Genomic DNA, 288358 nt, shown 5'->3' with positions numbered 1-288358 from the left:
ACGCACGTCCCGACGTAGAACCCAACGCACGTCCCGACGTAGAGCCCAACGCACGTCCCGACGTAGAGCCCAACGCACGTCCCGACGTAGAGCTGAAAGTAAGCTAAATGCCGACGTAGAGGCCAACGCACGTCCCGACGTAGAGCTGAAAGGAAGTTAAATCCCGACGTAGAGCCCAACGCACGTCCCGACGTAGAGCCCAACTCACGTCCCGACGTAGAGCCCAACGCACGTCCCGACGTAGAGCTGAAAGTTAGCTAACTACAGACGTAGAGCCCAACGCACGTCCCGACGTAGAGCCCAACGCACGTCCCGACGTAGAGCCCAACGCACGTCCCGACGTAGAGCTGAAAGTTAGCTAAATACAGACGTAGAGCCCAAGGCTCGTCCCAACGTAGAGCCCAACGCACGTCCCGACGTAGAGCCCAACGCACGTCCCGACGTAGAGCTGAAAGTAAGCTAAATCCCGACGTAGAGCCCAACGCACGTCCCGACGTAGAGCTGAAAGTTAGCTAAATCCCGACGTAGAGGCCAACGCACGTCCCGACGTAGAGGCCAACGCACGTCCCGACGTAGAGCTGAAAGTAAGCTAAATCCCGACGTAGCGGCCAACGCACGTCCCGACGTAGAGGCCAACGCACGTCCCGACGTAGAGCTGAAAGTAAGCTAAATCCCGACGTAGAGCCCAACGCACGTCCCGACGTAGAGCCGAACGCACGTCCCGACCTAGAGCCCAACGCACGTCCCGAAGTAGAGATGAAAGTAAGCTAAATCCCGACGTAGCGCCCAACGCACATCCCGAAGTACCGCCCAACGCACGTCCCGACGTAGCGCCCAACGCACGTCCCGACGTAGCGCCCAATGCACGTCCCGACGTAGAGCTGAAAATAAGCTAAATCCCGACGTAGAGGCCAACGCACGTCCCGACCTAGAGGCCAATGCACGTCCCGACGTAGAGGCCAACGCACGTCCCGACGTAGAGCTGAAAGTAAGCTAAATCCCGACGTAGAGCCCAACGCACGTCCCGACGTAGAGCCCAACGCACGTCCCGACGTAGCGCCCAACGCACGTCCCGACGTAGAGCTGAAAGTTAGCTAACTACAGACGTAGAGCCCAAAGCACATCCCGACGTAGAGCAGAAAGTTAGCTAACTACAGACGCAGAGCCCAACGCACGTCCCAACGTAGAGCCCAACGCACGTCCCGACGTAGAGCCCAACGCACGTCCCGACGTAGAGCTGAAAGTAAGCTAAATCCCGACGTAGAGCCCAACACACGTCCCGACGTAGAGCCCAACGCACGTCCCGACATAGAGCCCAATGCACGTCCCGACGTAGAGCTGAAAGTTAGCTAACTACAGACGTAGAGCCCAACGCACGTCCCGACGTAGAGCCCAACGCACGTCCTGACGTACAGCCCAACGCACGTCCCGACGTAGAGCTGAAAGTAAGCTAAATCCCGACTTAGAGCCCAACGCACGTCCCGACGTAGAGCCCAACGCACGTCCCGACGTATAGCTGAAAGTTAGCTAACTACAGATGTAGAGCCCAACGCACGTCCCGACGTAGAGCTGAAAGTTAGCTAACTACAGACGTAGAGCCCAACGCACGTCCCGACGTAGAGCTGAAAGTTAGCTAACTACAGACGTAGAGCCCAACGCACGTCCCGACGTAGAGCCCAACGCACGTCCCGACGTAGCGCCCAACGCACGTCCCGACGTATATCCCAACGCACGTCCTGACGTAGAGCCCAACGCACGTCCCGACGTAGACCTGTAAGTAAGCTAAATCCCGACGTAGAGCCCAAAGCACGTCCCGACGTAGAGCCCAACGCACGTCCCGACGTAGAGCCCAACGCACGTCCCGACGTAGAGCTGAAAGTTAGCTAACTACAGACGAAGAGCCCAACGCACGTCCCGACGTAGAGCTGAAAGTTAGCTAACTACAGACGTAGAGCCCAACGCGCGTCCCGACGTAGAGCCCAACGCGTGTCCCGACGTAGAGCTCAACGCACCTCCCGACGTAGAGCCCAACGCACGTCCCGAAGTAGAGCTGAAAGTAAGCGAAATCCCGACGTAGAGGCCAACGCACTTCCCGACGTAGAGGCCAACGCACGTCCCGCTGTAGAGGCCAACGCACGTCCCGACGTAGAGGCCAACGCACATCTCGACGTAGAGCTGAAAGTAAGCTAAATCCCGACGTAGAGCCCAACGCATGTCCCGACGTAGAGCCCAACGCACGTCCCGACGTAGAGCCCAACGCACGTCCCGACGTAGAGCTGAAAGTTAGCTAAATACAGACGTAGAGCCCAACGCATGTCCCGACGTAGAGCAGAAAGTTAGCTAACTACAGACGTAGAGCCCAACGCACGTCCCGACGTAGAGCCCAACGCACGTCCCGACGTAGTGCCCAACGCACGTCCCGACGTAGAGCTGAAAGTAAGCTAAATCCCGACGTAGAGCCCAACGCACGTCCCGACGTAGAGCTGAAAGTTAGCTAACTACAGACGTAGAGCCCAACGCACGTCCCGACGTAGAGCCCAACGCACGTCCCGACGTAGAGCCCAACGCACGTCCCGACGTAGAGCTGAAAGTAAGCTAAATGCCGTCTTAGAGGCCAACGCACGTCCCGACGTAGAGCTGAAATAAAGCTAAATCCCGACGTAGAGCACAACGCACGTCCCGACGTAGAGCCCAACGCACGTCCCGACGTAGAGCCCAACACACGTCCCGACGTAGAGCTGAAAGTTAGCTAACTACAGACGTAGAGCCCAACGCACGTCCCGACGTAGAGCCCAACGCACGTCCCGACGTAGAGCCCAACGCACGTCCCGACGTAGAGCTGAAAGTAAGCTAAATCCCGACGTAGAGCCCAACGCACGTCCCGACGTAGAGCTGAAAGTAAGCTAAATCCCGACGTAGAGGCCAACGCACGTCCCGACGTAGAGGCCAACGCACGTCCCGACGTAGAGCTGAAAGTAAGTTAAATCCCGACGTAGAGGCCAACGCACTTCCCGACGTAGAGGCCAACGCACGTCCCGACGTAGAGCTGAAAGTAAGCTAAATCCCGACGTACAGCCCAACGCACGTCCCGACGTAGAGCCCAACGCACGTCCCGACGTAGAGCCAAACGCGCGTCCCGACGTAGAGCCCAACGCACGTCCCGACGTGGAGCTGAAAGTAAGCTAAATCGCGACATATAGGCCAACGCACGTCCCGACGTAGAGCCCAACGCACGTCCCGACGTAGAGCCCAACGCACGTCCCGACGTAGAGCTGAAAGTAAGCTAAATCCCGACGTAGAGCCCAACGCATGTCCCGACTTAGAGCCCAACGCACGTCCCTACGTAGAGCCCAACGCACGTCCCGACGTAGAGCTGAAAGTTAGCTAAATACAGACGTAGAGCCCAACGCATGTCCCGACGTAGAGCAGAAAGTTAGCTAACTACAGACGTAGAGCCCAACGCACGTCCCGACGTAGAGCCCAACGCAGGTCCCGACGTAGTGCCCAACGCATGTCCCGACGTAGAGCTGAAAGTAAGCTAAATCCCGACGTAGAGCCCAACGCATGTCCCGACGTAGAGCCCAACGCACGTCCGAAATAGTGCCCAACGCACGTCCCGACGTAGAGCTGAAAGTTAGCTAACTACAGACGTAGAGCCCAACGCACGTCCCGACGTAGAGCCCAACGCACGTCCCGACGTAGAGCCCAACGCACTTCCCGACGTAGAGCCCAACGCACGTCCCGACGTAGAGCTGAAAGTAAGCTAAATGCCGTCTTAGAGGCCAACGCACGTCCCGACGTAGAGCTGAAATAAAGCTAAATCCCGACGTAGAGCACAACGCACGTCCGGACGTAGAGCCCAACGCACGTCCCGACGTAGAGCCCAACACACGTCCCGACGTAGAGCTGAAAGTTAGCTAACTACAGACGTAGATCCCAACGCACGTCCCGACGTAGAGCCCAACGCACGTCCCGACGTAGAGCCCAACGCACGTCCCGACGTAGAGCTGAAAGTAAGCTAAATCCCGACGTAGAGCCCAACGCACGTCCCGACGTAGAGCTGAAAGTAAGCTAAATCCCGACGTAGAGGCCAACGCACGTCCCGACGTAGAGGCCAACGCACGTCCCGACGTAGAGCTGAAAGTAAGCTAAATCCCGACGTAGAGGCCAACGCACGTCCCGACGTAGAGGACAACGCACGTCCCGACGTAGAGCTGAAAGTAAGCTAAATCCCGACGTACAGCCCAACGCACGTCCCGACGTATAGCCCAACGCACGTCCCGACGTAGAGCCAAACGCGCGTCCCGACGTAGAGCCCAACGCACGTCCCGACGTGGAGCTGAAAGTAAGCTAAATCGCGACGTATAGGCCAACGCACGTCCCGACGTAGAGCCCAACGCACGTCCCGACGTAGAGCCCAACGCGCGTCCCGACGTAGAGCTGAAAGTATGCTAAATCCCGACGTAGAGCCCAATGCACGTCCCGACGTAGAGCCCAACGCGCATACCGACGTAGAGCCCAACGCGCGTCCCGACGTAGAGCTGAAAGTTAGCTAACTACAGACGTAGAGCCCAACGCGCGTCCCGACGTAGAGCTGAAAGTTAGCTAACTACAGACATAGAGCCCAACGCGCGTCCTGACGTAGAGCTAAAAGTTAGCTAACTACAGACGTAGAGCCCAACGCGCGTCCCGACGTAGAGCCCAACACGCGTCCCGACGTAGAGCCCAACGCGCGTCCCGACACAGAGCCCAACGCACGTCCCGAAGTACTGCCCAACGCACGTCCCGACGTGGAACTGAAAGTAAGCTAAATCCCTACGTAGAGCCCAGCGCACGTCCCGACGTAGTGCCCAACGCACGTCCCGACGTAGAGACCAACGCACGTCCCGACGTAGAGCTGAAAGTAAGCTAAATCCCAACGTAGAGCCCAACGCACGTCCCGACGTAGCGCCCAACGCACGTCCCGACGTAGAGCTGGAAGTTAGCTAACTACAGACGTAGAGCCCAACGCATGTCCCGACGTAGAGCCCAACGCACGTCCCGACGTAGAGCCCAACGCGCGTCCCGACGTGGAGCTGAAAGTAAGCTAAATCCCGACGTAGAGCCCAACGCACGTCCCGACGTAGAGCCCAACGCACGTTTCGACGTAGAGCCCAACGCACGTCCCGACGTAGAGCTGAAAGTTATCTAACTACAGACGTAGAGCCCAACGCACGTCCCGACGTAGAGCCCAACGCACGTCCCGACGTAGAGCTGAAAGTAAGCTAAATCCCGACGTAGAGGCCAACGCACGTCCCGACGTAGAGCTGAAAGTAAGCTAAAGCCCGACGTAGAGCCCAACGCACGTCCCGACGTAGAGCCCAACGCACGTCCCGACGTAGAGCTGAAAGTTATCTAACTACAGACGTAGATCCCAACGCACGTCCCGACGTAGAGCCCAACGCACGTCCCGACGTAGAGCCCAACGCACGTCCCGACGTAGAGCTGAAAGTAAGCTAAATCCCGACGTAGAGCCCAACGCACGTCCCGACGTAGAGCTGAAAGTAAGCTAAATCCCGACGTACAGCCCAACGCACGTCCCGACGTATAGCCCAACGCACGTCCCGACGTAGAGCCAAACGCGCGTCCCGACGTAGAGCCCAACGCACGTCCCGACGTGGAGCTGAAAGTAAGCTAAATTGCGACGTATAGGCCAACGCACGTCCCGACGTAGAGCCCAACGCACGTCCCGACGTAGAGCTGAAAGTTAGCTAACTACAGACGTAGAGCCCAACGCGCGTCCCGACGTAGAGCCCAACGCGTGTCCCAACGTAGAGCTCAACGCACGTCCCGACGTAGAGCCCAACGTACGTCCCGAAGTAGAGCTGAAAGTAAGCGAAATCCCGACGTAGAGGCCAACGCACTTCCCGACGTAGAGGCCAACGCACGTCCCGCTGTAGAGGCCAACGCACGTCCCGACGTAGAGGCCAACGCACGTCTCGACGTAGAGCTGAAAGTAAGCTAAATCCCGACGTAGAGCCCAACGCATGTCCCGACGTAGAGCCCAACGCACGTCCCGACGTAGAGCCCAACGCACGTCCCGACGTAGAGCTGAAAGTTAGCTAAATACAGACGTAGAGCCCAACGCATGTCCCGACGTAGAGCAGAAAGTTAGCTAACTACAGACGTAGAGCCCAACGCACGTCCCGACGTAGAGCCCAACGCACGTCCCGACGTAGTGCCCAACGCACGTCCCGACGTAGAGCTGAAAGTAAGCTAAATCCCGACGTAGAGCCCAACGCATGTCCCGACGTAGAGCCCAACGCACGTCCGAAATAGTGCCCAACGCACGTCCCGACGTAGAGCTGAAAGTTAGCTAACTACAGACGTAGAGCCCAACGCACGTCCCGACGTAGAGCCCAACGCACGTCCCGACGTAGAGCCCAACGCACGTCCCGACGTCGAGCCCAACGCACTTCCCGACGTAGAGCCCAACGCACGTCCCGACGTAGAGCTGAAAGTAAGCTAAATGCCGTCTTAGAGGCCAACGCACGTCCCGACGTAGAGCTGAAATAAAGCTAAATCCCGACGTAGAGCACAACGCACGTCCCGACGTAGAGCCCAACGCACGTCCCGACGTAGAGCCCAACACACGTCCCGACGTAGAGCTAAAAGTTAGCTAACTACAGACGTAGAGCCCAACGCACGTCCCGACGTAGAGCCCAACGCACGTCCCGACGTAGAGCCCAACGCACGTCCCGACGTAGAGCTGAAAGTAAGCTAAATCCCGACGTACAGCCCAACGCACGTCCCGACGTAGAGCTGAAAGTAAGCTAAATCCCGACGTAGAGGCCAACGCACGTCCCGACGTAGAGGCCAACGCACGTCCCGACGTAGAGCTGAAAGTAAGTTAAATCCCGACGTAGAGGCCAACGCACGTCCCGACGTAGAGGCCAACGCACGTCCCGACGTAGAGCTGAAAGTAAGCTAAATCCCGACGTACAGCCCAACGCACGTCCCGACGTAGAGCCCAACGCACGTCCCGACGTAGGGCCAAACGCGCGTCCCGACGTAGGGCCAAACGCGCGTCCCGACGTGGAGCTGAAAGTAAGCTAAATCGCGACATATAGGCCAACGCACGTCCCGACGTAGAGCCCAACGCACGTCCCGACGTAGAGCCCAACGCACGTCCCGACGTAGAGCTGAAAGTAAGCTAAATCCCGACGTAGAGCCCAACGCATGTCCCGACGTAGAGCCCAACGCACGTCCCGACGTAGAGCCCAACGCACGTCCCGACTAGAGCTGAAAGTTAGCTAAATACAGACGTAGAGCCCAACGCATGTCCCGACGTAGAGCAGAAAGTTAGCTAACTACAGACGTAGAGCCCAACGCACGTCCCGACGTAGAGCCCAACGCACGTCCCGACGTAGAGCTGAAAGTTAGTTAACTACAGACGTAGAGCCCAACGCACGTCCCGACGTAGAGCCCAACGCACGTCCCGACGTAGAGCCCAACGCGCGTCCCGACGTAGAGCCCAACGCGCGTCCCGACGTGGAGCTGAAAGTAAGCTAAATCCCGACGTAGAGCCCAACGCACGTCCCGACGTAGAGCCCAACGCACGTCCCGACGTAGAGCCCAACGCACGTCCCGACGTAGAGCTGAAAGTTATCTAACTACAGACGTAGAGCCCAACGCACGTCCCGACGTAGAGCCCAACGCACGTCCCGACGTAGAGCTGAAAGTAAGCTAAATCCCGACGTAGAGCCCAATGCACGTCCCGACGTATAGCCCAACGCGCATACCGACGTAGAGCCCAACGCGCGTCCCGACGTAGAGCTGAAAGTTAGCTAACTACAGACGTAGAGCCCAACGCGCGTCCCGACGTAGAGCTGAAAGTTAGCTAACTACAGACGTAGAGCCCAACGCGCGTCCCGACGTAGAGCTAAAAGTTAGCTAACTACAGACGTAGAGCCCAACGCGCCTCCCGACGTAGAGCCCAACACGCGTCCCGACGTAGAGCCCAACGCGCGTCCCGACACAGAGCCCAACGCACGTCCCGACGTACTGCCCAACGCACGTCCCGACGTGGAACTGAAAGTAAGCTAAATCCCGACGTAGAGCCCAGCGCACGTCCCGACGTAGTGCCCAACGCACGTCCCGACGTAGAGACCAACGCACGTCCCGACGTAGAGCTGAAAGTAAGCTAAATCCCAACGTAGAGCCCAACGCACGTCCCGACGTAGCGCCCAACGCACGTCCCGACGTAGAGCTGAAAGTTAGCTAACTACAGACGTAGAGCCCAACGCACGTCCCGACGTAGAGCCCAACGCACGTCCCGACGTAGAGCCCAACGCGCGTCCCGACATAGAGCCCAACGCGCGTCCCGACGTGGAGCTGAAAGTAAGCTAAATCCTGACGTAGAGCCCAACGCACGTCCCGACGTAGAGCCCAACGCACGTCCCGACGTAGAGCCCAACGCACGTCCCGACGTAGAGCTGAAAGTTATCTAACTACAGACGTAGAGCCCAACGCACGTCCCGACGTAGAGCCCAACGCACGTCCCGACGTAGAGCTGAAAGTAAGCTAAATCCCGACGTAGAGGCCAACGCACGTCCCGACGTAGAGCTGAAAGTAAGCTAAAGCCCGACGTAGAGCCCAACGCACGTCCCGACGTAGAGCCCAACGCACGTCCCGACGTAGAGCTGAAAGTAAGCTAAAGCCCGACGTAGAGCCCAACGCACGTCCCGACGTAGAGCCCAACGCACGTCCCGACGTAGAGCCCAACGCACGTCCCGACGTAGAGCTGAAAGTAAGCTAAATCCCGACGTAGAGCCCAACGCACGTCCCGACGTAGAGCCCAACGCACGTCCCGACGTAGAGCTGAAAGTTAGCTAACTACAGACGAAGAGCCCAACGCGCGTCCCGACGTAGAGCTGAAAGTTAGCTAACTACAGACGTAGAGCCCAACGCGCGTCCCGACGTAGAGCCCAACGCACGTCCCGACGTAGAGGCCAACGCACGTCCCGACGTAGAGCTGAAAGTAAGCTAAATCCCGACGTAGAGGCCAACGCACGTCCCGACGTAGAGCTGAAAGTTAGCTAACTACAGACGTAGAGCCCAACGCACGTCCCGACGTAGAGCCCAACGCACGTCCCGACGTAGAGCTGAAAGTTAGCTAACTACAGACGTAGAGCCCAACGCACGTCCCGACGTAGAGCAGAAAGTTAGCTAACTACAGACGTAGAGCCCAACGCACGTCCCGACGTAGAACCCAACGCACGTCCCGACGTAGAGCCCAACGCACGTCCCGACGTAGAGCTGAAAGTTAGCTAACTACAGACGTAGAGCCCAACGCACGTCCCGACGTAGAACCCAACGCACGTCCCGACGTAGAGCCCAACGCACGTCCCGACGTAGAGCTGAAATAAGCTAAATGCCGACGTAGAGGCCAACGCACGTCCCGACGTAGAGCTGAAAGAAAGCTAAATCCCGACGTAGAGCCCAACGCACGTCCCGACGTAGAGCCCAACGCATGTCCCGACGTAGAGCTGAAAGTTAGCTAAGTACAGACGTAGAGCCCAACGCGCGTCCCGCGTAGAGATAAAAGTTAGCTAACTACAGACGTAGAGCCCAACGCGCGTCCCGACGTAGAGCCCAACGCGTGTCCCTACGTAGAGCCCAACGCACGTCCCGACGTAGAGGCCAACGCACGTCCCGACGTAGAGCTGAAAGTAAGCTAAATCCCGACGTAGAGGCCAACGCACGTCCCGACGTAGTGGCCAACGCACGTCCCGACGTAGCGCCCAACGCACGTCCCGACGTAGAGGCCAACGCACGTCCCGACGTAGAGCTGAAAGTAAGCTAAATCCCGACGTAGAGCCCAACGCACGTCCCGACGTAGAACCCAACGCACGTCCCGACGTAGAGCCCAACGCACGTCCCGACGTAGAGCCCAACGCACGTCCCGACGTAGAGCTGAAAGTAAGCTAAATGCCGACGTAGAGGCCAACGCACGTCCCGACGTAGAGCTGAAAGTAAGCTAAATCCCGACGTAGAGCCCAACGCACGTCCCGACGTAGAGCTGAAAGTTAGCTAACTACAGACGTAGAGCCCAACGCGCGTCCCGACGTAGAGCTAAAAGTTAGCTAACTACAGACATAGAGCCCAACGCGCGTCCCGACGTAGAGCCCAACGCACGTCCCGACGTAGTGCCCAACGCACGTCCCGACGTGGAACTGAAAGTAAGCTAAATCCCGACGTAGAGCCCAACGCATGTCCCGACTTAGAGCCCAACGCACGTCCCGACGTAGAGCCCAGCGCACGTCCCGACGTAGTGCACAACGCACGTCCCCACGTAGCGCCCAACGCACATCCCGACGTAGAGCTGAAAGTTAGCTAACTACAGATGTAGAGCCCAACGCACGTCCCGACGTAGAGCCCAACGCTCGTTCCGACGTAGAGCTGAAAGTTAGCTAAATCCCAACGTAGAGCCCAACGCACGTCCCGACGTAGAGCCCAACGCACGTCCCGACGTAGCGCCCAACGCACGTCCCGACGTAGAGCTGAAAGTTAGCTAACTACAGACGTAGAGCCCAACGCACGTCCCGACGTAGAGCCCAACGCACGTCCCGACGTAGAGCTGAAAGTAAGCTAAATCCCGACGTAGAGCCCAACGCACGTCCCGACGTAGAGCCAAACGCACGTCCCGACGTAGAGCCCAACGCACGTCCCGACGTAGCGCCCAACGCACGTCCCGACGTATATCCCAACGCACGTCCTGACGTAGAGCCTAACGCACGTCCCGACGTAGATCTGTAAGTAAGCTAAATCCCGACGTAGAGCCCAAAACACGTCCCGACGTAGAGCCCAACGCACGTCCCGACGTAGAGCATAAAGTTAGCTAACTACAGATGTAGAGCCCATCGCACGTCCCGACGTAGAGCCCAACGCACGTCCCGACGTAGTGCCCAACGCACGTACCGACGTAGAGCTGAAAGTAAGCTAAATCCCGACGTAGAGCCCAACGCATGTCCCGACGTAGAGCCCAACGCACGTCCGAAATAGTGCCCAACGCACGTCCCGACGTAGAGCTGAAAGTTAACTAACTACAGACGTAGAGCCCAACGCACGTCCCGACGTAGAGCCCAACGCACGTCCCGACGTAGAGCCCAACGCACGTCCCGACGTAGAGCCCAACGCACTTCCCGACGTAGAGCCCAACGCACGTCCCGACGTAGAGCTGAAAGTAAGCTAAATCCCGACGTAGAGCACAACGCACGTCCCGACGTAGAGCCCAACGCACGTCCCGACGTAGAACCCAACACACGTCCCGACGTAGAGCTGAAAGTTAGCTAACTACAGACGTAGAGCCCAACGCACGTCCCGACGTAGAGCCCAACGCACGTCCCGACGTAGAGCTGAAAGTAAGCTAAATCCCGACGTAGAGCCCAACGCACGTCCCGACGTAGAGCTGAAAGTAAGCTAAATCCCGACGTAGAGGCCAACGCACGTCCCGACGTAGAGGCCAACGCACGTCCCGACGTAGAGCTGAAAGTAAGTTAAATCCCGACGTAGAGGCCAACACACGTCCCGACGTAGAGGCCAACGCACGTCCCGACGTAGAGCTGAAAGTAAGCTAAATCCCGACGTACAGCCCAACGCACGTCCCGACGTATAGCCCAACGCACGTCCCGACGTAGAGCCAAACGCGCGTTCCGACGTAGAGCCCAACGCACGTCCCGACGTGGAGCTGAAAGTAAGCTAAATCGCGACGTACAGGCCAACGCACGTCCCGACGTAGAGCCCAACGCACGTCCCGACGTAGAGCCCAACGCACGTCCCGACGTAGAGCTGAAAGTAAGCTAAATCCCGACGTAGAGCCCAACGCATGTCCCGACGTAGAGCCCAACGCACGTCCCGACGTAGAGCCCAACGCACGTCCCGACGTAGAGCTGAAAGTTAGCTAAATACAGACGTAGAGCCCAACGCATGTCCCGACGTAGAGCAGAAAGTTAGCTAACTACAGACGTAGAGCCCAACGCACGTCCCGACGTAGAGCCCAACGCACGTCCCGACGTAGTGCCCAACGCACGTCCCGACGTAGAGCTGAAAGTAAGCTAAATCCCGACGTAGAGCCCAACGCATGTCCCGACGTAGAGCCCAACGCACGTCCGAAATAGTGCCCAACGCACGTCCCGACGTAGAGCTGAAAGTTAGCTAACTACAGACGTAGAGCCCAACGCACGTCCCGACGTAGAGCCCAACGCACGTCCCGACGTAGAGCCCAACGCACGTCCCGACGTAGAGCCCAACGCACTTCCCGACGTAGAGCCCAACGCACGTCCCGACGTAGAGCTGAAAGTAAGCTAAATGCCGTCTTAGAGGCCAACGCACGTCCCGACGTAGAGCTGAAATAAAGCTAAATCCCGACGTAGAGCACAACGCACGTCCCGACGTAGAGCCCAACGCACGTCCCGACGTAGAGCCCAACACACGTCCCGACGTAGAGCTGAAAGTTAGCTAACTACAGACGTAGAGCCCAACGCACGTCCCGACGTAGAGCCCAACGCACGTCCCGACGTAGAGCCCAACGCACGTCCCGACGTAGAGCTGAAAGTAAGCTAAATCCTGACGTAGAGCCCAACGCACGTCCCGACGTAGAGCTGAAAGTAAGCTAAATCCCGACGTAGAGGCCAACGCACGTCCCGACGTAGAGGCCAACGCACGTCCCGACGTAGAGCTGAAAGTAAGTTAAATCCCGACGTAGAGGCCAACGCACGTCCCGACGTAGAGGCCAACGCACGTCCCGACGTAGAGCCCAACGCATGTCCCGACGTAGAGCTGAAAGTTAGCTAAGTACAGACGTAGAGCCCAACGCGCGTCCCGCGTAGAGATAAAAGTTAGCTAACTACAGACGTAGAGCCCAACGCGCGTCCCGACGTAGAGCCCAACGCGTGTCCCTACGTAGAGCCCAACGCACGTCCCGACGTAGAGGCCAACGCACGTCCCGACGTAGAGCTGAAAGTAAGCTAAATCCCGACGTAGAGGCCAACGCACGTCCCGACGTAGAGGCCAACGCACGTCCCGACGTAGCGCCCAACGCACGTCCCGACGTAGAGGCCAACGCACGTCCCGACGTAGAGCTGAAAGTAAGCTAAATCCCGACGTAGAGCCCAACGCACGTCCCGACGTAGAACCCAACGCACGTCCCGACGTAGAGCCCAACGCACGTCCCGACGTAGAGCCCAACGCACGTCCCGACGTAGAGCTGAAAGTAAGCTAAATGCCGACGTAGAGGCCAACGCACGTCCCGACGTAGAGCTGAAAGTAAGCTAAATCCCGACGTAGAGCCCAACGCACGTCCCGACGTAGAGCTGAAAGTTAGCTAACTACAGACGTAGAGCCCAACGCGCGTCCCGACGTAGAGCTAAAAGTTAGCTAACTACAGACATAGAGCCCAACGCGCGTCCCGACGTAGAGCCCAACGCACGTCCCGACGTAGTGCCCAACGCACGTCCCGACGTGGAACTGAAAGTAAGCTAAATCCCGACGTAGAGCCCAACGCATGTCCCGACTTAGAGCCCAACGCACGTCCCGACGTAGAGCCCAGCGCACGTCCCGACGTAGTGCACAACGCACGTCCCCACGTAGCGCCCAACGCACATCCCGACGTAGAGCTGAAAGTTAGCTAACTACAGACGTAGAGCCCAACGCACGTCCCGACGTAGAGCCCAACGCTCGTTCCGACGTAGAGCTGAAAGTTAGCTAAATCCCAACGTAGAGCCCAACGCACGTCCCGACGTAGAGCCCAACGCACGTCCCGACGTAGCGCCCAACGCACGTCCCGACGTAGAGCTGAAAGTTAGCTAACTACAGACGTAGAGCCCAACGCACGTCCCGACGTAGAGCCCAACGCACGTCCCGACGTAGAGCTGAAAGTAAGCTAAATCCCGACGTAGAGCCCAACGCACGTCCCGACGTAGAGCCAAACGCACGTCCCGACGTAGAGCCCAACGCACGTCCCGACGTAGCGCCCAACGCACGTCCCGACGTATATCCCAACGCACGTCCTGACGTAGAGCCTAACGCACGTCCCGACGTAGATCTGTAAGTAAGCTAAATCCCGACGTAGAGCCCAAAACACGTCCCGACGTAGAGCCCAACGCACGTCCCGACGTAGAGCATAAAGTTAGCTAACTACAGATGTAGAGCCCATCGCACGTCCCGACGTAGAGCCCAACGCACGTCCCGACGTAGTGCCCAACGCACGTACCGACGTAGAGCTGAAAGTAAGCTAAATCCCGACGTAGAGCCCAACGCATGTCCCGACGTAGAGCCCAACGCACGTCCGAAATAGTGCCCAACGCACGTCCCGACGTAGAGCTGAAAGTTAACTAACTACAGACGTAGAGCCCAACGCACGTCCCGACGTAGAGCCCAACGCACGTCCCGACGTAGAGCCCAACGCACGTCCCGACGTAGAGCCCAACGCACTTCCCGACGTAGAGCCCAACGCACGTCCCGACGTAGAGCTGAAAGTAAGCTAAATCCCGACGTAGAGCACAACGCACGTCCCGACGTAGAGCCCAACGCACGTCCCGACGTAGAACCCAACACACGTCCCGACGTAGAGCTGAAAGTTAGCTAACTACAGACGTAGAGCCCAACGCACGTCCCGACGTAGAGCCCAACGCACGTCCCGACGTAGAGCTGAAAGTAAGCTAAATCCCGACGTAGAGCCCAACGCACGTCCCGACGTAGAGCTGAAAGTAAGCTAAATCCCGACGTAGAGGCCAACGCACGTCCCGACGTAGAGGCCAACGCACGTCCCGACGTAGAGCTGAAAGTAAGTTAAATCCCGACGTAGAGGCCAACACACGTCCCGACGTAGAGGCCAACGCACGTCCCGACGTAGAGCTGAAAGTAAGCTAAATCCCGACGTACAGCCCAACGCACGTCCCGACGTATAGCCCAACGCACGTCCCGACGTAGAGCCAAACGCGCGTTCCGACGTAGAGCCCAACGCACGTCCCGACGTGGAGCTGAAAGTAAGCTAAATCGCGACGTACAGGCCAACGCACGTCCCGACGTAGAGCCCAACGCACGTCCCGACGTAGAGCCCAACGCACGTCCCGACGTAGAGCTGAAAGTAAGCTAAATCCCGACGTAGAGCCCAACGCATGTCCCGACGTAGAGCCCAACGCACGTCCCGACGTAGAGCCCAACGCACGTCCCGACGTAGAGCTGAAAGTTAGCTAAATACAGACGTAGAGCCCAACGCATGTCCCGACGTAGAGCAGAAAGTTAGCTAACTACAGACGTAGAGCCCAACGCACGTCCCGACGTAGAGCCCAACGCACGTCCCGACGTAGTGCCCAACGCACGTCCCGACGTAGAGCTGAAAGTAAGCTAAATCCCGACGTAGAGCCCAACGCATGTCCCGACGTAGAGCCCAACGCACGTCCGAAATAGTGCACAACGCACGTCCCCACGTAGCGCCCAACGCACATCCCGACGTAGAGCTGAAAGTTAGCTAACTACAGACGTAGAGCCCAACGCACGTCCCGACGTAGAGCCCAACGCTCGTTCCGACGTAGAGCTGAAAGTTAGCTAAATCCCAACGTAGAGCCCAACGCACGTCCCGACGTAGAGCCCAACGCACGTCCCGACGTAGCGCCCAACGCACGTCCCGACGTAGAGCTGAAAGTTAGCTAACTACAGACGTAGAGGCCAACGCACGTCCCGACGTAGAGCCCAACGCACGTCCCGACGTAGAGCTGAAAGTAAGCTAAATCCCGACGTAGAGCCCAACGCACGTCCCGACGTAGAGCCAAACGCACGTCCCGACGTAGAGCCCAACGCACGTCCCGACGTAGCGCCCAACGCACGTCCCGACGTATATCCCAACGCACGTCCTGACGTAGAGCCTAACGCACGTCCCGACGTAGATCTGTAAGTAAGCTAAATCCCGACGTAGAGCCCAAAACACGTCCCGACGTAGAGCCCAACGCACGTCCCGACGTAGAGCATAAAGTTAGCTAACTACAGATGTAGAGCCCATCGCACGTCCCGACGTAGAGCCCAACGCACGTCCCGACGTAGTGCCCAACGCACGTACCGACGTAGAGCTGAAAGTAAGCTAAATCCCGACGTAGAGCCCAACGCATGTCCCGACGTAGAGCCCAACGCACGTCCGAAATAGTGCCCAACGCACGTCCCGACGTAGAGCTGAAAGTTAACTAACTACAGACGTAGAGCCCAACGCACGTCCCGACGTAGAGCCCAACGCACGTCCCGACGTAGAGCCCAACGCACGTCCCGACGTAGAGCCCAACGCACTTCCCGACGTAGAGCCCAACGCACGTCCCGACGTAGAGCTGAAAGTAAGCTAAATCCCGACGTAGAGCACAACGCACGTCCCGACGTAGAGCCCAACGCACGTCCCGACGTAGAACCCAACACACGTCCCGACGTAGAGCTGAAAGTTAGCTAACTACAGACGTAGAGCCCAACGCACGTCCCGACGTAGAGCCCAACGCACGTCCCGACGTAGAGCTGAAAGTAAGCTAAATCCCGACGTAGAGCCCAACGCACGTCCCGACGTAGAGCTGAAAGTAAGCTAAATCCCGACGTAGAGGCCAACGCACGTCCCGACGTAGAGGCCAACGCACGTCCCGACGTAGAGCTGAAAGTAAGTTAAATCCCGACGTAGAGGCCAACACACGTCCCGACGTAGAGGCCAACGCACGTCCCGACGTAGAGCTGAAAGTAAGCTAAATCCCGACGTACAGCCCAACGCACGTCCCGACGTATAGCCCAACGCACGTCCCGACGTAGAGCCAAACGCGCGTTCCGACGTAGAGCCCAACGCACGTCCCGACGTGGAGCTGAAAGTAAGCTAAATCGCGACGTACAGGCCAACGCACGTCCCGACGTAGAGCCCAACGCACGTCCCGACGTAGAGCCCAACGCACGTCCCGACGTAGAGCTGAAAGTAAGCTAAATCCCGACGTAGAGCCCAACGCATGTCCCGACGTAGAGCCCAACGCACGTCCCGACGTAGAGCCCAACGCACGTCCCGACGTAGAGCTGAAAGTTAGCTAAATACAGACGTAGAGCCCAACGCATGTCCCGACGTAGAGCAGAAAGTTAGCTAACTACAGACGTAGAGCCCAACGCACGTCCCGACGTAGAGCCCAACGCACGTCCCGACGTAGTGCCCAACGCACGTCCCGACGTAGAGCTGAAAGTAAGCTAAATCCCGACGTAGAGCCCAACGCATGTCCCGACGTAGAGCCCAACGCACGTCCGAAATAGTGCCCAACGCACGTCCCGACGTAGAGCTGAAAGTTAGCTAACTACAGACGTAGAGCCCAACGCACGTCCCGACGTAGAGCCCAACGCACGTCCCGACGTAGAGCCCAACGCACGTCCCGACGTAGAGCCCAACGCACTTCCCGACGTAGAGCCCAACGCACGTCCCGACGTAGAGCTGAAAGTAAGCTAAATGCCGTCTTAGAGGCCAACGCACGTCCCGACGTAGAGCTGAAATAAAGCTAAATCCCGACGTAGAGCACAACGCACGTCCCGACGTAGAGCCCAACGCACGTCCCGACGTAGAGCCCAACACACGTCCCGACGTAGAGCTGAAAGTTAGCTAACTACAGACGTAGAGCCCAACGCACGTCCAGACGTAGAGCCCAACGCACGTCCCGACGTAGAGCCCAACGCACGTCCCGACGTAGAGCTGAAAGTAAGCTAAATCCTGACGTAGAGCCCAACGCACGTCCCGACGTAGAGCTGAAAGTAAGCTAAATCCCGACGTAGAGGCCAACGCACGTCCCGACGTAGAGGCCAACGCACGTCCCGACGTAGAGCTGAAAGTAAGTTAAATCCCGACGTAGAGGCCAACGCACGTCCCGACGTAGAGGCCAACGCACGTCCCGACGTAGAGCTGAAAGTAAGCTAAATCCCGACGTACAGCCCAACGCACGTCCCGACGTATAGCCCAACGCACGTCCCGACGTAGAGCCAAACGCGCGTCCCGACATAGAGCCCAACGCACGTCCCGACGTGGAGCTGAAAGTAAGCTAAATCGCGACGTATAGGCCAACGCACGTCCCGACGTAGAGCCCAACGCACGTCCCGACGTAGAGCCCAACGCACGTCCCGACGTAGAGCTGAAAGTATGCTAAATCCCGACGTAGAGCCCAATGCACGTCCCGACGTAGAGCCCAACGCGCATCCCGACGTAGAGCCCAACGCGCGTCCCGACGTGGAGCTGAAAGTAAGCTAAATCCTGACGTAGAGCCCAACGCACGTCCCGACGTAGAGCCCAGCGCACGTCCCGACGTAGTGCCCAACGCACGTCCCGACGTAGAGACCAACGCATGTCCCGACGTAGAGCTGAAAGTAAGCTAAATCCCAACGTAGCGCCCAACGCACGTCCCGACGTAGCGCCCAACGCACGTCCCGACGTAGAGCTGAAAGTTAGCTAACTACAGACGTAGAGCCCAACGCACGTCCCGACGTAGAGCCCAACGCACGTCCCGACGTAGAGCCCAACGCGCGTCCCGACGTAGAACCCAACGCGCGTCCCGACGTGGAGCTGAAAGTAAGCTAAATCCTGACGTAGAGCCCAACGCACGTCCCGACGTAGAGCCCAACGCACGTTCCGACGTAGAGCCCAACGCACGTCCCGACGTAGAGCTGAAAGTTATCTAACTACAGACGTAGAGCCCAACGCACGTCCCGACGTAGAGCCCAACGCACGTCCCGACGTAGAGCTGAAAGTTATCTAACTACAGACGTAGAGCCCAACGCACGTCCCGACGTAGAGCCCAACGCACGTCCCGACGTAGAGCTGAAAGTAAGCTAAATCCCGACGTAGAGGCCAACGCACGTCCCGACGTAGAGCTGAAAGTAAGCTAAAGCCCGACGTAGAGCCCAAGGCACGTCCCGACGTAGAGCTGAAAGTAAGCTAAAGCCCGACGTAGAGGCCAACGCACGTCCCGACGTAGAGCTGAAAGTAAGCTAAATCCCGACGTAGAGGCCAACGCACGTCCCGACGTAGAGCTGAAAGTAAGCTAAAGCCCGACGTAGAGCCCAAGGCACGTCCCGACGTAGAGCCCAACGCACGTCCCGACGTAGAGCTGAAAGTTAGCTAACTACAGACGAAGAGCCCAACGCGCGTCCCGACGTAGAGCTGAAAGTTAGCTAACTACAGACGTAGAGCCCAACGCGCGTCCCGACGTAGAGCCCAACGCGTGTCCCGACGTAGAGCCCAACGCACGTCCCGACGTAGAGGCCAACGCACGTCCCGACGTAGAGCTGAAAGTAAGCTAAATCCCGACGTAGAGGCCAACGCACGTCCCGACGTAGAGCTGAAAGTTAGCTAACTACAGACGTAGAGCCCAACGCACGTCCCGACGTAGAGCCCAACGCACGTCCCGACGTAGAGCTGAAAGTTAGCTAACTACAGACGTAGAGCCCAACGCACGTCCCGACGTAGAGCAGAAAGTTAGCTAACTACAGACGTAGAGCCCAACGCACGTCCCGACGTAGAACCCAACGCACGTCCCGACGTAGAGCCCAACGCACGTCCCGACGTAGAGCTGAAAGTTAGCTAACTACAGACGTAGAGCCCAACGCGCGTCCCGACGTAGAGCTAAAAGTTAGCTAACTACAGACGTAGAGCCCAACGCGCGTCCCGACGTAGAGCCCAACGCGTGTCCCTACGTAGAGCCCAACGCACGTCCCGACGTAGAGGCCAACGCACGTCCCGACGTCGAGCTGAAAGAAAGCTAAATCCCGACGTAGAGGCCAACGCACGTCCCGACGTAGAGGCCAACGCACGTCCCGACGTAGCGCCCAACGCACGTCCCGACGTAGAGGCCAACGCACGTCCCGACGTAGAGCTGAAAGTAAGCTAAATCCCGACGTAGAGCCCAACGCACGTCCCGACGTAGAGCCCAACACACGTCTCGACGTAGAGCCCAACGCACGTCCCGACGTAGAGCTGAAAGTTAGCTAACTACAGACGTAGAGCCCAACGCACGTCCCGACGTAGAGCCCAACGCACGTCCCGACGTAGAGCTGAAAGTAAGCTAAATGCCGACGTAGAGGCCAACGCACGTCCCGACGTAGAGCTGAAACAAAGCTAAATCCCGACGTAGAGCCCAACGCACGTCCCGACGTAGAGCCCAACGCACGTCCCGACGTAGAGCTGAAAGTTAGCTAACTACAGACGTAGAGCCCAACGCGCGTCCCGACGTAGAGCTAAAAGTTAGGTAACTACAGACGTAGAGCCCAACGCGCGTCCCGACGTAGAGCCCAACGCGTGTCCCTACGTAGAGCCCAACGCACGTCCCGACGTAGAGGCCAACGCACGTCCCGACGTAGAGCTGAATGTAAGCTAAATCCCGACGTAGAGGCCAACGCACGTCCCGACGTAGAGGCCAACGCACGTCCCGACGTAGCGCCCAACGCACGTCCCGACGTAGAGGCCAACGCACGTCCCGACGTAGAGCTGAAAGTAAGCTAAATCCCGACGTAGAGCCCAACGCACGTCCCGACGTAGAGCCCAACGCGCATACCGACGTAGAGCCCAACGCGCGTCCCGACGTAGAGCTGAAAGTTAGCTAACTACAGACGTAGAGCCCAACGCGCGTCCCGACGTAGAGCTGAAAGTTAGCTAACTACAGACGTAGAGCCCAACGCACGTCCCGACGTAGAACCCAACGCACGTCTCGACGTAGAGCCCAACGCACGTCCCGACGTAGAGCCCAACGCACGTCCCGACGTAGAGCCCAACGCACGTCCCGACGTAGAGCTGAAAGTAAGCTAAATGCCGACGTAGAGGCCAACGCACGTCCCGACGTAGAGCTGAAAGTAAGCTAAATCCCGACGTAGAGCCCAACACACGTCCCGACGTAGAGGCCAACGCACGTCCCGACGTAGAGCTAAAAGTTAGCTAACTACAGACATAGAGCCCAACGCGCGTCCCGACGTAGAGCCCAACGCACGTCCCGACGTAGTGCCCAACGCACGTCCCGACGTGGAACTGAAAGTAAGCTAAATCCCAACGTAGAGCCCAACGCATGTCCCGACTTAGAGCCCAACGCACGTCCCGACGTAGAGCCCAGCGCACGTCCCGACGTAGTACCCGACGCACGTCCCCACGTAGCGCCCAACGCACGTCCCGACGTAGAGCTGAAAGTTAGCTAACTACAGACGTAGAGCCCAACGCACGTCCCGACGTAGAGCCCAACGCTCGTCCCGACGTAGAGCTGAAAGTAAGCTAAATCCCAACGTAGAGCCCAACGCACGTCCCGACGTAGAGCCCAACGCACGTCCCGACGTAGCGCCCAACGCACGTCCCGACGTAGAGCTGAAAGTTAGCTAACTACAGACGTAGAGCCCAACGCACGTCCCGACGTAGAGCCCAACGCACGTCCCGACGTAGAGCTGAAAGTAAGCTAAATCCCGACGTAGAGCCCAACGCACGTCCCGACGTAGAGCCAAACGCACGTCCCGACGTAGAGCCCAACGCACGTCCCGACGTAGAGCCCAACGCACGTCCCGACGTAGAGCTGAAAGTAAGCTAAATCCCGACGTAGAGCCCAACGCACGTCGCAACGTAGAGCCCAACGCACGTCCCGACGTAGAGCCCAACGCATGTCCCGACGTAGAGCCCAACGCACGTCCCGACGTAGAGCTGAAATTTAGCTAACTACAGACGTAGAGCCCAACGCGCGTCCCGAAGTAGAGCCCAACGCGTGTCCCGACGTAGAGCCCAACGCACGTCCCGACGTAGAGGCCAACGCATGTCCCGACGTAGAGCTGAAAGTAAGCTAAATCCCGACGTAGAGGCCAACGCACTTCCCGACGTAGAGGCCAACACACGTCCCGACGTAGCGCCCAACGCACGTCCCGACGTAGAGGACAACGCACGTCCCGACGTAGAGCTGGAAGTAAGCTAAATCCCGACGTAGAGCCCAACGCACGTCCCGACGTAGAGCCCAACGCACGTCCCGACGTAGAGCCCAAAGCACGTCCCGACGTAGAGCCCAACGCACGTCCCGACGTAGAGCTGAAAGTTAGCTAACTACAGACGTAGAGCCCAACGCGCGTCCCGACGTAGAGCTAAAAGTTAGCTAACTACAGACATAGAGCCCAACGCGCGTCCCGACGTAGAGCCCAACGCACGTCCCGACGTAGTGCCCAACGCACGTCCCGACGTGGAACTGAAAGTAAGCTAAATCCCGACGTAGAGCCCAACGCATGTCCCGACTTAGAGCCCAACGCACGTCCCGACGTAGAGCCCAGCGCACGTCCCGACGTAGTACCCGACGCACGTCCCCACGTAGCGCCCAACGCACGTCCCGACGTAGAGCTGAAAGTTAGCTAACTACAGACGTAGAGCCCAACGCACGTCCCGACGTAGAGCCCAACGCTCGTCCCGACGTAGAGCTGAAAGTAAGCTAAATCCCAACGTAGAGCCCAACGCACGTCCCGACGTAGAGCCCAACGCACGTGCCGACGTAGCGCCCAACGCACGTCCCGACGTAGAGCTGAAAGTTAGCTAACTACAGACGTAGAGCCCAACGCACGTCCCGACGTAGAGCCCAACGCACGTCCCGACGTAGAGCTGAAAGTAAGCTAAATCCCGACGTAGAGCCCAACGCACGTCCCGACGTAGAGCCAAACGCACGTCCCGACGTAGAGCCCAACGCACGTCCCGACGTAGAGCCCAACGCACGTCCCGACGTAGAGCTGAAAGTAAGCTAAATCCCGACGTAGAGCCCAACGCACGTCCCGACTTAGAGCCCAACGCACGTCCCGACGTACAGCCCAACGCACGTCCGACGTAGAGCTGAAAGTTAGCTAACTACAGACGTAGAGCCCAACGCACGTCCCGACGTAGAGCAGAAAGTTAGTTAAATACAGATGTAGAGCCCAACGCACGTCCCGACGTAGAACCCAACGCACGTCCCGACGTAGAGCCCAACGCACCTCCCGACGTAGAGCCCAACGCACGTCCCGACGTAGAGCCCAACGCACGTCCCGACGTAGAGCTGAAAGTTAGCTAACTACAGATGTAGAGCCCAACGCACTTCCCGACGTAGAGCCCAACGCACGTCCCGACGTAGAGCCCAACGCACGTCCCGACGTAGAGCTGAAAGTAAGCTAAATCCCGACGTAGAGCCCAACGCACGTCCCGACGTAGAGCTGAAAGTAAGCTAAATCCCGACGTAGAGGCCAACGCACGTCCCGACGTAGAGCCCAAAGCACGTCCCGACGTAGAGCCCAACGCACGTCCCGACGTAGAGCTGAAAGTTAGCTAACTACAGACGTAGAGCCCAGCGCACTTCCCGACGTAGAGCCCAACGCACGTCCCGACGTAGAGCCCAACGCACGTCCCGACGTAGAGCTGAAAGTAAGATAAATCCCGACGTAGAGCCCAACGCACGTCCCGACGTAGAGCTGAAAGTAAGCTAAATCCCGACGTAGAGGCCAACGCACGTCCCGACGTAGAGGCCAACGCACGTCCAGATGTAGAGATGAAAGTAAGCTAAATCCCGACGTAGAGCCCAACGCACGTCCCGAGGTAGAGCCCAACGCACGTCCCGACGTAGAGCCCAACGCACATCCCGACATAGAGCCCAACGCACATCCCGATGTAGAGCTGAAAGTAAGCTAAATTTTAACGTATCGCCCAACGCACGTCCCGAAGTAGCGCCCAACGCACGTCCCGCCGTAGCGCCCAACGCACGTCCCGACATAGCATCCAACGCACGTCCCGACGTAGAGCTGAAAGTAAGCTAAATCCCGACGTAGAGGCCAACGCACGTCCCGACGTAGAGGCCAACGCACGTCCCGACGTAGAGGCCAACGCACGTCCCGACGTAGACCTGAAAGTAAGCTAAATCCCGACGTAGAGCCCAACGCACGTCCCGACGTGGAGCCCAACGCACGTCCCGACGTAGAGCCCAACGCAAGTTCCGACGTAGCGCCCAACGCATGTCTTGACGTAGAGCTGAAAGTTAGCTAACTACAGATGTAGAGCCCAACGCACGTCCTGACGTACAGCTGAAAGTTAGCTAACTACAGACGTAGAGCCCAACGCACGTCCCGACATAGAGCTGAAAGTTAGCTAACTACAGACGTAGAGCCCAACGCACGTCCAGACGTAGAGCCCAACGCACGTCCCGACGTAGAGCCCAACGCACGTCCCGACGTAGACCTGAAAAGTAAGCTAAATCCCGACGTAGAGCCCAACGCACGTCCCGACGTAGAGCCCAACGCACGTCCCGACGTAGAACTGAAAATAAGCTAAATCCCGACGTAGAGCCCAACGCACGTCCGGACGTAGACCCCAATGCACGTCCCGACGTAGAGCCCAACGCACGTCCCGACGTAGAGCTTAAAGTAAGCTAAATCCCGACGTAGAGCCCAACGCACGTCCCGACGTAGAGCCCAACGCACGTCCCGACGTAGAGACCAACGCACGTCCCGACGTAGAGCCGAAAGTTAGCAAACTACAGACGTATAGCCCAACGCACGTCCCGACGTAGAACCCAACGCACGTCCCGACGTAGAGCCCAACGCACGTCCCGACGTAGAGCCCAACGCACGTCCCGACGTAGAGCTGAAAGTAAGCTAAATGCCGACGTAGAGGCCAACGCACGTCCCGACGTAGAGCCCAACGCACGTCCCGACGTAGAGCCCAACGCACGTCCCGACGTAGAGCTGAAAGTAAGCTAAATCCCGACGTAGAGCCCAACGGACGTCCCGACGTAGAGCTGAAAGTAAGCTAAATCCCGACGTAGAGGCCAACGCACGTCCCGACGTAGAGGCCAACGCACGTCCCGACGTAGAGCCCAACGCACATCCCGACATAGAGCCCAACGCACGTCCCGACGTAGAGCTGAAAGTAAGCTAAATCCCGACATAGCGCCAAACACATGTCCCGAACTAGCGCCCAACGCACGTCCCGACGTAGCGCCCAACGCACGTCCCGACGTAGCGTCCAACGCACGTCCCGACGTAGAGCTGAAAGTTAGCTAACTACAGACGAAGAGCCCAACGCGCGTCCCGACGTAGAGCTGAAAGTTAGCTAACTACAGACGTAGAGCCCAACGCACGCCCCGACGTAGAGGCCAACGCACGTCCCGACGTAGAGGCCAACGCACGTCCCGAAGTAGAGCTGAAAGTAAGCTAAATCCCGACGTAGAGCCCATCGCACGTCCCGACGTAGAGCTGAAAGTTAGCTAACTACAGACGAAGAGCCCAACGCGCGTCCCGACGTAGAGCTGAAAGTTAGCTAACTACAGACGTAGAGCCCAACGCGCGTCCCGACGTAGAGCCCAACGCGTGTCCCGACGTAGAGCCCAACGCACGTCCCGACGTAGAGGCCAACGCACGTCCCGACGTAGCGCCCAACGCACGTCCCGACGTAGAGGCCAACGCACGTCCCGACGTAGAGGCCAACGCACGTCCCGACGTAGAGCTGAAAGTAAGCTAAATCCCGATGTAGTGCCCAACGCACGTCCCGACGTAGAGCCCAACGCACGTCCCGACGTAGAGTTGAGAGTAAGCTAAATCCCGACGTAGAGCCCAACGCACGTCCCGACGTAGAGCCCAACGCACGTCCCGACGTAGAGCCCAACGCACGTCCCGACGTAGACCTGAAAGTAAGCTAAATCCCGACGTAGAGCCCAACGGACGTCCCGACGTAGAGCCCAACGCACGTCCCGACGTAGAGCCCAAAGCACATCCCGACGTAGAGCTGAAAGTAAGCTAAATCCCGACGTAGAGGCCAACGCACGTTCCAACATAGAGCTGAAAGTAAGCTAAATCCCGACGTAGAGCCCAACGCACGTCCCGACCTAGAGCCCAACGCACGTCCCGACGTAGAGCTGAAAGTTAGCTAAATCCCGATGTAGAGCCCAACGCACGTCCCGACGTAGAGCCCAACGCACGTCCCGACGTAGAGCTGAAAGTTAGCTAACTACAGACGTAGAGCCCAACGCACGTCCCGACGTAGAGCTGAAATTAGCTAACTACAGACGTAGAGCCCAACGCACGTCCCGACGTAGAGCTGAAAGTAAGCTAAATCCCGACGTAGAGCCCAACGCACGTCCCGACGTAGAGCCCAACGCGCGTACCGACGTAGAGCCCAACGTACGTCCCGACGTAGAGCTGAAAGTTAGCTAAATCCCGACGTAGAGCCCAACGCACGTCCCGACGTAGAGCCCAACGCACGTCCCGACGTAGAGCCCAACGCACGTCCCGACGTAGAGCTGAAAGTAAGCTAAATCCCGACTTAGAGCCCAACGCACGTCCCGACGTAGAGCTGTAAGTAAGATAAATCCCGACGTAGAGGCCAACGCACGTTCCGACGTACAGGCCAAGGCACGTCCCGACGTAGAGCTGAAAGTAAGCTAAATCCCGACGTTAAGGCCAACGCAGGTCCCGACGTAGAGGCCAGCGCACGTCCCGACGTAGAGGCCAGCACATCCCGACGTAGAAGCCAGCGCACGTCCCGACGTAGAGCCCAACGCACGTCCCGACGTAGAGCATAAAGTAAGCTAAATCCCGACGTAGAGCCCAACGCACGTCCCGACGTAGAGCCCAACGCACGTCCCGACGTAGAGCCCAACGCACGTCCCGACGTAGAGCTAAAAGTAAGCTAAAACCCGACGTAGAGCCCAACACACGTCCCGACGTAGAGGCCAACGCACGTCCCGACGTAGAGCTGAAAGTAAGCTAAATCCCGACGTAGCGCCCAACGCACGTCCCGAAGTACCGCCCAACGCACGTCCCGACGTAGCGCCCAACGCACGTCCCGACTTAGAGCTGAAAGTAAGCTAAATCCCGACGTAGAGCCCAACGCACGTCCCGACGTAGAACCCAACGCACGTCCCGACGTACAGCCCAACGCACGTCCCGACGTAGAGCTGAAAGTTATCTAACAACAGACGTAGAGCCCAACGCACGTCCCGACGTAGAGCAGAAAGTTAGCTAACTACAGACGTAGAGCCCAACGCAGGTCCCGACGTAGAACCCAACGCACGTCCCGACGTAGAGCCCAACGCACCTCCCGACGTAGAGCCCAACGCACGTCCCGACGTAGAGCCCAACGCACGTCCCGACGTAGAGCTGAAAGTAAGCTAAATGCCGACGTAGAGGCCAATGCACGTCCCGACGTAGAGCTGAAAGTAAGCTAAATCCCGACGTAGAGCCCAACGCACGTCCCGACGTAGAGCCCAACGCACGTCCCGACGTAGAGCCCAACGCACGTCCCGACGTAGAGCTGAAAATTAGCTAACTACAGACGTAGAGCCCAACGCACGTCCCGACGTAGAGCCCAACGCACGTCCCGACGTAGAGCTGAAAGTTAGCTAACTACAGACGTAGAGCCCAACGCACGTCGCGACGTAGAGCCCAACGCACGTCCCGACATAGAGCCCAACGCACGTCCCGACGTAGAGCTGAAAGTTAGCTAACTACAGACGTAGAGCCCAACGCACGTCCCGACGTAGAGCCCAACGCACGTCCCGACGTAGAGCCCAACGCACGTCCCGACGTAGAGCTGAAAGTAAGCTAAATCCCGACGTAGAGCCCAACACACGTCCCGACGTAGAGCTGAAAGTAAGCTAAATCCCGACGTAGAGGCCAACGCACGTCCCGACGTAGAGGCCAACGCACGTCCCGACGTAGAGCTGAAAATAAGCTAAATCCCGAAGTAGAGGCCAACGCACGTCCCGACGTAGAGGCCAACGCACGTCCCGACGTAGAGCTGAAAGTAAGCTAAATCCCGACGTAGAGCCCAACGCACGTCCCGACGTAGAGCCCATCGCACGTCCCAACGTAGAGCCCAACACACGTCCCGACGTAGAGCTGAAAGAAAGCTAAATCCCGACGTAGCGCCCAACGCACGTCCCGAAGCAACGCCCAACGCACGTCCCGACGTAGCGCCCAACGCACGTCCCGACGTCGAGCTGAAAGTAAGCTAAATCCCGACGTAGAGGCCAACGCACGTCCCGACGTAGAGGCCAACGCACGTCCCGACTTAGAGGCCAACGCACGTCCCGACGTAGAGGACAACGCACGTCCCGACGTAGCGCCCAACGCACGTCCCGACGTAGAGCTGAAAGTAAGCTAAATCCCGACGTAGAGCCCAACGCACGTCCCGACGTAGAGCCCAACGCACGTCCCGACGTAGCGCCCAACGCACGTCCCGACGTAGAGCTAAAAGTAAGCTAAATCCCGACGTAGAGGCCAACGCACGTCCCGAAGTAGAGGCCAACGCACGTCCCGACGTAGAGGCCAACGCACGTCCCGACGTAGAGGACAACGCACGTCCCGACGTAGAGGCCAACGCACGTCCCGACGTAGCGCCCAATGCACGTCCCGACGTAGAGCTGAAAGTTAGCTAAGTACAGATGTAGAGCCCAACGCACGTCCCGACGTAGAGCAGAAAGTTAGCTAACTACAGACGTAGAGCCCAACGCACGTCCCGACGTAGAGCTGAAAGTAAGCTAAATTCCGACGTAGAGGCCAACGCACGTCCCAACATAGATCTGAAAGTAAGCTAAAGCCCGACGTAGAGCCCAACGCACGTCCCGACGTAGAGCTGAAAGTTAGCTAAATCCCGACGTAGAGCCCAACGCACGTCCCGACGTAGAGCCCAACGCACGTCCCGACGTAGAGCTGAAAGTAAGCTAAATCCCGACGTAGAGCCCAAAGCACGTCCCGACGTAGAGCTGAAAGTTAGCTAACTACAGACGTAGAGCCCAACGCACGTCCCGACGTAGAGCTGAAAGTTAGCTAACTACAGACGTAGAGCCCAACGCGCGTCCCGACGTAGAGCCCAACGCGTGTCCCGACGTAGAGCCCAACGCACGTCCCGACGTAGAGGCCAACGCACGTCCCGACGTAGAGCTGAAAGTAAGCTAAATCCCGACGTAGAGGCCAACGCACGTCCCGACGTAGAGCTGAAAGTTAGCTAACTACAGACGTAGAGCCCAACGCACGTCCCGACGTAGAGCCCAACGCACGTCCCGACGTAGAGCTGAAAGTTAGCTAACTACAGACGTAGAGCCCAACGCACGTCCCGACGTAGAGCAGAAAGTTAGCTAACTACAGACGTAGAGCCCAACGCACGTTCCGACGTAGAACCCAACGCACGTCCCGACGTAGAGCCCAACGCACGTCCCGACGTAGAGCTGAAAGATAGCTAACTACAGACGTAGAGCCCAACGCGCGTCCCGACGTAGAGCTAAAAGTTAGCTAACTACAGACGTAGAGCCCAACGCGCGTCCCGACGTAGAGCCCAACGCGTGTCCCTACGTAGAGCCCAACGCACGTCCCGACGTAGAGGCCAACGCACGTCCCGACGTAGAGCTGAAAGAAAGCTAAATCCCGACGTAGAGGCCAACGCACGTCCCGACGTAGAGGCCAACGCACGTCCCGACGTAGCGCCCAACGCACGTCCCGACGTAGAGGCCAACGCACGTCCCGACGTAGAGCTGAAAGTAAGCTAAATCCCGACGTAGAGCCCAACGCACGTCCCGACGTAGAGCCCAACACATGTCTCGACGTAGAGCCCAACGCACGTCCCGACGTAGAGCTGAAAGTTAGCTAACTACAGACGTAGAGCCCAACGCACGTCCCGACGTAGAACCCAACGCACGTCCCGACGTAGAGCCCAACGCACGTCCCGACGTAGAGCCCAACGCACGTCCCGACGTAGAGCTGAAAGTAAGCTAAATGCCGACGTAGAGGCCAACGCACGTCCCGACGTAGAGCTGAAAAAAAGCTAAATCCCGACGTAGAGCCCAACGCACGTCCCGACATAGAGCCCAACGCACGTCCCGACGTAGAGCTGAAAGTTAGCTAACTACAGACGTAGATCCCAATGCGCGTCCCGACGTAGAGCTATAAGTTAGCTAACTACAGACGTAGAGCCCAACGCGCGTCCCGACGTAGAGCCCAACGCGTGTCCCTACGTAGAGCCCAACGCACGTCCCGACGTAGAGGCCAACGCACGTCCCGACGTAGAGCTGAAAGTAAGCTAAATCCCGACGTAGAGGCCAACGCACGTCCCGACGTAGAGGCCAACGCACGTCCCGACGTAGCGCCCAACGCACGTCCCGACGTAGAGGCCAACGCACGTCCCGACGTAGAGCTGAAAGTAAGCTAAATCCCGACGTAGAGCCCAACGCACGTCCCGACGTAGAGCCCAACACACGTCTCGACTTAGAGCCCAACGCACGTCCCGACGTAGAGCTGAAAGTTAGCTAACTACAGACGTAGAGCCCAACGCACGTCCCGACGTAGAGCAGAAAGTTAGCTAACTACAGACGTAGAGCCCAACGCACGTCCCGACGTAGAGGCCAACGCACGTCCCGAAGTAGAGGCCAACGCACGTCCCGACGTAGAGCCCAACGCACGTCCCGACGTAGAGCCCAACGCACGTCCCGACGTAGAGCTGAAAGTAAGCTAAATGCCGACATAGAGGCCAACGCACGTCCCGACGTAGAGCTGAAAGTAAGCTAAATCCCGACGTAGAGCCCAACGCACGTCCCGACGTAGAGCCCAACGCACGTCCCGACGTAGACCTGAAAGTAAGCTAAATCCCGACGTAGAGCCCAACGCACGTCCCGACGTAGAGCTGAAAGTTAGCTAACTACAGACGTAGAGCCCAACGCGCGTCCCGACGTAGAGCTAAAAGTTAGCTAACTACAGACATAGAGCCCAACGCGCGTCCCGACGTAGAGCCCAACGCACGTCCCGACGTAGTGCCCAACGCACGTCCCGACGTGGAACTGAAAGTAAGCTAAATCCCGACGTAGAGCCCAACGCATGTCCCGACTTAGAGGCCAACGCACGTCCCGACGTAGAGCCCAGCGCACGTCCCGACGTAGTGCCCGACGCACGTCCCCACGTAGCGCCCAACGCACATCCCGACGTAGAGCTGAAAGTTAGCTAACTACAGACGTAGAGCCCAACGCACGTCCCGACGTAGAGCCCAACGCTCGTCCCGACGTAGAGCTGAAAGTAAGCTAAATCCCAACGTAGAGCCCAACGCACGTCCCGACGTAGAGCCCAACGCACGTCCCGACGTAGCGCCCAACGCACGTCCCGACGTAGAGCTGAAAGTTAGCTAACTACAGACGTAGAGCCCAACGCACGTCCCGACGTAGAGCCCAACGCACGTCCCGACGTAGAGCTGAAAGTAAGCTAAATCCCGACGTAGAGCCCAACGCACGTCCCGACGTAGAGCCAAACGCACGTCCCGACGTAGAGCCCAACGCACGTCCCGATGTAGAGCCCAACGCACGTCCCGACGTAGAGCTGAAAGTAAGCTAAATCCCGACGTAGAGCCCAACGCACGTCGCAACGTAGAGCCCAACGCACGTCCCGACGTAGAGCCCAACGCATGTCCCGACGTAGAGCCCAACGCACGTCCCGACGTAGAGCTGAAAGTTAGCTAACTACAGACGAAGAGCCCAACGCGGGTCCCGACGTAGAGCTGAAAGTTAGCTAACTACAGACGTAGAGCCCAACGCGCGTCCTGACGTAGAGCCCAACGCGTGTCCCGACGTAGAGCCCAACGCACATCCCGACGTAGAGGCCAACGCATGTCCCGACGTAGAGCTGAAATTAAGCTAAATCCCGACGTAGAGGCCAACGCACTTCCCGACGTAGAGGCCAACACACGTCCTGACGTAGAGCCCAACGCACGTCCCGACGTAGAGCTAAAAGTAAGCTAAAACCCGACGTAGAGCCCAACACACGTCCCGACGTAGAGCTGAAAGTAAGCTAAATCCCGACGTAGAGGCCAACGCACGTCCCGACGTAGAGGTCAACGCACGTCCCGACGTAGAGCTGAAAGTAAGCTAAATACCGACGTAGAGGCCAACGCACGTCCCGACGTAGAGGCCAACGCACGTCCCGACGTAGAGCTGAAAGTAAGCTAAATCCCGACGTAGCGCCCAACGCACGTCCCGAAGTAGCGCCCAACGCACGTCCCGACGTAGCGCCCAACGCACGTCCCGACTTAGAGCTGAAAGTAAGCTAAATCCCGACGTAGAGGCCAACGCACGTCCCGAAGTAGAGGCCAACGCACGTCCCGACGTAGAGGCCAACGCACGTCCCGACGTAGAGGACAACGCACGTCCCGACGTAGAGGCCAACGCACGTCCTGACGTAGAGCTGAAAGTAAGCTAAATCCCGACGTAGACCCCAACGCACGTCCCGACGTAGAGCCCAACGCACGTCCCGACGTAGCGCCCAACGCACGTCCCGACGTAGAGCTGAAAGTTAGCTAACTACAGACGTAGAGCCCAACGCACGTCCCGACGTAGAGCTGAAATTAGCTAACTACAGACGTAGAGCCCAACGCACGTCCAGACGTAGAGCTGAAAGTAAGCTAAATCCCGACGTAGAGGCCAACGCACGTCCCAACATAGAGCTGAAAGTAAGCTAAATCCCGACGTAGAGCCCAACGCACGTCCCGACGTAGAGCCCAAAGCACGTCCCGACGTAGAGCCCAATGCACGTCCCGACGTAGAGCTGAAAGTTAGCTAAATCCCGACGTAGAGCCCAACGCACGTCCCGACGTAGAGCCCAACGCACGTCCCGACGTAGAGCTGAAAGTAAGCTAAATCCCGACTTAGAGCCCAACGCACGTCCCGACGTAGAGCTGTAAGTAAGCTAAATCCCGACGTAGAGGCCAACGCACGTCCCGACGTACAGGCCAAGGCACGTCCCGACGTAGAGCTGAAAGTAAGCTAAATCCCGACATTAAGGCCAACGCACGTCCCGACGTAGAGGCCAGCGCACGTCCCGACGTAGAGGCCAGCGCACGTCCCGACGTAGAAGCCAGCGCACGTCCCGACGTAGAGCCCAACGCACGTCCCGACGTAGAGCTTAAAGTAAGCTAAATCCCGACGTAGAGCCCAACGCATGTCCCGACGTAGAGCCCAACGCATGTCCCGACGTAGAGCCCAACGCACGTCCCGACGTAGAGCCCAACGCACGTCCCGACGTAGAGCTAAAAGTAAGCTAAAACCCGACGTAGAGGCCAACGCACGTCCCGACGTAGAGGCCAACGCACGTCCCGACGTAGAGCTGAAAGTAAGCTAAATCCCGACGTAGAGCCCAACACACGTCCCGACGTAGAGCTGAAAGTAAGCTAAATCCCGACGTAGAGCCCAACACACGTCCCGACGTAGAGCTGAAAGTAAGCTAAATCCCGACGTAGAGGCCAACGCACGTCCCGACGTAGAGCCCAACGCACGTCCCGACGTAGAGCTGAAAGTAAGCTAAATCCCGACGTAGAGCCCAACACACGTCCCGACGTAGAGCTGAAAGTAAGCTAAATCCCGATGTAGAGCCCAACGCACATACAGACGTAGAGCCCAACGCACGTCCCAACGTAGAGCCCACCGCACGTCCCGACATAGAGAGCGCAACGTACGTCCCGACGTAGAGCTGAAAGTAAGCTATATCCCGAAGTAGCGCCCAAGGCACGTCCCGAAGTAGCGCCCTACGCACGTCCCGACGTAGCGCCCAACGCACGTCCCGACGTAGAGCTGAAAGTAAGCTAAATCCCGACGTAGAGGCCAACGCACGTCCCGACGTAGAGGCCAACGCACGTCCCGACGTAGAGGCCAACGCACGTCCCGACGTAGAGCTGAAAGTAAGCTAATCCCGACGTAGAGCCCAACGCACGTCCCGACGTAGAGCCCAACGCACGTCCCGACGTAGCGCCAAACGCACGTCCCGACGTAGAGCTGAAAGTAAGCTAAATCCCGACGTAGAGGCCAACGGACGTCCCGACGTAGAGCTGAAATTAAGCTAAATCCCAACGTAGAGTCCAACGCACGTCCCGACGTAGAGGCCAACGCACGTCCCGACGTAGCGCTGAAAGTAATTAAATCCCGACGTAGAGGCCAACGCACGTCCCGACGTAGAGGCCAACGCACGTCCCGACGTAGAGCTGAAAGTAAAATAAATCCCGACGTAGCGCCCAACGCACGTCCCGACGTAGAGCTGAAAGTTAGCTAACTACAAACGTAGAGCCCAACGCAAGTCCCGACGTAGAGCAGAAAGTTAGCTAACTACATACGTAGAGCCCAACGCACGTCCCGACGTAGAGCCCAACGCACGTCCCGACGTAGAGCCCAACGCACGTCCCGACGTAGAGCTGAAAATAAGCTAAATCCCGACGTAGAGCCCAATGCACGTCCCGACATAGAGCCCAAAGCACGTCCCGACGTAGAGCTGAAAGTTAGCTAACTACAGACGTAGAGCCCAACGCACGTCCCGACGTAGAGCCCAACGCACGTCCCGACGTAGAGCCCAACGCACGTCCCGACGTAGAGCTCAACGCACGTCCCGACGTAGAGCTGAAAGTAAGCTAAATCCCGACGTAGAGCCCAACACACGTCCCGACGTAGAGCTGAAAGTAAGCTAAATCCCGACGTAGAGGCCAACGCACGTCCCGACGTAGAGGCCAACGCACGTCCCGACGTAGAGCTGAAAGTAAGCTAAATCCCGACGTAGAGGCCAACGCACGTCCCGACGTTTAGGCCAACGCACGTCCCGACGTAGAGCTGAAAGAAAGCTAAATCCTGACGTAGAGCCCAACGCACGTCCCGACGTAGAGCCCAACGCACGTCCCGACGTAGAGCCCAACGCACGTCCCGACGTAGAGCCCAACGCACGTCCCGACGTAGAGCTGAAAGTAAGCTAAATCCCGACGTAGCGCCCAACGCACGTCCCGAAGTAGCGCCCAACGCACGTCCCGATGTAGCGCCCAACGCACGTCCCGACGTAGAGCTGAAAGTAAGCTAAATCCCGACGTAGAGGCCAACGCACGTCCCGACGTAGAGGCCAACGCACGTCCCGACTTAGAGGCCAACGCACGTCCCGACGTAGAGGACAACGCACGTCCCGACGTAGCGCCCAACGCACGTCCCGACGTAGAGCTGAAAGTAAGCTAAATCCCGACGTAGAGCCCAACGCACGTCCCGACGTAGAGCCCAACGCACGTCCCGACGTAGCGCCCAACGCACGTCCCGACGTAGAGCTGAAAGTTAGCTAACTACAGACGTAGAGCCCACCGCACGTCCCGACGTAGAGCTGAAATTAGCTAACTACAGACGTAGAGCCCAACGCACGTCCCGACGTAGAGCTGAAAGTTAGCTAACTACAGATGTAGAGCCCAACGCACGTCCCGACGTAGAGCCCAACGCACGTCCCGACGTAGAGCCCAACGCACGTCCCGACGTAGAGCTGAAAGTAAGCTAAATCCCGACGTAGAGGCCAACGCACGTCCCAACATAGAGCTGAAAGTAAGCTAAATCCCGACGTAGAGCCCAACGCACGTCCCGACCTAGAGCCCAACGCACGTCCCGACATAGAGCCCAACGCACGTCCCGAGGTAGAGCTGAAAGTAAGCTAAATCCCGACGTAGCGCCCAACGCACGTCCCGAAGTAGCGCCCAACGCACGTCCCGACGTAGCGCCCAACGCACGTCCCGACGTAGCGCCCAACGCACGTCCCGACGTAGAGCTGAAAGTAAGCTAAATCCCGACGTAGAGGCCAACGCACGTCCCAACATAGAGCTGAAAGTAAGCTAAATCCCGACGTAGAGCCCAACGCACATCCCGACGTAGAGCCCAACGCACGTCCCGACGTAGAGCTGAAAGTTAGCTAAATCCCGACGTAGAGCCCAACGCACGTCCCGACGTAGAGCCCAACGCACGTCCCGACGTATAGCCCAACGCACGTCCCGACGTAGAGCTGAAAGTAAGCTAAATCCCGACGTAGAGCCCAACGCACGTCCCGACGTAGAGGTGTAAGTAAGCTAAATCCCGACGTAGAGGCCAACGCACGTCCCGACGTACAGGCCAAGGCACGTCCTGACGTAGAGCTGAAAGTAAGCTAAATCCCGACGTTAAGGCCAACTCACGTCCCGACGTAGAGGCCAGCGCACGTCCCGACGTAGAGGCCAGCGCACGTCCCGACGTAGAGCCCAACGCACGTCCCGACGTAGAGATTAAAGTAAACTAAATCCCGACGTAGAGCCCAACACACGTCCCGACGTAGAGCTGAAAGTAAGCTAAATCCCGACGTAGAGGCCAACGCACGTCCCGACGTAGAGGCCAACGCACGTCCCGACGTAGAGCTGAAAGTAAGCTAAATCCCGATGTAGAGCCCAACGCACATCCCGACGTAGAGCCCAACGCACGTCCCGACGTAGACCTGAAATAAGCTAAATCCCGACGTAGAGCCCAACGCAGGTCCCGACGTAGAGCCCAACGCACGTCCCGACGTAGAGCCCAACGCACGTCCCAACGTAGAGCCCACCGCACGTCCCGACATAGAGAGCCCAACGTACGTCCCGACGTAGAGCTGAAAGTAAGCTATATCCCGACGTAGCGCCCAAGGCACGTCCCGAAGTAGCGCCCTACGCACGTCCCGACGTAGCGCCCAACGCACGTCCCGACGTAGAGCTGAAAGTAAGCTAAATCCCGACGTAGAGGCCAACGCACGTCCCGACGTAGAGGCCAACGCACGTCCCGACGTAGAGGCCAACGCACGTCCCGACGTAGAGCCCAACGCACGTCCCGACGTAGAGCTGAAAGTAAGCTAATCCCGACGTAGAGCCCAACGCACGTCCCGACGTAGAGCCCAACGCACGTCCCGACGTAGAGCCCAACGCACGTCCCGACGTAGAGCCCAACGCACGTCCCGACGTAGCGCCAAACGCACGTCCCGACGTAGAGCTGAAAGTTAGCTAACTACAGACGTAGAGCCCAACGCAGGTCCCGACGTAGAGCTGAAAGTTAGCTAACTACAGACGTAGAGACCAACGCACGTCCCGACGTAGAGCCCAACGCATGTCCCGACGTAGAGCCCAACGCACGTCCCGACGTAGAGCTGAAAGTAAGCTAAATCCCGACGTAGAGGCCAACGGACGTCCCGACGTATAGCTGAAAGTAAGCTAAATCCCAACGTAGAGTCCAACGCACGTCCCGACGTAGAGGCCAACGCACGTCCCGACGTAGAGCTGAAAGTAATTAAATCCCGACGTAGAGGCCAACGCACGTCCCGACGTAGAGGCCAACGCACGTCCCGACGTAGAGCTGAAAGTAAACTAAATCCCGACGTAGCGCCCAACGCACGTCCCGACGTAGAGCTGAAAGTTAGCTAACTACAAACGTAGAGCCCAACGCAAGTCCCGACGTAGAGCAGAAAGTTAGCAAACTACATACGTAGAGCCCAACGCACGTCCCGACGTAGAGCTCAACGCACGTCCCGACGTAGAGCCCAACGCACGTCCCGACGTAGAGCTGAAAGTAAGCTAAATCCCGACGTAGAGCCCAATGCACGTCCCGACATAGAGCCCAACGCACGTCCCGACATAGAGCCCAAAGCACGTCCCGACGTAGAGCTGAAAGTTAGCTAACTACAGACGTAGAGCCCAACGCACGTCCCGACGTAGAGCCCAACGCACGTCCCGACGTAGAGCTGAAAGTAAGCTAAATCCCGACGTAGAGCCCAACACACGTCCCGACGTAGAGCTGAAAGTAAGCTAAATCCTGACGTAGAGGCCAACGCACGTCCCGACGTAGAGGCCAACGCACGTCCCGACGTAGAGCTGAAAGTAAGCTAAATCCCGACGTAGAGGCCAACGCACGTCCCGACGTAGAGGCCAACGCACGTCCCGACGTAGAGCTGAAAGAAAGCTAAATCCCGACGTAGAGCCCAACGCACGTCCCGACGTAGAGCCCAACGCACGTCCCGACGTAGAGCCCAACGCACGTCCCGACGTAGAGCCCAACGCACGTCCCGACGTAGAGCTGAAAGTAAGCTAAATCCCGACGTAGCGCCCAACGCACGTCCCGAAGTAGCGCCCAACGCACGTCCCGATGTAGCGCCCAACGCACGTCCCGACGTAGAGCTGAAAGAAAGCTAAATCCCGACGTAGAGCCCAACGCACGTCCCGACGTAGAGCCCAACGCACGTCCCGACGTAGAGCCCAACGCACGTCCAGACATAGAGCCCAACGCACGTCCCGACGTAGAGCTGAAAGTAAGCTAAATCCCGACGTAGAGGCCAACGCACGTCCCGACGTAGAGGCCAACGCACGTCCCGACTTAGAGGCCAACGCACGTCCCGACGTAGAGGACAACGCACGTCCCGACGTAGCGCCCAACGCACGTCCCGACGTAGAGCTGAAAGTAAGCTAAATCCCGACGTAGAGCCCAACGCACGTCCCGACGTAGAGCCCAACGCACGTCCCGACGTAGCGCCCAACGCACGTCCCGACGTAGAGCTGCAAGTTAGCTAACTACAGACGTAGAGCCCAACGCACGTCCCGACGTAGAGCTGAAATTAGCTAACTACTATCGTAGAGCCCAACGCACGTCCCGACGTAGAGCTGAAAGTTAGCTAACTACAGATGTAGAGCCCAACGCACGTCCCGACGTAGAGCCCAACGCACGTCCCGACGTAGAGCCCAACGCACGTCCCGACGTAGAGCTGAAAGTAAGCTAAATCCCGACGTAGAGGCCAACGCACGTCCCGAGGTAGAGCTGAAAGTAAGCTAAATCCCGACGTAGCGCCCAACGCAAGTCCCGAAGTAGCGCCCAACGCACGTCCTGACGTAGCGCCCAACGCACGTCCCGACTTAGAGCTGAAAGTAAGCTAAATCCCGACGTAGAGGCCAACGCACGTCCCGACGTAGAGGCCAACGCACGTCCCGACGTAGAGGACAACGCACGTCCCGACGTAGAGGCCAACGCACGTCCCGACGTAGAGCTGAAAGTAAGCTAAATCCCGTCGTAGAGCCCAACGCACGTCCCGACGTAGAACCCAACGCACGTCCCGACGTAGCGCCCAACGCACGTCCCGACGTAGAGCTGAAAGTTAGCTAATTACAGACGTAGAGCCCAACGCACGTCCCGACGTAGAGCTGAAATTAGCTAACTACAGACGTAGAGCCCAACGCACGTCCCGACGTAGAGCTGAAAGTAAGCTAAATCCCGACGTGGAGGCCAACGCACGTCCCAACATAGAGCTGAAAGTAAGCTAAATCCCGACGTAGAGCCCAACGCACGTCCCGACGTAGAGCCCAACGCACGTCCCGACGTAGAGCTGAAAGTTAGCTAAATCCCGACGTAGAGCCCAACGCACGTCCCGACGTAGAGCCCAACGCACGTCCCGACGTAGAGGCCAACGCACGTCCCGACGTAGAGCTGAAAGTAAGCTAACTACAGATGTAGAGCCCAACGCACGTCCCGACGTAGAGCTGTAAGTAAGCTAAATCCCGACGTAGAGGCCAACGCACGTCCCAACGTACAGGCCAAGGCACGTCCTGACGTAGAGCTGAAAGTAAGCTAAATCCCGACGTTATGGCCAACTCACGACCCGACGTAGAGGCCAGCGCACGTCCCGACGTAGAGCCCAATGCACGTCCCGACCTAGAGCCCAACGCATGTCCCGACGTAGAGATTAAAGTAAACTAAATCCCGACGTAGAGCCCAACGCACGTCCCGACGTAGAGCCCAACGCACGTCCCGACGTATAGCTAAAAGTAAGCTAAATCCCGACGTAGAGCCCAACACACGTCCCGACGTAGAGCTGAAAGTAAGCTAAATCCCGACGTAGAGGCCAACGCACGTCCCGACGTAGAGGCCAACGCACGTCCCGACGTAGAGCTGTAAATAAGCTAAATCCCGACGTAGAGGCCAACGCACGTCCCGACGTAGAGGCCAACGCACGTCCCGACGTAGAGCTGAAAGTAAGCTAAATCCCGACGTAGAGCCCAACGCACGTCCCGACGTAGAGCCCAACGCATGTCCCGACGTAGAGCCCAACACACGTCCCGACGTAGAGCTGAAAGTTAGCTAACTACAGACGTAGAGGCCAACGCACGTCCCGACGTAGAGCCCAACGCACGTCCCAACGTAGAGCTGAAAGTAAGCTAAATCCCGACGTAGAATCCAACACACGTCCCGACGTAGAGCTGAAAGTAAGCTAAATCCCGACGTAGAGGCCAACGCACGTCCCGACGTAGAGGCCAACGCACGTCCCGACGTAGAGCTGAAAGTAAGCTAAATCCCGACGTAGAGGCCAACGCACGTCCCGACGTAGAGGCCAACGCATGTCCCGACGTAGACCTGAAAGTAAGCTAAATCCCGACGTAGAGCCCAACGCAGGTCCCGACGTAGAGCCCAACGCACGTCCCGACGTAGAGCTGAAAGTTAGCTAACTACAGACGTAGAGACCAATGCACGTCCCGACGAAGAGCCCAACGCATGTCCCGACGTAGAGCCCAACGCACGTCCCGACGTAGAGCTGAAAGTAAGCTAAATCCCGACGTAGAGGCCAACGGACGTCCCGACGTAGAGCTGAAAGTAAGCTAAATCCCAACGTAGAGGCCAACGCACGTCCCGACGTAGAGGCCAACGCACGTCCCGACGTAGAGCTGAAAGTAAGCTTAATCCCGAAGTAGAGGCCAACGCACGTCGCGACGTAAAGGCCAACGCACGTCCCGACGTAGAGCTGAAAGTAAGCTAAATCCCGACGTAGAGCCCAACGCACGTCCCGACGTAGAGCCCAACGCACGTCCCGACGTAGAGCCCAACGCACGTCCAGACATAGAGCCCAACGCACGTCCCGACGTAGAGCTGAAAGTAAGCTAAATCCCGACGTAGCGCCCAACGCACGTCCCGAAGTAGCGCCCAACACACGTCCCGACGTAGCGCCCAACGCACGTCCCGACGTAGAGCTGAAAGTAAGCTAAATCCCGACGTAGAGCCCAACACACGTCCCGACGTAGAGCTGAAAGTAAGCTAAATCCCAACGTAGAGGCCAACGCACGTCCCGACGTAGAGGCCAACGCACGTCCCGACGTAGAGCTGAAAGTAAGCTAAATCCCGACGTAGAGGCCAACGCACGTCCCGACGTAGAGGCCAACGCACGTCCCGACGTAGAGCTGAAAGAAAGCTAAATCCCGACGTAGAGCCCAACGCACGTCCCGACGTAGAGCCCAACGCACGTCCCGACGTAGAGCCCAACGCACGTCCCGACGTAGAGCTGAAAGTAAGCTAAATCCCGACGTAGCGCCCAACGCACGTCCCGAAGTAGCGCCCAACGCACGTCCCGATGTAGCGCCCAACGCACGTCCCGACGTAGAGCTGAAAGTAAGCTAAATCCCGACGTAGAGGCCAACGCACGTCCCGACGTAGAGGCCAACGCACGTCCCGACTTAGAGGCCAACGCACGTCCCGACGTAGAGGACAACGCACGTCCCGACGTAGCGCCCAACGCACGTCCCGACGTAGAGCTGAAAGTAAGCTCAATCCCGACGTAGAGCCCAACGCACGTCCCGACGTAGAGCCCAACGCACGTCCCGACGTAGCGCCCAACGCACGTCACGACGTAGAGCTGAAAGTTAGCTAACTACAGACGTAGAGCCCAACGCACGTCCCGACGTAGAGCTGAAATTAGCTAACTACAGACGTAGAGCCCAACGCACGTCCCGACGTAGAGCTGAAAGTTAGCTAACTACAGATGTAGAGCCCAACGCACGTCCCGACGTAGAGCCCAATGCACGTCCCGACGTAGAGCCCAACGCACGTCCCGACGTAGAGCCCAACACACGTCCCGACGTAGAGCTGAAAGTAAGCTAAATCCCGACGTAGAGCCCAACACACGTCCCGACGTAGAGCTGAAAGTAAGCTAAATCCCAACGTAGAGGCCAACGCACGTCCCGACGTAGAGGCCAACGCACGTCCCGACGTAGAGCTGAAAGTAAGCTAAATCCCGACGTAGAGGCCAACGCACGTCCCGACGTAGAGGCCAACGCACGTCCCGACGTAGAGCTGAAAGAAAGCTAAATCCCGACGTAGAGCCCAACGCACGTCCCGACGTAGAGCCCAACGCACGTCCCGACGTAGAGCCCAACGCACGTCCCGACGTAGAGCTGAAAGTAAGCTAAATCCCGACGTAGCGCCCAACGCACGTCCCGAAGTAGCGCCCAACGCACGTCCCGATGTAGCGCCCAACGCACGTCCCGACGTAGAGCTGAAAGTAAGCTAAATCCCGACGTAGAGGCCAACGCACGTCCCGACGTAGAGGCCAACGCACGTCCCGACTTAGAGGCCAACGCACGTCCCGACGTAGAGGACAACGCACGTCCAGACGTAGCGCCCAACGCACGTCCCGACGTAGAGCTGAAAGTAAGCTAAATCCCGACGTAGAGCCCAACGCACGTCCCGACGTAGAGCCCAACGCACGTCCCGACGTAGCGCCCAACGCACGTCACGACGTAGAGCTGAAAGTTAGCTAACTACAGACGTAGAGCCCAACGCACGTCCCGACGTAGAGCTGAAATTAGCTAACTACAGACGTAGAGCCCAACGCACGTCCCGACGTAGAGCTGAAAGTTAGCTAACTACAGATGTAGAGCCCAACGCACGTCCCGACGTAGAGCCCAATGCACGTCCCGACGTAGAGCCCAATGCACGTCCCGACGTAGAGCCCAACGCACGTCCAGACATAGAGCCCAACGCACGTCCCGACGTAGAGCTGAAAGTAAGCTAAATCCCGACGTAGAGGCCAACGCACGTCCCGACGTAGAGGCCAACGCACGTCCCGACTTAGAGGCCAACGCACGTCCCGACGTAGAGGACAACGCACGTCCCGACGTAGCGCCCAACGCACGTCCCGACGTAGAGCTGAAAGTAAGCTAAATCCCGACGTAGAGCCCAACGCACGTCCCGACGTAGAGCCCAACGCACGTCCCGACGTAGCGCCCAACGCACGTCCCGACGTAGAGCTGCAAGTTAGCTAACTACAGACGTAGAGCCCAACGCACGTCCCGACGTAGAGCTGAAATTAGCTAACTACTATCGTAGAGCCCAACGCACGTCCCGACGTAGAGCTGAAAGTTAGCTAACTACAGATGTAGAGCCCAACGCACGTCCCGACGTAGAGCCCAACGCACGTCCCGACGTAGAGCCCAACGCACGTCCCGACGTAGAGCTGAAAGTAAGCTAAATCCCGACGTAGAGGCCAACGCACGTCCCGAGGTAGAGCTGAAAGTAAGCTAAATCCCGACGTAGCGCCCAACGCAAGTCCCGAAGTAGCGCCCAACGCACGTCCTGACGTAGCGCCCAACGCACGTCCCGACTTAGAGCTGAAAGTAAGCTAAATCCCGACGTAGAGGCCAACGCACGTCCCGACGTAGAGGCCAACGCACGTCCCGACGTAGAGGACAACGCACGTCCCGACGTAGAGGCCAACGCACGTCCCGACGTAGAGCTGAAAGTAAGCTAAATCCCGTCGTAGAGCCCAACGCACGTCCCGACGTAGAACCCAACGCACGTCCCGACGTAGCGCCCAACGCACGTCCCGACGTAGAGCTGAAAGTTAGCTAATTACAGACGTAGAGCCCAACGCACGTCCCGACGTAGAGCTGAAATTAGCTAACTACAGACGTAGAGCCCAACGCACGTCCCGACGTAGAGCTGAAAGTAAGCTAAATCCCGACGTGGAGGCCAACGCACGTCCCAACATAGAGCTGAAAGTAAGCTAAATCCCGACGTAGAGCCCAACGCACGTCCCGACGTAGAGCCCAACGCACGTCCCGACGTAGAGCTGAAAGTTAGCTAAATCCCGACGTAGAGCCCAACGCACGTCCCGACGTAGAGCCCAACGCACGTCCCGACGTAGAGGCCAACGCACGTCCCGACGTAGAGCTGAAAGTAAGCTAACTACAGATGTAGAGCCCAACGCACGTCCCGACGTAGAGCTGTAAGTAAGCTAAATCCCGACGTAGAGGCCAACGCACGTCCCAACGTACAGGCCAAGGCACGTCCTGACGTAGAGCTGAAAGTAAGCTAAATCCCGACGTTATGGCCAACTCACGACCCGACGTAGAGGCCAGCGCACGTCCCGACGTAGAGCCCAACGCACGTCCCGACCTAGAGCCCAACGCACGTCCCGACGTAGAGATTAAAGTAAACTAAATCCCGACGTAGAGCCCAACGCACGTCCCGACGTAGAGCCCAACGCACGTCCCGACGTATAGCTAAAAGTAAGCTAAATCCCGACGTAGAGCCCAACACACGTCCCGACGTAGAGCTGAAAGTAAGCTAAATCCCGACGTAGAGGCCAACGCACGTCCCGACGTAGAGGCCAACGCACGTCCCGACGTAGAGCTGTAAATAAGCTAAATCCCGACGTAGAGGCCAACGCACGTCCCGACGTAGAGGCCAACGCACGTCCCGACGTAGAGCTGAAAGTAAGCTAAATCCCGACGTAGAGCCCAACGCACGTCCCGACGTAGAGCCCAACGCATGTCCCGACGTAGAGCCCAACACACGTCCCGACGTAGAGCTGAAAGTTAGCTAACTACAGACGTAGAGGCCAACGCACGTCCCGACGTAGAGCCCAACGCACGTCCCAACGTAGAGCTGAAAGTAAGCTAAATCCCGACGTAGAATCCAACACACGTCCCGACGTAGAGCTGAAAGTAAGCTAAATCCCGACGTAGAGGCCAACGCACGTCCCGACGTAGAGGCCAACGCACGTCCCGACGTAGAGCTGAAAGTAAGCTTAATCCCGAAGTAGAGGCCAACGCACGTCGCGACGTAGAGGCCAACGCACGTCCCGACGTAGAGCTGAAAGTAAGCTAAATCCCGACGTAGAGCCCAACGCACGTCCCGACGTAGAGCCCAACGCACGTCCCGACGTAGAGCCCAACGCACGTCCAGACATAGAGCCCAACACACGTCCCGACGTAGAGCTGAAAGTAAGCTAAATCCCGACGTAGCGCCCAACGCACGTCCCGAAGTAGCGCCCAACACACGTCCCGACGTAGCGCCCAACGCACGTCCCGACGTAGAGCTGAAAGTAAGCTAAATCCCGACGTAGAGCCCAACACACGTCCCGACGTAGAGCTGAAAGTAAGCTAAATCCCAACGTAGAGGCCAACGCACGTCCCGACGTAGAGGCCAACGCACGTCCCGACGTAGAGCTGAAAGTAAGCTAAATCCCGACGTAGAGGCCAACGCACGTCCCGACGTAGAGGCCAACGCACGTCCCGACGTAGAGCTGAAAGAAAGCTAAATCCCGACGTAGAGCCCAACGCACGTCCCGACGTAGAGCCCAACGCACGTCCCGACGTAGAGCCCAACGCACGTCCCGACGTAGAGCTGAAAGTAAGCTAAATCCCGACGTAGCGCCCAACGCACGTCCCGAAGTAGCGCCCAACGCACGTCCCGATGTAGCGCCCAACGCACGTCCCGACGTAGAGCTGAAAGTAAGCTAAATCCCGACGTAGAGGCCAACGCACGTCCCGACGTAGAGGCCAACGCACGTCCCGACTTAGAGGCCAACGCACGTCCCGACGTAGAGGACAACGCACGTCCCGACGTAGCGCCCAACGCACGTCCCGACGTAGAGCTGAAAGTAAGCTAAATCCCGACGTAGAGCCCAACGCACGTCCCGACGTAGAGCCCAACGCACGTCCCGACGTAGCGCCCAACGCACGTCACGACGTAGAGCTGAAAGTTAGCTAACTACAGACGTAGAGCCCAACGCACGTCCCGACGTAGAGCTGAAATTAGCTAACTACAGACGTAGAGACCAACGCACGTCCCGACGTAGAGCTGAAAGTTAGCTAACTACAGATGTAGAGCCCAACGCACGTCCCGACGTAGAGCCCAATGCACGTCCCGACGTAGAGCCCAACGCACGTCCCGACGTAGAGCCCAACACACGTCCCGACGTAGATCCCAACGCACGTCCCGACGTAGAGCTGAAAGTAAGCTAAATCCCGACGTAGAGGCCAACGCACGTCCCAACATAGAGCTGAAAGTAAGCTAAATCCCGACGTAGAGCCCAACGCACGTCCCGACCTAGAGCCCAACGCACGTCCCGACATAGAGCCCAACGCACGTCCCGAGGTAGAGCTGAAAGTAAGCTAAATCCCGACGTAGCGCCCAACGCACGTCCCGAAGTAGCGCCCAACGCACGTCCCGACGTAGCGCCCAACGCACGTCCCGACTTAGAGCTGAAAGTAAGCTAAATCCCGTCGTAGAGCCCAACGCACGTCCCGACGTAGAACCAAACGCACGTCCCGACGTAGCGCCCAACGCACGTCCCGACGTAGAGGACAACGCACGTCCCGACGTAGAGGCCAACGCACGTCCCGACTTAGAGCTGAAAGTAAGCTAAATCCCGTCGTAGAGCCCAACGCACGTCCCGACGTAGAACCAAACGCACGTCCCGACGTAGCGCCCAACGCACGTCCCGACGTAGAGCTGAAAGTTAGCTAATTACAGACGTAGAGCACAACGCACGTCCCGACGTAGAGCTAAAATTAGCTAACTACAGACGTAGAGCCCAACGCACGTCCCGACGTAGAGCTGAAAGTAAGCTAAATCCCGACGTAGAGGCCAACGCACGTCCCAACATAGAGCTGAAAGTAAGCTAAATCCCGACGTAGAGCCCAACGCACGTCCCGACGTAGAGCCCAACGCACGTCCCGACGTAGAGCTGAAAGTTAGCTAAATCCCGACGTAGAGCCCAACGCACGTCCCGACGTAGAGCCCAACGCACGTCCCGACGTAGAGCCCAACGCACGTCCCGACGTAGAGCTAAAATTAGCTAACTACAGACGTAGAGCCCAACGCACGTCCCGACGTAGAGCTGAAAGTAAGCTAAATCCCGACGTAGAGGCCAACGCACGTCCCAACATAGAGCTGAAAGTAAGCTAAATCCCGACGTAGAGCCCAACGCACGTCCCGACGTAGAGCCCAACGCACGTCCCGACGTAGAGCTGAAAGTAAGCTAAATCCCGACGTAGAGCCCAACGCACGTCCCGACGTAGAGCTGTAAGTAAGCTAAATCCCGACGTAGAGGCCAACGCACGTCCCGACGTACAGGCCAAGGCACGTCCTGACGTAGAGCTGAAAGTAAGCTAAATCCCGACGTTAAGGCCAACTCACGTCCCGACGTAGAGGCCAGCGCACGTCCCGACGTAGATGCCAGCGCACGTCCCGACGTAGAGCCCAACGCACGTCCCGACGTAGAGATTAAAGGAAACTAAATCCCGACGTAGAGCCCAACGCACGTCCCGACGTAGAGCCCAACGCACGTCCCGACGTATAGCTAAAAGTAAGCTAAATCCCGACGTAGAGCCCAACACACGTCCCGACGTAGAGCTGAAAGTAAGCTAAATCCCGACGTAGAGGCCAACGCACGTCCCGACGTAGAGGCCAACGCACGTCCCGACGTAGAGCTGTAAGTAAGCTAAATCCCGACGTAGAGGCCAACGCACGTCCCGACGTAGAGGCCAACGCACGACCCGACGTAGAGCTGAAAGTAAGCTAAATCCCGACGTAGAGCCCAACGCACGTCCCGACGTAGAGCCCAACGCACGTCCCGACGTAGAGCCCAACGCACGTCCCGACGTAGAGCCCAACACACGTCCCGACGTAGAGCTGAAAGTTAGCTAACTACAGACGTAGAGGCCAACGCACGTCCCGACGTAGAGCCCAACGCACGTCCCGACGTAGAGCTGAAAGTAAGCTAAATCCCGACGTAGAATCCAACACACGTCCCGACGTAGAGCTGAAAGTAAGCTAAATCCCGACGTAGAGGCCAACGGACGTCCCGACGTAGAGGCCAACGCACGTCCCGACGTAGAGCTGAAAGTAAGCTAAATCCCGACGTAGAGGCCAACGCACGTCCCGACGTAGAGGCCAACGCATGTCCCGACGTAGACCTGAAAGTAAGCTAAATCCCGACGTAGAGCCCAACGCAGGTCCCGACGTAGAGCCCAACGCATGTCCCGACGTAGAGCTGAAAGTTAGCTAACTACAGACGTAGAGACCAATGCACGTGTTGACGAAGAGCCCAACGCATGTCCCGACGTAGAGCCCAACGCACGTCCCGACGTAGAGCTGAAAGTAAGCTAAATCCCGAAGTAGAGGCCAACGGACGTCCCGACGTAGAGCTGAAAGTAAGCTAAATCCCAACGTAGATGCCAACGCACGTCCCGACGTAGAGGCCAACGCACGTCCCGACGTAGAGCTGAAAGTAAGCTAAATCCCGAAGTAGAGGCCAACGCACGTCGCGACGTAGAGGCCAACGCACGTCCCGACGTAGAGCTGAAAGTAAGATAAATCCCGACGTAGAGCCCAACGCACGTCCCGACGTAGAGCCCAACGCACGTCCCGACGTAGAGCCCAACGCACGTCCCGACATAGAGCCCAACGCACGTCCCGACGTAGAGCTGAAAGTAAGCTAAATCCCGACGTAGCGCCCAACGCACGTCCCGAAGTAGCGCCCAACACACGTCCCGACGTAGCGCCCAACGCACGTCCCGACGTAGCGCCCAACGCACGTCCCGACGTAGAGCTGAAAGTAAGCTAAATCCCGACGTAGAGGCCAACGCACGTCCCGACGTAGAGCCCAACGCACGTCCCGACGTAGAGGCCAACGCACGTCCCGACGTAGAGCTGAAAGTAAGCTAAATCCCGACGTAGAGCCCAACGCACGTCCCGACGTAGAGCCCAACGCACGTCCCGACGTAGAGCCCAACGCAGGTCCAGAGATAGAGCCCAACGCACGTCCCGACGTAGAGCTGAAAGTAAACTAAATCCCGACGTATTGCCCAACGCACGTCCCGAAGTAGCGCCCAACGCACGTCCCGACGTAGCGCCCAACGCACGTCCCGACGTAGCGCCCAACGCACGTCCCGACGTAGAGCTGAAAGTAAGCTAAATCCCGACGTAGAGCCCAACGCACGTCCCGACGTAGAGCCCAACGCACGTCCCGACGTAGAACCCAACGCACGTCCCGACGTAGAGCTGAAAGTAAGCTAAATCCCGACGTAGAGCCCAACGCACGTCCCGACGTAGAGCCCACCGCACGTCGTGACGTAGAGCCCAGCGCACGTCCCGACGTATATCCCAAAGCATGTCCCGACGTTAAGGCCAACGCACGTCCCGACGTAGAGGCCAGCGCACGTCCCGACGTAGAGGCCAGCGCACGTCCCGACGTAGAGCCCAACGCACGTCCCGATGTAGAGCTTAAAGTAAGCTAAATCCCGACGTAGAGCCCAACACACATCCCGACGTAGAGCCCAACGCACGTCCCGACGTAGAGCCCAACGCACGTCCCGACGTAGAGCCCAACGCACGTCCCGACGTAGAGCTGAAAGTAAGCTAAATCCCGACGTAGAATCCAACACACGTCCCGACGTAGAGCTGAAAGTAAGCTAAATCCCGACGTAGAGGCCAACGCACGTCCCGACGTAGAGCCCAACGCACGTCCCGACGTAGAGGCCAACGCACGTCCCGACGTAGAGCTGAAAGTAAGCTAAATCCCGACGTAGAGCCCAACGCACGTCCCGACGTAGAGCCCAACGCACGTCCCGACGTAGAGCCCAACGCACGTCCAGAGATAGAGCCCAACGCACGTCCCGACGTAGAGCTGAAAGTAAGCTAAATCCCGACGTAGTGCCCAACGCACGTCCCGAAGTAGCGCCCAACACACGTCCCGACGTAGCGCCCAACGCACGTCCCGACGTAGCGCCCAACGCACGTCCCGACGTAGAGCTGAAAGTAAGCTAAATCCCGACGTAGAGCCCAACTCACGTCCCGACGTAGAGCCCAACGCACGTCCCGACGTAGAGCCCAACGCACGTCCCGACGTAGAACCCAACGCACGTCCCGACGTAGAGCTGAAAGTAAGCTAAATCCCGACGTAGAGCCCAACGCACGTCCCGACGTAGAGCCCAACGCACGTCGTGACGTAGAGCCCAGCGCACGTCCCGACGTATATCCCAAAGCATGTCCCGACGTTAAGGCCAACGCACGTCCCGACGTAGAAGCCAGCGCACGTCCCGACGTAGAGGCCAGCGCACGTCCCGACGTAGAGCCCAACGCACGTCCCGATGTAGAGCTTAAAGTAAGCTAAATCCCGACGTAGAGCCCAACACACATCCCGACGTAGAGCCCAACGCACGTCCCGACGTAGAGCCCAACGCACGTCCCGACGTAGAGCCCAACGCACGTCCCGACGTAGAGCTGAAAGTAAGCTAAATCCCGACGTAGCGCCCAACGCACGTCCCGAAGCAGCGCACAACGCACGTCCCGATGTAGCGCCCAACGCACGTCCCGACGTAGAGCTGAAAGTAAGCTAAATCCCGACGTAGAGGCCAACGCACGTCCCGACGTAGAGGCCAACGCACGTCCCGACTTAGAGGCCAACGCACGTCCCGACGTAGAGGACAACGCACGTCCCGACGTAGCGCCCAACGCACGTCCCGACGTAGAGCTGAAAGTAAGCTAAATCCCGACGTAGAGGCCAACGCACGTCCCGAAGTAGCGCCCAACGCACGTCCCGACGTAGACCTGAAAGTAAGCTAAATCCCGACGTAGAGCCCAACACACGTCCCGACGTAGAGCTGAAAGTAAGCTAAATCCCGACGTAGAGGCCAACGCACGTCCCGACGTAGAGGTCAACGCACGTCCCGACGTAGAGCTGAAAGTAAGCTAAATCCCGACGTAGAGCCCAACGCACGTCCCGACGTAGAGGCCAACGCATGTCCCGACGTAGACCTGAAAGTAAGCTAAATCCCGACGTAGAGCCCAACGCAGGTCCCGACGTAGAGCCCAACGCACGTCCCGACGTAGAGCCCAACGCACGTCCCAAAGTAGAGCCCACCGCACGTCCCGACATAGAGAGCCCAACGCACGTCCCGACGTAGAGCTGAAAGTAAGCTAAATCCCGACGTAGCGCCCAAGGCACGTCCCGAAGTAGCGCCCAACGCACGTCCCGACGTAGCGCCCAACGCACGTCCCGACGTAGAGCTAAAAGTAAGCTAAATCCCGACGTAGAGGCCAACGCACGTCCCGACGTAGAGCCCAACGCACGTCCCGACGTAGAGCCCAACGCACGTCCCGACGTAGAGCTGAAAGTAAGCTAAATCCCGACGTAGAGCCCAACGCACGTCCCGACGTAGAGCCCAACGCACGTCCCGACGTAGAGCCCAACGCACGTCCCGACGTAGCGCCAAACGCACGTCCCGACGTAGAGCTGAAAGTTAGCTAACTACAGACGTAGAGCCCAACGCGCGTCCCGACGTAGAGCTGAAAGGTAGCTAACTACAGATGTAGAGCCCAACGCACGTCCCGACGTAGAGCCCAACGCACGTCCCGACGTAGAGCCCAACGCACGTCCCGACGTAGAGCTGAAAGTTAGCTAACTTCAGACGTAGAGCCCAACGCACGTCCCGACGTAGAGCCCAAAGCACGTCCCGACGTAGAGCCCAGCGCACGTCCCGACGTATATCCCAAAGCATGTCCCGACGTAGAGCCCAACGCACGTCCCGACGTAGACCTGAAAGTAAGCTAAATCCCGACGTAGAGCCCAACGCACGTCCCGACGTAGAGCCCATCGCACGTCCCGACGTAGAGCTGAAAGTTAGCTAACTACAGACGTAGAGACCAATGCACGTCCCGACGAAGAGCCCAACGCATGTCCCGACGTAGAGCCCAACGCACGTCCCGACGTATTGCCCAACGCACGTCCCGACGTAGAGCCCAACGCACGTCCCGACGTAGAGCCCAACGGACGTCCCGACGTAGAGCTGAAAGTAAGCTAAATCCCAACGTAGAGGCCAACGCACGTCCCGACGTAGAGGCCAACGGACGTCCCGACGTAGAGCTGAAAGTAAGCTAAATCCCGAAGTAGAGGCCAACGCACGTCGCGACGTAGAGGCCAACGCACGTCCCGACGTAGAGCTGAAAGTAAGCTAAATCCCGACGTAGAGCCCAACGCACGTCCCGACGTAGAGCCCAACGCACGTCCCGACGTAGAGCCCAACGCACGTCCCGACGTAGAGCTGAAAGTAAGCTAAATCCCGACGTAGCGCCCAACGCACGTCCCGAAGTAGCGCCCAACGCGCGTCCCGACGTAGCGCCCAACGCACGTCCCGACGTAGAGCTGAAAGTAAGCTAAATCCCGACGTAGAGGCCAACGCACGTCCCGACGTAGAGCCCAACGCACGTCCCGACGTAGAGCTGAAAGTAAGCTAAATCCCGACGTAGAGCCCAACGCACGTCCCGACGTAGAGCCCAACGCACGTCCCGACGTAGAGCCCAGCACACGTCCCGGCGTATATCCCAAAGCATGTCCCGACGTTAAGGCCAACGCACGTCCCGACGTAGAGGCCAGCGCACGTCCCGACGTAGAGGCCAGCGCACGTCCCGACGTAGAGCCCAACGCACGTCCCGACGTAGAGCTTAAAGTAAGCTAAATCCCGACGTAGAGCCCAACGCACGTCCCGACGTAGAGCCCAACGCACGTCCCGACGTAGAGCCCAACGCACGTCCCGACGTAGAGCTGAAAGTAAGATAAATCCCGACGTAGAGCCCAACACACGTCCCGACGTAGAGCTGAAAGTAAGCTAAATCCCGACGTAGAGCCCAACGCACGTCCCGACGTAGAGCCCAACGCACGTCCCGACGTAGAGCTGAAAGCAAGCTAAATCCCGACGTAGAGCCCAACGCACGTCCCGACGTAGAGCCCAACGCACGTCCCGACGTAGAGCCCAACGCACGTCCCGACGTAGAGCCCAATGCACGTCCCGACGTAGAGCTGAAAGTTAGCTAACTACAGACGTAGAGACCAACGCACGTCCCGACGTAGAGCCCAACGCATGTCCCGACGTAGAGCCCAACGCACGTCCCGACGTAGAGCTGAAAGTAAGCTAAATCCCGACGTAGAGGCCAACGGACGTCCCGACATAGAGCTGAAAGTAAGCTAAATCCCAACGTAGAGGCTAACGCACGTCCCGACGTAGAGGCCAACGCACGTCCCGACGTAGAGCTGAAAGTAAGCTAAATCCCGACGTAGAGGCCAACGCACGTCCCGACGTAGAGGCCAACGCACGTCCCGACGTAGAGCTGAAAGTAAGCTAAATCCCGACGTAGAGCCCAACGCACGTCCCGACGTAGAGCCCAACGCACGTCCCGACGTAGAGCCCAACGCACGTCCCGACGTAGAGCCCAACGCACGTCCCGACATAGAGCCCAACGCACGTCCCGACGTAGAGCTGAAAGTAAGCTAAATCCCGACGTAGTGCCCAACGCACGTCCCGAAGTAGCGCCCAACACACGTCCCGACGTAGCGCCCAACGCACGTCCCGACGTAGCGCCCAACGCACGTCCCGACGTAGAGCTGAAAGTAAGCTAAATCCCGACGTAGAGCCCAACGCATGTCCCGACGTAGAGCCCAACGCACGTCCCGACGTAGAACCCAACGCACGTCCCGACGTAGAGCTGAAAGTAAGCTAAATCCCGACGTAGAGCCCAACGCACGTCCCGACGTAGAGCCCAACGCACGTCGTGACGTAGAGCCCAGCGCACGTCCCGACGTATATCCCAAAGCATGTCCCGACGTTAAGGCCAACGCACGTCCCGACGTAGAGGCCAGCGCACGTCCCGACGTAGAGCCCAACGCACGTCCCGACGTAGACCTGAAAGTAAGCTAAATCCCGACGTAGCGCCCAACGCACGTCCCGAAGTAGCGCCCAACGCACGTCCCGATGTAGCGCCCAACGCACGTCCCGACGTAGAGCTGAAAGTAAGCTAAATCCCGACGTAGAGGCCAACGCACGTCCCGACGTAGAGGCCAACGCAAGTCCCGACTTAGAGGCCAACGCACGTCCCGACGTAGAGGACAACGCACGTCCCGACGTAGCGCCCAACGCACGTCCCGACGTAGAGCTGAAAGTAAGCTAAATCCCGACGTAGAGGCCAACGCACATCCCGACGTAGAGCCCAACGCATGTCCCGACGTAGAGCCCAACGCACGTCCCGACGTAGAGCTGAAAGTAAGCTAAATCCCGACGTAGAGCCCAACGCACGTCCCGACGTAGAGCCCAACGCACGTCCCGACGTAGAGCCCAACGCACGTCCCGACGTAGCGCCCAACGCACGTCCCGACGTAGAGCTGAAAGTTAGCTAACTACAGACGTAGAGTCCAACGCGCGTCCCGACGTAGAGCTGAAAGGTAGCTAACTACAGATGTAGAGCCCAACGCACGTCCCGACGTAGAGCCCAACGCACGTCCCGACGTAGAGCCCAACGCACGTCCCGACGTAGAGCTGAAAGTTAGCTAACTACAGACGTAGAGCCCAACGCACGTCCCGACGTAGAGCCCAAAGCACGTCCCGACGTAGAGCCCAGCGCACGTCCCGACGTATATTCCAAAGCATGTCCCGACGTAGAGCCCAACGCACGTCCCGACGTAGACCTGAAAGTAAGCTAAATCCCGACGTAGAGCCCAACGCACGTCCCGACGTAGAGCCCAACGCACGTCCCGACGTAGAGCCCAGCGCACGTCCCGACGTATATCCCAAAGCATGTCCCGACGTTAAGGCCAACGCACGTCCCGACGTAGAGGCCAGCGCACGTCCCGACGTAGAGGCCAGCGCACGTCCCGACGTAGAGGCCAGCGCACGTCCCGACGTAGAGCCCAACGCACGTCCCGACGTAGAGCCCAAAGCACGTCCCGACGTAGAGCCCAGCGCACGTCCCGACGTATATTCCAAAGCATGTCCCGACGTAGAGCCCAACGCACGTCCCGACGTAGAGCTGAAAGTAAGCTAAATCCCGACGTAGAGCCCAACGCACGTCCCGACGTAGAGCCCAACGCACGTCCCGACGTAGAGCTGAAAGCAAGCTAAATCCCGACGTAGAGCCCAACGCACGTCCCGACGTAGAGCCCAACGCACGTCCCGACGTAGAGCTGAAAGTTAGCTAACTACAGTCGTAGAGACCAACGCACGTCCCGACGTAGAGCCCAACGCATGTCCCGACGTAGAGCCCAACGCACGTCCCGACATAGAGCTGAAAGTAAGCTAAATCCCGACGTAGAGGCCAACGGACGTCCCGAGATAGAGCTGAAAGTAAGCTAAATCCCAACGTAGAGGCCAACGCACGTCCCGACGTAGAGCCCAACGCACGTCCCAAAGTAGAGCCCACCGCACGTCCCGACATAGAGAGCCCAACGCACGTCCCGACGTAGAGCTGAAAGTAAGCTAAATCCCGACGTAGCGCCCAAGGCACGTCCCGAAGTAGCGCCCAACGCACGTCCCGACGTAGCGCCCAACGCACGTCCCGACGTAGAGCTAAAAGTAAGCTAAATCCCGACGTAGAGGCCAACGCACGTCCCGACGTAGAGCCCAACGCACGTCCCGACGTAGAGCTGAAAGTAAGCTAAATCCCGACGTAGAGCCCAACGCACGTCCCGACGTAGAGCCCAACGCACGTCCCGACGTAGAGCCCAACGCACGTCCCGACGTAGCGCCAAACGCACGTCCCGACGTAGAGCTGAAAGTTAGCTAACTACAGACGTAGAGCCCAACGCGCGTCCCGACGTAGAGCTGAAAGGTAGCTAACTACAGATGTAGAGCCCAACGCACGTCCCGACGTAGAGCCCAACGCACGTCCCGACGTAGAGCCCAACGCACGTCCCGACGTAGAGCTGAAAGTTAGCTAACTACAGACGTAGAGCCCAACGCACGTCCCGACGTAGAGCCCAAAGCACGTCCCGACGTAGAGCCCAGCGCACGTCCCGACGTATATCCCAAAGCATGTCCCGACGTAGAGCCCAACGCACGTCCCGACGTAGACCTGAAAGTAAGCTAAATCCCGACGTAGAGCCCAACGCACGTCCCGACGTAGAGCCCATCGCACGTCCCGACGTAGAGCTGAAAGTTAGCTAACTACAGACGTAGAGACCAATGCACGTCCCGACGAAGAGCCCAACGCATGTCCCGACGTAGAGCCCAACGCACGTCCCGACGTATTGCCCAACGCACGTCCCGACGTAGAGCCCAACGCACGTCCCGACGTAGAGCCCAACGGACGTCCCGACGTAGAGCTGAAAGTAAGCTAAATCCCAACGTAGAGGCCAACGCACGTCCCGACGTAGAGGCCAACGGACGTCCCGACGTAGAGCTGAAAGTAAGCTAAATCCCGAAGTAGAGGCCAACGCACGTCGCGACGTAGAGGCCAACGCACGTCCCGACGTAGAGCTGAAAGTAAGCTAAATCCCGACGTAGAGCCCAACGCACGTCCCGACGTAGAGCCCAACGCACGTCCCGACGTAGAGCCCAACGCACGTCCCGACGTAGAGCCCAACGCACGTCCCGACGTAGAGCTGAAAGTAAGCTAAATCCCGACGTAGCGCCCAACGCACGTCCCGAAGTAGCGACCAACGCGCGTCCCGACGTAGCGCCCAACGCACGTCCCGACGTAGAGCTGAAAGTAAGCTAAATCCCGACGTAGAGGCCAACGCACGTCCCGACGTAGAGCCCAACGCACGTCCCGACGTAGAGCTGAAAGTAAGCTAAATCCCGACGTAGAGCCCAACGCACGTCCCGACGTAGAGCCCAACGCACGTCCCGACGTAGAGCCCAGCGCACGTCCCGGCGTATATCCCAAAGCATGTCCCGACGTTAAGGCCAACGCACGTCCCGACGTAGAGGCCAGCGCACGTCCCGACGTAGAGGCCAGCGCACGTCCCGACGTAGAGCCCAACGCACGTCCCGACGTAGAGCTTAAAGTAAGCTAAATCCCGACGTAGAGCCCAACGCACGTCCCGACGTAGAGCCCAACGCACGTCCCGACGTAGAGCCCAATGCACGTCCCGACGTAGAGCTGAAAGTAAGATAAATCCCGACGTAGAGCCCAACACACGTCCCGACGTAGAGCTGAAAGTAAGCTAAATCCCGACGTAGAGCCCAACGCACGTCCCGACGTAGAGCCCAACGCACGTCCCGACGTAGAGCTGAAAGCAAGCTAAATCCCGACGTAGAGCCCAACGCACGTCCCGACGTAGAGCCCAACGCACGTCCCGACGTAGAGCCCAACGCACGTCCCGACGTAGAGCCCAATGCACGTCCCGACGTAGAGCTGAAAGTTAGCTAACTACAGACGTAGAGACCAACGCACGTCCCGACGTAGAGCCCAACGCATGTCCCGACGTAGAGCCCAACGCACGTCCCGACGTAGAGCTGAAAGTAAGCTAAATCCCGACGTAGAGGCCAACGGACGTCCCGACATAGAGCTGAAAGTAAGCTAAATCCCAACGTAGAGGCTAACGCACGTCCCGACGTAGAGGCCAACGCACGTCCCGACGTAGAGCTGAAAGTAAGCTAAATCCCGACGTAGAGGCCAACGCACGTCCCGACGTAGAGGCCAACGCACGTCCCGACGTAGAGCTGAAAGTAAGCTAAATCCCGACGTAGAGCCCAACGCACGTCCCGACGTAGAGCCCAACGCACGTCCCGACGTAGAGCCCAACGCACGTCCCGACATAGAGCCCAACGCACGTCCCGACGTAGAGCTGAAAGTAAGCTAAATCCCGACGTAGTGCCCAACGCACGTCCCGAAGTAGCGCCCAACACACGTCCCGACGTAGCGCCCAACGCACGTCCCGACGTAGCGCCCAACGCACGTCCCGACGTAGAGCTGAAAGTAAGCTAAATCCTGACGTAGAGACCAACGCATGTCCCGACGTAGAGCCCAACGCACGTCCCGACGTAGAACCCAACGCACGTCCCGACGTAGAGCTGAAAGTAAGCTAAATCCCGACGTAGAGCCCAACGCACGTCCCGACGTAGAGCCCAACGCACGTCGTGACGTAGAGCCCAGCGCACGTCCCGACGTATATCCCAAAGCATGTCCCGACGTTAAGGCCAACGCACGTCCCGACGTAGAGGCCAGCGCACGTCCCGACGTAGAGGCCAGCGCACGTCCCGACGTAGAGCCCAACGCACGTCCCGATGTAGAGCTTAAAGTAAGCTAAATCCCGACGTAGAGCCCAACACACATCCCGACATAGAGCCCAACGCACGTCCCGACGTAGAGCCCAACGCACGTCCCGACGTAGACCTGAAAGTAAGCTAAATCCCGACGTAGCGCCCAACGCACGTCCCGAAGTAGCGCCCAACGCACGTCCCGATGTAGCGCCCAACGCACGTCCCGACGTAGAGCTGAAAGTAAGCTAAATCCCGACGTAGAGGCCAACGCACGTCCCGACGTAGAGGCCAACGCAAGTCCCGACTTAGAGGCCAACGCACGTCCCGACGTAGAGGACAACGCACGTCCCGACGTAGCGCCCAACGCACGTCCCGACGTAGAGCTGAAAGTAAGCTAAATCCCGACGTAGAGGCCAACGCACATCCCGACGTAGAGCCCAACGCATGTCCCGACGTAGAGCCCAACGCACGTCCCGACGTAGAGCTGAAAGTAAGCTAAATCCCGACGTAGAGCCCAACGCACGTCCCGACGTAGAGCCCAACGCACGTCTCGACGTAGAGCCCAACGCACGTCCCGACGTAGCGCCAAACGCACGTCCCGACGTAGAGCTGAAAGTTAGCTAACTACAGACGTAGAGTCCAACGCGCGTCCCGACGTAGAGCTGAAAGGTAGCTAACTACAGATGTAGAGCCCAACGCACGTCCCGACGTAGAGCCCAACGCACGTCCCGACGTAGAGCCCAACGCACGTCCCGACGTAGAGCTGAAAGTTAGCTAACTACAGACGTAGAGCCCAACGCACGTCCCGACGTAGAGCCCAAAGCACGTCCCGACGTAGAGCCCAGCGCACGTCCCGACGTATATTCCAAAGCATGTCCCGACGTAGAGCCCAACGCACGTCCCGACGTAGACCTGAAAGTAAGCTAAATCCCGACGTAGAGCCCAACGCACGTCCCGACGTAGAGCCCAACGCACGTCCCGACGTAGAGCCCAGCGCAGGTCCCGACGTATATCCCAAAGCATGTCCCGACGTTAAGGCCAACGCACGTCCCGACGTAGAGGCCAGCGCACGTCCCGACGTAGAGGCCAGCGCACGTCCCGACGTAGAGGCCAGCGCACGTCCCGACGTAGAGCCCAACGCACGTCCCGACGTAGAGCCCAAAGCACGTCCCGACGTAGAGCCCAGCGCACGTCCCGACGTATATTCCAAAGCATGTCCCGACGTAGAGCCCAACGCACGTCCCGACGTAGAGCTGAAAGTAAGCTAAATCCCGACGTAGAGCCCAACGCACGTCCCGACGTAGAGCCCAACGCACGTCCCGACGTAGAGCTGAAAGCAAGCTAAATCCCGACGTAGAGCCCAACGCACGTCCCGACGTAGAGCCCAACGCACGTCCCGACGTAGAGCTGAAAGTTAGCTAACTACAGTCGTAGAGACCAACGCACGTCCCGACGTAGAGCCCAACGCATGTCCCGACGTAGAGCCCAACGCACGTCCCGACATAGAGCTGAAAGTAAGCTAAATCCCGACGTAGAGGCCAACGGACGTCCCGAGATAGAGCTGAAAGTAAGCTAAATCCCAACGTAGAGGCCAACGCACGTCCCGACGTAGAGGCCAACGCACGTCCCGACGTAGAGCTGAAAGTAAGCTAAATCCCGACGTAGAGGCCAACGCACGTCGCGACGTAGAGGCCAACGCACGTCCCGACGTAGAGGCCAACGCACGTCCCGACTTAGAGCTGAAAGTAAGCTAAATCCCGACGTAGAGCCCAACGCACGTCCCGACGTAGAGCCCAACGCACGTCCCGACGTAGAGCCCAACGCACGTCCCGACATAGAGCCCAACGCACGTCCCGACGTAGAGCTGAAAGTAAGCTAAATCCCGACGTAGTGCCCAACGCACGTCCCGAAGTAGCGCCCAACACACGTCCCGACGTAGCGCCCAACGCACGTCCCGACGTAGCGCCCAACGCACGTCCCGACGTAGAGCTGAAAGTAAGCTAAATCCCGACGTAGAGCCCAACGCACGTCCCGACGTAGAGCCCAACGCACGTCCCGACGTAGAACCCAACGCACGTCCCGACGTAGAGCTGAAAGTAAGCTAAATCCCGACGTAGAGCCCAACGCACGTCCCGACGTAGAGCCCAACGCACGTCGTGACGTAGAGCCCAGCGCACGTCCCGACGTATACCCCAAAGCATGTCCCAACGTTAAGGCCAACGCACGTCCCGACGTAGAGGCCAGCGCACGTCCCGACGTAGAGGCCAGCGCACGTCCCGACGTAGAGCCCAACGCACGTCCCGATGTAGAGCTTAAAGTAAGCTAAATCCCGACGTAGAGCCCAACACACATCCCGACATAGAGCCCAACGCACGTCCCGACGTAGAGCCCAACGCACGTCCCGACGTAGACCTGAAAGTAAGCTAAATCCCGACGTAGCGCCCAACGCACGTCCCGAAGTAGCGCCCAACGCACGTCCCGATGTAGCGCCCAACGCACGTCCCGACGTAGAGCTGGAAGTAAGCTAAATCCCGACGTAGAGCCAACGCACGTCCCGACGTAGAGGCCAACGCACATCCCGACTTAGAGGCCAACGCACGTCCCGACGTAGAGGACAACGCACGTCCCGACGTAGCGCCCAACGCACGTCCCGACGTAGAGCTGAAAGTAAGCTAAATCCCGACGTAGAGGCCAACGCACGTCCCGACGTAGAGCCCAACGCATGTCCCGACGTAGAGCCTAACGCACGTCCCGACGTAGAGCTGAAAGTAAGCTAAATCCCGACGTAGAGCCCAACGCACGTCCCGACGTAGAACCCAACGCACGTCCCGACGTAGAGCCCAACGCACGTCCCGACGTAGCGCCAAACGCACGTCCCGACGTAGAGCTGAAAGTTAGCTAACTACAGACGTAGAGTCCAACGCGCGTCCCGACGTAGAGCTGAAAGGTAGCTAACTACAGATGTAGAGCCCAACGCACGTCCCGACGTAGAGCCCAACGCACGTCCCGACGTAGAGCTGAAAGTTAGCTAACTACAGACGTAGAGCCCAACGCACGTCCCGACGTAGAGCCCAAAGCACGTCCCGACGTAGAGCCCAGCGCACGTCCCGACGTATATTCCAAAGCATGTCCCGACGTAGAGCCCAACGCACGTCCCGACGTAGACCTGAAAGTAAGCTAAATCCCGACGTAGAGCCCAACGCACGTCCCGACGTAGAGCCCAACGCACATCCCGACGTAGAGCTGAAAGCAAGCTAAATCCCGACGTAGAGCCCAACGCACGTCCCGACGTAGAGCCCAACGCACGTCCCGACGTAGAGCCCAACGCACGTCCCGACGTAGAGCTGAAAGTTAGCTAACTACAGACGTAGAGACCAATGCACGTCCCGACGTAGAGCCCAACGCATGTCCCGACGTAGAGCCCAACGCACGTCCCGACGTAGAGCTGAAAGTAAGCTAAATCCCGACGTAGAGGCCAACGGACGTCCCGACGTAGAGCTGAAAGTAAGCTAAATCCCAACGTAGAGGCCAACGCACGTCCCGACGTAGAGGCCAACGCACGTCCCGACGTAGAGCTGAAAGTAAGCTAAATCCCGAAGTAGAGGCCAACGCACGTCGCGACGTAGAGGCCAACGCACGTCCCGACGTAGAGCCCAACGCACGTCCCGACATAGAGCCCAACGCACGTCCCGACGTAGAGCTGAAAGTAAGCTAAATCCCGACGTAGCGCCCAACGCACGTCCCGAAGTAGCGCCCAACACACGTCCCGTCGTAGCGCCCAACGCACGTCCCGACGTAGCGCCCAACGCACGTCCCGACGTAGAGCTGAAAGTAAGCTAAATCCCGACGTAGAGGCCAACGCACGTCCCGACGTAGAGGCCAACGCACGTCCCGACGTAGAGGCCAGCGCACGTCCCGACGTAGAGCCCAGCGCACGTCCCGACGTAGAGCCCAACGCACGTCCCGACGTAGAGCTTAAAGTAAGCTAAATCCCGACTTAGAGCCCAACGCACGTCCCGACGTAGAGCCCAACGCACGTCCCGACGTAGAGCCCAACGCACGTCCCGACGTAGAGCTGAAAGTAAGCTAAATCCCGACGTAGAGCCCAACACACGTCCCGACGTAGAGCTGAAAGTAAGCTAAATCCCGACGTAGAGCCCAACGCACGTCCCGACGTAGAGCCCAACGCACGTCCCGACGTAGAGCTGAAAGCAAGCTAAATCCCGACGTAGAGCCCAACGCACGTCCCGACGTAGAGCCCAACGCACGTCCCGACGTAGAGCCCAACGCACGTCCCGACGTAGAGCCCAACGCACGTCCCGACGTAGAGCTGAAAGTAAGCTAAATCCCGACGTAGAGGCCAACGGACGTCCCGACATAGAGCTGAAAGTAAGCTAAATCCCAACGTAGAGGCCAACGCACGTCCCGACGTAGAGGCCAACGCACGTCCCGACGTAGAGCTGAAAGTAAGCTAAATCCCGACGTAGAGGCCAACGCACCTCCCGACGTAGAGGCCAACGCACGTCCCGACGTAGAGCTGAAAGTAAGCTAAATCCCGACGTAGAGGCCAACGCACGTCCCGACGTAGAGCCCAACGCACGTCCCGACATAGAGCCCAACGCACGTCCCGACGTAGAGCTGAAAGTTAGCTAACTACAGACGTAGAGACCAACGCACGTCCCGACGTAGAGCCCAACGCATGTCCCGACGTAGAGCCCAACGCACGTCCCGACGTAGAGCTGAAAGTAAGCTAAATCCCGACGTAGAGGCCAACGGACGTCCCGACATAGAGCTGAAAGTAAGCTAAATCCCAACGTAGAGGCCAACGCACGTCCCGACGTAGAGGCCAACGCACGTCCCGACGTAGAGCTGAAAGTAAGCTAAATCCTGACGTAGAGGCCAACGCACGTCCCGACGTAGAGGCCAACGCACGTCCCGACGTAGAGCTGAAAGTAAGCTAAATCCCGACGTAGAGGCCAACACACGTCCCGACGTAGAGGCCAACGCACGTCCCGACGTAGAGCCCAACGCACGTCCCGACGTAGAGCCCAACGCACGTCCCGACGTAGAGCTGAAAGTAAGCTAAATCCCGACGTAGTGCCCAACGCACGTCCCGAAGTAGCGCCCAACACACGTCCCGACGTAGCGCCCAACGCACGTCCCGACGTAGCGCCCAACGCACGTCCCGACGTAGAGCTGAAAGTAAGCTAAATCCCGACGTAGAGCCCAACGCACGTCCCGACGTAGAGCCCAACGCACGTCCCGACGTAGCGCCCAACGCACGTCCCGACGTAGCGCCCAACGCACGTCCCGACGTAGAGCTGAAAGTTAGCTAACTACAGACGTAGAGCCCAACGCACGTCCCGACGTAGAGCCCAACGCACGTCCCCACGTAGAGCCCAACGCGCGTCCCGACGTAGCGCCCAACGCACGTCCCGACGTAGAGCTCAAAGTAAGTTAAATCCCGACGTAGAGGCCAACGCACGTCCCGACGTAGAGGCCAACGCACGTCCCGACTTAGAGGCCAACGCACGTCCCGAATTAGAGGCCAACGCACGTCCCGACTTAGAGGCCAACGCACGTCCCGACTTAGAGCTGAAAGTAAGCTAAATCCCGACGTAGAGCCCAACGCACGTCCCGACGTAGAGCCCAACGCACGTCCCGACGTAGAGCCCAACGCACGTCCCGACGTAGAGCTGAAAGTTAGCTAACTACAGACGTAGAGCCCAACGCACGTCCCGACGTAGAGCCCAACGCACGTCCCGACGTAGAGCTGAAAGTAAGCTAAATCCCGACGTAGAGGCCAACGCACGTCCCGACGTAGAGCTGAAAGTAAGCTAAATCCCGACGTAGAGGCCAACGCACGTCCCGACGTAGAGGCCAACGCACGTCCCGACGTAGAGCTGAAAGTAAGCTAAATCCCGACGTAGAGGCCAACGCACGTCCCGACGTAGAGGCCAACGCACGTCCCGACGTAGAGCTGAAAGTAAGCTAAATCCCGACGTCGAGCCCACCGCACGTCCCGACGTAGAGCCCACCGCACGTCCCGACGTAGAGCCCACCGCACGTCCCGACGTAGAGCTGAAAGTAAGCTAAATCCCGACGTAGCGCCCAACGCACGTCCCGACGTAGCGCCCAACGCACGTCCCGACGTAGAGCTGAAAGTAAGCTAAATCCCGACGCAGAGGCCAACGCACGTCCCGACGTAGAGGCCAACGCACGTCCCGACCTAGAGGCCAACGCACGTCCCGACCTAGAGGCCAACGCACGTCCCGACGTAGAGCTGAAAGTAAGCTAAATCCCGACGTAGAGCCCAACGCACGTCCCGACGTAGAGCCCAATGCACGTCCCGACGTAGAGCCCAACGCACGTCCCGACGTAGAGCCCAACGCACGTCCCGACGTAGAGCTGAAAGTAAGCTAAATCCCGACGTAGAGCCCAACGCACATCCCGACGTAGAGCCGAACGCACGTCCCGACGTAGAGCTGAAAGTAAGCTAAATCCCGACGAAGAGCCCAACGCACGTCCTGACGTAGAGCCCAACGCACGTCCCGACGTAGAGCTGAAAGTAAGCTAGATCCCGACGTAGAGCCCAACGCACGTCCCGACGTAGAGCTGAAAGTAAGCTAAAACCCGACGTAGCGCCCAACGCACGTCCCGACGTAGAGCTGAAAGTAAGCTAAATCCCGACGTAGCACCCAACGCACGTCCCGACGTAGAGCCCAACGCACGTCCCGACGTAGAGCTGAAAGTAAGCTAAATCCCGACATAGAGCCCAACGCACGTCCCGACGTAGAGCCCAACGCACGTCCCGACGTAGAGCTGAAAGTAAGCTAAATCCCGACGTAGAGCCCAACGCACGTCCCGACGTAGAGCCCAAAGCACGTCCCGACGTAGAGCCCAACGCGCGTCCCGACGTAGAGCCCAACGCACGTCCCGACGTAGAGCTGAAACTTAGCTAACTACAGACGTAGAGCCCAACGCACGTCCCGACGTAGAGCTGAAAGTAAGCTAAATCCCGACGTGGAGCCCAACGCACGTCCCGACGTAAAGCTGAAAGTAAGCTAAATCCCGACGTAGAGCCCAACGCACGTCCCGACGTACAGGCCAACGCACGTCCCGACATAGACCTGAAAGTAAGCTAAATCCCGACGTAGAGCCCAACGCACGTCCCGATGTAGAGGCCAGCGCACGTCCCGACGTAGAGGCCAGCGCACGTCCCGACGTAGAGCCCAACGCACGTCCCGACGTAGAGCTTAATGTAAGCTAAATCCCGACGTAGAGCCCAACGCACGTCCCGATGTAGAGCCCAACGCACGCCCCGACGTAGAGCTGAAAGTAAGCTAAATCCCGACGTAGCGCCCAACGCACGTCCCGACGTAGCGCCCAACGCACGTACCGACGTAGAGCTGAAAGTTAGCTAACTACAGACGTAGAGCCCAACGCACGTCCCGACGTAGAGTTGAAAGTTAGCTAACTACAGACGAATTGCCCAACGCGCGTCCAGACGTAGAGCTGAAAGTTAGCTAACTACAGACGTAGAGCCCAACGCGCGTCCCGACGTAGAGCCCAACGCGTGTCCCGACGAAGAGCCCAACGCACGTCCCGACGTAGAGCCCAACGCACGTCCCGACGTAGAGCCCAACGCACGTCCCGACGTAGAGCTAAAAGTAAGCTAAATCCCGACGTAGAGGCCAACGCACGTCCCGACGTAGAGCCCAACGCACGTCCCGACGTAGAGGCCAACGCACGTCCCGACGTAGAGGACAACGCACGTCCCGACGTAGAGCTGAAAGTTAGCTAACTACAGACGTAGAGCCCAACGCACGTCCCGACATAGAGTCCAACGCACGTCCCGACGTAGAGCTGAAAGTAAGCTAAATCCCAACGTAGAGCCCAACGCACGTCCCGACGTAGAGCTGAAAGTAAGCTAAATCCCGACGTAGTACCCAACGCACGTCCCGACGTAGAGCTGAAAGTTAGCTAACTACAGACGTAGAGCCCAACGCGCGTCCCGACGTCCAGCCCAACACGCGTCCCGACGTAGAGCCCAACGCGCGTCCCGACGTAGAGCCGAACGCACGTCCCGACGTAGTGCCCAACGCACGTCCCGACGTGGAGCTGAAAGTAAGCTAAATCCCGACGTAGAGGCCAACGCACGTCCCGACGTAGAGGCCAACGCATGTCCTGCCGTAGAGCCCAACGCACGTCCCGACGTAGTGCCCGATGCACGTACCGACGTAGCACCCAACACACGTCCCGACGTAGAGCTGAAAGTTAGCTAACTACAGATGTAGAGCCCAAGGCACGTCCCGACGTAGAGCCCAACGCACGTCCCGACGTAGAGCTGAAAGTAAGCTAAATCCCGACGTAGAGCCCAACGCACGTCCCGACGTAGAGCCCAACGCACGTCCCGACGTAGCGCGCAACGCACGTACCGACGTAGCGCCCAACGCACGTCCCGACGTAGAGCTGAAAGTTAGCTAACTACAGATGTAGAGCCGAACGCACGTCCCGACGTAGAGCTGAAAGTTAGCTAACTACAGACGTAGAGCCCAACACACGTCCCGACGTATAGCCCAACGCACGTCCCGACGTAGAGGCCAACGCGCGTCCCGACGTAGAGCCCAACGCACGTCCCGACGTAGAGGCCAACGCACGACCCGACGTAGAGGCCAACGCGCGTCCCGACGTAGAGGCCAACGCGCGTACCGACGTAGAGCTGAAAGTAAGCTAAAGCCCAACGTAGAGCCCAACGCAAGTCCCGAAGTAGAGCCCAACGCACGTCCCGACGTAGAGCCCAACGCACGTCCCGACGTAGAGCTGAAAGTAAGCTAAATCCCGACGTAGAGGCCAACGCACGTCCCGACGTAGAGGCCAACGCATGTCCTGCCGTAGAGCCCAAGGCACGTCCCGACCTCGTGCCCAATGCACGTCCCGACGTAGCACCCAACACACGTCCCGACGTAGAGATGAAAGTTAGCTAACTACAGACGTAGAGCCCAACGCAAGTCCCGACGTAGAGCCCAACGCACGTCCCGACGTAGAGCTGAAAGTAAGCTAAATCCCAACGTAGAGCCCAACGCACGTCCCGACGTAGAGCCCAACGCACGTCCCGACGTAGAGCCCAACGCACGTCCCGACGTAGAGCCCAACGCACGTCCCGACGTAGAGCTGAAAGTAAGCTAAATCCCGACGTAGAGGCCAACGCACGTCCCGACGTAGTGCTGAAAGTAAGCTAAATCCCGACGTAGAGCCCAACGCACGTCCCGACGTAGAGCCCAACGCACGTCCCGACGTAGAGATGAAAGTTGGCTAACTACAGACGTAGAGCCCAACGCACATCCCGACGTAGAGCCCAAGGCACGTCCCGACGTAGAGGCCAACGCACGTCCCGACGTAGAGCCCAACGCACGTCCCGACGTAGAGCTGAAAGTAAGCTAAATCCCGACGTAGAGGCCAACGCACGTCCCGACGTAGAGGCCAACGCGCGTCCCGACGTAGAGCTGAAAGTAAGCTAAATCCCGACGTAGAGGCCAACGCACGTCCCGCCGTAGAGGCCAACGCACGTCCCGCCGTAGAGGCCAACGCACGTCCCGACGTAGAGCCCAACGCACGTCCCGACGTAGAGCCCAACGCACGTCCCGAAGTAGAGCTGAAAGTAAGCTAAATCCCGACGTAGAGCCCAACGCACGTCCCAACGTAGAGCCCAACGCACGTCTCGACGTAGAGCCCAACGCACGTCCCGACGTAGCGCCCAACACACGTCCCGACGTAGAGCTGAAAGTTAGCTAACTACAGACGTAGAGCCCAACGCACGTCCCGACGTAGAGCTGAAAGTTAGCTAACTACAGACGTAGAGCCCAACGCACGTCCCGACGTAGAGCTGAAAGTTAGCTAACTACAGACGTAGAGCCCAATGCACGTCCCGACATAGAGCTCAAAGTTAGCTAACTACAGACGTAGAGCCCAACACACGTCCCGACGTAGACCCCAACGCACGTCTCGACGTAGAGCCCAACGCACGTCTCGACGTAGAGCCCAACGCACGTCTCGACGTAGAGCCCAACGCACGTCCCGACGTAGAGCTGAAAGTAAGATAAATCCCGACGTAGAGGCCAACGCACGTCCCGAAGTAGAGCTGAAAGTAAGCTAAATCCCAACGTAGAGCCCAACGCACATCCCGACGTAGAGCCCAACGCACGTCCCGACGTAGAGCTGAAAGTTGGCTAACTACAGACGTAGAGCCCAACGCACGTCCCGACGTAGAGCCCAACGCACGTCCCGACGTAGAGCTGAAAGTAAGCTAAATCCCAACGTAGAGCCCAACGCACGTCCCGACGTAGAGCTGAAAGTAACCTAATCCCGACGTAGAGGCCAACGCACGTCCCGACGTAGAGGCCAACGCACGTCCCGACGTAGAGCTGAAAGTAAGCTAAATCCCGACATAGAGGCCAACGCACGTCCCGACGTAGAGGCCAAGGCACGTCCTGCCGTAGAGCCCAACGCACGTCCCGACGTATTGCCCAACGCACGTCCCGACGTAGCGCCCAACGCACGTCCCGACGTAGAGCTGAAAGTTAGCTAACTACAGACGTAGAGCCCAACGCACGTCCCGACGTAGAGCCCAACGCACGTCCCGACGTAGAGCTGAAAGTAAGCTAAATCCCAACGTAGAGCCCAACGCACGTCCCGACGTAGAGCCCAACGCACGTCCCGACGTAGCACCCAACGCACGTCCCGACGTAGAGCTGAAAGTTAGCTATCTACAGACGTAAAGCCGAACGGACGTCCCGACGTAGAGCTGAAAGTTAGCTAACTACAGACGTAGAGCCCAACGCACATCCCGACGTAGAGCCCAACGCACGTCCCGACGTAGAGCCCAACGCGCGTCCCGACGTAGAGCTGAAAGTTAGCTAACTACAGACGTAGAGCCCAACGCACGTCCCGACGTAGAGCTGAAAGTAAGCTAAATCCCAACGTAGAGCCCAACGCACGTCCCGACGTAGAGCCCAACGCACGTCCCGACGTAGAGGCCAACGCACGTCCCGACGTAGAGCTGAAAGTAAGCTAAAACCCGACGTAGAGCCCAACGCACGTCCCGACGTAGAGCCCAACGCACGTCCCGACGTAGAGCTGAAAGTTGGCTAACTACAGACGTAGAGCCCAACGCGCGTCCCGACGTAGAGCCCTACACGCGTCCCGACGTAGAGCCCAACGCGCGTCCCGACGTAGTGCCCAACGCGCGTCCCGACGTGGAGCTGAAAGTAAGCTAAATCCCGACGTAGAGCCCAACGCACGTCCCGACGTAGAGCCCAGCGCACGTCCCGACGTAGAGCCCAACGCACGTCCCGACGTAGAGCCCAACGCACGTCCCGACGTAGAGCTGAAAGTAAGCTAAATCCCGACGTAGAGGCCAACGCACGTCCCGACGTAGAGGCCAACGCGCGTCCCGACGTAGAGCTGAAAGTAAGCTAAATCCCGACGTAGAGGCCAACGCACGTCCCGCCGTAGAGGCCAACGCACGTCCCGCCGTAGAGGCCAACGTACGTCCCGACGTAGAGCCCAACGCACGTCCCGACGTAGAACCCAACGCACGTCCCGAAGTAGATGCCAACGCACGTCCCGACGTAGAGCCCAAAGCACGTCCCGACGTAGAGCTGAAAGTAAGCTAAATCCCGACGTAGAGCCCAACGCACGTCCCAACGTAGAGCCCAACGCAAATCTCGACGTAGAGCCCAACGCACGTCCCGACGTAGCGCCCAACACACGTCCCGACGTAGAGCTGAAAGTTAACTAACTACAGACGTAGAGCCCAACGCACGTCCCGACGTAGAGCTGAAAGTTAGCTAACTACAGACGTAGACCCCAACGCACGTCCCGACATAGAGCTGAAAGTTAGCTAACTACAGACGTAGAGCCCAACGCACGTCCCGACGTAGAGCTGAAAGTTAGCTAACTACAGACGTAGAGCCCAACGCACGTCCCGACGTAGAGCTGAAAGTAAGCTAAATCCCGACGTAGAGGCCAACGCACGTCCCGACGTAGAGCCCAACGCACGTCCCGACGTAGAGGCCAACGCACGTCCCGACGTAGAGCTGAAAGTAAGCTAAAACCCGACGTAGAGCCCAACGCACGTCCCGACGTAGAGCCCAACGCACGTCCCGACGTAGAGCTGAAAGTTGGCTAACTACAGACGTAGAGCCCAACGCGCGTCCCGACGTAGAGCCCTACACGCGTCCCGACGTAGAGCCCAACGCGCGTCCCGACGTAGTGCCCAACGCGCGTCCCGACGTGGAGCTGAAAGTAAGCTAAATCCCGACGTAGAGCCCAACGCACGTCCCGACGTAGAGCCCAGCGCACGTCCCGACGTAGAGCCCAACGCACGTCCCGACGTAGAGCCCAACGCACGTCCCGACGTAGAGCTGAAAGTAAGCTAAATCCCGACGTAGAGGCCAACGCACGTCCCGACGTAGAGGCCAACGCGCGTCCCGACGTAGAGCTGAAAGTAAGCTAAATCCCGACGTAGAGGCCAACGCACGTCCCGCCGTAGAGGCCAACGCACGTCCCGCCGTAGAGGCCAACGTACGTCCCGACGTAGAGCCCAACGCACGTCCCGACGTAGAACCCAACGCACGTCCCGAAGTAGATGCCAACGCACGTCCCGACGTAGAGCCCAAAGCACGTCCCGACGTAGAGCTGAAAGTAAGCTAAATCCCGACGTAGAGCCCAACGCACGTCCCAACGTAGAGCCCAACGCAAATCTCGACGTAGAGCCCAACGCACGTCCCGACGTAGCGCCCAACACACGTCCCGACGTAGAGCTGAAAGTTAACTAACTACAGACGTAGAGCCCAACGCACGTCCCGACGTAGAGCTGAAAGTTAGCTAACTACAGACGTAGACCCCAACGCACGTCCCGACATAGAGCTGAAAGTTAGCTAACTACAGACGTAGAGCCCAACGCACGTCCCGACGTAGAGCTGAAAGTTAGCTAACTACAGACGTAGAGCCCAACGCACGTCCCGACGTAGAGCTGAAAGTAAGCTAAATCCCGACGTAGAGGCCAACGCACGTCCCGACGTAGAGGCCAACGCACGTCCCAACGTAGAGCTGAAAGTAAGCTAAATCCCGACGTAGAGGCCAACGCACGTCCCGACGTAGAGGCCAACGCACGTCCCGACTTAGAGGCCAACGCACGTCCCGACGAAGAGCCCAACGCACATCCCGACGTAGCGCCCAACGCACGTCCCGACATAGAGCTGAAAGTTAGCTAACTACAGACGTAGAGCCCAACGCACGTCCCGACGTAGAGCTGAAAGTTAGCTAACTACAGACGTAGAGCCCAATGCACGTCCCGACGTAGAGATCAAATTTAGCTAACTACAGACGTAGAGCCCAACACACGTCCCGACGTAGAGCCCAACGCACGTCCCGACGTAGAGCCCAACGCACGTCCCGACGTAGAGCCCAACGCACGTCCCGACGTAGAGCTGAAAGTAAGCTAAATCCCGACGTAGAGGCCAACGCACGTCCCGACGTAGAGCTGAAAGTAAGCTAAATCCCGACGTACAGGCCAACGCACGTCCCGACGTAGAGCTGAAAGTAAGCTAAATCCCGACGTAGAGCCCAACGCACGTCCCGACGTAGAGCCCAACGCACGTCCCGACGTAGAGCTGAAAGTTGGCTAACTACAGACGTAGAGCCCAACGCACGTCCCGACGTAGAGCCCAACGCACGTCCCGATGTAGAGCTGAAGTTTAGCTAACTACAGACGTACAGCCCAACGCGCGTCCCGACGTAGAGCCCAACGGACATCCCGACGTAGAGCCCAATGCACGTCCCGACGTAGAGCCCAACGCACGTCCCGACGTAGAGCTGAAAGTAAGCTAAATCCCGACGTAGAGGCCAACGCAAGTCCCGCAGTAGAGGCCAACGCACGTCCCGACGTAGAGCCCAAGGCACGTCCCGACGTAGAGCCCAACGCACGTCCCGACGTAGAGCCCAACGCACGTCCCGAAGTAGATGCCAAGGCACGTCCCGACGTAGAGCCCAAAGCACGTCCCGACGTAGAGCTGAAAGTAAGCTAAATCCCGACGTAGAGCCCAACGCACGTCCCAACGTAGAGCCCAACGCACGTCCCGACGTAGAGCCCAACGCACGTCCCGACGTAGAGCTGAAAGTTAGCTAACTACAGATGTAGAGCCCAACACACGACCCGACGAAGAGCTGAAAGTTAGCTAACTACAGACGTAGAGCCCATCGCACGTCCCGACGTAGAGCTCAAAGTTAGCTAACTACAGACGTAGAGCCCAACACACGTCCCGACGTAGAGCCCAACGCACGTCCCGACGTAGAGCCCAACGCACGTCCCGACGTAGACCTGAAAGTAAGCTAAATCCCGACGTAGAGCCCAACGCACGTCCCGACGTAGAGCTGAAAGTAAGCTAAATCCCGACGTAGAGCCCAACGCACGTCCCGACGTAGAGCTGAAAGTTGGCTAACTACAGACGTAGAGCCCAACGCACGTCCCGACGTAGAGCCCAACGCACGTCCCGACGTAGAGCCCAACGCACGTCCCGACATAGAGCCCAACGCACGTCCCGACGTAGAGCTGAAAGTAAGCTAAATCCCAACGTAGAGCCCAACGCACGTCCCGACGTAGAGCTGAAAGTAAGATAAATCCCGACGTAGAGGCCAACGCACGTCCCGACGTAGAGGCCAACGCACGTCCCGACGTAGAGGCCAACGCACGTCCCGACGTAGAGGCCAACGCACGTCCCGACGTAGAGCCCAACGCACATCCCGACGTAGCGCCCAACGCACGTCCCGACGTAGAGCTGAAAGTTAGCTAACTACAGACGTAGAGCCCAACGCACGTCCCGACGTAGAGCTGAAAGTTAGCTAACTACAGACGTAGAGCCCAACGCACGTCCCGACGTAGAGCTCAAAGTTAGCTAACTACAGACGTAGAGCCCAACACACGTCCCCACGTAGAGCCCAACGCACGTCCCGACGTAGAGCCCAACGCACGTCCCGACGTAGAGCTAAAAGTAAGCTAAATCCCAATTTAGAGGCCAACGCACGTCCCGACGTAGAGCTGAAAGTAAGCTAAATCCCGACGTAGAGGCCAACGCACGTCCCGACGTAGAGCTGAAAGTAAGCTAAATCCCAACGTAGAGCCCAACGCACGTCCCGACGTAGAGCCCAACGCACGTCCCGACGTAGAGCTGAAAGTTGGCTAACTACAGACGTAGAGCCCAACGCACGTCCCGACGTAGAGCCCAACGCACGTCCCGACGTAGAGCCCAACGCACGTCCCGATGTAGAGCTGAAGGTTAGCTAACTACAGACGTAGAGCCCAACGCGCGTCCCGACGTAGAGCCCAACGCACATCCCGACGTAGAGCCCAACGCACGTCCCGACGTAGAGCCCAACGCACGTCCCGACGTAGAGCCCAACGCACGTCCCGACGTAGAGCTGAAAGTAAGCTAAATCCCGACGTAGAGGCCAACGCACGTCCCGCCGTAGAGGCCAACGCACGTCCCGACGTAGAGCCCAACGCACGTCCCGACGTAGAGCCCAACGCACGTCCCGACGTAGAGCCCAAAGCACGTCCCGACGTAGAGCTGAAAGTAAGCTAAATCCCGACGTAGAGCCCAACGCACGTCCCAACGTAGAGCCCAACGCACGTCTCGACGTAGAGCCCAACGCACGTCCCGACGTAGCGACCAACGCACGTCCCGACGTAGAGCTGAAAGTTAGCTAACTACAGATGTAGAGCCCAACGCACGTCCAGACGTAGAGCTGAAAGTTAGCTAACTACAGACGTACAGCCCAACGCACGTCCCGACGTAGAGCCCAACGCACGTCCCGACGTAGAGCCCAACGCACGTCCCGACGTAGAGCTGAAAGTAACCTAAATCCCGACGTAGAGGCCAACGCACGTCCCGACGTAAAGCTGAAAGTAAGCTAAATCCCGACGTAGAGCCCAACGCACGTCCCGACGTAGAGCCCAACGCACGTCCCGATGTAGAGCTGAAGGTTAGCTAACTACAGACGTAGAGCCCAACGCACGTCCCGACGTAGAGCCCAACGCACGTCCCGACGTAGAGTTGAAAGTAAGCTAAATCCCAACGTAGAGCCCAACGCACGTCCCGACGTAGAGCGGAAAGTAAGCTAAAACCCGACGTAGCGCCCAACGCACGTCCCGACGTAGAGCTGAAAGTAAGCTAAATCCCGACGTAGCACCCAACGCACGTCCCGACGTAGAGCCCAACGCACGTCCCGACGTAGAGCCCAACGCACGTCCCGACGTAGAGCCCAACGCACGTCCCAACGTAGAGCCCAACGCACGTCCCGACGTAGAGCCCAACGCACGTCCCGACGTAGAGCTGAAAGTTAGCTAAATCCCGACGTAGAGCCCAACGCACGTCCCGACGTAGAGCCCAAAGCACGTCCCGACGTAGAGCCCAACGCGCGTCCCGACGTAGAGCCCAACGCGCGTCCCGACGTAGAGCCCAACGCGCGTCCCGACGTAGAGCCCAACGCACGTCCCGACGTAGAGCTGAAACTTAGCTAACTACAGACGTAGAGCCCAACGCACGTCCCGACGTAGAGCTGAAAGTAAGCTAAATCCCGACGTGGAGCCCAACGCACGTCCCGACGTAGAGCTGAAAGTAAGCTAAATCCCGACGTAGAGCCCAACGCACGTCCCGACGTAGAGGCCAGCGCACGTCCCGACGTAGAGGCCAGCGCACGTCCCGACGTAGAGCCCAACGCACGTCCCGACGTAGAGCTTAATGTAAGCTAAATCCCGACGTAGAGCCCAACGCACGTCCCGATGTAGAGCCCAACGCACGTCCCGACGTAGAGCTTAATGTAAGCTAAATCCCGACGTAGAGCCCAACGCACGTCCCGATGTAGAGCCCAACGCACGTCCCGACGTAGAGCCCAACGCACGTCCCGACGTAGAGCTGAAAGTTAGCTAAATACAGACGTAGAGCCCAACGCATGTCCCGACGTAGAGCAGAAAGTTAGCTAACTACAGACGTAGAGCCCAACGCACGTCCCGACGTAGAGCCCAACGCAGGTCCCGACGTAGTGCCCAACGCATGTCCCGACGTAGAGCTGAAAGTAAGCTAAATCCCGACGTAGAGCCCAACGCATGTCCCGACGTAGAGCCCAACGCACGTCCGAAATAGTGCCCAACGCACGTCCCGACGTAGAGCTGAAAGTTAGCTAACTACAGACATAGAGCCCAACGCACGTCCCGACGTAGAGCCCAACGCACGTCCCGACGTAGAGCCCAACGCACGTCCCGACGTAGAGCCCAACGCACGTCCCGACGTAGAGCCCAACGCACGTCCCGACGTAGAGCTAAAAGTAAGCTAAATCCCGATTTAGAGGCCAACGCACGTCCCGACGTAGAGCTGAAAGTAAGCTAAATCCCGACGTAGAGGCCAACGCACGTCCCGACGTAGAGCTGAAAGTAAGCTAAATCCCAACGTAGAGCCCAACGCACGTCCCGACGTAGAGCCCAACGCACGTCCCGACGTAGAGCTGAAAGTTGGCTAACTACAGACGTAGAGCCCAACGCACGTCCCGACGTAGAGCCCAACGCACGTCCCGACGTAGAGCCCAACGCACGTCCCGATGTAGAGCTGAAGGTTAGCTAACTACAGACGTAGAGCCCAACGCGCGTCCCGACGTAGAGCCCAACGCACATCCCGACGTAGAGCCCAACGCACGTCCCGACGTAGAGCCCAACGCACGTCCCGACGTAGAGCCCAACGCACGTCCCGACGTAGAGCCCAACGCACGTCCCGACGTAGAGCTGAAAGTAAGCTAAATCCCGACGTAGAGGCCAACGCACGTCCCGCCGTAGAGGCCAACGCACGTCCCGACGTAGAGCCCAACGCACGTCCCGACGTAGAGCCCAACGCACGTCCCGACGTAGAGCCCAAAGCACGTCCCGACGTAGAGCTGAAAGTAAGCTAAATCCCGACGTAGAGCCCAACGCACGTCCCAACGTAGAGCCCAACGCACGTCTCGACGTAGAGCCCAACGCACGTCCCGACGTAGCGACCAACGCACGTCCCGACGTAGAGCTGAAAGTTAGCTAACTACAGATGTAGAGCCCAACGCACGTCCAGACGTAGAGCTGAAAGTTAGCTAACTACAGACGTACAGCCCAACGCACGTCCCGACATAGAGCCCAACGCACGTCCCGACGTAGAGCCCAACGCACGTCCCGACGTAGAGCTGAAAGTTGGCTAACTACAGACGTAGAGCCCAACGCACGTCCCGACGTAGAGCCCAACGCACGTCCCGATGTAGAGCTGAAGGTTAGCTAACTACAGACGTAGAGCCCAACGCACGTCCCGACGTAGAGCCCAACGCACGTCCCGACGTAGAGTTGAAAGTAAGCTAAATCCCAACGTAGAGCCCAACGCACGTCCCGACGTAGAGCGGAAAGTAAGCTAAAACCCGACGTAGCGCCCAACGCACGTCCCGACGTAGAGCTGAAAGTAAGCTAAATCCCGACGTAGCACCCAACGCACGTCCCGACGTAGAGCCCAACGCACGTCCAGACGTAGAGCCCAACGCACGTCCCAACGTAGACCCCAACGCACGTCCCGACGTAGAGCCCAACGCACGTCCCGACGTAGAGCTGAAAGTTAGCTAAATCCCGACGTAGAGCCCAACGCACGTCCCGACGTAGAGCCCAAAGCACGTCCCGACGTAGAGCCCAACGCGCGTCCCGACGTAGAGCCCAACGCGCGTCCCGACGTAGAGCCCAACGCGCGTCCCGACGTAGAGCTGAAACTTAGCTAACTACAGACGTAGAGCCCAACGCACGTCCGACGTAGAGCTGAAAGTAAGCTAAATCCCGACGTGGAGCCCAACGCACGTCCCGACGTAGAGCTGAAAGTAAGCTAAATCCCGACGTAGAGCCCAACGCACGTCCCGACGTAGAGCTGAAAGTTAGCTAACTACAGACGAATTGCCCAACGCGCGTCCAGACGTAGAGCTGAAAGTCAGCTAACTACAGACGTAGAGCCCAACGCGCGTCCCGACGTAGAGCTAAAAGTTAGCTAACTACAGACGTAGAGCCCAACGCGCGTCCCGACGTAGAGCCCAACACGCGTCCCGACGTAGAGCCCAACGCGCGTCCCGACACAGAGCCCAACGCACGTCCCGACGTACTGCCCAACGCACGTCCCGACGTGGAACTGAAAGTAAGCTAAATCCCGACGTAGAGCCCAGCGCACGTCCCGACGTAGTGCCCAACGCACGTCCCGACGTAGAGACCAACGCACGTCCCGACGTAGAGCTGAAAGTAAGCTAAATCCCAACGTAGAGCCCAACGCACGTCCCGACGTAGCGCCCAACGCACGTCCCGACGTAGAGCTGAAAGTTAGCTAACTACAGACGTAGAGCCCAACGCATGTCCCGACGTAGAGCCCAACGCACGTCCCGACGTAGAGCCCAACGCGCGTCCCGACGTAGAGCCCAACACGCGTCCCGACGTGGAGCTGAAAGTAAGCTAAATCCCGACGTAGAGCCCAACGCACGTCCCGACGTAGAGCCCAACGCACGTCCCGACGTAGAGCCCAACGCACGTCCCGACGTAGAGCCCAACGCACGTCCCGACGTAGAGCTGAAAGTTATCTAACTACAGACGTAGAGCCCAACGCACGTCCCGACGTAGAGCCCAACGCACGTCCCGACGTAGAGCTGAAAGTAAGCTAAATCCCGACGTAGAGGCCAACGCACGTCCCGACGTAGAGCTGAAAGTAAGCTAACTACAGACGTAGAGCCCAACGCACGTCCCGACGTAGAGCCCAACGCACGTCCCGACGTAGAGCTGAAAGTTATCTAACTACAGACGTAGAGCCCAACGCACGTCCCGACGTAGAGCCCAACGCACGTCCCGACGTAGAGCCCAACGCACGTCCCGACGTAGAGCCCAACGCACGTCCCGACGTAGAGCTGAAAGTAAGCTAAATCCCGACGTAGAGCCCAACGCACGTCCCGACGTAGAGCTGAAAGTAAGCTAAATCCCGACGTACAGCCCAACGCACGTCCCGACGTATAGCCCAACGCACGTCCCGACGTAGAGCCAAACGCGCGTCCCGACGTAGAGCCCAACGCACGTCCTGACGTGGAGCTGAAAGTAAGCTAAATCGCGACGTATAGGCCAACGCACGTCCCGACGTAGAGCCCAACGCACGTCCCGACGTAGAGCCCAACGCACGTCCCGACGTAGAGCTGAAAGTTAGCTAACTACAGACGTAGAGCCCAACGCGCGTCCCGACGTAGAGCCCAACGCGTGTCCCGACGTAGAGCTCAACGCACGTCCCGACGTATAGCCCAACGCACGTCCCGAAGTAGAGCTGAAAGTAAGCGAAATCCCGACGTAGAGGCCAACGCACTTCCCGACGTAGAGGCCAACGCACGTCCCGCTGTAGAGGCCAACGCACGTCCCGACGTAGAGGCCAACGCACGTCTCGACGTAGAGCTGAAAGTAAGCTAAATCCCGACGTAGAGCCCAACGCATGTCCCGACGTAGAGCCCAACGCACGTCCCGACGTAGAGCCCAACGCACGTCCCGACGTAGAGCTGAAAGTTAGCTAAATACAGACGTAGAGCCCAACGCATGTCCCGATGTAGAGCAGAAAGTTAGCTAACTACAGACGTAGAGCCCAACGCACGTCCCGACGTAGAGCCCAACGCACGTCCCGACGTAGTGCCCAACGCACGTCCCGACGTAGTGCCCAACGCACGTCCCGACGTAGAGCTGAAAGTAAGCTAAATCCCGACGTAGAGCCCAACGCATGTCCCGACGTAGAGCCCAACGCACGTCCGAAATAGTGCCCAACGCACGTCCCGACGTAGAGCTGAAAGTTAGCTAACTACAGACGTAGAGCCCAACGCACGTCCCGACGTAGAGCCCAACGCACGTCCCGACGTAGAGCCCAACGCACGTCCCGACGTCGAGCCCAACGCACGTCCCGACGTCGAGCCCAACGCACTTCCCGACGTAGAGCCCAACGCACGTCCCGACGTAGAGCTGAAAGTAAGCTAAATGCCGTCTTAGAGGCCAACGCACGTCCCGACGTAGAGCTGAAATAAAGCTAAATCCCGACGTAGAGCACAACGCACGTCCCGACGTAGAGCCCATCGCACGTCCCGACGTAGAGCCCAACGCACGTCCCGACGTAGAGCTGAAAGTTAGCTAACTACAGACGTAGAGCCCAACGCACGTCCCGACGTAGAGCCCAACGCACGTCCCGACGTAGAGCTGAAAGTAAGCTAAATCCCGACGTAGAGCCCAACGCACGTCCCGACGTAGAGCTGAAAGTAAGCTAAATCCCGACGGAGAGGCCAACGCACGTCCCGACGTAGAGGCCAACGCACGTCCCGACGTAGAGCTGAAAGTAAGTTAAATCCCGACGTAGAGGCCAACGCACGTCCCGACGTAGAGCTGAAAGTAAGCTAAATCCCGACGTACAGCCCAATGCACGTCCCGACGTAGAGCCCAACGCACGTCCCGACGTAGAGCCAAACGCGCGTCCCGACGTAGAGCCCAACGCACGTCCCGACGTGGAGCTGAAAGTAAGCTAAATCGCGACATATAGGCCAACGCACGTCCCGACGTAGAGCCCAACGCACGTCCCGACGTAGAGCCCAACGCACGTCCCGACGTAGAGCTGAAAGTAAGCTAAATCCCGACGTAGAGCCCAATGCACGTCCCGACGTAGAGCCCAACGCGCATACCGACGTAGAGCCCAACGCGCGTCCCGACGTAGAGCTGAAAGTTAGCTAACTGCAGACGTAGAGCCCAACGCGCGTCCCGACGTAGAGCTGAAAGTTAGCTAACTACAGACGTAGAGCCCAACGCGCGTCCCGACGTAGAGCTAAAAGTTAGCTAACTACAGACGTAGAGCCCAACGCGCGTCCCGACGTAGAGCCCAACGCGCGTCCCGACACAGATCCCAATGCACGTCCCGACGTACTGCCCAACGCACGTCCCGACGTGGAACTGAAAGTAAGCTAAATCCCGACGTAGAGCCCAGCGCACGTCCCGACGTAGTGCCCAACGCACGTCCCGACGTAGAGACCAACGCACGTCCCGACGTAGAGCTGAAAGTAAGCTAAATCCCAACGTAGAGCCCAACGCACGTCCCGACGTAGCGCCCAACGCACGTCCCGACGTAGAGCTGAAAGTTAGTTAACTACAGACGTAGAGCCCAACGCACGTCCCGACGTAGAGCCCAACGCACGTCCCGACGTAGAGCCCAACGCGCGTCCCGACGTAGAGCCCAACGCGCGTCCCGACGTGGAGCTGAAAGTAAGCTAAATCCCGACGTAGAGCCCAACGCACGTCCCGACGTAGAGCTGAAAGTTATCTAACTACAGACGTAGAGCCCAACGCACGTCCCGACGTAGAGCCCAACGCACGTCCCGACGTAGAGCTGAAAGTAAGCTAAATCCCGACGTAGAGCCCAATGCACGTCCCGACGTAGAGCCCAACGCGCATACCGACGTAGAGCCCAACGCGCGTCCCGACGTAGAGCTGAAAGTTAGCTAACTACAGACGTAGAGCCCAACGCGCGTCCCGACGTAGAGCTGAAAGTTAGCTAACTACAGACGTAGAGCCCAACGCGCGTCCCGACGTAGAGCTAAAAGTTAGCTAACTACAGACGTAGAGCCCAACGCGCGTCCCGACGTAGAGCCCAACACGCGTCCCGACGTAGAGCCCAACGCGCGTCCCGACACAGAGCCCAACGCACGTCCCGACGTACTGCCCAACGCACGTCCCGACGTGGAACTGAAAGTAAGCTAAATCCCGACGTAGTGCCCAGCGCACGTCCCGACGTAGTGCCCAACGCACGTCCCGACGTAGAGACCAACGCACGTCCCGACGTAGAGCTGAAAGTAAGCTAAATCCCAACGTAGAGCCCAACGCACGTCCCGACGTAGCGCCCAACGCACGTCCCGACGTAGAGCTGAAAGTTAGCTAACTACAGACGTAGAGCCCAACGCACGTCCCGACGTAGAGCCCAACGCACGTCCCGACGTAGAGCCCAACGCGCGTCCCGACATAGAGCCCAACGCGCGTCCCGACGTGGAGCTGAAAGTAAGCTAAATCCTGACGTAGAGCCCAACGCACGTCCCGACGTAGAGCCCAACGCACGTCCCGACGTAGAGCCCAACGCACGTCCCGACGTAGAGCCCAACGCACGTCCCGACGTAGAGCTGAAAGTTATCTAACTACAGACGTAGAGCCCAACGCAAGTCCCGACGTAGAGCCCAACGCACGTCCCGACGTAGAGCTGAAAGTAAGCTAAATCCCGACGTAGAGGCCAACGCACGTCCCGACGTAGAGCTGAAAGTAAGCTAAAGCCCGACGTAGAGCCCAACGCACGTCCCGACGTAGAGCCCAACGCACGTCCCGACGTAGAGCTGAAAGTAAGCTAAATCCCGACGTAGAGCCCAAGGCACGTCCCGACATAGAGCCCAACGCACGTCCTGACGTAGAGCTGAAAGTAAGCTAAATCCCGACGTAGAGCCCAACGCAGGTCCCGACGTAGAGCCCAACGCACGTCCCGACGTAGAGCTGAAAGTTAGCTAACTACAGACGAAGAGCCCAACGCGCGTCCCGACGTAGAGCTGAAAGTTAGCTAACTACAGACGTAGAGCCCAACGCGCGTCCCGACGTAGAGCCCAACGCGTGTCCCGACGTAGAGCCCAACGCACGTCCCGACGTAGAGGCCAACGCACGTCCCGACGTAGAGCTGAAAGTAAGCTAAATCCCGACGTAGAGGCCAACGCACGTCCCGACGTAGAGCTGAAAGTTAGCTAACTACAGACGTAGAGCCCAACGCACGTCCCGACGTAGAGCCCAACGCACGTCCCGACGTAGAGCTGAAAGTTAGCTAACTACAGACGTAGAGCCCAACGCACGTCCCGACGTAGAGCAGAAAGTTAGCTAACTACAGACGTAGAGCCCAACGCACGTCCCGATGTAGAACCCAACGCACGTCCCAACGTAGAGCCCAACGCACGTCCCGACGTAGAGCTGAAAGTTAGCTAACTACAGACGTAGAGCCCAACGCGCGTCCCGACGTAGAGCCCAACGCGTGTCCCTACGTAGAGCCCAACGCACGTCCCGACGTAGAGGCCAACGCACGTCCCGACGTAGAGCTGAAAGAAAGCTAAATCCCGACGTAGAGGCCAACGCACGTCCCGACGTAGAGGCCAACGCACGTCCCGACGTAGCGCCCAACGCACGTCCCGACGTAGAGGCCAACGCACGTCCCGACGTAGAGCTGAAAGTTATCTAACTACAGACGTAGAGCCCAACGCACGTCCCGACGTAGAGCCCAACGCACGTCCCGACGTAGAGCTGAAAGTTAGCTAACTACAGACGTAGAGCCCAACGCACCTCCCGACGTAGAACCCAACGCACGTCCCGACGTAGAGCCCAACGCACGTCCCGACGTAGAGCCCAACGCACGTCCCGACGTAGAGCTGAAAGTAAGCTAAATGCCGACGTAGAGGCCAACGCACGTCCCGACGTAGAGCTGAAAGAAAGCTAAATCCCGACGTAGAGCCCAACGCACGTCCCGACGTAGAGCCCAACGCACGTCCCGACGTAGAGCTGAAAGTTAGCTAAGTACAGACGTAGAGCCCAACGCGCGTCCCGACGTAGAGCTAAAAGTTAGCTAACTACAGACGTAGAGCCCAACGCGCGTCCCGACGTAGAGCCCAACGCGTGTCCCTACGTAGAGCCCAACGCACGTCCCGACGTAGAGGCCAACGCACGTCCCGACGTAGAGCTGAAAGTAAGCTAAATCCCGACGTAGAGGCCAACGCACGTCCCGACGTAGAGGCCAACGCACGTCCCGACGTAGCGCCCAACGCACGTCCCGACGTAGCGCCCAACGCACGTCCCGACGTAGAGGCCAACGCACGTCCCGACGTAGAGCTGAAAGTAAGCTAAATCCCGACGTAGAGCCCAACGCACGTCCCGACGTAGAACCCAACGCACGTCCCGACGTAGAGCCCAACGCACGTCCCGACGTAGAGCCCAACGCACGTCCCGACGTAGAGCTGAAAGTAAGCTAAATGCCGACGTAGAGGCCAACGCACGTCCCGACGTAGAGCTGAAAGTAAGCTAAATCCCGACGTAGAGCCCAACGCACGTCCCGACGTAGAGCCCAACGCACGTCCCGACGTAGAGCTGAAAGTAAGCTAAATCCCGACGTAGAGCCCAACGCACGTCCCGACGTAGAGCTGAAAGTTAGCTAACTACAGACGTAGAGCCCAACGCGCGTACCGACGTAGAGCTAAAAGTTAGCTAACTACAGACATAGAGCCCAACGCGCGTCCCGACGTAGAGCCCAACGCACGTCCCGACGTAGTGCCCAACGCACGTCCCGACGTGGAACTGAAAGTAAGCTAAATCCCGACGTAGAGCCCAACGCATGTCCCGACTTAGAGCCCAACGCACGTCCCGACGTAGAGCCCAGCGCACGTCCCGACGTAGTGCCCGACGCACGTCCCCACGTAGCGCCCAACGCACATCCCGACGTAGAGCTGAAAGTTAGCTAACTACAGACGTAGAGCCCAACGCACGTCCCGACGTAGAGCCCAACGCTCGTCCCGACGTAGAGCTGAAAGTAAGCTAAATCCCAACGTAGAGCCCAACGCACGTCCCGACGTAGAGCCCAACGCACGTCCCGACGTAGCGCCCAACGCACGTCCCGACGTAGAGCTGAAAGTTAGCTAACTACAGACGTAGAGCCCAACGCACGTCCCGACGTAGAGCCCAACGCACGTCCCGACGTAGAGCTGAAAGTAAGCTAAATCCCGACGTAGAGCCCAACGCACGTCGCGACGTAGAGCCAAACGCACGTCCCGACGTAGAGCCCAACGCACGTTCCGACGTAGCGCCCAACGCACGTCCCGACGTATATCCCAACGCACGTCCTGACGTAGAGCCCAACGCACGTCCCGACGTAGATCTGTAAGTAAGCTAAATCCCGACGTAGAGCCCAAAACACGTCCCGACGTAGAGCCCAACGCACGTCCCGACGTAGAGCAGAAAGTTAGCTAACTACAGACGTAGAGCCCAACGCACGTCCCGACGTAGAGCCCAACGCACGTCCCGACGTAGTGCCCAACGCACGTACCGACGTAGAGCTGAAAGTAAGCTAAATCCCGACGTAGAGCCCAACGCATGTCCCGACGTAGAGCCCAACGCACGTCCGAAATAGTGCCCAACGCACGTCCCGACGTAGAGCTGAAAGTTAGCTAACTACAGACGTAGAGCCCAACGCACGTCCCGACGTAGAGCCCAACGCACGTCCCGACGTAGAGACCAACGCACGTCCCGACGTAGAGCCCAACGCACTTCCCGACGTAGAGCCCAACGCACGTCCCGACGTAGAGCTGAAAGTAAGCTAAATCCCGACGTAGAGCACAACGCACGTCCCGACGTAGAGCCCAACGCACGTCCCGACGTAGAGCCCAACACACGTCCCGACGTAGAGCTGAAAGTTAGCTAACTACAGACGTAGAGCCCAACGCACGTCCCGACGTAGAGCCCAACGCACGTCCCGACGTAGAGCCCAACGCACGTCCCGACGTAGAGCTGAAAGTAAGCTAAATCCCGACGTAGAGCCCAACGCACGTCCCGACGTAGAGATGAAAGTAAGCTAAATCCCGACGTAGAGGCCAACGCACGTCCGGACGTAGAGGCCAACGCACGTCCCGACGTAGAGCTGAAAGTAAGTTAAATCCCGACGTAGAGGCCAACGCACGTCCCGACGTAGAGCCAAACGCGCGTTCCGACGTAGAGCCCAACGCACGTCCCGACGTGGAGCTGAAAGTAAGCTAAATCGCGACGTACAGGCCAACGCACGTCCCGACGTAGAGCCCAACGCACGTCCCGACGTAGAGCCCAACGCACGTCCCGACGTAGAGCTGAAAGTAAGCTAAATCCCGACGTAGAGCCCAACGCATGTCCCGACGTAGAGCCCAACGCACGTCCCGACGTAGAGCCCAACGCACGTCCCGACGTAGAGCTGAAAGTTAGCTAAATACAGACGTAGAGCCCAACGCATGTCCCGACGTAGAGCAGAAAGTTAGCTAACTACAGACGTAGAGCCCAACGCACGTCCCGACGTAGAGCCCAACGCACGTCCCGACGTAGTGCCCAACGCACGTCCCGACGTAGAGCTGAAAGTAAGCTAAATCCCGACGTAGAGCCCAACGCATGTCCCGACGTAGAGCCCAACGCACGTCCGAAATAGTGCCCAACGCACGTCCCGACGTAGAGCTGAAAGTTAGCTAACTACAGACGTAGAGCCCAACGCACGTCCCGACGTAGAGCCCAACGCACGTCCCGACGTAGAGCCCAACGCACTTCCCGACGTAGAGCCCAACGCACTTCCCGACGTAGAGCCCAACGCACGTCCCGACGTAGAGCTGAAAGTAAGCTAAATGCCGTCTCAGAGGCCAACGCACGTCCCGACGTAGAGCCCAACGCACGTCCCGACGTAGAGCCCAACGCACGTCCCGACGTAGAGCTGAAAGTATGCTAAATCCCGACGTAGAGCCCAATGCACGTCCCGACGTAGAGCTGTAAGTAAGCTAAATCCCGACGTAGAGGCCAACGCACGTCCCGACGTACAGGCCAAGGCACGTCCTGACGTAGAGCTGAAAGTAAGCTAAATCCCGACGTTATGGCCAACTCACGACCCGACGTAGAGGCCAGCGCACGTCCCGACGTAGAGCCCAACGCACGTCCCGACCTAGAGCCCAACGCACGTCCCGACGTAGAGCCCAACGCACGTCCCGACGTAGAGCCCAACGCACGTCCCGACGTAGAGCTGAAAGTAAGCTAAATCCCGACGTAGAGCCCAATGCACGTCCCGACATAGAGCCCAACGCACGTCCCGACATAGAGCCCAAAGCACGTCCCGACGTAGAGCTGAAAGTTAGCTAACTACAGACGTAGAGCCCAACGCACGTCCCGACGTAGAGCCCAACGCACGTCCCGACGTAGAGCCCAACGCACGTCCCGACGTAGAGCCCAACGCACGTCCCGACGTAGAGCCCAACGCACGTCCCGACGTAGAGCCCAACGCACGTCCCGACGTAGAGCTGAAAGTAAGCTAAATCCCGACGTAGAGCCCAACACACGTCCCGACGTAGAGCTGAAAGTAAGCTAAATCCTGACGTAGAGGCCAACGCACGTCCCGACGTAGAGGCCAACGCACGTCCCGACGTAGAGCTGAAAGTAAGCTAAATCCCGACGTAGAGGCCAACGCACGTCCCGACGTAGAGGCCAACGCACGTCCCGACGTAGAGCTGAAAGAAAGCTAAATCCCGACGTAGAGCCCAACGCACGTCCCGACGTAGAGCCCAACGCACGTCCCGACGTAGAGCCCAACGCACGTCCCGACGTAGAGCCCAACGCACGTCCCGACGTAGAGCCCAACGCACGTCCCGACGTAGAGCTGAAAGTAAGCTAAATCCCGACGTAGCGCCCAACGCACGTACCGAAGTAGCGCCCAACGCACGTCCCGATGTAGCGCCCAACGCACGTCCCGACGTAGAGCTGAAAGTAAGCTAAATCCCGACGTAGAGGCCAACGCACGTCCCGACGTAGAGGCCAACGCACGTCCCGACGTAGAGGCCAACGCACGTCCCGACTTAGAGGCCAACGCACGTCCCGACGTAGAGGACAACGCACGTCCCGACGTAGCGCCCAACGCACGTCCCGACGTAGAGCTGAAAGTAAGCTAAATCCCGACGTAGAGCCCAACGCACGTCCCGACGTAGAGACCAACGCACATCCCGACGTAGCGCCCAACGCACGTCCCGACGTAGAGCTGAAAGTTAGCTAACTACAGACGTAGAGCCCAACGCACGTCCCGACGTAGAGCTGAAATTAGCTAACTACTATCGTAGAGCCCAACGCACGTCCCGACGTAGAGCTGAAAGTTAGATAACTACAGATGTAGAGCCCAACGCACGTCCCGACGTAGAGCCCAACGCACGTCCCGACGTAGAGCCCAACGCACGTCCCGACGTAGAGCCCAACGCACGTCCCGACGTAGAGCTGAAAGTAAGCTAAAACCCGACGTAGAGGCCAACGCACGTCCCAACATAGAGCTGAAAGTAAGCTAAATCCCGACGTAGAGCCCAACGCACGTCCCGACCTAGAGCCCAACGCACGTCCCGACATAGAGCCCAACGCACGTCCCGACGTAGAGCTGAAAGTAAGCTAAATCCCGACGTAGCGCCCAACGCACGTCCCGAAGTAGCGCCCAACGCACGTCCCGACGTAGCGCCAAGCGCACGTCCCGACTTAGAGCTGAAAGTAAGCTAAATCCCGACGTAGAGCCCAACGCACGTCCCGACGTAGAGGCCAACGCACGTCCCGACGTAGAGGACAACGCACGTCCCGACGTAGAGGCCAACGCACGTCCCGACGTAGAGCTGAAAGTAAGCTAAATCCCGTCGTAGAGCCCAACGCACGTCCCGACGTAGAACCCAACGCACGTCCCGACGTAGCGCCCAACGCACGTCCCGACGTAGAGCTGAAAGTTAGCTAATTACAGACGTAGAGCCCAACGCACGTCCCGACGTAGAGCTGAAATTAGCTAACTACAGACGTAGAGCCCAACGCACGTCCCGACGTAGAGCTGAAAGTAAGCTAAATCCCGACGTAGAGGCCAACGCACGTCCCAACATAGAGCTGAAAGTAAGCTAAATCCCGACGTAGAGCCCAACGCACGTCCCGACGTAGAGCCCAACGCACGTCCCGACGTAGAGCCCAACGCACGTCCCGACGTAGACCTGAAAGTAAGCTAAATCCCGACGTAGCGCCCAACGCACGTCCCGAAGTAGCGCCCAACGCACGTCCCGATGTAGCGCCCAACGCACGTCCCGACGTAGAGCTGAAAGTAAGCTAAATCCCGACGTAGAGGCCAACGCACGTCCCGACGTAGAGGCCAACGCACGTCCCGACTTAGAGGCCAACGCACGTCCCGACGTAGAGGACAACGCACGTCCCGACGTAGCGCCCAACGCACGTCCCGACGTAGAGCTGAAAGTAAGCTAAATCCCGACGTAGAGGCCAACGCACGTCCCGACGTAGAGCCCAACGCATGTCCCGACGTAGAGCCCAACGCACGTCCCGACGTAGAGCTGAAAGTAAGCTAAATCCCGACGTAGAGCCCAACGCACGTCCCGACGTAGAGCCCAACGCACGTCCCGACGTAGAGCCCAACGCACGTCCCGACGTAGCGCCAAACGCACGTCCCGACGTAGAGCTGAAAGTTAGCTAACTACAGACGTAGAGTCCAACGCGCGTCCCGACGTAGAGCTGAAAGGTAGCTAACTACAGATGTAGAGCCCAACGCACGTCCCGACGTAGAGCCCAACGCACGTCCCGACGTAGAGCCCAACGCACGTCCCGACGTAGAGCTGAAAGCTAACTACAGACGTAGAGCCCAACGCACGTCCCGACGTAGAGCCCAAAGCACGTCCCGACGTAGAGCCCAGCGCACGTCCCGACGTATATTCCAAAGCATGTCCCGACGTAGAGCCCAACGCACGTCCCGACGTAGACCTGAAAGTAAGCTAAATCCCGACGTAGAGCCCAACGCACGTCCCGACGTAGAGCCCAACGCACGTCCCGACGTAGAGCTGAAAGCAAGCTAAATCCCGACGTAGAGCCCAACGCACGTCCCGACGTAGAGCCCAACGCACGTCCCGACGTAGAGCCCAACGCACGTCCCGACGTAGAGCCCAACGCACGTCCCGACGTACAGCCCAACGCACGTCCCGACGTAGAGCTGAAATTTAGCTAACTACAGACGTAGAGACCAATGCACGTCCCGACGTAGAGCCCAACGCATGTCCCGACGTAGAGCCCAACGCACGTCCCGACGTAGAGCTGAAAGTAAGCTAAATCCCGACGTAGAGGCCAACGCACGTCCCGACGTAGAGGCCAACGCACGTCCCGACGTAGAGCTGAAAGTAAGCTAAATCCCGAAGTAGAGGCCAACGCACGTCGTGACGTAGAGGCCAACGCACGTCCCGACGTAGAGCTGAAAGTAAGCTAAATATCGACGTAGAGCCCAACGCACGTCCCGACGTAGAGCCCAACGCACGTCCCGACGTAGCGCCCAACGCACGTCCCGACGTAGAGCTGAAAGTTAGCTAACTACAGACGTAGAGCCCAACGCACGTCCCGACGTAGAGCCCAACGCACGTCCCGACGTAGAGCTGAAAGTAAGCTAAATCCCGACGTAGAGCCCAACGCACGTCCCGACGTAGAGCCCAACGCACGTCCCGACGTAGAGCAGAAAGTTAGCTAACTACAGACGTAGAGCCCAACGCACGTCCCGACGTAGAGCCCAACGCACGTCCCGACGTAGTGCCCAACGCACGTACCGACGTAGAGCTGAAAGTAAGCTAAATCCCGACGTAGAGCACAACGCACGTCCCGACGTAGAGCCCAACGCACGTCCCGACGTAGAGCCCAACACACGTCCCGACGTAGAGCTGAAAGTTAGCTAACTACAGACGTAGAGCCCAACGCACGTCCCGACGTAGAGCCCAACGCACGTCCCGACGTAGAGCCCAACGCACGTCCCGACGTAGAGCTGAAAGTAAGCTAAATCCCGACGTAGAGCCCAACGCACGTCCCGACGTAGAGATGAAAGTATGCTAAATCCCGACGTAGAGGCCAACGCACGTCCGGACGTAGAGGCCAACGCACGTCCCGACGTAGAGCTGAAAGTAAGTTAAATCCCGACGTAGAGGCCAACGCACGTCCCGACGTAGAGGACAACGCACGTCCCGACGTAGCGCCCAACGCACGTCCCGACGTAGAGCTGAAAGTAAGCTAAATCCCGACGTAGAGGCCAACGCACGTCCCGACGTAGAGCCCAACGCATGTCCCGACGTAGAGCCCAACGCACGTCCCGACGTAGAGCTGAAAGTAAGCTAAATCCCGACGTAGAGCCCAACGCACGTCCCGACGTAGAGCCCAACGCACGTCCCGACGTAGAGCCCAACGCACGTCCCGACGTAGCGCCAAACGCACGTCCCGACGTAGAGCTGAAAGTTAGCTAACTACAGACGTAGAGTCCAACGCGCGTCCCGACGTAGAGCTGAAAGGTAGCTAACTACAGATGTAGAGCCCAACGCACGTCCCGACGTAGAGCCCAACGCACGTCCCGACGTAGAGCCCAACGCACGTCCCGACGTAGAGCTGAAGGCTAACTACAGACGTAGAGCCCAACGCACGTCCCGACGTAGAGCCCAAAGCACGTCCCGACGTAGAGCCCAGCGCACGTCCCGACGTATATTCCAAAGCATGTCCCGACGTAGAGCCCAACGCACGTCCCGACGTAGACCTGAAAGTAAGCTAAATCCCGACGTAGAGCCCAACGCACGTCCCGACGTAGAGCCCAACGCACGTCCCGACGTAGAGCTGAAAGCAAGCTAAATCCCGACGTAGAGCCCAACGCACGTCCCGACGTAGAGCCCAACGCACGTCCCGACGTAGAGCCCAACGCACGTCCCGACGTACAGCCCAACGCACGTCCCGACGTAGAGCTGAAATTTAGCTAACTACAGACGTAGAGACCAATGCACGTCCCGACGTAGAGCCCAACGCATGTCCCGACGTAGAGCCCAACGCACGTCCCGACGTAGAGCTGAAAGTAAGCTAAATCCCGACGTAGAGGCCAACGGACGTCCCGACGTAGAGCTGAAAGTAAGCTAAATCCCAACGTAGAGGCCAACGCACGTCCCGACGTAGAGGCCAACGCACGTCCCGACGTAGAGCTGAAAGTAAGCTAAATCCCGAAGTAGAGGCCAACGCACGTCGTGACGTAGAGGCCAACGCACGTCCCGACGTAGAGCTGAAAGTAAGCTAAATATCGACGTAGAGCCCAACGCACGTCCCGACGTAGAGCCCAACGCACGTCCCGACGTAGCGCCCAACGCACGTCCCGACGTAGAGCTGAAAGTTAGCTAACTACAGACGTAGAGCCCAACGCACGTCCCGACGTAGAGCCAAACGCACGTCCCGACGTAGAGCCAACGCACGTCCCGACGTAGCGCCCAACGCACGTCCCGACGTATATCCCAAAGCACGTCCTGACGTAGAGCCCAACGCACGTCCCGACGTAGATCTGTAAGTAAGCTAAATCCCGACGTAGAGCCCAAAACACGTCCCGACGTAGAGCCCAACGCACGTCCCGACGTAGAGCAGAAAGTTAGCTAACTACAGACGTAGAGCCCAACGCACGTCCCGACGTAGAGCCCAACGCACGTCCCGACGTAGTGCCCAACGCACGTACCGACGTAGAGCTGAAAGTAAGCTAAATCCCGACGTAGAGCCCAACGCATGTCCCGACGTAGAGCCCAACGCACGTCCCGACGTAGCGCCCAACGCACGTCCCGACGTAGAGCTGAAAGTTAGCTAACTACAGACGTAGAGCCCAACGCACGTCCCGACGTAGAGCCCAACGCACGTCCCGACGTAGAGCTGAAAGTAAGCTAAATCCCGACGTAGAGCCCAACGCACGTCCCGACGTAGAGCCAAACGCACGTCCCGACGTAGAGCCCAACGCACGTCCCGACGTAGCGCCCAACGCACGTCCCGACGTATATCCCAAAGCACGTCCTGACGTAGAGCCCAACGCACGTCCCGACGTAGATCTGTAAGTAAGCTAAATCCCGACGTAGAGCCCAAAACACGTCCCGACGTAGAGCCCAACGCACGTCCCGACGTAGAGCAGAAAGTTAGCTAACTACAGACGTAGAGCCCAACGCACGTCCCGACGTAGAGCCCAACGCACGTCCCGACGTAGTGCCCAACGCACGTACCGACGTAGAGCTGAAAGTAAGCTAAATCCCGACGTAGAGCACAACGCACGTCCCGACGTAGAGCCCAACGCACGTCCCGACGTAGAGCCCAACACACGTCCCGACGTAGAGCTGAAAGTTAGCTAACTACAGACGTAGAGCCCAACGCACGTCCCGACGTAGAGCCCAACGCACGTCCCGACGTAGAGCCCAACGCACGTCCCGACGTAGAGCTGAAAGTAAGCTAAATCCCGACGTAGAGCCCAACGCACGTCCCGACGTAGAGATGAAAGTATGCTAAATCCCGACGTAGAGGCCAACGCACGTCCGGACGTAGAGGCCAACGCACGTCCCGACGTAGAGCTGAAAGTAAGTTAAATCCCGACGTAGAGGCCAACGCACGTCCCGACGTAGAGGACAACGCACGTCCCGACGTAGCGCCCAACGCACGTCCCGACGTAGAGCTGAAAGTAAGCTAAATCCCGACGTAGAGGCCAACGCACGTCCCGACGTAGAGCCCAACGCATGTCCCGACGTAGAGCCCAACGCACGTCCCGACGTAGAGCTGAAAGTAAGCTAAATCCCGACGTAGAGCCCAACGCACGTCCCGACGTAGAGCCCAACGCACGTCCCGACGTAGAGCCCAACGCACGTCCCGACGTAGCGCCAAACGCACGTCCCGACGTAGAGCTGAAAGTTAGCTAACTACAGACGTAGAGTCCAACGCGCGTCCCGACGTAGAGCTGAAAGGTAGCTAACTACAGATGTAGAGCCCAACGCACGTCCCGACGTAGAGCCCAACGCACGTCCCGACGTAGAGCCCAACGCACGTCCCGACGTAGAGCTGAAGGCTAACTACAGACGTAGAGCCCAACGCACGTCCCGACGTAGAGCCCAAAGCACGTCCCGACGTAGAGCCCAGCGCACGTCCCGACGTATATTCCAAAGCATGTCCCGACGTAGAGCCCAACGCACGTCCCGACGTAGACCTGAAAGTAAGCTAAATCCCGACGTAGAGCCCAACGCACGTCCCGACGTAGAGCCCAACGCACGTCCCGACGTAGAGCTGAAAGCAAGCTAAATCCCGACGTAGAGCCCAACGCACGTCCCGACGTAGAGCCCAACGCACGTCCCGACGTAGAGCCCAACGCACGTCCCGACGTACAGCCCAACGCGCGTCCCGACGTAGAGCTGAAATTTAGCTAACTACAGACGTAGAGACCAATGCACGTCCCGACGTAGAGCCCAACGCATGTCCCGACGTAGAGCCCAACGCACGTCCCGACGTAGAGCTGAAAGTAAGCTAAATCCCGACGTAGAGGCCAACGGACGTCCCGACGTAGAGCTGAAAGTAAGCTAAATCCCAACGTAGAGGCCAACGCACGTCCCGACGTAGAGGCCAACGCACGTCCCGACGTAGAGCTGAAAGTAAGCTAAATCCCGAAGTAGAGGCCAACGCACGTCGTGACGTAGAGGCCAACGCACGTCCCGACGTAGAGCTGAAAGTAAGCTAAATATCGACGTAGAGCCCAACGCACGTCCCGACGTAGAGCCCAACGCACGTCCCGACGTAGCGCCCAACGCACGTCCCGACGTAGAGCTGAAAGTTAGCTAACTACAGACGTAGAGCCCAACGCACGTCCCGACGTAGAGCCAACGCACGTCCCGACGTAGCGCCCAACGCACGTCCCGACGTATATCCCAAAGCACGTCCTGACGTAGAGCCCAACGCACGTCCCGACGTAGATCTGTAAGTAAGCTAAATCCCGACGTAGAGCCCAAAACACGTCCCGACGTAGAGCCCAACGCACGTCCCGACGTAGAGCAGAAAGTTAGCTAACTACAGACGTAGAGCCCAACGCACGTCCCGACGTAGAGCCCAACGCACGTCCCGACGTAGTGCCCAACGCACGTACCGACGTAGAGCTGAAAGTAAGCTAAATCCCGACGTAGAGCCCAACGCATGTCCCGACGTAGAGCCCAACGCACGTCCGAAATAGTGCCCAACGCACGTCCCGACGTAGAGCTGAAAGTTAGCTAACTACAGACGTAGAGCCCAACGCACGTCCCGACGTAGAGCCCAACGCACGTCCCGACGTAGAGCCCAACGCACGTCCCGACGTAGAGCCCAACGCACTTCCCGACGTAGAGCCCAACGCACTTCCCGACGTAGAGCTGAAAGTAAGCTAAATCCCGACGTAGAGCACAACGCACGTCCCGACGTAGAGCCCAACGCACGTCCCGACGTAGAGCCCAACACACGTCCCGACGTAGAGCTGAAAGTTAGCTAACTACAGACGTAGAGCCCAACGCACGTCCCGACGTAGAGCCCAACGCACGTCCCGACGTAGAGCCCAACGCACGTCCCGACGTAGAGCTGAAAGTAAGCTAAATCCCGACGTAGAGCCCAACGCACGTCCCGACGTAGAGATGAAAGTATGCTAAATCCCGACGTAGAGGCCAACGCACGTCCGGACGTAGAGGCCAACGCACGTCCCGACGTAGAGCTGAAAGTAAGTTAAATCCCGACGTAGAGGCCAACGCACGTCCCGACGTAGAGGCCAACGCACGTCCCGACGTAGAGCTGAAAGTAAGCTAAATCCCGACGTACAGCCCAACGCACGTCCCAACGTATAGCCCAACGCACGTCCCGACGTAGAGCCAAACGCGCGTTCCGACGTAGAGCCCAACGCACGTCCCGACGTGGAGCTGAAAGTAAGCTAAATCGCGACGTACAGGCCAACGCACGTCCCGACGTAGAGCCCAACGCACGTCCCGACGTAGAGCCCAACGCACGTCCCGACGTAGAGCTGAAAGTAAGCTAAATCCCGACGTAGAGCCCAACGCATGTCCCGACGTAGAGCCCAACGCACGTCCCGACGTAGAGCCCAACGCACGTCCCGACGTAGAGCTGAAAGTTAGCTAAATACAGACGTAGAGCCCAACGCATGTCCCGACGTAGAGCAGAAAGTTAGCTAACTACAGACGTAGAGCCCAACGCACGTCCCGACGTAGAGCCCAACGCACGTCCCGACGTAGTGCCCAACGCACGTCCCGACGTAGAGCTGAAAGTAAGCTAAATCCCGACGTAGAGCCCAACGCATGTCCCGACGTAGAGCCCAACGCACGTCCGAAATAGTGCCCAACGCACGTCCCGACGTAGAGCTGAAAGTTAGCTAACTACAGACGTAGAGCCCAACGCACGTCCCGACGTAGAGGCCAACGCACGTCCCGACGTAGAGCCCAACGCACTTCCCGACGTAGAGCCCAACGCACTTCCCGACGTAGAGCCCAACGCACGTCCCGACGTAGAGCTGAAAGTAAGCTAAATGCCGTCTTAGAGGCCAACGCACGTCCCGACGTAGAGCCCAACGCACGTCCCGACGTAGAGCCCAACGCACGTCCCGACGTAGAGCTGAAAGTATGCTAAATCCCGACGTAGAGCCCAATGCACGTCCCGACGTAGAGCCCAACGCGCATACCGACGTAGAGCCCAACGCGCGTCCCGACGTAGAGCTGAAAGTTAGCTAACTACAGACGTAGAGGCCAACGCACGTCCCGACGTAGAACCCAACGCACGTCCCGACGTAGAGCCCAACGCACGTCCCGACGTAGAGCCCAACGCACGTCCCGACGTAGAGCCCAACGCACTTCCCGACGTAGAGCCCAACGCACGTCCCGACGTAGAGCTGAAAGTAAGCTAAACCCCGACGTAGAGCACAACGCACGTCCCGACGTAGAGCCCAACGCACGTCCCGACGTAGAGCCCAACGCACGTCCCGACGTAGAGCCCAACACACGTCCCGACGTAGAGCTGAAAGTTAGCTAACTACAGACGTAGAGGCCAACGCACGTCCCGACGTAGCGCCCAACGCACGTCCCGACGTAGAGGCCAACGCACGTCCCGACGTAGAGCTGAAAGTAAGCTAAATCCCGACGTAGAGCCCAACGCACGTCCCGACGTAGAGCCCAACGCACGTCCGAAATAGTGCCCAACGCACGTCCCGACGTAGAGGCCAACGCACGTCCCGACGTAGAGCTGAAAGTAAGTTAAATCCCGACGTAGAGGACAACGCACGTCCCGACGTAGAGGCCAACGCACGTCCCGACGTAGAGCTGAAAGTAAGCTAAATCCCGACGTACAGCCCAACGCCCGTCCCGACGTATAGCCCAACGCACGTCCCGACGTAGAGCCAAACGCGCGTTCCGACGTAGAGCCCAACGCACGTCCCGACGTGGAGCTGAAAGTAAGCTAAATCGCGACGTACAGGCCAACGCACGTCCCGACGTAGAGCCCAACGCACGTCCCGACGTAGAGCCCAACGCACGTCCCGACGTAGAGCTGAAAGTAAGCTAAATCCCGACGTAGAGCCCAACACACGTCCCGACGTAGAGCTGAAAGTAAGCTAAATCCCGACGTAGAGGCCAACGCACGTCCCGACGTAGAGGCCAACGCACGTCCCGACGTAGAGCTGAAAGTAAGCTAAATCCCGACGTAGAGGCCAACGCACGTCCCGACGTAGAGGCCAACGCACGTCCCGACGTAGAGCTGAAAGTAAGCTAAATCCCGACGTAGAGGCCAACGCACGTCCCGACGTAGAGGCCAACGCACGTCCCGACGTAGAGCTGAAAGAAAGCTAAATCCCGACGTAGAGCCCAACGCACGTCCCGACGTAGAGCCCAACGCACGTCCCGACGTAGAGCCCAACGCACGTCCCGACGTAGAGGCCAACGCACGTCCCGACGTAGAGCTGAAAGTAAGCTAAATCCCGACGTAGCGCCCAACGCACGTCCCGAAGTAGCGCCCAACGCACGTCCCGATGTAGCGCCCAACGCACGTCCCAACGTAGAGCTGAAAGTAAGCTAAATCCCGACGTAGAGGCCAACGCACGTCCCGACGTAGAGGCCAACGCACGTCCCGACTTAGAGGACAACGCACGTCCCGACGTAGAGGACAACGCACGTCCCGACGTAGCGCCCAACGCACGTCCCGACGTAGAGCTGAAAGTAAGCTAAATCCCGACGTAGAGCCCAACGCACGTCTCGACGTAGAGCTGAAATTAGCTAACTACAGACGTAGAGCCCAACGCACGTCCCGACGTAGAGCTGAAAGTTAGCTAACTACAGATGTAGAGCCCAACGCACGTCCCGACGTAGAGCCCAACGCACGTCCCGACGTAGAGCCCAACGCACGTCCCGACGTAGATCCCAACGCACGTCCCGACGTAGAGCTGAAAGTAAGCTAAATCCCGACGTAGAGGCCAACGCACGTCCCAACATAGAGCTGAAAGTAAGCTAAATCCCGACGTAGAGCCCAACGCACGTCCCGACCTAGAGCCCAACGCACGTCCCGACATAGAGCCCAACGCACGTCCCGAGGTAGAGCTGAAAGTAAGCTAAATCCCGACGTAGCGCCCAACGCACCTCCCGAAGTAGCGCCCAACGCACGTCCCGACGTAGCGCCCAACGCACGTCCCGACTTAGAGCTGAAAGTAAGCTAAATCCCGACGTAGAGGCCAACGCACGTCCCGACGTAGAGCTGAAAGTAAGCTAAATCCCGTCGTAGAGCCCAACGCACGTCCCGACGTAGAACCCAACGCACGTCCCGACGTAGCGCCCAACGCACGTCCCGACGTAGAGCTGAAAGTTAGCTAATTACAGACGTAGAGCCCAACGCACGTCCCGACGTAGAGCTGAAATTAGCTAACTACAGACGTAGAGCCCAACGCACGTCCCGACGTAGAGCTGAAAGTTAGCTAAATCCCGACGTAGAGCCCAACGCACGTCCCGACGTAGAGCCCAACGCACGTCCCGACGTAGAGCCCAACGCACGTCCCGACGTAGAGCTGAAAGTAAGCTAAATCCCGACGTAGAGGCCAACGCACGTCCCGACGTAGAGGTGTAAGTAAGCTAAATCCCGACGTAGAGGCCAACGCACGTCCCGACGTACAGGCCAAGGCACGTCCTGACGTAGAGCTGAAAGTAAGCTAAATCCCGACGTAGAGCCCAACGCACGTCCCGACGTAGAGCCCAACGCACGTCCCGACGTAGAGCTGAAAGTTAGCTAAATCCCGACGTAGAGCCCAACGCACGTCCCGACGTAGAGCCCAACGCACGTCCCGACGTAGAGCCCAACGCACGTCCCGACGTAGAGCTGAAAGTAAGCTAAATCCCGACGTAGAGGCCAACGCACGTCCCGACGTAGAGGTGTAAGTAAGCTAAATCCCGACGTAGAGGCCAACGCACGTCCCGACGTACAGGCCAAGGCACGTCCTGACGTAGAGCTGAAAGTAAGCTAAATCCCGACGTTAAGGCCAACTCACGTCCCGACGTAGAGGCCAGCGCACGTCCCGACGTAGAGGCCAGCGCACGTCCCGACGTAGAGCCCAACGCACGTCCCGACGTAGAGATTAAAGTAAACTAAATCCCGACGTAGAGGCCAACGCACGTCCCGACGTAGAGCTGAAAGTAAGCTAAATCCCGACGTAGAGGCCAACGCACGTCCCGACGTAGAGGCCAACGCACGTCCCGACGTAGAGCTGAAAGTAAGCTAAATCCCGATGTAGAGCCCAACGCACATCCCGACGTAGAGCCCAACGCACGTCCCGACGTAGACCTGAAAGTAAGCTAAATCCCGACGTAGAGCCCAACGCAGGTCCCGACGTAGAGCCCAACGCACGTCCCGACGTAGAGCCCAACGCACGTCCCAACGTAGAGCCCACCGCACGTCCCGACGTAGAGCCCAACGCACGTCCCGACGTAGAGCTGAAAGTAAGCTATATCCTGACGTAGCGCCCAAGGCACGTCCCGAAGTAGCGCCCTACGCACGTCCCGACGTAGCGCCCAACGCACGTCGCGACGTAGAGCTGAAATTAAGCTAAATCCCGACGTAGAGGCCAACGCACGTCCCGACGTAGAGGCCAACGCACGTCCCGACGTAGAGGCCAACGCACGTCCTGACGTAGAGCCCAACGCACGTCCCGACGTAGAGCTGAAAGTAAGCTAATCCCGACGTAGAGCCCAACGCACGTCCCGACGTATAGCCCAACGCACGTCCCGACGTAGAGCCCAACGCACGTCCCGACGTAGAGCCCAACGCACGTCCCGACGTAGCGCCAAACGCACGTCCCGACGTAGAGCTGAAAGTTAGCTAACTACAGACGTAGAGCCCAACGCACGTCCCGACGTAGAGCTGAAAGTTAGCTAACTACAGACGTAGAGCCCAACGCACGTCCCGACGTAGAGCTGAAAGTTAGCTAACTACAGACGTAGAGACCAACGCACGTCCCGACGTAGAGCCCAACGCATGTCCCGACGTAGAGTCCAACGCACGTCCCAACGTAGAGCTGAAAGTAAGCTAAATCCCGACGTAGAGGCCAACGGATGTCCCGACGTAGAGCTGAAAGTAAGCTAAATCCCAACGTAGAGTCCAACGCACGTCCCGACGTAGAGGCCAACGCACGTCCCGACGTAGAGCTGAAAGTAATTAAATCCCGACGTAGAGGCCAACGCACGTCCCGACGTAGAGGCCAACGCACGTCCCGACGTAGAGCTGAAAGTAAACTAAATCCCGACGTAGCGCCCAACGCACGACCCGACGTAGAGCTGAAAGTTAGCTAACTACAAAAGTAGAGCCCAACGCAAGTCCCGACGTAGAGCAGAAAGTTAGCTAACTACATACGTAGAGCCCAACGCACGTCCCGACGTAGAGCTCAACGCACGTCCCGACGTAGAGCCCAACGCACGTCCCGACGTAGAGCCCAACGCACGTCCCGACGTAGAGCTGAAAGTAAGCTAAATCCCGACGTAGAGCCCAATGCACGTCCCGACATAGAGCCCAACGCACGTCCCGACATAGAGCCCAAAGCACGTCCCGACGTAGAGCTGAAAGTTAGCTAACTACAGACGTAGAGCCCAACGCACGTCCCGACGTAGAGCCCAACGCACGTCCCGACGTAGAGCCCAACGCACGTCCCGACGTAGAGCCCAACGCACGTCCCGACGTAGAGCCCAACGCACGTCCCGACGTAGAGCTGAAAGTAAGCTAAATCCCGACGTAGAGCCCAACACACGTCCCGACGTAGAGCTGAAAGTAAGCTAAATCCTGACGTAGAGGCCAACGCACGTCCCGACGTAGAGGCCAACGCACGTCCCGACGTAGAGCTGAAAGTAAGCTAAATCCCGACGTAGAGGCCAACGCACGTCCCGACGTAGAGGCCAACGCACGTCCCGACGTAGAGCTGAAAGAAAGCTAAATCCCGACGTAGAGCCCAACGCACGTCCCGACGTAGAGCCCAACGCACGTCCCGACGTAGAGCCCAACGCACGTCCCGACGTAGAGCTGAAAGTAAGCTAAATCCCGACGTAGCGCCCAACGCACGTACCGAAGTAGCGCCCAACGCACGTCCCGATGTAGCGCCCAACGCACGTCCCGACGTAGAGCTGAAAGTAAGCTAAATCCCGACGTAGAGGCCAACGCACGTCCCGACGTAGAGGCCAACGCACGTCCCGACGTAGAGGCCAACGCACGTCCCGACTTAGAGGCCAACGCACGTCCCGACGTAGAGGACAACGCACGTCCCGACGTAGCGCCCAACGCACGTCCCGACGTAGAGCTGAAAGTAAGCTAAATCCCGACGTAGAGCCCAACGCACGTCCCGACGTAGAGACCAACGCACATCCCGACGTAGCGCCCAACGCACGTCCCGACGTAGAGCTGAAAGTTAGCTAACTACAGACGTAGAGCCCAACGCACGTCCCGACGTAGAGCTGAAATTAGCTAACTACTATCGTAGAGCCCAACGCACGTCCTGACGTAGAGCTGAAAGTTAGATAACTACAGATGTAGAGCCCAACGCACGTCCCGACGTAGAGCCCAACGCACGTCCCGACGTAGAGCCCAACGCACGTCCCGACGTAGAGCCCAACGCACGTCCCGACGTAGAGCTGAAAGTAAGCTAAATCCCGACGTAGAGGCCAACGTACGTCCCAACATAGAGCTGAAAGTAAGCTAAATCCCGACGTAGAGCCCAACGCACGTCCCGACCTAGAGCCCAACGCACGTCCCGACATAGAGCCCAACGCACGTCCCGAGGTAGAGCTGAAAGTAAGCTAAATCCCGACGTAGCGCCCAACGCACGTCCCGAAGTAGCGCCCAACGCACGTCCCGACGTAGCGCCAAACGCACGTCCCGACTTAGAGCTGAAAGTAAGCTAAATCCCGACGTAGAGGCCAACGCACGTCCCGACGTAGAGGCCAACGCACGTCCCGACGTAGAGGACAACGCACGTCCCGACGTAGAGGCCAACGCACGTCCCGACGTAGAGCTGAAAGTAAGCTAAATCCCGTCGTAGAGCCCAACGCACGTCCCGACGTAGAACCCAACGCACGTCCCGACGTAGCGCCCAACGCACGTCCCGACGTAGAGCTGAAAGTTAGCTAATTACAGACGTAGAGCCCAACGCACGTCCCGACGTAGAGCTGAAATTAGCTAACTACAGACGTAGAGCCCAACGCACGTCCCGACGTAGAGCTGAAAGTAAGCTAAATCCCGACGTAGAGGCCAACGCACGTCCCAACATAGAGCTGAAAGTAAGATAAATCCCGACGTAGAGCCCAACGCACGTCCCGACGTAGAGCCCAACGCACGTCCCGACGTAGAGCTGAAAGTTAGCTAAATCCCGACGTAGAGCCCAACGCACGTCCCGACGTAGAGCCCAACGCACGTCCCGACGTAGAGCCCAATGCACGTCCCGACGTAGAGCTGAAAGTAAGCTAAATCCCGACGTAGAGCCCAACGCACGTCCCGACGTAGAGCTGTAAGTAAGCTAAATCCCGACGTAGAGGCCAACGCACGTCCCGACGTACAGGCCAAGGCACGTCCTGACGTAGAGCTGAAAGTAAGCTAAATCCCGACGTTATGGCCAACTCACGACCCGACGTAGAGGCCAGCGCACGTCCCGACGTAGAGCCCAACGCACGTCCCGACCTAGAGCCCAACGCACGTCCCGACGTAGAGATTAAAGTAAACTAAATCCCGACGTAGAGCCCAACGCACGTCCCGACGTAGAGCCCAACGCACGTCCCGACGTATAGCTAAAAGTAAGCTAAATCCCGACGTAGAGCCCAACACACGTCCCGACGTAGAGCTGAAAGTAAGCTAAATCCCGACGTAGAGGCCAACGCACGTCCCGACGTAGAGGCCAACGCACGTCCCGACGTAGAGCTGTAAGTAAGCTAAATCCCGACGTAGAGGCCAACGCACGTCCCGACGTAGAGGCCAACGCACGTCCCGACGTAGAGCTGAAAGTAAGCTAAATCCCGACGTAGAGCCCAACGCACGTCCCGACGTAGAGCCCAACGCACGTCCCGACGTAGAGCCCAACACACGTCCCGACGTAGAGCTGAAAGTTAGCTAACTACAGACGTAGAGGCCAACGCACGTCCCGACGTAGAGCCCAACGCACGTCCCAACGTAGAGCTGAAAGTAAGCTAAATCCCGACGTAGAATCCAACACACGTCCCGACGTAGAGCTGAAAGTAAGCTAAATCCCGACGTAGAGGCCAACGCACGTCCCGACGTAGAGGCCAACGCACGTCCCGACGTAGAGCTGAAAGTAAGCTAAATCCCGACGTAGAGGCCAACGCACGTCCCGACGTAGAGGCCAACGCATGTCCCGACGTAGACCTGAAAGTAAGCTAAATCCCGACGTAGAGCCCAACGCAGGTCCCGACGTAGAGCCCAACGCACGTCCCGACGTAGAGCTGAAGATTAGCTAACTACAGACGTAGAGACCAATGCACGTCCCGACGAAGAGCCCAACGCATGTCCCGACGTAGAGCCCAAAGCACGTCCCGACGTAGAGCTGAAAGTAAGCTAAATCCCGACGTAGAGGCCAACGGACGTCCCGACGTAGAGCTGAAAGTAAGCTAAATCCCAACGTAGAGGCCAACGCACGTCCCGACGTAGAGGCCAACGCACGTCCCGACGTAGAGCTGAAAGTAAGCTAAATCCCGAAGTAGAGGCCAACGCACGTCGCGACGTAGAGGCCAACGCACGTCCCGACGTAGAGCTGAAAGTAAGCTAAATCCCGACGTAGAGCCCAACGCACGTCCCGACGTAGAGCCCAACGCACGTCCCGACGTAGAGCCCAACGCACGTCCCGACATAGAGCCCAACGCACGTCCCGACGTAGAGCTGAAAGTAAGCTAAATCCCGACGTAGCGCCCAACGCACGTCCCGACGTAGCGCCCAACGCACGTCCCGACGTAGCGCCCAACGCACGTCCCGACGTAGCGCCCAACGCACGTCCCGACGTAGAGCTGAAAGTAAGCTAAATCCCGACGTAGAGGCCAACGCACGTCCCGACGTAGAGCCCAACGCACGTCCCGACGTAGAGGCCAACGCACGTCCCGACGTAGAGCTGAAAGTAAGCTAAATCCCGACGTAGAGCCCAACGCACGTCCCGACGTAGAGCCCAACGCACGTCCCGACGTAGAGCCCAACGCACGTCCAGACATAGAGCCCAACGCACGTCCCGACGTAGAGCTGAAAGTAAGCTAAATCCCGACGTAGTGCCCAACGCACGTCCCGAAGTAGCGCCCAACACACGTCCCGACGTAGCGCCCAACGCACGTCCCGACGTAGCGCCCAACGCACGTCCCGACGTAGAGCTGAAAGTAAGCTAAATCCCGACGTAGAGCCCAACACACGTCCCGACGTAGAGCTGAAAGTAAGCTAAATCCCAACGTAGAGGCCAACGCACGTCCCGACGTAGAGGCCAACGCACGTCCCGACGTAGAGCTGAAAGTAAGCTAAATCCCGACGTAGAGGCCAACGCACGTCCCGACGTAGAGGCCAACGCACGTCCCGACGTAGAGCTGAAGATTAGCTAACTACAGACGTAGAGACCAATGCACGTCCCGACGAAGAGCCCAACGCATGTCCCGACGTAGAGCCCAAAGCACGTCCCGACGTAGAGCTGAAAGTAAGCTAAATCCCGACGTAGAGGCCAACGGACGTCCCGACGTAGAGCTGAAAGTAAGCTAAATCCCAACGTAGAGGCCAACGCACGTCCCGACGTAGAGGCCAACGCACGTCCCGACGTAGAGCTGAAAGTAAGCTAAATCCCGAAGTAGAGGCCAACGCACGTCGCGACGTAGAGGCCAACGCACGTCCCGACGTAGAGCTGAAAGTAAGCTAAATCCCGACGTAGAGCCCAACGCACGTCCCGACGTAGAGCCCAACGCACGTCCCGACGTAGAGCCCAACGCACGTCCCGACGTAGAGCCCAACGCACGTCCCGACGTAGAGCTGAAAGTAAGCTAAATCCCGACGTAGCGCCCAACGCACGTCCCGACGTAGCGCCCAACGCACGTCCCGACGTAGCGCCCAACGCACGTCCCGACGTAGCGCCCAACGCACGTCCCGACGTAGAGCTGAAAGTAAGCTAAATCCCGACGTAGAGGCCAACGCACGTCCCGACGTAGAGCCCAACGCACGTCCCGACGTAGAGGCCAACGCACGTCCCGACGTAGAGCTGAAAGTAAGCTAAATCCCGACGTAGAGCCCAACGCACGTCCCGACGTAGAGCCCAACGCACGTCCCGACGTAGAGCCCAACGCACGTCCAGACATAGAGCCCAACGCACGTCCCGACGTAGAGCTGAAAGTAAGCTAAATCCCGACGTAGTGCCCAACGCACGTCCCGAAGTAGCGCCCAACACACGTCCCGACGTAGCGCCCAACGCACGTCCCGACGTAGCGCCCAACGCACGTCCCGACGTAGAGCTGAAAGTAAGCTAAATCCCGACGTAGAGCCCAACACACGTCCCGACGTAGAGCTGAAAGTAAGCTAAATCCCAACGTAGAGGCCAACGCACGTCCCGACGTAGAGGCCAACGCACGTCCCGACGTAGAGCTGAAAGTAAGCTAAATCCCGACGTAGAGGCCAACGCACGTCCCGACGTAGAGGCCAACGCACGTCCCGACGTAGAGCTGAAAGAAAGCTAAATCCCGACGTAGAGCCCAACGCACGTCCCGACGTAGAGCCCAACGCACGTCCCGACGTAGAGCCCAACGCACGTCCCGACGTAGAGCTGAAAGTAAGCTAAATCCCGACGTAGCGCCCAACGCACGTCCCGAAGTAGCGCCCAACGCACGTCCCGATGTAGCGCCCAACGCACGTCCCGACGTAGAGCTGAAAGTAAGCTAAATCCCGACGTAGAGGCCAACGCACGTCCCGACGTAGAGGCCAACGCACGTCCCGACTTAGAGGCCAACGCACGTCCCGACGTAGAGGACAACGCACGTCCCGACGTAGCGCCCAACGCACGTCCCGACGTAGAGCTGAAAGTAAGCTAAATCCCGACGTAGAGCCCAACGCACGTCCCGACGTAGAGCCCAACGCACGTCCCGACGTAGCGCCCAACGCACGTCCCGACGTAGAGCTGAAAGTTAGCTAACTACAGACGTAGAGCCCAACGCACGTCCCGACGTAGAGCTGAAATTAGCTAACTACAGACGTAGAGCCCAACGCACGTCCCGACGTAGAGCTGAAAGTTAACTAACTACAGATGTAGAGCCCAACGCACGTCCCGACGTAGAGCCCAACGCACGTCCCGACGTAGAGCCCAACGCACGTCCCGACGTAGAGCCCAACGCACGTCCCGACGTAGAGCTGAAAGTAAGCTAAATCCCGACGTAGAGGCCAACGCACGTCCCAACATAGAGCTGAAAGTAAGCTAAATCCCGACGTAGAGCCCAACGCACGTCCCGACCTAGAGCCCAACGCACGTCCCGACCTAGAGCCCAACGCACGTCCCGAGGTAGAGCTTAAAGTAAGCTAAATCCCGACGTAGAGGCCAACGCACGTCCCGACGTAGAGGCCAACGCACGTCCCGACGTAGAGCTGAAAGAAAGCTAAATCCCGACGTAGAGCCCAACGCACGTCCCGACGTAGAGCCCAACGCACGTCCCGACGTAGAGCCCAACGCACGTCCCGACGTAGAGCCCAACGCACGTCCCGACGTAGAGCTGAAAGTAAGCTAAATCCCGACGTAGCGCCCAACGCACGTCCCGAAGTAGCGCCCAACGCACGTCCCGAAGTAGCGCCCAACGCACGTCCCGACGTAGAGCTGAAAGTAAGCTAAATCCCGACGTAGAGGCCAACGCACGTCCCGACGTAGAGGCCAACGCACGTCCCGACTTAGAGGCCAACGCACGTCCCGACGTAGAGGACAACGCACGTCCCGACGTAGCGCCCAACGCACGTCCCGACGTAGAGCTGAAAGTAAGCTAAATCCCGACGTAGAGCCCAACGCACGTCCCGACGTAGATCCCAACGCACGTCCCGACGTAGAGCTGAAAGTAAGCTAAATCCCGACGTAGAGGCCAACGCACGTCCCAACATAGAGCTGAAAGTAAGCTAAATCCCGACGTAGAGCCCAACGCACGTCCCGACCTAGAGCCCAACGCACGTCCCGACATAGAGCCCAACGCACGTCCCGAGGTAGAGCTGAAAGTAAGCTAAATCCCGACGTAGCGCCCAACGCACGTCCCGAAGTAGCGCCCAACGCACGTCCCGACATAGCGCCCAACGCACGTCCCGACTTAGAGCTGAAAGTAAGCTAAATCCCGACGTAGAGGCCAACGCACGTCCCGACGTAGAGGCCAACGCACGTCCCGACGTAGAGGACAACGCACGTCCCGACGTAGAGGCCAACGCACGTCCCGACGTAGAGGCCAACGCACGTCCCGACGTAGAGCTGAAAGTTAGCTAATTACAGACGTAGAGCCCAACGCACGTCCCGACGTAGAGCTACAATTAGCTAACTACAGACGTAGAGCCCAACGCACGTCCCGACGTAGAGCTGAAAGTAAGCTAAATCCCGACGTAGAGGCCAACGCACGTCCCAACATAGAGCTGAAAGTAAGCTAAATCCCGACGTAGAGCCCAACGCACGTCCCGACGTAGAGCCCAACGCACGTCCCGACGTAGAGCTGAAAGTTAGCTAAATCCCGACGTAGAGGCCAACGCACGTCCCGACGTAGAGCCCAACGCACGTCCCGACGTAGAGCCCAACGCACGTCCCGACGTAGAGCTGAAAGTAAGCTAAATCCCGACGTAGAGCCCAACGCACGTCCCGACGTAGAGCTGTAAGTAAGCTAAATCCCGACGTAGAGGCCAACGCACGTCCCGACGTACAGGCCAAGGCACGTCCTGACGTAGAGCTGAAAGTAAGATAAATCCCGACGTTAAGGCCAACTCACGTCCCGACGTAGAGTCCAGCGCACGTCCCGACGTAGATGCCAGCGCACGTCCCGACGTAGAGCCCAACGCACGTCCCGACGTAGAGATTAAAGTAAACTAAATCCCGACGTAGAGCCCAACGCACGTCCCGACGTAGAGCCCAACGCACGTCCCGACGTATAGCTAAAAGTAAGCTAAATCCCGACGTAGAGCCCAACACACGTCCCGACGTAGAGCTGAAAGTAAGCTAAATCCCGACGTAGAGGCCAACGCGCGTCCCGACGTAGAGGCCAACGCACGTCCCGACGTAGAGCTGTAAGTAAGCTAAATCCCGACGTAGAGGCCAACGCACGTCCCGACGTAGAGGCCAACGCACGTCCCGACGTAGAGCTGAAAGTAAGCTAAATCCCGACGTAGAGCCCAACGCACGTCCCGACGTAGAGCCCAACGCACGTCCCGACGTAGAGCCCAACACACGTCCCGACGTAGAGCTGAAAGTTAGCTAACTACAGACGTAGAGGCCAACGCACGTCCCGACGTAGAGCCCAACGCACGTCCCGACGTAGAGCTGAAAGTAAGCTAAGTCCCGACGTAGAATCCAACACACGTCCCGACGTAGAGCTGAAAGTAAGCTAAATCCCGACGTAGAGGCCAACGCACGTCCCGACGTAGAGGCCAACGCACGTCCCGACGTAGAGCTCAAAGTAAGCTAAATCCCGACGTAGAGGCCAACGCACGTCCCGACGTAGAGGCCAACGCATGTCCCGACGTAGACCTGAAAGTAAGCTAAATCCCGACGTAGAGCCCAACGCAGGTCCCGAAGTAGAGCCCAACGCACGTCCCGACGTAGAGCTGAAAGTTAGCTAACTACAGACGTAGAGACCAATGCACGTCCCGACGAAGAGCCCAACGCATGTCCCGACGTAGAGCTGAAAGTAAGCTAAATCCCGACGTAGAGGCCAACGGACGTCCCGACGTAGAGCTGAAAGTAAGCTAAATCCCGAAGTAGAGGCCAACGCACGTCGCGACGTAGAGCCCAACGCACGTCCCGACGTAGAGCCCAACGCACGTCCCGACATAGAGCCCAACGCACGTCCCGACGTAGAGCTGAAAGTAAGCTAAATCCCGACGTAGCGCCCAACGCACGTCCCGAAGTAGCGCCCAACACACGTCCCGACGTAGCGCCCAACGCACGTCCCGACGTAGCGCCCAACGCACGTCCCGACGTAGAGCTGAAAGTAAGCTAAATCCCGACGTAGAGGCCAACGCACGTCCCGACGTAGAGCCCAACGCACGTCCCGACGTAGAGGCCAACGCACGTCCCGACGTAGAGCTGAAAGTAACCTAAATCCCGACGTAGAGCCCAACGCACGTCCCGACGTAGAGCCCAACGCACGTCCAGACATAGAGCCCAACGCACGTCCCGACGTAGAGCTGAAAGTAACCTAAATCCCGACGTAGTGCCCAACGCACGTCCCGAAGTAGCGCCCAACACACGTCCCGACGTAGCGCCCAACGCACGTCCCGACGTAGCGCCCAACGCACGTCCCGACGTAGAGCTGAAAGTAAGCTAAATCCCGACGTAGAGCCCAACGCACGTCCCGACGTAGAGCCCAACGCACGTCTCGACGTAGAGCCCAACGCACGTCCCGACGTAGAGCTGAAAGTAAGCTAAATCCCGCCGTAGAGCCCAACGCACGTCCCGACGTAGAGCCCAACGCACGTCGTGACGTAGAGCCCAGCGCACGTCCCGACGTATATCCCAAAGCATGTCCCGACGTTAAGGCCAACGCACGTCCCGACGTAGAGGCCAGCGCACGTCCCGACGTAGAGGCCAGCGCACGTCCCGACGTAGAGCCCAACGCACGTCCCGATGTAGAGCTTGAAGTAAGCTAAATCCCGACGTAGAGCCCAACGCACATCCCGACGTAGAGCCCAACGCACGTCCCGACGTAGAGCCCAACGCACGTCCCGACGTAGAGCCCAACGCACGTCCCGACGAAGAGCTGAAAGTAAGCTAAATCCCGACGTAGCGCCCAACGCACGTCCCGAAGCAGCGCCCAACGCACGTCCCGATGTAGCGCCCAACGCACGTCCCGACGTAGAGCTGAAAGTAAGCTAAATCCCGACGTAGAGGCCAACGCACGTCCCGACGTAGAGGCCAACGCACGTCCCGACTTAGAGGCCAACGCACGTCCCGACTTAGAGGACAACGCACGTCCCGACGTAGCGCCCAACGCACGTCCCGACGTAGAGCTGAAAGTAAGCTAAACCCCGACGTAGAGGCCAACGCACGTCCCGAAGAAGCGCCCAACGCACGTCACGACGTAGACCTGAAAGTAAGCTAAATCCCGACGTAGAGCCCAACACACGTCCCGACGTAGAGCTGAAAGTAAGCTAAATCCCGACGTAGAGGCCAACGCACGTCCCGACGTAGAGGCCAACGCACGTCCCGACGTAGAGCTGAAAGTAAGCTAAATCCCGACGTAGAGGCCAACGCACGTCCCGACGTAGAGGCCAACGCATGTCCCGACGTAGACCTGAAAGTAAGCTAAATCCCGACGTAGAGCCCAACGCAGGTCCCGACGTAGAGCCCAACGCACATCCCGACGTAGAGCCCAACGCACATCCCGACGTAGAGCCCAACGCACGTCCCAAAGTAGAGCCCACCGCACGTCCCGACATAGAGAGCCCAACGCACGTCCCGACGAAAAGCTAAAAGTAAGCTAAATCCCGACGTAGCGCCCAAGGCACGTCCCGAAGTAGCGCCCAACGCACGTCCCGACGTAGCGCCCAACGCACGTCCCGACGTAGAGCTAAAAGTAAGCTAAATCCCGACGTAGAGGCCAACGCACGTCCCGACGTAGAGCCCAACGCACGTCCCGACGTAGAGGCCAACGCACGTCCCGACGTAGAGCTGAAAGTAAGCTAAATCCCGACGTAGAGCCCAACGCACGTCCCGACGTAGAGCCCAACGCACGTCCCGACGTAGAGCCCAACGCACGTCCCGACGTAGCGCCAAACGCACGTCCCGACGTAGAGCTGAAAGTTAGCTAACTACAGACGTAGAGCCCAACGCGCGTCCCGACGTAGAGCTGAAAGGTAGCTAACTACAGATGTAGAGCCCAACGCACGTCCCGACGTAGAGCCCAACGCACGTCCCGACGTAGAGCCCAACGCACGTCCCGACGTAGAGCTGAAAGTTAGCTAACTACAGACGTAGAGCCCAACGCACGTCCCGACGTAGAGCCCAGCGCACGTCCCGACGTATATCCCAAAGTATGTCCCGACGTAGAGCCCAACGCACGTCCCGACGTAGACCTGAAAGTAAGCTAAATCCCGACGTAGAGCCCAACGCACGTCCCGACGTAGAGCCCAACGCACGTCCCGACGTAGACCTGAAAGTAAGCTAAATCCCGACGTAGAGCCCAACGCACGTCCCGACGTAGAGCCCAACGCACGTCCCGACGTAGAGCTGAAAGTTAGCTAACTACAGACGTAGAGACCAATGCACGTCCCGACGAAGAGCCCAACGCATGTCCCGACGTAGAGCCCAACGCACGTCCCGACGTATTGCCCAACGCACGTCCCAACGTAGAGCTGAAAGTAAGCTAAATCCCAACGTAGAGACCAATGCACGTCCCGACGAAGAGCCCAACGCATGTCCCGACGTAGAGCCCAACGCACGTCCCGACGTAGAGCCCAACGGACGTCCCGACGTAGAGCTGAAAGTAAGCTAAATCCCAACGTAGAGGCCAACGCACGTCCCGACGTAGAGGCCAACGCACGTCCCGACGTAGAGCTGAAAGTAAGCTAAATCCCGAAGTAGAGACCAACGCACGTCGCGACGTAGAGGCCAACGCACGTCCCGACGTAGAGCTGAAAGTAAGCTAAATCCCGACGTAGAGCCCAACGCACGTCCCGACGTAGAGCCCAACGCACGTCCCGACGTAGAGCCCAACGCACGTCCCGACGTAGCGCCCAACGCACGTCCCGACGTAGAGCTGAAAGTAAGCTAAATCCCGACGTAGCGCCCAACGCACGTCCCGAAGTAGCGCCCAACGCACGTCCCGACGTAGCGCCCAACGCACGTCCCGACGTAGCGCCCAACGCACGTCCCGACGTAGAGCTGAAAGTAAGCTAAATCCCGACGTAGAGGCCAACGCACGTCCCGACGTAGAGCCCAACGCACGTCCCGACGTAGAGCTGAAAGTAAGCTAAATCCCGACGTAGAGCCCAACGCACGTCCCGACGTAGAGCCCAACGCACGTCCCGACGTAGAGCCCAGCGCACGTCCCGACGTATATCCCAAAGCATGTCCCGACGTTAAGGCCAACGCACGTCCCGACGTAGAGGCCAGCGCACGTCCCGACGTAGAGGCCAGCGCACGTCCCGACGTAGAGGCCAGCGCACGTCCCGACGTAGAGCCCAACGCACGTCCCGACGTAGAGCTTAAAGTAAGCTAAATCCCGACGTAGAGCCCAACGCACGTCCCGACGTAGAGCCCAACGCACGTCCCGACGTAGAGCTGAAAGTAAGATAAATCCCGACGTAGAGCCCAACACACGTCCCGACGTAGAGCTGAAAGTAAGCTAAATCCCGACGTAGAGCCCAACGCACGTCCCGACGTAGAGCCCAACGCACGTCCCGACGTAGAGCTGAAAGCAAGCTAAATCCCGACGTAGAGCCCAACGCACGTCCCGACGTAGAGCCCAACGCACGTCCCGACGTAGAGCCCAACGCACGTCCCGACGTAGAGCTGAAAGTTAGCTAACTACAGACGTAGAGACCAACGCACGTCCCGACGTAGAGCCCAACGCATGTCCCGACGTAGAGCCCAACGCACGTCCCGACGTAGAGCTGAAAGTAAGCTAAATCCCGACGTAGAGGCCAACGCACGTCCCGACGTAGAGGCCAACGCACGTCCCGACGTAGAGGCCAACGCACGTCCCGACGTAGAGCCCAACGCACGTCCCGACATAGAGCCCAACGCACGTCCCGACGTAGAGCTGAAAGTAAGCTAAATCCCGACGTAGTGCCCAACGCACGTCCCGAAGTAGCGCCCAACACACGTCCCGACGTAGCGCCCAACGCACGTCCCGACGTAGCGCCCAACGCACGTCCCGACGTAGAGCTGAAAGTAAGCTAAATCCCGACGTAGAGCCCAACGCACGTCCCGACGTAGAGCCCAACGCACGTCCCGACGTAGAACCCAACGCACGTCCCGACGTAGAGCTGAAAGTAAGCTAAATCCCGACGTAGAGCCCAACGCACGTCCCGACGTAGAGCCCAACGCACGTCATGACGTAGAGCCCAGCGCACGTCCCGACATATATCCCAAAGCATGTCCCGACGTTAAGGCCAACGCACGTCCCGACGTAGAGGCCAGCGCACGTCCCGACGTAGAGACCAGCGCACGTCCCGACGTAGAGCCCAACGCACGTCACGATGTAGAGCTTAAAGTAAGCTAAATCCCGACGTAGAGCCCAACACACATCCCGACATAGAGCCCAACGCACGTCCCGACGTAGAGCCCAACGCACGTCCCGACGTAGAGCCCAACGCACGTCCCGACGTAGACCTGAAAGTAAGCTAAATCCCGACGTAGCGCCCAACGCACGTCCCGACGTAGCGCCCAACGCACGTCCCGACGTAGCGCCCAACGCACGTCCCGACGTAGAGCTGAAAGTAAGCTAAATCCCGACGTAGAGCCCAACGCACGTCCCGACGTAGAGCCCAACGCACGTCCCGACGTAGAGCCCAACGCACGTCCCGACGTAGAGCTGAAAGTTAGCTAACTACAGACGTAGAGACCAATGCACGTCCCGACGTAGAGCCCAACGCACGTCCCGACATAGAGCCCAACGCACGTCCCGACGTAGAGCTGAAAGTAAGCTAAATCCCGACGTAGCGCCCAACGCACGTCCCGAAGTAGCGCCCAACACACGTCCCGACGTAGCGCCCAACGCACGTCCCGACGTAGCGCCCAACGCACGTCCCGACGTAGAGCTGAAAGTAAGCTAAATCCCGACGTAGAGGCCAACGCACGTCCCGACGTAGAGCCCAACGCACGTCCCGACGTAGAGGCCAACGCACGTCCCGACGTAGAGCTGAAAGTAACCTAAATCCCGACGTAGAGCCCAACGCACGTCCCGACGTAGAGCCCAACGCACGTCCAGACATAGAGCCCAACGCACGTCCCGACGTAGAGCTGAAAGTAACCTAAATCCCGACGTAGTGCCCAACGCACGTCCCGAAGTAGCGCCCAACACACGTCCCGACGTAGCGCCCAACGCACGTCCCGACGTAGCGCCCAACGCACGTCCCGACGTAGAGCTGAAAGTAAGCTAAATCCCGACGTAGAGCCCAACGCACGTCCCGACGTAGAGCCCAACGCACGTCTCGACGTAGAGCCCAACGCACGTCCCGACGTAGAGCTGAAAGTAAGCTAAATCCCGCCGTAGAGCCCAACGCACGTCCCGACGTAGAGCCCAACGCACGTCGTGACGTAGAGCCCAGCGCACGTCCCGACGTATATCCCAAAGCATGTCCCGACGTTAAGGCCAACGCACGTCCCGACGTAGAGGCCAGCGCACGTCCCGACGTAGAGGCCAGCGCACGTCCCGACGTAGAGCCCAACGCACGTCCCGATGTAGAGCTTGAAGTAAGCTAAATCCCGACGTAGAGCCCAACGCACATCCCGACGTAGAGCCCAACGCACGTCCCGACGTAGAGCCCAACGCACGTCCCGACGTAGAGCCCAACGCACGTCCCGACGAAGAGCTGAAAGTAAGCTAAATCCCGACGTAGCGCCCAACGCACGTCCCGAAGCAGCGCCCAACGCACGTCCCGATGTAGCGCCCAACGCACGTCCCGACGTAGAGCTGAAAGTAAGCTAAATCCCGACGTAGAGGCCAACGCACGTCCCGACGTAGAGGCCAACGCACGTCCCGACTTAGAGGCCAACGCACGTCCCGACTTAGAGGACAACGCACGTCCCGACGTAGCGCCCAACGCACGTCCCGACGTAGAGCTGAAAGTAAGCTAAACCCCGACGTAGAGGCCAACGCACGTCCCGAAGAAGCGCCCAACGCACGTCACGACGTAGACCTGAAAGTAAGCTAAATCCCGACGTAGAGCCCAACACACGTCCCGACGTAGAGCTGAAAGTAAGCTAAATCCCGACGTAGAGGCCAACGCACGTCCCGACGTAGAGGCCAACGCACGTCCCGACGTAGAGCTGAAAGTAAGCTAAATCCCGACGTAGAGGCCAACGCACGTCCCGACGTAGAGGCCAACGCATGTCCCGACGTAGACCTGAAAGTAAGCTAAATCCCGACGTAGAGCCCAACGCAGGTCCCGACGTAGAGCCCAACGCACATCCCGACGTAGAGCCCAACGCACGTCCCAAAGTAGAGCCCACCGCACGTCCCGACATAGAGAGCCCAACGCACGTCCCGACGAAAAGCTAAAAGTAAGCTAAATCCCGACGTAGCGCCCAAGGCACGTCCCGAAGTAGCGCCCAACGCACGTCCCGACGTAGCGCCCAACGCACGTCCCGACGTAGAGCTAAAAGTAAGCTAAATCCCGACGTAGAGGCCAACGCACGTCCCGACGTAGAGCCCAACGCACGTCCCGACGTAGAGGCCAACGCACGTCCCGACGTAGAGCTGAAAGTAAGCTAAATCCCGACGTAGAGCCCAACGCACGTCCCGACGTAGAGCCCAACGCACGTCCCGACGTAGAGCCCAACGCACGTCCCGACGTAGCGCCAAACGCACGTCCCGACGTAGAGCTGAAAGTTAGCTAACTACAGACGTAGAGCCCAACGCGCGTCCCGACGTAGAGCTGAAAGGTAGCTAACTACAGATGTAGAGCCCAACGCACGTCCCGACGTAGAGCCCAACGCACGTCCCGACGTAGAGCCCAACGCACGTCCCGACGTAGAGCTGAAAGTTAGCTAACTACAGACGTAGAGCCCAACGCACGTCCCGACGTAGAGCCCAGCGCACGTCCCGACGTATATCCCAAAGTATGTCCCGACGTAGAGCCCAACGCACGTCCCGACGTAGACCTGAAAGTAAGCTAAATCCCGACGTAGAGCCCAACGCACGTCCCGACGTAGAGCCCAACGCACGTCCCGACGTAGACCTGAAAGTAAGCTAAATCCCGACGTAGAGCCCAACGCACGTCCCGACGTAGAGCCCAACGCACGTCCCGACGTAGAGCTGAAAGTTAGCTAACTACAGACGTAGAGACCAATGCACGTCCCGACGAAGAGCCCAACGCATGTCCCGACGTAGAGCCCAACGCACGTCCCGACGTATTGCCCAACGCACGTCCCAACGTAGAGCTGAAAGTAAGCTAAATCCCAACGTAGAGACCAATGCACGTCCCGACGAAGAGCCCAACGCATGTCCCGACGTAGAGCCCAACGCACGTCCCGACGTAGAGCCCAACGGACGTCCCGACGTAGAGCTGAAAGTAAGCTAAATCCCAACGTAGAGGCCAACGCACGTCCCGACGTAGAGGCCAACGCACGTCCCGACGTAGAGCTGAAAGTAAGCTAAATCCCGAAGTAGAGACCAACGCACGTCGCGACGTAGAGGCCAACGCACGTCCCGACGTAGAGCTGAAAGTAAGCTAAATCCCGACGTAGAGCCCAACGCACGTCCCGACGTAGAGCCCAACGCACGTCCCGACGTAGAGCCCAACGCACGTCCCGACGTAGAGCCCAACGCACGTCCCGACGTAGAGCTGAAAGTAAGCTAAATCCCGACGTAGCGCCCAACGCACGTCCCGAAGTAGCGCCCAACGCACGTCCCGACGTAGCGCCCAACGCACGTCCCGACGTAGCGCCCAACGCACGTCCCGACGTAGAGCTGAAAGTAAGCTAAATCCCGACGTAGAGGCCAACGCACGTCCCGACGTAGAGCCCAACGCACGTCCCGACGTAGAGCTGAAAGTAAGCTAAATCCCGACGTAGAGCCCAACGCACGTCCCGACGTAGAGCCCAACGCACGTCCCGACGTAGAGCCCAGCGCACGTCCCGACGTATATCCCAAAGCATGTCCCGACGTTAAGGCCAACGCACGTCCCGACGTAGAGGCCAGCGCACGTCCCGACGTAGAGGCCAGCGCACGTCCCGACGTAGAGGCCAGCGCACGTCCCGACGTAGAGCCCAACGCACGTCCCGACGTAGAGCTTAAAGTAAGCTAAATCCCGACGTAGAGCCCAACGCACGTCCCGACGTAGAGCCCAACGCACGTCCCGACGTAGAGCTGAAAGTAAGATAAATCCCGACGTAGAGCCCAACACACGTCCCGACGTAGAGCTGAAAGTAAGCTAAATCCCGACGTAGCGCCCAACGCACGTCCCGACGTAGAGCCCAACGCACGTCCCGACGTAGAGCTGAAAGCAAGCTAAATCCCGACGTAGAGCCCAACGCACGTCCCGACGTAGAGCCCAACGCACGTCCCGACGTAGAGCCCAACGCACGTCCCGACGTAGAGCTGAAAGTTAGCTAACTACAGACGTAGAGACCAACGCACGTCCCGACGTAGAGCCCAACGCATGTCCCGACGTAGAGCCCAACGCACGTCCCGACGTAGAGCTGAAAGTAAGCTAAATCCCGACGTAGAGGCCAACGCACGTCCCGACGTAGAGGCCAACGCACGTCCCGACGTAGAGGCCAACGCACGTCCCGACGTAGAGCCCAACGCACGTCCCGACATAGAGCCCAACGCACGTCCCGACGTAGAGCTGAAAGTAAGCTAAATCCCGACGTAGTGCCCAACGCACGTCCCGAAGTAGCGCCCAACACACGTCCCGACGTAGCGCCCAACGCACGTCCCGACGTAGCGCCCAACGCACGTCCCGACGTAGAGCTGAAAGTAAGCTAAATCCCGACGTAGAGCCCAACGCACGTCCCGACGTAGAGCCCAACGCACGTCCCGACGTAGAACCCAACGCACGTCCCGACGTAGAGCTGAAAGTAAGCTAAATCCCGACGTAGAGCCCAACGCACGTCCCGACGTAGAGCCCAACGCACGTCATGACGTAGAGCCCAGCGCACGTCCCGACATATATCCCAAAGCATGTCCCGACGTTAAGGCCAACGCACGTCCCGACGGAGAGGCCAGCGCACGTCCCGACGTAGAGACCAGCGCACGTCCCGACGTAGAGCCCAACGCACGTCACGATGTAGAGCTTAAAGTAAGCTAAATCCCGACGTAGAGCCCAACACACATCCCGACATAGAGCCCAACGCACGTCCCGACGTAGAGCCCAACGCACGTCCCGACGTAGAGCCCAACGCACGTCCCGACGTAGACCTGAAAGTAAGCTAAATCCCGACGTAGCGCCCAACGCACGTCCCGAAGTAGCGCCCAACGCACGTCCCGATGTAGCGCCCAACGCACGTCCCGACGTAGAGCTGAAAGTAAGCTAAATCCCGACGTAGAGGCCAACGCACGTCCCGACGTAGAGGCCAACGCACGTCCCGACTTAGAGGCCAACGCACGTCCCGACGTAGAGGACAACGCACGTCCCGACGTAGCGCCCAACGCACGTCCCGACGTAGAGCTGAAAGTAAGCTAAATCCCGACGTAGAGGCCAACGCACGTCCCGACGTAGAGCCCAACGCACGTCCCGACGTAGAGCCCAACGCACGTCCCGACGTAGAGCTGAAAGTAAGCTAAATCCCGACGTAGAGCCCAACGCACGTCCCGACGTAGAGCCCAACGCAAGTCCCGACGTAGAGCCCAACGCACGTCCCGACGTAGCGCCAAACGCACGTCCCGACGTAGAGCTGAAAGTTAGCTAACTACAGACGTAGAGTCCAACGCGCGTCCCGACGTAGAGCTGAAAGGTAGCTAACTACAGATGTAGAGCCCAACGCACGTCCCGACGTAGAGCCCAACGCACGTCCCGACGTAGAGCCCAACGCACGTCCCGACGTAGAGCCCAACGCACATCCCGACGTAGAGCTGAAAGTTAGCTAACTACAGACGTAGAGCCCAACGCACGTCCCGACGTAGAGCCCAAAGCACGTCCCGACGTAGAGCCCAGCGCACGTCCCGACGTATATTCCAAAGCATGTCCCGACGTAGAGCCCAACGCACGTCCCGACGTAGACCTGAAAGTAAGCTAAATCCCGACGTAGAGCCCAACGCACGTCCCGACGTAGAGCCCAACGCACGTCCCGACGTAGAGCTGAAAGCAAGCTAAATCCCGACGTAGAGCCCAACGCACGTCCCGACGTAGAGCCCAACGCACGTCCCGACGTAGAGCCCAACGCACGTCCCGACGTACAGCCCAACGCACGTCCCGACGTAGAGCTGAAATTTAGCTAACTACAGACGTAGAGACCAATGCACGTCCCGACGTAGAGCCCAACGCATGTCCCGACGTAGAGCCCAACGCACGTCCCGACGTAGAGCTGAAAGTAAGCTAAATCCCGACGTAGAGGCCAACGGACGTCCCGACGTAGAGCTGAAAGTAAGCTAAATCCCAACGTAGAGGCCAACGCACGTCCCGACGTAGAGGCCAACGCACGTCCCGACGTAGAGCTGAAAGTAAGCTAAATCCCGAAGTAGAGGCCAACGCACGTCGTGACGTAGAGGCCAACGCACGTCCCGACGTAGAGCTGAAAGTAAGCTAAATATCGACGTAGAGGCCAACGCACGTCCCGACGTAGAGCTGAAAGTAAGCTAAATATCGACGTAGAGCCCAACGCACGTCCCGACGTAGAGCCCAACGCACGTCCCGACGTAGAGCCCAACGCACGTCCCGACGTAGAGCCCAACGCACGTCCCGACATAGAGCCCAACGCACGTCCCGACGTAGAGCTGAAAGTAAGCTAAATCCCGACGTAGCGCCCAACGCACGTCCCGACGTAGCGCCCAACGCACGTCCCGACGTAGAGCTGAAAGTAAGCTAAATCCCGACGTAGAGGCCAACGCACGTCCCGACGTAGAGCCCAACGCACGTCCCGACGTAGAGCCCAGCGCACGTCCCGACGTAGAGCCCAGCGCACGTCCCGACGTATATCCCAAAGCATGTCCCGACGTTAAGGCCAACGCACGTCCCGACGTAGAGGCCAGCGCACGTCCCGACGTAGAGGCCAGCGCACGTCCCGACGTAGAGCTGGAAGTAAGCTAAATCCCGACGTAGAAGCCAACGCACGTCCCGACGTAGAGCCCAACGCACGTCCCGACGTAGAGCTGAAAGTAAGCTAAATCCCGACGTAGAGCCCAACGCACGTCCCGACGTAGAGCCCAACGCACGTCCCGACGTAGAGCCCAGCGCACGTCCCGACGTATATCCCAAAGCATGTCCCGACGTTAAGGCCAACGCACGTCCCGACGTAGAGGCCAGCGCACGTCCCGACGTAGAGGCCAGCGCACGTCCCAACGTAGAGCTTAAAGTAAGCTAAATCCCGACGTAGAGCCCAACGCACGTCCCGACGTAGAGCCCAACGCACGTCCCGACGTAGAGCCCAACGCACGTCCCGACGTAGAGCCCAACGCACGTCCCGACGTAGAGCCCAACGCACGTCCCGACGTAGAGCTGAAAGTAAGATAAATCCCGACGTAGAGCCCAACACACGTCCCGACGTAGAGCTGAAAGTAAGCTAAATCCCGACGTAGAGCCCAACGCACGTCCCGACGTAGAGCCCAACGCACATCCCGACGTAGAGCTGAAAGCAAGCTAAATCCCGACGTAGAGCCCAACGCACGTCCCGACGTAGAGCCCAACGCACGTCCCGACGTAGAGCCCAACGCACGTCCCGACGTAGAGCTGAAAGTTAGCTAACTACAGACGTAGAGACCAACGCACGTCCCGACGTAGAGCCCAACGCATGTCCCGACGTAGAGCCCAACGCACGTCCCGACGTAGAGCTGAAAGTAAGCTAAATCCCGACGTAGAGGCCAACGGACGTCCCGACATAGAGCTGAAAGTAAGCTAAATCCCAACGTAGAGGCCAACGCACGTCCCGACGTAGAGGCCAACGCACGTCCCGACGTAGAGGCCAACGCACGTCCCGACGTAGAGCTGAAAGTAAGCTAAATCCCGACGTAGAGGCCAACGCACATCGCGACGTAGAGGCCAACGCACGTCCCGACGTAGAGCTGAAAGTAAGCTAAATCCCGACGTAGAGCCCAACGCACGTCCCGACGTAGAGCCCAACGCACGTCCCGACGTAGAGCCCAACGCACGTCCCGACATAGAGCCCAACGCACGTCCCGACGTAGAGCTGAAAGTAAGCTAAATCCCGACGTAGTGCCCAACGCACGTCCCGAAGTAGCGCCCAACACACGTCCCGACGTAGCGCCCAACGCACGTCCCGACGTAGCGCCCAACGCACGTCCCGACGTAGAGCTGAAAGTAAGCTAAATCCCGACGTAGAGCCCAACGCACGTCCCGACGTAGAGCCCAACGCACGTCCCGACGTAGAACCCAACGCACGTCCCGACGTAGAGCTGAAAGTAAGCTAAATCCCGACGTAGAGCCCAACGCACGTCCCGACGTAGAGCCCAACGCACGTCCCGACGTAGAGCCCAGCGCACGTCCCGACGTATATCCCAAAGCATGTCCCGACGTTAAGGCCAACGCACGTCCCGACGTAGAGGCCAGCGCACGTCCCGACGTAGAGGTCAGCGCACGTCCCGACGTAGAGCCCAGCGCACGTCCCGACGTAGAGCCCAACGCACGTCCCGATGTAGAGCTTAAAGTAAGCTAAATCCCGACGTAGAGCCCAACACACATCCCGACATAGAGCCCAACGCACGTCCCGACGTAGAGCCCAACGCACGTCCCGACTTAGACCTGAAAGTAAGCTAAATCCCGACGTAGCGCCCAACGCACGTCCCGAAGTAGCGCCCAACGCACGTCCCGATGTAGCGCCCAACGCACGTCCCGACGTAGAGCTGAAAGTAAGCTAAATCCCGACGTAGAGGCCAACGCACGTCCCGACGTAGAGGCCAACGCACGTCCCGACTTAGAGGCCAACGCACGTCCCGACTTAGAGGACAACGCACGTCCCGACGTAGCGCCCAACGCACGTCCCGACGTAGAGCTGAAAGTAAGCTAAATCCCGACGTAGAGGCCAACGCACGTCCCGACGTAGAGCCCAACGCATGTCCCGACGTAGAGCCCAACGCACGTCCCGACTTAGACCTGAAAGTAAGCTAAATCCCGACGTAGCGCCCAACGCACGTCCCGAAGTAGCGCCCAACGCACGTCCCGATGTAGCGCCCAACGCACGTCCCGACGTAGAGCTGAAAGTTAGCTAACTACAGACGTAGAGCCCAACGCGCGTCCCGACGTACAGCCCAACACGCGTCCCGACGTAGAGCCCAATGCGCGTCCCGACGTAGAGCCGAACGCACGTCCCGACGTAGCGCCCAACGCACGTCCCGACATGGAGCTGAAAGTAAGCTAAATCCCGACGTAGAGGCCAACGCACGTCCCGACGTAGAGGCCAACGCATGTCCTGCCGTAGAGCCCAACGCACGTCCCGACGTAGTGCCCGATGCACGTCCCGACGTAGCGCTGAAAGTTAGCTAACTACAGATGTAGAGCCCAACGCACGTCCCGACGTAGAGCCCAACGCACGTCCCGACGTAGAGCTTAAAGTAAGCTAAATCCCGACGTAGAGCCCAACGCACGTCCCGACGTAGAGCCCAACGCACGTCCCGACGTAGCGCCCTACGCACGTACCGACGTAGCGCCCAACGCACGTCCCGACGTAGAGCTGAAAGTTAGCTAACTACAGACGTAGAGCCGAACGCACGTCCCGACGTAGAGCTGAAAGTTAGCTAACTACAGACGTAGAGCCCAACGCACGTCCCGACGTATAGCCCAACGCACGTCCCGACGTAGAGGCCAACGCGCGTCCCGACGTAGAGCCCAACGCACGTCCCGACGTAGAGGCCAACGCACGACCCGACGTAGAGGCCAACGCGCGTCCCGACGTAGAGGCCAACGCGCGTACCGACGTAGAGCTGAAAGTAAGCTAAAGCCCAACGTAGAGCCCAACGCAAGTCCCGAAGTAGAGCCCAACGCACGTCCCGACGTAGAGCCCAACGCACGTCCCGACGTAGAGCTGAAAGTAAGCTAAATCCCGACGTAGAGGCCAACGCACGTCCCGACGTAGAGGCCAACGCATGTCCTGCCGTAGAGCCCAACGCACGTCCCGACGTCGTGCCCAATGCACGTCCCGACGTAGCACCCAACACACGTCCCGACGTAGAGCTGAAAGTTAGCTAACTACAGACGTAGAGCCCAACGCACGTCCCGACGTAGAGCCCAACGCACGTCCCGACGTAGAGCTGAAAGTAAGCTAAATCCCAACGTAGAGCCCAACGCACGTCCCGACGTAGAGCCCAACGCACGTCCCGACGTAGAGCCCAACGCACGTCCCGACGTAGAGCCCAACGCACGTCCCGACGTAGAGCCCAACGCACGTCCCGACGTAGAGCTGAAAGTAAGCTAAATCCGATGTAGAGGCCAACGCACGTCCCGACGTAGAGCTGAAAGTAAGCTAAATCCCGACGTAGAGCCCAACGCACGTCCCGACGTAGAGCCCAACGCACGTCCCGACGTAGAGCTGAAAGTTGGCTAACTACAGACGTAGAGCCCAACGCACGTCCCGACGTAGAGCCCAACGCACGTCCCGACGTAGAGGCCAACGCACGTCCCGACGTAGAGCCGAACGCACGTCCCGACGTAGAGCTGAAAGTAAGCTAAATCCCGACGTAGAGGCCAACGCACGTCCCGACGTAGAGGCCAACGCGCGTCCCGACGTAGAGCTGAAAGTAAGCTAAATCCCGACGTAGAGACCAACGCACGTCCCGCCGTAGAGGCCAACGCACGTCCCGCCGTAGAGGCCAACGCACGTCCCGCCGTAGAGGCCAACGCACGTCCCGCCGTAGAGCCCAACGCACGTCCCGCCGTAGAGCCCAACGCACGTCCCGACGTAGAGCCCAACGCACGTCCCGACGTAGAGCCCAACGCACGTCCCGACGTAGAGCCCAACGCACGTCCCGACGTAGAGCTGAAAGTAAGCTAAATCCCGACGTAGAGCCCAACGCACGTCCCAACGTAGAGCCCAACGCACGTCTCGACGTAGAGCCCAATGCACGTCTCGACGTAGAGCCCAACGCACGTCCCGACGTAGCGCCCAACACATGTCCCGACGTAGAGCTGAAAGTTAGCTAACTACAGACGTAGAGCCCAACGCACTTCCCGACGTAGAGCTGAAAGTTAGCTAACTACAGACGTAGAGCCCAACGCACGTCCCGACGTAGAGCTGAAAGTTAGCTAACTACAGACGTAGAGCCCAATACACGTCCCGACGGAGAGCTCAAAGTTAGCTAACTACAGACGTAGAGCCCAACACACGTCCCGACGTAGACCCCAACGCACGTCTCGACGTAGAGCCCAACGCACGTCTCGACGTAGAGCCCAACGCACGTCTCGACGTAGAGCCCAACGCACGTCTCGACGTAGAGCCCAACGCACGTCCCGACGTAGAGCTGAAAGTAAGCTAAATCCCAACGTAGAGCCCAACGCACGTCCCGACGTAGAGCCCAACGCACGTCCCGACGTAGAGCTGAAAGTTGGCTAACTACAGACGTAGAGCCCAACGCACGTCCCGACGTAGAGCCCAACGCACGTCCCGACGTAGAGCTGAAAGTAAGCTAAATCCCAACGTAGAGCCCAACGCACGTCCCGACGTAGAGCTGAAAGTAACCTAATCCCGACGTAGAGGCCAACGCACGTCCCGACGTAGAGGCCAACGCACGTCCCGACGTAGAGCTGAAAGTAAGCTAAATCCCGACATAGAGGCCAACGCACGTCCCGACGTAGAGGCCAAGGCACGTCCCGCCGTAGAGCCCAACGCACGTCCCGACGTATTGCCCAACGCACGTCCCGACGTAGCGCCCAACGCACGTCCCGACGTAGCGCCCAACGCACGTCCCGACGTAGAGCTGAAAGTTAGCTAACTACAGACGTAGAGCCCAACGCACGTCCCGACGTAGAGCCCAACGCACGTCCCGACGTAGAGCTGAAAGTAAGCTAAATCCCAACGTAGAGCCCAACGCACGTCCCGACGTAGAGCCCAACGCACGTCCCGCCGTAGCGCCCAACGCACGTCCCGCCGTAGCGCCCAACGCACGTCCCGACGTAGCGCCCAACGCACGTCCCGACGTAGAGCTGAAAGTTAGCTAACTACAGACGTAAAGCCGAACGGACGTCCCGACGTAGAGCTGAAAGTTAGCTAACTACAGACGTAGAGCCCAACGCACATCCCGAAGTAGAGCCCAACGCGCGTCCCGACGTAGAGCCCAACGCGCGTCCCGACGTAGAGCCCAACGCGCGTCCCGACGTAGAGCCCAACGCGCGTCCCGACGTAGAGCTGAAAGTTAGCTAACTACAGACGTAGAGCCCAACGCACGTCCCGACGTAGAGCTGAAAGTAAGCTAAATCCCAACGTAGAGCCCAACGCATGTCACGACGTAGAGCCCAACGCACGTCCCGACGTAGAGCCCAACGCACGTCCCGACGTAGAGCCCAACGCACGTCCCGACGTAGAGCTGAAAGTAAGCTAAATCCCGACGTAGAGCCCAACGCACGTCCCAACGTAGAGCCCAACGCACGTCCCGACGTAGAGCTGAAAGTTGGCTAACTACAGACGTAGAGCCCAACGCGCGTCCCGACGTAGAGCCCTACACGCGTCCCGACGTAGAGCCCAACGCGCGTCCCGACGTAGTGCCCAACGCGCGTCCCGACGTAGTGCCCAACGCGCGTCCCGACGTGGAGCTGAAAGTAAGCTAAATCCCGACGTAGAGCCCAACGCACGTCCCGACGTAGAGCCCAGCGCACGTCCCGACGTAGAGCCCAGCGCACGTCCCGACGTAGAGCCCAACGCACGTCCCGACGTAGAGCTGAAAGTAAGCTAAATCCCGACGTAGAGGCCAACGCACGTCCCGACGTAGAGGCCAACGCGCGTCCCGATGTAGAGCTGAAAGTAAGCTAAATCCCGAAGTAGAGGCCAACGCACGTCCCGCCGTAGAGGCCAACGCACGTCCCGCCGTAGAGGCCAACGTACGTCCCGACGTAGAGCCCAACGCACGTCCCGACGTAGAGCCCAACGCACGTCCCGAAGTAGATGCCAACGCACGTCCCGACGTAGAGCCCAAAGCACGTCCCGACGTAGAGCTGAAAGTAAGCTAAATCCCGACGTAGAGCCCAACGCACGTCCCAACGTAGAGCCCAACGCAAATCTCGACGTAGAGCCCAACGCACGTCCCGACGTAGCGCCCAACACACGTCCCGACGTAGAGCTGAAAGTTAACTAACTACAGACGTAGAGCCCAACGCACGTCCCGACGTAGAGCTGAAAGTTAGCTAACTACAGACGTAGAGCCCAACGCACGTCCCGACGTAGAGCAGAAAGTTAGCTAACTACAGACGTAGAGCCCAACGCACGTCCCGACGTAGAGCTGAAAGTTAGCTAACTACAGACGTAGAGCCCAACGCACGTCCCGACGTAGAGCTGAAAGTAAGCTAAATCCCGACGTAGAGGCCAACGCACGTCGCGACGTAGAGGCCAACGCACGTCCCAACGTAGAGCTGAGAGTACGCTAAATCCCGACGTAGAGGCCAACGCACGTCCCGACGTAGAGGCCAACGCACGTCCCGACGTAGAGGCCAACGCACGTCCCGACGTAGAGGCCAACGCACGTCCCGACGTAGAGGCCAACGCACATCCCGACGTAGCGCCCAACGCACGTCCCGACATAGAGCTGAAAGTTAGCTAACTACAGACGTAGAGCCCAACGCACGTCCCGACGTAGAGCTGAAAGTTAGCTAACTACAGACGTAGAGCCCAATGCACGTCCCGACGTAGAGCTCAAAGTTAGCTAACTACAGACGTAGAGCCCAACACACGTCCCGACGTAGAGCCCAACGCACGTCCCGACGTAGAGCCCAACGCACGTCCCGACGTAGAGCCCAACGCACGTCCCGACGTAGAGCCCAACGCACGTCCCGACGTAGAGCCCAACGCACGTCCCGACGTAGAGCTGAAAGTAAGCTAAATCCCGACGTAGAGGCCAACGCACGTCCCGACGTAGAGCTGAAAGTAAGCTAAATCCCGACGTAGAGCCCAACGCACGTCCCGACGTAGAGCCCAACGCACGTCCCGACGTAGAGCTGAAAGTTGGCTAACTACAGACGTAGAGCCCAACGCGCGTCCCGACGTAGAGCCCAACGCACATCCCGATGTAGAGCTGAAGTTTAGCTAACTACAGACGTACAGCCCAACGCGCGTCCCGACGTAGAGCCCAACGGACATCCCGACGTAGAGCCCAATGCACGTCCCGACGTAGAGCCCAACGCACGTCCCGACGTAGAGCTGAAAGTAAGCTAAATCCCGACGTAGAGGCCAACGCACGTCCCGCCGTAGAGGCCAACGCACGTCCCGACGTAGAGCCCAAGGCACGTCCCGACGTAGAGCCCAACGCACGTCCCGACGTAGAGCCCAACGCACGTCCCGAAGTAGATGCCAAGGCACGTCCCGACGTAGAGCCCAAAGCACGTCCCGACGTAGAGCTGAAAGTAAGCTAAATCCCGACTTAGAGCCCAACGCACGTCCCAACGTAGAGCCCAACGCACGTCTCGACGTAGAGCCCAACGCACGTCTCGACGTAGCGCCCAACGCACGTCCCGACGTAGAGCTGAAAGTTAGCTAACTACAGATGTAGAGCCCAACGCACGTCCCGACGTAGAGCTGAAAGTTAGCTAACTACAGACGTAGAGCCCAACGCACGTCCCGACGTAGAGCTCAAAGTTAGCTAACTACAGACGTAGAGCCCAACACACGTCCCGACGTAGAGCCCAACGCACGTCCCGACGTAGAGCCCAACGCACGTCCCGACGTAGAGGCCAACGCACGTCCCGACGTAGAGCTGAAAGTAAGCTAAATCCCGACGTAGAGGCCAACGCACGTCCCGACGTAGAGCTGAAAGTAAGCTAAATCCCGACGTAGAGCCCAACGCACGTCCCGACGTAGAGCTGAAAGTTGGCTAACTACAGACGTAGAGCCCAACGCACGTCCCGACGTAGAGCCCAACGCACGTCCCGACGTAGAGCCCAACGCACGTCCCGATGTAGAGCTGAAGGTTAGCTAACTACAGACGTAGAGCCCAACGCACGTCCCGACGTAGAGCCCAACGCACGTCCCGACGTAGAGCCCAACGCACGTCCCGACGTAGAGCCCAACGCACGTCCCGACGTAGAGCCCAACGCACGTCCCGACTTAGAGCCCAACGCACGTCCCGACGTAGAGCCCAACGCACGTCCCGACGTAGAGCCCAACGCACGTCCCGACGTAGAGCTAAAAGTAAGCTAAATCCCGACGTAGAGGCCAACGCACGTCCCGACGTAGAGCTGAAAGTAAGCTAAATCCCAACGTAGAGGCCAACGCACGTCCCGACGTAGAGCTGAAAGTAAGCTAAATCCCGACGTAGAGGCCAACGCACGTCCCGACGTAGAGGCCAACGCACGTCCCAACGTAGAGCTGAAAGTAAGCTAAAGCCCGACGTAGAGGCCAACGCACGTCCCGACGTAGAGGCCAACGCACGTCCCGACGTAGAGGCCAACGCACGTCCCGACGTAGAGCCCAACGCACGTCCCGACGTAGAGACCAACGCACGTCCCGACGTAGAGCTGAAAGTTAGCTAACTACAGACGTAGAGCCCAACGCACGTCCCGACGTAGAGCTGAAAGTTAGCTAACTACAGACGTAGAGCCCAACGCACGTCCCGACGTAGAGCTCAAAGTTAGCTAACTACAGACGTAGAGCCCAACACACGTCCCGACGTAGAGCCCAACGCACGTCCCGACGTAGAGCCCAACGCACGTCCCGACGTAGAGCCCAACGCACGTCCCGACGTAGAGCCCAACGCACGTCCCGACGTAGAGCCCAACGCACGTCCCGACGTAGAGCTAAAAGTAAGCTAAATCCCGACGTAGAGGCCAACGCACGTCCCCACGCAGAGCTGAAAGTAAGCTAAATCCCGACGTAGAGGCCAACGCACGTCCCGACGTAGAGCTGAAAGTAAGCTAAATCCCAACGTAGAGCCCAACGCACGTCCCGACGTAGAGCCCAACGCACGTCCCGACGTAGAGCTGAAAGTTGGCTAACTACAGACGTAGAGCCCAACGCACGTCCCGACGTAGAGCCCAACGCACGTCCCGACGTAGAGCCCAACGCACGTCCCGACGTAGAGCTGAAGGTTAGCTAACTACAGACGTAGAGCCCAACGCGCGTCCCGACGTAGAGCCCAACGCGCGTCCCGACGTAGAGCCCAACGCACGTCCCGACGTAGAGCCCAACGCACGTCCCGACGTAGAGCCCAACGCACGTCCCGACGTAGAGCCCAACGCACGTCCCGACGTAGAGGCCAACGCACGTCCCGACGTAGAGGCCAACGCACGTCCCAACGTAGAGCTGAAAGTAAGCTAAATCCCGACGTAGAGCCCAACGCACGTCCCGACGTAGAGGCCAACGCACGTCCCGACGTAGAGGACAACGCACGTCCCGACGTAGAGCTGAAAGTTAGCTAACTACAGACGTAGAGCCCAACGCACGTCCTGACGTAGAGCCCAACGCACGTCCCGACGTAGAGCTGAAAGTAAGCTAAATCCCGACGTAGAGGCCAACGCACGTCCCGCCGTAGAGGCCAACGCACGTCCCGACGTAGAGCCCAACGCACGTCCCGACGTAGAGCCCAACGCACGTCCCGACGTAGAGCCCAACGCACGTCCCGACGTAGAGCTGAAAGTAAGCTAAATCCCGACGTAGAGCCCAACGCACGTCCCAACGTAGAGCCCAACGCACGTCTCGACGTAGAGCCCAACGCACGTCCCGACGTAGCGCCCAACGCACGTCCCGACGTAGAGCTGAAAGTTAGCTAACTACAGACGTAGAGCCCAACGCACGTCCCGACGTAGAGCTCAAAGTTAGCTAACTACAGACGTAGAGCCCAACGCACGTCCCGACGTAGAGCTCAAAGTTAGCTAACTACAGACGTACAGCCCAACGCACGTCTCGACGTAGAGCCCAACGCACGTCCCGACGTAGAGCCCAACGCACGTCCCGACGTAGAGCCCAACGCACGTCCCGACGTAGAGCCCAATGCACGTCCCGACGTAGAGCTGAAAGTAACCTAAATCCCGACGTAGAGGCCAACGCACGTCCCGACGTAAAGCTGAAAGTAAGCTAAATCCCGACGTAGAGGCCAACGCACGTCCCGACGTAGAGCCCAACGCACGTCCCGACGTAGAGCTGAAAGTTGGCTAACTACAGACGTAGAGCCCAACGCACGTCCCGACGTAGAGCCCAACGCACGTCCAGATGTAGAGCTGAAGGTAAGCTAACTACAGACGTAGAGCCCAACGCACGTCCCGACGTAGAGCCCAACGCACGTCCCGACGTAGAGCCCAACGCACGTCCCGACGTAGAGCCCAACGCACGTCCCGACGTAGAGTTGAAAGTAAGCTAAATCCCAACGTAGAGCCCAACGCACGTCCCGACGTAGAGCTGAAAGTAAGCTAAATCCCGACGTAGACGCCAACGCACGTCCCGACGTAGAGGCCAACGCACGTCCCAACGTAGAGCTGAAAGTAAGCTAAATCCCGACGTAGAGGCCAACGCACGTCCCGACGTAGAGGCCAACGCACGTCCCGACGTAGAGGCCAACGCACGTCCCGACGTAGCGCCCAACGCACGTCCCGACGTAGAGCTGAAAGTTAGCTAACTACAGACGTAGAGCCCAACGCACGTCCCGACGTAGAGCTGAAAGTTAGCTAACTACAGACGTAGAGCCCAATGCACGTCCCGACGTAGAGCTCAAAGTTAGCTAACTACAGACGTAGAGCCCAACGCACGTCCCGACGTAGAGCCCAACGCACGTCCCGACGTAGAGCCCAACGCACGTCCCGACGTAGAGCCCAACGCACGTCCCGACGTAGAGCTGAAAGTAAGCTAAATCCCGACGTAGAGGCCAACGCACGTCCCGACGTAGAGCTGAAAGTAAGCTAAATCCCGACGTAGAGGCCAACGCACGTCCCGACGTAGAGCTGAAAGTAAGCTAAATACCGACGTAGAGCCCAACGCACGTCCCGACGTAGAGCCCAACGCAAGTCCCGACGTAGAGCTGAAAGTTGGCTAACTACAGACGTAGAGCCCAAAGCACGTCCCGACGTAGAGCCCAACGCACGTCCCGATGTAGAGCTGAAGGTTAGCTAACTACAGACGTAGAGCCCAACGCACGTCCCGACGTAGAGCCCAACGCACGTCCCGACGTAGAGCTGAAAGTAAGCTAAATCCCGATGTAGAGGCCAACGCACGTCCCGACGTAGAGCCCAACGCACGTCCCGACGTAGAGCCCAACGCACGTCCCGACGTAGAGCCCAACGCACGTCCCGACGTAGAGCTGAAGGTTAGCTAACTACAGACGTAGAGCCCAACGCACGTCCCGACATAGAGCCCAACGCACGTCCCGACGTAGCGCCCAACGCACGTCCCGACGTAGCGCCCAACGCACGTCCCGACGTAGCGCCCAACGCACGTCCCGACGTAGAGCTGAAAGTTAGCTAACTACAGACGTAGAGCCGAACGCACGTCCCGACGTAGAGCTGAAAGTAAGCTAAATCCCGACGTAGAGCCCAACGCACGTCCCGACGTAGAACCCAACGCACGTCCCGACGTAGAGCCCAACGTGCCTCCCGACGTAGAGCCCAACGCGCGTCCCGTCGTAGAGCCCAACGCGCGTCCCGTCGTAGAGCCCAACGCGCGTCCCGACGTAGAGCTGAATGTAAGCTAAATCCCGACGTAGAGGCCAACGCACGTCCCGACGTAGAGCCCAATGAACGTCCCGACGTAGAGCCCAACGCACGTCCCGACGTAGAGCCCAACGCACGTTCCGACGTAGAGCTGAAAGTAAGCTAAATCCCGACGTAGAGCCCAACGCACCTCTTGACGTAGAGCCCAACGCACGTCCCGACGTAGAGCTGAAAGTTAGCTAACTACAGACGAAGAGCCCAACGCGCGTCCCGACGTAGAGCTGAAAGTTAGCTAACTACAGACGTACAGCCCAACGCGCGTCCCGACGTAGAGCCCAACGCACGTCCCGACGTAGAGCCCAACGCAAGTACCGACGTAGCGCCCAACGCACGTCCCGACGTAGAGCTGAAAGTTAGCTAAATACAGACGTAGAGCACAACGCACGTCCCGACGTAGACCTAAAAGTCAGCTAACTACAGACGTAGAACCCAATGCACGTCCCGACGTAGAGCTGAAAGTTAGCTAACTACAGACGTAGAGCTCAACACACGTCCCGACGTAGATCCCAACGCACGTCCCGACGTAGAGCCCAACGCACGTCCCGACGTAGAGCCCAACGCACGTCCCGACGTAGAGCCCAACGCACGTCCCGACGTAGAGCTGAAAGTAAGCTAAATCCCAACGTAGAGCTGAAAGTAAGCTAAATCCCGACGTAGAGCCCAACGCACGTCCCGACGTAGAGCCCAACGCACGTCCCGACGTAGAGCCCAACGCACGTCCCGACGTAGAGCCCAACGCACGTCCCGACGTAGAGCTGAAAGTAAGCTAAATCCCGACGTAGAGCCCAACGCACGTCCCGACGTAGAGCCCAACGCACGTCCCGACGTAGAGCTGAAAGTTAGCTAAATACAGACGTAGAGCCCAACGCACGTCCCGACGTAGAGCCCAACGCACGTCCCGACGTAGAGCCCAACGCACGTCCCGACGTAGAGCCCAACGCACGTCCCGACGTACAGCTGAAAGTTGGCTAACTACACACGTAGAGCCCAACGCACGTCCCGACGTAGAGTCCAACGCACGTCCCGACGTAGAGCCCAACGCACGACCCGACGTAGAGCTGAAAGTAAGCTAAATCCCAACGTAGAGCCCAACGCACGTCCCGACGTAGAGCCCAACGCACGTCCCGACGTAGAGCCCAACGCACGTCCCGACGTAGCGCCCAACGCACGTCCCGACGTAGAGCTGAAAGTTAGCTAACTACAGACGTAGAGCACAACGCACGTCCCGACGTAGAGCTGAAAGTTAGCTAACTACAGACGTAGAGCCCAATGCACGTACCGACGTAGAGCTGAAAGTTAGCTAACTACAGACGTAGAGCCCAACGCACGTCCCGACGTAGAGCCCAACGCACGTCCCGACGTAGAGCCCAACGCACGTCCCGACGAAGAGCTGAAAGTAAGCTAAATCCCGACGTAGAAGCCAACGCACGTCACGACGTAGAGCTAAAAGTAAGCTAAAACCCGACGTAGAGCCCAACGCACGTCCCGACGTAGAGCCCAACGCACATCCCGACGTAGAGCCCAACGCACGTCCCGATGTAGAGCTGAAGGTTAGCTAACTACAGACGTAGAGCCCAACGCACGTTCCGACGTAGAGCCCAACGCACGTCCCGACGTAGAGCCCAACGCACGTCCCGACGTAGAGCCCACCGCACGTCCCGACGTAGAGCCCAACGCACGTCCCGACGTAGAGCTGAAAGTAAGCTAAATCCCAACGTAGAGCCCAACGCACGTCCCGACGTAGAGCTGAAAGTAAGCTAAATCCCGACGTAGAGGCAAACGCACGTACCGACGTAGAGGCCAACGCACGTCCCGACGTAGAGCTGAAAGTAAGCTAAATCCCGACGTAGAGGCCAACGCACGTCCCGACGTAGAGGCCAACGCACGTCCCGACGTAGAGGCCAACGCACGTCCCGACGTAGAGGCCAACGCACGTCCCGACGTAGCGCCCAACGCACGTCCCGACGTAGAGCTGAAAGTTAGCTAACTACAGACGTAGAGCCCAACGCACGTCCCGACGTAGAGCCCAACGCACGTCCCGACGTAGAGCCCAACGCACGTCCCGACGTAGAGCCCAACGCACGTCCCGACGTAGAGCTGAAAGTAAGCTAAATGCCGACGTAGAGCCCAACGCACGTCCCGACGTAGAGCCCAACGCACGTCCCGACGTAGAGCCCAACGCACGTCCCGACGTAGAGCCCAACGCACGTCCCGACGTAGAGCTGAAAGTTAGCTAAATCCCGACGTAGAGCCCAACGCACGTCCCGACGTAGAACCCAACGCACGTCCCGACGTAGAGCCCAACGCACGTCCCGACGTAGAGCTGAAAGTTAGCTAACTACAGACGTAGAGCCCAACGCACGTCCCGAAGTAGAGCTGAAAATTAGCTAACTACAGACGTAGAGCCCAACGCACGTCCCGACGTAGAGCCCAACGCACGTCCCGACGTAGAGCTGAAAGTAAGCTAAATCCCGACGTAGAGCCCAACGCACGTCCCGACGTAGCGCCCAACGCACGTCCCGACGTAGAGCCCAACGCACGTCCCGACGTAGAGCTGAAAGTTAGCTAACTACAGACGAAGAGCCCAACGCGCGTCCCGACGTAGAGCTGAAAGTTAGCTAACTACAGACGTACAGCCCAACGCGCGTCCCGACGTAGAGCCCAACGCACGTCCCGATGTAGAGCTGAAGGTTAGCTAACTACAGACGTACAGCCCAACGCGCGTCCCGACGTAGAGCCCAACGCACGTCCCGACGTAGAGCCCAACGCAAGTCCCGACGTAGCGCCCAACGCACGTCCCGACGTAGAGCTGAAAGTTAGCTAAATACAGACGTAGAGCACAACGCACGTCCCGACGTAGACCTAAAAGTCAGCTAACTACAGACGTAGAGCCCAATGCACGTCCCGACGTAGAGCTGAAAGTTAGCTAACTACAGACGTAGAGCTCAACACACGTCCCGACGTAGATCCCAACGCACGTCCCGACGTAGAGCCCAACGCACGTCCCGACGTAGAGCTGAAAGTAAGCTAAATCCCAACGTAGAGCCCAACGCACGTCCTGACGTAGAGCCCAACGCACGTCCCGACGTAGAGCCCAACGCACGTCCCGACGTAGAGCCCAACGCACGTCCCGACGTAGAGCTGAAAGTAAGCTAAATCCCGACGTAGAGCCCAACGCACGTCCCGACGTAGAGCCCAACGCACGTCCCGACGTAGAGCCCAACGCACGTCCCGACGTAGAGCTGAAAGTAAGCTAAATCCCGACGTAGAGCCCAACGCACGTCCCGACATAGAGCCCAACGCACGTCCCGACGTAGAGCTGAAAGTAAGCTAAATCCCGACGTAGAGCCCAACGCACGTCCCGACGTAGAGCCCAACGCACGTCCAGACGTAGAGCTGAAAGTTAGCTAAATACAGACGTAGAGCCCAACGCACGTCCCGACGTAGAGCCCAACGCACGTCCCGACGTAGAGCCCAACGCACGTCCCGACGTAGAGCCCAACGCACGTCCCGACGTACAGCTGAAAGTTGGCTAACTACACACGTAGAGCCCAACGCACGTCCCGACGTAGAGCCCAACGCACGTCCCGACGTAGAGCCCAACGCACGTCCCGACGTAGAGCCCAACGCACGTCCCGACGTAGAGCCCAACGCACGTCCCGATGTAGAGCTGAAGGTTAGCTAACTACAGACGTAGAGCCCAACGCACGTCCCGACGTAGAGTCCAACGCACGTCCCGACGTAGAGCCCAACGCACGTCCCGACGTAGAGCCCAACGCACGTCCCGACGTAGAGCTGAAAGTAAGCTAAAACCCAACGTAGAGCCCAACGCACGTCCCGACGTAGAGCCCAACGCACGTCCCGACGTAGAGCCCAACGCACGTCCCGACGTAGAGCCCAACGCACGTCCCGACGTAGAGCCCAACGCACGTCCCGACGTAGCGCCCAACGCACGTCCCGACGTAGAGCTGAAAGTTAGCTAACTACAGACGTAGAGCACAATGCACGTACCGACGTAGAGCTGAAAGTTAGCTAACTACAGACGTAGAGCTCAACACACGTCCCGACGTAGAGCCCAACGCACGTCCCGACGTAGAGCCCAACGCACGTCCCGACGTAGAGCCCAACGCACGTCCCGACGAAGAGCTGAAAGTAAGCTAAATCCCGACGTAGAGGCCAACGCACGTCCCGACGTAGAGCTAAAAGTAAGCTAAAACCCGACGTAGAGCCCAACGCACGTCCCGACGTAGAGCCCAACGCACATCCCGACGTAGAGCCCAACGCACGTCCCGATGTAGAGCTGAAGGTTAGCTAACTACAGACGTAGAGCCCAACGCACGTTCCGACGTAGAGCCCACCGCACGTCCCGACGTAGAGCCCACCGCACGTCCCGACGTAGAGCCCACCGCACGTCCCGACGTAGAGCCCAACGCACGTCCCGACGTAGAGCCCAACGCACGTCCCGACGTAGAGCCCAACGCACGTCCCGACGTAGAGCCCAACGCACGTCCCGACGTAGAGCTGAAAGTAAGCTAAATCCCAACGTAGAGCCCAACGCACGTCCCGACGTAGAGCTGAAAGTAAGCTAAATCCCGACGTAGAGGCAAACGTACGTACCGACGTAGAGGCCAACGCACGTCCCGACGTAGAGGCCAACGCACGTCCCGACGTAGAGCTGAAAGTAAGCTAAATCCCGACGTAGAGGCAAACGCACGTACCGACGTAGAGGCCAACGCGCGTACCGACGTAGAGGCCAACGCGCGTCCCGACGTAGAGCTGAAAGTAAGCTAAATCCCGACGTAGAGGCCAACGCACGTCCCGACGTAGAGCCCAACGCACGTCCCGACGTAGAGCCCAACGCACGTCCCGACGTAGAGCCCAACGCACGTCCCGACGTAGAGGCCAACGCACGTCCCGACGTAGAGGCCAACGCACGTCCCGACGTAGAGCTTAAAGTAAGCTAAATCCCGACGTAGAGCCCAACGCACGTCCCGACGTAGAGCCCAACGCACGTCCCGACGTAGAGGCCAACGCACGTCCCGACGTAGAGCTTAAAGTAAGCTAAATCCCGACGTAGAGCCCAACGCACGTCCCGACGTAGAGCCCAACGCACGTCCCGACGTAGAGCCCAACGCACGTCCCGACGTAGAGCCCAACGCACGTCCCGACGTAGAGCCCAACGCACGTCCCGACGTAGAGCCCAACGCACGTCCCGACGTAGAGCTGAAAGTAAGCTAAATCCCGACGTAGCGCACAACGCACGTCCCGACGTAGCGCCCAAGGCACGTCCCGACGTAGCGCCCAACGCACGTCCCGACGTAGAGCTGAAAGTTAGCTAACTACAGACGTAGAGCCCAACGCACGTCCCGACGTAGAGCCCAACGCACGTCCCGACGTAGAGCCCAACGCACGTCCCGACGTAGAGCCCAACGCACGTCCCGACGTAGAGCTGAAAGTAAGCTAAATCCCGAGGTAGAGCCCAACGCACGTCCCGACGTAGAGCCCAACGCACGTCCCGACGTAGAGCCCAACGCACGTCCCGACGTAGAGCCCAACGCACGTCCCGACGTAGAGCTGAAAGTTAGCTAAATCCCGACGTAGAGCCCAACGCACGTCCCGACGTAGAGCCCAACGCACGTCCCGACGTAGAGCCCAACGCACGTCCCGACGTAGAGCTGAAAGTTAGCTAACTACAGACGTAGAGCCCAACGCACGTCCCGAAGTAGAGCTGAAAGTTAGCTAACTACAGACGTAGAGCCCAACGCACGTCCCGACGTAGAGCCCAACGCACGTCCCGACGTAGAGCTGAAAGTAAGCTAAATCCCGACGTAGCGCCCAACGCACGTCCCGACGTAGCGCCCAACGCACGTCCCGACGTAGCGCCCAACGCACGTCCCGACGTAGCGCCCAACGCACGTCCCGACGTAGAGCTGAAATATAGCTAACTACAGACGTAGAGCCCAACGCACGTCCCGACGTAGAGCCCAACGCACGTCCCGACGTAGAGCCCAACGCACGTCCCGACGTAGCGCCCAACGCACGTCCCGACGTAGCGCCCAACGCACGTCCCGACGTAGAGCCCAACGCACGTCCCGACGTAGAGCCCAACGCACGTCCCGACGTAGAGCTGAAAGTAAGCTAAATCCCGAAGTAGAGCTCAACGCACGTCCCGACGTAGAGCCCAACGCACGTCCCGACGTAGAGCCCAACGCACGTCCCGACGTACAGCCCAACGCACGTCCCGACGTACAGCCCAACGCATGTCCCGACGTAGAGCCGAAAGTAAGCTAAATCCCGACGTAGCGCCCAACGCACGTCCCGACGTAGCGCCCAACGCACGTCCCGACGTAGCGCCCAACGCACGTCCCGACGTAGAGCTGAAAGTAAGCTAAATCCCGACGTAGCGCCCAACGCACATCCCGACGTAGAGCCCAACGCGCGTCCCGACGTAGAGCTGAAAGTTAGCTAACTACAGACGTAGAGCCCAACGCGCGTCCCGACGTAGAGCTGAAAGTTAGCTAACTACAGACGTAGAGCCCAACGCACGTCCCGACGTAGATCTGAAAGTTAGCTAACTACAGACGTAGAGCCCAACGCGCGTCCCGACGTAGAGCCCAACGCGGGTCCGGACGTAGAGCTGAAAGTTAGCTAACTACAGACGTAGAGCCCAACGCACGTCCCGACGTAGAGCTGAAAGTTAGCTAACTACAGACGTAGAGCCCAACGCGCGTCCCGACGTAGAGCTGAAAATTAGCTAACTACAGACGTAGAGCCCAACGCGCGTCCCGACGTAGAGCCCAACGCGCGTCCCGACGCAGAGCTGAAAGTTAGCTAACTACAGACGTAGAGCCCAACGCACGTCCCGACGCAGAGCTGAAAGTTAGCTAACTACAGACGTAGAGCCCAACGCACGTCCCGACGTAGAGCTGAAAGTTAGCTAACTACAGACGTAGAGCCCAACGCGCGTCCCGACGTAGAGCCCAACGCACGTCCCGTCGTAGAGCCCAACGCACGTCCCGTCGTAGAGCCCAACGCACGTCCCGTCGTAGAGCCCAACGCACGTCCCGTCGTAGAGCCCAACGCACGTCCCGTCGTAGAGCCCAACGCACGTCCCGTCGTAGAGCCCAACGCACGTCCCGACGTAGAGCTGAAAGTAAGCTAAATCCCGACGTAGAGGCCAACGCACGTCCCGACGTAGAGGCCAACGCACGTCCCGACGTAGAGGCCAACGCACGTCCCGACGTAGAGGCCAACGCACGTCCCGACGTAGAGGCCAACGCACGTCCCGACGTAGAGGCCAACGCACGTCCCGACTTAGAGGCCAACGCACGTCCCGACTTAGAGGCCAACGCACGTCCCGACTTAGAGGCCAACGCACGTCCCGACTTAGAGGCCAACGCACGTCCCGACGTAGAGGCCAACGCACGTCCCGACGTAGAGGCCAACGCACGACCCGACGTAGAGCTGAAAGTAAGCTAAATCCCGACGTAGAGCCCAACGCACGTCCCGACGTAGAGCCCAACGCACGTCCCGACGTAGAGCCCAACGCACGTCCCGACGTAGAGCCCAACGCACGTCCCGACGTAGAGCCCAACGCACGTCCCGACGTAGAGCCCAACGCACGTCCCGACGTAGCGCCCAACGCACGTCCCGACGTAGAGCTGAAAGTTATCTAACTACAGACGTAGAGCACAACGCACGTCCCGACGTAGAGCTGAAAGTAAGCTAAATCCCGACGTAGAGGCCAACGCACGTCCCGACGTAGAGCTGAAAGTAAGCTAAATCCCGACGTAGAGGCCAACGCACGTCCCGACGTAGAGCTGAAAGTAAGCTAAATCCCGACGTAGAGGCCAACGCACGTCCCGACGTAGAGCTGAAAGTAAGCTAAATCCCGACGTAGAGGCCAACGCACGTCCCGACGTAGAGCTGAAAGTAAGCTAAATCCCGACGTAGAGGCCAACGCACGTCCCGACGTAGAGGCCAACGCACGTCCCGACGTAGAGGCCAACGCACGTCCCGACGTAGAGCCCAACGCACGTCCCGACGTAGAGCCCAACGCACGTCCCGACGTAGAGCTGAACGTTAGCTAACTACAGACGTAGAGCCCAACGCACGTCCCGACGTAGAGCCCAACACACGTCCCGACGTAGAGCTGAAAATAAGCTAAATCCCAACGTAGAGCCCAACGCACGTCCCGACGTAGCGCCCAACGCACGTCCCGACGTAGCGCCCAACGCACGTCCCGACGTAGCGCCCAACGCACGTCCCGACGTGGAGCTGAAAGTAAGCTAAATCCCGACGTAGAGCCCAACGCACGTCCCGACGTAGAGCCCAACGCACGTCCCGACGTAGAGCCCAACGCACGTCCCGACGTAGAGCTGAAAGTAAGCTAAATCCCGACGTAGAGCCCAACGCGCGTCCCGACGTAGAGCCCAACGCGCGTCCCGACGTAGAGCCCAACGCGCGTCCCGACGTAGAGCCCAACGCGCGTCCCGACGTAGAGCCCAACGCGCGTCCCGACGTAGAGCCCAACGCGCGTCCCGACGTGGAGCTGAAAGTAAGCTAAATCACGACGTAGCGCCCAACGCACGTCCCGACGTAGCGCCCAACGCACGTCCCGACGTAGCGCCCAACGCACGTCCCGACGTGGAGCTGAAAGTAAGCTAAATCCCAACGTAGAGCCCAACGCGCGTCCCGACGTAGAGCCCAACGCGCGTCCCGACGTAGAGCCCAACGCGCGTCCCGACGTAGAGCCCAACGCGCGTCCCGACGTAGAGCCCAACGCGCGTCCCGACGTAGAGCCCAACGCGCGTCCCGACGTAGAGCCCAACGCGCGTCCCGACGTAGAGCCCAACGCGCGTCCCGACGTAGAGCCCAACGCGCGTCCCGACGTAGAGCCCAACGCGCGTCCCGACGTAGAGCCCAACGCGCGTCCCGACGTAGAGCCCAACGCGCGTCCCGACGTAGAGCCCAACGCGCGTCCCGACGTAGAGCCCAACGCGCGTCCCGACGTAGAGCCCAACGCGCGTCCCGACGTAGAGCCCAACGCGCGTCCCGACGTAGAGCCCAACGCGCGTCCCGACGTAGAGCTGAAAGTAAGCTAAATCCCGACGTAGAGCCCAACGCGCGTCCCGACGTAGAGCCCAACGCGCGTCCCGACGTAGAGCCCAACGCGCGTCCCGACGTAGAGCCCAACGCGCGTCCCGACGTGGAGCTGAAAGTAAGCTAAATCACGACGTAGAGCCCAACGCACGTCCCGACGTAGCGCCCAACGCACGTCCCGACGTGGAGCTGAAAGTAAGCTAAATCCCAACGTAGAGCCCAACGCGCGTCCCGACGTAGAGCCCAACGCGCGTCCCGACGTAGAGCCCAACGCGCGTCCCGACGTAGAGCCCAACGCGCGTCCCGACGTAGAGCCCAACGCGCGTCCCGACGTAGAGCCCAACGCGCGTCCCGACGTAGAGCTGAAAGTAACCTAAATCCCGACGTAGCGCCCAACGCGCGTCCCGACGTAGCGCCCAACGCGCGTCCCGACGTAGCGCCCAACGCGCGTCCACACGTAGCGCCCAACGCGCGTCCCGACGTAGAGCTGAAAGTTAGCTAACTACAGACGTAGAGCAAAACGCACGTCCCGACGTAGAGCTGAAAGTAAGCTAAATCCCGACGTAGAGCCCAACGCACGTCCCGACGTAGAGCCCAACGCACGTCCCGACGTAGAGCCCAACGCACGTCCCGACGTAGAGCCCAACGCACGTCCCGACGTAGAGCCCAACGCACGTCCCGACGTAGAGCCCAACGCACGTCCCGACGTAGAGCCCAACGCACGTCCCGACGTAGAGCTGAAAGTAAGCTAAATCCCGACGTAGAGGCCAACGCACGTCCCGACGTAGAGCCCAACGCACGTCCCGACGTAGCGCCCAACGCACGTCCCGACGTAGCGCCCAACGCACGTCCCGACGTAGAGCTGACAGTTAGCTAACTACAGACGTAGAGCACAACGCACGTCCCGACGTAGAGCTCAAAGTTAGCTAACTACAGACGTAGAGCTCAACACACGTCCCAACGTAAATCCCAACGCACGTCCCGACGTAGAGCTGAAAGTAAGCTAAATCCCGACGTAGAGGACAACGCACGTCCCGACGTAGAGCTGAAAGTAAGCTAAATCCCGACGTAGAGCCCAACGCACGTCCCGACGTAGAGCCCAACGCACGTCCCGACGTAGAGCCCAACGCACGTCCCGACGTAGAGCCCAACGCACGTCCCGACGTAGAGCCCAACGCACGTCCCGACGTAGAGCCCAACGCACGTCCCGACGTAGAGCCCAACGCACGTCCCGACGTAGAGCTGAAAGTTGGCTAACTACAGACGTAGAGCCCAACGCACGTCCCGACGTAGAGCCCAACGCACGTCCCGACGTAGAGCCCAACGCACGTCCCGACGTAGAGCCCAACGCACGTCCCGACGTAGAGCCCAACGCACGTCCCGACGTAGAGCCCAACGCACGTCCCGACGTAGAGCCCAACGCACGTCCCGACGTAGAGCCTAACGCACGTCCCGACGTAGAGCCCAACGCACGTCCCGACGTAGAGCCCAACGCACGTCCCGATGTAGAGCTGAAGGTTAGCTAACTACACACGTAGAGCCCAACGCACGTCCCGACGTAGAGGCCAACGCACGTCCCGACGTAGAGCTGAAAGTAAGCCAAATCCCGACGTAGAGGCCAACGCACGTCCCGACGTAGAGCTGAAAGTAAGCCAAATCCCGACGTAGAGGCCAACGCACGTCCCGACGTAGAGGCCAACGCACGTCCCGACGCAGAGGACAACGCACTTCCCGACGTAGAGCTTAAAGTAAGCTAAATCCCGACGTAGAGCCCAACGCGCGTCCCGACATAGAGCCCAACGCACGTCCCGATGTAGAGCCCAACGCACGTCCCGACGTAGAGCTGAAAGTAAGCTAAATCCCGACGTAGAGCCCAACGCACGTCCCGACGTAGAGTCCAACGCACGTCCCGACGTAGAGCCCAACGCACGTCCCGAATTAGAGCCCAACGCACGTCCCGAATTAGAGCCCAACGCACGTCCCGAATTAGAGCCCAACGCACGTCCCGAATTAGAGCCCAACGCACGTCCCGACGTAGAGCCCAACGCACGTCCCGACGTAGAGCCCAACGCACGTCCCGACGTAGAGCCCAACGCACGTCCCGACGTAGAGCCCAACGCACGTCCCGACGTAGAGCCCAAGGCACGTCCCGACGTAGAGCTGAAAGTTAGCTAACTACAGACGTAGAGCCCAACGCACGTCCCGACGTAGAGCCCAACGCACGTCCCGACGTAGAGCCCAACGCACGTCCCGACGTAGAGCCCAACGCACGTCCCGACGTAGCGCCCAACGCACGTCCCGACGTAGCGCCCAACGCACGTCCCGACGTAGCGCCCAACGCACGTCCCGACGTAGAGCTCAAAGTTAGCTAACTGCAGACGTAGCGCCCAACGCACGTCCCGACGTAGAGCTGAAAGTTAGCTAACTGCAGACGTAGAGCCCAACGCACGTCCCGACGTACAGCTGAAAGTTAGCTAACTGCAGACCTAGAGCCCAACGCACGTCCCGACGTAGAGGCCAACGCACGTCCCGACGTAGAGCTGAAAGTAAGCTAAATCCCGACATAGAAGCCAACGCACGTCCCGACGTAGAGCCCAACGCTCGTCCCGACGTAGAGCCCAACGCTCGTCCCGACGTAGAGCCCAACGCTCGTCCCGACGTACCGCCCCACGCACGTCCCGACGTAGAGCTGAAAGTAAGCTAAATCCCGACATAGAAGCCAACGCACGTCCCGACATAGAGCCCAACGCACATCCCGACATAGCGCCCAACGCACATCCCGACGTAGAGCTGAAAGTTAGCTAACTAAAGCCGTAGAGCCCAACGCGCGTCCCGACGTAGAGCTGAAAGTTAGCTAACTACAGCCGTAGAGCCCAACGCGCGTCCCGACGTACAGCTGAAAGTTAGCTAACTACTGACGTAGAGCCCAACGCGCGTCCCGACGTACAGCTGAAAGTTAGCTAACTACTGACGTAGAGCCCAACGCGCGTCCCGACGTAGAGCCCAACGCGCGTCCCGACGTAGAGCCCAACGCGCGTCCCGACGTAGAGCCCAACGCGCGTCCCGACGTAGAGCCCAACGCGCGTCCCGACGTAGAGCCCAACGCGCGTCCCGACGTAGAGCTAAAAGTAATCTAAATCCCAACGTAGAGCCCAACGCGCGTCCCGACGTAGAGCCCAACGCGCGTCCCGACGTAGAGCCCAACGCGCGTCCCGACGTAGAGCCCAACGCGCGTCCCGACGTAGAGCCCAACGCGCGTCCCGACGTAGAGCCCAACGCGCGTCCCGACGTAGAGCCCAACGCGCGTCCCGACGTAGAGCCCAACGCGCGTCCCGTCGTAGAGCCCAACGCGCGTCCCGACGTAGAGCTGAAAGTAAGCTAAATCCCGTCGTAGAGCCCAACGCGCGTCCCGACGTAGAGCTGAAAGTAAGCTAAATCCCGTCGTAGAGCCCAACGCGCGTCCCGACGTAGAGCCCAACGCGCGTCCCGACGTAGAGCCCAACGCGCGTCCCGACGTAGAGCCCAACGCGCGTCCCGACGTAGAGCCCAACGCGCGTCCCGACGTAGAGCTGAAAGTTAGCTAAATCCCGACGTAGAGCCCAACGCACGTCCCGACGTAGAGCCCAACGCACGTCCCGACGTAGAGCCCAACGCACGTCCCGACGTAGCGCCCAACGCACGTCCCGACGTAGAGCTGAAAGTTAGCTAACTAAAGACGTAGAGCACAACGCACGTCCCGACGTAGAGCTGAAAGTTAGCTAACTACAGACGTAGAGCCCAACGCACGTCCCGACGTAGAGCCCAACGCACGTCCCGACGTAGAGCCCAACGCACGTCCCGACGAAGAGCTGAAAGTAAGCTAAATCCCGACGTAGAAGCCAACGCACGTCACGACGTAGAGCTAAAAGTAAGCTAAAACCCGACGTAGAGCCCAACGCACGTCCCGACGTAGAGCCCAACGCACATCCCGACGTAGAGCCCAACGCACGTCCCGATGTAGAGCTGAAGGTTAGCTAACTACAGACGTAGAGCCCAACGCACGTTCCGACGTAGAGCCCAACGCACGTCCCGACGTAGAGCCCAACGCACGTCCCGACGTAGAGCCCACCGCACGTCCCGACGTAGAGCCCAACGCACGTCCCGACGTAGAGCTGAAAGTAAGCTAAATCCCAACGTAGAGCCCAACGCACGTCCCGACGTAGAGCTGAAAGTAAGCTAAATCCCGACGTAGAGGCAAACGCACGTACCGACGTAGAGGCCAACGCACGTCCCGACGTAGAGCTGAAAGTAAGCTAAATCCCGACGTAGAGGCCAACGCACGTCCCGACGTAGAGGCCAACGCACGTCCCGACGTAGAGGCCAACGCACGTCCCGACGTAGCGCCCAACGCACGTCCCGACGTAGAGCTGAAAGTTAGCTAACTACAGACGTAGAGCCCAACGCACGTCCCGACGTAGAGCCCAACGCACGTCCCGACGTAGAGCCCAACGCACGTCCCGACGTAGAGCCCAACGCACGTCCCGACGTAGAGCCCAACGCACGTCCCGACGTAGAGCTGAAAGTAAGCTAAATGCCGACGTAGAGCCCAACGCACGTCCCGACGTAGAGCCCAACGCACGTCCCGACGTAGAGCCCAACACACGTCCCGACGTAGAGCCCAACGCACGTCCCGACGTAGAGCCCAACGCACGTCCCGACGTAGAGCTGAAAGTTAGCTAAATCCCGACGTAGAGCCCAACGCACGTCCCGACGTAGAGCCCAACGCACGTCCCGACGTAGAGCCCAACGCACGTCCCGACGTAGAGCTGAAAGTTAGCTAACTACAGACGTAGAGCCCAACGCACGTCCCGAAGTAGAGCTGAAAATTAGCTAACTACAGACGTAGAGCCCAACGCACGTCCCGACGTAGAGCCCAACGCACGTCCCGACGTAGAGCCCAACGCACGTCCCGACGTAGAGCTGAAAGTAAGCTAAATCCCGACGTAGAGCCCAATGCACGTCCCGACGTAGCGCCCAACGCACGTCCCGACGTAGAGCCCAACGCACGTCCCGACGTAGAGCTGAAAGTTAGCTAACTACAGACGAAGAGCCCAACGCGCGTCCCGACGTAGAGCTGAAAGTTAGCTAACTACAGACGTACAGCCCAACGCGCGTCCCGACGTAGAGCCCAACGCACGTCCCGATGTAGAGCTGAAGGTTAGCTAACTACAGACGTACAGCCCAACGCGCGTCCCGACGTAGAGCCCAACGCACGTCCCGACGTAGAGCCCAACGCAAGTCCCGACGTAGCGCCCAACGCACGTCCCGACGTAGAGCTGAAAGTTAGCTAAATACAGACGTAGAGCACAACGCACGTCCCGACGTAGACCTAAAAGTCAGCTAACTACAGACGTAGAGCCCAATGCACGTCCCGACGTAGAGCTGAAAGTTAGCTAACTACAGACGTAGAGCTCAACACACGTCCCGACGTAGATCCCAACGCACGTCCCGACGTAGAGCCCAACGCACGTCCCGACGTAGAGCTGAAAGTAAGCTAAATCCCAACGTAGAGCCCAACGCACGTCCCGACGTAGAGCCCAACGCACGTCCCGACGTAGAGCCCAACGCACGTCCCGACGTAGAGCCCAACGCACGTCCCGACGTAGAGCCCAACGCACGTCCCGACGTAGAGCTGAAAGTAAGCTAAATCCCGACGTAGAGCCCAACGCACGTCCCGACGTAGAGCCCAACGCACGTCCCGACGTAGAGCTGAAAGTAAGCTAAATCCCGACGTAGAGCCCAACGCACGTCCCGACATAGAGCCCAACGCACGTCCCGACGTAGAGCTGAAAGTAAGCTAAATCCCGACGTAGAGCCCAACGCACGTCCCGACGTAGAGCCCAACGCACGTCCAGACGTAGAGCTGAAAGTTAGCTAAATACAGACGTAGAGCCCAACGCACGTCCCGACGTAGAGGCCAACGCACGTCCCGACGTAGAGGCCAACGCACGTCCCGACGTAGAGCTTAAAGTAAGCTAAATCCCGACGTAGAGCCCAACGCACGTCCCGACGTAGAGCCCAACGCACGTCCCGACGTAGAGGCCAACGCACGTCCCGACGTAGAGCTTAAAGTAAGCTAAATCCCGACGTAGAGCCCAACGCACGTCCCGACGTAGAGCCCAACGCACGTCCCGACGTAGAGCCCAACGCACGTCCCGACGTAGAGCCCAACGCACGTCCCGACGTAGAGCCCAACGCACGTCCCGACGTAGAGCCCAACGCACGTCCCGACGTAGAGCTGAAAGTAAGCTAAATCCCGACGTAGCGCACAACGCACGTCCCGACGTAGCGCCCAAGGCACGTCCCGACGTAGCGCCCAAGGCACGTCCCGACGTAGCGCCCAACGCACGTCCCGACGTAGAGCTGAAAGTTAGCTAACTACAGACGTAGAGCCCAACGCACGTCCCGACGTAGAGCCCAACGCACGTCCCGACGTAGAGCCCAACGCACGTCCCGACGTAGAGCCCAACGCACGTCCCGACGTAGAGCTGAAAGTAAGCTAAATCCCGAGGTAGAGCCCAACGCACGTCCCGACGTAGAGCCCAACGCACGTCCCGACGTAGAGCCCAACGCACGTCCCGACGTAGAGCTGAAAGTTAGCTAAATCCCGACGTAGAGCCCAACGCACGTCCCGACGTAGAGCCCAACGCACGTCCCGACGTAGAGCCCAACGCACGTCCCGACGTAGAGCTGAAAGTTAGCTAACTACAGACGTAGAGCCCAACGCACGTCCCGAAGTAGAGCTGAAAGTTAGCTAACTACAGACGTAGAGCCCAACGCACGTCCCGACGTAGAGCCCAACGCACGTCCCGACGTAGAGCCCAACGCACGTCCCGACGTAGAGCTGAAAGTAAGCTAAATCCCGACGTAGCGCCCAACGCACGTCCCGACGTAGCGCCCAACGCACGTCCCGACGTAGCGCCCAACGCACGTCCCGACGTAGCGCCCAACGCACGTCCCGACGTAGCGCCCAACGCACGTCCCGACGTAGAGCTGAAATATAGCTAACTACAGACGTAGAGCCCAACGCACGTCCCGACGTAGAGCCCAACGCACGTCCCGACGTAGAGCCCAACGCACGTCCCGACGTAGCGCCCAACGCACGTCCCGACGTAGCGCCCAACGCACGTCCCGACGTAGAGCCCAACGCACGTCCCGACGTAGAGCCCAACGCACGTCCCGACGTAGAGCTGAAAGTAAGCTAAATCCCGAAGTAGAGCTCAACGCACGTCCCGACGTAGAGCCCAACGCACGTCCCGACGTAGAGCCCAACGCACGTCCCGACGTACAGCCCAACGCACGTCCCGACGTACAGCCCAACGCATGTCCCGACGTAGAGCCGAAAGTAAGCTAAATCCCGACGTAGCGCCCAACGCACGTCCCGACGTAGCGCCCAACGCACGTCCCGACGTAGCGCCCAACGCACGTCCCGACGTAGAGCTGAAAGTAAGCTAAATCCCGACGTAGCGCCCAACGCACATCCCGACGTAGAGCCCAACGCGCGTCCCGACGTAGAGCTGAAAGTTAGCTAACTACAGACGTAGAGCCCAACGCGCGTCCCGACGTAGAGCTGAAAGTTAGCTAACTACAGACGTAGAGCCCAACGCACGTCCCGACGTAGATCTGAAAGTTAGCTAACTACAGACGTAGAGCCCAACGCGCGTCCCGACGTAGAGCCCAACGCGGGTCCGGACGTAGAGCTGAAAGTTAGCTAACTACAGACGTAGAGCCCAACGCGCGTCCCGACGTAGAGCTGAAAGTTAGCTAACTACAGACGTAGAGCCCAACGCGCGTCCCGACGTAGAGCTGAAAATTAGCTAACTACAGACGTAGAGCCCAACGCGCGTCCCGACGTAGAGCCCAACGCGCGTCCCGACGCAGAGCTGAAAGTTAGCTAACTACAGACGTAGAGCCCAACGCACGTCCCGACGCAGAGCTGAAAGTTAGCTAACTACAGACGTAGAGCCCAACGCACGTCCCGACGTAGAGCTGAAAGTTAGCTAACTACAGACGTAGAGCCCAACGCGCGTCCCGACGTAGAGCCCAACGCACGTCCCGTCGTAGAGCCCAACGCACGTCCCGTCGTAGAGCCCAACGCACGTCCCGTCGTAGAGCCCAACGCACGTCCCGTCGTAGAGCCCAACGCACGTCCCGTCGTAGAGCCCAACGCACGTCCCGTCGTAGAGCCCAACGCACGTCCCGACGTAGAGCTGAAAGTAAGCTAAATCCCGACGTAGAGGCCAACGCACGTCCCGACGTAGAGGCCAACGCACGTCCCGACGTAGAGGCCAACGCACGTCCCGACGTAGAGGCCAACGCACGTCCCGACGTAGAGGCCAACGCACGTCCCGACGTAGAGGCCAACGCACGTCCCGACGTAGAGGCCAACGCACGTCCCGACGTAGAGGCCAACGCACGTCCCGACGTAGAGGCCAACGCACGTCCCGACGTAGAGGCCAACGCACGACCCGACGTAGAGCTGAAAGTAAGCTAAATCCCGACGTAGAGCCCAACGCACGTCCCGACGTAGAGCCCAACGCACGTCCCGACGTAGAGCCCAACGCACGTCCCGACGTAGAGCCCAACGCACGTCCCGACGTAGAGCCCAACGCACGTCCCGACGTAGCGCCCAACGCACGTCCCGACGTAGAGCTGAAAGTTATCTAACTACAGACGTAGAGCACAACGCACGTCCCGACGTAGAGCTGAAAGTAAGCTAAATCCCGACGTAGAGGCCAACGCACGTCCCGACGTAGAGCTGAAAGTAAGCTAAATCCCGACGTAGAGGCCAACGCACGTCCCGACGTAGAGCTGAAAGTAAGCTAAATCCCGACGTAGAGGCCAACGCACGTCCCGACGTAGAGCTGAAAGTAAGCTAAATCCCGACGTAGAGGCCAACGCACGTCCCGACGTAGAGCTGAAAGTAAGCTAAATCCCGACGTAGAGGCCAACGCACGTCCCGACGTAGAGGCCAACGCACGTCCCGACGTAGAGCCCAACGCACGTCCCGACGTAGAGCCCAACGCACGTCCCGACGTAGAGCTGAACGTTAGCTAACTACAGACGTAGAGCCCAACGCACGTCCCGACGTAGAGCCCAACACACGTCCCGACGTAGAGCTGAAAATAAGCTAAATCCCAACGTAGAGCCCAACGCACGTCCCGACGTAGCGCCCAACGCACGTCCCGACGTAGCGCCCAACGCACGTCCCGACGTAGCGCCCAACGCACGTCCCGACGTGGAGCTGAAAGTAAGCTAAATCCCGACGTAGAGCCCAACGCACGTCCCGACGTAGAGCCCAACGCACGTCCCGACGTAGAGCCCAACGCACGTCCCGACGTAGAGCTGAAAGTAAGCTAAATCCCGACGTAGAGCCCAACGCGCGTCCCGACGTAGAGCCCAACGCGCGTCCCGACGTAGAGCCCAACGCGCGTCCCGACGTAGAGCCCAACGCGCGTCCCGACGTAGAGCCCAACGCGCGTCCCGACGTGGAGCTGAAAGTAAGCTAAATCACGACGTAGCGCCCAACGCACGTCCCGACGTAGCGCCCAACGCACGTCCCGACGTAGCGCCCAACGCACGTCCCGACGTGGAGCTGAAAGTAAGCTAAATCCCAACGTAGAGCCCAACGCGCGTCCCGACGTAGAGCCCAACGCGCGTCCCGACGTAGAGCCCAACGCGCGTCCCGACGTAGAGCCCAACGCGCGTCCCGACGTAGAGCCCAACGCGCGTCCCGACGTAGAGCCCAACGCGCGTCCCGACGTAGAGCCCAACGCGCGTCCCGACGTAGAGCCCAACGCGCGTCCCGACGTAGAGCCCAACGCGCGTCCCGACGTAGAGCCCAACGCGCGTTCCCACGTAGAGCTGAAAGTAAGCTAAATCCCGACGTAGAGCCCAACGCGCGTCCCGACGTAGAGCCCAACGCGCGTCCCGACGTAGAGCCCAACGCGCGTCCCGACGTGGAGCTGAAAGTAAGCTAAATCACGACGTAGAGCCCAACGCACGTCCCGACGTAGCGCCCAACGCACGTCCCGACGTGGAGCTGAAAGTAAGCTAAATCCCAACGTAGAGCCCAACGCGCGTCCCGACGTAGAGCCCAACGCGCGTCCCGACGTAGAGCCCAACGCGCGTCCCGACGTAGAGCCCAACGCGCGTCCCGACGTAGAGCCCAACGCGCGTCCCGACGTAGAGCTGAAAGTAACCTAAATCCCGACGTAGCGCCCAACGCGCGTCCCGACGTAGCGCCCAACGCGCGTCCCGAAGTAGCGCCCAACGCGCGTCCCGACGTAGCGCCCAACGCGCGTCCACACGTAGCGCCCAACGCGCGTCCCGACGTAGAGCTGAAAGTTAGCTAACTACAGACGTAGAGCAAAACGCACGTCCCGACGTAGAGCTGAAAGTAAGCTAAATCCCGACGTAGAGCCCAACGCACGTCCCGACGTAGAGCCCAACGCACGTCCCGACGTAGAGCCCAACGCACGTCCCGACGTAGAGCCCAACGCACGTCCCGACGTAGAGCCCAACGCACGTCCCGACGTAGAGCCCAACGCACGTCCCGACGTAGAGCTGAAAGTAAGCTAAATCCCGACGTAGAGGCCAACGCACGTCCCGACGTAGAGCCCAACGCACGTCCCGACGTAGCGCCCAACGCACGTCCCGACGTAGCGCCCAACGCACGTCCCGACGTAGAGCTGACAGTTAGCTAACTACAGACGTAGAGCACAACGCACGTCCCGACGTAGAGCTCAAAGTTAGCTAACTACAGACGTAGAGCTCAACACACGTCCCAACGTAAATCCCAACGCACGTCCCGACGTAGAGCTGAAAGTAAGCTAAATCCCGACGTAGAGGCCAACGCACGTCCCGACGTAGAGCTGAAAGTAAGCTAAATCCCGACGTAGAGCCCAACGCACGTCCCGACGTAGAGCCCAACGCACGTCCCGACGTAGAGCCCAACGCACGTCCCGACGTAGAGCCCAACGCACGTCCCGACGTAGAGCTGAAAGTTGGCTAACTACAGACGTAGAGCCCAACGCACGTCCCGACGTAGAGCCCAACGCACGTCCCGACGTAGAGCCCAACGCACGTCCCGACGTAGAGCCCAACGCACGTCCCGACGTAGAGCCCAACGCACGTCCCGACGTAGAGCCCAACGCACGTCCCGACGTAGAGCCCAACGCACGTCCCGACGTAGAGCCCAACGCACGTCCCGATGTAGAGCTGAAGGTTAGCTAACTACACACGTAGAGCCCAACGCACGTCCCGACGTAGAGGCCAACGCACGTCCCGACGTAGAGCTGAAAGTAAGCCAAATCCCGACGTAGAGGCCAACGCACGTCCCGACGTAGAGCTGAAAGTAAGCCAAATCCCGACGTAGAGGCCAACGCACGTCCCGACGTAGAGGCCAACGCACGTCCCGACGTAGAGGACAACGCACTTCCCGACGTAGAGCTTAAAGTAAGCTAAATCCCGACGTAGAGCCCAACGCGCGTCCCGACATAGAGCCCAACGCACGTCCCGATGTAGAGCCCAACGCACGTCCCGACGTAGAGCTGAAAGTAAGCTAAATCCCGACGTAGAGCCCAACGCACGTCCCGACGTAGAGTCCAACGCACGTCCCGACGTAGAGCCCAACGCACGTCCCGAATTAGAGCCCAACGCACGTCCCGAATTAGAGCCCAACGCACGTCCCGAATTAGAGCCCAACGCACGTCCCGAATTAGAGCCCAACGCACGTCCCGACGTAGAGCCCAACGCACGTCCCGACGTAGAGCCCAACGCACATCCCGACGTAGAGCCCAACGCACGTCCCGACGTAGAGCCCAACGCACGTCCCGACGTAGAGCCCAACGCACGTCCCGACGTAGAGCCCAACGCACGTCCCGACGTAGAGCCCAAGGCACGTCCCGACGTAGAGCTGAAAGTTAGCTAACTACAGACGTAGAGCCCAACGCACGTCCCGACGTAGAGCCCAACGCACGTCCCGACGTAGAGCCCAACGCACGTCCCGACGTAGAGCCCAACGCACGTCCCGACGTAGAGCCCAACGCACGTCCCGACGTAGCGCCCAACGCACGTCCCGACGTAGCGCCCAACGCACGTCCCGACGTAGAGCTCAAAGTTAGCTAACTGCATACGTAGCGCCCAACGCACGTCCCGACGTAGAGCTGAAAGTTAGCTAACTGCAGACGTAGAGCCCAACGCACGTCCCGACGTACAGCTGAAAGTTAGCTAACTGCAGACCTAGAGCCCAACGCACGTCCCGACGTAGAGGCCAACGCACGTCCCGACGTAGAGCTGAAAGTAAGCTAAATCCCGACATAGAAGCCAACGCACGTCCCGACGTAGAGCCCAACGCACGTCCCGACGTAGAGCCCAACGCTCGTCCCGACGTAGAGCCCAACGCTCGTCCCGACGTACCGCCCCACGCACGTCCCGACGTAGAGCTGAAAGTAAGCTAAATCCCGACATAGAAGCCAACGCACGTCCCGACATAGAGCCCAACGCACATCCCGACATAGCGCCCAACGCACATCCCGACGTAGAGCTGAAAGTTAGCTAACTAAAGCCGTAGAGCCCAACGCGCGTCCCGACGTAGAGCTGAAAGTTAGCTAACTACAGCCGTAGAGCCCAACGCGCGTCCCGACGTAGAGCTGAAAGTTAGCTAACTACAGCCGTAGAGCCCAACGCGCGTCCCGACGTACAGCTGAAAGTTAGCTAACTACTGACGTAGAGCCCAACGCGCGTCCCGACGTACAGCTGAAAGTTAGCTAACTACTGACGTAGAGCCCAACGCGCGTCCCGACGTAGAGCCCAACGCGCGTCCCGACGTAGAGCCCAACGCGCGTCCCGACGTAGAGCCCAACGCGCGTCCCGACGTAGAGCCCAACGCGCGTCCCGACGTAGAGCCCAACGCGCGTCCCGACGTAGAGCTAAAAGTAATCTAAATCCCAACGTAGAGCCCAACGCGCGTCCCGACGTAGAGCCCAACGCGCGTCCCGACGTAGAGCCCAACGCGCGTCCCGACGTAGAGCCCAACGCGCGTCCCGACGTAGAGCCCAACGCGCGTCCCGACGTAGAGCCCAACGCGCGTCCCGACGTAGAGCCCAACGCGCGTCCCGACGTAGAGCCCAACGCGCGTCCCGACGTAGAGCCCAACGCGCGTCCCGACGTAGAGCCCAACGCGCGTCCCGACGTAGAGCCCAACGCGCGTCCCGACGTAGAGCCCAACGCGCGTCCCGACGTAGAGCTGAAAGTAAGCTAAATCCCGTCGTAGAGCCCAACGCGCGTCCCGACGTAGAGCTGAAAGTAAGCTAAATCCCGTCGTAGAGCCCAACGCGCGTCCCGACGTAGAGCCCAACGCGCGTCCCGACGTAGAGCCCAACGCGCGTCCCGACGTAGAGCCCAACGCGCGTCCCGACGTAGAGCCCAACGCGCGTCCCGACGTAGAGCTGAAAGTAAGCTAAATCCCGTCGTAGAGCCCAACGCGCGTCCCGACGTAGAGCTGAAAGTAAGCTAAATCCCGTCGTAGAGCCCAACGCGCGTCCCGACGTAGAGCCCAACGCGCGTCCCGACGTAGAGCCCAACGCGCGTCCCGACGTAGAGCCCAACGCGCGTCCCGACGTAGAGCCCAACGCGCGTCCCGACGTAGAGCTGAAAGTAAGCTAAATCCCGTCGTAGAGCCCAACGCGCGTCCCGACGTAGAGCTGAAAGTAAGCTAAATCCCGACGTAGAGCCCAACGCGCGTCCCGACGTAGAGCTGAAAGTAAGCTAAATCCCGACGTAGAGCCCAACGCGCGTCCCGACGTAGAGCCCAACGCGCGTCCCGACGTAGAGCCCAACGCGCGTCCCGACGTAGCGCCCAACGCGCGTCCCGACGTAGCGCCCAACGCGCGTCCCGACGTAGCGCCCAACGCGCGTCCCGACGTAGAGCTGAAAGTTAGCTTACTACAGACGTAGAGCCCAACGCGCGTCCCGACGTAGAGCTGAAAGTTAGCTAACTACAGACGTAGAGCCCAACGCGCGTCCCGACGTAGAGCTGAAAGTTAGCTAACTACAGACGTAGAGCCCAACGCGCGTCCCGACGTAGAGCTGAAAGTTAGCTAACTACAGACGTAGAGCCCAACGCGCGTCCCGACGTAGAGCTGAAAGTTAGCTAACTACAGACGTAGAGCCCAACGCGCGTCCCGACGTAGAGCTGAAAGTTAGCTAACTACAGACGTAGAGCCCAACGCGCGTCCCGACGTAGAGCTGAAAGTTAGCTAACTACAGACGTAGAGCCCAACGCGCGTCCCGACGTAGAGCTGAAAGTTAGCTAACTACAGACGTAGAGCCCAACGCGCGTCCCGACGTAGAGCTGAAAGTTAGCTAACTACAGACGTAGAGCCCAACGCGCGTCCCGACGTAGAGCCCAACGCGCGTCCCGACGTAGAGCCCAACGCGCGTCCCGACGTAGAGCCCAACGCGCGTCCCGACGTAGAGCCCAACGCGCGTCCCGACGTAGAGCCCAACGCGCGTCCCGACGTAGAGCCCAACGCGCGTCCCGACGTAGAGCCCAACGCGCGTCCCGACGTAGAGCTGAAAGTTAGCTAACTACAGACGTAGAGCCCAACGCGGGTCCCGACGTAGAGCTGAAAGTTAGCTAACTACAGACGTAGAGCCCAACGCGCGTCCCGACGTAGAGCTGAAAGTTAGCTAACTACAGACGTAGAGCCCAACGCGCGTCCCGACGTAGAGCTGAAAGTTAGCTAACTAAAGACGTAGAGCCCAACGCGCGTCCCGACGTAGAGCTGAAAGTTAACTAACTACAGACGTAGAGCCCAACGCGCGTCCCGACGTAGCGCCCAACGCGCGTCCCGACGTAGCGCCCAACGCGCGTCCCGACGTAGCGCCCAACGCGCGTCCCGACGTAGCGCCCAACGCGCGTCCCGACGTAGCGCCCAACGCGCGTCCCGACGTAGCGCCCAACGCGCGTCCCGACGTAGCGCCCAACGCGCGTCCCGACGTAGAGCTGAAAGTAAGCTAAATCCCGACGTAGAGGCCAACGCGCGTCCCGACGTAGAGCCCAACGCGCGTCCCGACGTAGAGCTCAAAGTAAGCTAAATCCCGACGCAGAGCTCAAAGGAAGCTAAATCCCGACGCAGAGCTCAAAGGAAGCTAAATCCCGACGCAGAGCTCAAAGGAAGCTAAATCCCGACGCAGAGCTCAAAGGAAGCTAAATCCCGACGCAGAGCTGAAAGTAAGCTAAATCCCGACGCAGAGCTGAAAGTAAGCTAAATCCCGACGCAGAGCTGAAAGTAAGCTAAATCCCGACGCAGAGCTGAAAGTAAGCTAAATCCCGACGCAGAGCTGAAAGTAAGCTAAATCCCGACGCAGAGCTGAAAGTAAGCTAAATCCCGACGCAGAGCTGAAAGTAAGCTAAATCCCGACGCAGAGCTGAAAGTAAGCTAAATCCCGACGCAGAGCTGAAAGTAAGCTAAATCCCGACGCAGAGCTGAAAGTAAGCTAAATCCCGACGCAGAGCTGAAAGTAAGCTAAATCCCGACGCAGAGCTGAAAGTAAGCTAAATCCCGACGCAGAGCTGAAAGTAAGCTAAATCCCGACGCAGAGCTGAAAGTAAGCTAAATCCCGACGCAGAGCTGAAAGTAAGCTAAATCCCGACGCAGAGCCCAACGCACGTCCCGACGCAGAGCCCAACGCACGTCCCGACGCAGAGCCCAACGCACGTCCCGACGCAGAGCCCAACGCACGTCCCGACGCAGAGCCCAACGCACGTCCCGACGCAGAGCCCAACGCACGTCCCGACGCAGAGCCCAACGCACGTCCCGACGCAGAGCCCAACGCACGTCCCGACGCAGAGCTGAAAGTAAGCTAAATCCCGACGCAGAGCTGAAAGTAAGCTAAATCCCGACGCAGAGCTGAAAGTAAGCTAAATCCCGACGCAGAGCTGAAAGTAAGCTAAATCCCGACGCAGAGCTGAAAGTAAGCTAAATCCCGACGCAGAGCTGAAAGTAAGCTAAATCCCGACGCAGAGCTGAAAGTAAGCTAAATCCCGACGCAGAGCTGAAAGTAAGCTAAATCCCGACGCAGAGCTGAAAGTAAGCTAAATCCCGACGCAGAGCCCAACGCACGTCCCGACGCAGAGCCCAACGCACGTCCCGACGCAGAGCCCAACGCACGTCCCGACGCAGAGCCCAACGCACGTCCCGACGCAGAGCCCAACGCACGTCCCGACGCAGAGCCCAACGCACGTCCCGACGCAGAGCCCAACGCACGTCCCGACGCAGAGCCCAACGCACGTCCCGACGCAGAGCCCAACGCACGTCCCGACGCAGAGCCGAAAGTAAGCTAAATCCCGACGCAGAGCCCAACGCACGTCCCGACGCAGAGCCCAACGCAAGCTAAATCCCGACGCAGAGCCCAACGCAAGCTAAATCCCGACGCAGAGCCCAACGCAAGCTAAATCCCGACGCAGAGCCCAACGCAAGCTAAATCCCGACGCAGAGCCCAACGCAAGCTAAATCCCGACGCAGAGCCCAACGCAAGCTAAATCCCGACGCAGAGCCCAACGCACGTCCCGACGCAGAGCCCAACGCACGTCCCGACGCAGAGCCCAACGCACGTCCCGACGCAGAGCCCAACGCACGTCCCGACGCAGAGCCCAACGCACGTCCCGACGCAGAGCCCAACGCACGTCCCGACGCAGAGCCCAACGCACGTCCCGACGCAGAGCCGAAAGTAAGCTAAATCCCGACGCAGAGCCCAACGCACGTCCCGACGCAGAGCCCAACGCAAGCTAAATCCCGACGCAGAGCCCAACGCACGCTAAATCCCGACGCAGAGCCCAACGCACGCTAAATCCCGACGCAGAGCCCAACGCACGCTAAATCCCGACGCAGAGCCCAACGCACGCTAAATCCCGACGCAGAGCCCAACGCACGCTAAATCCCGACGCAGAGCCCAACGCACGCTAAATCCCGACGCAGAGCCCAACGCACGCTAAATCCCGACGCAGAGCCCAACGCACGCTAAATCCCGACGCAGAGCCCAACGCACGCTAAATCCCGACGCAGAGCCCAACGCACGCTAAATCCCGACGCAGAGCCCAACGCACGCTAAATCCCGACGCAGAGCCCAACGCACGCTAAATCCCGACGCAGAGCCCAACGCACGCTAAATCCCGACGCAGAGCCCAACGCACGCTAAATCCCGACGCAGAGCCCAACGCACGCTAAATCCCGACGCAGAGCCCAACGCACGTCCCGACGCAGAGCCCAACGCACGTCCCGACGCAGAGCCCAACGCACGTCCCGACGCAGAGCCCAACGCACGTCCCGACGCAGAGCCCAACGCACGTCCCGACGCAGAGCCCAACGCACGTCCCGACGCAGAGCCCAACGCACGTCCCGACGCAGAGCCCAACGCACGTCCCGACGCAGAGCCCAACGCACGTCCCGACGCAGAGCCCAACGCACGTCCCGACGCAGAGCCCAACGCACGTCCCGACGCAGAGCCCAAGAGAAGTTCCGAAGTAGAGCCGAAAGTGAGCTAACAATAAAATTAGAGCCCAACGCACGTCCCGACGTAGAGCCGAAAGTGAGCTAACAATAAAATTAGAGCCCAACGCACGTCCCGACGTAGAGCCGAAAGTAAGCTAAATCCCGACGTAGAGCCCAACGCACGTCCCGACGGAGAGCCGAAAGTAAGCTAAATCCCGACGTAGAGCCCAACGCACGTCCCGACGGAGAGCCGAAAGTAAGCTAAATCCCGACGCAGAGCCGAAAGTAAGCTAAATCCCGACGCAGAGCCGAAAGTAAGCTAAATCCCGACGCAGAGCCGAAAGTAAGCTAAATCCCGACGCAGAGCCGAAAGTAAGCTAAATCCCGACGCAGAGCCGAAAGTAAGCTAAATCCCGACGCAGAGCCGAAAGTAAGCTAAATCCCGACGCAGAGCCGAAAGTAAGCTAAATCCCGACGCAGAGCCGAAAGTAAGCTAAATCCCGACGCAGAGCCGAAAGTAAGCTAAATCCCGACGCAGAGCCGAAAGTAAGCTAAATCCCGACGCAGAGCCGAAAGTAAGCTAAATCCCGACGCAGAGCCGAAAGTAAGCTAAATCCCGACGCAGAGCCGAAAGTAAGCTAAATCCCGACGCAGAGCCGAAAGTAAGCTAAATCCCGACGCAGAGCCGAAAGTAAGCTAAATCCCGACGCAGAGCCGAAAGTAAGCTAAATCCCGACGCAGAGCCGAAAGTAAGCTAAATCCCGACGCAGAGCCGAAAGTAAGCTAAATCCCGACGCAGAGCCGAAAGTAAGCTAAATCCCGACGCAGAGCCGAAAGTAAGCTAAATCCCGACGCAGAGCCGAAAGTAAGCTAAATCCCGACGCAGAGCCGAAAGTAAGCTAAATCCCGACGCAGAGCCGAAAGTAAGCTAAATCCCGACGCAGAGCCGAAAGTAAGCTAAATCCCGACGCAGAGCCGAAAGTAAGCTAAATCCCGACGCAGAGCCCAACGCACGTCCCGACGCAGAGCCCAACGCACGTCCCGACGCAGAGCCCAACGCACGTCCCGACGCAGAGCCCAACGCACGTCCCGACGCAGAGCCCAACGCACGTCCCGACGCAGAGGCCAAGAGAAGTTCCGAAGTAGAGCTGAAAGTGAGCTAACAATAAAATTAGAGCCCAACGCACGTCCCGACGTAGAGCTGAAAGTAAGCTAAATCCCGACGCAGAGCCCAACGCACGTCCCGACGTAGAGCTGAAAGTAAGCTAAATCCCGACGCAGAGCCCAACGCACGTCCCGACGCAGAGCCCAACGCACGTCCCGACGCAGAGCCCAACGCACGTCCCGACGCAGAGCCCAACGCACGTCCCGACGCAGAGCCCAACGCACGTCCCGACGCAGAGCCCAACGCACGTCCCGACGCAGAGCCCAACGCACGTCCCGACGCAGAGCCCAACGCACGTCCCGACGCAGAGGCCAAGAGAAGTTCCGAAGTAGAGCTGAAAGTGAGCTAACAATAAAATTAGAGCCCAACGCACGTCCCGACGTAGAGCTGAAAGTAAGCTAAATCCCGACGCAGAGCCCAACGCACGTCCCGACGTAGAGCTGAAAGTAAGCTAAATCCCGACGCAGAGCCCAACGCACGTCCCGACGTAGAGCTGAAAGTAAGCTAAATCCCGACGCAGAGCCCAACGCACGTCCCGACGTAGAGCTGAAAGTAAGCTAAATCCCGACGCAGAGCCCAACGCACGTCCCGACGCAGAGCCCAACGCACGTCCCGACGCAGAGCCCAACGCACGTCCCGACGCAGAGCCCAACGCACGTCCCGACGCAGAGCCCAACGCACGTCCCGACGCAGAGCCCAACGCACGTCCCGACGCAGAGCCCAACGCACGTCCCGACGCAGAGCCCAACGCACGTCCCGACGCAGAGCCCAACGCACGTCCCGACGCAGAGCCCAACGCACGTCCCGACGCAGAGCCCAACGCACGTCCCGACGCAGAGCCCAACGCACGTCCCGACGCAGAGCCCAACGCACGTCCCGACGCAGAGCCCAACGCACGTCCCGACGCAGAGCCCAACGCACGTCCCGACGCAGAGCCCAGCGCACGTCCCGACGCAGAGCCCAACGCACGTCCCGACGCAGAGCCCAACGCACGTCCCGACGCAGAGCCCAACGCACGTCCCGACGCAGAGCCCAACGCACGTCCCGACGCAGAGCTGAAAGTAAGCTAAACCAGATGTAGAGCCCAACAGACGTCCCGACTTAGAGGCGAAAGCAAGCTCAAGCCAGACTTCCCGACCTACAACCCAACAAACGTCCCGACGTTGATCCCAACAGATGTCCCGACGTAGAGCCCAAGAGATGTCCCGACATAGAGCCTAACAGACGTCCCGACGCAGAGCCCAACACATGTCCAGTTGTAGAACTCAACATACGTCCCGACATAGAGCCGAAAGCGAGCTCAAGCCAGACATATCGAAGTAGAGACCAACAGACGTTCCGACGTAGAGCCAAAAGTGAGCTACAGCCGGACGTAGAGCCTAAAAGACGTCCTGACGTAGAGCCCGAGAGATGTCCCGACATAGAGCCCAACACACGTCCCGACGTATATCCCAAAAGACATTCCGAAGTAGAGCTGAAATTAACGTCAAGCCAGACGTAGAAACCAACATACGTTCCGACGTAGAGACCAACAGACGTCCCGACGTATAGCTCAGAAGATGACCCGACGTATAGCCGCAAGACGGAGGGATGGGGGGGCATAGACAGGTGCAGACGTGGTGCGCATCCTCACGGCTGCTCGATAGTCTCACCTTCAAGTCCCAGGAAGGGAAATGCGGTCACAAACACTCCTCACAAAAACCAAGTTGCCATCCTGCAGGAAGTTCAGAATTCCGGGAAAAACCAGTGCACCTAGAACAAAACAGCACCAAAACTATCAGTTAAAAAAAAGGCTATGTGTTTTAAAACCCTCCTGTCACCCCTGAACACCCCCTAGGAAACTGCCGACGTAAAAAAAAAAAAAAAAAAAAAAAAAAAAAAAAACACACCCAAAACCCAAGCTGCATCCCAGGGCGCTCTCTCCTGTGGATGCCGCTGGACCCTGCCCAGTCCCACAGCTCTCGCCTTGCCCAGAAGGAGCTCCCTGGGCAGAGCCCGGGGCTCATCTACTCCAGGGCCCCCCGCACCGAACCGGCACTTGGGCATCCTGGAGGACTGCGGGCCCATAGAGCGCAAGTTCGGAGGACTGAGGGGCACTTCCGGCATCATGGAGGACCGCGGGGAAGCGGCGGGAGCCTGCTGGAGCCCTGGAGGAGCCGGTGAGTCCCCCGCGAAACGAGTGCCGACGGCGGCCGCGGTGGCGGCACCGCCGTCTCGGGGCCGCATCCGCGTCATTTCTCTCCGGAGCTGCGGACGGTGCTTGGAGGGGGCGGGGGGGGGGGGGGGGTATGGCGCCGCCATCTTCTGAATGAGGCATGGACAGGTGGATAGGGAGTGGCATATACAGGTGCATACATGTTGCACATTCTAATACCTAATAATCTCACCTTCAGTCCTATTAAGGGAAAAGCTGTCAGCCAAACTAGGGAAAAAAACAAGGTTACATCCTGCATGAAGTCCAGAGTTCCAGGAAAATCCAGTGCAGCTAGAACAAAAAAAATTCAGTTAAAAAAAATTCTGTGTTTTTAAAGTATCTTGCCACCCCTGAACACTCAGTATAAAATTGCTGACATCAAAACCAACAAACCGGCATCCAATGGCACTCTCTATGTGCTGCTGGACCTTGCCCAGTCCCACAACTCTTACCTCAGATGCTTCTGCTTCTCTCCGTGTCCAAACCGCAATACCCACACAGCCCAGCCAGCTCCCAAACTGCCACCGCTGATAGCACCAACAGAGCACCCACACCACAGCAACCTCAGAGCAGAATGAGCTCCCTGAGCAGAGACCCAGACCCCGACCACCACCCTTCCCACAATCACAGGGAACTGAATAAACGGAGACACCGAGAGAGGGAGACCTAGAAATGCCATTGTCACAAGCAACGAGGAAGAATGAAATCAGAGCTGGTGGGGTGCCAGAAAGGAAGAGACATAGAAAGGAAAGGTAGAAGGTGATACTTTACAGGGCAATGCTAGCAGAAGAGCAAAAAGCTTTGGGGAACTAGACAGCCTGAAAGGCAGACAGAAGCAGGGACAGGCAAGGAGGCAGGCAGAGACCTGCAGAACCAGGGCAGGGATGGGCCCGGACACACACGAGGGGACACGTGGCTCCTGGTGCCAACGGCAGACCTTCACCGCCCCGAGGCTTTTCTCTCTGCTTCTGCCCCTTCCTCCTCCACAGTGCCAGCTGCCTGACCTTAGGAGTAAGCGGTGCGTGACTCAATGCACTTCTCTCACGAGGTTTCCTGGACATGCAGCAGCTCACACGTGTGGCCAACAGAGCCGCCAGGGTCCTGGTGTCGTGTGCTGGTGGCGTGCTCTGTTGGGGACGGCTGGGAGGGATCCTTCCTTGCCACAGGGACCGGCTAGAGACAGCTGCCTGTGGAAGCCCCTTGGTTTGACTCCTCAGCCACCTCCTGCAGGCAGGCATGCCCAGGCAGCCCCCTTCCTAGCCCAAAGCAGGGCCAGCCCCATCATTAGCCTCACTGGCCACACCTGCCCCAGCTGGAGCCCGTCAGGAACAGGGGCCTGGCCAAATCCCCACAGCACATGGCCCCCTCCCTGGCACCTGCTCACAGCCACGAGCTCTGCACCCAGGGGCTTGAATACCATCCAGGGGCACAGAGGAGGCAGGAAAAGTTTACTCACCTCTGCCCAGAACAAATCCTGGCACTGAGCTGGCTACAAGGCTCAGTGCTCAAACGCAGCAGGACAGCAGGAGAGAAGGGAAAAAACAGGAGGAAGATAGAGAAGAGGTGGGGGACAGGCAGCCAGTAAACGGGATGCTGCAAACAGGGGAGGGACAGGGAGCAGGACAGTAGCATAGAGAGAGGAGTACTGGGACACTGAGCAAAAAACCCAGGGAGAGGTGGAGGAATACATAAGAGAGAGGAGGAGCAGGAGAAAGAGTCCAAAGGCACCAGCAGGACCACAAGGCAAGGACAAGACGAGGGACAGGCAAATATTGTAAAGCAATAGGGGAAAAGAAACAGAGGCAAGAACTAACACATAGGGTCAGGAAGACAAAAAGAGGGAGCCTTACAAAGACAATGTAAAAAGTGACACCATTTCCACCCACTCTTGATTTCCACATTTTCCCTGACTTCGCACCCCATCTCAGCCTCCACTTTCTTCCAGCCCTGCCACCTCCCCCTGGCTTGAGGGGAAGCCCCAGTGCCATCGGAATGGCAGCAGGGTGCCTGGCAGGCTTCCACAGCAAAGTGGCCAGGACAGAAAGCCATCGTTGGCCCTCCCCATCCCTGGGCAGCCCTTTCCCAGGCAGCGGAAGGAGCGACAGGCAGGGCAGCAGAGATGGACCAGGATGTGCATGGGAGAACATGTGACTCACCCCAGCTCCCAGCACCGGCTCAGACCTTCAGTGCCCCAACACTTTTCTCTCAACTCCCCTCCACTGCCAGGCTGGCCAGCGGCTCACACACAGCCGATGCAGGCACCAAGCTCTTGGCAACACATGCTGGTGGTCTGCTCCATCACGGACAGCTCAGAGGAACCCTTCTTCACCACAGGGACCAGCCATTCCATGCTGGAGGCACCTCCAGCTCCTCCTCAGCCAGTTCCCCTTTACCAGCTCCCTCAGGCAGCCCCTTTATAGTCCACAGCAGGGCCAGTCATGCCATTAGCCCCACTGGCCACACCTGGAGCCCATCAGGAACAGGGGCCACAGGCAAGAACAAACACCCAGGGACAAGGAGCTCAGAAGAGGGAGATGTAGGAAGAAAACGTAAAAAGTAATGCTGCTTTTCCACTCTCCCACCCACCTCTGCCCTTGGGAAAGCCTGATGGAAACCATGAGACTTCAGGGTGTCCCTGCTGGGTGCCCCTCATTCCCCCTGACATCTACTGGTGATGGCATTTTGCGGTAGTCTTAGGGATTTGGGGCCCAAGGAAGTGCCAGAGCAAAGTTCGGAATGCTAACAGTTTATTCGTGCTGTAAACCTGGAGCAGCAATACTTGGAGAGGTGGGGGCAAGGCAGCTGCATGGAGCAGAGACAAGGGGGGGACAATGCATGCCCATGGGAGGCAGGTGCAAGGCAGAAGCACAGGGCGAGGACAACAGTGTGAGCTATGCACACCCATAAAGAGGGAACACAAAGCAGGCAAAGCACACCCATTGGAGGCAGGGACACGAGAAGTAGGGCCAGGCACACCCACCCTTGGCAAGGCCACCGAGTTGGGGGTGGCATGGGAAAAATCCCACCTGCAGCCACGGACGGAGGGATGGGGGGGCATAGACAGGTGCGGACGTGGTGCGCATCCTCACGGCTGCTCGATATTCTCACCTTCAAGTCCGAGGAAGGGAAATGCGGTCACAAACACTCCTCGCAAAAAACAAGTTGCCATCCTGCAGGAAGTTCAGAATTCTGGGAGAATCCAGTGCACCTAGAACAAAACAGCACCAAAACTATCAGTTAAAAAAAGGCTGTGTGTTTTAAAACCCTCCTGTCACCCCTGAACACCCCGTAGGAAACTGCCGACGTAAAAAAAAAAAAAAAAACCAAACCAAAAAAACCCCACCAAAACCCAAGCTGCAGCCCAGGGCACTCTCTCCTGTGGGTGCCGCTGGACCCTGCCCAGTCCCACAGCTCTCGCCCAGAAGGAGCTCCCTGGGCAGAGCCCGGGGCTCATCTACTCCAGGGCCCCCCGCACCGAACCGGCACTTGGGCATCCTGGAGGACTGCGGGCCCATAGAGCGCAAGTTCGGAGGACTGAGGGGCACTTCCGGCATCATGGAGGACCGCGGGGAAGCGGCGGGAGCCTGCCGGAGCCCCGGAGGAGCCGGTGAGTCCCCCGCGAAACGAGTGCCGACGGCGGCCGCGGTGGCGGCGCCGCTGTCTCGGGGCCGCATCCGCGTCGTTTCTCTCCGGAGCTGCGGCCGGTGCTTGGAGGGGGGCGGGGGGGGGGGGGGGGTATGGCGCCGCCATCTTCTGAAGGCTAAGGCTGCCCGCGGCGGGGATGGGGCCGCGCGGCCAGGAGGGGACAGGCCGCCGCCCCGCCGTGCAGAGCTGCGTTCCTTGCGTGTTTCGGCAGGAATCGCTGTTGAATCCGTCTCGCTCTCGAATCCGTCTCGCTCTCCACGGCTTCCGGGCAGTTTCTCCGCCCGCCCTGCCGGTCCGCGGTTAGGCCGGCGCGGAGCACCGGTGACGGGACCTGCGGGCGTGCGGGCGTGCGGGCGTGCGTGCATGAGGGGCTCTTGCGAGAAGAGCCTCACAATAAGCAGGCTCAGCTCCGGGGCGGCACTAGTAAATGGCGTGGTCCTCGGGCGCCGTTAATTCGTGCCACGCGTTTGAGCTGGAATTTGAGAGAATAGTCTGTTATTTAAACGGCCCGATTGAAGAGTTGACTGGTACAAAAAGCCGGTGAACGAACGGCTCACAGCCGGCGAGCGCACCGTGTACCGCTGCTGAAGGGAGCAGGAGCAAAGCGCAGGCACCCGACTGACACAAGAGGAAAAGGTTCATTACCGTTGGAAATCACGGTTTCGGATTGTGAATTAGGACTCGAATTAGGGGTACGTTCACGACGACCGTTACCCTAAACTGCTCCCAATTGGTATTCTATTTCTGCTTCCCAAGGAGAAAATTTTCACCTGATGGTGCTGCGGGGGTATCTTTAATGCATCAGTTTAAGATGGCTAGTATTGTTAAACGGGCATTCATGATGCCCAGTTAGCGTTCGATCTGTTTCTAAAATGAAATCTAAGTTTTTGTTCGTCGGATTTAATGGGCGTCGGTTTTTTCTTTTAGCTCTACTTGGAAGGAATTGGTACCCGTCCCCTCCTCCCCCCCCCAACGGCTATGTTTAAATTTTGGCAGTCGTGACTCCCTGTTGGTTTTCTAATCTTCCTTTTATTTTAAATCTAAATCTTTTAGCGTTATGTTAGTTCACCACCGCCCGGGAATTCTTTTAGTACCTACGTTTAAACGTAGCCGTTATTGAACGATTCCTTTTTTTATTTCTCTTTATCTAAAGATCTAAAGCTTCGATTACTCTTTTGGTTCTAAGCAGGAGTCACTGTTGCCTCCCAGCTTGCTTACAGCGGTGTGATCGTTTAAGCGTTAGAGCCTCCCAATTAGTTTCCAGTTCAATTGGTTTAGCAGTGGTTATGTTTAAATGGAGCTGTTAACGACTCCCAATTAGTTTTCTGTCTTTATCACTTCAAGAGGGTCTCTAAACTATTCATTTTTTGAATTGCAATACGGACCGGGAATCATTACTGCCCGGTTCATTAAGTAACATCTGCCACTAAATTTAGTCATTACTCAACCCTAGGTAATATTTCTTCTCTTTAGGCGTGCTCTAATATTTTGTGACTTTACCACGAAGTGGATTAACTAGGACGCGTGATTTTTTTCTTTTCCTGTTAGAGTTGTTTCGCTACAGCTATTACTTCCAGTTAGTGCTCTGTTGTTGATATTCTGCTGCTTGCCCTTTGATTACATCAATGGGGAGTAAGTACTGTCTGCAAAGCGGGAAGCAATAGCTAGAGCGGACGACGGGCAGTATTTGCTCCCAAAGACTATTCTGGTTACTGTGACGGACATTTTTATTTTAAACGTTTTGACGTAAACGAGCGGTAAAAATTAAACTAATAGAAACTGACCACTTTGGAATTCCCCAGGAAAAACCACCGGAGCGCCTCGACGCGACCGGAGCCAGGACGCCTGCCGCGGTCCACTTGGGACGCTCGACGGTTTTGCACTCCGTCTCCAAAGCTTGAAGCTCCGCGGAGCGCAACCTCCCCGAGCGGCGACTCGGCCTGTAGCCACCGCCCGCTCTTCTCTCCGGCTCCGCCACCCGTTTTTCCAGAGCAGCCCAAAATCCCGGGGAAGCGAACCCGCGCACAGCAGATATGCCGCGACACCAAACCTCCGGCTGTCCAGCTGCGCCGCCCCCGACCGTCGCTGCTGCGCCAACGGGAGCCTCCGGCCGACGCAGTGCCGAGCGCCCGCGACCCCGTCGGCCGCCGGCTCTGCCAGCGGCGCGGTCCGGCGAAATCCGCGACGCTGCCGAGTCTGCGGCGAGTCCGGGGCGTGTTTTTTTAGCGAAGGAAAAGGCCATTGCAAGTCTCAAGTCCGACCTGCAAGGAAAAAGAAAGCCCGCGTAACAAGGCTAGACCCGTTCCTGTCTGTTGCAGAACTTGTACCAGCGCTACATTCTGGACGGGACCGAATGACAAAGCCGAATGACAGCCTGCAAGAATCCTCCTCTCAGAGCTCTCTGGTTGCAAAGGGAATATTGTAGATCACCAGCAGTTGTAAGACACTGAGACTCCTACTTTTCTCCATCTGCCTCCCTCAACAGAAATAAGTCCCAAAGGACAGAAAACCCCAGGATCGGGTTGAAATCAAACGGAACCCAAACCAAAAACCAAAACCAAGGAAAAACCGTCGGGGAAAAGAACCCCACAGCATCAGGAACTGTACCAAGCACCTTAAGTAACACTGAAGCGACTCGAACCAAAACAAGTGACAAAGCACCTCAGGAGAGGTGCCAGGAAAGACAAATGAGTCCACACAGAGCAACGCCCGTGTCCTTCTGAGAGGACTAGGCAGGTGAGAGAAGGCCCTTTGAAGGCCTGTGGTTCTGAGAAGGCCGCTTGTCACGCAGATTGATTCTGGTGCCTGGATGGGAAATGGAGGGGACTGAGGGGCGCACGAAGGGGAGGGAGGAACTCGGACAGCTTACGGAGATGCCTGCGGTGCAAAGCCGGGCTGCAGGATGGCTCGGCGTCGGTGCCATCGACCCCCCCCAAAAGATGCTGTGACCCCACTTGGGGACGACAACCTCTGGCCCCGGCGCCCCCGGGGCCGGGCAGAGGCAGCAGCGCTGGGCGTAGCTGGTGGCAGGGGGCCCGACGGGGGGGAACGCGTCCCGGCAGGGCCTGGCCAGGCCCAGGAGCACATCTGGTCCTCGCTGAGGGGCTGGAGCCGATAGGGGCCTGAGGAGTACAGGGGTGGCCTGGTGTCCCCGGCCGCAGCTCTTCCCTGCCGCAGCCGCCTGTGCTCCTGTCCGCGCCCGAAGCCCCATGCCCGCAGAGGCAGCTGGGTCTGGAGCTGCCAGCGCCAGCAGCCCCAGAGCAGAATGAGCTCCCTGAGCAGAGGCCGAGGCTCATATACCCCAGGCCCCGCCCCCGGGCAAGTGGTGGGGATGGGACACAAGGGGGGGCGGTGCCGGTGAGGGGGGGGGGGGTGGGCAGCAAGGCACGCCAACAGGAGGGTGGGGCATGGGGCAAAAAAGTCACGCCCGGGGGGGGGGCGGTGCTGGGGTGGGGTGCAGAATAACAAAGGCAAACCCGGGAAGGGGAAGGGGGTGGGGGCCGGGCAGGGCACGGCCACTGTCGGCGAGGCCATGGGGGGGGCGGTGCTGGGGCGAGGTGCAAAGCAGCAAGGCACTCCCACGGGGGGAGCGGTGCCGGGGCGGGGCGCGGGGAAGCAGGGCACGCCCACGGGGGGGCGGTGACGGGGCGGGGCGCGGAAAAGCAAGGCACACCCACCGGGGGGGGGATCAGTGCCGGGGCGGGGCGCGGGGAAGCAGGGCACGCCCACGGGGGGGGTGGTGCCGGGGCAGAAAAGGCACACCGGGGGGGGGGGGTCGGGGGGGGGGCAAGCAGGGCACGCCTACAGTGGCCAGTGCCGAAGAACAGCAGCAAGGCACGCTCACGGCGTGGGGGAGGCGCCGGGTGGATTTGGGGCCAGGCACACCCACCCTTAGCAAGGCCACCGAGTTGGGGGTGGCATGGGAAAAACCCCACCTGAAGGCAGAGACAGGGGTATGGGGGGGCATAGACAGGTGCAGACGTGCGCATCCTAACGGCTGCTCGATATTCTCACCTTCAAGTCCGAGGAAGGGAAATGCGGTCACAAACACTCCTCGCAAAAAACAAGTTGCCATCCTGCAGGAAGTTCAGAATTCCGGGAAAATCCAGTGCACCTAGAACAAAACAGCACCAAAACTATCAGTTAAAAAAAAGGCTGTGTGTTTTAAAACCCTCCTGTCACCCCTGAACACCCCCTAGGAAACTGCTGACGTAAAAAAAAAAAAAACAAACCAAAAAAACCCCAAAACCCAAGCTGCATCCCAGCCAGGGCGCTCTCTCCTGTGGGTGCCGCTGGACCCTGCCCAGTCCCACAGCTCTCGCCTCGCCCAGAAGGAGCTCCCTGGGCAGAGCCCGGGGCTCATCTACTCCAGGGCCCCCCGCACCGAACCGGCACTTGGGCATCCTGGAGGACTGCGGGCCCATAGAGCGCAAGTTCGGAGGACTGAGGGGCACTTCCGGCATCATGGAGGACCGCGGGGAAGCGGCGGGAGCCTGCCGGAGCCCCGGAGGAGCCGGTGAGTCCCCCGCGAAACGAGTGCCGACGGCGGCCGCGGTGGCGGCGCCGCTGTCTCGGGGCCGCATCCGCGTCGTTTCTCTCCGGAGCTGCGGCCGGTGCTTGGAGGGGGGCGGGGGGGGGGGGGGTATGGCGCCGCCATCTTCTGAAGGCTGAGGCTGCCCACGGCGGGGATGGGGCCGCGCGGGCAGGAGGGGACAGGCCGCCGCCCCGCCGTGCAGAGCTGCGTTCCTTGCGTGTTTCGGCAGGAATCGCTGTTGAATCCGTCTCGCTCTCAAATCCGTCTCGCTCTCCACGGCTTCCGGGCAGTTTCTCCGCCCGCCCTGCCGGTCCGCGGTTAGGCCGGCGCGGAGCACCGGTGACGGGACCTGCGGGCGTGCGTGAGGGGCTCTTGCGAGAAGAGCCTCACAATAAGCAGGCTCAGCTCCGGGGCGGCACTAGTAAATGGCGTGGTCCTCGGGCGCCGTTAATTCGTGCCACGCGTTTGAGCTGGAATTTGAGAGAATAGTCTGTTATTTAAATGGCCCGATTGAAGAGTTGACTGGTACAAAAAGCCGGTGAACGAACGGCTCACAGCCAGCGAGCGCTCCGTGTACCGCTGCTGAAGGGAGCAGGAGCAAAGCGCAGGCACCCGACTGACACAAGAGGAAAAGGTTCATTACCGTTGGAAATCACGGTTTCGGATTGTGAATTAGGACTCAAATTAGGGGTACGTTCACGACGACCGTTACCCTAAACTGCTCCCAATTGGTATTCTATTTCTGCTTCCCAAGGAGAAAATTTTCATCTGATGGTGCTGCGGGGGTATCTTTAATGCATCAGTTTAAGATGGCTAGTATTGTTAAACGGGCATTCATGATGCCCAGTTAGCATTCGATCTGTTTCTAAAATGAAATCTAAGTTTTTGTTCGTCGGATTTAATGGGCGTCGGTTTTTTCTTTTAGCTCTACTTGGAAGGAATTGGTACCCGTCCCCTCCTCCCCCCCCCAACGGCTATGTTTAAATTTTGGCAGTCGTGACTCCCTGTTGGTTTTCTAATTTTCCTTTTATTTTAAATCTAAATCTTTTAGCGTTATGTTAGTTCACCACCGCCCGGGAATTCTTTTAGTACCTACGTTTAAACGTAGCCGTTATTGAACGATTCCTTTTTTTATTTCTCTTTATCTAAAAATCTAAAGCTTCGATTACTCTTTTGGTTCTAAGCAGGAGTCACTGTTGCCTCCCAGCTTGCTTACAGCGGTGTGATCGTTTAAGCGTTAGAGCCTCCCAATTAGTTTCCAGTTCAATTGGTTTAGCAGTGGTTATGTTTAAATGGAGCTGTTAACGACTCCCAATTAGTTTTCTGTCTTTATCACTTCAAGAGGGTCTCTAAACTATTCATTTTTTGAATTGCAGTACGGACCGGGAATCATTACTGCCCGGTTCATTAAGTAACATCTGCCACTAAATTTAGTCATTACTCAACCCTAGGTAATATTTCTTCTCTTTAGGCGCGCTCTAATATTTTGTGACTTTACCACGAAGTGGATTAACTAGGACGCGTGATTTTTTTCTTTTCCTGTTAGAGTTGTTTCGCTACAGCTATTACTTCCAGTTAGTGCTCTGTTGTTGATATTCTGCTGCTTGCCCTTTGATTACATCAATGGGGAGTAAGTACTGTCTGCAAAGCGGGAAGCAATAGCTAGAGCGGACGACAGGCAGTATTTGCTCCCAAAGACTATTCTGGTTACTGTGACGGACATTTTTATTTTAAACGTTTTGACGTAAACGAGCGGTAAAAATTAAACTAATAGAAACTGACCACTTTGGAATTCCCCAGGAAAAACCACCGGAGTGCCTCGACGCGACCGGAGCCAGGACGCCTGCCGCGGTCCACTTGGGACGCTCGACGGTTTTGCACTCCGTCTCCAAAGCTTGAAGCTCCGCGGAGCGCAACCTCCCCGAGCGGCGACTCGGCCTGTAGCCACCGCCCGCTCTTCTCTCCGGCTCCGCCACCCGTTTTTCCAGAGCAGCCCAAAATCCCGGGGAAGCGAACCCGCGCACAGCAGATACGCCGCGACACCAAACCTCCGGCTGTCCAGCTGCGCCGCCCCCGACCGTCGCTGCTGCGCCAACGGGAGCCTCCGGCCGACGCAGTGCCGAGCGCCCGCGACCCCGTCGGCCGCCGGCTCTGCCAGCGGCGCGGTCCGGCGAAATCCGCGACGCTGCCGAGTCTGCGGCGAGTCCGGGGCGTGTTTTTTTAGCGAAGGAAAAGGCCATTGCAAGTCTCAAGTCCGACCTGCAAGGAAAAAGAAAGCCCGCGTAACAAGGCTAGACCCGTTCCTGTCTGTTGCAGAACTTGTACCAGCGCTACATTCTGGACGGGACCGAATGACAAAGCCGAATGACAGCCTGCAAGAATCCTCCTCTCAGAGCTCTCTGGTTGCAAAGGGAATATTGTAGATCACCAGCAGTTTTAAGACACTGAGACTCCTACTTTTCTCCATCTGCCTCCCTCAACAGAAATAAGTCCCAAAGGACAGAAAACCCCAGGATAGGGTTGAAACCAAACCGAACCCAAACCAAAAACCAAAACCAAGGAAAAACCGTCGGGGAAAAGAACCCCACAGCATCAGGAACTGTACCAAGCACCTTAAGTAACACTGAAGCGACTCGAACCAAAACAAGTGACAAGGCACCTCAGGAGAGGTGCCAGGAAAGACAAATGAGTCCACACAGAGCAACGCCCGTGTCCTTCTGAGAGGACTAGGCAGGTGAGAGAAGGCCCTTTGAAGGCCTGTGGTTCTGAGAAGGCCACTTGTCACGCAGATTGATTCTGGTGCCTGGATGGGAAATGGAGGGGACTGAGGGGCACACGAAGGGGAGGGAGGAACTCGGACAGCTTACGGAGATGCCTGCGGTGCAAAGCCAGGCTGCAGGATGGCTCGGCGTCGGTGCCATCGACCCCCCCCAAAAGATGCTGTGACCCCACTTGGGGACGACAACCTCTGGCCCCGGCGCCCCCGGGGCCGGGCAGAGGCAGCAGCGCTCGGCGTAGCTGGTGGCAGGGGGCCCGACGGGGTGGAACGCGTCCCGGCAGGGCCTGGCCAGGCCCAGGAGCACATCTGGTCCTCGCTGAGGGGCTGGAGCCGATGGGGGCCTGAGGAGTACAGGGGTGGCCTGGTGTCCCCGGCCGCAGCTCTTCCCTGCCGCAGCCGCCTGCGCTCCTGTCCGCGCCCGAAGCCCCATGCCCGCAGAGGCAGCTGGGTCTGGAGCTGCCAGCGCCAGCAGCCCCAGAGCAGAATGAGCTCCCTGAGCAGAGGCCGAGGCTCATATACCCCAGGCCCCGCCCCCGGGCAAGTGGTGGGGATGGGACACAAGGGGGGGGCGGGGCCGGGGGGGGGGGGGCAGCAAGGCACGCCAACAGGAGGGTGGGGCATGGGGCAAAAAAGTCACGCCCGGGGGGGGCGGTGCTGGGGTGGGGTGCAGAATAACAAAGGCAAACCCGGGAAGGGGAGGGGGTGGGGGCCGGGCAGGGCACAGCCACTGTCGGCGAGGCCATGGGGGGGGGGCGGTGCTGGGGCGAGGTGCAAAGCAGCAAGGCACTCCCACGGGGGGAGCGGTGCCGGGGCGGGGCGCGGGGAAGCAGGGCACGCCCACGGGGGGGGGGGCGGTGCCGGGGCAGAAAAGGCACACGGGGGGGGGGGGTCGGGGGGGGGGGGGCAAGCAGGGCACGCCTACAGTGGCCAGTGCCGAAGAACAGCAGCAAGGCACGCTCACGGCGGGGGGGAGGCGCCGGGTGGATTTGGGGCCAGGCACACCCACCCTTAGCAAGGCCACCGAGTTGGGGGTGGCATGGGAAAAACCCCACCTGAAGGCGGAGACAGGGGTACGGGGGGGCATAGACAGGTGCAGACGTGGTGCGCATCCTCACGGCTGCTCGATAGTCTCACCTTCAAGTCCTAGGAAGGGAAATGCGGTCACAAACACTCCTCACAAAAAACAAGTTGCCATCCTGCAGGAAGTTCAGAATTCCGGGAAAATCCAGTGCACCTAGAACAAAACAGCACCAAAACTATCAGTTAAAAAAAAGGCTGTGTGTTTTAAAACCCTCCTGTCACCCCTGAACACCCCCTAGGAAACTGCTGACATAAAAACAAGAAAAAAAAAAACCCCAAGCTTCATCCCAGGGCACTTTCTACTGTGGGTGCTGCTGGACCCTGCCTAGTCCCAGAGTTCTTGCTTCACACGTAAGAAGGAGCTTCCTGGGAGAGCTCAGGGCTCATCTACCCCAGGCCCCAACCACCACCCTTCCCACAATCATAGGCAACTGGGTAAACTGAGACACGGAGAGAGGGGACCTAGAAATGCCAGTTTCACAAGCAATGAGGAAGAATGAAATCAGAGCTGGTGGGGTGCCAGAAAGGAAACGACATAGAAAGGAAAGGTAGAAGGTGACACTTTACAGGGCAATGCTAGCAAAAGAGCAAAAAGCTTTGGGGAACTAGACAGCCTGAAAGGCAGACAGAGGCAGGGACAGGCAAGGAGGCAGGCAGAGATCCAGAGAACCAGGGCAGGGATGGCCCTGGACACACACGAGGGGACACGTGGCTCCTGGTGACAACGGCAGACCTTCACCGCCCCGAGGCTTTTCTCTCTGTCTCTGCCCCTTCCTCCTCCACAGTGCCAGCTGCCTGACCTTAGGAGCAGGCGGTGGGTGACTCAATGCACTTCTCTCACGAGGTTTCCTGGACATGCAGCAGCTCACACGTGTGCAGCCAACAGAGGCGCCAAGGTCCTGGTGCTGTGTTATGGTGGCATTCTCTGTTGTGGATGGGTGGGAGGGATCATTCCTTGCCACAGGGACCAGCTGGAGACAGTTGCCTGTGGAAGCCCCTTGGTTTGACTCCTCAGCCAGCTCCTGCAGGCAGGCATGCCCAGGCAGCCCCCTTCATAGCCCAAAGCAGGGCCAGCCCCATCATTAGCCTCACTGGCCACACCTGCCCCAGCTGGAGCCCATCAGGAACAGGGGCCTGGGCAAAGCCCCACAGCACATGGCCCCCTCCCCGGCACCTGCCCACAGCCACGAGCTCTGCACCCAGGGGCTTGAATACCATCCAGGGGCACAGAGGAGGCAGGAAAAGTTTACTCACCTCTGCCCAGAACAAATCCTGGCACTTAGCTGGCTACAAGGCTCGATGTGCAAACACAACAAACGCAGCAGGAGAGAAGGGAAAAAGCAGGAGGAAGGTAGAGAAGAGGTGGGGGACAGGCAGCCAGTAAACGGGATGCTGCAAACAGGAGAGGGACAGGGAGCAGGACAGTAGCATAGAGAGAGGAGTACTGGGACACTGAGCAAAAAACCCAGGGAGAGATGGAGGAATACATAAGAGCGAGGAGGAGCAGGAGAGAGAGGCCAAAGGGACCAGCAGGACCACAAAGCAGGGACAAGACAAGGGACAGCGGAATATTGTAAAGCAATAGGGGAAAAGAAACAGAGGCAAGAACTAACACATAGGGTCAGGAAGACAAAAAGAGGGAGCCTTACAAAGACAATGTAAAAAGTGACACCATTTCCACCCCCATCTTGACTTCCACATTTTCCCTGACTTCGCACCCCATCTCAGCCTCCACTTTCTTCCAGCCCTGCCTCTCCCCCTGGCTTGAGGGGAAGCCCCAGTGCAATCAGGAAGGTGTTAGGCTGTCCATCAGGCTCCCACAGCAAAGGGGCCAGGACAGAAAGCCATTGCTGGCCCTCCCCATCCCTGGGCAGCCCTTTCCCAGGCAGCAGAAGGAGCGGCAGGCAGGGCAGCAGAGGTGGACCGGGACACACACAGGAGAACGTGTGACTCACCCCAGCTCCTGGCACCAGCTCAGATCTTCAGCACCCCAACACTTTTCTCTCAACTCCCCTCCACCGCCAGGCTGGCCAGCGGCTCACACACACAGCCGATGCAGGCACCAAGCTGCCAGCAATGTGTGCTGGTGGTCTGCTCCATCATGGACAGCTCAGGGGGATCCTTCCTTACCACAGGGACCAGCCATTCCATTCTGGAGGTACCTCCAGCTACCTCCTCAGCCAGTTCCCCTTTATCAGCTCCCTCAGGCAGCCCCTTTATAGCCCACAGGAGGGCCGGCCCTGTTATTAGCCCCACTGGCCACACCTGGAGCCCATCAGGAACAGGGGCCACAGGCAAGAACAAGCACCCAGGGACAAGGAGCTCTGAAGAGGGAGATGTAGGAAGAAAATGTAAAAAGCAATACTGCTTTTCCACTCTCCCACCCACCCCTGCCCTTGGGAAAGCCTGATGGAAACCATGAGACTTCAGGGTGTCCCTGCTGGGTGCCCCTCATTCCCCCTGATATCTACTGGTGATGGCATTTTGGGCCCAAGGAAGTGCCAGAGCGAAGTTTGGAATGCAAACAGTTTGTTTAAAACAGTTTGCATCTGGAGCAGCACTTCTTGTAGCGGTGGGGGCAAGGCAGGTGCATGGAGCAGGGACAAGGGGGGGGGGGACACAAAACATGGTAATGGGAGGCAGGTGCAAGGCACACCCATGGTGGGGGGGCGGGGGGGGGGGGGGGAGGAAGGCAGGTGCACAGGGGGAGGATAGGGTGTGAGCTATGCACACCCATAAAGTGGGTACAAAAATCTGTCAGGGATAACCTGATTGAGGAAGATGAAGTTGACCTTGACAGCATTCCAGTATACCCTTGAAAAGACAGAAGAAGTGGATGAAGAATGTTGTAAACAAGTTTGAGGAAGTTATAAGAGATTGAGCAAGAAGAGACTGAGCAAGTAATACCACAGAGCAGAAACTTGGCAAGAGAACAGTAGGTACAGTGAGAAATACAGTAGGAGCTCCAGCCAATCATTATGTGAATGGAGGTGAATGGACAAAGCTATTGAGCGAATCATTTTAGCAGCCTTAGTGCATGAACAGGTGGACAGATAAGAAAGGTTATAAAAGGGTACGCTTTTTCTGCTGCACCATCTCAGCCATCTTGGTTTTTGCAACTTAATAAAGACTGCCTTCTTACATATACTCTTGTCGTTGTCCATCCCTACCATGAAAAAAAGCAGGCAAGGCAGGCCCATGGGAGGCAGGGACATGACAAGTAGGGCCAGGCACACACACACGAGTCAAGGCCACAAAGATCGGGGTGGCATGGGAAAAACCCCACCTGAAGGCAGAGACAGGGGTATGGGGGGGCATAGACAGGTGCAGATGTGGTGCACATCCTCATGCTACTCGATAATCTCACCTTCAGTCCTAGGAAAGGAAATGGGATCACAAACCCTTGTCACAAAAAACAAGTTGCCATCCTGCAGGAAGTTCAGAATTCCAGGAAAATCCAGTGCACCTATGTCTTGGTTTGAAAGACAGGTGTCTGTGGAGGAAGGCAGGAGCCTCCCTTGAAATGGAAAGTGCAACCCCCTTCCCTCCAAATTATTATAATTTTGAAATTAACGGGCGTTCAGGCAAAGATATGGGGAATAGGAATAACAGTTCTTTACTAATATATATATATATATAAATATATATATATATATATATATAACACAAGGCAGGGAAAAAACAAACAACCCACTGGTTTACACTGACAGAGTCAGGAATACAACCTGACACCCTGTTAGGGTGGCAGTAGCAGTCCGATAAGATGCTGGCTGCAGTCCTCCTGAAGCGATGGATGTAGTTCTGTGGAAGCAGCAATCAGGTAAAAGAGTCTGGTCTTCCTCCGAAGGTCCAGTGGTAGGTAGGTAGCTCTTGTCCTCTGGAACTCCAGTGGGGGGAAAAGCTCCTCTGGGAATCCACTGGAAGAAGGCTGCTAGGGTGTTCAAAATCTCTGTTTTTATTTGGCATGGACTGCTTGGCTCCTTCCCCCCCCCCCCCCCGGGCGGAGCATCTCACAATGGGATGGGGAGTCGTGAGGCAGTTCCTTGATGGGCCATTAACAGGAGATAGTCCAGGAGCGAGTTATCGATGAGTCAGGCGATAAGGCATTGTTGTGCCCAGTAACAGGAGATAGTCCGGGGGGGGGGGGGAGGCAGAGAGCACCGCCCCACCTGGTCTCAACAGCTCCTGAAGATGGTAATAGAATATTTTTTTCTTTTGGCACATTTTGCACTGTAACCCAGGACAACCTAGAACAAAACCACAGCAAAACTGTCAGTTAAAAAAGCTGTGTGTTTTAGAACCCTCTCATCACCCCTTAACACTCCGTATGAAACTGCTGACAAATAATAAAAAAAAAAAGCCCAAGCTGCATCCCAGGGCTCTCTCTACTGTGGGTGCTGCTGGAGCTTGCCCAATCCCACAGCTCTCACCTCGCACAGAAGGAGCTCCCTGGGCAGAGCCCGGGACTCATCTACCCCAGGCCCCGCCCACTGCCTTTCCAAACATCCCCAGGGGAAGGGGCCGCCGCGGGGCACAAAGGTGAGAGCGTCCGGTGCGTAGCCCACTCACTGTAGGCGGTAGCAGGAGAGAGCGCGGCAGCGCGCACCCGGAGCTGCAGTACCGTCTTTTGGTCACAGGGTGGCAGCAGGGTGCGCGGCAGCGCCGCCGGGGCTGCATAACCGCTTTTTGGTCATAGGGTGGCAGCAGGGAGCGCGGAAAGCTCCGCTGGGCCTGCAGTACCGACTTTCGGTCACAGGGTGGCAGCAGGGAGCGCGGCAGCGCCTTCGGGGCTGCAGTACTGCTTTTTGGTCACAGGGTGGCAGCAGAGAGCGCCACAAATCGGTGTCACCGCACACGCGCGTGTACCACGCCCCAGTACCCAACCCTAGTCAAATCGTGGTAGCAGAGCGCGCCGCGGGCGGCCGCCAGCGCGCATGCGCGTACCCCGGCCTGCAGTACCGCACACCCCCCACGCGCAGGCAGCACAAAGCGCCGTTTCACGCAGCACCCCCGTGCGGTCACAGCGGCGCAGCAGCACCTGCGTCTTTCTCTGACACTGGGGGTACAGGGGGACCCGGAGAGGGGTGGGGGATGACCGACACCAACGGCTCTCCCCGGCATAACCCACAGACGAGCACTCACCTGCCACAGCCCACGAGACAGAATCCATGCTCGATGCCTGCCCCCCGCCAGATCATCGACGCCGGCTGCCGCACAGCAGAGGGGTGGCAGGGCGTCCGCCAAAGGACGGTGCCATGGCTCTTGCTCGCACTCGGCTCTGCCACGTTCCCCGTCTCGGACCACGCCCGGACGGGCTCCCCAGAGCAACAACTGCCCCTTTCCCCACCGGACAGCCGTGGCAGAAAGCTTGGACAGAGACAGAGCTGGCCCCGCGGGGCGAGAGCGCTGAGCCACCGGCAGGCAAACCTGGGGGGGGGGGCGAGCTGCTGCGCAGCACCGGACACTCACAGCAAGACATCGGGAAACAAAAGGCCCCAGCCATAGTTCAGCACATTAGAAGAACAACACAGAAGCAAGGAGAGGAATTCAATAGAACGAGGGACAGGAGAGCAGTCGAACTGAAGGAGACCAGCCCGAAATACAGACACATCCTCTACAAACCAGAGTGATTTGAATACTTAACACTCCATAGAAAGACAAACAGATACGATTTCCAACCCCTTCTTAGCAGAAAAGCAACTGCTCTTGCTCATGTTTGATGCCCTTCCTTAGAGCGCTGCTGCAGAACAAGGCTGTACACCCCCATCTAGATCTATGCTTACACCTGTCTCCAAAATACACAGTTGTTAATTGACTCTGCTCCTGCCCCACCTTGTTCTATCATGTCACATGATTAGAAACCAAGTACTTCAGAGCGCTCTGTCAAAACACAGGGAAGAAACTCAGTAACATGCAGCTGCCTCTGGCTTGGAAAGAGTTAGAGAAACCCCTGACCGCTTAAGTACACCTCATACATTACATGCTGTACTGATTCGGCAGCGAGTTTAAACCGCGTTAGTCATTCTGCCAATTATACAATTTTAACTTTCTCTAGAGTTTCATATATGACAGGAAAAGATCAGTGAAATAATAGATCCCCCACATGGTTTTACTCATTAAAAAGAAAAAAAAAAAAAAAGAAATTCAAATCCCCAGGGCTGCAACAGGTAAGGCCACCAAACAGGACTGGCAGATGCACTAAGGCTTCTGGCTGTACCAAAGCACGCAGAGGAACATTTTTTAATCGTATCTCGACCGTTGCAACCAAGAATGTAAAGACCAGCGACGCCATCCACTTTTGGAACACTTGCTGTGCTTCAGTCTTTGGAAACAAATTGACTTTGCTGTTGTTTTGTTTTTCAAAAGAGGGCAAAAAGTCTCACTGCTCATGACTTCTACAGCCAAGCACCCAGAGTCCGACAGGCAGTTCGTACAACGCAATTTCTTTGAAGGAGAAAGATTTCCATTCCAGGAAAATCCCTTTTCCAACTGAAATCAAAGTTACGCACTGCAGGACAACGGTCCCTGGTCCCTCAGCTTCGCTTCCAGAGGGCTGGGGATCCGCGTCCATCCTCAGCAGAAACCACATCAACTAACCTGATTACTCCTGCAGTTGCCACGTTCCTCCTCATCGCCTACAGAAAAGAAAAAAAAAAAAACACACACACCGCTGACAGTGGTAGCTGTCACACGGGTCACCACAGACCTCCTCGAAACACCCTCCTCCTCAAAAGGAACGTGGTCTTCCGCTCAACTGCTCCGCACCGATTCCCGTGTTGGACGCTGCAGCTGTCATCGCTTGCGGCCCCCCTAAGGTAGCAACAGACAGAGAAATACCGTCACGCTTGGGAGAAATCACCAGCCCCACGCTCCTCCTTGCTGCTCCTTAGCTCACCACCTCAAAAGCTCACCCAACTCCAAAGGCAGCTGCGTAACACCTGCACAAACGCACAGAAACGCTTGACCGAGCTGCCGCAGGATGCTCCGCTCTTGGACGCCGGCCCGGCTGACAACCGCCTCGCCTCCTCAGGCCGCTGGTCGGCGCGCAGCTTCGCCCCTCCGAGGCTACGTGCGTGACCTGCGAAAGCCAAAACAAAAGGCACGTGCTGAGATACCGCCCGAAACCACAGCCTGCCCGTGCCCATTCCCCTCTCCTCCTCCTCTACCTCGGCCGCCCACCCACCCTACCTCTGCCAGCTGCCGCGTTGAGGCTCCGGTACCACCTGTAAAACACAACCCATAAGGGATGCTTATAAACTTCACAAACGACACAACGCCTGAAAAGTAACTTCTCTGCTGCAGCCCACCAGTCCCAGCTCACCTCGCCCCAGCCACCCGCAGTGCCGATACCCTGCTTCGCTCGCTACTTTGTGCCTTTGGAATACAACAAACCTACCAAGACCTGTCAGCTGCTCACACAGCCATCGGCCGCATCTGCCCGCTGACACTGCGTGCCAACCCACCTTCTTATGGCCGCTCCCCCGCCCCTCCTCTAACCCTTTGGTGCACGGCTCGTCTCACTGCATCTGAAAACGGCATCGAACGAGTCACCCGGCTGCGGAGCAACAGCTTAACGGTTCCGGAGATCTCCTTTCCATGTAGGAATACCCTCTAGACTCCAACAACAGCCAGCCAGCCATCACAGAAAACCAAAGCCAAAGCAACACCTGGCCCTACGCGTACGACCCTTAGCACCTTCCACCCCGGAAGTCAAATGCCACGGCCCCTGACGAAAAGATACGGCCGCGGCCGCAACCGCAACGGTGGACGCGCGAGAAGCCGGGCCCCAAGACCCAACATCCACAGGACGCGGAGAAGTCGTCGTCCCAGAAGAGGGCTCCGTGAGAACAGACCGCTCGACAGCGGATACCCCAGCGCATCCTGGACCACTCGTCACCTTCTCGGACACGAGACGTGCTGGACAGATCTGTGTGTGGAGCTTCTCGCGCGAGACGGGGAGCGCTCGGTCGGCGGTACCCCGGTGAGTCGAGGAGCACGAGACCCTCGGTGCGGCTACCGATGCGCCCGCCTACCGCAAAAGAATAAACCTCCGGAGCATCGAGACCTCATTAATGTGCAGTATAGCGCACACGGAACAAGCACCACCGACCGCCTCCTTACCACTGAACCCCTCAAGGAATCACAGCGGCGGTCAGCTGACGGAAAAACCACGGCGGCTGAAAGATCTAACACAGGCACCTTACAACCACAGAAACCGGTGCTAAACACACAACAGGTGAAAAACTACACGGAAACGTAACTGCTGTGACCGGCACTACGACACGTCTCATCAGGCGCGTCATGAAAAAGTCAGAAACGGAGTAATGGGAAGGCTCGCGTGCCCGGGCCTACGACAGAAGACAGACCCTGGCTGGAGACTGTTACCAGCGCAAAGAACGCAGACCCTCTTCTCTGAGAAGTTCTGGGGAAGATGCCTTCTCGAGAAACTCTCAAGCTCCGTATACAGGCGAGTACAAGATGCTCACCCTAACCCTCGCTGGACAATTTCACCATCAGTCCTATTAAGAGAGAAAAAAGAGCATAGATCAAGACATCAGCAACTTACACAGCACACAGTAAAAACGGTGGGGAAAAAAAACAAGGTTCCATCTCCCATAGTCAGGAATTCCAAAAAAATGCAATGCATCTAAAATTTAAAAAAAAAAAATGGCAGGCTATTAAACCATTTTGCCACCCCCAAACCCTCAGCGGAAAACCGCCAGCCTGAAACAACAAAAACAACTGCATAAAAGGGTACTTCCTACTATGCCTACAGCCGAACCTCGGCCGGTCTCGAAACTCTTCCCTCACACCGACGCCTCCGCTTCTTGCCGTGAGCAAACCCCCGACGCCCGCGCAGCCCAGCCGGCTCCAAGAGCTGCCGCCAGCGACCAGACCAGCGGAGCGCCCGCACCGCAGCAGCCCCGGAGCAGAACGGGCTCCCTGTGCAGAGGCCAGGGCTCGTACACCCGGGGCCCTGCTCACCACCCTTCCTGCAATCCCCTGGGAAAGGGGCTGGGGCGACCCCCAGCAGACACAAGGGCGGCCGGAGGAGCAGCGGGGAGTTTCCTCACCTGCCTCCGTGTCACGGGGTACAAAGCACTGAGCAAAGACAGCGACCCGTACCGCAAAGGCCGACACCTGCTCTTCTACTGCAGGTATCTGCGGCACCAGCAACGTGACCGGGCAGGGAATTAAACTAACGGAACCGCTTTAACTGGGAGAATAAGGACACAAACCTGAGCCAGGTGCAGTCAGCAACATCCCCGGGGAGGAACCGGCAACCAAGTCCTCAGCGCTGCCCCTGGGAGACACAAAGAACGGCCAACTGTTGTCCACAGCGACGGCCACCCCTTTCCCCAGGCAGGAACCCCTCCTTCTGCAGGAGCTCCTGGAGACGCCCCCTCCTGCCCCAGACCATTGCCAACGGCACCCGTGCTTATGGGGCAATAAAGCACGTTCACGGGTCAGCTTGCTGCTGCGAGGGCAGGGTCTGGGGTGGTCAGGGGCTACGGGACAGGTGCTGGAGCTGTGGGCAGCTGCATGGGGTGCGCAGGCTGGAGCACTTTTCCAGGGGGTGGGAAGGCCTCCAGGTGCCCGGAGGCAGCCATCTGCCCCTCTTCCTCCTTCCTCTCCACCAGCTCACAAAACCCCTGGGAGCTGCCCTGACGGGGCCCGACGTCTGCTGTCGGCACTCTCGGGCAGGCATGCCCTAGCAGCACCATCCCCTGGGGCTGCGGCCCCATGACACAGAGCGGCCATCGCCATCAGCCTCGCTGGCTCCCTCCGGGGCTCCTCCGGCACCAGCCCGCAGCTGCAGCCATGGCCCCTTACCCCCGCTGTGTACCTGCTCCCCTGGACTCTCTGACCGCTGCTCAGCAAGTACAAAGGAGACAGAGCGAGGGTTTATTTGCAAACCCATCTAAGTGCGAGGAACACGCCTGCTCTGGGGCTCAGAGCCCGTCCACTCACCCTTCCCTGGGACCGCTCGGCAGTCCACGCTGGGGCAGCAGGTACGGAGAACGAAAACACAGCCATGGGGAGCTGGGCAGAGGAACAGAAAGAGAAAAATAAGGTGAGGGAGAGGAACTGAGGAGCAGAGAAAGAGAGGTACCGGGAAAAGAACAGAGAGGGGGAGACACAGATAAAGAAAGGACACAGAGTCCTGGTCTGTGGAAGGAAAACGGGGTCAGGGAGCCAGGCGGGTGAAAAGAGCACGCCCACCAGCCCTGTGCCCAGGGGGCAGCAGCGGCCTTTCCTCACGGGGAAGTGGCAGCGGGCACGGCGGCCCCATCCCACAGGCCCTGCAGCATCGCGCGGCCGTTACCGGCGGCGCCCGCCGGCAGGACAGCCTGCTGCTCGCCGGATGCAGCGCTGAGCATGGTGCCCGAGCCGGACGCCCGCAGGCAGCCATGCGGCCCTGGCAACGAGCCCACAGCTCGTGCGGCGGCTGTGGCGAGGGCTGGGCCGTGCCGCAGGAGCAGGGGGCCATCACTCGACCCCCGCAGCGCAGCACCTCCTCCCCTGGGCTCCCTCACAGCCCCTCGCCTGCTGTGAAGGGACTGCAAACGCAGCTGGGAGGGCAAAGGAGACTGCGAACGTTTCTTCAGTCACGCAGGTAGCGGATGCAGCGAGAGCGCCTGAGGCAGGGAACAGGATGGCGAGAGAAAGACAGGGACAGGGAGCCCGACAGGTGGAGAAAGAAGCAGCAGGGAGAGAAGAAGAGAGGCAGCAGATAGAGGGAGAAGGGAGCAGGGCAGAGACTGACAAAGGAGGACGGAGACGCAGGACAAAACTGGGACAGGCAGCACGACAGAGAGGAAGGAAAGAAGAACAGGGGCAGGAAGCTGGACCGAGACACATGGAGAAAGACAACAAAGAACAGGGCAGAGAGGGAGGATGAAACAACAGGGACAGGGAGCCAAGACAGCCAACGATGGAGGGGAGGGGCGGGGGTGGGGGGAACAACAACACGGTACAAACCACAGAGCTACACACTACAGGTGGAAGAATTAAAAAATAGAGCCGGGGAGCCAGGAAAAAAAAAAAGCTGGAGAGCAAAAAGTATAGCGATTCATACAAAAAGGGAGGGAATATTAAAATAGCGTCATCAGGGAGCCAGAGAAAGCGAGACGGAGAAAGGACAAAAGCAACAGGCTACAGGGCAGAGAGGGAGGAACTCATGAGCAGCAACAGAGCTCCGGCCAGAGAGAGACAGAAAAAAGTACAAGACTGCAGGGGCTGCAGGGCAGAGAAGGAAGAATTGACCAACAGGGACAGGGGACCAGACAGAGCGTGATCGAGAACAGAAAAAAACAGCAGCGGGCTACAGGGAAGAGGAATTCAAGAGCAGGGACTGGGAGCTGGACAAAGAGACAGAAAAAAAAAAAACAAACCACGAAACAGTGATGGGCTATGAGACAAATAAGGAGGAAAGAAAAAACAGCAGCAGGGAGCCAGACAGAAGAGACTGAGAAACACAGACAAATAGCCTGGGGCTATGGGACAGAGAATGTGGAATGAAAAGGCAGAGAGAGGGAGCCAGACAGAGAGCAGGGGGAAAACCCAGACAGGCTACGGAGGGGCAGAAGAAGGAATTAAAATCTGGGGACAGAGAGCTGAACAGAGAGGGATGGCGACAGCAGGGAATAGCAGCGGGTGCAGGAGTAAGAGGGAGAAAATAATCGATAGGGACAGGGAGCTGGATACAGAGGGTCAGAGAAAGGTGAAAATAGGGGTAGGGTAGAGGGCAGAGAGTAAGAATTAAAAAATGGGGGCACTGAGACACAGAGATGGAGAAAAGAAAAAAGCAACAGGCTACACAGCAAAGGAGGAGGAATTAAAAAACACGGACAGGAAGTGCGAAAGTGAGAAGGGGCTGGGGGGGGGGGGGTGGGCCGGGGACTCCAGGACACACGACTCCTGACAGGCAACAGGACAGAGAGGGAGGAATTAAAAGGGAGGGACTGGGAGCTGGGAGAGGGGGAGAAAGAAAAAGAATCACGGCACACTACAGGGCTGAGAAGGAAGAAACTGAACAACAGGGACAGGGAAACGGCCAAAGAGAGCCCAACGAAAGAAAATGTGCCGATGGGCTACAGGACAGAGAGGGAGGAGTGAAACAACAGGGAGCCAGAGCCAGGCACAGAGAGATCGAGACAGAAAAAACAGCCAGGAGCAACGAGGCGGGACAGGGGTGGGGGGAAGCTGCGAGGATCTGGAGCCAGACAGAGCAACAGCAAAAGAAAATGACAGCGACAAGCTCCAGGGAGGAGCGGGAGGAATGAAAAGACAGAGATGAGGGGCCGGACCCAGTGTGACACACGCAGGAAGCACAGCAACAGCTGGAGGGCAGAAAGGGAAGAATTAAAACACAGGTACAGGGCGCCAGAGGTGGAGTGGGGAGACAGATAAAGGGGGAGAGGGCAGACAGAAAGACAGGCTACAGGGAGAAGCAGGAGGAATTAAAGAAATGGGATCCACAGCCGGACAGAGAGAAGGAGAAAGCAGCACAATCACCACAGGCTACAGGGCCCAGAAGGAAGAAACTGAAAAACAGGGAAGCGGGAGCCGTCCAGAGAGAGATATGAAGAAAGGGAAGATAGCGGGGAGCCGCCACACGGCAGCAAGGGAAGGATTAAAAAGATGGGGCAGGGAGACGGACAGGGAGCGATGGAGAAAGAAACAAAGCCCCTTGATGGGCTACAGGACAGAGAGGGAGCAACTGAAGACTCGGGGAAAAGGAGCAGGACAGAGAACGGAAAACCAGTGACGGGCCACAGGGCAGAGGGAGGAACCACATATGTGGGGAGAGGCAACTGGCCAGAGAGAGATGAGGACAGACAGATAACAGCAGTGGGCTACAGGGCTGAGAGAGAGAAACTGAAAAACGGGGACCGAGAGCCGGGAACAGGAGACACGCAGAAACACCAAATCGCAACAGGCCACAGGACAGAGAGGGAAGAAATAAACATCTGGGACCAGGAGCAACCTACAGAGAGACGTCGGGAAACGGAAGTTTCAAGAACAATGCATACGAGGCAGAGAGGAAGGCATTTTTAGAAGTGGGTCAAGACAGGGACAGGGAGCCCAACAGAGACAGAGAGAACAAGAAAGCAACAACGGGCTGCGAGACAGACAGGGAGGAATTGAAAAATCCCAGCAGGGAGAGACGGCAAAAGGAATGAAATCGCAACACGAACTTCGAAAGCGACAGGCTGCAGGGCAGAGAGGGAGGAATTTTAAAAAATCCGGATCTTGTGCTGGACCAAGAGAGACCGAGCAAATAAAAATGGTGAGGCCTAAAAGGGCACACAGGAAGGAATTAAACAACAGGGACAGAGAGCCAGACAGAGAAAAGTCCTGACAGGCTTCCAGAGAGAGAGGGGAATTTAAAATTAGAGACCAGGAGCTGGACAGAGAGAGACTGAGACAGGGGAGGGATAAAAAAAAAAAAAAAAAAAAGACGGGGGCGGGCAAGGGGGAAATCACAGCACCATGTGAAAGACAGGGGGCCAGGGGAGGGGGATAGGGAGGGCCTGGGACACACAAGTGGGGCGATGGGGCCCCGAGGGCCCAGGACTCACCGCATCCCTTGTTCTCAGTGCTGCCAGGAGAATTTGCCCGTTCAGACGCTTCCTTCTCTTCCTCTCCTCCCTTCCTCTTCTGCAGCTCCGGTCACATGGTGGTTCTCCACCTAAAAGATTACATGGCTGTCTCAACTCTTGCGAGACAAGGCTTCCTAGACATGTAGCCTCGCTCGTTCATGCGTCACACGGCCGTACCACGCCGTGGGTTACGCACATGGACTCTCCGCTTGCCTGCGGTGGGAGGCAGCTGCCGGCCGGCCGGCCTCTGATTCCTTCTTCTTTACCTTTCTCTGGCCTCTCCAGCTTCAGCCGCAGCAGCTCCTGTCCACTGCCCACAGCCAGCAAGCGCTCCGCCCGCCCCTTTTTGCCCCCACGCCGCGACGAGAGCGAGGTCAGGCAGAGACAACCCAGGCAAGACCGAGGCGGGTGCAGACAACAGCATCCTCAGGGGAGGAAGGGACACCTGTGCCCTCAGTGCAGCCTCTGGGAGACAAGGAGAATCAGTGACCATTATGACCGTCGATCATCCCCGGCCAAATCGCCTCCTTCCACAGCAGCTTCTGGAGATGCCCCTTTTTCCCTGCACTGCAGCTAATGGCATCCACGTTAAGGCAGAATCAAGTGCATCCGAGGGCCAGCTTGCTGCCATCACAACAGGATGACCTGGGGAGACAGGCTGCAGGGGAGGTGCTGGAGCTGGAGGCAGCTGCGCGGGGCCAGCGGGGCCGGGGAAGGCTCAAGGGGAGCTCTGGCGAGTTGGGAAGGCACCCGGCGCCTGGAGGGGCGTCCGCCTCCTTCCCCTCTTCCCTCCCACCAGCTCCCGGGAGCTCCCCGGGGCTGCCCGCCGCAGCACGGGCCTTGAGGCTTCCCGTCCCGCCACCCCCGGCGGCCAGCGGCCAGCAGAGACTCCCGCACCAGCCGAAGGAGCGAGCTCGCCTCACCGCCGGCCTCGCCCCTCACCCGCCGCCATGCTGCTCTCGCGCACCGCGCATGCGCGAGCCGCCGCCGGCGCGCCGGAAGGTCCACGCCCGGCGCGCGACCGCCGCGCTGCGGGACCGCGCTTTGGCCGCGCGGCAGCAGCGCCCGCCGGGCGGCGCGTGCCCGGGGCGGCCCCGACGCTGCAGCCCCGCGCGTTGCGCGCCGAGCGCCCGCCGGCCCCGCGCCCCTGGGGCGGGAGGACACGCCCCCGGCGGGGCGGGAGCGGGGAAGGGGCGGGTCTGAGCTTGGGCTGGGGGCGAGGGGCAAGTCGGCGGGTGCAGGCGGCACCCGAGGGGCGGTGGGAGGGCGGTGCCGAGCATGGTGGGGCGGAGGGGGCACAAGGTCGGAGGGCAGGGCGTTCGGGGGCACGTCCCGCAAAAACCTCGCATGGGGCAACATCTCCATGGGAATCACTTGGGGGGGGGACGGGACGGGACGGGACGGGACGACACGACGGACGACAGGGATGGGGGGGGCGGGGGCGGGCAGAACAGCGGGGAGGAGACCCTCTGGGCCCCGGACTCTCCCCACCGGACAGCCCCGGCTGCAGCACCCGCAGGTCCCCGCTGGAGACAGAGCCAGGAGCCTCCGGCCGCAGGGCTGGCGCCGCCGGGCGAGCACGCTGAACGGCCGGCAGGCAAACCTGGGCAGGGGGAGCTGCCGAGCAGCACCAGACACAACACGGCAGCTCAAGAACAAAAATCCCAAGTTATGTCTCAGCATATGAGAAAAGTAACACAGGAGAAAGCAGAAGAATTCAGTGAGAATGAGGGATAGGATAGCAGTTGAGCTAAAGGAGGTCAGCTCAAACTACAACACATCTGTTCAAAGCCAGAGCCATCGGTACGCTTAAAAAAAAATTTAAAAAAAAATCAATACTAAGACTCATCAATACAATTTTGAAAGCATTCTCAGCATAAAAGCAAACACCCTTGATAGTGCTGGAAAACGTCTCGTCCCTTTCTCACAGCACCCCTGGGGGGAGATACACACCCCCCCCCCCCCCCGCCCGTGAGACCGCATGAAGACCTCGTACCATCCTCGGACTCACCATAACAGCTACAGCCCTTGCGCCACCGCCGCTGCTGCTGCACGTCTCGCTTGCTCAGTCAATAAATCTGCAGAGTGAAGTGTAAAACTCTAAATAAACATAACAAAGTCATGTTTAAAACGTTCTTTAAAGAAAGAACAAATCTCAGTCGTTCACTTTATACCGAAAAAGCACGTGGATGTTCATGTACATCCAACAAAAACGCTTACACTACCAAAGTATTTGATTTGATGTTTGCGTTAACTGCACTCACCCAGCTGCAAGCAGATACCATTAAATCACCTGTCTCCAAAATACACCGTTCCCATCCGACTGGGGGGTTTCTTGTGCATTACACCATTAGGAGGGACATCTGGGCAGCTGCACCGCCCAGGAGAGATGCCACCAAATGGCCAGGGAAATGCACCACCGAAAGCCAGACAGAAATAAAGTACTTTGGAGTGCTCCCTCCAAATATGGGGAAAACCACCCATAACATTCAGCAGCCTCTCTTTTTAAACACATAGAAGAAATACCGAATTGCTTAAACACCCTCTTCAATCGTACCCTGAAGCTCGCGGGCGGTTACAGTTTAAACAAGGCAAGTTCATTTGTATATTACACAACATGAACTGTTTGGGGTTTTTTCCTATCAGAAATGAAACTTATAAAAAATTAGTAAGATAAGAGATCCCCATACTATTTTACTTTGGGGGACACACACACACACGACACACACACGGACGGGACGATGACGGACAGGGATGACGACACAATGCAGAAATCAACTACCCAGTTCTGCAATGCTTAAGGCTACCAAACAGGACTGGAAGATTTGCCAGAGAGAGGTGGGGGGAAAAAACCCACCAAACAAGCAAAAAAACCCCAAACAACAAAACAAAACAACACAACACAAAAAAAACCCCAACCCACGACCTTGATTGCTCTTAGTACAGATGTCAGTATCTCAGTCAGGTTTTCACGTACCCCTATGAGATATTTTAAACACTTAAGGACTGAAAAAGGAGAAAGCTTTTATCTGGAACACAGTCCATTTCTTCAGAACATCCAAACTCTGACACACAGTTTCTTTCCCCTTTCAGCACCACACGATTCTCACAGAATCGTTTCTCAGCAAGCACACAAAACAGAAAGCTACGCACGCTCTCAGGAAGAGCAAATAAACGGAGGGGAGTACACTTCACACAGGCACAACGTGCTCCAGAACAGATCTTATTTTGAGTGTTTCTGCTGAAGCACTTCCTATCAAAACTAGAGAAGGAGAGCTGGCACGTTCTTCACGTTCACTTTAAAGTCCGTACTACAAGTACCTGGGGAAAAATGCAGACGCACGGGGCAGATGTACCTTGTCCTTGCAGGCCACTCGGGATCCTCTGGGCCAGTCTTGTACCTCCAGGGCAGAAGAAAGGGTCACCATGGTGAAATGATGCCAGTTGATAGTCTGCTGAGAGAGGAAAAAAAAAAAAAACAAGCCACCTTTTAGCACAAAGCGGGCTAGGAATCAAAAGCTTCCTATTTCGGCGAAGGTTTGCAATGACTACAACCGAGTGGAGGAAAAAGCATTTTGCATCATCTTTGGTACAGCTGTTGAGACAGGCCACTAGAGATTTTGGTTTTCATAGAAAACTGGGTGCTTTCTGCCTTTTTTTTTTTTTTCTTTTTTTTCCTCCTTCTGACTCATTGGCAGCTTCAGTCTCACCAGAACTCCCTTCCTTAGATCGACACAGATAACTACGCACCTTTTCTCAAGCCTACACAGAGCCAGGGTTTCCTCACCCTAGACATCCCAAATCGAATACTATCCTTAAAATGTACAGCGACCCACCTGTCCTTGTCAACCGCCTCCTTGCAGAAACTGCCCCTTCACAGCTCGTCCCCGTCTCGGCGGATTGTCCTGCTGGAGGATGAAGTGCAGAAGATGCGTATCCCCACAGCATTTGTCTGTGAGGGTACATGTTCAGAAATACTCCGAATCTGTAAGACAGACAGGTGTCATTTCTGTGATTTCAATCATCAGAACTCAATTGTGAGGAAACAAACTAACGTTTAAATGAAGGGTCTGTACGCTACAGTCCTAGGAGAGGGGCAGGGGGGAGAAAGGCATTACAAATTGGAAAAAAAAAAAAGGGCATGATTCGGAGCTCCCAATCATGACGGAGCGGTGGGGACAGTAACAAAAGCAAAGACAAACAGCAGCAACGTTAAGTGAAATCCAGCTTTAATTCTGATCACGTCTTTAAGAGACTCCCCAAGTCTATACCTCAGTCCTACGAAGGACTAGTTCTTTTTTTTGAAGGACAAGCTTTTTTTTTTTTAACACATAAAAGTCCCAGACTGAGGGCTCCACGGAATAGCATGTGGACTGAACCACAGGACAAGCAGTCATCAACACTCTAATGAAAAAACCAAATCGACTATAAACCAAGTTTAAACATCACTGTCCATCCTGTGTCTTTGGTTACATTTCTACCGGCATCTAGGTGCTCAAGAGTTCACTGTCCTCACACCACAGGTTACTGACAATGTACTCGGGCATCTAAAAATAAAAAGCCATCTCCACCCCACCCATAAAATCAGGGTGAACCACGAGAAGAGAAACTCTCAAGGCGGCAACAGGCAGCTCTGCACTTACCACGGAGGAAAGTCTGTTCCTCGGCCCGGAAAAAAAAACCACTCTCGACTCCCAAGAGACCTCCCGGGGAACGAACCGTGCTCCATTAACGGCGTTTTGTCTCCAGCTTCTCTGCCCCGGGCTTGGGTGGGGAGGGGCGGCGGGGCCCTTCCACTCGCCCTGGCCCCTCCGCGCTCCCCCAGCCCCACGTGGGCCATCGCCCAAGCACCGACCGCATCCGCCCGCGCGGGATCTCCCTCGTGGGACGCGGAACGCGACGCCGGGAAGAGGCGGCGGAACAGGAACCTCTTGGTCAGGTCGCCCGGCCAGCGGCGAGAAGACCGAGCAAGGTTCTGCCCGAGGGGCCGGGCAGGGCCCCCTGGAGCCCCAGCCGGCCCCTTTCCGTCCCCTTTGCCCGGCACCGAGCAGGCCCCGCCGCCCCGCCCCAGACACCGGCGAGCACCGCCCGGCCCGCTCCGGCGCACCGGCAGGGCAGCCCGGCAGCGCCGCGCCCCGGGACCGCCGCTCCCGCCGTGTCGCGAGAGGCGCCTGCCCGGCTTCCGGCCCTGCGGGGACATCGCCCTCCCCACCCTCCCCCCCACGGCGCGGCTCCCCCCCGCTCCTTCCCACACGGCGCGGCTCCGCCCGCAGCCCCCCCCCGCTCCGCGCCTCCGACACGGGCCCCGCCGGCCTGGCCGCCCGCCTCACGGCTTTCCCCGGGACCCACCGGTCGATCGCCCGCTCCCCACTCACCCGCTCCCCCGGCGGAGCCCGAGCCAGAAGAGCCCCAGCCGCAGCCCCAGCCCCGCAACGTTCGGTGACCGCGCCGCTCCTGCCGCGACTCGCACTGCCGGGCGGTGCACCGGAGAGTGCAGGAAGCCACGCGCCCCGGAGGGGCGGGGAGAGAGGCGGAAGTGACGCTTCCGGCGGCGCGACAGGATGCAGGAACACGCGCCCACCAGGACGGGGGGATGCGGCAAAGCGCGCCCCCTGCCGGGCGGGGGGAGCATGGAAGACACACCCCTGGGCGGGCGGGAGCACCGCTGGGCAGCGCCAAAGCACGCGCACCAGGGGCGGGAGAAGGGAGCGGGACGGCACCTCCGGGCCGCCGCCGACCAGGAGACCCCGCGCACCCGCCGAAAGGGATGACTCGCTCGCCTCACCGGTGGCCTCAGCCCTCCCCCGGCGCGCCGCCGTGCTGCTGCCGGGCACGCGTTTGCCCGGCACGCGCTTGCCCCGCCCACCACCGACGCGCCGGAGGGGCCGGAGCCGGCGCGCGAACGGGCAGAGGGCGAGGGGCAGAACGGCAGCGCCGGCCCCGCGCCCGCGGAGCGGCAGCGGGGCTGCCTTACCGGGAGGCAGCAGACGGCGCCAGGCAGCCCCCGCGGTCTCGCATGGCCGCTGCGGGCGAACGGCAGCGTGGAAACAGCGAGCGACACCGCGCATGCGCGGGTCGGGGCTGCAGTACCTGCCCTTGGCCGCATGGTGGCAGCAGAGCGCCGCAAAGCGAACTGAAACGCGCAGAAAGCCCATTTAAGAAGCGCGGGCTCTGAGGAAATCCGGGGGCGATGGACAGAAAAGGCAGCGAACGTGCCCCTCCAGCCCGTGTCCGGGGCTACACGGCAACAGCTGCCCTGTCCCCCGATGACCCCTCACTAGCCAGGGAGGGGCGTCGAGAAAAGGGGAGGAGACCTGCGGGTCGAAGTGAAATCGGGTTTAACGAGACAGCACCACTACCAACAGAGGCATGCAAAGTTACACTGGGCCAAATGAACGTGCAGCAGCCACGATCGACAGGAGAGGGGTCCTCGGGAGCAAGGAGAAGCAGGGAAAGGAGAGAGCCCTGCAGGAGCCCCGCGGGAGATCCCCTTCCTCAGCAAACCTTCCCGCTTTATACTGAGCATGACACAATGGTCCGGGCTACACCTGTAGCTGACTCAAACTGCTAACAGCCTGCTGAGCATTGCTGGGCTGTGATTCTGGACCAGCCAAACCGTGACAGTGAAACACAGACAAGCAAGTCTGTAGACAGAAACTTTTAAAAGTGATGGGGATTAAGGAAATAAGGGAAAAAAATAAAAATAGTAATGGAGAAGTAGAAAGAAAAATCTATAAAGCAAAGGCACTGAAGAAAAAGAAAAAGTTAAAACTTAAGATATCAAAAAGCAAAGAGTAGATGTAGAAAATACAGTGTAAGCAATAGGGATTAGGGAAATAAAGGGGAAAGATATAAAAATACAGAAAGTGACAGCCAACAAAAATGGAGACAGAGAAAGAAAAATTTAAAAGGATGGTGGTAAGGAAAGATAAGGCATAATTAAAAAATAAAGACAGGATGTGGGATAAAAGTAGATAGAAATCTTTAAGAGCAACAGGGTACAAGAAACAGAAATAATTTAAAAATAGGGTTGGGGAGGTGGATAGAAGAAAATTGAGGAAGAATTTTTTTTTTTTTTTAAGTGAGAGCATACAGGACAGAGAGAGGAATTAAAAAAGGAGGGACAGGGTGCCAGAGGGAGGGAAAATGAGAAAGAGAAATTGCAATGCAGTGAGGCACAAGAAACACGGGAAAGCATTAAGAAATTGGGAGAGGGAGCCAGAAAATGGGACACCATGAACAAGAGAGGGATGGAGAGGGGGACAAGGGTGTAGAGAGGAGAGCTGAGAGATTGCACCAGAAAATAGGGACTGAGAGACAAATGGGAGAGATGGGGAGTGAGGCAGAAGGGACTGACGAGACAGAGGCAAAACAAGGGCCAGGGACAAATTCTAAAGCAACAGGGGAAAAGAAACATAGGCAAGAAATTAAAAATAGAAACAGGGAGCCAAATAGAAACACATGTAGAACAAATATTTCAAAAAGCGATGGAGTACGGGAAACACAGGCAAGAAATAACACATGGGGGCAGGGTGACAGATGGAAGAAGCAAAACTGAAGAAGTGGTTGGGTAGAGGACACAGAGGGAAGAATTAAGAACTAGAGACAGGGAGATGGACAGAGGGAAAAGCAGAAAGAATATTTTAAATGTGAAAGGGTACAAGAATTAAAAGAATAGGTATATGGACCTGCGTAAAGGGATGCAGGCAAAAATGTGAAAAACAACAGGAGACGAGAAACATAGGCAAGAAATTAAAATTAGGTCAGGGAGGGGGAGAGCAAGAGAGAGGTTGCAAGAAAATTTAAAAAGCGACTGGGTTCAAGAGACTTAAGTGAGAAGTTAAAAGACAGGAACGGAGAGGTAGAAACTTTCAAAAGCGATGGGGTACAAGAAACATGCAAGAAGGAAAAAACAGGAACAGAGAGCCCAGTAGAAGCAAACTGCCATGGGTTGACCTTGGCTGGCTGTTGAGTGCCCACCAAGGTGCTCCATCACTTCCTTTCCTCAACCAGAGGAAGAAAATACAACAAAAGCGCCAGTGGAAACCCACCACACTTCCCACAATCAACAGGGACCTGGATAAATGGAGGCAGGGAGAGAGGGAGACCTAGAAATGCCCTTTTCACAAGCAAAAGAAACTTTACAGCAAACTGAAGTCACATCCACTTCCTGTCACCCCAGTTTTGGCAGGAGAGCATAAAGGGCCTTTAATCCTCAGTAGTCCCAGAGTTTCAGGAGCTTGCCCAATGATTGCTGGAAAGTCAGTGTCATAGGGAAGACCAGAGCCCCATTGCTAGTCCCTGCTCTGACTGGTCTGCTAACATGAATGAAAAGAGACTCAAGCAACTAAAACAGTTCATAAAATAAAACCAACTTAGAAAGATGTCCAAAGAGGAACAAATCTGAAGTAAGGAAAATCCGACAGTGAAGCACTTATCATATGCAGCTGTAGTGCACAGTTGATTTTAAGGACTCCAGAATTAGGACTGCAGTGTGCTGTGTTGATCAGCATGCGACACACTGGCAAATCACATTGAGTGCACTAGAAATCTTTTTGCATGTGCACTTGCCTTTTGGTAATAATCATATTTCACACAATAAGTGCAAAGCCTTTGGTCTTTTGCACGTGCATTGATGTGGCTTGTGCTTGCTTTGGTACTGCACGCCTGTTTCTTGTGTCATGCTGAAGTACAGCAAAACACTCGAGTATCTTTTTTAAGAACAAAGCCAATCAGATGCAAATTTGGACACAGGCATATGCATCTTTTTGAGTCAGAGTTAAGCAGACGTGTATGCTTTTCAGTGATGCAGTTATTCCCTCTGCTTTGCCTGATGCCATGAAGCTGCCTGCTTAATCCAGCGCTTTTATAAACTGTATTTTTCAGCTCCACTTTGACACCACCAGTCATTATAATCTGTTTTAAACATGTATGCTGATTAATCCAAGGTGTCTTGTTTGCAGCAACCTAGAACTTTGAATCTTATTCTCTAACTTAATCTCCTCATTAATTTTGAGGCTTAATTTTGGAATACAAATGACAGTGAGCAGGAGTGAGCCATGGAAGATGCCAGGCACTGCTTGCTGGCATAGGAAATGGTCTCCCAGTGGAAGCCTTGAGCCATCTTGCAGGTTGCTGCTTAGACTCTGGTAGCCTGGTACCTGTCAGAGGAAGGGGAAAGAAGCACATCCTAACAGCTGGACATGTATCCTGGTGGTCTGTCATAGTCATCAAGATTCCAAGCCTAAACCTGGGAATGTGCCGAGAGCTGATGGGTTAAGCTGGTGGTTAGGATGGCATGCTGCCTTATGAATGGTGCCAGTGTTACAAGTACTTCTTTTATTATAGGAGTACTGAGAGTTCCCAGTTATGCTGGATGCTGCCCAGTAATTCATGGGGTAAAAAATAGTCCACGACCAAAACAGCTGACCACGATATTCAGCAAGACAGTCAATGGAAGGTGCTTTACTTGAGGGGATGTTATTAGCTGTATTCTGCATATAGGTGAACTGAGGTAGAGGAGGGATGAAAATTACTAGTGCAGGGAGGATGTCTCTGACAGAATGGTTGAAGCGATTCAGGCTACAGCATGAAGCAGTTATGCCTGTAGTTTTTGAAGTGTCTGGCCTGGCATAAAAAAATAGGAAAACTGCTGTCTTGAAAATGAATCCGAAAGAAACATTTCCCATCCTTAATCCATTACACCTCTACATCCAGTCTGTACACTGCATTTTGGACTCCTTTGGAACCAAATCTTGCGGGTGGTTGTTGTTAGTATGAAAGGATACTTTCTGTAATAAATTCCAAGACTGCTTCTTGCTGGAAAAGCCTGATGTGGCATCCTGTACACCACTGGCAAATCTCCTACTGACTTGGCCAGCAGGATCTCACCTGAGCCATTTTTACAAAGCACAGCATCTGGCATTGAGCAGAAGCTGGTTGATTGTTTTATTTTTTTAGCTAGTTTCCCAGTCCACTCTGGAAAAAGACCAGCCTATCAGAATCGGCAGAGGACAAGGGTATGTTAGGATGGGGCTTGGCAGAGAAAAAATGGGCAAAACATGCTGCCATGTGACCTACTGCTTGCCAGGAAAATTGATTCTCTCCCTTCCCAGAGCTCTCCCAGCTGGGATGCCAGGGAGAGGAATAGCAATGGTTTTGGCATATAAATTGCAGTGAGCACTAGGATAAGCTGAGGAAGGACTGGCATCATTTGAAGCGTGCACGTTTGTCAGAGGAATAGAAACCATAATGTTCCTCCATCGCAGATCCAATGCATCCTTGCTACAAAATTGGCTGGCTCATGAACAAACTGCCCCCGACAGCCGTAACCTCTTACTTGTCAGTACGAAATGCACACGCATGCCACCATTCAGTTTAAACCTTAGAGAAATCTTTTGCTAAGGGCCAATTGCCAGAAGGGACAGAATTTGTGACATACTTGCTCTGGACTGAAACTCTTAAACAGTAAACACTCGTGCAGTAAACCTTTCTATGGGAGTCTTCTCTAAAAGAAGGCATTTTGCAGGTAATTGGGAAATGGAGAGTCAGCAAGAGGATGAGCAAATACCTGCTGCAAAAAAAAGCCTGCCACATTTTTCCTCTAAAAATTCCAAGTGTTCCCACGTGCTTGCCACCTGGCTGTCTGTGAAGGTCATCTGTTTGCAGGAAGACAACAGACTCTGTGGGAATCAGGTATGTGTTGGCTCCTCTCTGAGCTTCCCTATTTGCCAGTCCTTGTCAGACTACCATTTGCTGAGGTGAAATGTCAGTATCTGCAAAATTCAGTCATTAATGTTGCAGAAGTAGGAGCCCTGAACTGAGTCCTCTTTGAGGTCAGACACTGTGCTTCTGCTCTGCCCCAGCAATGGCAGGAAACCAATGACTCAATACTCTCAGGAGTTTCCTCACCAGAGGGAAGCAACACAGACTGACCTGTCAGTCTGTGCACAAAAAACAGAGACAGCTTTACTTTCAGCTTTTAGCTAGAGATAGTGCTTTCTTGCCAAGCGGAAAAGGTACAGTATGAGAAGTGGTTACACATCTGCAGGCAACACTAAATTTATTCTCACAGCCCAGTTTAAGAGTAAGTGGAGTGTAGATGGGATAGACCCAGGCATACTGAAACTCCAGGTGCTCATACAACACCACAAATCACACATATCCATTCTTCCTACTGCGTGCTCTTCAGTCCTTCATTTCAGCTTCTATTCTCACTTCTTTGCTCCTTAGTTGCTTTCAGTACAGAGACCCTGAGGATCCTGCTTTATTCTCACTCCTCTTTTGGCAGTGGCAGAAGAGAGCGGTAGTGGAGAGATATAGTCTTAGTCTCGTCACGAGCAGAATTTTGGCTGGCAGGAGTACGGAGGTTGCCAGTACCAGAACTGTCCAGCATCTTTCACAGCAAGCCCTTTAGACTCTTTTGATGGCAGAGAACAAGGCCTTCGATTACTTTACAGAATTTAAGGTATGTTTTTCAAGCTGTTGAGGAGAGAAGGGGGAAGGGAGAGGCAGACTTGACCTGGGAAGCAATGTACCATAGGAGATAAATGGCCCTGCTCCAGCCAGATAAAGCGCACAAGTAACTATGTGAGAAGAAAAGATAGAAAGAGACATGGAAATCATATGTGGCTGGGGCTGGTGACAGCATTGTTCTCTGACACCTTGCTGAAAGCAGCATTCCCACAGGGAAAACATTTTCCACCCCAGTGGGTACCTATGAGAGAATACAGCAGTTGTGTCTCACTGCCTTTCTGGAAGGAAAGCATCTCTTCTTAGATTTTTTTTTTTCCCTGTCAAAGCAGAGACAGCTTCCCTGCTGGCATTGATCCCTGCTGCCCTATTGGTTTATGAAGCTTTGCCAGCGTGAGAAGAGCTATGTCTGCCATTGGAAGTTACTGCGCAATAAGGTATGATACAAATTTGCTGTGCACTAATTAATCAGCATGCTTTGTGAAGAGTGAGACTGAGGAACTGATTCCATTCAAGGGTAGTCTTACTGCATGCCAAGAACCAGACTAGCCACACACTGCTGCCCAGTGAGAGTGGTCTTCTTCCTTTCCAGTCGCCACTCTCAGTGTCACTCTCAGTGCTACCAGTTCTTTCCTGCTCTGTCCGTTGCTGACTGAGCTTACTAGCCCAGAAGAGGGCAAATCCATTTCTTTTTTGCTTGGACTGGTTTTCTGTTGGGTTGAATGATTGAATTGCCTCATGAAGTGTTCTGATGAACCCAGAAATGGCATGACACAAACAGTGGGAGTGAGGATGGTAACAGGAGACTTGGCTTTCCGTCTTGGCCACAGTGTACCATTAGATTAGATCAACCATATCATCTCTCTTAACCCCATGAGTGTCTGTATAAGGAACAGGTGTAGCATATGCCGTATGCTGCACATTCATGACCTCCCTCACTCTGAATGAACTTCCTTTTAGATGGGAGTTCCTTCCTTCGAGAAGGGTGTGCTTTTCTGGTCAAATTGCAGAAGAGGATCTTTTTTTGATTACTCCTAGGTGCATTCACATTAAATTTCCGTCTTTTTCATTGTCTCCTCTGTGTTGTCGTGTACTTCAAAGGGGATGGAGGAGAAAGGCTGCTATATTGTGTCTGTTCTTCAAAGGGATAAGATCCATTATCCTTTTCTCACTTGTGTTGGCAACCAGCCAGAGTCTTAGTCTCCTGAAAACACGGGCACTGTATGCGAGTTTTATGCTGGTCCCTAAAGGCCAAGGGAGTGTGTCCTTTAGAAGACTGCTCTTAACAAATCCGTAAGCAGAGGAGTCTGACTTTGTGGACAGTAATAGGGGCATCAGCAGAGGTAAAGCTCTATCAGTAAATGATACTATAACCCAGGAGAACTTTCCAGTTGCTCCAGAGTTTCTCAAGGCCTTGAACCTTAACATGCACTTTGCCAGTTTGAGCCCTAAAAGAGAAGGAAAAAAAAACTGGCCAGTTTTACGCCGGAACAGGAGAAGCGAGTTGCCTTGTGTGTGATGGCAGTAACCAATGAGGAAATGATCAGTATGTATCTTTTCACTGAAGAAAGAGGTTTTGCAGTCTTAGAGTATGGCTTTCCAAGTTGTCCCTGTCTTGCAGACCCATCTTTCCACCTCACATGGTCTCTCTTTCTCTTGCCTGAGAGCATTGCTCTAAGTTCCTCCTTAATTCAAAGGCATTTTGATGACCAAAAAGGACACGGAAGATGTATATGGGCAAGGAGCACTTGGAATCCTTGAATCAATGTATTGTGTCTCATTGTTTTCATTACTGTCTCAATTTTGCTTTTCCAATTGGGAAGGAAGAGACAGAATGGAAAGGTAAAAATAAAATGTGTGTTGGGAAAGGGAGCTGTTGATCCCATGGGTTACTCAGAGTGCACAGCTTTGCCCTAAACCTCATTGTTATCTGGGCCGCAGGCCAAATGTTTGGCTGAAAAAAATATGCATAGTTCCAAAACACTGTGTTAATTTATGTCCTCTATTACAATACCACTGAGTAAGAGCATAATTCTTTTTAGTAAACATCTGATAGCATGATAAATACAGTCATCTTTTCAGAGAAGCTACCCTAGCTCCGGCCGTGGTATTTATCAGAGCAAGCAAGAACAGCCAAACAATTTTGCATGTCTGGTTTTCTTCTTGAGCCTGTCTCCTCTTTAGGTCAAATCACATCTTACCCAGGAAGGTTTGGATGGATACCAAAAAATAACTCCTAATTTACCTTATGTAATGTCATTACCAAAATTCAGCATTTCTTAAAAACTGAAAGATGGAATCCAGGTTATGCTGTCTTTAGGTGTCTTTCCGCTCTTATACTTGCAATGCATTTAATCTCTCGAGCCTTACAGGCCTTTAGATGCAGCTGTCCAGGTGAAAAACAAGGGCAGTGACCCACGAGTTTTATAAAAACATGAAGGTAGAAGTTCTTAGTATGACAGTCCTCCGCTTCTTTCCTTCCCTTCAAAATATTTCAGAAGGGCAGAAACTATATTTGGCTTAAATTTTACTGAGGAGCTGCCTCCAAGTCCTATTTTCAAGCAATGAACGGATGTCCCTTCTTCACACAGGGTTGAAGTATAACGGTAGAATATCTCTCCTAGGTAGCAGAAAGACTGCTTTTTCTGCAGTCGAGTTTGCCAGATTGTTGCAGGTGACTGAAGAAAAGCTGGAGGTGATATCCCCTACCACTGAAACAGAAGAATCCTGAAGGGGACATCTGTCCACCACGTTTGATACCTACATGCTGATTCTCTTCTCATTCAGCTTTATACAGCCACAATTCCACTGAGCACATCGAATTAGTCTAGATTTACACCACAGATAAACAGAACCTGGATCAGATCTTTGGAACTAGACCGTTAACAGGCATAAGAACCCATGACTTTAAATCCTCTATATTACTGTGCTAAGCCTGTTTACCCTCTAGTTCAGTAGTCACAGTGAACGCAGTTGTAGTTTATGTCCTTAACAATTATGTTAGGAGGAGGAGGCAGCAAGATCTATGCTTCATCTCAGGACCAGCTTGCAGTAACCTGAGTAAATGGGAGTCATTAGAGTTACTCCAGTTTTAATTACAGTGGTGCACCTGCACAGAGAACGTGGCCCATGCTGGAAGGAACAAACTAGCTTTGCTCAAATCCTTTTGCAACTAAAGGGAAGAACCACGAGAAAATCACAGGCAATTGCTGTATGCAGCATTGCCACAGACTTCTTAGGGGGAGCTCCATGGAGGTATGCTAGCATCTGTGTGCGTAGAGCCCCTTTGAGAAAAGGCAGGCAGCTCAAGCATTTCTGGGTCCTATCCTATGAGAAGCCATGCGTCAGACTGTGTAACAGGGCCATGCATGTGTATGCCAATGCCTTGCAGCAGGGAACAGTCAATGGCTGCATCCAGAGACAGGATGCCTTTCAGTTGGGCTCCTTCAAATTAAAGACCTACTTAAACGGCACGCCTTCTCTGGCTACTCCTCAGCACAGATGCAGTTAGGCCGGTGTCCCTTCAACTACACTGGCCTTTGGGCAACAATGCTGAGCACATAACTCACTACAGGCCATCACTCCTCTCTCCTCGGTTGGCCTGGGCTGTAACTGTAGAAAGTAAACATCTTCCAGATGTTTACACCAAGTGAACATTTAGATCAGATCCAAAGTGTTAAAAAATTCCCTCAGTGATTTTGGAGTGAGACCCTCATTCAATGTAGCCGGTCCTTTGCGGCTTTACCACTTCATGTATATTTAAGAAGTGACCCATTAAATCTCCAAAGAAAACACCCCCAATATATTCTTGTTCTGTCACCATTTGCCATTGAAATATATCTTTCAGCATACTCTTTAAATGCATTCTGGCAAAATGATACTATAGTTACGCGCGTATTTTTAACACCACAGTGCTATTAAAATACCATGAAAAGCAGTTTACTATGCAGTGGACGTAATCCGTGAACACTCAAGACTAAAAGAAAACTTTTTCTTTCCCAAATCTGAAGCTCAAATGCGCATGTTAAAGGGAACCTCTGGATCATTCAGAACTTGCCAACTAATATTAGCTTATATTTATTTTTGGTGCATTTTATGCCAGTGATTGAGTAATCACCTGTTTTATCACGTTCCATATATGCTAGCAAATAATTCGAAACAATGTAAAGCCAAATGCTTGGATATAAATTTGCTTACTGTGTTTACAGGAGTGGGTTCAATTGTTTGGATGAAGTTTAATTTGGATGATCTTGTGGCCTGTTTGATGTGCCAAATTTTCACTCTCAAACCACAGGGAAAACAATTTAGACCTTAGCACTAGAAATTGAACTATTGTACTCTAGTATTTTTGTACTAGAGCACTGGGTTGGTGTCAGAGATTTGAACCACTGGGAAAAAAAAATTATGGCAATGGATCAGTGCAGATCTGCCAGAACAGCTACACAGGTTTTTACAAAAACACACACACACATATATAAAACCATTGGCATTGAGCTTTAGTGTGAAGTAAAGCTTGGAACATTTAATGGGTTATGTAATACGGTGTTATTTCCTGTCCCCATCAAATAAGACAGACTTCTTTCTTTGATTTTCCTTTTACCATCTTATCAGGAATCTTAATAGACTTGCGGAAGCGTTTCTATTCTCTGCTTAGAAACACATGTCCCGACGTAGAGCCCAACACACGTCCCGACGTAGAGCCGAAAGTTAGCTAACTACAGACGTAGAGCCCAACGCACGTCCCGACGTAGAGCCCAACGCACGTCCCGACGTAGAGCCCAACGCACGTCCCGACGTAGAGCCCAACGCACGTCCCGACGTAGAGCTGAAAGTAAGCTAAATCCCGACGTAGAGCCCAACGCACGTCCCGACGTAGAGCCCAACGCACGTCCCGACGTAGAGCCCAACGCACATCCCGACGTAGAGCCCAACGCACGTCCCGACGTAGAGCTGAAAGTAAGCTAAATCCCGACGTAGAGCCCAACGCACGTCCCGACGTAGAACTGAAAGTTAGCTAACTACAGACGTAGAGCCCAACGCACGTCCCGACGTAATGCCCAACGCACGTCCCGACGTAGAGGCCAACGCACGTCCCGACGTAGAGCTGAAAGTAAGCTAAATCCCGACGTAGAGGCCAAAGCACGTCCCGACGTAGAGCTGAAAGTAAGCTAAATCCCGATGTAGAGCCCAACGCACGTCCCGACGTAGAGCCCAACGCACGTCCCGACGTAGAGCCCAACGCACATCCCGACGTAGAGCCCAACGCACGTCCCGACGTAGAGCTGAAAGTAAGCTAAATCCCGACGTAGAGCCCAACACACATCCCGACGTAGAGCCCAACACATGTCCCGACGTAGAGCCCAACACACGTCCCGAAGTAGAGCTGAAAATAAGCTAAATCCTGATGTAGAGCCCAACACACGTCCCGACGTAGAGCCCAACACACGTCCCGACGTAGAGCCCAACACACGTCTCGACGTAGAGCTGAAAGGAAGCTAAATCTTGATGTAGAGCCCAACACACTTCCCGACGTAAAGCCCAACACACGTTCCGACTTAGAGCCCAACACACTACCCGACGTAGAGCCCAACACACTTCCCGACGTAGAGCTCAACACACTTCCCGACGTAGATGCCAACACACGTCCCGACGTAGAGCTGAAAGTAAGGTAAATCCTGATGTAGAGCCCAACACACGTCCCGACGGAGAGCCCAACGCACGTCCCTACGTAGAGCCCAACCCATGTCCCGACGTAGAGCCCAACGCACGTCCCGATGTAGAGCCCAACGCACGTCCCGACGTAGAGCTGAAAGTTAGCTAACTACAGACGTAGAGCCCAACGCACGTCGCGACGTAGAGCCCAACACACGTCCCGACGTAGAGCCCAACACACGTCCCGACATAGAGCTCAAAGTAAGCTAAATCCTGATGTAGAGCCCAACACACGTCTAGACGTAGAGCCCAACACACGTCCCAACGTAGAGCCCAACACACGTCCCGACATAGAGCTCAAAGTAAGCTAAATCCTTATGTAGAGCCAAAAACACGTCTAGACGTAGAGACCAACACACGTCCCGAGGTAGAGCCAAACGCACGTCCCGACGTGGAGCCCAACACACGTCCCGACGTAGAGCTGAAAGGAAGCTAAATCTTGATGTAGAGCCCAACACACTTCCCGACGTAGAGCCCAACACACTTCCCGATGTAGAGCCCAACACACGTCCCGACGTAGAGCCCAACACACGTCCCTACGTAGAACCCAACCCACGTCCCAACGTAGAGCAGAAAGTAAGCTAAATCCTGATGTAGAGCCCAACACAAGTCCCGAAGTAGAGCCCAACACACGTCCCGACGTAGAGCCCAACACACGTCCCTACGTGGAACCGAACCCACGTCCCGACGTAGAGTAGAAAGTAAGCTAAATCGTGATGTAGAGCCCAACACAAGTCCCGAAGTAGAGCCCAACACACGTCCCGACGTAGAGCCCAACACACTTCCCGACGTAGAGCCCAACGCACATCCCGACGTAGAGCCCAACGCACGTCCCGACGTAGAGCTGAAAGTAAGCTAAATCCCGACGTAGAGCCCAACGCACGTCCCGACGTAGAACTGAAAGTTAGCTAACTACAGACGTAGAGCCCAACGCACGTCCCGACGTAATGCCCAACGCACGTCCCGACGTAGAGCCCAACGCACGTCCCGACGTAGAGATGAAAGTAAGCTAAATCCCGACGTAGAGGCCAAAGCACGTCCCGACGTAGAGCTGAAAGTAAGCTAAATCCCGACGTAGAGGCCAACGCACGTCCCGACGTAGAGCTGAAAGTAAGCTAAATCCCGACGTAGAGCCCAACGCACGTCCCGACGTAGAGGCCAACGCACGTCCCGATGTAGAGCCCAACGCACGTCCCGACGTAGAGCCCAACGCACGTCCCGACGTAGAGCTGAAAGTAAGCTAAATCCCGACGTAGAGCCCAACGCACGTCCCGACGTAGAACTGAAAGTTAGCTAACTACAGACGTAGAGCCCAACGCACGTCCCGACGTAATGCCCAACGCACGTCCCGACGTAGAGGCCAACGCACGTCCCGACGTAGAGCTGAAAGTAAGCTAAATCCCGACGTAGAGGCCAACGCACGTCCCGACGTAGAGCTGAAAGTAAGCTAAATCCCGACGTAGAGGCCAACGCACGTCCCGACGTAGACCTGAAATTAAGCTAAATCCCGACGTAGAGCCCAACGCACGTCCCGAAGTAGAGGCCAACGCACATCCCGACGTAGAGCTGAAAGTTAGCTAAATCCCGACGTAGAGCCCAACGCACGTCCCGACGTAGAGCCCAACGCACGTCCCGACATAGAACCCAACGCACATCCCGACGTAGAGCTGAAAGTAAGCTAAATCCCGACGTAGAGCCCAACGCACGTCCCGACGTAGAGCCCAACGCACGTCCCGACGTAGAGCCCAACGCACGTCCCGACGTAGAGCCCAACGCACGTCCCGACATAGAACCCAACGCACATCCCGACGTAGAGCTGAAAGTAAGCTAAATCCCGACGTAGAGCCCAACGCACGTCCCGACGTAGAGCCCAACGCACGTCCCGACGTAGAGCCCAACGCACGTCCCGACGTAGAGCCCAACGCACGTCCCGACGTAGACCTGAAAGTTAGCTAATTACAGACGTAGAGCCCAACGCACGTCCCGACGTAGAGCCCAACGCACGTCCCGACGTAGAGCTGAACGTAAGCTAAGTCCCGACGTAGAGCCCAACGCACGTCCCGACGTAGAGCCCAACGCACGTCCCGACGTAGAGCTGAAAGTTAGCTAACTACAGACGTAGAGCCCAACGCACGTCCCGACGTAGAGCCCAACGCACGTCCCGACGTAGAGCCCAACGCACGTCCCGACGTAGAGCTAAAAGTAAGCTAAATCCCGACGTAGAGCCCAACGCGCGTCCCGACGTAGAGCCCAACGCGCGTCCCGACGTAGAGCTCAACGCGCGTCCCGACGTAGAGCCCAACGCGCGTCCCGACGTAGAGCTGAAAGTTAGCTAACTACAGACGTAGAGCCCAACGCGCATCCCGACGTAGAGCCCAATGCGCGTCCCGACGTAGAGCCCAACGCACGTCCCGACGTAGAGCTGAAAGTAAGCTAAATCCCGACGTAGAGCCCAACGCACGAACCGACGTAGAACTGAAAGTTAGCTAACTACAGACGTAGAGCCCAACGCACGTCCCGACGTAATGCCCAACGCACGTCCCGACGTAGAGCCCAACGCACGTCCCGACGTAGAGCTGAAAGTAAGCTAAATCCCGACGTAGAGGCCAAAGCACGTCCCGACGTAGAGCTGAAAGTAAGCTAAATCCCGACGTAGAGGCCAACGCACGTCCCGACGTAGAGCTGAAAGTAAGCTAAATCCCGACGTAGAGGCCAACGCACGTCCCGACGTAGACCTGAAATTAAGCTAAATCCCGACGTAGAGCCCAACGCACGTCCCGAAGTAGAGGCCAACGCACATCCCGACGTAGAGCTGAAAGTTAGCTAACTACAGGCCTAGAGCCCAAAGCACGTCCCGAAGTAGAGCCCAACGCACGTCCCGACGTAGAGCCCAACGCACGTCCCGACATAGAGCCCAACGCACGTCCCGACATAGAACCCAACGCACATCCCGACGTAGAGCTGAAAGTAAGCTAAATCCCGACGTAGAGCCCAACGCACGTCCCGACGTAGACCTGAAAGTTAGCTAATTACAGACGTAGAGCCCAACGCACGTCCCGACGTAGAGCCCAACGCACGTCCCGACGTAGAGCCCAACGCACGTCCCGACGTAGAGCTGAAAGTGAGCTAAGTCCCGACGTAGAGCCCAACGCACGTCCCGACGTAGAGCCCAACGCACGTCCCGACGTAGAGCCCAACGCACGTCCCGACGTAGCGCCCAACGCACGTCCCGACGTAGAGCTGAAAGTTAGCTAACTACAGACGTAGAGCCCAACGCACGTCCCGACGTAGAGCCCAACGCACGTCCCGACGTAGAGCCCAACGCACGTCCCGACGTAGAGCCCAACGCACGTCCCGACGTAGAGCTGAAAGTAAGCTAAATCCCGACGTAGAGCCCAACGCACGTCCCGACGTAGAGCCCAACGCACGTCCCGAGGTAGAGCCCAACGCACGTCCCGACGTAGAGCTGAAAGTTAGCTAACTACAGACGTAGAGCCCAACGCACGTCCCGACGTAGAGCCAAACGCACGTCCCGACGTAGAGCCCAACGCACGTCCCGACGTAGAGCTGAAAGTAAGCTAAATCCCGACGTAGAGGCCAACGCACGTCCCGACGTAGAGCCCAACGACGTCCCGACGTAGAGCCCAACGCACGTCCCGACGTAGAGCCCAACGCACGTCCCGACGTAGAGCTGAAAGTTAGCTAACTACAGACGTAGAGCCCAACGCACGTCCCGACGTAGAGCTGAAAGTTAGCTAACTACAGACGTAGAGCCCAAGGCACGTCCCGACGTAGAGCCCAACGCACGTCCCGACGTAGAGCCCAACGCACGTCCCGACGTAGAGCTAAAACTAAGCTAAATCCCGACGTAGAGCCCAACGCGCGTCCCGACGTAGAACCCAATGCGCGTCCCGACGTAGAGCCCAACGCGAGTCCCGACGTAGAGCTGAAAGTTAGCTAACTACAGACGTAGAGCCCAACGCGCGTCCCGACGTAGAGCCCAACGCGCGTCCCGACGTAGAGCTGAAAGTAAGCTAAATCCCGACGTAGAGGCCAACGCGCGTCGCGACGTAGAGGCCAACGCGCGTCCCGACGTAGAGGCAAACGCGCGTCCCGACATAGAGCTGAAAGTAAGCTAAATCCCGACGTAGAGCCCAACGCACGTCCCGACGTAGAGGCCAACGCACGTCCCGACGTAGAGCCCAACGCACGTCCCGACGTAGAGCCCAACGCACGTCCCGACGTAGAGCTGAAAGTAAGCTAAATCCCGACGTAGAGCCCAACGCACGTCCCGACGTAGAGCTCAACGCACGTCCCGACGTAGAGCCCAACGCACGTCCCGACGAAGAGCCCAACGCACGTCCCGACGTAGAGCTGAAAGTAAGCTAAATCCCGACGTAGAGCCCAACGCACGTCCCGACGTAGAACTGAAAGTTAGCTAACTACAGACGTAGAGCCCAACGCACGTCCCGACGTAATGCCCAACGCACGTCCCGACGTAGAGCCCAACGCACGTCCCGACGTAGAGCTGAAAGTAAGCTAAATCCCGACGTAGAGGCCAAAGCACGTCCCGACGTAGAGCTGAAAGTAAGCTAAATCCCGACGTAGAGGCCAACGCACGTCCCGAAGTAGAGGCCAACGCACGTCCCGACGTAGAGCTGAAAGTTAGCTAACTACAGGCGTAGAGCCCAAAGCACGTCCCGCAGTAGAGCCCAACGCACGTCCCGACGTAGAGCCCAACGCACGTCCCGACGTAGAGCCCAACGCACATCCCGACATAGAGCCCAACGCACGTCCCGACGTAGAGCTGAAAGTAAGCTAAATCCCGACGTAGAGCCCAACGCACGTCCCGACGTAGAGCCCAACGCACGTCCCGACGTAGAGCCCAACGCACGTCCCGACGTAGACCTGAAAGTTAGCTAATTACAGACGTAGAGCCCAACGCACGTCCCGACGTAGAGCCCAACGCACGTCCCGACGTAGAGCACAACACAGCACCCGACGTAGAGCCCAACACATGTCCCGAAGTAGAGATGAAAGTCAGCTAAATCCTGATGTAGAGCCCAACACACGTCCCGACGTAGAGCCCAACACACGTCCCCACGTAGAGCCCAACACACGTCCCCACGTAGAGCCCAATACACGTCCCGACGTAGAGCCCAACACACGTTCCGAGGTAGAGCTGAAAGTAAGTTAAATCCTGAAGTAAAGCCCAACACACGTCCCGACGTAGAGCCCAACACACGTCCCGACGAAGAACTGAATGTAAGTTAAATCCTGATGTAGAGCCCAACACACGTCCCGACGTAGAGCCCAACACACGTCCCGACGTAGAGCTGAAAGTAAGCTAAATCTTGATGTGGAGCCCAACACACGTCCCGACGTAGAGCTTAAAGTAAGCTAAATCCTGATGTAGAGCACAACACACGTCCCGAAGTAGAGCCCAACACACGTCCCGACGTAGAGCCCAACACACAGCCCGACGTAGAGACCAACACACGTCCCGACGTAGAGCTGAAAGTAAGCTAAATCCTGATGTAGAGCCCAACACATGTCCCGACGTAGAGCCCAACACACGTCCCGACGTAGAGCCCAACACACGTCCCGAAGTAGAGATGAAAGTCAGCTAAATCCTGATGTAGAGCCCAACACACGTCCCGACGTAGAGCCCAACACACGTCCCGACGTAGAGCCCAACACACGTCCCCACGTAGAGCCCAACACACGTCCCCACGTAGAGCCCAATACACGTCCCGACGTAGAGCCCAACACACGTTCCGAGGTAGAGCCCAACACACGTCCTGACATGGAGCCCAACACACGTCCCGACATGGAGCCAAACACACGTCCCGACGTGGAGCCCAACACACGTCCCAACGTAGAGCTGAATGTATGCTAAAACCCCACGTAGAGCCCAACACACGTCCCGACGTAGAGCCCAACACACGTCCCGACGTAGAGCCCAACACACGTCCCGACGTAGAGCTGAAAGTAAGCTAAATCCTGATGTAGAGCCCAACACACGTCCCGACGTAGAGCCCAACAGACGTCCCGACGTAGAGCCCAACACACATCCCGACGTAGAGCCCAACACACGTCCCGACGTAGAGCCCAACACACGTCCCGAAGTAGAGCTGAAAATAAGCTAAATCCTGATGTAGAGCCCAACACACGTCCCGACGTAGAGCCCAACACACGTCCCGACGTAGAGCCCAACACACGTCTCGACGTAGAGCTGAAAGGAAGCTAAATCTTGATGTAGAGCCCAACACACTTCCCGACGTAGAGCCCAACACACTTCCCGACGTAGAGCTCAACACACTTCCCGACGTAGATGCCAACACACGTCCCGACGTAGAGCTGAAAGTAAGGTAAATCCTGATGTAGAGCCCAACACACGTCCCGACGGAGAGCCCAACGCACGTCCCTACGTAGAGCCCAACCCATGTCCCGACGTAGAGCCCAACGCACGTCCCGATGTAGAGCCCAATGCACGTCCCGACGTAGAGCTGAAAGTTAGCTAACTACAGACGTAGAGCCCAACGCACGTCGCGACGTAGAGCCCAACACACGTCCCGACGTAGAGCCCAACACACGTCCCGACATAGAGCTCAAAGTAAGCTAAATCCTGATGTAGAGCCCAACACACGTCTAGACGTAGAGCCCAACACACGTCCCAACGTAGAGCCCAACACACGTCCCGACATAGAGCTCAAAGTAAGCTAAATCCTGATGTAGAGCCAAAAACACGTCTAGACGTAGAGACCAACACACGTCCCGAGGTAGAGCCAAACGCACGTCCCGACGTGGAGCCCAACACATGTCCCGACGTAGAGCTGAAAGGAAGCTAAATCTTGATGTAGAGCCCAACACACTTCCCGACGTAGAGCCCAACACACTTCCCGACGTAGAGCCCAACACACGTCCCGACGTAGAGCCCAACACACGTCCCTACGTAGAACCCAACCCACGTCCCAACGTAGACCAGAAAGTAAGCTAAATCCTGATGTAGAGCCCAACACAAGTCCCGAAGTAGAGCCCAACACACGTCCCGACGTAGAGCCCAACACACGTCCCTACGTGGAACCGAACCCACGTCCCGACGTAGAGTAGAAAGTAAGCTAAATCGTGATGTAGAGCCCAACACAAGTCCCGAAGTAGAGCCCAACACACGTCCCGACGTAGAGCCCAACACACGTCCCGACGTAGAGCTGAAAGGAAGCTAAATCCTGAAGTAGAGCCCAACAGACTTCCCGACGTAGAGCCCAACACACTTCCCGACGTAGAGCCCAACACACGTCCCGACGTAGAGCCCAACACACGTCCCTACGTAGAACCCAACCCACGTCCCGACGTAGAGCAGAAAGTAAGCTAAATCCTGATGTAGAGCCCAACACAAGTCCCGAAGTAGAGCCCAACACACGTCCCGACGTAGAGCCCAACACACGTCCCTACGTGGAACCGAACCCACGTCCCGACGTAGAGCAGAAAGTAAGCTAAATCGTGATGTAGAGCCCCACACACGTCCCGACGTATAGCCCAACACATGTCCCGACGTAGAGCCCAAAACACGTCCCGACGTAGAGCCCAACACACGTCCCGACGTAGAGATGAAAGTTAGCTAACTACAGACATAGAGCCCAACACACGTTCCGACGTAGAGCCCAACACACGTCCCGACATGGAGCCCAACACACGTCCCGACGTAGAGCTGAATGTATGCTAAACCACCACGTAGAGCCGAACAAACGTCCCGACGTAGAGCCCGACAGACGTCCCAACGTTGAGCTCAACACACGTCCCGACGCAGAGCCCAACGCATGTCCCGACGTAGAGCCCAACACACGTCTCGACGTAGAGCCCAACACACGTCCCGACGTAGAGCCCAACGCACGTCCCGACGTGGAGCCCAACACACGTCCCGACGTAGAGCCCAACACACTTCCCGACGTAGAGCCCAACACACGTCCCGACGTAGAGCTGAAAGTAAGCTAAATCCTGATGTAGAGCCCAACACACGTCCCGACGTAGAGCCCAACACACGTCCCGACGTAGAGCTGAAAGTAAGCTAAATCCTGATGTGGAGCCCAACACATGTCCCGACGTAGAGCCCAACACACGTCCCGACGTAGAGCCCAACACACGTCCCGACGTAGAGCTGAATAGAAGCTAAATCTTGATGTAGAGCCCAACACACTTCCCGACGTAGAGCCCAACACACGTCCCGACGTAGAGCCCAACACACGTCCCGACGTAGAGCTGAAAGTAAGCTAAATCCTGATGTGGAGCCCAACACACTTCCCGATGTAGAGCCCAACACACTTTCCGACGTAGAGCCCAACACACTTCCCGACGTAGAGCCCAACACACGTCCCGACGTAGAGCCGAAAGTAAGCTAAATCCTGATATAGAGCCCAACACACGTCCCGACGGAGAGCCCAACGCACGTCCCGACGTAGAGACCAACGCACGTCCCGACGTAGAGTTGAAATTTAGCTAACTACAGACGCAGAGCCCGATACACGTCCCGACGTAGAGCCCAACACACGTCCCGACGTAGAGCCCAACACACGTCCCGAGGTAGAGCCCAACGCACGTCCCGACGTGGAGCCCAACACACGTCCCGACGTAGAGCCCAACACACGTCCCGACGTAGAGCTGAAAGGAAGCTAAATCCTGATGTAGAGCCCAACACACGTCGCGACGTAGAACCAAACACACGTCCCGACGTAGAGCTGAAAGTAAGCTAAATCCTGATGTAGAGCCCAACACACGTCCCGACGTAGAGCCCAACACACGTCCCGACGTAGAGCCCCACACAGTTCCCGACGTAGAGCCCAACACACGTCCCGACGTAGAGCCCAACACAAGTCCCGACGTAGAGATGAAAGTTAGCTAACTACAGACATAGAGCCCAACACACGTCCCGACATGGAGCCCAACACACGTCCCGACATGGAGCCCAACACACGTCCCGACGTGGAGCCCAACACACGTCCCGACGTAGAGCTGAATGTATGCTAAACCCCCACGTAGAGCCCAACAAACGTCCCGACGTAGAGCCCAACACACGTCCCGACGTAGAGCCCAACACACGTCCCGACGTAGAGATGAAAGTTAGCTAACTACAGACATAGAGCCCAACACACGTTCCGACGTAGAGCCCAACACACGTCCCGACATGGAGCCCAACACACGTCCCGACGTGGAGCCCAACACACGTCCCGACGTAGAGCTGAATGTATGCTAAACCCCCACATAGAGCCCAACAAACGTCCCGACGCAGAGCCCAACACACGTCCCGACGTAGAGCTGAATGTAAGCTAAACCCCGACGTAGAGCCCAGCACACGTCCCGACGTAGAGCCCAACACACGTCGCGACGTAGAACCCAACACACGTCCCGACGTAGAGCCCAACACACGTCCCGACGTAGAGCTGAAAGTAAGCTAAATCCTGATGTAGAGCCCAACATACGTCTCGACGTAGAGCCCAACACACGTCGCGACGTAGAACCCAGCACACGTCCCGACGTAGAGCCCAACACACGTCCCGACGTAGAGCTGAAAGTAAGCTAAATCCTGATGTAGAACCCAACGCACGTCCCGACGTAGAGCCCAACACACGTCCCGACGTAGAGCTGAAAGTAAGCTAAATCCTGATGTAGAGCCCAACATACGTCTCGACGTAGAGCCCAACACACGTCGCGACGTAGAACCCAACACACGTCCCGATGTAGAGCCCAACACACGTCCCGACGTAGAGCTGAAAGTACGCTAAATCCTGATGTAGAGCCCAACACACGTCCCGACGTAGAGCCCAACGCACGTCCTGACGTAGAGCCCAACGCACGTCCCGACGTAGAGCCCAACGCACGTCCCGACGTAGAGCTGAAAGTAAGCTAAAAAATGATGTCGAGCCCAACACACGTCCCCTCGTAGAGCTGAAAGTAAGCTAAATCCTGATGTAGAGCCCAACACATGTCTCGACGTAGAGCCCAACACACGTCCCGACGTACAGCTGAAAGTAAGCTAAATCCTGATATAGAGCCCAACACACGTCCCGACGTACCGCTGAAAGTAAGCTAAATCCTGATGTAGAGCCCAACACACGTCCCGACGTAGAGCCCAACACACATCCCGCCGTAGAGCCCAACACACGTCCCGACGTAAAGCCCAACACACGTCCCGACGTAGAGCCCAACACACGTCCCAACGTAGAGCCCAACACACGTCCCGACGTACAGCTGAAAGTAAGCTAAATCCTGATGTAGAGCCCAACACACGTCCCGCCGTAGAGCCCACCACACGTCCCGACGTAGAGCTCACCACATACGTCCCGACGTAGAACCCAACACACGTCCCGACATGGAGCCCAACACACGTCCCGACGTAGAGCCCAACACACGTCCCGACGTAGAGCGCAACACACGTCCCGACATGGAGCCCAACACACGTCCCGACGTAGAGCCCAACACACGTCCCGACATAGAGGTGAAAGTAAGCTAAATCCTGATGTAGAACCCAACACACGTCCCGACGTAGAGACCAACAGACATCCCGACGTATAGCCCAACACACATCCCGACGTTGAGCTGAAAGTAAGCTAAATCCTGATGTAGAGCCCAACACACATCCCAACGTAGAGCCCAACACACGTCCCGACGTAGAGCTGAAAGTAAGCTAAGTCCTGATGTAGAGCCCAACACACGTCCCAACGTAGAGCCCAACACATGTCCCGACGTAGAGCTGTAAGTAAGCTAAATCCTGATGTAGAGCCCAACACACGTCCCGATGTAGAGCCCAACACACGTCCCGAAGTAGAGCTGAAAACAAGCTAAATCCTGATGTAGAGCCCAACACAAGTCCCGACGTAGAGCTGAAACAAAGCTAAATCTGATGTAGAGCCCAACACACGTCCCGACAAAGAGCATAACACATTTCCCGACGTAGAGCTGCAAGTAAGCTAAATCCTGATGTAGAGCCCAACACACGTGCCGACGTAGAGCCCAACACACGTCCCGACGTAGAGCCCAACACACGTCCCGACGTAGAGCTGAAAGTACGCTAAATCCTGATGTAGAGCCCAACACACGTCCCGACGTAGAGCCCAACACACGTCCCGACGTAGAGCCCAACACATGTCCCGACGTAGAGGTGAAAGTAAGCTAAACCCTGATGTAGAACCCAACAGACGTCCCGACGTAGAGCCCAAAACACGTCACGACGTAGAGCCCAACAACACACATCCCGACGTAGAGCCCAACACACGTCCCGACGTAGAGCTGAAAGTAAGCTAAATCCTGATGTAGAGCCCAATACACGTCCCGACGTAGAGCCCAACACACGTCCCGACGTAGAGCTGAAAGTAAGCTAAATCCTGATGTGGAGCCCAACACACGTCCCGACGTAGAGCCCAACACATGTCCCGACGTAGAGCTGAAAGTAAGCTAAATCCTGATATAGAGCCCAACACACGTCCCGACGTAGAGCCCAACACACGTCCCGACGTAGAGCCCAACACACGTCCCGACGTAGAGCTGAAAGTAAGCTAAATCCTGATGTAGAGCCCAACATACGTCTCGACGTAGAGCCCAACACACATCGCGACGTAGAACCCAACAGACGTCCCGACGTAGAGCCCAACACACGTCCCGACGTAGAGCCCAACACACGTCCCGACGTAGAGCCCAACGCACGTCCCGACGTAGAGCGGAAAGTACGCTAAATCCTGATGTAGAGCCCAACACACTTCCCGACGTAGAGCCCAAAACACGTCCCGACGTAGAGCCTAACACACGTCCCGACGTAGAGCCCAACACACGTCCCGACGTAGAGCTGAGAGTAAGCTAAATCCTGATGTCAAGCCCAACACACGTCCCCACGTAGAGCTGAAAGTAAGCTAAATCCTGATGTAGAGCCCAACACATGTCCCGAGGTAGAGCCCAACACACGTCCAGACGAAGAGCTGAAAGTAATCTAAATCCTGATGTAGAGCCCAACACACGTCCCGACGTAGAGCCCAGCACACGTCCCAACGTAGTGCCCAAAACACGTCCCGACGTAGAGCTGAAATTAAGCTAAATCCTGATGTAGATCCGAACACACGTCCCGACGTGGAGCCCAACACACGTCCCGACATAGAGTCCAACGCACGTCCCGACGTAGAGCTGAAAGTAAGCTAAATCCTGATGTAGAGCCCAACACACGTCCCAACGTAGAGCCCAACACATGTCCCGACGTAGAGCTGAAAGTAAGCTAAATCCTGATGTAGAGCCCAACACACGTCCCAACGTAGAGCCCAACACACGTCCCGACGTAGAGCTGAAAGTAAGCTAAATCCTGATGTAGAGCCCAACATACGTCTCGACGTAGAGCCCAACACACAGTGCAACGTAGAACCCAACAGACGTCCCGACGTGGAGCCCAGCACACGTCCCGACGTAGACCCGAACTCACGTCCCGACGTAGACCTGAAAGTAAGCTGAACCCTGATGTAGAGCCCAACATACGTCTCGACGTAGAGCCCAACACACGTCGCGACGTAGAGCCCAACACACGTCCCGACATAGAGCCCAACACACGTCCCGACGTAGAGCTGAAAGTAAGCTAAATCCCGACGTAGAGCCCAACACACGTCCCAACATAGAGCCCAACACACGTCCCGACGTAGAGCGCAACACACGTCCCGAAGTAGAGCTGAAAGTACGCTAAATCCTGATGTAGAGCCCAACACACGTCCCGACGTAGAGCCCAACACACGTCCCGACGTAGAGCTGAAAGTAAGCTAAATACTGATGTCGAGCCCAACACACATTCCGACGTAGAGCCCAACACACGTCCCAACGTACAGCTGAAAGGAAGCTAAATCTGATGTAGAGCCCAACACACGTCCCGACTTAGAGCATAACACGTGTCCCGACGTAGAACTGAAAGTATGCTAGATCCTGATGTAGAGCCCAACATACGTCCCGACGTAGAGCCCAACACACGTCCCGAATTAGAGCCCAACACACGTCCCAACTTAGAGCATAACACGTGTCCCGAAGTAGAGCTGAAAACAAGCTAGATCCTGATGTAGATCCCAACACACGTCCCGACGTAGAGCCCAACACACATCCCGACGTAGAGCTGAAAGTAACTAAATCCCGACGTAGAGCCCAACACACGTCCCGACGTAGAGCCCAAAACACGTCCCGACGTAGAGCTCAACACACGTCCCGACATGCACCGCAACACACGTCGCGACGTACAGCCCAACACACGTCCCAACGTAGAGCCCAACACACGTCCCGACGTAGAGCTGAAAGTAAGCTAAATCCTGATGTCGAGCCCAACACACGTCCCCTCGTAGAGCTGAAAGTAAGCTAAATCCTGATCTAGAGCCCAACACACGTCCCGACGTAGAGCCCAACACACGTCCCGACGTAGAGCCAAACACACGTCCCGATGTAGAGCTGAAAACAAGCTAAATACTGACGTAGAGCCCAACAGACATCCCGACGAAGAGCCCAACACACGTCCCGACGTAGAGCCCAGCACACATCCCGACGTAGAGCCCAGCACACGTCCCGACACAGAGCCCAGCACACGTCCCGAAGTAGAGCTGAAAGTAAGCTAAGTCCTGATGTCGAGCCAAACACACGTCCCCACGTAGAGCTGAAAGTAAGCTAAATCCTTATGTAGAGCCCAACACACATCCCGAAGTAGAGCCGAACACACATCCCGACGTAGAGCCCAACACACGTCCCGACGTAGAGATGAAAGTAAGCTAAATCCTGATGTAGAGCCCAACACACGTCCCGACGTAGAGCCCAACACACGTCCCGACGTAGAGCCCAACACACGTCCCGACGCAGAACCCAACACACATCCCGACGCAGAGTCCAACACACGTCGCGACGTAGAGCCCAACACACGTCGCGACGTAAAGCCCAACACACGTCCCGACGTAGAGCCCAAAACATGTCCCGACGTAGAGCTCAACACACGTCCCGACATGCAGCCCAACACGCGTCCCGACGTAGAGCCCAACACACGTCCCGACGTAGAGCGCAACACACGTCCCGACGTAGAGCCCAACACATGTCCCGACGTAGAGCAGAAAGTAAGCTAAATCCTGATCTAGACCCCAACCCACGTCCCGACGTAGAGCCCAACCCACGTCCCGACGTAGAACCCAACCTACGTCCCGACGTAGAGCCCAACCCACGTCCCGACGTAGAGCCCAACCCACGTCCCGACGTAGAGCCCAACCCACGTCCCGACGTAGAGCCCAACACACGTCCTGACGTAGAGCCCAACACACGTCCCGACGTAGAGGCCAACACACGTCCCGACGTAGAGCCCAACAAACGTCCCGACGTAGAGCCCAACACACGTCCCAACGTAGAGCCCAACAGACGTCCCGACGTAGAGCCCAACACACGTCCCGACGAAGAACTGAATGTAAGTTAAATCCTGATGTAGAGCCCAACACACGTCCCGACATAGAGCCCAACACACGTCCCGACGTAGAGCTGAAAGTAAGCTAAATCTTGATGTGGAGCCCAACACACGTCCCGACGTAGAGCTTAAAGTAAGCTAAATCCTGATGTAGAGCACAACACACGTCCCGAAGTAGAGCCCAACACACGTCCCGACGTAGAGCCCAACACACAGCCCGACGTAGAGACCAACACACGTCCCGACGTAGAGCTGAAAGTAAGCTAAATCCTGATGTAGAGCCCAACACATGTCCCGACGTAGAGCCCAACACACGTCCCGACGTAGAGCCCAACACACGTCCCGAAGTAGAGATGAAAGTCAGCTAAATCCTGATGTAGAGCCCAACACACGTCCCGACGTAGAGCCCAACACACGTCCCGACGTAGAGCCCAACACACGTCCCCACGTAGAGCCCAACACACGTCCCCACGTAGAGCCCAATACACGTCCCGACGTAGAGCCCAACACACGTTCCAAGGTAGAGCCCAACACACGTCCTGACATGGAGCCCAACACACGTCCCGACATGGAGCCAAACACACGTCCCGACGTGGAGCCCAACACACGTCCCAACGTAGAGCTGAATGTATGCTAAAACCCCACGTAGAGCCCAACACACGTCCCGACGTAGAGCCCAACACACGTCCCGACGTAGAGCCCAACACACGTCCCGACGTAGAGCTGAAAGTAAGCTAAATCCTGATGTAGAGCCCAACACACGTCCCGACGTAGAGCCCAACAGACGTCCCGACGTAGAGCCCAACACACATCCCGACGTAGAGCCCAACACACGTCCCGACGTAGAGCCCAACACACGTCCCGAAGTAGAGCTGAAAATAAGCTAAATCCTGATGTAGAGCCCAACACACGTCCCGACGTAGAGCCCAACACACGTCCCGACGTAGAGCCCAACACACGTCTCGACGTAGAGCTGAAAGGAAGCTAAATCTTGATGTAGAGCCCAACACACTTCCCGACGTAGAGCCCAACACACTTCCCGACGTAGAGCTCAACACACTTCCCGACGTAGATGCCAACACACGTCCCGACGTAGAGCTGAAAGTAAGGTAAATCCTGATGTAGAGCCCAACACACGTCCCGACGGAGAGCCCAACGCACGTCCCTACGTAGAGCCCAACCCATGTCCCGACGTAGAGCCCAACGCACGTCCCGATGTAGAGCCCAACGCACGTCCCGACGTAGAGCTGAAAGTTAGCTAACTACAGACGTAGAGCCCAACGCACGTCGCGACGTAGAGCCCAACACACGTCCCGACGTAGAGCCCAACACACGTCCCGACATAGAGCTCAAAGTAAGCTAAATCCTGATGTAGAGCCCAACACACGTCTAGACGTAGAGCCCAACACACGTCCCAACGTAGAGCCCAACACACGTCCCGACATAGAGCTCAAAGTAAGCTAAATCCTGATGTAGAGCCAAAAACACGTCTAGACGTAGAGACCAACACACGTCCCGAGGTAGAGCCAAACGCACGTCCCGACGTGGAGCCCAACACATGTCCCGACGTAGAGCTGAAAGGAACCTAAATCTTGATGTAGAGCCCAACACACTTCCCGACGTAGAGCCCAACACACTTCCCGACGTAGAGCCCAACACACGTCCCGACGTAGAGCCCAACACACGTCCCTACGTAGAACCCAACCCACGTCCCAACGTAGACCAGAAAGTAAGCTAAATCCTGATGTAGAGCCCAACACAAGTCCCGAAGTAGAGCCCAACACACGTCCCGACGTAGAGCCCAACACACGTCCCTACGTGGAACCGAACCCACGTCCCGACGTAGAGTAGAAAGTAAGCTAAATCGTGATGTAGAGCCCAACACAAGTCCCGAAGTAGAGCCCAACACACGTCCCGACGTAGAGCCCAACACACGTCCCGACGTAGAGCTGAAAGGAAGCTAAATCCTGAAGTAGAGCCCAACAGACTTCCCGACGTAGAGCCCAACACACTTCCCGACGTAGAGCCCAACACACTTCCCGACGTAGAGCCCAACACACGTCCCGACGTAGAGCCCAACACACGTCCCTACGTAGAACCCAACCCACGTCCCGACGTAGAGCAGAAAGTAAGCTAAATCCTGATGTAGAGCCCAACACAAGTCCCGAAGTAGAGCCCAACACACGTCCCGACGTAGAGCCCAACACACGTCCCTACGTGGAACCGAACCCACGTCCCGACGTAGAGCAGAAAGTAAGCTAAATCGTGATGTAGAGCCCCACACACGTCCCGACGTATAGCCCAACACATGTCCCGACGTAGAGCCCAACACACGTCCCGACGTAGAGCCCAACACACGTCCCGACGTAGAGATGAAAGTTAGCTAACTACAGACATAGAGCCCAACACACGTTCCGACGTAGAGCCCAACACACGTCCCGACATGGAGCCCAACACACGTCCCGACGTAGAGCTGAATGTATGCTAAACCACCACGTAGAGCCGAACAAACGTCCCGACGTAGAGCCCGACAGACGTCCCAACGTTGAGCTCAACACACGTCCCGACGCAGAGCCCAACGCATGTCCCGACGTAGAGCCCAACACACGTCTCGACGTAGAGCCCAACACACGTCCCGACGTAGAGCCCAACGCACGTCCCGACGTGGAGCCCAACACACGTCCCGACGTAGAGCCCAACACACTTCCCGACGTAGAGCCCAACACACGTCCCGACGTAGAGCTGAAAGTAAGCTAAATCCTGATGTAGAGCCCAACACACGTCCCGACGTAGAGCCCAACACACGTCCCGACGTAGAGCTGAAAGTAAGCTAAATCCTGATGTGGAGCCCAACACATGTCCCGACGTAGAGCCCAACACACGTCCCGACGTAGAGCCCAACACACGTCCCGACGTAGAGCTGAATAGAAGCTAAATCTTGATGTAGAGCCCAACACACTTCCCGACGTAGAGCCCAACACACGTCCCGACTTAGAGCCCAACACACTTCCCGATGTAGAGCCCAACACACTTTCCGACGTAGAGCCCAACACACTTCCCGACGTAGAGCCCAACACACGTCCCGACGTAGAGCCGAAAGTAAGCTAAATCCTGATATAGAGCCCAACACACGTCCCGACGGAGAGCCCAACGCACGTCCCGACGTAGAGACCAACGCACGTCCCGACGTAGAGCCCAACGCACGTCCCGACGTAGAGTTGAAATTTAGCTAACTACAGACGCAGAGCCCGATACACGTCCCGACGTAGAGCCCAACACACGTCCCGACGTAGAGCCCAACACACGTCCCGAGGTAGAGCCCAACGCACGTCCCGACGTGGAGCCCAACACACGTCCCGACGTAGAGCCCAACACACGTCCCGACGTAGAGCTGAAAGGAAGCTAAATCCTGATGTAGAGCCCAACACACGTCGCGACGTAGAGCCCAACACACGTCCCGACGTAGAGCCCAACACAAGTCCCGACGTAGAGATGAAAGTTAGCTAACTACAGACATAGAGCCCAACACACGTCCCGACATGGAGCCCAACACACGTCCCGACATGGAGCCCAACACACGTCCCGACGTGGAGCCCAACACACGTCCCGACGTAGAGCTGAATGTATGCTAAACCCCCACGTAGAGCCCAACAAACGTCCCGACGTAGAGCCCAACACACGTCCCGACGTAGAGCCCAACACACGTCCCGACGTAGAGATGAAAGTTAGCTAACTACAGACATAGAGCCCAACACACGTTCCGACGTAGAGCCCAACACACGTCCCGACATGGAGCCCAACACACGTCCCGACGTGGAGCCCAACACACGTCCCGACGTAGAGCTGAATGTATGCTAAACCCCCACATAGAGCCCAACAAACGTCCCGACGCAGAGCCCAACACACGTCCCGACGTAGAGCTGAATGTAAGCTAAACCCCGACGTAGAGCCCAGCACACGTCCCGACATGGAGCCCAACACACGTCCCGACGTGGAGCCCAACACACGTCCCGACGTAGAGCTGAATGTATGCTAAACCCCCACATAGAGCCCAACAAACGTCCCGACGCAGAGCCCAACACACGTCCCGACGTAGAGCTGAATGTAAGCTAAACCCCGACGTAGAGCCCAGCACACGTCCCGACGTAGAGCCCAACACACGTCGCGACGTAGAACCCAACACACGTCCCGACGTAGAGCCCAACACACGTCCCGACGTAGAGCTGAAAGTAAGCTAAATCCTGATGTAGAGCCCAACATACGTCTCGACGTAGAGCCCAACACACGTCGCGACGTAGAACCCAGCACACGTCCCGACGTAGAGCCCAACACACGTCCCGACGTAGAGCTGAAAGTAAGCTAAATCCTGATGTAGAACCCAACGCACGTCCCGACGTAGAGCCCAACACACGTCCCGACGTAGAGCTGAAAGTAAGCTAAATCCTGATGTAGAGCCCAACATACGTCTCGACGTAGAGCCCAACACACGTCGCGACGTAGAACCCAACACACGTCCCGACGTAGAGCCCAACACACGTCCCGACGTAGAGCTGAAAGTACGCTAAATCCTGATGTAGAGCCCAACACACGTCCCGACGTAGAGCCCAACGCACGTCCTGACGTAGAGCCCAACGCACGTCCCGACGTAGAGCCCAACGCACGTCCCGACGTAGAGCTGAAAGTAAGCTAAAAAATGATGTCGAGCCCAACACACGTCCCCTCGTAGAGCTGAAAGTAAGTTAATCCTGATGTAGAGCCCAACACATGTCTCGACGTAGAGCCCAACACACGTCCCGACGTACAGCTGAAAGTAAGCTAAATCCTGATATAGAGCCCAACACACGTCCCGACGTACAGCTGAAAGTAAGCTAAATCCTGATGTAGAGCCCAACACACGTCCCGACGTAGAGCCCAACACACATCCCGCCGTAGAGCCCAACACACGTCCCGACGTAAAGCCCAACACACGTCCCGACGTAGAGCCCAACACACGTCCCAACGTAGAGCTGAAAGTACGCTAAATCCTGATGTAGAGCCCAACACACGTCCCGACGTAGAGCCCAACACACGTCCCGACGTAGAGCCCAACACATGTCCCGACGTAGAGGTGAAAGTAAGCTAAACCCTGATGTAGAACCCAACAGACGTCCCGACGTAGAGCCCAAAACACGTCACGACGTAGAGCCCAACAACACACATCCCGACGTAGAGCCCAACACACGTCCCGACGTAGAGCTGAAAGTAAGCTAAATCCTGATGTAGAGCCCAATACACGTCCCGACGTAGAGCCCAACACACGTCCCGACGTAGAGCTGAAAGTAAGCTAAATCCTGATGTGGAGCCCAACACACGTCCCGACGTAGAGCCCAACACATGTCCCGACGTAGAGCTGAAAGTAAGCTAAATCCTGATATAGAGCCCAACACACGTCCCGACGTAGAGCCCAACACACGTCCCGACGTAGAGCCCAACACACGTCCCGACGTAGAGCTGAAAGTAAGCTAAATCCTGATGTAGAGCCCAACATACGTCTCGACGTAGAGCCCAACACACATCGCGACGTAGAACCCAACAGACGTCCCGACGTAGAGCCCAACACACGTCCCGACGTAGAGCCCAACACACGTCCCGACGTAGAGCCCAACGCACGTCCCGACGTAGAGCGGAAAGTACGCTAAATCCTGATGTAGAGCCCAACACACTTCCCGACGTAGAGCCCAAAACACGTCCCGACGTAGAGCCTAACACACGTCCCGACGTAGAGCCCAACACACGTCCCGACGTAGAGCTGAGAGTAAGCTAAATCCTGATGTCAAGCCCAACACACGTCCCCACGTAGAGCTGAAAGTAAGCTAAATCCTGATGTAGAGCCCAACACATGTCCCGAGGTAGAGCCCAACACACGTCCAGACGAAGAGCTGAAAGTAATCTAAATCCTGATGTAGAGCCCAACACACGTCCCGACGTAGAGCCCAGCACACGTCCCAACGTAGTGCCCAAAACACGTCCCGACGTAGAGCTGAAATTAAGCTAAATCCTGATGTAGATCCGAACACACGTCCCGACGTGGAGCCCAACACACGTCCCGACATAGAGTCCAACGCACGTCCCGACGTAGAGCTGAAAGTAAGCTAAATCCTGATGTAGAGCCCAACACACGTCCCAACGTAGAGCCCAACACATGTCCCGACGTAGAGCTGAAAGTAAGCTAAATCCTGATGTAGAGCCCAACACACGTCCCAACGTAGAGCCCAACACACGTCCCGACGTAGAGCTGAAAGTAAGCTAAATCCTGATGTAGAGCCCAACATACGTCTCGACGTAGAGCCCAACACACAGTGCAACGTAGAACCCAACAGACGTCCCGACGTGGAGCCCAGCACACGTCCCGACGTAGACCCGAACTCACGTCCCGACGTAGACCTGAAAGTAAGCTGAACCCTGATGTAGAGCCCAACATACGTCTCGACGTAGAGCCCAACACACGTCGCGACGTAGAGCCCAACACACGTCCCGACATAGAGCCCAACACACGTCCCGACGTAGAGCTGAAAGTAAGCTAAATCCCGACGTAGAGCCCAACACACGTCCCAACATAGAGCCCAACACACGTCCCGACGTAGAGCGCAACACACGTCCCGAAGTAGAGCTGAAAGTACGCTAAATCCTGATGTAGAGCCCAACACACGTCCCGACGTAGAGCCCAACACACGTCCCGACGTAGAGCTGAAAGTAAGCTAAATCCTGATGTCGAGCCCAACACACATTCCGACGTAGAGCCCAACACACGTCCCAACGTACAGCTGAAAGGAAGCTAAATCTGATGTAGAGCCCAACACACGTCCCGACTTAGAGCATAACACGTGTCCCGACGTAGAACTGAAAGTATGCTAGATCCTGATGTAGAGCCCAACATACGTCCCGACGTAGAGCCCAACACACGTCCCGAATTAGAGCCCAACACACGTCCCAACTTAGAGCATAACACGTGTCCCGAAGTAGAGCTGAAAACAAGCTAGATCCTGATGTAGATCCCAACACACGTCCCGACGTAGAGCCCAACACACATCCCGACGTAGAGCTGAAAGTAACTAAATCCCGACGTAGAGCCCAACACACGTCCCGACGTAGAGCCCAAAACACGTCCCGACGTAGAGCTCAACACACGTCCCGACATGCACCGCAACACACGTCGCGACGTACAGCCCAACACACGTCCCAACGTAGAGCCCAACACACGTCCCGACGTAGAGCTGAAAGTAAGCTAAATCCTGATGTCGAGCCCAACACACGTCCCCTCGTAGAGCTGAAAGTAAGCTAAATCCTGATCTAGAGCCCAACACACGTCCCGACGTAGAGCCCAACACACGTCCCGACGTAGAGCCAAACACACGTCCCGATGTAGAGCTGAAAACAAGCTAAATACTGACGTAGAGCCCAACAGACATCCCGACGAAGAGCCCAACACACGTCCCGACGTAGAGCCCAGCACACATCCCGACGTAGAGCCCAGCACACGTCCCGACACAGAGCCCAGCACACGTCCCGAAGTAGAGCTGAAAGTAAGCTAAGTCCTGATGTCGAGCCAAACACACGTCCCCACGTAGAGCTGAAAGTAAGCTAAATCCTTATGTAGAGCCCAACACACATCCCGAAGTAGAGCCGAACACACATCCCGACGTAGAGCCCAACACACGTCCCGACGTAGAGATGAAAGTAAGCTAAATCCTGATGTAGAGCCCAACACACGTCCCGACGTAGAGCCCAACACACGTCCCGACGTAGAGCCCAACACACGTCCCGACGCAGAACCCAACACACATCCCGACGCAGAGTCCAACACACGTCGCGACGTAGAGCCCAACACACGTCGCGACGTAAAGCCCAACACACGTCCCGACGTAGAGCCCAACACACGTCCCGACGCAGAACCCAAAACATGTCCCGACGTAGAGCTCAACACACGTCCCGACATGCAGCCCAACACGCGTCCCGACGTAGAGCCCAACACACGTCCCGACGTAGAGCGCAACACACGTCCCGACGTAGAGCCCAACACATGTCCCGACGTAGAGCAGAAAGTAAGCTAAATCCTGATCTAGACCCCAACCCACGTCCCGACGTAGAGCCCAACCCACGTCCCGACGTAGAACCCAACCCACGTCCCGACGTAGAGCCCAACCCACGTCCCGACGTAGAGCCCAACCCACGTCCCGACGTAGAGCCCAACCCACGTCCCGACGTAGAGCCCAACACACGTCCCGACGTAGAGCCCAACACACGTCCCGACGTAGAGGCCAACACACGTCCCGACGTAGAGCCCAACAAACGTCCCGACGTAGAGCCCAACACACGTCCCAACGTAGAGCCCAACAGACGTCCCGACGTAGAGCCAAACACACGTCCCCACGTAGAGCTGAAAGTAAGCTAAATCCTGATGTAGAGCCCAACACACGTCTAGACGTAGAGCCCAACACACGTCCCGGGCCAGACTCCAACACAAGTCGCGACGTAGAGCCCAACACACGTCCAGACGTACAGCCCAACACACGTCTCGATTTAGAGCTGAACGTTAGCTAACTACATTCATAGAACCCAACACACGTCCCGACGTAGAGCCCAACGCACGTCCCGACGTAGAGCCCAACGCACGTCCCGACGTAGAGCCGAAAGTAAGCTAAGTCCTGATGTAGAGCCCAACACACGTCCCGACGTAGAGCCCAACACACGTCCCGACGTAGAGCCCAACACACGTCCCGACGTAGAGCCCAATGCATGTCCCGACGTAGAGCCCAACACACGTCCCGACGTAGAGCTAAAAGTAAGCTAAATCCTGATGTAGAGCCCAACACACGTCCCGACGTAGAGCCCAACACACGTCCCGATGAAGAGCCCAACACACGTCCCGACATAGAGCTGAAAGTAAGCTAAATCCTGACGTAGAGACCAACACACGTCCCGACGCAGAGCCCAACACATGTCACGACGTAGAGCCCAACAGATGTCCCGATGTAGAGCCCGACAGACGTCCCGACGTAGAGCCCAACCCACGTCCCGACGTAGGGCCCGACAGACGTCCCGACGTAGAGCCCAACACACGTCCCGACGTAGAGCCCAACCCACGTCCCGACATAGAGCCCATCACACGTCCCGACGTACAGCCAACCGACGTCCCGACGTAGAGCCCAAAACACGTCCCGACGTAGAGCCCAACACACGTCCCGACGTAGAGCCCAACACACGTCCCGGGCCAGACTCCAACACAAGTCGCGACGTAGAGCCCAACACACGTCCCGACGTAGAGCCCAGCACACGTCCCGACGTAGACACAAACTCACGTCCCGACGTAGAGCTGAAAGTAAGGTAAACCCTGATGTAGAGCCCAACATACGTCTCGACGTAGAGCCCAACACACGTCGCGACGTAGAGCCCAACACACGTCCCGACATAGAGCCCAACACACGTCCCGACACAGAGCTGAAAGTAAGCTAAATCCCGACGTAGAGCCCAACACACGTCACCACGTAGAGCTGAAAGTAAGCTAAATCCTAATGTAGAGCCCAACACACATCCCGACGTAGAGCCCAACACAAGTCCCGACGTAGAGCTGAAAGTACGCTAAATCGTGATGTAGAGCCCAACACACGTCCCGACGTAGAGCCCAACACACGTCCCGACGTAGAGCCCAACACACGTCCGGACATAGAGCCCAACACACGTCCCAACGTAGAGCCCAACACATGTCCCGACGTAGAGGTGAAAGTAAGCTAAACACTGATGTAGAGCCCAACACACGTCCCGACGTAGAGCCCAACACATGTCCCGACGTAGAGCTCAATATAAGCTAAACCTGATGTAGAGCCCAACACACGTCCCGACGTAGAGCCCAACACACGTCCCGACGTAGAGCCCAACACACGTCCCGACGTAGAGCTGAAAACAAGCTAAATCCTGATGTCGAGCCCAACACACTTCCCGACGTAGAGCTGAAAGTAAGCTAAATCCTGATGTAGAGCCCAACACACGTCCCGACGTACAGCTGAAAGTCAGCTAACTACAGACGTAGAGCCCAAAACACGTCTCGATGTAGAGCTGAACGTTAGCTAACTACAGACATAGAACCCAACACACGTCCCGACGTAGGGCCCAACGCACGTCCCGACGTAGAGCCCAACGCACGTCCCGACGTAGAGCCCAACGCACGTCCCGACGTAGAGCCCAACGCACGTCCCGACGTAGAGCCGAAAGTAAGCTAAGTCCTGATGTAGAGCCCAACACATGTCCCGACGTAGAGCCCAACACACGTCCCGACGTAGAGCCCAACACACGTCCCGACGTAGAGCCCAATGCATGTCCCGACGTAGAGCCCAACACACGTCCCGACGTAGAGCTAAAAGTAAGTTAAATCCTGATGTAGAGCCCAACACACGTCCCGACGTAGAGCCCAACACATGTCACGACGTAGAGCCCAACAGATGTCCCGACGTAGAGCCCGACAGACGTCCCGACGTAGAGCCCAACCCACGTCCCGACGTAGGGCCCGACAGACGTCCCGACGTAGAGCCCAACCCACGTCCCGACGTAGAGCCCAACCCACGTCCCGACGTAGAGCCCATCACACGTCCCGACGTAGAGCCAACCGACGTCCCGACGTAGAGCCCAACACACGTCCCGACGTAGAGCCCAACACACGTCCCGGGCCAGACTCCAACACAAGTCGCGACGTAGAGCCCAAAACACGTCCCGACGTAGAGCCCAGCACACGTCCCGACGTAGAGCCCAGCACACGTCCCGACGTAGACACAAACTCACGTCCCGACGTAGAGCTGAAAGTAAGGTAAACCCTGATGTAGAGCCCAACATACGTCTCGACGTAGAGCCCAACACACGTCGCGACGTAGAGCCCAACACACGTCCCGACATAGAGCCCAACACACGTCCCGACATAGAGCCCAACACACATCCCGACATAGAGCTGAAAGTAAGCTACATCCCGACGTAGAGCCGAACAGATGTCCCGACGAAGAGCCCAACACACGTCCCGACGTAGAGCCCAACACACGTCCTGAAGTAGAGCTGAAAGTAAGCTAAATCCTGATGTCGAGCCCAACACACGTCCCGACGTAGAGCCCAACACACGTCCCGACGTAGAGCCCAACACACGTCCCGACGTAGAGCCCAACACACGTCCCGACGTAGAGGTGAAAGTAAGCTAAACACTGATGTAGAGCCCAACACACGTCCCGACGTAGAGCCCAACACACGTCCCGACGTAGAGCTCAATATAAGCTAAACCTGATGTAGAGCCCAACACACGTCCCGACGTAGAGCCCAACACACGTCCCGACGTAGAGCCCAACACACGTCCCGACGTAGAGCTGAAAACAAGCTAAATCCTGATGTCGAGCCCAACACACTTCCCGACGTAGAGCTGAAAGTAAGCTAAATCCTGATGTAGAGCCCAACACACGTCCCGACGTACAGCTGAAAGTCAGCTAAGTAGAGACGTAGAGCCCAACACACGTCTCGATGTAGAGCTGAACGTTAGCTAACTACAGACGTAGAACCCAACACACGTCCCGACGTAGGGCCCAACGCACGTCCCGACGTAGAGCCCAACACACGTCCCGACGTAGAGCCCAACGCACGTCCCGAAGTAGAGCCCAACGCACGTCCCGACGTAGAGCCGAAAGTAAGCTAAGTCCTGATGTAGAGCCCAACACACGTCCCGACGTAGAGCCCAACACACGTCCCGACGTAGAGCCCAACACACGTCCCGACGTAGAGCCCATTGCATGTCCCGACGTAGAGCCCAACACACGTCCCGACGTAGAGCTAAAAGTAAGCTAAATCCTGATGTAGAGCCCAACACACGTCCCGACGTAGAGCCCAACACACGTCCCGATGAAGAGCCCAACACACGTCCCGACATAGAGCTGAAAGTAAGCTAAATCCTGACGTAGAGACCAACACACGTCCCGACGCAGAGCCCAACACATGTCACGACGTAGAGCCCAACACACGTCCCGACGTAGGGCCCGACAGACGTCCCGACGTAGAGCCCAACCCACGTCCCGACGTAGAGCCCAACCCACGTCCCGACGTAGAGCCCATCACACGTCCCGACGTAGAGCCAACCGACATCCCGACGTAGAGCCCAACACACGTCCCGACGTAGAGCCCAACACACGTCCCGGGCCAGACTCCAACACAAGTCGCGACGTAGAGCCCAAAACACGTCCCGACGTAGAGCCCAGCACACGTCCCGACGTAGAGCCCAGCACACGTCCCGACGTAGACACAAACTCACGTCCAGACGTAGAGCTGAAAGTAAGGTAAACCCTGATGTAGAGCCCAACATACGTCTCGACGTAGAGCCCAACACACGTCGCGACGTAGAGCCCAACACACGTCCCGACATAGAGCCCAACACACGTCCCGACATAGAGCTGAAAGTAAGCTACATCCCGACGTAGAGCCGAACAGATGTCCCGACGAAGAGCCCAACACACGTCCCGACGTAGAGCCGAACACACGTCCTGAAGTAGAGCTGAAAGTAAGCTAAATCCTGATGTCGAGCCCAACACAGGTCCCGACGTAGAGCCCAACACACGTCCCGACGTAGAGCCCAACACACGTCCCGACGTAGAGCCCAACACACGTTCGGACGTAGAGCCCAACACACGTCCCGACGTAGAGCCCAACACATGTCCCGACGTAGAGGTGAAAGTAAGCTAAACACTGATGTAGAGCCCAACACACGTCCCGACGTAGAGCCCAACACACGTCCCGACGTAGAGCTCAATATAAGCTAAACCTGATGTAGAGCCCAACACACGTCCCGACGTAGAGCCCAACACACGTCCCGACGTAGAGCCCAACACACGTCCCGACGTAGAGCTGAAAACAAGCTAAATCCTGATGTCGAGCCCAACACACTTCCCGACGTAGAGCTGAAAGTAAGCTAAATCCTGATGTAGAGCCCAACACACGTCCCGACGTACAGCTGAAAGTCAGCTAACTACAGACGTAGAGCCCAACACACGTCTCGATGTAGAGCTGAACGTTAGCTAACTACAGACGTAGAACCCAACACACCTCCCGACGTAGGGCCCAACGCACGTCCCGACGTAGAGCCCAACGCACGTCCCGACGTAGAGCTGAAAGTAAGCTAAATCCTGATGTAGAGCCCAACACACGTCCCGACGTACAGCTGAAAGTCAGCTAACTACAGACGTAGAGCCCAACACACGTCTCGATGTAGAGCTGAACGTTAGCTAACTACAGACATAGAACCCAACACACGTCCCGACGTAGGGCCCAACGCACGTCCCGACGTAGAGCCCAACGCACGTCCCAACGTAGAGCCCAACGCACGTCCCGACGTAGAGCCCAACGCACGTCCCGACGTAGAGCCGAAAGTAAGCTAAGTCCTGATGTAGAGCCCAACACACGTCCCGACGTAGAGCCCAACACACGTCCCGACGTAGAGCCCAACACACGTCCCCACGTAGAGCCCAATGCATGTCCCGACGTAGAGCCCAACACACGTCCCGACGTAGAGCTAAAAGTAAGTTAAATCCTGATGTAGAGCCCAACACACGTCCCGACGTAGAGCCCAACACACGTCCCGATGAAGAGCCCAACACACGTCCCGACATAGAGCTGAAAGTAAGCTAAATCCTGACGTAGAGACCAACACACGTCCCGACGCAGAGCCCAACACATGTCACGACGTAGAGCCCAACAGATGTCCCGACGTAGAGCCCGACAGACGTCCCGACGTAGAGCCCAACCCACGTCCCGACGTAGGGCCCGACAGACGTCCCGACGTAGAGCCCAACCCACGTCCCGACGTAGAGCCCAACCCACGTCCCGACGTAGAGCCCATCACACGTCCCGACGTAGAGCCAACCGACGTCCCGACGTAGAGCCCAACACACGTCCCGACGTAGAGCCCAACACACGTCCCGGGCCAGACTCCAACACAAGTCGCGACGTAGAGCCCAAAACACGTCCCGACGTAGAGCCCAGCACACGTCCCGACGTAGAGCCCAGCACACGTCCCGACGTAGACACAAACTCACGTCCCGACGTAGAGCTGAAAGTAAGGTAAACCCTGATGTAGAGCCCAACATACGTCTCGACGTAGAGCCCAACACACGTCGCGACGTAGAGCCCAACACACGTCCCGACATAGAGCCCAACACACGTCCCGACATAGAGCCCAACACACATCCCGACATAGAGCTGAAAGTAAGCTACATCCCGACGTAGAGCCGAACAGATGTCCCGACGAAGAGCCCAACACACGTCCCGACGTAGAGCCCAACACACGTCCTGAAGTAGAGCTGAAAGTAAGCTAAATCCTGATGTCGAGCCCAACACACGTCCCGACGTAGAGCCCAACACACGTCCCGACGTAGAGCCCAACACACGTCCCGACGTAGAGCCCAACGCACGTCCGGACGTAGAGCCCAACACACGTCCCGACGTAGAGCCCAACACATGTCCCGACGTAGAGGTGAAAGTAAGCTAAACACTGATGTAGAGCCCAACACACGTCCCGACGTAGAACCCAACACACGTCCCGACGTAGAGCTCAATATAAGCTAAACCTGATGTAGAGCCCAACACACGTCCCGACGTAGAGCCCAACACACGTCCCGACGTAGAGCCCAACACACGTCCCGACGTAGAGCTGAAAACAAGCTAAATCCTGATGTCGAGCCCAACACACTTCCCGACGTAGAGCTGAAAGTAAGCTAAATCCTGATGTAGAGCCCAACACACGTCCCGACGTACAGCTGAAAGTCAGCTAAGTAGAGACGTAGAGCCCAACACACGTCTCGATGTAGAGCTGAACGTTAGCTAACTACAGACGTAGAACCCAACACACGTCCCGACGTAGGGCCCAACGCACGTCCCGACGTAGAGCCCAACACACGTCCCGACGTAGAGCCCAACGCACGTCCCGACGTAGAGCCCAACGCACGTCCCGACGTAGAGCCGAAAGTAAGCTAAGTCCTGATGTAGAGCCCAACACACGTCCCGACGTAGAGCCCAACACACGTCCCGACGTAGAGCCCAACACACGTCCCGACCTAGAGCCCATTGCATGTCCCGACGTAGAGCCCAACACACGTCCCGACGTAGAGCTAAAAGTAAGCTAAATCCTGATGTAGAGCCCAACACACGTCCCGACGTAGAGCCCAACACACGTCCCGATGAAGAGCCCAACACACGTCCCGACATAGAGCTGAAAGTAAGCTAAATCCTGACGTAGAGACCAACACACGTCCCGACGCAGAGCCCAACACATGTCACGACGTAGAGCCCAACACACGTCCCGACGTAGGGCCCGACAGACGTCCCGACGTAGAGCCCAACCCACGTCCCGACGTAGAGCCCAACCCACGTCCCGACGTAGAGCCCATCACACGTCCCGACGTAGAGCCAACCGACGTCCCGACGTAGAGCCCAACACACGTCCCGACGTAGAGCCCAACACACGTCCCGGGCCAGACTCCAACACAAGTCGCGACGTAGAGCCCAAAACACGTCCCGACGTAGAGCCCAGCACACGTCCCGACGTAGAGCCCAGCACACGTCCCGACGTAGACACAAACTCACGTCCCGACGTAGAGCTGAAAGTAAGGTAAACCCTGATGTAGAGCCCAACATACGTCTCGACGTAGAGCCCAACACACGTCGCGACGTAGAGCCCAACACACGTCCCGACATAGAGCCCAACACACGTCCCGACATAGAGCTGAAAGTAAGCTACATCCCGACGTAGAGCCGAACAGATGTCCCGACGAAGAGCCCAACACACGTCCCGACGTAGAGCCCAACACACGTCCTGAAGTAGAGCTGAAAGTAAGCTAAATCCTGATGTCGAGCCCAACACACGTCCCGACGTAGAGCCCAACACACGTCCCGACGTAGAGCCCAACACACGTCCCGACGTAGAGCCCAACACACGTTCGGACGTAGAGCCCAACACACGTCCCGACGTAGAGCCCAACACATGTCCTGACGTAGAGGTGAAAGTAAGCTAAACACTGATGTAGAGCCCAACACACGTCCCGACGTAGAGCCCAACACACGTCCCGACGTAGAGCTCAATATAAGCTAAACCTGATGTAGAGCCCAACACACGTCCCGACGTAGAGCCCAACACACGTCCCGACGTAGAGCCCAACACACGTCCCGACGTAGAGCTGAAAACAAGCTAAATCCTGATGTCGAGCCCAACACACTTCCCGACGTAGAGCTGAAAGTAAGCTAAATCCTGATGTAGAGCCCAACACACGTCCCGACGTACAGCTGAAAGTCAGCTAACTACAGACGTAGAGCCCAACACACGTCTCGATGTAGAGCTGAACGTTAGCTAACTACAGACGTAGAACCCAACACACCTCCCGACGTAGGGCCCAACGCACGTCCCGACGTAGAGCCCAACGCACGTCCCGACGTAGAGCTGAAAGTAAGCTAAATCCTGATGTAGAGCCCAACACACGTCCCGACGTACAGCTGAAAGTCAGCTAACTACAGACGTAGAGCCCAACACACGTCTCGATGTAGAGCTGAACGTTAGCTAACTACAGACGTAGAACCCAACACACGTCCCGACGTAGAGCCCAACGCACGTCCCGACGTAGAGCCCAACGCACGTCCCGACGTAGAGCCGAAAGTAAGCTAAGTCCTGATGTAGAGCCCAACACACGTCCCGACGTAGAGCCCAACACACGTCCCGACGTAGAGCCCAACACACGTCCCGACGTAGAGCCCAACGCATGTCCCGACGTAGAGCCCAACACACGTCCCGACGTAGAGCTAAAAGTAAGCTAAATCCTGATGTAGAGCCCAACACACGTCCCGACGTAGAGCCCAACACACGTCCCGATGAAGAGCCCAACACACGTCCCGACATAGAGCTGAAAGTAAGCTAAATCCTGACGTAGAGACCAACACACGTCCCGACGCAGAGCCCAACACATGTCACGAAGTAGAGCCCAACAGATGTCCCGACGTAGAGCCCGACAGACGTCCCGACGTAGAGCCCAACCCACGTCCCGACGTAGGGCCCGACAGACGTCCCGACGTAGAGCCCAACCCACGTCCCGACGTAGAGCCCAACCCACGTCCCGACGTAGAGCCCATCACACGTCCCGATGTAGAGCCAACCGACGTCCCGACGTAGAGCCCAACACACGTCCCGACGTAGAGCCCAACACACGTCCCGACGTAGACACAAACTCACGTCCCGACGTATAGCTGAAAGTAAGATAAACCCTGATGTAGAGCCCAACATACGTCTCGACGTAGAGCCCAACACACGTCGCGACGTAGAGCCCAACACACGTCCGGACATAGAGCCCAACACACGTCCCGACATAGAGCCCAACACACGTCCCGACATAGAGCTGAAAGTAAGCTACATCCCGACGTAGAGCCGAACAGATGTCCCGACGAAGAGCCCGACACACGTCCCGACGTAGAGCCCAACACACGTCCCGAAGTAGAGCTGAAAGTAAGCTAAATCCTGATGTCGAGCCCAACACACGTCCCGACGTAGAGCCCAACACACGTCCCGACGTAGAGCCCAACACACGTCCGGACGTAGAGCCCAACACACGTCCCGACGTAGAGCCCAACACATGTCCCGACGTATAGGTGAAAGTAAGCTAAACACTGATGTAGAGCCCAACACACGTCCCGACGTAGAGCCCAACACACGTCCCGACGTAGAGCTCAATAAAAGCTAAACCTGATGTAGAGCCCAACACACGTCCCGACGTAGAGCCCAACACACGTCCCGACGTAGAGCCCAACCCACGTCCCGACGTAGAGCCCAACACACGTCCCGACGTAGAGCTGAAAACAAGCTAAATCCTGATGTCGAGCCCAACACACGTCCCGACGTACAGCTGAAAGTCAGCTAACTACAGACGTAGAGCCCAACACACGTCTCGATGTAGAGCTGAACGTTAGCTAACTACAGACGTAGAACCCAACACACGTCCCGACGAAGGGCCCAACGCACGTCCCGACGTAGAGCCCAACGCACGTCCCGACGTAGAGCTGAAAGTAAGCTAAATCCTGATGTAGAGCCCAACACACGTCCCGACGTACAGCTGAAAGTCAGCTAACTACAGACGTAGAGCCCAACACACGTCTCGATGTAGAGCTGAACGTTAGCTAACTAGAGACGTAGAACCCAACACACGTCCCGACGTAGAGCCCAACGCACGTCCCGACGTAGAGCCCAACGCACGTCCCGACGTAGAGCCCAACGCACGTCCCGACGTAGAGCCGAAAGTAAGCTAAGTCCTGATGTAGAGCCCAACACACGTCCCGACGTAGAGCCCAACACACGTCCCGACGTAGAGCCCAACGCATGTCCCGACGTAGAGCCCAACACACGTCCCGACGTAGAGCTAAAAGTAAGCTAAATCCTGATGTAGAGCCCAACACACGTCCCGACGTAGAGCCCAACACACGTCCCGATGAAGAGCCCAACACACGTCCCGACATAGAGCTGAAAGTAAGCTAAATCCTGACGTAGAGACCAACACACGTCCCGACGCAGAGACCAACACATGTCACGACGTAGAGCCCAACAGATGTCCCGACGTAGAGCCCGACAGACGTCCCGACGTAGAGCCCAACCCACGTCCCGACGTAGGGCCCGACAGACGTCCCGACGTAGAGCCCAACCCACGTCCCGACGTAGAGCCCAACCCACGTCCCGACGTAGAGCCCATCACACGTCCCGACGTAGAGCCAACCGACGTCCCGACGTAGAGCCCAACACACGTCCCGACGTAGAGCCCAACACACGTCCCGGGCCAGACTCCAACACAAGTCGCGACGTAGAGCCCAACACACGTCCCGACGTAGAGCCCAGCACACGTCCCGACGTATAGCCCAGCACACGTCCCGACGTAGACACAAACTCACGTCCCGACGTAGAGCCCAACACACGTCCCGACATAGAGCTGAAAGTAAGCTACATCCCGACGTAGAGCCGAACAGACGTCCCGACGAAGAGCCCAACACACGTCCCGACGTAGAGCCCAACACACGTCCCGAAGTAGAGCTGAAAGTAAGCTAAATCCTGATGTCGAGCCCAACACACGTCCCCACGTAGAGCTGAAAGTAAGCTAAATCCTCATGTAGAGCCCAACACACATCCCGACGTAGAGCCCAACACACGTCCCGACGTAGAGCTGAAAGTACTCTAAATCGTGATGTAGAGCCCAACACACGTCCCGACGTAGAGCCCAACACACGTCCCGACGTAGAGCCCAACACACGTCCCGACGTAGAGCCCAACACACGTCCCGACGTAGAGCCCAACACATATCCCGACGTAGAGGTGAAAGTAAGCTAAACACTGATGTAGAGCCCAACACACGTCCCGATGCAGAGCCCAACACACGTCCCGACGTAGAGCTCAATATAAGCTAAACCTGATGTAGAGCCCAACACACGTCCCGACGTAGAGCCCAACACACGTCCCGACGTAGAGCTGAAAACAAGCTAAATCCTGATGTAGAGCCCAACACACTTCCCGACGTAGAGCTGAAAGTAAGCTAAATCCTGATGTAGAGCCCAACACACGTCGCGACGTACAGCTGAAAGTCAGCTAACTACAGACGTAGAGCCCAACACACGTCTCGATGTAGAGCTGAACGTTAGCTAACTACAGACGTAGAACCCAACACACGTCCCGACATAGGGCCCAACGCACGTCCCGACGTAGAGCCCAACGCACGTCCCGACGTAGAGCTGAAAGTTAGCTAACTACAGATGTAGAGCCCAACGCATGTCCCGACGTAGAGCCCAACGCACGTCCCGACGTAGAGCCCAACGCACGTCCCGACGTAGAGCCGAAAGTAAGCTAAGTCCTGATGTAGAGCCCAACACACGTCCCAACGTAGAGCCCAACACACGTCCCGACGTAGAGCCCAACACACGTCCCGACGTAGAGCTGAAAGTAAGCTAAATCCTGACGTAGAGACCAACACACGTCCCGACGCAGAGCCCAACACATGTCACGACGTAGAGCCCAACAGATGTCCCGACGTAGAGCCCGACAGACGTCCCGACGTAGAGCCCAACCCACATCCCGACGTAGAGCCCAACCCACGTCCAGACGTAGAGCCCAACCCACGTCCCGACGTAGAGCCCAACACACGTCCCGACGTAGAGCCCAACACACGTCCCGACGTAGAGGTGAAAGTAAGCTAAACACTGATGTAGAGCCCAACACACGTCCCGACGTAGAGCCCAACACACGTCCCAACGTAGAGCCCAACACACGTCCCGACGTAGAGCTGAATATAAGCTAAACCTGATGTAGAGCCCAACACACATCCCGACGTGGAGCCCAACACACGTCCCGACGTAGAGCCAAACACACGTCCCGACGTAGAGCTGAAAAAAAACTAAATCTGATGTAGAGACCAACACACGTCCCGACAAAGAGCATAACACTTTTCCCGACGTAGAGCTGAAAGTTTGCTAAATCCTGATGTAGAGCCCAACACACGTCCCGACGTAGAGCCCAACACACGTCGCGACGTAGAGCCCAACACACGTCCCGACGTAGAGTCCAACACACGTCCCGACGTAGAGACCAACACACGTCCCGACGTAGAGACCAACACACGTCCCGACGTAGACCCCAACACACGTCCCGACGTAGACCCCTACACACGTCCCGACGTAGAGCTGAAAACAAGCTAAATCCTGATGTCGAGCCCAACACACTTCCCGACGTAGAGCTGAAAGTAAGCTAAATCCTGATGTAGAGCCCAACACACGTCCCGACGTACAGCTGAAAGTCAGCTAACTACAGACGTAGAGCCCAACACACGTCAAGATGTAGAGCTGAACGTTAGCTAACTACAGACGTAGAACCCAACACACGTCCCGACGTAGGGCCCAACGCACGTCCCGACGTAGAGCCCAACGCACGTCCCGACGTAGAGCTGAAAGTAAGCTAAATCCTGATGTAGAGCCCAACACACGTCCCGACGTACAGCTGAAAGTCAGCTAACTACAGACGTAGAGCCCAACACACGTCTCGATGTAGAGCTGAACGTTAGCTAACTACAGACGTAGAACCCAACACACGTCCCGACGTAGAGCCCAACACACGTCCTGACGTAGAGCCCAACGCACGTCCCGACGTAGAGCCGAAAGTAAGCTAAGTCCTGATGTAGAGCCCAACACACGTCCCGACGTAGAGCCCAACACACGTCCCGACGTAGAGCCCAACACACGTCCCGACGTAGAGCTAAAAGTAAGCTAAATCCTGATGTCGAGCCCAACACACGTCCCGACGTAGAGCCCAACACACGTCGCGACGTAGAGCCCAACACACGTCCGGACATAGAGCCCAACACACGTCCCGTCATAGAGCCCAACACACGTCCCGACATAGAGCTGAAAGTAAGCTACATCCCGACGTAGAGCCGAACAGATGTCCCGACGAAGAGCCCAACACACGTCCCGACGTAGAGCCCAACACACGTCCCGAAGTAGAGCTGAAAGTAAGCTAAATCCTGATGTCGAGCCCAACACACGTCCCGACGTAGAGCCCAACACACGTCCCGACGTAGAGCCCAACACACGTCCCGACGTAGAGCCCAACACATGTCCCGACGTAGAGGTGAAAGTAAGCTAAACACTGATGTAGAGCCCAACACACGTCCCGACGTAGAGCCCAACACACGTCCCAACGTAGAGCTCAATATAACCTAAACCTGATGTAGAGCCCAACACACGTCCCGACGTAGAGCCCAACACACGTCCCGACGTAGAGCCCAACCCACGTCCCGACGTAGAGCCCAACCCACGTCCCGACGTAGAGCCCATCACACGTCCCGACGTAGAGCCAACCGACGTCCCGACGTAGAGCCCAACACACGTCCCGACGTAGAGCCCAACACACGTCCCGACGTAGACACAAACTCACGTCCCGACGTAGAGCTGAAAGTAAGATAAACCCTGATGTAGAGCCCAACATACGTCTCGACGTAGAGCCCAACACACGTCGCGACGTAGAGCCCAACACACGTCCGGACATAGAGCCCAACACACGTCCCGACATAGAGCCCAACACACGTCCCGACATAGAGCTGAAAGTAAGCTACATCCCGACGTAGAGCCGAACAGATGTCCCGACGAAGAGCCCAACACACGTCCCGACGTAGAGCCCAACACACGTCCCGACATAGAGCTGAAAGTAAGCTACATCCCGACGTAGAGCCGAACAGATGTCCCGACGAAGAGCCCAACACACGTCCCGACGTAGAGCCCAACACACGTCCCGACGTAGAGCTGAAAGTAAGCTAAATCCTGATGTAGAGCCCAACACACGTCCCGACGTACAGCTGAAAGTCAGCTAACTACAGACGTAGAGCCCAACACACGTCTCGATGTAGAGCTGAACGTTAGCTAACTACAGACGTAGAACCCAACACACGTCCCGACATAGGGCCCAACGCACGTCCCGACGTAGGGCCCAACGCACGTCCCGACGTAGAGCCCAACGCACGTCCCGACGTAGAGCTGAAAGTTAGCTAACTATAGACGTAGAGCCCAACGCACGTCCCGACGTAGAGCCCAACGCACGTCCCGACGTAGAGCCCAACGCACGTCCCGACGTAGAGCTGAAAGTTAGCTAACTACAGATGTAGAGCCCAACGCATGTCCCGACGTAGAGCCCAACGCACGTCCCGACGTAGAGCCCAACGCACGTCCCGACGTAGAGCCGAAAGTAAGCTAAGTCCTGATGTAGAGCCCAACACACGTCCCGACGTAGAGCCCAACACACGTCCCGACGTAGAGCTGAAAGTAAGCTAAATCCTGACGTAGAGACCAACACACGTCCCGACGCAGAGCCCAACACATGTCACGACGTAGAGCCCAACAGATGTCACGACGTAGAGCCCAACAGATGTCCCGACGTAGAGCCCGACAGACGTCCCGACGTAGAGCCCAACCCACATCCCGACGTAGAGCCCAACCCACGTCCAGACGTAGAGCCCAACCCACGTCCCGACGTAGAGCCCAACACACGTCCCGACGTAGAGGTGAAAGTAAGCTAAACACTGATGTAGAGCCCAACACACGTCCCGACGTAGAGCCCAACACACGTCCCAACGTAGAGCCCAACACACGTCCCGACGTAGAGCTGAATATAAGCTAAACCTGATGTAGAGCCCAACACACATCCCGACGTGGAGCCCAACACACGTCCCGACGTAGAGCCAAACACACGTCCCGACGTAGAGCTGAAAAAAAACTAAATCTGATGTAGAGACCAACACACGTCCCGACAAAGAGCATAACACTTTTCCCGACGTAGAGCTGAAAGTTTGCTAAATCCTGATGTAGAGCCCAACACACGTCCCGACGTAGAGCCCAACACACGTCGCGACGTAGAGCCCAACACACGTCCCGACGTAGAGTCCAGCACACGTCCCGACGTAGAGACCAACACACGTCCCGACGTAGACCCCAACACACGTCCCGACGTAGACCCCTACACACGTCCCGACGTAGAGCTGAAAACAAGCTAAATCCTGATGTCGAGCCCAACACACTTCCCGACGTAGAGCTGAAAGTAAGCTAAATCCTGATGTAGAGCCCAACACACGTCCCGACGTACAGCTGAAAGTCAGCTAACTACAGACGTAGAGCCCAACACACGTCAAGATGTAGAGCTGAACGTTAGCTAACTACAGACGTAGAACCCAACACACGTCCCGACGTAGGGCCCAACGCACGTCCCGACGTAGAGCCCAACGCACGTCCCGACGTAGAGCTGAAAGTAAGCTAAATCCTGATGTAGAGCCCAACACACGTCCCGACGTACAGCTGAAAGTCAGCTAACTACAGACGTAGAGCCCAACACACGTCTCGATGTAGAGCTGAACGTTAGCTAACTACAGACGTAGAACCCAACACACGTCCCGACGTAGAGCCCAACGCACGTCCCGACGTAGAGCCCAACGCACGTCCCGACGTAGAGCCGAAAGTAAGCTAAGTCCTGATGTAGAGCCCAACACACGTCCCGACGTAGAGCCCAACACACGTCCCGACGTAGAGCCCAACACACGTCCTGACGTAGAGCCCAACACACGTCCCGACGTAGAGCTAAAAGTAAGCTAAATCCTGATGTCGAGCCCAACACACGTCCCGACGTAGAGCCCAACACACGTCGCGACGTAGAGCCCAACACACGTCCGGACATAGAGCCCAACACACGTCCCGTCATAGAGCCCAACACACGTCCCGACATAGAGCTGAAAGTAAGCTACATCCCGACGTAGAGCCGAATAGATGTCCCGACGAAGAGCCCAACACACGTCCCGACGTAGAGCCCAACACACGTCCCGAAGTAGAGCTGAAAGTAAGCTAAATCCTGATGTCGAACCCAACACACGTCCCGACGTAGAGCCCAACACACGTCCCGACGTAGAGCCCAACACACGTCCGGACGTAGAGCCCAACACACGTCCCGACGTAGAGCCCAACACATGTCCCGACGTAGAGGTGAAAGTAAGCTAAACACTGATGTAGAGCCCAACACACGTCCCGACGTAGAGCCCAACACACGTCCCGACGTAGAGCTCAATATAAGCTAAACCTGATGTAGAGCCCAACACACGTCCCGACGTAGAGCCCAACACACGTCCCGACGTAGAGCCCAACACACGTCCCGACGTAGAGCCCAACCCACGTCCCGACGTAGGGCCCGACAGAAGTCCCGACGTAGAGCCCAACCCACGTCCCGACGTAGAGCCCAACCCACGTCCCGACGTAGAGCCCATCACACGTCCCGACGTAGAGCCAACCGACGTCCCGACGTAGAGCCCAACACACGTCCCGACGTAGAGCCCAACACACGTCCCGACGTAGACACAAACTCACGTCCCGACGTAGAGCTGAAAGTAAGATAAACCCTGATGTAGAGCCCAACATACGTCTCGACGTAGAGCCCAACACACGTCGTGACGTAGAGCCCAACACACGTCCGGACATAGAGCCCAACACACGTCCTGACATAGAGCCCAACACACGTCCCGACATAGAGCTGAAAGTAAGCTACATCCCGACGTAGAGCCGAACAGATGTCCCGACGAAGAGCCCAACACACGTCCCGACGTAGAGCCCAACACACGTCCCGACGTAGAGCCCAACACACGTCCGGACGTACAGCCCAACACACGTCCCGACGTAGAGCCCAACACATGTCCCGACGTAAAGGTGAAAGTAAGCTAAACACTGATGTAGAGCCCAACACACGTCCCGACGTAGAGCCCAACACACGTCCCGACGTAGAGCTCAATATAAGCTAAACCTGATGTAGAGCCCAACACACGTCCCGACGTAGAGCCCAACACACGTCCCGACGTAGAGCCCAACACACGTCCCGACGTAGAGCTGAAAGTAAGCTAAATCCTGATGTAGAGCCCAACACACGTTCCGACGTAGTGCCCAACACACGACCCGACGTAGAGCTGAAATTAACCTAAATCCTGATGTAGATCCCAACACACGTCCCGACGTAGAGCCCAACACACGTCCTGACGTAGAGCCCAACGCACGTCCCGATGTAGAGGCCAACGCACGTCCCGACGTACAGCCCAACGCACGTCCCGACGTAGAGCCCAACGCACGTCCCGACGTAGAGCTGAAAGTTAGCTAAATCCTGACGTAGAGCCCAACTCACGTCCCGACGTAGAGCCCAACGTACGTCCCGACGTAGAGCCCAATGCACGTCCCGACGTAGAGCCCAACGCACGTCCCGACGTAGAGCTGAATGTAAGCTAAATCCTGACGTAGAGCCCAACGCACATCCCGACGTAGACCCCAACACACGTCCCGACGTAGAGCCCAACGCACGTCCCGACGTAGAGCCCAACGCACGTCCCGACGTAGAGCTGAAAGTAAGCTAAATCCTGACGTAGAGCCCAACGCACGTCCCGACATAGAGCCCAACGCACGTCCCGACGTGGAGCCCAACACACGTCCCGACGTAGAGCCCAACACACGTCCCGACGTAGAGCTGAATGTAAGCTAAATCCTGATGTAGAGCCCAACACACGTCCCGACGTAGAGCCCAACACACGTCCCGACGTAGAGCCCAACACACGTCCCGACGTAGAGCTGAAAGTAAGCTAAATCCTGATGTAGAGCCCAACACACGTCCCGACGTAGAGCCCAACACACGTCCCGACGCAGAGCCCAACACATGTCCAGACGCAGAGTCCAACACACGTCGCGACGTAGAGCCCAACACAAGTCCCGACGTAGAGCCCAACACACGTCCCGACGTAGAGCTGAAAGTAACTAAATCCCGACGTAGAGCCCAACACACGTCCCGACGCAGAGCCCAACACACGTCCCGACATGCAGCCCAACACGCGTCCCGACGTGGAGCCCAACACACGTCCCGACGTAGAGCCCAACACACGTCCCGACATGCAGCCCAACACGCATCCCGACGTGGAGCCCAACACACGTCCCGACGTAGAGCCCAACACAGGTCCCCACGTAGAGCTGAAAGTACGCTAAATCCTGATGTCGAGCCCAACACACGTCCCCTCGTAGAGCTGAAAGTAAGATAAATCCTGATCTAGTGCCCAAAACACGTCCCGACGTAGAGCCCAACACACGTCCCGACGTAGAGCCCAACACACGTCCCGACGCAGAGCCCAACACACGTCGCGACGCAGAGCCCAACACACGTCACGACGTAGAGCCCAACACACGTCGCGATGTAGAGCTGAAAGTAACTAAATCCCGACGTAGAGCCCAACACACGTCCCGACATGCAGCCCAACACGCGTCCCGACGTGGAGCCCAACACACGTCCCGACGTAGAGCCCAACACACGTCCCCACGTAGAGCTGAAAGTACACTAAATCCTGATGTCGAGCCCAACACACGTCCCCTCGTAGAGCTGAAAGTAAAATAAATCCTGATCTAGAGCCCAACACACGTCCCGACGTAGAGCCCAACACACGTCCCGACGTAGAGCCCAACACACGTCCCGACGTAGAGCTGAAAACAAGCTAAATCCTGATGTAGATCCCAACACACGTCCCGACGTAGAGCCCAACACACGTCCCGAGGCAGACTCCAACACACGTCGCGATGTAGAGCCCAGCACACGTCCCGCCGTAGAGCCCAGCACGCGTCCCGACGTAGAGCCCAACACACGTCCCGACGTAGAGCTGAAAGTAACTAAATCCTGACGTAGAGCCCAACACACGTCCCGACATGCAGCCCAACACGCGTCCCGACGTGGAGCCCAACACACGTCCCGACGTAGAGCCCAACACAGGTCCCCACGTAGAGCTGAAAGTACGCTAAATCCTGATGTCGAGCCCAACACACGTCCCCTCGTAGAGCTGAAAGTAAGATAAATCCTGATCTAGTGCCCAAAACACGTCCCGACGTAGAGCCCAACGCACGTCCCGACGTAGAGCCCAACACACGTCCCGACGTAGAGCTGAAAGTAAGCTAAATCCTTATGTAGAGACCAACAGACGTCCCGAAGTAGAGCCCAACACTCGTCCCGACGTAGAGCCCAACACACGTCCCGACGTAGAGCCCAACACACGTCCCGACGTAGAGCGCAACACACGTCCCGACGTAGAGCCCAACACACGTCCCGACGTAGAGCCCAACACACGTCCCGATGTAGAGGTGAAAGTAAGCTAAACCCTGATGTAGAGCACAACGCACGTCCCGACGTAGAGCCCAACGCACGTCCCGACGTAGAGCCCAGCGCACGTCCCGACGTAGAGCCCAGCGCACGTCCCGACGTAGAGCCCAACGCACGTCCCGAGGTAGAGCTGAAAACAAGCTAAATCCTGATGTAGAGCCCAACACACGTCCCGACGTAGAGCTGAAAGTAAGCTAAATCCTGATGTAGAGTCCAACACACGTCCCGACGTAGAGCTGAAAGTAAGCTAAATCCTGATGTAGAGTCCAACACACGTCCCGACGTAGAGCCCAACACACGTCCCGAGGCAGACTCCAACACACGTCGCGACGTAGAGCCCAGCACACGTCCCGACATAGAGCCCAGCACACGTCCCGACGTAGAGCTGAAAGTAAGGTAAACCCTGATGTAGAGCCCAACACACGTCCCGACGTAGAGCCCAACACACGTCCCGACGTAGAGCCCAACACACGTCCCGACGTAGAGCTGAAAGTAATCTAAATCCTGATGTAGAGCCCAACACACGTCCCGACGTAGAGCCCAACACATCTCCCGACGTAGAGCTAAAAGTAAGCTAAATCCTGATGTCGAGCGCAACACACGTCCCCACGTAGAGCTAAAAGTAAGCTAAATCCTGATGTACAGCCCAACACATGTCCCGACGTAGTGCCCAACACATGACCCGACGTAGAGCTGAAATTAACCTAAATCCTGATGTAAATCCCAACACACGTCCCGACGTAGAGCCCAACGCACGTCCCGACGTAGAGCCCAACGCACGTCCCGACGTAGTGCCCAACGCACGACCCGACGAACAGCTGAAATTAAACTAAATCCTGACGTAGAGCCCAACACACGTCCCGACGTAGAGCCCAACGCACGTCCCGACGTAGAGCCCAACGCACGTCCCGACGTAGAGCCCAACGCACGTCCCGATGTACAGCCCAACGCACGTCCCGACGTAGAGCCCAACGCACGTCCCGACGTAGAGCTGAAAGTTAGCTAACTACAGACGTAGAGCCTAACGCACGTCCCGACGTAGAGCCCAACACACGTCCCGACGTAGAGCCCAACGCACGTCCCTACGTAGAGCTGAAAGTAAGCTAAATCCTGACGTAGAGCCCAACGCACGTCCCGACGTAGAGCTGAAAGTAAGCTAAATCCTGACGTAGAGCCCAACGCACGTCCCGACGTAGAGCCCAACGCACGTCCTGACGTAGAGCCCAACGCACGTCCCGACGTGGAGCTGAAAGTAAGCTAAATCCTGACGTAGAGCCCAACACACGTCCCGACTTAGAGCCCAACGCACTTCCCGATGTAGAGCCCAACACACGTCCCGACGTAGAGCCCAACGCACGTCCCGACGTAGAGCTGAAAGTTAGCTAACTACAGACGTAGAGCCCAACGCACGTCCCGACATAGAGCCCAACGCACGTCCCGACGTGGAGCCCAACACACGTCCCGACGTAGAGCCCAACACACGTCCCGACGTAGAGCTGAATGTAAGCTAAATCCTGATGTAGAGCCCAACACACGTCCCGACGTAGAGCCCAACACACGTCCCGACGTAGAGCCCAACACACGTCCCGACGTAGAGCTGAAAGTAAGCTAAATCCTGATGTAGAGCCCAACAAACATCCCGATGTAGAGCACAACACACGTCCCGACGTAGAGCTGAAAGTAAGCTAAATCCTGATGTAGAGCCCAACACACGTCCCGACGTAGAGCCCAACACACGTCCCGACGCAGAGGCCAACACACGTCCCGACGCAGAGTTCAACACACGTCGCGACGTAGAGCTGAAAGTAACTAAATCCCGACATAGAGCCCAACACACGTCTCGACGCAGAGCCCAACACACGTCCCGACATGCAGCCCAACACGCGTCCCGACGTGGAGCGCAACACATGTCCCGACGTAGAGCCCAACACACGTCCCGACATGCAGCCCAACACGCGTCCCGATGTGGAGCCCAACACACGTCCCGACGTAGAGCCCAACACAGGTCCCCACGTAGAGCTGAAAGTACGCTAAATCCTGATGTCGAGCCCAAGACACGTCCCCTCGTAGAGCTGAAAGTAAGATAAATCCTGATCTAGTGCCCAAAACATGTCGCGACGCAGAGCCCAACACACGTCGCGACGTAGAGCCCAACACACGTCGCGACGTAGAGTCCAACACACGTCGCGACGTAGAGCCCAACACACGTCCCGACGTAGAGCTGAAAGTAACTAAATCCCGACGTAGAGCCCAACACACGTCCCGACATGCAGCCCAACACGCGTCCCGACGTGGAGCCCAACACACGTCCCGACGTAGAGCCCAACACACGTCCCCACGTAGAGCTGAAAGTACGCTAAATGCTGATGTCGAGCCCAACACACGTCCCCTCGTAGAGCTGAAAGTAAAATAAATCCTGAACTAGAGCCCAACACACGTCCCGACGTAGAGCCCAACACACGTCCCGACGTAGAGCCCAACACACGTCCCGACGTAGAGCTGAAAACAGGCTAAATCCTGATGTAGATCCCAACACACGTCCCGACGTAGAGCCCAACACACGTCCCGAGGAAGACTCCAACACACGTCGCGATGTAGAGCCCAGCACACGTCCCGCGGTAGAGCCCAGCACACGTCCTGACGTAGAGCTGAAAGTAAGCTAAATCCTGATGTAGAGCCCAACACACGTCCCGACGTAGAGCCCAACACACATCCCGACGCAGAGCCCAACACACGTCCAGACGCAGAGTCCAACACACGTCGCGACGTAGAGCCCAACACAAGTCCCGACGTAGAGCCCAACACACGTCCCGACGTAGAGCTGAAAGTAACTAAATCCCGACGTAGAGCCCAACACACGTCCCGACGCAGAGCCCAACACACGTCCCGACATGCAGCCCAACACGCGTCCCGACGTGGAGCCCAACACACGTCCCGACGTAGAGCCCAACACACGTCCCGACATGCAGCCCAACACGCATCCCGACGTGGAGCCCAACACACGTCCCGACGTAGAGCCCAACACAGGTCCCCACGTAGAGCTGAAAGTACGCTAAATCCTGATGTCGAGCCCAACACACGTCCCCTCGTAGAGCTGAAAGTAAGATAAATCCTGATCTAGTGCCCAAAACACGTCCCGACGTAGAGCCCAACACACGTCCCGACGTAGAGCCCAACACACGTCCCGACGCAGAGCCCAACACACGTCGCGACGCAGAGCCCAACACACGTCGCGACGTAGAGCCCAACACACGTCGCGATGTAGAGCTGAAAGTAACTAAATCCCGACGTAGAGCCCAACACACGTCCCGACATGCAGCCCAACACGCGTCCCGACGTGGAGCCCAACACACGTCCCGACGTAGAGCCCAACACACGTCCCCACGTAGAGCTGAAAGTACACTAAATCCTGATGTCGAGCCCAACACACGTCCCCTCGTAGAGCTGAAAGTAAAATAAATCCTGATCTAGAGCCCAACACACGTCCCGACGTAGAGCCCAACACACGTCCCGAAGTAGAGCCCAACACACGTCCCGACGTAGAGCTGAAAACAAGCTAAATCCTGATGTAGATCCCAACACACGTCCCGACGTAGAGCCCAACACACGTCCCGAGGCAGACTCCAACACACGTCGCGATGTAGAGCCCAGCACACGTCCCGCCGTAGAGCCCAGCACGCGTCCCGACGTAGAGCCCAACACACGTCCCGACGTAGAGCTGAAAGTAACTAAATCCTGACGTAGAGCCCAACACACGTCCCGACATGCAGCCCAACACGCGTCCCAACGTGGAGCCCAACACACGTCCCGACGTAGAGCCCAACACAGGTCCCCACGTAGAGCTGAAAGTACGCTAAATCCTGATGTCGAGCCCAACACACGTCCCCTCGTAGAGCTGAAAGTAAGATAAATCCTGATCTAGTGCCCAAAACACGTCCCGACGTAGAGCCCAACGCACGTCCCGACGTAGAGCCCAACACACGTCCCGACGTAGAGCTGAAAGTAAGCTAAATCCTTATGTAGAGACCAACAGACGTCCCGAAGTAGAGCCCAACACTCGTCCCGACGTAGAGCCCAACACACGTCCCGACGTAGAGCCCAACACACGTCCCGACGTAGAGCGCAACACACGTCCCGACGTAGAGCCCAACACACGTCCCGACGTAGAGCCCAACACACGTCCCGATGTAGAGGTGAAAGTAAGCTAAACCCTGATGTAGAGCACAACGCACGTCCCGACGTAGAGCCCAACGCAAGTCCCGACGTAGAGCCCAACGCACGTCCCGACGTAGAGCCCAGCGCACGTCCCGACGTAGAGCCCAGCGCACGTCCCGACGTAGAGCCCAACGCACGTCCCGAGGTAGAGCTGAAAACAAGCTAAATCCTGATGTAGAGCCCAACACACGTCCCGACGTAGAGCTGAAAGTAAGCTAAATCCTGATGTAGAGTCCAACACACGTCCCGACGTAGAGCTGAAAGTAAGCTAAATCCTGATGTAGAGTCCAACACACGTCCCGACGTAGAGCCCAACACACGTCCCGAGGCAGACTCCAACACACGTCGCGACGTAGAGCCCAGCACACGTCCCGACATAGAGCCCAGCACACGTCCCGACGTAGAGCTGAAAGTAAGGTAAACCCTGATGTAGAGCCCAACACACGTCCCGACGTAGAGCCCAACACACGTCCCGACGTAGAGCCCAACACACGTCCCGACGTAGAGCTGAAAGTAATCTAAATCCTGATGTAGAGCCCAACACACGTCCCGACGTAGAGCCCAACACATCTCCCGACGTAGAGCTAAAAGTAAGCTAAATCCTGATGTCGAGCGCAACACACGTCCCCACGTAGAGCTAAAAGTAAGCTAAATCCTGATGTACAGCCCAACACATGTCCCGACGTAGTGCCCAACACATGACCCGACGTAGAGCTGAAATTAACCTAAATCCTGATGTAAATCCCAACACACGTCCCGACGTAGAGCCCAACGCACGTCCCGACGTAGAGCCCAACGCACGTCCCGACGTAGTGCCCAACGCACGACCCGACGAAGAGCTGAAATTAAACTAAATCCTGACGTAGAGCCCAACACACGTCCCGACGTAGAGCCCAACGCACGTCCCGACGTAGAGCCCAACGCACGTCCCAACGTAGAGCCCAACGCACGTCCCGATGTACAGCCCAACGCACGTCCCGACGTAGAGCCCAACGCACGTCCCGACGTAGAGCTGAAAGTTAGCTAACTACAGACGTAGAGCCTAACGCACGTCCCGACGTAGAGCCCAACACACGTCCCGACGTAGAGCCCAACGCACGTCCCTACGTAGAGCTGAAAGTAAGCTAAATCCTGACGTAGAGCCTAACGCACGTCCCGACGTAGAGCTGAAAGTAAGCTAAATCCTGACGTAGAGCCCAACGCACGTCCCGACGTAGAGCCCAACGCACGTCCTGACGTAGAGCCCAACGCACGTCCCGACGTGGAGCTGAAAGTAAGCTAAATCCTGACGTAGAGCCCAACACACGTCCCGACTTAGAGCCCAACGCACTTCCCGATGTAGAGCCCAACACACGTCCCGACGTAGAGCCCAACGCACGTCCCGACGTAGAGCTGAAAGTTAGCTAACTACAGACGTAGAGCCCAACGCACGTCCCGACATAGAGCCCAACGCACGTCCCGACGTGGAGCCCAACACACGTCCCGACGTAGAGCCCAACACACGTCCCGACGTAGAGCTGAATGTAAGCTAAATCCTGATGTAGAGCCCAACACACGTCCCGACGTAGAGCCCAACACACGTCCCGACGTAGAGCCCAACACACGTCCCGACGTAGAGCTGAAAGTAAGCTAAATCCTGATGTAGAGCCCAACAAACATCCCGATGTAGAGCACAACACACGTCCCGACGTAGAGCTGAAAGTAAGCTAAATCCTGATGTAGAGCCCAACACACGTCCCGACGTAGAGCCCAACACACGTCCCGACGCAGAGGCCAACACACGTCCCGACGCAGAGTTCAACACACGTCGCGACGTAGAGCTGAAAGTAACTAAATCCCGACATAGAGCCCAACACACGTCTCGACGCAGAGCCCAACACACGTCCCGACATGCAGCCCAACACGCGTCCCGACGTGGAGCGCAACACAGGTCCCGACGTAGAGCCCAACACACGTCCCGACATGCAGCCCAACACGCGTCCCGACGTGGAGCCCAACACACGTCCCGACGTAGAGCCCAACACAGGTCCCCACGTAGAGCTGAAAGTACGCTAAATCCTGATGTCGAGCCCAAGACACGTCCCCTCGTAGAGCTGAAAGTAAGATAAATCCTGATCTAGTGCCCAAAACACGTCGCGACGCAGAGCCCAACACACGTCGCGACGTAGAGCCCAACACACGTCGCGACGTAGAGTCCAACACACGTCGCGACGTAGAGCCCAACACACGTCCCGACGTAGAGCTGAAAGTAACTAAATCCCGACGTAGAGCCCAACACACGTCCCGACATGCAGCCCAACACGCGTCCCGACGTGGAGCCCAACACACGTCCCGACGTAGAGCCCAACACACGTCCCCACGTAGAGCTGAAAGTACGCTAAATCCTGATGTCGAGCCCAACACACGTCCCCTCGTAGAGCTGAAAGTAAAATAAATCCTGAACTAGAGCCCAACACACGTCCCGACGTAGAGCCCAACACACGTCCCGACGTAGAGCCCAACACACGTCCCGACGTAGAGCTGAAAACAGGCTAAATCTTGATGTAGATCCCAACACACGTCCCGACGTAGAGCCCAACACACGTCCCGAGGAAGACTCCAACACACGTCGCGATGTAGAGCCCAGCACACGTCCCGCGGTAGAGCCCAGCACACGTCCTGACGTAGAGCTGAAAGTAAGCTAAATCCTGACGTAGAGCCCAACGCAAGTCCCGACATAGAGCCCAACGCACGTCCCGACGTAGAGCTGAAAGTAAGGTAAACCCTGATGTAGAGCCCAACATACGTCTCGATGTAGAGCCCAGCACACGTCCCGATGTAGAGCTGAAAGTAAGGTAAACCCTGATGTAGATCCCAACACATGTCCCGACGTAGAGCCCAACACACATCCCGACGTAGAGCTGAAAGTAATCTAAATCCTGATGTACAGCCCTACACACGTCCCGACGTAGAGCCCAACACATGTCCCGACGTAGAGCTAAAAGTAAGCTAAATCCTGATGTCGAGCCCAACACACGTCCCCACGTAGAGCTAAAAGTAAGCTAAATCCTGATGTACAGCCCAACACATGTCCCGACGTAGAGCCCAACACACGTCCCGACGAAGAGCTGAAAGTAATCCAAATCCTGATGTAGAGCCCAACACACGTCCCGACGTAGAGCCCAACACACGTCCCGACGTAGAGCTGAAAGTAAGCTAAAACCTGATGTAGAGCCCAACACACGTCCCGACGTAGTGCCCTACACACGACCCGACGTAGTGCTGAAATTAACCTAAATCCTGATGTAGATCCCAACACACGTCCCGACGTAGAGCCCAACGCACGTCCCGACGTAGAGCCCAACGCACGTCCCGACGTAGAGCCCAACGCACGTCCCGACGTAGAGCCCAACACACGTCCCGACGTAGAGCTGAAAGTAAGCTAAATCCTTATGTAGAGACCAACACACGTCCCGAAGTAGAGCCCAACACTCGTCCCGACGTACAGCCCAACACACGTCCCAACGTAGAGCCCAACACACGTCCCGACGTAGAGCGCAACACACGTCCCGATGTAGAGCCCAACACACGTCCCGACGTAGAGGTGAAAGTAAGCTAAACCCTGATGTAGAGCACAACGCACGTCCCGACGTAGAGCCCAACGCAAGTCCCGACGTAGAGCCCAACGCACGTCCCGACGTAGAGCCCAGCGTACGTCCCGACGTAGAGCCCAGCGCACGTCCCGACGTAGAGCCCAACGCACGTCCCGAGGTAGAGCTGAAAACAAGCTAAATCCTGATGTAGAGCCCAACACACGTCCCGACGTAGAGCTGAAAGTAAGCTAAATCATGATGTAGAGCCCAACACACGTCCCGACGTAGAGCTGAAAGTAAGCTAAATCCTGATGTAGAGTCCAACCCACGTCCCGACGTAGAGCCCAACACACGTCCCGAGGCAGACTCCAACACGCGTCGCGACGTAGAGCCCAGCACACGTCCCGACGTAGAGCCCAGCACACGTCCCGACGTAGAGCCCAGCACACGTCCCGACGTAGAGCTGAAAGTAAGGTAAACCCTGATGTAGAGCCCAACACACGTCCCGACGTAGAGCCCAACACACGTCCCGACGTAGAGCTGAAAGTAATCTAAATCCTGATGTAGAGCCCAACACACGTCCCGACGTAGAGCCCAACACATCTCCCGACGTAGAGCTAAAAGTAAGCTAAATCCTGATGTCGAGCGCAACACACGTCCCCACGTAGAGCTAAAAGTAAGCTAAATCCTGATGTACAGCCCAACACATGTCCCAACGTAGAGCCCAACACATGTCCCGACGAAGAGCTGAAAGTAATCCAAATCCTGATGTAGAGCCCAACACACTTCCCGACGTAGAGCCCAACACACGTCCCGACGTAGAGCTGAAAGTAATCTAAATCCTGATGTAGAGCCCAACACACGTCCCGACGTAGTGCCCAACACACGACCCGACGTAGAGCTGAAATTAACCTAAATCATGATGTAGATCCCAACGCACGTCCCGACGTAGAGCCAACGCACGTCCCGACGTAGAGCCCAACGCACGTCCCGACGTAGAGCCCAACGCACGTCCCGACGTAGTGCCCAACGCACGACCCGACGTAGAGCTGAAATTATCCTAAATCCTGACGTAGAGCCCAACACACGTCCCGACGTAGAGCCCAAAACACGTCCCGACGTAGAGCCCAACGCACGTCCCGACGTAGAGCCCAACGCACGTCCCGACGTAGAGCTGAAAGTTAGCTAACTACAGATGTAGAGCCTAACGCACGTCCCGACGTAGAGCCCAACACACGTCCCGACGTAGAGCCCAACGCACGTCCCGACGTAGAGCCCAACGCACGTCCCGACGTAGAGCTGAAAGTAAGCTAAATCCTGACGTAGAGCCCAACGCACGTCCCGACGTAGAGCTGAAAGTAAGCTAAATCCCGAAGTAGAGCCCAACGCACGTCCCGACGTAGAGCCCAACGCACGTCCCGACGTAGAGCCCAACACACGTCCCGACGCAGTGCCCAACACACGTCCCGACGCAGAGTCCAACACACGTCGTGACGTAGAGCCCAACGCAAGTCCCGACGTAGAGCCCAACACACGTCCCGACGTAGAGCTGAAAGTAACTAAATCCCGACGTAGAGCCCAACACACGTCCCGACGCAGAGCCCAACACACGTCCCGACATGCAGCCCAACACGCGTCCCGACGTGGAGCCCAACACACGTCCCGACGTAGAGCCCAACACAGGTCCCCACGTAGAGCTGAAAGTACGCTAAATCCTGATGTCGAGCCCAAGACACGTCCCCTCGTAGAGCTGAAAGTAAGATAAATCCTGATCTAGTGCCCAAAACACGTCCCGACGTAGAGCCCAACACACGTCCCGACGTAGAGCCCAACACACGTCCCGACGCAGCGCCCAACACACGTCGCGACGTACAGCCCAACACACGTCGCGACGTAGAGTCCAACACACGTCGCGACGTAGAGGCCAACACACGTCCCGACGTAGAGCTGAAAGTAACTAAATCCCGACGTAGAGCCCAACACACGTCCCGACATGCAGCCCAACACGCGTCCCGACGTGGAGCCCAACACACGTCCCGACGTAGAGCCCAACACACGTCCCGACGTAGAGCTGAAAGTACGCTAAATCCTGATGTCGAGCCCAACACACGTCCCCTCGTAGAGCTGAAAGTAAAATAAATCCTGATCTAGAGCCCAACGCACGTCCCGACGTAGAGCTGAAAGTAAGCTAAATCCCGACGTAGAGCCAAACGCTCGTACCGACGTAGAGCCCAACGCGCGTCCCGACGTAGAGCTGAAAGTTAGCTAACTACAGACGTAGAGCCCAACGCGCGTCCCGACGTAGAGCCCAACGCGTGTCCCGACGTAGAGCCCAACGCACGTCCCGACGTAGAGGCCAACGCACGTACCGACGTAGAGCTTAAAGTAAGCTAAATCCCGACGTAGAGCCCAACGCACGTCCCGACGTAGAGGCCAACGCACGTCCTGACGTAGAGCTGAAAGTAACCTAAATCCCGACGTAGAGCCCAACGCACGTCCCGACGTAGAGCCCAACGCACGTACCGACGTAGCGCCCAACGCACGTCCCGACGTAGAGCTGAAAGTTAGCTAACTACAGACGTAGAGCCCAACGCACGTCACGACGTAGAGCAGAAAGTTAGCTAACTACAGACGTAGAGCCCAACGCACGTCCCGACGTAGAACCCAACGCACGTCCCGACGTAGAGCCCAACGCACGTCCCGACGTAGAGCCCAACGCACGTCCCGACGTAGAGCTGAAAGTAAGCTAAATGCCGACTTAGAGGCCAACGCACGTCCCGACGTAGAGCTGAAAGTAAGCTAAATCCCGACGTAGAGCCCAACGCACGTCCCGACGTAGAGCCCAACTCACGTCCCGACGTAGAGCCCAACGCACGTCCCGACGTAGAGCTCAAAGTTAGCTAACTACAGACGTAGAGCCCAACGCACGTCCTGACGTAGAGCCCAACGCACGTCCCGACGTAGAGCTGAAAGTTAGCTAACTACAGACGTAGAGCCCAACGCACGTCCCGACGTAGAGCCCAACGCACGTCCCGACGTAGAGCCCAACGCACATCCCGACGTAGAGCCCAACACACGTCCCGACGCAGAGTCCAACACACGTCGTGACGTAGAGCCCAACACAAGTCCCGACGTAGAGCCCAACACACGTCCCGACGTAGAGCTGAAAGTAACTAAATCCCGACGTAGAGCCCAACACACGTCCGGGCGCAGAGCCCAACACACGTCCCGACATGCAGCCCAACACGTGTCCCGACGTGGAGCCCAACACACGTCCCGACGTAGAGCCCAACACACGTCCCGACATGCAGCCCAACACGCGTCCCGACGTGGAGCCCAACACACGTCCCGACGTAGAGCCCAACACAGGTCCCCACGTAGAGCTGAAAGTACGCTAAATCCTGATGTCGAGCCCAGGACACGTCCCCTCGTAGAGCTGAAAGTAAGATAAATCCTGATCTAGTGCCCAAAACACGTCCCGACGTAGAGCCCAACACACGTCCCGACGCAGAGCCCAACACAAGTCGCGACGCAGAGCCCAACACACGTCGCGACGTACAGCCCAACACACGTCGCGACGTAGAGTCCAACACACGTCGCGAAGTATAGGCCAACACACGTCCCGACGTAGAGCTGAAAGTAACTAAATCCCGACGTAGAGCCCAACACACGTCCCGACATGCAGCCCAACACGCGTCCCGACGTGGAGCCCAACACACGTCCCGACGTAGAGCCCAACACAGGTCCCCACGTAGAGCTGAAAGTACGCTAAATCCTGATGTCGAGCCCAGGACACGTCCCCTCGTAGAGCTGAAAGTAAGATAAATCCTGATCTAGTGCCCAAAACACGTCCCGACGTAGAGCCCAACACACGTCCCGACGCAGAGCCCAACACAAGTCGCGACGCAGAGCCCAACACACGTCGCGACGTACAGCCCAACACACGTCGCGACGTAGAGTCCAACACACGTCGTGACGTAGAGGCCAACACACGTCCCGACGTAGAGCTGAAAGTAACTAAAACCCGACGTAGAGCCCAACACACGTCCCGACATGCAGCCCAACACGCGTCCCGACGTGGAGCCCAACACACGTCCCGACGTAGAGCCCAACACACGTCCCGACATAGAGCTGAAAGTACGCTAAATCCTGATGTCGAGCCCAACACACGTCCCCTCGTAGAGCTGAAAGTAAAATAAATCCTGATCTAGAGCCCAACGCACGTCCCGACGTAGAGCTGAAAGTAAGCTAAATCCCGACGTAGAGCCCAACGCACGTACCGACGTAGAGCCCAACGCGCGTCCCGACGTAGAGCTGAAAGTTAGCTAACTACAGACGTAGAGTCCAACGCGCGTCCCGACGTAGAGCCCAACGCGTGTCCCGACGTAGAGCCCAACGCACGTCCCGACGTAGAGGCCAACGCACGTCCAGACGTAGAGCTGAAAGTAAGCTAAATCCCGACGTAGAGGCCAACGCACGTCCCGACGTAGAGCCCAACGCACGTCCTGACGTAGAGCTGAAAGTAACCTAAATCCCGACGTAGAGCCCAACGCACGTCCCGACGTAGAGCCCAACGCACGTCCCGACGTAGCGCCCAACGCACGTCCCGACGTAGAGCTGAAAGTTAGCTAACTACAGACGTAGAGCCCAACGCACGTCCCGACGTAGAGCAGAAAGTTAGCTAACTACAGACGTAGAGCCCAACGCACGTCCCGACGTAGAGCCCAACGCACGTCCCGACGTAGAGCTGAAAGTAAGCTAAATGCCGACTTAGAGGCCAACGCACGTCCCGACGTAGAGCTGAAAGTAAGCTAAATCCCGACGTAGAGCCCAACGCACGTCCCGACGTAGAGCCCAACTCACGTCCCGACGTAGAGCCCAACGCACGTCCCGACGTAGAGCTGAAAGTTAGCTAACTACAGACGTAGAGCCCAACGCACGTCCCGACGTAGAGCCCAACGCACGTCCCGACGTAGAGCTGAAAGTTAGCAAACTACAGACGTAGAGCCCAACGCACATCCCGACGTAGAGCCCAACGCACGTCCCGACGTAGAGCCCAACGCACGTCCCGACGTAGAGCTGAAAGTAAGCTAAATCCCGACGTAGAGGCCAACGCGCGTCCCGACGTAGAGCTGAAAGTAAGCTAAATCCCGACGTAGAGGCCAACGCACGTCCCGACGTAGAGGCCAACGCACGTCCCGACGTAGAGCTGAAAGTAAGCTAAATCCCGACGTAGAGGCCAACGCACGTCCCAATGTAGAGGCCAACGCACGTCCCGACGTAGAGCTGAAAGTAAGCTAAATCCCGACGTAGAGCCCAACGCACGTCCCGACGTAGAGCCCAACGCACGTCCCGACATAGAGCCCAACGCACGTCCCGACGTAGAGCTGAAAGTAAGCTAAATCCCGACGTAGCGCCCAACGCATTTCCCGAAGTACCGCCCAACGCACGTCCCGACGTAGCGCCCAACGCACGTCCCGACGTAGCGCCCAATGCACGTCCCGACGTAGAGCTGAAAGTAAGCTAAATCCCGACGTATAGGCCAACGCACGTCCCGACGTAGAGGCCAACGCACGTCCCGACGTAGAGGCCAACGCACGTCCCGACGTAGAGGCCAACGCACGTCCCGACGTAGAGCCCAACGCACGTCCCGACGTAGTGCCCAACGCACGTCCCGACGTAGAGCTGAAAGTTAGCTAACTACAGACGTAGAGCCCAACGCGCGTCCCGACGTAGAGCCCAACGCGTGTCCCGACGTAGAGCCCAACGCACGTCCCGACGTAGAGGCCAACGCACGTACCGACGTAGAGCTTAAAGTAAGCTAAATCCCGACGTAGAGCCCAACGCACGTCCCGACGTAGAGGCCAACGCACGTCCTGACGTAGAGCTGAAAGTAACCTAAATCCCGACGTAGAGCCCAACGCACGTCCCGACGTAGAGCCCAACGCACGTACCGACGTAGCGCCCAACGCACGTCCCGACGTAGAGCTGAAAGTTAGCTAACTACAGACGTAGAGCCCAACGCACGTCACGACGTAGAGCAGAAAGTTAGCTAACTACAGACGTAGAGCACAACGCACGTCCCGACGTAGAACCCAACGCACGTCCCGACGTAGAGCCCAACGCACGTCCCGACGTAGAGCCCAACGCACGTCCCGACGTAGAGCTGAAAGTAACCTAAATGCCGACTTAGAGGCCAACGCACGTCCCGACGTAGAGCTGAAAGTAAGCTAAATCCCGACGTAGAGCCCAACGCACGTCCCGACGTAGAGCCCAACTCACGTCCCGACGTAGAGCCCAACGCACGTCCCGACGTAGAGCTCAAAGTTAGCTAACTACAGACGTAGAGCCCAACACACGTCCTGACGTAGAGCCCAACGCACGTCCCGACGTAGAGCTGAAAGTTAGCTAACTACAGACGTAGAGCCCAACGCACGTCCCGACGTAGAGCCCAACGCACGTCCCGACGTAGAGCCCAACGCACATCCCGACGTAGAGCCCAACACACGTCCCGACGCAGAGCCCAACACACGTCCCGACGCAGAGTCCAACACACGTCGTGACGTAGAGCCCAACACAAGTCCCGACGTAGAGCCCAACACACGTCCCGACGTAGAGCTGAAAGTAACTAAATCCCGACGTAGAGCCCAACACACGTCCGGGCGCAGAGCCCAACACACGTCCCGACATGCAGCCCAACACGTGTCCCGACGTGGAGCCCAACACACGTCCCGACGTAGAGCCCAACACACGTCCCGACATGCAGCCCAACACGCGTCCCGACGTGGAGCCCAACACACGTCCCGACGTAGAGCCCAACACAGGTCCCCACGTAGAGCTGAAAGTACGCTAAATCCTGATGTCGAGCCCAGGACACGTCCCCTCGTAGAGCTGAAAGTAAGATAAATCCTGATCTAGTGCCCAAAACACGTCCCGACGTAGAGCCCAACACACGTCCCGACGCAGAGCCCAACACAAGTCGCGACGCAGAGCCCAACACACGTCGCGACGTACAGCCCAACACACGTCGCGACGTAGAGTCCAACACACGTCGCGAAGTATAGGCCAACACACGTCCCGACGTAGAGCTGAAAGTAACTAAATCCCGACGTAGAGCCCAACACACGTCCCGACATGCAGCCCAACACGCGTCCCGACGTGGAGCCCAACACACGTCCCGACGTAGAGCCCAACACAGGTCCCCACGTAGAGCTGAAAGTACGCTAAATCCTGATGTCGAGCCCAGGACACGTCCCCTCGTAGAGCTGAAAGTAAGATAAATCCTGATCTAGTGCCCAAAACACGTCCCGACGTAGAGCCCAACACACGTCCCGACGCAGAGCCCAACACAAGTCGCGACGCAGAGCCCAACACACGTCGCGACGTACAGCCCAACACACGTCGCGACGTAGAGTCCAACACACGTCGCGACGTAGAGGCCAACACACGTCCCGACGTAGAGCTGAAAGTAACTAAAACCCGACGTAGAGCCCAACACACGTCCCGACATGCAGCCCAACACGCGTCCCGACGTGGAGCCCAACACACGTCCCGACGTAGAGCCCAACACACGTCCCGACATAGAGCTGAAAGTACGCTAAATCCTGATGTCGAGCCCAACACACGTCCCCTCGTAGAGCTGAAAGTAAAATAAATCCTGATCTAGAGCCCAACGCACGTCCCGACGTAGAGCTGAAAGTAAGCTAAATCCCGACGTAGAGCCCAACGCACGTACCGACGTAGAGCCCAACGCGCGTCCCGACGTAGAGCTGAAAGTTAGCTAACTACAGACGTAGAGTCCAACGCGCGTCCCGACGTAGAGCCCAACGCGTGTCCCGACGTAGAGCCCAACGCACGTCCCGACGTAGAGGCCAACGCACGTCCAGACGTAGAGCTGAAAGTAAGCTAAATCCCGACGTAGAGGCCAACGCACGTCCCGACGTAGAGCCCAACGCACGTCCTGACGTAGAGCTGAAAGTAACCTAAATCCCGACGTAGAGCCCAACGCACGTCCCGACGTAGAGCCCAACGCACGTCCCGACGTAGCGCCCAACGCACGTCCCGACGTAGAGCTGAAAGTTAGCTAACTACAGACGTAGAGCCCAACGCACGTCCCGACGTAGAGCAGAAAGTTAGCTAACTACAGACGTAGAGCCCAACGCACGTCCCGACGTAGAGCCCAACGCACGTCCCGACGTAGAGCTGAAAGTAAGCTAAATGCCGACTTAGAGGCCAACGCACGTCCCGACGTAGAGCTGAAAGTAAGCTAAATCCCGACGTAGAGCCCAACGCACGTCCCGACGTAGAGCCCAACTCACGTCCCGACGTAGAGCCCAACGCACGTCCCGACGTAGAGCTGAAAGTTAGCTAACTACAGACGTAGAGCCCAACGCACGTCCCGACGTAGAGCCCAACGCACGTCCCGACGTAGAGCTGAAAGTTAGCTAACTACAGACGTAGAGCCCAACGCACGTCCCGACGTAGAGCCCAACGCACGTCCCGACGTAGAGCTGAAAGTTAGCTAACTACAGACGTAGAGCCCAACGCACGTCCCGACGTAGAGCCCAACGCACGTCCCGACGTAGAGCCCAACGCACGTCCCGACGTAGAGCTGAAAGTAAGCTAAATCCCGACGTAGAGGCCAACGCGCGTCCCGACGTAGAGCTGAAAGTAAGCTAAATCCCGACGTAGAGGCCAACGCACGTCCCGACGTAGAGGCCAACGCACGTCCCGACGTAGAGCTGAAAGTAAGCTAAATCCCGACGTAGAGGCCAACGCACGTCCCAATGTAGAGGCCAACGCACGTCCCGACGTAGAGCTGAAAGTAAGCTAAATCCCGACGTAGAGCCCAACGCACGTCCCGACGTAGAGCCCAACGCACGTCCCGACATAGAGCCCAACGCACGTCCCGACGTAGAGCTGAAAGTAAGCTAAATCCCGACGTAGCGCCCAACGCATTTCCCGAAGTACCGCCCAACGCACGTCCCGACGTAGCGCCCAACGCACGTCCCGACGTAGCGCCCAATGCACGTCCCGACGTAGAGCTGAAAGTAAGCTAAATCCCGACGTATAGGCCAACGCACCTCCCGACGTAGAGGCCAACGCACGTCCCGACGTAGAGGCCAACGCACGTCCCGACGTAGAGGCCAACGCACGTCCCGACGTAGAGCCCAACGCACGTCCCGACGTAGTGCCCAACGCACGTCCCGACGTAGAGCTGAAAGTTAGCTAACTACAGACGTAGAGCCCAACGCACGTCCCGACGTAGAGCAGAAAGTTAGCTAACTACAGACGTAGAGCCCAACGCATGTCCCGACGTGGAGCCCAACGCACGTTCCGACGTAGAGCCCAACGCACGTCTCGACGTAGAGCTGAAAGTAAGCTAAATCCCGACCTAGAGCCCAACGCACGTCCCGACGTAGAGCCCAACGCACGTCCCGACGTAGAGCCCAATGCACGTCCCGACATAGAGCCCAATGCACGTCCCGACGTAGAGCTGAAAGTTAGCTAACTACAGACGTAGAGCCCAACGCACGTCCCGACGTAGAGCCCAACGCACGTCCCGACGTAGAGCTGAAAGTAAGCTAAATCCCGACGTAGAGCCCAACGCACGTCCCGATGTAGAGCCCAACGCACGTCCCGACGTAGAGCCCACCGCACGTCCCGACGTAGAGCTGAAAGTTAGCTAACTACAGACGAAGAGCCCAACGCGCGTCCCGACGTAGAGCCCAACACACGTCCCGACATGCAGCCCAACACGTGTCCCGACGTGGAGCCCAACACACGTCCCGATGTAGAGCCCAACACACGTCCCGACATGCAGCCCAACACGCGTCGCGACGTAGAGCCCAACACACGTCCCGACGTAGAGCCCAACACAGGTCCCCACGTAGAGCTGAAAGTACGCTAAATCCTGATGTCGAGCCCAAGACACGTCCCCTCGTAGAGCTGAAAGTAAGATAAATCCTGATCTAGTGCCCAAAACACGTCCCGACGTAGAGCCCAACACACGTCCCGACGTAGAGCCCAACACACGTCCCGACGCAGAGCCCAACACACGTCGCGACGCAGAGCCCAACACACGTCGCGACGTACAGCCCAACACACGTCGCGACGTAGAGTCCAACACACGTCGCGACGTAGAGGCCAACACACGTCCCGACGTAGAGCTGAAAGTAACTAAATCCCGACGTAGCGCCCAACACACGTCCCGACATTCAGCCCAACACGCGTCCCGACGTGGAGCCCAACACACGTCCCGACGTAGAGCTGAAAGTACGCTAAATCCTGATGTCGAGCCCAACACACGTCCCCTCGTAGAGCTGAAAGTAAAATAAATCCTGATCTAGAGCCCAACGCACGTCCCGACGTAGAGCCCAACGCACGTCCCGACGTAGAGCTGAAAGTTACCTAACTACAGACGAAGAGCCCAACGCGCGTCCCGACGTAGAGCTGAAAGTTAGCTATCTGCAGACGTAGAGTCCAACGCGCGTCGCGACGTAGAGCCCAACGCGTGTCCCGACGTAGAGACCAATGCACGTCCCGACGTAGAGGCCAACGCACGTCCCGACGTAGAGCTGAAATTAAGCTAAATCCCGACGTAGAGGGCAACGCACGTCCCGACGTAGCGCCCAACGCACGTCCCGACGTAGAGACCAACGCACGTCCCGACGTAGAGCTGAAAGTAAGCTAAATCCCGACGTAGAGCCCAACTCGTGTCCCGACGTAGAGCCCAACGCACGTCCTGACGTAGAGCGAAAGTAAGCTAAATCCCGACGTAGAGCCCAACGCACGTCCCGACGTAGAGGCCAACGCACGTCCCGACGTAGCGCCCAACGCACGTCCCGACGTAGAGGCCAACGCACGTCCCGACGTAGAGCTGAAAGTAACCTAAATCCCGACGTAGAGCCCAACGCACGTCCCGACGTAGAGCCCAACGCACGTCCCGACGTAGAGCCCAACGCACGTCCCGACGTAGCGCCCAACGCACCTCCCGACGTAGAGCTGAAAGTTAGCTAACTACAGACGTAGAGCCCAACGCACGTCCCGACGTAGAGCAGAAAGTTAGCTAACTACAGACGTGGAGCCCAACGCACGTCCCGACGTAGAACCCAACGCACGTCCCGACGTAGAGCCCAACGCACGTCCCGACGTACAGCCCAACGCACGTCTCGACGTAGAGCCCAACGCACGTCCCGACGTAGAGCTGAAAGGTAAATGCCGACGTAGAGGCCAACGCACGTCCCGACGTAGAGCTGAAAGTTAGCTAACTACAGACGAAGAGCCCAACGCGCGTCCCGACGTAGAGCTGAAAGTTAGCTAACTACAGACGTGGAGCCCAACGCACGTCCCGACGTAGAACCCAACGCACGTCCCGACATAGAGCCCAACGCACGTCCCGACGTAGAGCCCAACGCACGTCCCGACGTAGAGCTGAAAGTAAGCTAAATCCCGACGTAGAGCCCAACGCACGTCCCGACGTAGAGCCCAACGCACGTCCCGTCGTAGCGCCCAACGCACGTCCCGACATAGAGCCCAACGCACTTCCCGACGTAGAGGTGAAAGTTAGCTAACTACAGACGTAGAGCCCAACGCACGTCCCGACGTAGAGCTAAAATTAAGCTAAATCCCGACGTAGAGCCCAACGCACGTTCCGACGTAGAGCCCAACGCACGTCCCGACGTAGCGCCCAACGCACGTCCCGACGTAGCGCCCAACGCACGTCCCGACATAGAGCCCAACGCACGTCCCGACGTAGACCTGAAAGTTAGCTAACTACAGACGTAGAGCCCAACGCACGTCCCGACGTAGAGCTAAAATTAAGTTAAATCCCGACGTAGAGCCCAACGCACGTCCCGACGTAGAGCCCAACGCACGTCCCGACGTAGAGCCCAACGCACGTCCCGACGTAGAGCTGAAAGTAAGCTAAATCCCGACGTAGAGCCCAACGCACGTACCGACGTAGAGCCCAACGCACGTCCCGACGTAGAGCCCAACGCACGTCCCGACGTAGAGCTGAAAGTTAGCTAACTACAGACGTAGAGCCCAACGCACGTCCCGACGTAGAGCCCAACGCACGTCCCGACGTAGAGGCCAACGCACGTCGCGACGTAGAGGCCAAAGCACGTCCCGACGTAGCGCCCAACGCACGTCCCGGCGTAGAGGCCAACGCACGTCCTGACGTAGAGCTGAAAGTAACCTAAATCCCGACGTAGAGCCCAACGGACGTCCCGACGTAGAGCCCAACGCACGTCCCGACGTAGCGTCCAACGCACGTCCCGACGTAGAGCTGAAAGTTAGCTAACTACAGACGTAGAGCCCAACGCACGTCCCGACGTAGAGCAGAAAGTTAGCTAACTACAGACGTAGAGCCCAACGCACGTCCCGACGTAGAACCCAACGCACGTCCCGACGTAGAGCACAACGCACGTCCCGTCGTAGAGCCCAACGCACGTCCCGACGTAGAGCTGAAAGTAAGCTAAATGCCGACTTAGAGGTCAACGCACGTCCCGACGTAGAGCTGAAAGTAAGCTAAATCCCGACGTAGAGCCCAACGCACGTCCCGACGTAGAGCCCAACTCACGTCCCGACGTAGAGCCCAACGCACGTCCCGACGTAGAGCTGAAAGTAAGCTAAATCCCGACGTAGAGCCCAACGCACGTCCCGACGTAGAGCCCAACGCACGTCCCGACGTAGAGCTGAAAGTTAGCTAACTACAGACGTAGAGCCCAACGTACGTCCCGACATAGAGCCCAACGCACGTCCCGACGTAGAGCCCAACGCACGTCCCGACGTAGAGCTGAAAGTAAGCTAAATCCCGACGTAGAGCCCAACGCGCGTCCCGACGTAGAGCTGAAAGTAAGCTAAATCCCGACGTAGAGGCCAACGCACATCCCGACGTAGAGGCCAACGCACGTCCCGACGTAGAGCTGAAAGTAAGCTAAATCCCGACGTAGAGGCCAACGCACGTCCCAATGTAGAGGCCAACGCACGTCCCGACGTAGAGCTGAAAGTAAGCTAAATCCCGACGTAGAGCCCAACGCACGTCCCGACGTAGAGCAGAAAGTTAGCTAACTACAGACGTAGAGCCCAACGCACGTCCCGACGTGGAGCCCAACGCACGTTCCGACGTAGAGCCCAACGCACGTCCCGACGTAGAGCTGAAAGTAAGCTAAATCCCGACGTAGAGGCCAACGCACGTCCCGACGTAGAGGCCAACGCACGTCCTGACGTAGAGGCCAACGCACGTCCCGACGTAGCGCCCAACCCACGTCCCGACGTAGAGCTGAAAATTAGCTAACTACAGATGTAGAGCCCAACGCACGTCCCGACGTAGAACTGAAAGTTAGCTAACTACAGACGTAGAGCCCAACGCACGTCCCAACGTAGAGTTGAAAGTTAGCTAACTACAGACGTAGAGCCCAACGCACGTCCTGACGTAGAGCCCAACGCACGTCCCGACGTAGACCTGAAAGTAAGCTAAATCCCGACGTAGAGCCCAACGCACGTCCCGACGTAGAGCCCAACGCACGTCCCGACGTAGAGCCTAACGCACGTCCCGACGTAGAGCTGAAAGTAAGCTAAATCCCGACGTAGAGCTCAACGCACGTCCCGACGTAGAACCCAACGCACATCCCGACGTAGAGCCCAACGCACCTCCCAACGTAGAGCCCAACGCACGTCCCGACGTAGAGCTGAAAGTTAGCTAACTACAGACGAAGAGCCCAACGCGCGTCCCGACGTAGAGCTGAAAGTTAGCTAACTACAGACGTAGAGCCCAACGCGCGTCCCGACGTAGAGCCCAACGCGCGTCCCGACGTAGAGCCCAACGCACGTCCCGACGTAGAGCCCAACGCACGTCCCGACGTAGAGCTGAAAGTAAGCTAAATCCCGACGTAGAGCCCAACGCACGTCCCGACGTAGAGCCCAACGCACGTCCCGATGTAGAGGCCAACGCACGTACCGACGTAGAGGCCAACGCACGTCTCGACGTAGAGCTGAAATTAAGCTAAATCCCGAGGTAGAGCCCAACGCACGTCCCGACTTAGAGCCCAACGCACGTCCCGACATAGAGCCCAACGCACGTCCCGACGTAGCGCCCAACGCACGTCCCGACGTAGAGCTGAAAGTTACCTAACTACAGACGTAGAGCCCAACGCACGTCCCGACGTAGAGCAGAAAGTTAGCTAACTACAGACGTAGAGCCCAACGCACGTCCCGAAGTAGAGCCCAACGCACGTCCCGACGTAGAGCCCAACGCACGTCCCGACGTAGAGCTGAAAGTAAGCTAAATCCTGATGTAGAGCCCAACGCACGTCCCGACGTAGAGCCCAACGCACGTCCCGACGTAGCGCCCAACGCACGTCCCGACGTAGAGCTTAAAGTTAGCTAACTACAGACGTAGAGCCCAACGCACGTCCCGAAGTAGAACCCAACGCACGTCCCGACGTAGAGCCCCACGCACGTCCCGACGTAGCGCCCAATGCACGTCCCGACGTAGAGCTGAAAGTAAGCTAAATCCCGACGTAGAGCCCAACGCACGTCCCGACATAGAGCCCAACGCACGTCCCGACGTAGAGCTGAAAGATAGGTAACTACAGACGAAGAGCCCAACGCGCGTCCCGACGTAGAGCTGAAAGCAACCTAAATCCCGACGTAGAGCCCAACGCACGTGCTGACGTAGAGCATAACGCACGTCCCGACGTAGAGCCCAACGCACGTCCCGACGTAGAGCCCAACGCACGTCCCGACGTAGAGCTGAAAGTAAGCTAAATCCCGACGTAGAGCCCAACGCACGTACCGACGTAGAGCCCAACGCACGTCCCGACGTAGAGCCCAACGCACGTCCCGACGTAGAGCTGAAAGTAAGCTAAATCCCGACGTAGAGCCCAACGCACGTCCCGACGTAGAGCCCAACGCACGTCCCGACGTAGCGCCCAACGCACGTCCCGACATAGAGCCCAACGCACGTCCCGACGTAGAGGTGAAAGTTAGCTAACTACAGACGTAGAGCCCAACGCACGTCCCGACGTAGAGCTAAAATTAAGCTAAATCCCGACGTAGAGCCCAACGCACGTTCCGACGTAGAGCCCAACGCACGTCCCGACGTAGCGCCCAACGCACGTCCCGACGTAGCGCCCAACGCACGTCCCGACATAGAGCCCAACGCACGTCCCGACGTAGAGCTGAAAGTTAGCTAACTACAGACGTAGAGCCCAACGCACGTCCCGACGTAGAGCTAAAATTAAGTTAAATCCCGACGTAGAGCCCAACGCACGTCCCGACGTAGAGCCCAACGCACGTCCCGACGTAGAGCCCAACGCACGTCCCGACGTAGAGCTGAAAGAAAGCTAAATCCCGACGTAGAGCCCAACGCACGTACCGACGTAGAGCCCAACGCACGTCCCGACGTAGAGCCCAACCCACGTCCCGACGTAGAGCTGAAAGTTAGCTAACTACAGACGTAGAGCCCAACGCACGTCCCGACGTAGAGCCCAACGCACGTCCCGACGTAGAGCCCAACGCACGTCCCGACGTAGAGCTGAAAGTAAGCTAAATCCCGACGTAGAGGCCAACGCACGTCGCGACGTAGAGGCCAACGCACGTCCCGACGTAGCGCCCAACGGACGTCCCGACGTAGAGCCCAACGCACGTCCCGACGTAGCGTCCAACGCACGTCCCGACGTAGAGCTGAAAGTTAGCTAACTACAGACGTAGAGCCCAACGCACGTCCCGACGTAGAGCAGAAAGTTAGCTAACTACAGACGTAGAGCCCAACGCACGTCCCGACGTAGAGCCCAACGCACGTTCCGACGTAGACCTGAAAGTAAGCTAAATCCCGACGTAGAGCCCAACGCACGTCCCGACGTAGAGCCCAACGCACGTCCCGACGTAGAGCCTAACGCACGTCCCGACGTAGAGCTGAAAGTAAGCTAAATCCCGACGTAGAGCTCAACGCACGTCCCGACGTAGAACCCAACGCACATCCCGACGTAGAGCCCAACGCACCTCCCAACGTAGAGCCCAACGCACGTCCCGACGTAGAGCTGAAAGTTAGCTAACTACAGACGAAGAGCCCAACGCGCGTCCCGACGTAGAGCTGAAAGTTAGCTAACTACAGACGTAGAGCCCAACGCGCGTCCCGACGTAGAGCCCAACGCGTGTCCCGATGTAGAGCCCAACGCACGTCCCGACGTAGAGCCCAACGCACGTCCCGACGTAGAGCTGAAAGTAAGCTAAATCCCGACGTAGAGCCCAACGCACGTCCCGACGTAGAGCCCAACGCACGTCCCGACGTAGAGGCCAACGCACGTACCGACGTAGAGGCCAACGCACGTCTCGACGTAGAGCTGAAATTAAGCTAAATCCCGAGGTAGAGCCCAACGCACGTCCCGACGTAGAGCCCAACGCACGTCCCGACGTAGAGCCCAACGCACGTCCCGACGTAGCGCCCAACGCACGTCCCGACGTAGAGCTGAAAGTTACCTAACTACAGACGTAGAGCCCAACGCACGTCCCGACGTAGAGCAGAAAGTTAGCTAACTACAGACGTAGAGCCCAACGCACGTCCCGACGTAGAGCCCAACGCACGTCCCGACGTAGAGCCCAACGCACGTCCCGACGTAGAGCTGAAAGTAAGCTAAATCCTGATGTAGAGCCCAACGCACGTCCCGACGTAGAGCCCAACGCACGTCCCGACATAGCGCCCAACGCACGTCCCGACGTAGAGCTGAAAGTTAGCTAACTACAGACGTAGAGCCCAACGCACGTCCCGACGTAGAACCCAACGCACGTCCCGACGTAGAGCCCAACGCACGTCCCGACGTAGCGCCCAATGCACGTCCCGACGTAGAGCTGAAAGTAAGCTAAATCCCGACGTAGAGCCCAACGCACGTCCCGACGTAGAGCCCAACGCACGTCCCGACGTAGAGCTGAAAGATAGGTAACTACAGACGAAGAGCCCAACGCGCGTCCCGACGTAGAGCTGAAAGCAACCTAAATCCCGACGTAGAGCCCAACGCACGTGCTGACGTAGAGCATAACGCACGTCCCGACGTAGAGCCCAACGCACGTCCCGACGTAGAGCCCAACGCACGTCCCGACGTAGAGCTGAAAGTAAGCTAAATCCCGACGTAGAGCCCAACGCACGTACCGACGTAGAGCCCAACGCACGTCCCGACGTAGAGCCCAACGCACGTCCCGACGTAGAGCTGAAAGTAAGCTAAATCCCGACGTAGAGCCCAACGCACGTCCCGACGTAGCGCCCAACGCACGTCCCGACGTAGCGCCCAACGCACGTCCCGACATAGAGCCCAACGCACGTCCCGACGTAGAGGTGAAAGTTAGCTAACTACAGACGTAGAGCCCAACGCACGTCCCGACGTAGAGCTAAAATTAAGCTAAATCCCGACGTAGAGCCCAACGCACGTTCCGACGTAGAGCCCAACGCACGTCCCGACGTAGCGCCCAACGCACGTCCCGACGTAGCGCCCAACGCACGTCCCGACATAGAGCCCAACGCACGTCCCGACGTAGAGCTGAAAGTTAGCTAACTACAGACGTAGAGCCCAACGCACGTCCCGACGTAGAGCTAAAATTAAGTTAAATCCCGACGTAGAGCCCAACGCACGTCCCGACGTAGAGCCCAACGCACGTCCCGACGTAGAGCCCAACGCACGTCCCGACGTAGAGCCCAACGCACGTCCCAACGTAGAGCTGAAAGTTAGCTAACTACAGACGTAGAGCCCAACGCACGTCCCGACGTAGAGCCCAACGCACGTCCCGACGTAGAGCTGAAAGTAAGCTAAATCCCGACGTAGAGGCCAACGCACGTCCCGACGTAGAGGCCAACGCACGTCCCGACGTAGCGCCCAACGCACGTCCCGGCGTAGAGGCCAACGCACGTCCTGACGTAGAGCTGAAAGTAACCTAAATCCCGACGTAGAGCCCAACGGACGTCCCGACGTAGAGCCCAACGCACGTCCCGACGTAGCGTCCAACGCACATCCCGACGTAGAGCTGAAAGTTAGCTAACTACAGACGTAGAGCCCAACGCACGTCCCGACGTAGAGCAGAAAGTTAGCTAACTACAGACGTAGAGCCCAACGCACGTCCCGACGTAGAACCCAACGCACGTCCCGACGTAGAGCACAACGCACGTCCCGTCGTAGAGCCCAACGCACGTCCCGACGTAGAGCTGAAAGTAAGCTAAATGCCGACTTAGAGGCCAACGCACGTCCCGACGTAGAGCTGAAAGTAAGCTAAATCCCGACGTAGAGCCCAACGCACGTCCCGACGTAGAGCCCAACTCACGTCCCGACGTAGAGCCCAACGCACGTCCCGACGTAGAGCTGAAAGTAAGCTAAATCCCGACGTAGAGCCCAACGCACGTCCCGACGTAGAGCCCAACGCACGTCCCGACGTAGAGCTGAAAGTTAGCTAACTACAGACGTAGAGCCCAACGCACGTCCCGACGTAGAGCCCAACGCACGTCCCGACGTAGAGCCCAACGCACGTCCCGACGTAGAGCTGAAAGTAAGCTAAATCCCGACGTAGAGCCCAACGCGCGTCCCGACGTAGAGCTGAAAGTAAGCTAAATCCCGACGTAGAGGCCAACGCACGTCCCGACGTAGAGGCCAACGCACGTCCCGACGTAGAGCTGAAAGTAAGCTAAATCCCGACGTAGAGGCCAACGCACGTCCCAATGTAGAGGCCAACGCACGTCCCGACGTAGAGCTGAAAGTAAGCTAAATCCCGACGTAGAGCCCAACGCACGTCCCGACGTAGAGCAGAAAGTTAGCTAACTACAGACGTAGAGCCCAACGCACGTCCCAACGTGGAGCCCAACGCACGTTCCGACGTAGAGCCCAACGCACGTCCCGACGTAGAGCTGAAAGTAAGCTAAATCCCGACGTAGAGGCCAACGCACGTCCCGACGTAGAGGCCAACGCACGTCCCGACGTAGAGGCCAATGCACGTCCCGACGTAGCGCCCAACGCACGTCCCGACGTAGAGCTGAAAGTTAGCTAACTACAGATGTAGAGCCCAACGCACGTCCCGACGTAGAACTGAAAGTTAGCTAACTACAGACGTAGAGCCCAACGCACGTCCCAACGTAGAGTTGAAAGTTAGCTAACTACAGACGTAGAGCCCAACGCACGTCCCGACGTAGAGCCCAACGCACGTCCCGACGTAGAGTTGAAAGTTAGCTAACTACAGACGTAGAGCCCAACGCACGTCCCGACGTAGAGCCCAACGCACGTCCCGACGTAGAGCTGAAAGTAAGCTAAATGCCGACTTAGAGGCCAACGCACGTCCCGACGTAGACCTGAAAGTAAGCTAAATCCCGTCGTAGAGCCCAACGCACGTCCCGACGTAGAGCCCAACGCACGTCCCGACGTAGAGCCTAACGCACGTCCCGACGTAGAGCTGAAAGTAAGCTAAATCCCGACGTAGAGCTCAACGCACGTCCCGACGTAGAACCCAACGCACATCCCGACGTAGAGCCCAACGCACCTCCCAACGTAGAGCCCAACGCACGTCCCGACGTAGAGCTGAAAGTTAGCTAACTACAGACGAAGAGCCCAACGCGCGTCCCGACGTAGAGCTGAAAGTTAGCTAACTACAGACGTAGAGCCCAACGCGCGTCCCGACGTAGAGCCCAACGCGTGTCCCGACGTAGAGCCCAACGCACGTCCCGACGTAGAGCCCAACGCACGTCCCGACGTAGAGCTGAAAGTAAGCTAAATCCCGACGTAGAGCCCAACGCACGTCCCGACGTAGAGCCCAACGCACGTCCCGATGTAGAGGCCAACGCACGTACCGACGTAGAGGCCAACGCACGTCTCGACGTAGAGCTGAAATTAAGCTAAATCCCGAGGTAGAGCCCAACGCACGTCCCGACTTAGAGCCCAACGCACGTCCCGACGTAGAGCCCAACGCACGTCCCGACGTAGTGCCCAACGCACGTCCCGACGTAGAGCTGAAAGTTACCTAACTACAGACGTAGAGCCCAACGCACGTCCCGACGTAGAGCAGAAAGTTAGCTAACTACAGACGTAGAGCCCAACGCACGTCCCGACGTAGAGCCCAACGCACGTCCCGACGTAGAGCCCAACGCACGTCCCGACGTAGAGCTGAAAGTAAGCTAAATCCTGATGTAGAGCCCAACGCACGTCCCGACGTAGAGCCCAACGCACGTCCCGACATAGCGCCCAACGCACGTCCCGACGTAGAGCTGAAAGTTAGCTAACTACAGACGTAGAGCCCAACGCACGTCCCGACGTAGAACCCAACGCACGTCCCGACGTAGAGCCCAACGCACGTCCCGACGTAGCGCCCAATGCACGTCCCGACGTAGAGCTGAAAGTAAGCTAAATCCCGACGTAGAGCCCAACGCACGTCCCGACGTAGAGCCCAACGCACGTCCCGACGTAGAGCTGAAAGATAGGTAACTACAGACGAAGAGCCCAACGCGCGTCCCGACGTAGAGCTGAAAGCAACCTAAATCCCGACGTAGAGCCCAACGCACGTGCTGACGTAGAGCATAACGCACGTCCCGACTTAGAGCCCAACGCACGTCCCGACGTAGAGCCCAACGCACGTCCCGACGTAGAGCTGAAAGTAAGCTAAATCCCGACATAGAGCCCAACGCACGTACCGACGTAGAGCCCAACGCACGTGCCGACGTAGAGCTGAAAGTTAGCTAACTACAGACGTAGAGCACAATTCACGTCCCGACGTAGAGCTGAAAGTTAGCTAACTACAGACGTAGAGCCCAACGCACGTCCCGACGCAGAGCCCAACGCGTGTCCCGACGTAGAGCCCAACGCACGTCCCGACGTAGAGGCCAACGCACGTCCCGACGTAGAGCTGAAAGTAAGCTAAATCCCGACGTAGAGGCCAACGCACGTCGCGACGTAGAGGCCAACGCACGTCCCGACGTATCGCCCAACGCACGTCCCGGCGTAGAGGCCAACGCACGTCCTGACGTAGAGCTGAAAGTAACCTAATTCCCGACGTAGAGCCCAACGCACGTCCCGACGTAGAGCCCAACGCACGTCCCGACGTAGCGCCCAACGCACGTCCCGACGTAGAGCTGAAAGTTAGCTAACTACAGACGTAGAGCCCAACGCACGTCCCGACGTAGAGCAGAAACTTAGCTAACTACAGACGTAGAGCCCAACGCACGTCCCGACGTAGAACCCAACGCACGTCCCGACGTAGAGCCCAACACACGTCCCGACGTAGAGCCCAACGCACGTCCCGACGTAGAGCTGAAAGTAAGCTAAATGCCGACTTAGAGGCCAACGCACGTCCCGACGTAGAGCTGAAAGTAAGCTAAATCCCGACGTAGAGCCCAACGCACGTCCCGACGTAGAGCCCAACTCACGTCCCGACGTAGAGCCCAACGCACGTCCCGACGTAGAGCTGAAAGTAAGCTAAATCCCGACGTAGAGTCCAACGCACGTCCCGACGTAGAGCCCAACGCACGTCCCGACGTAGAGCTGAAAGTTAGCTAACTACAGACGTAGAGCCCAACGCACGTCCCGACGTAGAGCCCAACGCACGTCCCGACGTAGAGCCCAACGCACGTCCCGACGTAGAGCTGAAAGTAAGCTAAATCCCGACGTAGAGCCCAACGCGCGTCCTGACGTAGAGCTGAAAGTAAGCTAAATACCGACGTAGAGGCCAACGCACGTCCCGACGTAGAGGCCAACGCACGTCCCGACGTAGAGCTGAAAGTAAGCTAAATCCCGACGTAGAGGCCAACGCACGTCCCAATGTAGAGGCCAACGCACGTCCCGACGTAGAGCTGAAAGTAAGCTAAATCCCGACGTAGAGCCCAACGCACGTCCCGACGTAGAGCCCAACGCACGTCCCGACATAGAGCCCAACGCACGTCCCGACGTAGAGCTGAAAGTAAGCTAAATCCAGACGTAGCGCCCAACGCATTTCCCGAAGTACCGCCCAATGCACGTCCCGACGTAGCGCCCAACGCACGTCCCGACGTAGCGCCCAATGCACGTCCCGACGTAGAGCTGAAAGTAAGCTAAATCCCGACGTAGAGGCCAACGCACGTCCCGACGTAGAGGCCAACGCACGTCCCGACGTAGAGGCCAACGCACGTCCCGACGTAGAGCTGAAAGTAAGCTAAATCCCGACGTAGAGCCCAACGCATGTCCCGACGTAGAACCCAACGCACGTCCCGACGTAGCGCCCAACGCACGTCCCGACGTAGAGCTGAAAGTTAGCTAACTACAGACGTAGAGCCCAACGCACGTCCCGATGTAGAGCTGAAAGTTAGCTAACTACAGACGTAGAGCCCAACGCACGTCCTGACGTAGAGCCCAACGCACGTCCCGACGTAGAGCTGAAAGTAAGCTAAATCCCGACGTAGAGGCCAACGCACGTCCCGACGTAGAGACCAACGCACGTCCCGATATAGAGGCCAACGCACGTCCCGACGTAGAGGCCAACGCACGTCTCGACGTAGAGCTGAAAGTAAGCTAAATCCCGACGTAGAGCCCAACGCACGTCCCGACGTAGAGCCCAACGGACGTCCCGACGTAGAGCCCAACGCACGTCCCGACGTAGCGCCCAACGCACGTCCCGACGTAGAGCTGAAAGTTAGCTAACTACAGACGTAGAGCCCAACGCACGTCCCGACGTAGAGCAGAAAGTTAGCTAACTACAGACGTAGAGCGCAACGCACGTCCCGACGTGGAGCCCAACGCACGTTCCGACGTAGAGCCCAACGCACGTCCCGACGTAGAGCTGAAAGTAAGCTAAATCCCGACGTAGAGGCCAACGCACGTCCCGACGTAGAGGCCAACGCACGTCCCGACGTAGAGGCCAACGCACGTCCCGACGTAGAGCTGAAAGTAAGCTAAATCCCGACGTAGAGCCCAACGCACGTCCCGACGTAGAGCCCAAAGCACGTCCCGACGTAGAGCCCAACGCAAGTTCCGACGTAGCGCCCAACGCACGTCCCGACGTAGAGCTGAAAGTTAGCTAAGTACAGATGTAGAGCCCAACGCACGTCCCGACGTAGAACTGAAAGTTAGGTAACTACAGACGTAGAGCCCAACGCACGTCCCAACGTAGAGTTGAAAGTTAGCTAACTACAGACGTAGAGCCCAACGCACGTCCCGACGTAGAGCCCAACGCACGTCCCGACGTAGACCTGAAAGTAAGCTAAATCCCGACGTAGAGCCCAACGCACGTCCCGACGTAGAGCCCAATGCACGTCCCGACGTAGAGCCTAACGCACGTCCCGACGTAGAGCTGAAAGTAAGCTAAATCCCGACGTAGAGCTCAACGCACGTCCCGACGTAGAACCCAACGCACATCCCGACGTAGAGCCCAACGCACGTCCCAACGTAGAGACCAACGCACGTCCCGACGTAGAGCTGAAAGTTAGCTAACTACAGACGAAGAGCCCAACGTGCGTCCCGACGTAGAGCTGAAAGTTAGCTAACTACAGACGTAGAGCCCAACGCGCGTCCCGACATAGAGCCCAACGCGTGTCCCGACGTAGAGCCCAACGCACGTCCCGACGTAGAGCCCAACGCACGTCCCGACGTAGAGCTGAAAGTAAGCTAAATCCCGACGTAGAGCCCAACGCACATCCCGACTTAGAGCCCAACGCACGTCCCGATTTAGAGGCCAACGCACGTCCCGACGTAGAGGCCAACGCACGTCTCGACGTAGAGCTGAAATTAAGCTAAATCCCGAGGTAGAGCCCAACGCACGTCCCGACTTAGAGCCCAACGCACGTCCCGACGTAGAGCCCAACGCACGTCCCGACGTAGCGCCCAACGCACGTCCCGACGTAGAGCTGAAAGTTACCTAACTACAGACGTAGAGCCCAACGCACGTCCCGACGTAGAGCAGAAAGTTAGCTAACTACAGACGTAGAGCCCAACGCACGTCCCGACGTAGAGCCCAACGCACGTCCCGACGTAGCGCCCAACGCACGTCCCGACGTAGAGCTGAAAGTTACCTAACTACAGACGTAGAGCCCAACGCACGTCCCGACGTAGAGCAGAAAGTTAGCTAACTACAGACGTAGAGCCCAACGCACGTCCCGACGTAGAGCCCAACGCACGTCCCGACGTAGAGCCCAACGCACGTCCCGACGTAGAGCTGAAAGTAAGCTAAATCCTGATGTAGAGCCCAACGCACGTCCCGACGTAGAGCTCAACGCACGTCCCGACATAGCGCCCAACGCACGTCCCGACGTAGAGCTGAAAGTTAGCTAACTACAGACGTAGAGCCCAACGCACGTCCCGACGTAGAACCCAACGCACGTCCCGACGTAGAGCCCAACGCACGTCCCGACGTAGCGCCCAATGCACGTCCCGACGTAGAGCTGAAAGTAAGCTAAATCCCGACGTAGAGCCCAACGCACGTCCCGACGTAGAGCCCAACCCACGTCCCGACGTAGAGCTGAAAGATAGGTAACTAGAGACGAAGAGCCCAACGCGCGTCCCGACGTAGAGCTGAAAGTAACCTAAATCCCGACGTAGAGCCCAACGCACGTCCTTACGTAGAGCATAACGCACGTCCCGACGTAGAGCCCAACGCACGTCCCGACGTAGAGCCCAACGCACGTCCCGACGTAGAGCTGAAAGCTAAATACCGACGTAGAGGCCAACGCACGTCCCGACGTAGAGCTGAAAGTAAGCTAAATCCCGACGTAGAGCCCAACGCACGTCCCGACGTGGAGCCCAACTCACGTCCCGACGTACAGCCCAACGCACGTCCCGACCTAGAGGTGAAAGTTAGCTAACTACAGACGTAGAGCCCAACGCACGTCCTGACGTAGAGCCCAACGCACGTCCCGACGTAGAGCTGAAAGTAAGCTAAATCCCGACGTAGAGCCCAACGCACGTCCCGACGTAGAGCTGAAAGTAAGCTAAATCCCGACGTAGAGGCCAACGCACGTCCCGATGTAGAGGCCAACGCACGTCCCGACGTAGAGCTGAAAGTAAGCTAAATCCCGACGTAGAGGCCAACGCACGTCCCGACGTAGAGCTGAAAGTAAGCTAAATCCCAACGTAGAGCCCAACGCACGTCCCGACGTAGAGCCCAACGCACGTCCCGACATAGAGCCCAACGCACGTCCCGACGTAGAGCTGAAAGTAAGTTAATCCCGACGTAGCGCCCAAAGCACGTCCCGAAGTAGCGCCCAACGCACGTCCCGACGTAGCGCCCAACGCACGTCCCGACGTAGAGCTGAAAGTAAGCTAAATCCCGACGTAGAGGCCAACGCACGTCCCGACGTAGAGGCCAACGCACGTCCCGACGTAGAGCTGAAAGTAAGCTAAATCCCGACGTAGAGCCCAACGCACGTCCCGAAGTAGAGCCCAACGCACGTCCCGACGTAGAGCCCAACGCACGTCCCGACGTAGCGCCCAACGCACGTCCCGACGTAGAGCTGAAAGTTAGCTAACTACAGATGTAGAGCCCAACGCACGTCCTGACGTAGAACTGAAAGTTAGCTAACTACAGACGTAGAGCCCAACGCACGTCCCAACGTAGAGTTGAAACTTAGCTAACTACAGACGTAGAGCCCAACGCACGTCCCGACGTAGAGCCCAACGCACGTCCCGACGTAGACCTGAAAGTAAGCTAAATCCCGACGTAGAGCCCAACGCACGTCCCGACGTAGAGCCCAACGCACGTCCCGATGTAGAGGCCAACGCACGTCCCGACGTAGAGGCCAACGCACGTCTCGACGTAGAGCTGAAAGTAACCTAAATCCCGACGTAGAGCCCAACGCACGTCCTGACGTAGAGCATAACGCACGTCCCGACGTAGAGCCCAACGCACGTCCCGACGTAGAGCCCAACGCACGTCCCGACGTAGAGCTGAAAGCTAAATGCCGACGTAGAGGCCAACGCACGTCCCGACGTAGAGCTGAAAGTAAGCTAAATCCCGACGTAGAGCCCAACGCACGTCCCGACGTGGAGCCCAACTCACGTCCCGACGTAGAGCCCAACGCACGTCCCGACCTAGAGGTGAAAGTTAGCTAACTACAGACGTAGAGCCCAACGCACGTCCTGACGTAGAGCCCAACGCACGTCCCGACGTAGAGCTGAAAGTAAGCTAAATCCCGACGTAGAGCCCAACGCACGTCCCGACGTAGAGCTGAAAGTAAGCTAAATCCCGACGTAGAGGCCAACGCACGTCCCGATGTAGAGGCCAACGCACGTCCCGACGTAGAGCTGAAAGTAAGCTAAATCCCAACGTAGAGCCCAACGCACGTCCCGACGTAGAGCCCAACGCACGTCCCGACATAGAGCCCAACGCATGTCCCGACGTAGAGCTGAAAGTAAGTTAATCCCGACGTAGCGCCCAAAGCACGTCCTGAAGTAGCGCCTAACGCACGTCCCGACGTAGCGCCCAACGCACGTCTCGACTTAGAGCTGAAAGTAAGCTAAATCCCGACGTAGAGGCCAACGCACGTCCCGACGTAGAGGCCAACGCACGTCCCGACGTAGAACTGAAAGTAAGCTAAATCCCGACGTAGAGCCCAACGCACGTCCCGACGTAGAGCCCAACGCACGTCCCGACGTAGAGCTGAAAGTTAGCTAACTACAGATGTAGAGCCCAACGCACGTCCTGACGTAGAACTGAAAGTTAGCTAACTACAGACGTAGAGCCCAACGCACGTCCCAACGTAGAGTTGAAACTTAGCTAACTACAGACGTAGAGCCCAACGCACGTCCCGACGTAGAGCCGAACGCACGTCCCGACGTAGACCTGAAAGTAAGCTAAATCCCGACGTAGAGCCCAACGCACGTCCCGACGTAGAGCCCAACGCACGTCCCGATGTAGAGGCCAACGCACGTCCCGACGTAGAGGCCAACGCACGTCTCGACGTAGAGCTGAAAGTAAGCTAAATCCCGAGGTAGAGCCCAACGCACGTCCCGACTTAGAGCCCAACGCACGTCCCGACGTAGAGCCCAACGCACGTCCCGACGTAGAGCTGAAAGTTACCTAACTACAGACGTAGAGCCCAACGCACGTCCCGACGTAGAGCAGAAAGTTAGCTAACTACAGACGTAGAGCCCAACGCACATCCCGACGTATAGCCCAACGCACGTCCCGACGTAGAGCCCAACGCACGTCCCGACGTAGAGCTGAAAGTAAGCTAAATCCTGACGTAGAGCCCAACGCACGTCCCGACGTAGAGCCCAACGCACGTCCCGACATATCGCCCAACGCACGTCCCGACGTAGAGCTGAAAGTTAGCTAACTACAGACGTAGAGTCCAACGCACGTACCGACGTAGCGCCCAATGCACGTCCCGACGTAGAGCTGAAAGTAAGCTAAATCCCGACGTAGAGCCCAACGCACGTCCCGACGTAGAGCCCAACGCACGTCCCGACGTAGAGCTCAAAGTTAGCTAACTACAGACGAAGAGCCCAACGCGCGTCCCGACGTAGAGCTGAAAGTTAGCTAACTACAGACGTAGAGCCCAACGCACGTCCCGACGTAGAGCCCAACGCACGTCCCGACATAGAGCCCAATGCACGTCCCGACGTAGAGCTGAAAGTTACCTAACTACAGACGTAGAGCCCAACGCACGTCCCGACGTACAGCCCAACGCACGTCCCGACGTAGAGCTGAAAGTAAGCTAAAACCCGACGTAGAGCCCAACGCACGTCCTGACGTAGAGCCCAACGCACGTCCCGACGTAGAGCCCAACGCACCTCCCGACGTAGAGCTGAAAGTAAGCTAAATCCCGACGTAGAGCCCAACACACGTCCCGATGTAGAGCCCAACGCACGTCCCGACGTAGAGCCCAACGCACGTCCCGACGTAGAGCTGAAAGTTAGCTAACTACAGACGAAGAGCCCAATGCGCGTCCCGACGTAGAGCTGAAAGTTAGCTATCTGCAGACGTAGAGCCCAACGCGCGTCGCGACGTAGAGCCCAACGCGTGTCCCGACGTAGAGCCCAATGCACGTCCCGACGTAGAGCCCAACGCACGTCCCGACGTAGAGCTGAAAGTAAGCTAAATCCCGACGTAGAGCCCAACTCGTGTCCCGACGTAGAGCCCAACGCACGTCCTGACGTAGAGCTGAAAGTAAGCTAAATCCCGACGTAGAGCCCAACGCACGTCCCGGCGTAGAGGCCAACGCACGTCCCGACGTAGAGGCCAACGCACGTCCCGACGTAGCGCCCAACGCACGTCCTGACGTAGAGGCCAACGCACGTCCCGACGTAGAGCTGAATGTAATCTAAATCCCGACGTAGAGCCCAACGCAAGTCCCGACGTAGTGCCCAACGCACGTCCCGAGGTAGAGCCCAACGCACGTCCCGACGTAGCGCCCAACGCACGTCCCGACGTAGAGCTGAAAGTTAGCTAACTACAGACGTAGAGCCCAACGCACGTCCTGACGTAGAGCAGAAAGTTAGCTAACTACAGACGTGGAGCCCAACGCACGTCCCGACGTAGAACCAAACGCACGTCCCGACGTAGAGCCCAACGCACGTCCCGACGTAGAGCCCAACGCACGTCCCGACGTAGAGCCCAACGCACGTCCCGACGTAGAGCTGAAAGGTAAATGCCGACGTAGAGGCCAATTCACGTCCCGACGTAGAGCTGAAAGTAAGCTAAATCCCGACGTAGAGCCCAACGCACGTCCCGACGTGGAGCCCAACTCACGTCCCGACGTAGAGCCCAACGCACGTTCCGACGTAGAGGTGAAAGTTAGCTAACTACAGACGTAGAGCCCAACGCACGTCCCGACGTAGAGCCCAACGCACGTCCCGACGTAGAGCTGAAAGTAAGCTAAATCCCGACGTAGAGCCCAACGCACGTCCCGACGTAGAGCTGAAAGTAAGCTAAGTCCCGACGTAGAGGCCAACGCACGTCCCGATGTAGAGGCCAACGCGCGTCCCGACGTAGAGCTGAAAGTAAGCTAAATCCCGACGTAGAGGCCAACGCACGTCCCGACGTAGACCTGAAAGTAAGCTAAATCCCGACGTAGAGCCCAACGCACGTCCCGACGTAGAGCTGAAAGTTAGCTAACTACAGACGTAGAGCCCAACGCACGTCCCAACGTAGAGTTGAAAGTTAGCTAACTACAGACGTAGAGCCCAACGCACGTCCCGACGTAGATCCCAACGCACGTCCCGACGTAGACCTGAAAGTAAGCTAAATCCCGACGTAGAGCCCAACGCACGTCCCGACGTAGAGCCCAACGCACGTCCCGACGTAGAGCCTAACGCACGTCCCGACGTAGAGCTGAAAGTAAGCTAAATCCCGACGTAGAGCTCAACGCACGTCCCGACGTAGAACCCAACGCACGTCCCGACGTATAGCCCAACGCACGTCCCGACGTAGAGCCCAACGCACGTCCCGACGTAGAGCTGAAAGTTAGCAAACTACAGACGAAGAGCCCAACGCGCGTCCCGACGTAGAGCTGAAAGTTAGCTAACTACAGACGTAGAGCCCAACGCGCGTCCCGACGTAGAGCCCAACGCGTGTCCCGACGTAGAGCCCAATGCACGTCCCGACGTAGAGCCCAACGCACGTCCCGACGTAGAGCTGAAAGTAAGCTAAATCCCGACGTAGAGCCCAACGCACGTCCCGACGTAGAGCCCAACGCACGTCCCGATGTAGAGGCCAACGCACGTCCCGACGTAGAGGCCAACGCACGTCTCGACGTAGAGCTGAAATTAAGCTAAATCCAGAGGTAGAGCCCAACGCACGTCCCGACTTAGAGCCCAACGCACGTCCCGACGTAGAGCCCAACGCACGTCCCGACGTAGCGCCCAACGCACGTCCCGACGTAGAGCTGAAAGTTACCTAACTACAGACGTAGAGCCCAACGCACGTCCCGACGTAGAGCAGAAAGTTAGCTAACTACAGACGTAGAGCCCAACGCACGTCCCGACGTAGAGCCCAACGCACGTCCCGACGTAGAGCCCAACGCACGTCCCGACGTAGAGCTGAAAGTAAGTTAAATCCTGACGTAGAGCCCAACGCACGTCCCGACATAGCGCCCAACGCACGTCCCGACATAGAGCTGAAAGTTAGCTAACTACAGACGTAGAGCCCAACGCACGTCCCGACGTAGAACCCAACGCACGTCCCGACGTAGAGCCCAACGCACGTCCCGACGTAGCGCCCAATGCACGTCCCGACGTAGAGCTGAAAGTAAGCTAAATCCCGACGTAGAGCCCAACGCACGTCCCGACGTAGAGCCCAACGCACGTCCCGACGTAGAGCTGAAAGATAGGTAACTACAGACGAAGAGCCCAACGCGCGTCCCGACGTAGAGCTGAAAGTAACCTAAATCCCGACGTAGAGCCCAACGCACGTCCTGACGTAGAGCATAACGCACGTCCCGACGTAGAGCCCAACGCACGTCCCGACGTAGAGCTGAAAGCTAAATGCCGACGTAGAGGCCAACGCACGTCCCGACGTAGAGCTGAAAGTAAGCTAAATCCCGACGTAGAGCCCAACGCACGTCCCGACGTGGAGCCCAACTCACGTCCCGACGTAGAGCCCAACGCACGTCCCGACCTAGAGGTGAAAGTTAGCTAACTACAGACGTAGAGCCCAACGCACGTCCTGACGTAGAGCCCAACGCACGTCCCGACGTAGAGCTGAAAGTAAGCTAAATCCCGACGTAGAGGCCAACGCACGTCCCGATGTAGAGGCCAACGCACGTCCCGACGTAGAGCTGAAAGTAAGCTAAATCCCGACGTAGAGGCCAACGCACGTCCCGACGTAGAGCTGAAAGTAAGCTAAATCCCAACGTAGAGCCCAACGCACGTCCCGACGTAGAGCCCAACGCACGTCCAGACATAGAGCCCAACGCACGTCCCGACGTAGAGCTGAAAGTAAGTTAATCCCGACGTAGCGCCCAACGCACGTCCCGAAGTAGCGCCCAACGCACGTCCCGACGTAGCGCCCAACGCACGTCTCGACTTAGAGCTGAAAGTAAGCTAAATCCCGACGTAGAGGCCAACGCACGTCCCGACGTAGAGGCCAACGCACGTCCCGACGTAGAGGCCAACGCACGTCCCGACGTAGAGCTCAAAGTAAGCTAAATCCCGACGTAGAGCCCAACGCACGTCCCGACTTAGAGCCCAACGCACGTCCCGACGTAGAGCCCAACGCACGTTCCGACGTAGCGCCCAACGCACGTCCCGACGTAGAGCTGAAAGTTAGCTAACTACAGATGTAGAGCCCAACGCACGTCCCGACGTAGAACTGAAAGTTAGCTAACTACAGACGTAGAGCCCAACGCACGTCCCAACGTAGAGTTGAAACTTAGCTAACTACAGACGTAGAGCCCAACGCACGTCCCGACGTAGAGCCCAACGCACGTCCCGACGTAGACCTGAAAGTAAGCTAAATCCCGACGTAGAGCCCAACGCACGTCCCAACGTAGAGCCCAACGCACGTCCCGACGTAGAGCTGAAAGTAAGCTAAATCCCGACGTAGAGCCCAACGCACATCCCGACGTAGAGCCCAACGCACGTCCCGATGTAGAGGCCAACGCACGTCCCGACGTAGAGGCCAACGCACGTCTCGACGTAGAGCTGAAAGTAAGCTAAATCCCGACATAGCGTCCAACGCACGTCCCGACGTAGAGCTGAAAGTTAGCTAACTACAGACGTAGAGCCCAACGCACGTCCCGACGTAGAGCAGAAAGTTAGCTAACTACAGACGTAGAGCCCAACGCACGTCCCGACGTAGAACCCAACGCACGTCCCGACGTAGAGCCCAACGTACGTCCCGACGTAGCGCCCAATGCACATCCCGACGTAGAGCTGAAAGTAAGCTAAATCCCGACGTAGAGCCCAACGCACGTCCCGACGTAGAGCCCAACGCACGTCCCGACGTAGAGCTGAAAGTTAGCTAACTACAGACGTAGAGCCCAACGCGTGTCCCGACGTAGAGGCCAACGCACGTCCCGACGTAGAGCTGAAAGTAACCTAAATCCCGACGTAGAGCCCAACGCACGTCCCGACGTAGAGCCCAACGCACGTCCCGACGTAGAGCCCAACGCACGTCCCGACGTAGCGCCCAACGCACGTCCCGACGTAGAGCTGAAAGTTACCTAACTACAGACGTAGAGCCCAACGCACGTCCCGACGTAGAGCAGAAAGTTAGCTAACTACAGACGTAGAGCCCAACGCACGTCCCGACGTAGAACCCAACGCACGTCCCGACGTAGAGCCCAACGCACGTCCCGACGTAGAGCCCAATGCACGTCCCGACGTAGAGCTGAAAGCTAAATGCCGACGTAGAGCCCAACGCACGTCCCGACGTGGAGCCCAACTCACGTCCCGACGTAGAGCCCAACGCACGTCCCGACGTAGAGCTGAAAGTTAGCTAACTACACACGTAGAGCCCAACGCACGTCCCGACGTAGAGCCCAACGCACGTCCCGACGTAGAGCTGAAAGTAAGCTATATCCCGACGTAGAGCCCAACGCACGATCCGACGTAGAGCTGAAAGTAAGCTAAATCCCGACGTAGAGGCCAACGCACGTCCCGATGTAGAGGCCAACGCACGTCCCGACGTAGAGCTGAAAGTAAGATAAATCCCAACGTAGAGGCCAACGCACGTCCCGACGTAGAGCTGAAAGTAAGCTAAATCCCGACGTAGAGCCCAACGCACGTCCCGACATAGAGGCCAACGCACGTCCCGACGTAGAGCCCAACGCACGTCCCGACGTAGAGCTGAAAGTAAGCTAAATCCCGACGTAGCGCCCAACGCACGTCCCGAAGTAGCGCCCAACGCACGTCCCGACGTAGCGCCCAACGCACGTCCCGACGTAGCGCCCAACGCACGTCCCGACGTAGAGCTGAAAGTACGCTAAATCCCGACGTAGAGGCCAACGCACGTCCCGACGTAGAGGGCAACGCACGGCCCGACGTAGAGGTCAACGCACGTCCCGACGTAGAGGCCAACGCACGTCCCGACGTAGAGCTGAAAGTAAGCTAAATCCCGACGTAGAGCCCAACGCACGTCCCGACGTAGAGTCCAACGCACGTCCCGACGTAGAGCCCAACGCACGTCCCGACGTAGAGCCCAACGCACGTTCCGACGTAGCGCCCAACGCACGTCCCGACGTAGAGCTGAAAGTTAGCTAACTACAGATGTAGAGCCCAACGCACGTCCCGATGTAGAGCTGAAAGTTAGCTAACTACAGACGTAGAGCCCAACGCACGTCCCAACGTAGAGTTGAAAGTTAGCTAACTACAGACGTAGAGCCCAACGCACGTCCCGTCGTAGAGGCCAACGCACGTCCTGACGTAGAGCCCAACGCACGTCCCGACGTAGACCTGAAAAGTAAGCTAAATCCTGACGTAGAGCCCAACGCACGTCCCGACGTAGAGCCCAACGCACGTCCCGACATAGCGCCCAACGCACGTCCCGACGTAGAGCTGAAAGTTAGCTAACTACAGACGTAGAGCCCAACGCACGTCCCGACGTAGAACCCAACGCACGTCCCGACGTAGAGCCCAACGCACGTCCCGACGTAGCGCCCAATGCACGTCCCGACGTAGAGCTGAAAGTAAGCTAAATCCCGACGTAGAGCCCAACGCACGTCCCGACGTAGAGCCCAACGCACGTCCCGACGTAGAGCTGAAAGATAGGTAACTACAGACGAAGAGCCCAACGCGCGTCCCGACGTAGAGCTGAAAGTAACCTAAATCCCGACGTAGAGCCCAACGCACGTCCTGACGTAGAGCATAACGCACGTCCCGACGTAGAGCCCAACGCACGTCCCGACGTAGAGCCCAACGCACGTCCCGACGTAGAGCTGAAAGCTAAATGCCGACGTAGAGGCCAACGCACGTCCCGACGTAGAGCTGAAAGTAAGCTAAATCCCGACGTAGAGCCCAACGCACGTCCCGACGTGGAGCCCAACTCACGTCCCGACGTAGAGCCCAACGCACGTCCCGACCTAGAGGTGAAAGTTAGCTAACTACAGACGTAGAGCCCAACGCACGTCCTGACGTAGAGCCCAACGCACGTCCCGACGTAGAGCTGAAAGTAAGCTAAATCCCGACGTAGAGCCCAACGCACGTCCCGACGTAGAGCTGAAAGTAAGCTAAATCCCGACGTAGAGGCCAACGCACGTCCCGATGTAGAGGCCAACGCACGTCCCGACGTAGAGCTGAAAGTAAGCTAAATCCTGACGTAGAGGCCAACGCACGTCCCGACGTAGAGCTGAAAGTAAGCTAAATCCCAACGTAGAGCCCAACGCACGTCCCGACGTAGAGCCCAACGCACGTCCCGACATACAGCCCAACGCACGTCCCGACGTAGAGCTGAAAGTAAGTTAATCCCGACGTAGCGCCCAACGCACGTCCCGAAGTAGCGCCCAACGCACGTCCCGACGTAGCGCCCAACGCACGTCCCGACGTAGCGCCCAACGCACGTCTCGACTTAGAGCTGAAAGTAAGCTAAATCCCGACGTAGAGGCCAACGCACGTCCCGACGTAGAGGCCAACGCACGTCCCGACGTAGAGGCCAACGCACGTCCCGACGTAGAGCTGAAAGTAAGCTAAATCCCGACGTAGAGCCCAACGCACGTCCCGACGTAGAGCCCAACGCACGTC

This window comes from Leptosomus discolor, chromosome 18 (genome assembly GCF_034619465.1).
Source record: "Leptosomus discolor isolate bLepDis1 chromosome 18, bLepDis1.hap2, whole genome shotgun sequence".
NCBI lineage: Eukaryota > Metazoa > Chordata > Aves > Leptosomiformes > Leptosomidae > Leptosomus > Leptosomus discolor.
Note: the sequence above shows the minus strand (reverse complement) of the source record.